The sequence below is a fragment of the Seriola dumerili genome, unplaced genomic scaffold (assembly GCF_002260705.1).
Source record: "Seriola dumerili isolate Sdu_G_001 unplaced genomic scaffold, Sdu_1.0 BDQW01000478.1, whole genome shotgun sequence".
NCBI classification, from domain to species: domain Eukaryota; kingdom Metazoa; phylum Chordata; class Actinopteri; order Carangiformes; family Carangidae; genus Seriola; species Seriola dumerili.
This window is the reverse complement of record NW_019174733.1, coordinates 1-241,182: the sequence shown is the minus strand read 5'-3', so window position 1 is coordinate 241,182 and position 241,182 is coordinate 1. Positions and strand designations below refer to the sequence as shown.

The window sequence follows — 241,182 nt, the reverse complement described above, 5'->3', positions numbered from 1 at the left end:
ATATATATATGTATATATAAATATATATATATATATATATGTATATATCAGTTGAACACCAGTAAGGTGGAAACGAGGAAAAAGTTAAGTATCCCCAATAACTCCATACAAAGTAATATCTAGATAGATGAGGGAGGTAAAAGAAAGGACAGATGAGTGGTTGAAACCATTGGGGACCGGCCTGATAAAATGGTGTTGTACTACATTATCCAGTCAAGGACATGCAGTCGCTTTGCCCCGCATTCACTGCGGTAAAAACCAAGACACCCCACTTGAGTCGTCAAGTAATGTTGCAATGTGACTTTTCCTACAAGCAAAGATTCATAAAACATCCGATGCACTCATTGGGGTTTTGGGATGTAACATCTGCAGGGTCAACAACCATCTGTCCCGCTATAAGAACAGGAAGCATCAAATAAAGTCATTTGTAGTAAACCATGAAATAGCTCTGGAAAAAATGTTGTCTGAAGCAGAGAAATGTTTTCGATTTGGTTATTTATGGCGGCATTAAGAGGCCATTACCAAAGCGTGCAACATCAGCATGTGCTTTCTGGAGCGTTCAAGCCCAGCTCTGATCCTGATAACACTGCGACAAAGAGCAGGCAACATCTTCACTTTCAAACACACACACACACTTCCAGAAGCTCTTCTCTGTGAAGGGCACTCACTGCAGAACACACACACACACACACACACAAAGTGCTGTACCAGTCTCAGTGAATTACACTGAGCAGTCCCTCTGAGCAATCAACAATTACCATTAATGTCAAGCTCCAATTCATTCATCACTTACCACACTTAATATCAAACAATTAAACACCTCGTTCAAGCAAAGACACACACAGCGCAACAGCTCAGTGAAACACCTCAACACCTAAACAACAGTTTAAAACATTTTGTAGCTGATATTTTAATGCCATGAACAAAACTTTATGATTAGTTGTGGGAGTTTTTGTAGGGAGTTACACTCTTGAATCTATCGTCCATAAGATGCATGAAAATAACTTTTAACATTTATGACAATTTATAATAATAGTGCTATCTATCTATCTATCTATCTATCTATCTATCTATCTATCTATCTATCTATCTATCTATCTATCAACATGAAATACAACACACGACTCTAAATTAATATATTAAGTCCAAAAGCATAACGCAACTCCTTTAGAATTAGAAACTGTGGAAGACATGATTAGAAAAAAAGATTTTTTAAAACAGGGGAAACTGCCGCAATAAGAAGTCAATTTGACAAGAGAAAATTGCGGTCATCTCACTATCTGCTCATCGGCAGTTTTTTTCCCAGGGAATCCACTTTGTGTGAGGCAGCACTTAATCCGTGGCACTTAATATAGGTGGTGATAAAACAGTATTACGGGCTAACTGACTGATAACTGATAAGCAGTCGTCTTAATCGGGATTTATTAGTTCTGAGAAGAAAGTTGCGTTCAAATCAGGACGGAGATCAACTTTCTCTCGGCTCTTCCTGCAGCAGATCCCAGCGGAGCTTTACAATGATCCTGAACCCAGAGGAAACAGCAGCAGCAGCAGCAGCAAGCAAACTCAGGTACTCACAGATGCAGAGATGCTCGGAAACTCCGACAAAAATCCTCCAGCGATTGACAGCGAAGAGAGAGAGGGAGAGAAAGAGAGGGAGATACCGTCAGCTAATTGTGCTGTGAATGCCGCAGTTATCTCAAGGGTTTTCCCTCACTTATTCCCTTTACACAACTTCCAAAAGATTTGCTTTATGAAATCACTTGTCTGAGATTTGAGCCAATCGCCGCACAGCGTGTGGAATATTTAAACGGACAGCCAATAACGGAGCTGGGAACCGGTGGGTGGGCGTGTCCCCAGGTGTTGATTATGATATGGCAGCGGGGCGCAGCTGAGAAGAGGATGCGGAGCTTCCTCGGTTCGGTTGAGATGCCCTGACTCCTGTTCACGTGCGATTAGGCTGCCATCCTCTTTTTTTCTTTTTTATAAAGTGTTATGAACGTGTGTTTTGGACTGGATTAAATTTGTAATTTTATTTATTAATAGTAAATAATTAATTTAATTTTCCCGCTCTTTTATTTACTTATAGGCTAAATGATACCCAGAAGTCTTTTTCTTTTTGTAAAGTAAGCAAAGTTTCTGACAAGAATAAGAAATAAAAGGGGACTTGAATGAAAACCATCAGAGCAGGAATGCCAGAGGTGTCAGAATATGTATCTTTAAATGTAGAGGTAGATTATTTCTGTGGGCATCACACAGTAACTCCCAGGTAAACCACATTGCAGTTTTCAAGGGTAAAATCTTGATGCATAGGCAGCTGTGTAGTCTAAATCTGTATTTAGAGGGCCAGTGACCTGAATGGCACCTGATATGGAAGAGTTTAGCAACCTGTGTGGTTTACATGTTCACAGTCAAGTTGTCACTCCATATCTATGCGCTGGCATCAGTATGACTCTGTACGCTGCAGTTTGTAAACAAAGCGTTAAACATAACCAGCCTATGTTTTCAATAACAGTTCATAGACACAAATTTTCAGTTTTATATATGAATATGCTTTTTACATAGACAAAAAGGGAAAGAAAGTAATTCAAGTAATTAAATACACACTTACAAATGGAACAAGAGTTCTTAAAATGTTCTTTTATGTTAGCTGTGGAGAATCAGAACAGCATCACATTTTCAAGTATCAATAGCAACAATCCTCAAAGGTATTGAATAATTATTTCTCAGATTGATGAGCAAAACCTTAGTGTTCTGTCTCGTTACAGTGACAATCGTGTGTGTGTGTGTGTGTGAGAGAGAGAGAGAGTTTGCAGGTTTACTGCTGCCAGATGTATAATTCTTATGTCATGCTCCACTGAGTCCAGCCTCCCAGAGACCCCCCAATGAAATTAGTTGTGTGTGTGTCTGTGTGTACGTGCGTGCGTGTGTGTGTGTGCGTGTGTGTGTGTGGGGTTGCGCACAGCCTGGTGAAATGAGATGTTCACATCCCAAGGACGTCTCCCACCATAATTTAAACTCACTGGTGCTGGAAGACTTCAAACTGAAAGTGCTGAAGTCATAAACCAGTGCACTTCTGTCTTTACTGTTATTGTCTGTGATCTACTGGTGTAAATCCACAGGCAGGTGGCTGTGACTCAAACAATGCAAATACCAGGACACAAACGTCGAGCTTTGCCATGGTGTGATTACTACATATTGGCTGCAAGCTGTAAAATTAAGTTAAAGACCCCAAGTCAGTAGTGCTGTTGCTTGTTTTGATTGCTCTTGAGTTGCAGTTTATCTGCTCCATTTAATTTACAGGCTGCAGAGTTCTCTGACATGGTCACAAAATGTGAAGGGTTAGAGAAAGAGAACATCCTCCAGGCTGGATGAACTGCAGCACATGATACCTTCAGCTATTTACTCCCTGATCTACAGTCTGTCACAGCGGAAACCAGCGTGTTTTTATTTACGAGGGGACAAAGAGACATCTATCAGCACTCTGAAGCCAGTGACAGTGTATAGTGTGACTTTGAAGCGGAGAATGAATTGTATTCCTTCTCCTGGGGCACACTGGGGCATATCCCAGACAAGATGTTGTGGTTTGGGACTGTCTCCATCAGCTACACACACTCATCTGGTGCTTCTTACCACCTTACCTCACCCTCGCTCGTCTCCAAGGTCGTGCCCCCTCCCGCTCCCTCCCGCTCCGTACTCAGACGCAATGATCTTAAAATAGAGCTTCTTTAAGTGAAGATGAAGAATGTAGAAAGCTCAAGGGAAGAATGGGGAGGGGAGGGGCTTTTACTACGGCATGAAGAAATGTCCCCTTTCCTCTTTAAGAGCTGTTGAAAGATGTATAGTGCTACAGCATCATGATGAATCCCTCCGTGGTGGATAGGAGAACACTTCTCATATCATTAAGCATTAGTAATGGTCTCGATGCTGCGTCCCCCTCTGGCAGGGTTGCCTGGTGTTCACTCCTCTGGCTAACAGGCCTGCTGGCTAACTACAGAATCCTGCTGCTGCTGCTGCTCAGCTGATAAAGAGTCAGCTTTCTGGAGCAATGTGTAGTGAAGCAGCCAGATCCAGAATGTATCCTCATCAATTTAATCTTATACATAGTTTTTCAGTTTTAGTTATTTTAAGAATATATACTAATTTACTCTCGTAGCACAAAGCTTAAGTTTTTCACTACAATGTTATGATGAGCATCTTAAGCAAGCACAATAACAAAGTTTGTATACATCTGAACCTTTGTAGATTCACTATAGATGTATTGTAAGACTATTCTAGCAGTATAGAGTTGCTCTATATGCAAGAGACAAAAATGGCCATAATTAATACAGCAGAGGCTGAGATATCATGACTTGTAGTCCCAAGCTTCAAAAACCTTAGATCCTGTACTTCCCATAATCAAACACTGGATGCCTGTATTTTGCTAGATGCTCTCTGCCTAGTGAACACCCTTATCTGTCAAAGTCCCAGTTTGTTACACAGGCTTTCTGATAAAAAAAAAATAAAAGAAATGTTTTGTTTCCAAGCCCAACCCAAGATGTGAGTAATTTTTGTAGACTTGACAAAGTGACTGACCGTGACTATTATTTCATCTTTATTGTAGCAGGAGGGAAATTTGTTTTTAAAGCTGTCACATATTTGGGTCTCACGTGAAAATTCATGAAATCCATACAGTGGCCATACACTCATATACACATAAATACATGTACTGTAATACTGTACTGTAAATGTCATTTCAAGGAGACAGGATTGCACACACCTACACATACACAAACACACACATATATACCTAGTGAGGCTCTTTCATTTTCGAGTCCTGTATCTGTGTTAAATGTTACATATGAAATCGGAGGAGCGCCTCATAGTGAGCACTTTTAAGAACTTGTGATCCTTCCTCTAGTTATTGAGTTGGTCAGATTGAAAAATATACCGCAGGAAAATATATTGTGTGAGCTGTTTGCTCTGGGAAGATAAAGTGAATCCCATTGTCCGTTGTTTTGTACTGTCTACTTGGACAGACTTCATTTGTAATTTTGGAGTTTTGTTGAAGAGGGGAATGTCTGAAAATCTGGTTGTGTGAGTTATGTTTCAACTGATAATGCTTGTTGGACTTTTGTCTTTCATCTGAAAATGTATGCTCTGCAGTCTGGGCCTGCTAATGATAATTATAATTTACAACTAAACTGCATCTCTTTACATTTTCCCCCAGAAAAAACATATGGTTTATTGCAGTTGAACAGTTTAGCTCTTATGGTTTACCCTCCAACTGTTTTTTTTTAAATTCTAGTTTCATCTCGTGCTCAGAATGAAAACATTTGATTTTCTGTGTGGATGAGCTCCAGCTCTGATCTCGCGACCTGTGCGCTGAAACTGCCCTACTGTACTTTAGCCTCTAGGGAGTGAGTGCATGTGTGACAGCATACGTCGGTATGACTGCACTTCACACACACACACACACACACACACACACACACACACACACCACACACACACACACACACACACACACACACACACACACACGCTGGGATATAGGTTTAGCCAACAGGGTCCTTCATAGATCAGCCTCCCCTGACAGCTCTCTTAAATGTCCTTGGCAGCCCCCCAACCCCCAGCCCTAGTTCCCTCTCTGTTCCTGCTTTTCCACTCTGGCCGAGCCTCTGATGGATGCTGCCATATTTCTCTGCCTCTCTCCTCGGGAATGCTCCCATAACCACTGTGCCCTGTAATGCATGACACAATCTGTATATATCCCATTAAGTGTCACTTTGTGAATGAACCTGTTTCTCCACACTGAGTTCGCCTGGCAGAATGACATGCAGAGGATAGAGGCTGGAAGCTGACCAGCTCCTTTAAAGTCGAGATAAATGCCCCTCCAGTTTGGCCTTCTAGCTCCTCTTACAGCCAGTGTTTCAAATGTGAGAACTGTTTGGTAACACTGAGTTTATATTTGAGTATAGACACTGATAATTATTTGTATGATCTGCTTCTGTAGCTGCAGTTTTACCAAGTGTCAGTTTTCCCTTTTCCAAAGCAACAACTCATCTCCTGAACTTGTTTTCTCTTCACCCTCCACAGTTCCCTAACTAATATTTGTTTTGTTTTTTTTACATCATGAAGGTTTGTACACACTCTGCTTTGCTATCAATCACATTTTTAATTTAATGTATGAATATGTGATTTATGTTGCTCAGGCAGAAGATATAAATCTATTTTGCAGGGAGAAGGTGTGGGGGGGGGGGCGCTGATGGTCCCTTATTGATTGGCTGGCTTAATAGTGTTTGTTCTTTATAGCTGATCTCAGGAAATAAAGCAAATAAATAGTTGAGAATGAGTTCAGTCACTGCGATACTCACAAGGATGTGAGCGAGATGGAGTGTGGAGGAAGGAACAGGAATAGAAAGCGACAAAAAAAGAATCAAAAAGCAGGAAAAACAAAAAAAAACAGCTGATGGGCAGAGTCATCATAAATCATTATGGGTAAATACTGATTATCAGTCATATACATATTATTAAATTTAAAGATAATTTCAGTCTCTCTACACAGAAGGAACTAAAGGAACCTTTCACATCACTTTTACATGGCGCTGGGTCACAGCTGACGGCTGACATAGTTCTGGTGAGCTACGATACACTTTGCTTCCAGTTATCGCTGTACTTTGTGCGTTCAAAATGCTAACCTTTATCGACATCCCACCACAGTGTCATACGTGACAGAACATGGTGTTTCTTTGTGAGCCCAGAGGGCACGTTGTTAGATGTCAGTCTTGAGTCATATCGTCTCTGTTAATGCGGAGTGTCAGGCCATTATTTGCTCTAAGACTGGTTTACAATTCTCATAGGATTTGTCAAATTGATTTGAAAACCAAACTGCGGTTATTTCCCGGCACCAGGCTCCTTGGAGGACTGATGAATGAAATTTGTCTTGACATGTCAAGCTAGGGGAAAGGAAAGAAATTTCTTTAGGTGAAGTACTTGACCATATTATATAAATACATTAAAGTCATTGCTGTGCTTGACTTTAAACCCAATTTCACATCTAATCTTAGGAACAAATAACAATTTTTGCATTTTTTCTTGCATAAGCATCCTGCCAAACCTTGATCCTAACCCACTGAAGAGACACTAAAAAGACCTCAGATCGGTGACTTCAGCTTCTTCCAACTCACTGAGAGGAGGAGAGGAGAGCATAAATCCAGCCCATTAGCCCTCGGGTCTCCTCATGACAGTTCCCGCCCTACGGCTGATGTAAACCAAACTTCCTGTTCGGAGATGAAGAAGCCTGTCAAGCAGCTGCAGCCACCTCGGCCCCTGCCACCCTCCCTCTCTGATGCTCTGGCATTAATAGCAAATCGATTCTAAATGAGGGACAAGGGAAACAAGTGAGAAACAAACGGATGCGTCCATCTCCGGCGGAGGGGTGTGCAGAGTAAGATGCTGGAGGACAGGCTGGTTTGAGGGAGCTACAGGAGGTATATTAAAAACATCAGAACGTTTTAGACATCCCTACCTTCTCTCTCGAGCTATATGTCTTTTGATGAGGATAAATAGCAGGAGCTGGGTTGGATAACGCAGGACAGATAGCACAGTAAAAGTGGTTACACAGTCCTAAAACACAGAGAGCTGCAAGTTTCATGTTGTGCTTGTTGCTCTCCAAAATCGACTGCATTTGGGTTGTAAGCCTGACCAGAACTTCACCGAACACAGGAAGCACCACTTTACTGCACTTTTCGAACAAACCTGCTCTCTTTTCTGTGCCACTCTTCAGTCCGTGGCGCTGCTTTTCTTCCTCCTCCACATCTTTGTTTAATTATTGTGCCGTTGTCTTCCCTGTCAACAAGCTTCTGCAAATGACCTGATGATAGGAGTAATGAGCACTGTTTCATCTCATCATGCCTAATAGTATATTGATCTCAGCCTGGAAGAAATGAGTACATCACCTCCTAAGTTGGCCAGTGTCACAGCGCATGGCGCAGACTCATTACATTACATACTCATTTCACAAATTTGGCTCTGAATGCTACACAACATCTCTTTCAACGTCTTGAAGTTGTAATGTGGAAGATTTGCCAGAAAGCTTTCGAGGCATGAATTTACTCCATGTGATCCACAAACATTTTTACTTGAGGGAACTTGTTAAATAAAGTTTCAACACCATGGACCATATGTTTCCTAATGTGTAGCTCTAAAAAAAAAAAAAAAAAAAAAAAAGCTGTAAAATTTGCCATCACACTGAAGACCAGTCAACCACTGTTTCTCAGTCCTCTGCTGCTTCCATCGCTGCCAGCCTCAGTCAAACACCATCCCTCCTCCTGCGTTTCTGTCGCTGTCTCCTCAGTGGGGTAATCAGCCATTCTCCTGCGAGGTAATTCCTGCTCAGGAGTGCATGTGGCCGACACTGCGGAAATTCATTTTTTGGTTTAATTTCAGGCCTATTGATCGTGGGGCGCTTTACGGCTGCATGACATCCATAATCACAACAATAGTATGACAGCGCAGATAAATAATGTGGCAAAGGCATGGAGGGAAGGAGGGATGTGGGGATAAAAGGGGAGCAGAATTGAAAACAAGGAAGAGCCAAGTTCCATCTCTTACTGTATTCTGTATTAATTACTGAACCCCTCCCCATTGCACCCTCCCAACCCCAACCCCTTCACCTGATTGATCTCCCCTCAGAGGCCATAAATTAGTTTTCTTCCCAAACTTATCTGAAATCCGTTTGTTTAAGCATCCATTAAAGGATAGGAGCCAGTGCTCTACAGTAATTACCACAGCTACTGTAATATCTATAATTATTATGATTAGTGGAGCAGAATTAAGTTACTGCTATAGAAAACACAAGCAGCCAAAGCCACAGCATGATTATGAGGTTTTGCATATACTAACGCTGTAGTTGAGTGCGAGCCGGAGTGATGTTGATGAAATGAATACAAGTTGATTCAGGCAACAGTAGGTGCATACTGAAAAGCAAGAGCTATCAAGCCAGACTAAATTAAATTGTAAACTTAGGAGCATGAAATGAATTTGTCCTGGTGCAGCATGTTGACCAATATACAACATGCCACTGGCTATTTAATTTAAAATTAGATACTTTCACATTATTTTACACCTTTTATAAGATATTTGCAGAAATGAGCATACATTACCGGCACGCTGTTGAGTCATTTTCTCTTCAGTAAGCATAAATGTCTATTTCAGAGACAGCAAACGCCAGTGTGGTCACTGTGTGTGTGGGCAGAAACTTTATGAGAGTCCAGAGAGCTGGTTTAGGCCGGCAGCAGAGGCCACAGCAGGTCTCTGCCTCAGCTAGGTGTGTACACATCCCTCTGTTTACATGTAACTTCACCACAACTTTGCTCAATTTTACCTGCCCCCAGGGTCAGGAACAGCTTTAAAAGCTACATTATATACATCATATAATGAGATGTGATAAATTGAAGTCCAAAATGTGACCTTTCGTAGTGTACATGCAGTTAAATGATAACAGTGTCTAGTAAACAGTGGTGCCGGTGATGCAGCAGTGCATAAAGCATGCCTCTGCTTGTTGTTGGGAGTGTGAGGGGGTAGACAGCTCCCGCTCATAAAATGTCTCAAGTCAGAAAGGCGATAAGGATGCAGGGTTAATGTGGCTTGGCACACAGTTTTATTTGTGCGGAGGCGGTGAAGTCCAGCTCTTCTCTCCCTCCTGGACAAGCGTATAGAGCGGAGTGGATACTGTTGCAGGATGGGAAGTGGTGGGGCGATGGTGGATGCTTGGCTGAGGCAGAACAAGTAGGCGAGAGAAAGATGAACTGAGCTGTTTTATTTCTGCCGTAAGAGAAGTATGCAGCACAGAATCTTTTACAAGAGAAATAGCCGTTAGAAACAAACAAAATGAGTCACTGAAGTTTTAGTTTTTTGTTTTTATCTGATGTACTGCAAAACAGCAGAATACAGTTAATTGATTGGTACACCAGTGTAAATATAGTATATATATATATATATATTAAATTCTTACTAAAGGGACACTTAGTTTTTTAGAGAGTTTAACAGTTATCCTGTTTTACAAACATACAAACAGGTGGTGTGTAGTGTGAAAGGCATATATAATGACAGGCAGCGTCTGAAATGTAGGATGGAATTTGATCCATACTAGGGACTTAAAGTAAAGTTGAGTTTTGGCTTCCACTGCACTGATTTTGACCATTTAAAAAAAAAAAAATCGGTCAATTGCAAGTTCCCAAATTTTATCGATCCAACTCTAAATCACTGGAGTACCACTTCAATATTGTGATATTGATTTCAGATAACTTGATTTCAGCAACCTGGGTAAAACTATACATATTATTATCCTACTGCACTTGACATGAGAATAGTTAAATTGATAATTGATGTTTTTCAGTCATATTCCATGTAGTCACTGTAGAAATCTCATCACTTTTTCTTTATCCTGAGCTGCAGGGATTCTCTGCTGCTATACATGCATACATAATGAGACAAGGCTTGGTAACAAAACTGTTTCTTGTTGGTGTTAGGGATGAGCGCCACTGCGAGTGAATTGTACCACAAGGTTTCACACTACTGATCAACTATAGCTATTTGTATGTGAGGCAACACCAGAGCCTGCTGTCTTTTTAGGGAGGGCCAGTGACCCTATCATGGACACGGCCTGTTAAGAGAAGCAGCCTTTTCTTATCTGCATGCCCTTGGAGTACGCGCCCATTGATATGCCACCTTGACTCTATCTTCATGCCAAGATGCTTCCAATTATGCGAGCCGCTGGAGTGAGGCAGAGCGTGGGTTTCTGTACGAATAAAAAAACTGGTCCATGGGTAATGTGATCCTGCTGCTTTCCCCCCACAGGGATGGTTTCCACACATGGAGGGGGGATTTAAAAGAACAGCCATTCTCTGCTCAACACTTCCCAGTTCACCACTTTTCCTACAGTCTCATGACCCCATAAAGCAGACTGATCTGTTTATTAAATGGTTCATCACCGGGGCCTGAGCTCTGCGACATCCTGCATCTATTATATGCAGCACTTCAATACATCACATGTGGGCATTTTTGCTGTGACATCAGTTCCTGTGTTATCAATCTTTCTTTAGATGCCTCTTTTTTAGGCAGTGTGATGTCGGCAGACAGCTGGGCTGAGGTGACTGCACAGTCAGGGCAGCCCTGTGACTGACAGCAGGCTGTCACTCCACTGAAATGACAAGCTCAGTGTTGGACAGCCACTGGGAAAACAGGAGATGGACGGAAAGGGGGTATGGAGACTGACTGTTTTTAGCCTGGGGAAGCTTCTTCACCTACCAGGATGTTTGTGTCAATGTTATTCTCTTCTTTTATGTCTATTTTCTTGTCAGGCCTTTCTTTCTCTACTTGCTCTATTATCTCAGTTTGCAAGCAAAAAAAAGTATCTGCACATTGATTTTAATCTCAGATCTTTTAGTACTTCCTGTCACTTATTTCAAATTCAAGTTTTCATTCATATTCCCTTCATTTGATTTCCCTGAGCTCCAGAAGAGGGCAGCACTTCTTTACCAAATGTTATTGTAAATTCTGCCATGTACAGTATTCTGACATCTAAAGCTCCGCTGTTCAATTTATAGAGGAGAAACATGCAGACAGATGTCATCGTCTTGAGTCTTCCCACACAAAGAAGTCCAGAAGATGCTGCTCATTCCCAGCATGCTTCTCATCCCTTTAATCTCATCTTCCCCACTTCACTATTTTGAAAAGGAAGCCATTCAGACTAAACGTAGCTTGTCGTATACACTGTGATTTTGAAAGTGCACAATACAATTTACAGCAGACTTCAGTCACTTCCAATTCTACTGCCTGTCGCCCTTCTACTCGCAGTCTTTCTGCCTCTCACTCTCTCTCCCCTTCTCTCTCAACTCGCCTCACTTTTTCATTTCACCCCTCTCCCTCTTTGCCTCTGCTCCACCCTGTAATCACGCCGGTTCATGGCTCTCATTTGGAGTGGTATATATAGCAGTAATTGTCAGGGTGCAGTACAGAGACTGGGCAGAGCATGTGTACTCTCTCACAGGGCTGTTTTGCAGTAAATCTCGTAGTGGAGAGGATTGGGGTGGGGTGGGGAGTGGGGTTATGTACGTGCACAAGCACATGCACACACATAAAGACACATTCACTTAAACACAATGCTCAAACATTATAGTAATCACGGAGAAAAGTAGATAAAATTTTACAAGCACCCAAGAAAAGGCATTGTACTAATTTGCAAGCCTTCTGTAAGCCGCCATATCTCACTGCCTAGTCATTTACTCTTTTAATAGACCCCTACATGGAAATTGAATGTGTCTCATAATGCGTTTTTCTCCTTATCTGTAAATATTAAGAATCCCTGGTGATGAGTTAGGGCCCATATGTCAGGTGGTCTGCTTATGATCCATTAGCTAATGGAAACACACACACTCACATACTGTACATACGCAAACGAGTGAAAACAGGTAGATCAATTATAAGTGGAAGAAAACACTAATGAGCATTGTCATCACCCTCTTGGATTATACAGCATCAGCTCATCACCTGGAACGTGATGAAAAGCAAGTCACCATGAAGGCAGCGCAAAACCAGTCAGTTCAAACTGTTCCTATTATCAAACCTGGCCACGTGTCCTTCAGCTGAGACATTCCTGCTCAGTAATCTGAAGTCTGATCACAGAATTCCCTCGCCATCTCTGTCTGCCTTTATAAAGCATGGAACACTGCATCCAAAAGAGATGACGGCAAAACCTGTTATGTAGTCCAGTTGTTTGTATGTGTGTGTGACAGGGTGGTGGTGGTGGTGTGTGTGTGGTGTGTGTGTGTGGTGTGTGTGGTGTGGTGGGGGGGGGGGGGGTTCCTTTTAGCTTGTATGGACAGGTTAGTCATTCAGAGAGCGCACACAGTCTCCATTGTGGAGCTGTCTGTGGTCCCCATCGGGTCAGGGTGGGGTGGCAATGGGGCCTCCCGAATAAAAACACGTGCTGCAAACAGGAAGTGGGTCTGTAAGGATAAAACGAGACTGTTTATGAATGCAGTTTGCTCAGATTTCCTCAACTTTTTCCCCTCAAGTTGCTTTCTTTCTCTTATTCTGATTCATCTTGATAGAGCGATTCAGTTTGCTTGGGTTTCACTTTGGAAGTAGGTCCACACATGTCCACGCTGCTAAAGAATGAGCCTTCCTTGAGATGTAATCAAGCTTTGACTAACCAAATCGTATTCTCTTGAAGCAAGTTCTAGACACTAGTATCTAGTGTCTGCCAGCATGATGAGATAATTTTGGGTCTTTCCAAGGTAGTGATATGTTTCCAGAGAACAATTGAAACTGCACAAGGAATAAGAGGATTTATCTCTAACTTGAATTTTCACCGGCTAAAAGGTTAAACACACTACAAAAAGAAAAGACCTAATATAAGATAAGATAAGATAAAATAATCTGTGAAGTCCATGTGTGTTTATAGTAGTACAGTATGCTGAAAGTGCATGAAAGGATGCTGAATGTGTTGAGAACACACCGTGAACCCAGGTGCTCTGCTTTCAAGTATTCCTTTCCTGTTTGCCCCGCAGCTGTTTCATCCCAGCCAGTGACCACTTCACAGCTCTGCTGTTTTCTTTCTGGGTGGACTTGTCAGCAGTGATCAAATCAGACTTTTTGTTAAGTGTAAATTTCCTTTCCAGACATAGCTGATTACTCCACCCAATTCTAGCAGATTTGATATACTTGAATTTAGTCATTAGTTCCTGGACACTTTTGTGTATTTTCGTTTCTGGAATAGCGAGGCCGTTTCTTGGTTCCCATGAGGGGCAGTGTTTGTGAAGGATTAAGTCACAGAAAACTAACAGCTTGAGAGGGTTATCTTTGGGCAGCCTAGTCATTTTAGTGGAACCTTGTAAAATAAAGCCCCAGTATTCCACCGGGCTGTAAGTGTCTAAAAACCAAGAACCCAGAGTGCTCCAGTAAAGTGCTCAAGTTTGGTCGGATCAGATCTTCCTACAAAATAAGGAAAATGCTATGCATCATGCAGCATCTCCTGTGTTCTTGATGTAGAGAAAACACTTTCTCAACAACCAATATTCTGCAGTGTCATGCATTAACAGCAAGAAGGAGGCAGGAAGCAGAGGACAGCTTAGTATGTGATGAAGTTTTATTGATTCACAGTAATGATGAATGAATGCATTGTGATTTGTTCTTTAACTGAAATTTGCCTCTGACTCAGCCAGTGTCTTTCCACAGTTAATCATAACTTTCTTCAACAAAAAAGCCAACAAAGCTTATCACCTTCATACCTTTAAATATTTTACGAACAAAATAAACATGGGTACAGGTTACTTTCTATAAGATCATTTGGTGTCATCATGTACGCATCACAGCTAAAAGAACCTAAATCACATCACATTAAAAATTATTTTTACTCTTGAGATGAGGTGAAAGTCCCTGAGAGCACAGTGAATATAATTGTTGATAAGCACCACGTAGTGCACACTCTCAGTGTGTTTAAGACAAAATAAAAGTGTAACTGGCCATGGAAAACAACATCCCAGTGCTATGTTATAGCAAGGGTACAAATACAGTAATATGATGAGAGTGGTGACTATGAACCAAAGTAAGCTATGTAATGTCATATAATTTTAAATAACACACAGAATAGACCATGGTAATATGTCAATAGGAACTGTACATAAGCACAAAACAAAAAAAAGTATATCAGCAAACACTCATTTTAGACTTTCAGCTCTTTCTGCTAACATTTATATCAACAGTTTTTTATAGTTTGGCCTGGTGTGTATGATTATAAAAGGTTATTTTAATAAGCTACACCTTTAAATCATGTTGGTGAGTCAAAATCATAAAGGCCAGTGCGGAGGAAGACAATCTGTTAAAGAAATTAATAAGTCTACATGAGCCTTTATGAGTGACGTGTCCTTTCCACCACGTGTCCTGGAAACTGTCTATTAGACACCATTTTAACAGGTTCAACCGCTGAGACAATAAGCCAAACACATTAAACACATTAATGGGGTAAAACATGATTAACACAAGTCCAATGTTTTAAAGAAAATTTGGTTGCATCATGGTTTGGTGTGGTGCTAAAAAAGTTACTTAAACAGCAAAGAAAAAAGTGGAGAAAGATACAGTTTAGCAGGCTGAGCTTTAGGAAAAATAAGGCCACTGTTTACTCTGTTGAAGCGTGAATCGAGGAGTTTATTTTTTCTCCCAGACAAACATGTTGTTCTCGTTGGGGAGCTGAAAATGCCAGCTTGTGGTCGCTGTATGGCTGCCTACAAAAAGGCAGCTCTGGTAGTAAAATAAAAAACTGTATGTCTGTATAAGTCTTTCTCCAAACTTCATCCCTTTCTATCCTTCTGTCTTACTTTCTCACTCTTTCTTTCAGTCACCAGCTCCCTCACTAAATCTCTCAGAATCTTTCTTGTAGCTTGTGTTAAGTTGGAAATCCAGATTTCCAAGTAACAATTCCATAGTTTCTTTATAAAGCACATGCTATAGCCCTAACCTTGACCGTAACCTTATGTCTAACCCAAACAGACATAATTAAAAGGCGTTTTATATGCTCTCAAAACCCAGCCTGCCTGCCTACCACAATACAGTGGTTTTGTCAGCATGGTCTTCCCTCCCATTACAGAGGCTGGAAGAGAAAAGCTGTAACGTTCCACTTGTTTTAATAACTAAAGTAAAATAAGTCAGTAATTAATCATCCGCATCATGGGTATGTTCTAATACTATGTCCTGTAACTACTATATGAAAACGTTTTTCCCCCTGGTTAATTATGTCTGAAAAACAAAAAAGAAATATTCAGTATTGTTAATTAAATGCAAGCTAACAAACTCTTCACTGAGCATGCTATGTAAGTGTGAATTCCATGAATAAATAAAGGTACAATATAAATAGTACACTTAATATGAAAACTAAACACAAACCTTATATTTCACTTTCTGAAATGTAAAACACAATAAAGTATTTTTTTTAGATAAACACCCTAAAAATCTATCTGGTGGCTAATTAAAAATAAAAGTGTGGGGGCAAAACTAGAATACTGATGTTTAAAAGATAAAGTGCTTTGTTCCATAAAAATCATTTGACCTCTTCTTACCTATTCTAGATGAGAAGCAAAACTTTTAGAGCACGACTACACTTTTATAAAACAATGATTTTGTTCAAACCAAAGCAATAGTAAAATACCTAATTATCTGTAAAAAGAGACCCAAAATGCATTGTACAACACTGTTCACCTGAAATGTAGTGAGGTTAGTATAACAAGATACAGTATTGGTAAAGAGCACCAATATTGAAGTAATGTAAAAGCGCAACAGCTACAAATGATCCAGTTAGTCAAGAATTTGAAAAATAATGCCAACTTTTTGCTACAAGTGATCTAAATGATCTTTTTGCAAAAGAAATTACCAAGTCACAATATTATTATTTTTTCTCAGATTTTCATTTCTTTTAGCATGGGAAGATTTCCCGACACATTTCTCCATTGTCTTTGTTACACATTAGTTATAGCGACATTAACGTCTTTCATGCCTATATGTTTTGAATAACTAACTTCAGTTACTAGTAGTCCACATTCACAAAAATCAGTATAGTCTGAAACAATATCCAATATCATATGTGACTAGAGTAAAAAACATGTTGAGCAATCTGTTCCACTCTTGTTGTCAACGGCTGTTTGAGTTGAGAATGGAGTCTCTGCACTGGTCGCTTCTCTGATATGATGCTTTTATGAATATTTTATCCACATCTGCTGAGGAGATGAACAGGCACCATTTTGTGTGTTCTCTGTTATTGTGGGTGCTAAGGTCCCAAGGGCCTAGGGCCATCAACCTCAGCCCACCCTGAGTATTCTCTGGGCCCCACTGGAAGGCCTTCGTACTGAGTCCTGGGATGGGCTACACAAAGTTGTTGGTGATTTGCCGCTGGTGCTCAAACAGGTCTTCAATCTCTGCACTATATGCATCTCCTATAAGGGCAAAAAGAGCATAAATATCAATAACAAATGACAGGGAAGAAATGAAGATGAGGAGGGAAAGAGGAGAAGGGTTTTCTGTCCTCACCTGCATGACATCCATACATGTACGCTCTGTGGCCGTCATATTTGCACCGACATCTCATGACATTGTTCATAAAGTCAGACTCAGCCATGTCCATAGAGGGGTTGACTTCCACCTGCAAAACGACACAATCATAGTGTTGACAATAAGCTGATGCAGTATCACAACAGGAAATGTTTCTGACCGTAGAACTTGCAGTTATACGTTTTATCACTGCAACAAACATAATTTATTACTTTGGTTTTTTTTTCACTTTCATGTAATACTGTATCTTCAGCTGGCCAGGCTCATGGACAAACAATGAATAAGTCTCCTCTCTCTACACACTGAGAAAGCCATTTAAAATAAACAGCAGTTGGATGTAAAATTGAGGGCCTGTTATTAAACAGCACTCATGGCTGGTATTGTTTTTACAGTCAACCCCTTTCTCATCTATAAAAAGCTGGATGACTTTTCCATACAGTATTGCTATTTGTAAAGATAAATACACCATACAGTACTCGCTTGTGAACTTAGCATTGGAATGATGTTCAATTGGTAGTCTACTACTGAGCATACATGTGGCGGCAAAACACTTTTACCATGTGTTATGTAAGTACGGAATATACTGGTAGATGTTTAAGGAAAGCCCATTGTAAAATATTTTATAACCTGTATGAAAACATCTAACAAAGACGCACACAAAACATGATCGCTGGCTGTGTAAGAAATTATGCAACTTTACAGCTGCGATTCATGGAATGTGGTTGTACCGCAGTGTCGAGTGTAGCCCCCGGCTCTGGCAGAGAAGAAATCTGCTCTGCTCCTCACTCCAACATAGGTATGCAATAAGGACTGTAAGGACTGAATTAGCCTGTAATTGAAGTCTGTTGCAACAGAGTAGTTATGCATAAGCATGTTTATATGTCTGAAATCAGCCTTATTTTGAGTGCTGCCATACACTGTTCTAATAGTCTGTCATTTGAAGAGCAGCTCTATAACTGCTGATACTACCATTCTCTTAATCTGGTCTGGTGATAATACTGAGAAGCCATTTACTCTAATAGCTGCTCTGTAAACTGCTACACCCACTTTAAGTACAGGTTACAAACAGCTACAGGGAGAAGGAACGTACACTACACTAAAAAAGGAAGAAAAACTTTAAAAAACTTAGTGAGTGCACAAAAACTGTCTCTTCATTTTTCAGAGTAAATTACAGTGTTGGACCAGAGTGTATGAGGCCTTTGCAGGGGGCTGGTTTAGAGGCAGAATGTGTTGCTCAGTGAGAAAGTGGCAATAAAAATAAAAACAGGGCAGGAGAAATTCCTTGGTGGCAAATTAGCCGTTCTTAATGGAAGGGGGACTAGGTGCTGCTTGACTAAAGTGAGGCAATAGTTAATTTGGGTAATTGGTGTGTTTCATTAGCACTGGGTGGTTCAAGGGTAGGCCTGCTGAATCTATGTGTAAAGCCCAGGATCAGAAATGTCAGGCATCATCTGCACTTTACTCGATAAATGAAAGACTCCCTGCTTGGCTTACTTTGCGCTTTCTCTTTTTCTGTCTTCTCATTCTCTGTAAAATTTGGTTATGACCCTTTTGTGCTGCTTTTGTCTCCTCAAATGACCATGACCTTCTCACCTTCAGCAGTTCTTCCAGTTCCTTTCTCTCATTTATCTCAACTCCATTTCTGTCTTCATCCATCATTCATTCTCTCTGTCTGCCTCCACATTGTCCTGTAGCAGTGTACCACTTTATAATTACACCCTGCTCAACATGCTTAAATTACATCCAATTGGCACATGCATTTATATATATTATATATTTGTGTCACATCTATTATGAGTAAATTAAATATCCATCTTCAATGGAGAGTAGAGAAGTGTAATTACAAAGACTGAGTGTGACCTCTCATACAAAATGGGTAACAGCAGTAATTATCAGACAGTGAGTTGCACTGTAACTGGTTGTCAACAGCTGGGATGTAATTGGCAGCATACTAAGATCTGAGGACTGCTGCATACCATGGTGGGATCAGTAGTCTGAACTGGAAATGGAGGATAATAGGAGATGGAGTCCTTGATGTGTTTTAGTTTAGTAACCACAATGACTCGACTGACTGACCCCGGTCAAAGTAATGACAGACAGAGGAATGGCTGAGGTGATGACTGTGATGAGGGAGGTTGGAGGGTTTTACCGAAATAGACAGAAACCCCGACCAGTCAAGTGAGAACCTGAGAACCTTTTTCTTATTGACTAAAACTTTGGCCGTAAAGGAATGGTTAAACATTTCACGAAATATGTTATCTGATTTAAATGAGTTAAATGATAAGATTGATGCCATTCTCATACCTGTACGTTAAATATAAAGCTATAGTTAATTAGCTTAGCTCAGCAGAAACACTGGAAACAGGGGGAAGCCTGCCCCTGTCCACAAGTATCAAAATCTACCTAACAGATCCTCTTAAGCTCATTAATTGGCATACTATATTTTGTTTTTTTTAACCTGTACAAAAACATAAGTGTAAAGATGTCACATTGAGATTTTTTTAGGGGGTTATGTGTCTGGCTATGTTTTTTGGCTAGCTACATTCTTGTTACTCTGAGGTTGTTATACACTTAGTGGAGACTCCAGAAGACAAGTATTCAGGAGGTTACTGCACCCAGCTAAGAAGCTGTTATTTTGTAACCCACTTACCAAGAAAGCAAAATAAGAAATAAAATTTCCCAAAATGTCATATTAAACACAAAGTTAACAGTACTTGATTTTTGACATGAAATTACTTCTGACCTGAAAGATGTAGTCTCCTGGCCGGACATCTGTCACATCAACCCACTGACAGTCGATATCGTGGCGATAGGTATCCCAGCAGCCCACAGAAATGCCCTGGTCACCCATGTTATAGCAAGAGAACCGCTTCTGGACTCCTAACACATTTACACACACACACACCAACAACATCATCAATCACAACATCAAAATTAATTTAATGCTTGGCACTCTCTCTTATTTTTAAGAGCTTCCTTGAATTGTGTTAGACTACATGTGAATGCTGCTTTTTCATATGAGCCATTTCATCAATAATATAACAAGTAAATGGAGAGTGAACAAACAACAGCAGCGATCTAATACATTAACCACAAAGTAAAAATCTAAATAGCCGTAGCTGAAATACTGATATTAATTTCCTGTCCCTAATGGGAAAGAGTATTTGACTGGGACTCATGAATAGTTGTGAACATTACCATCAGGGCAATACGTGTCCTCCAGACAGAAACTGGCCTTGTGTCCCTCTGCAACCCTCGTGCCATTCAGAGTCAGCAGGTCGTAATGTGTGAACACCTCGATGCTGTGGTAGTGCCTAGGACGACAGAGGGTAAAGTCCAGGTGAGCGTGTGTATGTGTGTGTGTGTCTGTACATGTATGAGTGTGTGCATTTACACTAACTGAACACTGGCTCCCTATGGCTTGTAGCCTAATGACCTCACTGCTTGAACATGAGCATGGGTGTCACCGTAACACCTCTCACAGAAGCTTGTTTTAGCACCAGCTTGGTTGTGCTGTGTACTCATTCTGGGTGAATGGGGGGCTTTGAAACACACATCCATAGCTCTGATGTGTTGTTGTAACAAACTGAGGTGTACCTGACTGGCCGTGGGCTACCCTGTACTTTGTATTACACCCGACCTGTGGTAACTGGATTGGTTCAACCGTCATTTCCACAGACACGTGCTGCAGGGCGGCTAATGAATCTGGAGAGATGACAACACTGTTTAAGGCCACCCATAACTTACTGAGACAAATCTCACACAGCCAATACTGTGGGCTTCAAATGACTCCTTCTTCTCTCATGATGACAGGCCTGAAAGTGCTCTCGTTATCTGACAAGAAACCAACATACTGATGGGAGGAAGCTGAGAGGCAGAGTGGAATGTGTTAAGAGAACACCTCAGGACAATATGTCATCTATTTACAACTAACGGACAAATTGCTGCTGAGGCCCAGTGACAGACAAACGCTCTTAAGTCTAATGTTCATGTTGCACGCTACCTGCAGACCACTTGTCAAACCATATGAGCCGTTGGCACAGAGATCACACTTCAGTATGTTTTCTTTCCTGGTAGTAATTGAATGCAATTAAATTAAATATAAATCAAATTACTCAACATGGAAGGAGCTATGTCATTAATGCACGTACAAGCAATTTTGAACCAAGAACAGGTGTTTGTCTGAATATTTACAGCTTCCAAAAACCACAGCTCACCTGCATTCAGGACACTCTAAACCACAGTTTTCCCAAAAACACTTAGAATGACCACAAAGGCAACTTCACCATCCCACATATAGCAAGTATTTAAACAGTTTTTTTAATTGCAGCAGCCTACACACCCAAGCAACCAAACTCCTCTGTAAACTCTTCAGGGATGCTATACCTGTGACACTGGTGCCACGTCCAGCTCTCTCTTGTAGCTTTGGGTCTGAAATCGGACCGACCCAGGTTCATGATGCGGGAGGAGAAGCGCAGTAGGCGTCGGTGGCCATAAGGCCAGTTCATCCTGGCAGCAGATGAGGACAGACAGTTCTCCTCATTGGCACAGGTTAGCAGGTGGAGGGGTCGGTCTTCTAGGTAGGCTGTCTCCTGGACCAACTGGGCATCCAGAACGAGGTCAGGTGCCGCTGAGGCAGGTCAGATGTGAGAGGTTATGTTAGGATTCAAACAGAACCAGAGGACAAGATGGGGAACTACAGGAAGATGGCTCAACTTACTGTCCGAACAGCTGACCCCAGCAGCCTTAGTTCCACCTCCGCGAGGACAATGGACATGGTTGTTGCGACGACATTGTTGAATTGAAAGCTCTGTGCCCACACAGTGGGTTCCACTGAGAATCACATCGGCTGCATTTGGGTCACCGGTCCAGTACCAGGTCTCCTGTAAAAGGAGAGGGTTGGGGTTGTCAGGTTTTCTGTCAGTGATCAGTACCATAGCTCATTGTCCACCACAGTGAATACAGGGGTTGTGACAATGGATTGGCCTCCATGTGCTGCTTTGTTTAAACATCTATTTGTTTGTTCTTTCGTCAATAACTCAGACACTGCTGATGGGATTTTGTCAAATCTTGAAAGATTGATGCCTCTGACCACTGTAGTCTGACATTTTCAAAATTACACTAATTGGTTTAGAGGTGTGAGTGCTGCATTGTTTTCTTATTCAGGACATTATGCCCATTCTTTAGACACTAATGATAAGACATTGATAATAAATTGTTGGCGTAAGTTGCGGCATTTTCAAAATTACCCAGGCTAAAGGGTGGCACTACAATGAAATGCTTGCTGCAACATTGTCAGTTATGGATGTTGTGTTGGTTAGGGGGTTGTTACCTGATGAGCACTGGCAGCGAAGCCCAGACCGAGCTGTCTGCAGACCACCATGGCCTCGTTGATGCCCCAGTTCTCACTACAGACAGAGCCCCAGCGCTTACGACCTCCAACCTCCATCAATACCTCCACACGGCCTTCTGATGGGACTCTACCACCAGCAAGCCGCACCTAAAATCCATTAGATTAAAGGGATTAAATGAACGCTGTGGTATCAGTGAAACCTGATAAGTGTATGTCTTGTGATGGTGTAATTTTCGTACCGTGTTCTCCATGCCAGTCTTAGGGACGTTACAGCGTACTGAGGCATCCTGACTGTGTTTGAATGTCCATGGTTGGACTTCCTGGAAGTAGCAGTCGAGGATGGAGCGCTCTGACCCCATACACTGGACACTGTTCATATGGATTGGTCCTGTACCTGAAGGAGGAGGAAAAGATGTGGTAGATTTAAAGACTATGTTAACAAAAATAAAGCAAGGAAACCAGAGGAGCATGCTCAGAACTAAACATTTTCGGTGTGTTGTTTGGGGCCACCCACTGTAGATTTACAGGCATTAGCAGACGTTATCACGCAAAGACGCACACACACATACAAGTGAGGCTCTGTATTCCCTTCATGTGAATGAGCTTTCTCTACTTTAATCCAACAATGAAAAGTTCCTATCTGTCATGACAAAATGCTCCTGCAAGCAAAGCAGCAGCAGCACCAACATCTACTTTGGGCATCTGTCACACCTCATTACCGCCATTCTGTTGCTTCTGGTGCAACAACAACAACACTGCGTGCAGTCCACCACCCTGGGTGAACAAATAAAGCCAAATCTGTGTCAACAAAATAAAAGACTTTCACTAGTTTTCGTTTGTTGTGTAAAACCAGATAATCCTAAACAACATAGAAGATGGTGGAAAAAAAGCTTAAGATTTTCTGAAAACAAACGGCTGCCGCCATAATTGTGAAAACACAGAACAAACCATGGCTTCAGTGTTTGCTTAAAACAAAAGTCACAAACTGCAAACTTGGAAATAGGGTAGTATTGAAATAAACACAACCAAAACCACAAAAACTAGGGGAAGGAGAGAAAAACCAACAAAGAAGAGTGAAAAGGAAGATGACTGAAATGATAGGAACCAGACTGCTGCCTAACCCAATGTGTCCCTGTGTTGGTTTTGGTAGATTGTAGGCCTGCTACCATACTGGTCACCATGCGTGGGTTCATATGTATGAAAAAGACACATCTAAACCACTTCCGCCTCTATCTAAATGGTCAGGCCACAAACTAGATCCAAACTTCCACTGTTTAAGTTATCAAGACAAACATGGGGCCTCGAGAGGTTCTCAAAATGAACAGTGACATGCTGTATTTAAACCTTAGTTTGGGAAATCCACAAAAACCCAAAATAAATTCCAAAAACTGGCCACATACACTGTACATAAACACAGTCATTCAGGGTGTTTTAGTCCCTAATGTAGTATAGTGCACTATATGTACAGTATATGTACTTCACTGGAAGAATTACACAGTAAAATAACAATGTTGGTCAAGAAAGGAAATAGAAACATTGTCCCTGTAATTTAACACACTGATGGTGATAAATGTAATGATGACGGGAGTTAGATCATTGGCAGATGGAGTTTGAACATAGCTTTTCTTCATTTTGAATTTCCTAAATAATCGAGGCTTAAACTTCAGCATAAAATGTCTAAGGATGACAGCAGCTACGAGAGCAATAATGGGGCATAATATAAATGCGGTATCTTAAATTTAGTATTTACAAGACATAGGTTGAGCTTGATTACCATATAATTAGAATTGGCAGATGCCACAGATCATTTGGACAGATTAGAAAAATTCGCTTTAGGGGATGGAAACAGGCTAAGATCAGTCACATTCTTGTTGAGAATAGCACAAATAGTTGGTTAGTGGTTACAAGGGAAACCCTGTTCTTTTCCTCTCTGAAATTACACTCCATTTTAGGCACATTAATGTAGTGTGAGTAGTGTTTTTCTTTTCATGGAACGTCTCTTTCAATGCCTCTAACAAAAACATTCATTCAATAGCTCAGTTCTGTTTCTCAGCCAAGTGCTAAATAATGTAAGTTTGTAAATAGATATGCCTGCCTGTCAGTTTTAGTAGTATAGTAGAAGCCAACCAGCATCAAAATGATGTTTCCTTTGTCAACAGGATTTCAAAGCTTGTTAATAAGTTATAAGCTGACATAGTTAAGTGTATATGTGTGACAACTCTGATGAGTGAGACTACAAGCCAGAGTATCTGACCTGCAGACTGTCTACCGCCCTTTCCAGCCAAACAGCCAGTTGACTACAACCTTTATCACATTTGCTCATCATAAATAATTCAGCGCTCTCCTGTGGGGTCTTATTGCTACAAGATTGGTATAAGAAATCATGAGGAGTTATTTCTCATGTACTGTCAGAAAGCAAGTGTACCTGAGGAGTGTATTACCATCTAACCCAAAATGTTGATGTGTTTTGAGAGATAATAATTTAAAGAGAAATTAACTGCGTACACAAATTAAACATTTGCACAAAACTAAATTTTAAACAATTCAATCTTTCAGAACGTCTTTTTCAGTGAGAGTTTGTCTGATCAGAGTGTGTAATTTTGGCCTTTTCCATCAACATATAGGCCTGTGTTTATGTGGCCTTCGAGCACATGGAAAATTATATGTCCCAGTAAAATGTCAAAGAAACTGCATGTTAAAGAAAGGAAACTGTGAGAGGACTTTGAAGTCCAATCATCCTGCAGTGGCAGCATATATGTAAGTGTAAGACAGAAAAAAAAGGGAGAGTCCTGTACTGTGTGTGTGCATGCACATGTGTGTGTGGGTGTCTGAGAGAAAAGAGAGTATGTACGTACAGTATATGTATGTGAGGTGTGTTAGGGCCCTATTTTAATCGTGCAAGTCCAACAACAAACACAAAGCAGTAGGTCTTGGGCGCACAGACTGTGTGGTCATTTCCAAGGGCACCTGCTATTTTAGTACATGTATGTGCAGCAGCTCAAAGTGCCAACAGGCTGGGTGAAGGTGGACATTGATCAGAGCGTGTGCTGATTTACACATATGTCCCCCACATTCATTGGTACAATAATGATAAAAGCTAATAATAAAACAGTTTGGTGGAGCTGTGTATTTGATTGCATCATTCCGAAGCTACCTCAGTCATAATTCTATTGTATTTCATGCTCTAAAATGTGACAAAGCAGCATTTGCTTCATTTCAAGAATAGAACATGAACAGCTGAATTCCTTTTTTAAAACTCTGGCACCCCCCCAAGGACATGTACTCGCCCCACTACCCTTCTCTCTCTCCACCAACAACTGCATCTCAGTTGGTCAGGTAACAGGCAGAGAAAAATCACAGCAGACCCTTCACATCCTAGTACATGCTACACAACACTGTATGCCAATACAACCAGGCACACAAACCTCTTCTCTCCACAGACCACCACTCTGATGAACAGTTAAATCAGTGATTTAATATGAACTGTGCAGTAAGCCTGTAACACTGAAATATCTACTGTAACTACAAATTGTAAATTATATATTTTACCGTTATATACACTTACTGTGCCTTAACAGGTACATATCATCAAGTCTAAGCAAGCTGTGTACACTGCATACATGTATGTAATGTAAATAAGCACCTATTTCATGTATATAAAACTAACCTCTTACATTACCCATTCAAGATTTATTCCAGCACTCTTTGCACCCTTATACTATTATATTGTTGTTTTTTTCAGTTTGACTTGTATAATATAAAGCAGCTGTGGACAGCAGATACTGTAAGAATCACTCATATTCATTTATAGATTTAATGCCAATTTAAACACATCTACTGAATGTTTAATTAAAATAGTTTATATACATTACACAGGAGTCAGACGTGAGTAATATAAGATGAAGTGGAGGGTAAACCTGCCATTTGTCAAACCAAACTGCAGCTGCAGAGCCACATCTTAATGTTTTAATTCTGAGGCAGATTTTATTACATACATACATACACACACACACACACGACCATGCATGATGTACACATGCTGGCACTTGCATGCTTGCAACACAAATGTAGCTTTGTGGTTAGATTCGGCAAAACCTATTCTAGGTACAAAATTGAAAGCTTTTTGGCTTCTCCTGACAATTATACACCTTTGAACCTCAACCATGACCCAACGACTAAAGTAGCTAATTGAAACCAGACGCCGGGTGCAATATAAGTCCCCTTAGAAAGCCAACTAAACTAGATTTTAGTTCTGTGACATTCAGCAAATAGAAAGGTAGAATAAATGACGTTATCTACAGAAAACCCATTTATTTATTTATTTAAGAAGATAAAAGGTAAAAAGGGACAAATCCAACAAACACAAAAATATCCTATGTATGATCAACTACACAGCTAAACTAGCAGACTGTCCTCCCTCATCTCATCTTGATCAGCATGATTGGAGACTACATTCTAGCCTGAGGAATGGGGAAACTGTTCTCACATCTCATAGGGGTGGGGACACCACTGGCACAGCTGGATACTGACTGAACCTGTGTGTCACCAAGACTGAAAATTTGAAATCAAAGGAAAAAAGACCACAGCACTCAGTGAGTGAATGAAAAGCTTGCTTGAAGTTAGCAAGATTATGTCTGTGGCTTTAGTTACCAAATACTGAACCACCACAAAACCCAACATGGCTTATAGTATTTCACTTTGTGTGTGAATGCGTATGTGTGCACATGTGCGTTGTCTTGTGCAGCTGGTAGCCCTGGCACAGGAGTCACGTAATCATAGTTGGAGATACTGCAATCAAGACATTGCAGCTTCACAAGGTAACATACACAGACAGACAGACAAACACACGTGTCCATACATTATCTGATCAGTCAGGGCAGACGGGTGATAAGCAAAAGACAGGCAAAGTCTCCCTGTCTTCTCTGGAATAACGTGATACAAGATAAACTCATTCAAATATCTAAATTGCAGACTTAAAAGAGCTAGATTAAATGTGGAGTTTTGCAGAGTTTACAGCCTAAGTTGTGTCTCTGTCTCTCACCTTGACCCATGAAGGCTCCATGCAGGGCATCCTTGGCCGTACCAAAGCCCAGTTCTCTGCACACCACACTGGCTGCAGTTCGTTCCCACATATGGTCCACAATGGTCCCCCATTTACCATCTCGGAGCACCTCCACACGGCCCTCACCTAATCTGGGGCCTGCCTTCAGACGCACAGGCTGTACAGGGAAAAGGGAAAGGGAATATAACTTAGCTTATTCTTACGGGCAGTTTCTAAACACACTGTTTTGTGCTGCGCTTGTGTAGACCTAACTTTAATAATCTTACCACAACTGGATAAGGAGCCTGGGGTCTTCCTGAGGACATGCGAGCAAACTGGGGTCCTGGTACACACTTGACCACTGCATGTCTCCCATTCTTACAAGGGGTGGGGTTACGGGAGATTGACAGCTGAGCAAGACACTCTGACAGGGTGTTCTCAGTTCCCAGACAGTGAACTTTTTCTACCCAGAATCCCTTCTTCTTTGCCATGACGCTCAATCTGAAAAGAAGAGAAGAGAGCTTTAAATCTTTTATAATTCTCAATAGCATTAAATATTTATGACTTAATTAGAAACAATCAAAGTTACGGCTGAAAAAAAAAATCCTTACTTAGTGTTTACAAACAATCAAAACTGAGCTAATCTGCTTAATCAGGACTGTGTGGGTTTGGTTTGATCAGATTTTACTGTGCTGGCAACACAAAACAAACAACCCCACAATTTTAATCACATTTTGATTTACATGTTGCTAAACTCTGAGAGTTTTGTGTTTGTGTCAGATCGCATCAGTCACAGTAAGGAGCTAAATGAAAAAAAGTATTTTCAAGGCATTTAAAAGAAATTAAACTTGTTATGTCTGCCAGTATCTCAGTTATAAAATGGTCAAATATGGCTAAGAAACATTTTATTACCTTGTTGAAGGATCTGCAACCTTGGTATCCCATATTTTCCTATAAGAGAACAAAAGAACAGAGATGGATGTTAGTTCGGTCAGGTCTGTGTGTACTTGCTAAGGTACCAACACACACACACAAGTGTAGCATCTGCTTTGTTTTAAATGTAACCTGGCCACACCAGAGGGATTTCTGCCACAGTGAGTAGTACTTGGTGACGACTTAAAATAGTTACAGCTCAGCCACTGACTTTATCAGAAGAATGACTCACACAGCTCCGAATATGACTTCTGTATGTAAAACCAGAAATGAGCTGTGCATGTGGTTTCATGGTGTTTGTAAATTTAGGTACAGCAATGGTGATGGCTGGTATTGTTTGTCGAAGAGTTAACTGTTCTTGATTTCTTTCAGAATTTCTCTCTTTCTCTCTCTCTCTTTCTTATTTTATAGGTTGATTAACAGACAGTATATTTCCATCTGAAATGTGAACTGCTTGCTATTTACTGTGTTTACTGTGTTTGTGTTTAGATTAAGTGGCCAGTGTATCATATGTTCCTGAGCTATAAGGCAACAGTGCTTCCCGTACCCACCAACACAAGGGTAAGTGTTCAACAGGAATGTGCTGGGTAATTTTATCCAAATTACCCACCTTTACATTACATAAACTAACAAAGTCCCTTTGAATATAAGACTTTTGTGTTGCTTGTTGCAATATAACAGACATTTGTATACAACTGCAGGATGTAAGGACTATAAAAGGATAAAAAAAAAACCCCACAAGATATCTTGAACTATGTCGTTAACCTCCAAAGCCACTCACAGTCCAAAAAAATCATAACATTCAACATCAGTGATGTACAACATTTCTGGGAAAACAGGGTTTGACCAAGCACGATATACAAACAAAAACTCTGGCACATGCTGCACTGCATGTCTGAGAAATGCAAGATCCAAAGAGACATTTATGCACCAAGTAGTTGGGCTGACTTGAGAGCGATGGAGAGGAAAGCCTTCTGTTCTCTTGGCAGACACACATAGCAGATGTGCCAGACCATGCCAGGACATCCTCAAACCACTGCAAAGTGCATGCACCATCACCGACATTCACATCAATTACATCGAAACACTCGAGATGCACACGCTACAGCATACGTACACGTGCACACACACACACACACACAGATCTTTTCAAGTGTAATTTCTACAGAGTTTTACATCCGGCATGGCATCGCAGGTGTGGGATGCTCAAATGGTTTTCTGGCTTTTTTTGGCTACAGTGAAGAAAGCACAGGCAGGTCAATATTTGTATTTCTGACATGAACTCTAAACATTCCCGTAAAGCTAAGGCAGGGAACATTGAAAACAAACTGATCCTTAGTCTTGGAATCAAGAGAGGCATTGTCACTGACATGATGTTATGTCGATGGTTGCGTGAAGTCACGGGCTGCTAACTGTACACTTTCCAAAATCACGTAACAACTTTTTTCCTGATGCTCGCCAGAAGAGACCTCTCATCAAAAATATTAGTACTTGGAAAAGTAAGGGAAAATACTTTAACGATGAGTTGTTGAAAATGAGTATATGTTCGTTTCAGCAATCATATTACAAATAGAGGTGTTTTGCAAATTGCAGATGCTATTTTGGAATAACACTTTTCAAATGGACTTCAGGTCATTTCTCAGGCCCATTTGAAACACAAATAAAGCTCTGAGGGGCTCAATGACGTGCTTAAATTATAAACATCTGTAAATGAAATTTCAACAGCTTAACCAGCCTTGCCTGCTATCTTTCAAAGCTATATCAAACATTTAAGTTGATGAGGCAGAAAAATCCCATGATTTTAAAACACTTGCATGGTTCTAAATAAAGCGATGTCACGAGACTGGCTGTAATTGTGACTGACACATTGTATAGAATTTAACACTTATTGTTTAGAGTGTCTTGAATTACACTCGTAAAATATCTTAAATGTGTCTACCATGTGGCTCTACAGTAACATGTCACACACACACATGTACACACGCATGCACACATGCACACACACACATTTTCCCATAAGGCAAAGATGTCTGTGACTTGTTTGTGACCTCACCACAGACCAATCAGCTAACCATTTTCCCTCTACAGAAACCCACAGGACTACTACACAGGCTATAAATGATACTCTCAGGTCTTTCATTTGACTGAATTACAGCACTGTTTGTTAATATTGAACTTCATTCAAAAGGGATAAATACCACTTTTTAAATATATAAATAAATTAATTAAAACAAGGTCTTTCTCTTAGGTATTAAGGGTATAACTAATACCATGTGAGTATAGACAGCCTCACTAATAGTTTGTTTTCCACCTCCATAGCATTCATCAGCCTTGCTTAACCAAACACTGTATGCAGCACTTGTTGTGGAGCCAAGTGAACAGAAGCTAATGATAGGGAGTCCCACCCGCCTGTTAAAAGACAAGCATTACACCACTGTTTGGGTTTTATCACACTCACACTACTCACTTGTGTTATTTCTCCGTCTTCTTGTTTTGATGTTAAAAACAAAATCAATGGGTTTTTTTTTTTTGATTGACGCTTTTATTATTTATTTATTTTTAATAAAATGGATTTAAAATACAATTTGCATTACCAACATAAACTCTTTCAGAATTTTTTTTTATCACTTTGAGGGAGCTCATAATCACGTCAGCATTTTTTTTGTATTTTTTCCATTTGTACCACCTGAAGCATATTTTTGAACTCCTCTTGCCACAGAGAGACCTTGTTTACTGTAAACATCAGTGACTAGTATCTTTTCTCAGCAGAAAACACGATAACTTTTAGATGCTTGGGAACATATTATCAGTGTAAAATCCTTAGTTTTAGTATAATCTTTTAGTTTAATCTGATCCTAGCGATATATGAAAATTGGAAAAAAAAAAGTTTTCTACAGCAGGGGTAAATAAATATAATATAAATAAATATGTAACTAAAAATAATAATATATAATAATATTTGTTTTTGCAGTATACATGAAGAAGTTATGTAAACAGTGGATCTAATAAAATTTAAAAGAAGGTGCAGATAAAATATATTATTTCTCATATAGAGCATATTGAAGCCTTTTAAAATATTTTCTTTTTCTTTGTGTTTCTTTGTATCTATGAAAACAATCTTGTATGTCAAATAGTTGCTAAATATTTGCATGTAGAAAAGACTGATAAAACTCACTGTGCTTCAACTCAGCTTTTAAAGCTGGCTTCAACAGTCTGTCCCAACCCACAAAAAAGCCACTGGCATGCATACAGCAATTGTAATATGGGAAAATAAATTAGAGAGAAGGTCATTTAGGAAGATCACGAAGACATCAGACAGGAAGACCAGACTTAGTCACACAAAGTGTCACCCAAAAGACTGGAAATGATACCCTCATCATATGAAATTTTCAGCTGAAACATAATTAAACATAAAATGCCATTTAAGTCCCAAAATCACTATAGTGACAGAGGAAGACAGATAGCTGCTGACACAGCGGGCTGTGCTGCAAACCGCAGCTGTAATTGGACATATTTCACACAAGCAAGCGAAAATCTGGCTCGTCTGACTGCTGCTCGTGTTCTTTCTCTCCGACTCCTCTTTCTCTTCTTACTCACTTCATCCTCATGCGCTAACTCTGTCTTACTCTCTCTGTCACACACACAGCTATAATTGGGGGTGTTTTTTCACTCTCAGCAGAAACCCCGGAGAGCCTTGGTCCTGACCAACCTGTAATTACAGCATCTTCAGAGTCTCGTCCAAGAGACACAGGGAGCCGAGAGACATGGCATGGTCGGGGATTTCTAAGAATGGACTGAGAGACTTGGAGCGATGTGGAGAAATGGGGGGAGTGTCACCAGCTAAATTTGGTCAAACCATGCAATACAATCCTAAGCTGTTTTGGCAACTGGTAAAGTGGAAGATGTTACATGGCAACTGAACATTTTATTGTCTCAAATGCAACTATTTCTCTGTGACTTTGCTCACATTTTGTAATTATAACTATAGTGGCAATTTCAGAGTGCGATCCTTACAATTACCCATAAGTCCAGGCTGAAACAGAATTAACTGTTTTCCAAATAGTCTTCTGGTTAATGTTGGTTGTATATAAACATCTCATTTACAACAACACAGATTAGGTTCCATCTTGATTTTAGAAACCAAATGCTGTAAAATAACTAGTATATAACTGGCAGCTATAGGACACTGAGGCATGTGTACACCTTGAATCAGTCTTAAGTCAAAAACACGTAGTGAGAGAGAACAAATAAGCATCTGTGGACATAGAAAAGAGGTACAGATTTGGATACAAACACATCATCGTGGTTCAGACCAGTATAACGCCTGAGGCTTCAGCAAAACACCAGGTCATAAGAAGGACAGGCAAACCAAGATGTATCAAGTCACAACCGCCTCCATGCCAAAGCCTTATATTTTACACACACAATAAAAATTGACATAATGGCTTACGTTTGCCCAAACTTTTCACTGTACATTTACAAGCAGATTTGTTGAATGTATAGTATTATCCACTCTGTTGTGGCTTAGGTCAGACTAAAAAAGCAGGAGTGCTATTGTTTAAGTGTCTTTTCCTTGACCTTAGAGGGAGATGTAAAAGCAACATCTTGAAACAGCCAGTGAACAGCTTCCCTGCAGGCTTCACTCCAAGCCCTTCAAGCTACAGCAGTCCTGTCCTTTGTCATATCTCTCTTCTTGGTGAGCAGCCAAATCTCTTGTTGCAGCCATTCAAATCTACCCATGTAATTCCTCACTCAGCTGTTACTTGTACTTCTCATCTCCCCTTCTTTGCATTAAATGTCGAATCTGTACTGCGATAGAAAATCGAAGAGAGGCATGAAAGCATCACTCCTGCAATGCGGGGAAGCCTTGCTTTAATAAATAATGCTGTACAGACCATGTACAGAGTCAGGCCAGGCTGTTCAACGACAGCTCATTCTGAGGACCTTTTATTACCAAAGATATGATGCCTGATGATGCCCTCCTACAACAATAGAATCCAGTTATAGCTTCGCTGTGTTCCCAATAATACTGAGTTCAGCAGAGATAGCTTAATTCAAGGGCAATGCAGAAATACCTTTGGTGTGGGTGTGTGTGCTCCAATAGGAGCAGTTTGTACAGTCAATAAAAAGTTAGAAAAGTCTATAAAACAAATAAGCTACCCCCTCAACAGTTACAGCAGCAGTAGCTTGAGGAATCTAGCACCTAGAGTACAGAGCAGATGTTGCGGTCTGTCGCCAGTTGAGTCAGAATAACCCTCGCCAAGATAGGAAAGAAATAGCTAAACTGTGAATCACCTAGAGCCAGAAGCTCTCCAGGAGCAAGATCCAACTAGGTCCCCCTTCCACTGACGACAGAAAATGGTCAGACACTATTCATTCTTATAATAGCAATAGAGTAATTCTCTGCTAATGTGTGGTCCTCCTGTGGTTTAAGAGCAGAACCTTCCCAAAAACCACTGCCAATGTTTTTTTAGCAGGAGGAGAAGAAATGTAGATGTGTGTCAAAGGGGCAAAAGGAGACATCTAAAAGCAAGTCTTTAAGCACATGTGTCATTCGGACAGTTTACACAAGAGTATGTGCATGTACATGGTGGAGCAGGGTCTTGAACCTCAACATGTTTAAAGGGGAAAAGTTTGACATTTGGTGAAGTGTAGAGTTTGTCCCTTTTCCTGGGTGCCGTTCTGGGCTATTTCTTGGCCGAACTGACATCTTTACTTAAATTTGTGTTTTATACGAATTAAGAAAATCACATATGACATGTTTCTACAGAGTTTTACAAGTTTAGATATATTTTATTTCCTTTGGAGGGACCCAGGCTTGCTCTTTCCGATCTATTTCCTGTCTTTATGCTAAGCTAAGCTAACCAGTTTGCTCCAGCTACATATTTACCATATATGATCTCTTGACAAGAAAGAAAACTTATTTCCCAAACTGCTGTCAAGGTATTCTTTTAAGTTGCAACATCAGTATCAAAAACTGTGACAAAAGTACAGAAACTGTGTGTGTGATTGTGTGATGTGTGTGTGTGTGTATGTGTGCGTGTGCGTGTGTGTGCGTGTGTGTGTGCGATTTATAGTTCTCTCATTGTTACTTTGTGTTAAGAAAATGAAACATTTTAACATTTCTATGTTCCCTAAAGAAAATATTGAAAGAATTACTGTGTTGGTACTGGCACCAAAATTAAGTACTGTATAGTCAACACACGCACACACACACACACACACACACAGTGGCAGCATGTCACACACACTGTTGGATTACATGTGAAGAGATGCATGGCTAACTCAAGCCTGCAGAGGCTGCCCTGCCAATAAGACCAGAGGCTTCACAAAAGATCCTCATCCCACTCTCCAATAGTGAACTCAGTTGCACACATGGTATCGATGGGACAGTTAAAAGTACAATCAGCAGTGATATTACACCTCGGCATGGGAATCTAAAAGTTAAAGTGGGGCTGTTTGTCTGAGACCTGCAAGCTGAAGATAGCATCAGAGAGACACAGGGAGCGAGAGTGAGAGAGAGGCAATGAGGTGAGAAGAGGTGATTTGCCTAGAGAGAGGTGTAGAGAAAGGGCAGAAGAGAGGGGACAGGGATCCCTTTATCATCATCCTGAGGCTTAGGATGGGAGGGGGAGTAAAGAGGGACAGTAGCTGGGGGAGGAAGATAAGGCCAACGAAAGGCCTTTATTCAAAGTTGCTTTAAACGGGGTGCCACTGTTGTGTTTTTTCTTCTTCAGGATTTGTTCTTGTTCATTCAACAATGGTACGAGCGGCATAGCATGTTGCCCTTCTGAACTACAGTCAGCAGCCACATGTTTTGCAATCTAATAACTTTAGTTCATAAAGGTAAATTGTGTTGTTCCTAGAGGAGGAGAGGGCAGCAAGAGACATTCATACTCACTTGTATGTTTTAACATTGTGTTGAGTCGCCTCTGGAAAGCCAAGCATCCCGCACACAACCCGGCTGCTGTTGAGACTCCAACCCATGTCACAAACCTGCCTCCATCTCCCAGCATGTTTCACTTCCACCACACCTTCTGTGATCAGGTTTTTCTTCTTGGTAGCCATGAGTATGGGACGAAGACGGACTTCCTCAATTCGCACTTTACTATGACCCTAGGGGAAAATACACATCACATCTACTGTCACATGTCTTTCTAAAAATAACACAGAGATGTATCAGAAGTTAACTGCTGTACCTGGTTGAGGTGGTGTCTTTGGAACCTGGGGATCTCATATGGATGTCCGTTTCCATAATATCCGTATCCTGGATGCCTGCGGGTGTCCACAAGACCCTGCCACTGAGGTGCGGGGCTGCCATTGGGCCTGGCAGGGGTGGTGGCACCTCTGCTGGCTGTCTGATCCAGCCTGCGCTCAGTGGTGCACACCACCCCCAAGTCCTCAGAGTGTTTACAGTCATTCACTCCCCAACCGTTGTGTTTGCAGTCCTTCAGGGACTTCTCTGTGCCGTCACAACGTACATTATCCATCCATATTGGGCCTTGTGAATGGATAAACAATTCATTACTTCATTCATTGTGATTTTCATTGTTTGTTCAATAGTCAGACCGGGCAATGCATCTACACAAGGGCCTGAATCAGTTCCTAAACACCTAACACTTGACTTTTACTGGCAGGCTGATTTAGGGTTGCACCTTAGCGGTGTGTTTAGCAGTAGATACACAGTATTTTACAGGGCAGGGTGCTGTAGATCCTGCTCCTTGAATCCATTCAACCTTCTCTGTAATTTGGATTTAAAAGCAGCAGTAAAGAATGTCCATAAACCACAGCAAGTGTTGCACAACTCTGGCAAGTGAATGCTGTTATTATTCTAAAACAAATGCCCTTTTTCGGCCCATATATTTGCTCTGCCAGCCTGCCAGGCGACCTTAACAAGATGTAGACTACAATCCCACAACAAGTTATCTTTGTCACTTTATGATGCTAGTTATGTCTTAATTGGTGGTCTTTTCATGAAGCCATGCATACACTTAATGAGTTGTGGGACAAGCACACTGTAGCATGGAAGTTTTGGAGGCGATAGGTTGGGATAAATTGGTCCTGTATGGATGCCTGCTATTGAGCCTAAGACATCTCATCTATTAAGTGTGCCAGAAGGCATTGTGCTAGCATGCATAGTAGCAGGGTTCTGAAACTAGTGAACTAGTAAAGCTAAATGGACTGCAGCCCTTATTAATATTATTAATTACACCTGTTGGTTTCCTGCTAACACGACAAAATGTCATGGCCTTGGCTTTGGCCAACTAAAATAAGGTGACATTTGACCTTTCTTCAGTAAGATTTCTGATTACTAAAAGTGGCATAAATGTAATTCGGTAGAGGAAGTGTTCTCACCCTCTCCTTCTCCATACTTTGCGCTGTGTGCCCAAGTTATGCCGCCCTGGAAACCCAGCTCTCGACACACCACGTTGGCCAGTTTGATGTTCACTTCATCATCGCAGACGGTCCCCCAGGTGTTGTTGTGCAGCACCTCCACGCGCCCTTCGTGCGGCTCTCGCGCATAGTTGCCAGCCAAACGCACCTTGGCTGCTGGCGCGCGAGCCGACCTGCGCTGAGAGGATGTGGTCCGCCGAGGTTCAGCACGAGCGGGGCAGCAGAGGGACAGCAGGAGGAGGAAGCTGAAGCAGAGGGCGCGGGTCATCGTGACTGAGAGGAGGGGGCCTGCAGGTAAAGGTTGAAATAGTCCATGATTTAGTTTGTTCTACTCTTGTATTAAATATATATATATATTAAATTGACCAGTAGAGTCATTTAACTGGCTTGTAAATCAAGGAGCTACATGCTAATTTCCCTTCATCAATTCCAGATACCCCCTGTGACTAAAACTACCATGGATAAAGACTGAATGAGTATTTCCTCAAACAGCCCAGTCAGAAGGGACCCTGAGCGGCATGGTTATTGAATGGACCAACGCTGACATCCTCTGGACAAAAAATGTCAGGTAGTCTGCTCAGTGGCTGAATACATCCACCAACATGCTCTTTACTCATCAAGAAAGGAAGCTTTGAGTGTAGACAGTCAGAGAGATACTTGACTTGTTTTGTAGTCCGACATTTGATTTTAGTAACTGCTGCAGCGTAAATGTTTCAGTGATACGATGGGAGCCAAAACGAATACTTTTCTCTCATGTCAAATGTAGGCATATAATTAGAGACACACCAGCGCACGTTTGTATTGCAATTCCGTGAATAAACATCCCCCAAGGCTAACTACCCAGACAGAAACAGGCAGGTTTTTACTGGAGGTTAACAAGTGTCATAGCTAAACAAGAAGACAGCGCTGGAGACAGACACTGATACACTATATCACTGCAGGCCACAGGACAACACTCAGCAGAAAATATACAACATCTATTTTTCTGTTGTGCTGATAAAATTATAAAGGAACAAATCAACAACAAGCAAGTCTTTAGTAAATCAGAGTGAAAAAAATTTAGCTTCTATTGCATACAGCCATATACTTAATTGCTACTTAATTCAAAATTTAAAACAAACATTTCCTCTTTCTGTTTGAACTTTGGCAGTATTACAGCTGACTTAAAATTAATCTAATCAAAGTAAAGAATCAAGAGAGGACAAGAGCAACCTAAGCCTGTATCTAAACACCTGTTACACTTTCAGACAGATGCATATGTATATGTAAATCTAAAGAAAATTAAATTCCAATTATTCTTTACCAAGAAAAAATGTAAAAGGAGAAGGTAAGGTGAAAGTTCACTCACCTGGCAGGCAGCAAATGTTTGCAGTGGTGGACGTCACTGCCTAGGGGAGAGTGCCTGAGTGAAGGAGTGTGTCTACTAAATGCTCTCCTTAGTCAATCCTCCCTTCTTCCCTCCTTCTCCCTATATCCCTCCCTGCCTCCCTCCCTCCCTTCCTCCCCCCTCCTGTGCTCTCTTTCCCTCTAGGTTCCTTTTCGCTCATACATAAGTATTAATTCACGTGCCAAAACGTAAGGCTGGTTTATTAGATAATGCTCTAACAATGTTCCTATAAAATCAAAAATATCAAAGTAGTAGGTTGCCACCACTGATGGGAGATTTGTCATTTTAATTTATTCTGTTTCTTTCTTTGCTGACATTTGTATAATATTGGATGAATACTTTTATGTATTGCTGAATTAGGTCTGAGATGAAACATGGGACAGTCGTTCCTCACAGATAAATGAGTCTGACAGTGAATTTTTGACAAATTAGTCTCCAGCAACAGCAAGACTCATCATTTTCCGGATGGGGTGTTTAGCAGTTTAGCAGAAATGGACTTCATACATAATGGAACCCATTTTCATTATCAAATCAAGTGTTTTACTCTGATTGGGCCTCTCTACACCTCTCGTCTCTGATAGGCGGATGATGCTTTACACAACTGTGCGTTCAGTGTTACACAACCCTAGGTTAAACGTGTGTAAATGTTACCAACAGGAAGGACTCTGGTTCCAGAATAGTTTCAAACACCACGTTCCAAGTGTCTTAAAGAAGCTCCCTATACCACAGGGTAGATATTTCCTTGTTGAGATTGCCGCAAACCACCAATTCTAAATTAGGCTCAGCCTCACCGTAGCCATGGTGAACGTGACCGATGAGAATATACCATACCGCCCCTGCCCATGAGTGTGTTACTACAGTCTAACCTATCATCATGGCATAGAGAACATAAAGGTTTAACTAATCAGTGTAGATTCAGATAAAAATGCAGGAAAAAGTCCTGTTTATGGATTTCAAGCTGGGGTCACTTGAGTGCTCAGTCCTGATCCAGTTTCCTCCAGATGTCTGCGAAAACCTTTCTACATGTTTAAAACTTGTTTATTTATTTTTTGAGTCATTTCAGGAGGATTCAGGACAAATTTAGCTACCAGGAAATTTTTGGCCTCAGGGTGTTGTGTTGATAAACTGTATTTCAGTTTTCAAGTAAACCTCAGTGGGCACCTTTTTAAGGCAGCAAAGTTTATTCATAGACATGAAAAATTACAATCATGACAGGGGAGTTAGGACCTGAAACATCCACAGGCATAAAACGGCCAACGCCAACCACGGCCATAAAAAGCACTTCGTATGCAGATTTCCAGAAGGGTCAAAAAGAATCATATGTTACATACAGTATGAGTGTATTTGTGTGCACACATATAAATTTTGAAGCTGTAATTGAGATGTTTGTGTGTGCCAGTGATGGTGCAACTGGGTGGCAGGATGGTGGTCCCTCCCTGACTGGTAAACCCGAACAGGAAGAGCAGACCCCCTATTAGCTGGGCCAAATCAGAGGGATCTTCAAGGCCGACAGGGAGAGGTAAGAAAAAAAAAAGCAAAAAGGGGCGTGTTAAGGTTAAAAATATAAATATCATTGCTGTGTGACATCGTTCCATTATAAAGTGTGTTGCATATCAGATTAATTAAACTAAACTAGACAGGTGTCCCTAACTGTGTGTCAATACTTAACAGCTCAGTGGGGGTGTATGCTAGAGAGAGTGAGTTACAGGACTCTTGGAGGGCTCACAGGGCTGAGAGTATCTGAGCGAAGCAGCTCTCTGTGGCAGAGCTCTCTCCCTTACTCTCTCTCTCTCTCTCTCCCTCTCTCTCTCCCTCTCCACCTCTCTAATTACGCCAACCGAGTCGGCTCTGCCCTTACCCACAATCTGTGGAGGCATGAAATAAATACACGCTCTCCAACAATAAACAAGTGCCTTTTCAAACGACAGCACCTCCTCATGCTCACCCCCACTGCTGTCTCTACAGGCTTTTATACTGCTTTTACTTTCATACTGGCTACAGTAGCATGTAGGCACAAACTGTATAGAGGACATTCTATAAAGTTTGCAGGACTTTGATAAAGGTTGATCTCATTAGATTGAGCATCAAAGGCCATCTTTGCCTTAACCTGAAGGGTGGCTACAATTTGAATATAAGGTAAAAATTATATAAAATAGGGTTAAAATGTAGTGTTGGCAATATATACCCTAACAAACCCATTTGAATCTGATATATCATGACATGAAAATGAGCAGATTCATAAAGCCTATTAACTTTAAAGGACATGCATGCAATTTTAAACTGTACTACACCAGTTTAGTATTGCACTTAAACAGTCAGGGGAACGAAAAAAGAATGGTCAATATCATAGCAGCAGAGGCGAAGATATCCAGATTTTCCCTTTTTTTTTTTGTTCAGTATCAGGGTTATTTTTTAAACTTTATAGACTTTATCCAATTGTTTTCACAGACTGATTCTTACTCACTTTGAGTAATCTAAACTGCATGTGTAAAATCAGTGAAGTGTCCCTTTTATTTTTTCAGCATCAAGCGATCTCCCACTTGCATGGACTTTACATGCACTCGCAGATGGCATCAGGTCCCAGTTTCTCTCTATTCAAAATGTCATCTGTGGCATAATGGTTGCTTTTCCCACACATCTTCAGTAATGTTAAGTCATGTCTCCATCTCCCACTGGTCTGGGTGGTTACAGATTCCCTAATTCAACTTTCATGCTGGCCACACAAGTGTCTGCTTCCAGTGATGACAGGGTTACCCTACCCCCCCACCACCACCACCAAACCAAACAGACACAGACACACACACACAGAGACACACACACACACACAGAGACACACACACAGAGAGACAGACACACACACACACACACACACACACACACCAGGGGTAAAGCCTGGCCTGCTTTGATTTACTTCTTAAGGGTTTTGAGCATGAGGAATGATATAGAGCAATGTCTTGGTTTCTGAAGATCAAAAAAAGATAAATGTACAGTGGGGTCCAAAAGTCATTGCATATGCTGGTTAAGTTGGTGACATATTTCAGTGAAAATTTTTCAAGTGCAACACTGCCGCCTTGTGGAGGTCAGGAAAACTATACCTATGTTTATGACATATTAGTAGAATAACTTCATACATTAGACATTTAACATTCAATTTGTGCCATTATGCATGGAGAGACTCAGAAATGGGATGGGTGGTTCGTTTATTAAATATAAAATACTCTTTTTTTGCAGTGCGACAATACAAAATATTTGGGGGATTAACAGGATTGCAGTGCTCCGGTTATCAGTGTGTACATCAAGATAAAAAAATGCATTTTTCTGAAATAGTTTGAAAGTGGGTAAAAGACTAAGATGACATTAGACCTAGGGATATCCTTTGTCCAAATTGAAATACATGTAAAATGCAATTAAAGTCCCATGGTAATATCCAATACTTTTCAAGTCTGAAAAATTAAATACATTGTGCAACCATAGTTAACAGCACCAATCAAATAAGAAACAAGTTAAATCTGCAAGTGCAGTCTGAAGGTTTGGTGTCCAATTCCTTTTTTACAAGTTGTAGCCACAAGACAGAAAGTATTACAAGAAAAGCAGAAGTGCAGCATGTGACAGTATTTGTACCAAATGTTTTTTTTAAATAACATTTGCCTCTAAAGCCAGAAATAAGCAGAGGAGTGGCTTTTTATTTCACCTGCCATAATGTAAAAGTGCAGCTGTAAAAAGCTCAAGCCTCAAAGTATGTGGTAAAAAAGAAAGAAAAAAACGTAGGTATAAATAAGATAATAAATACTCTTGCTATGCTGTGCATAGTTTACTAGTTAATGTAGTGTGGACTTAATCCGGGTGTTGTAGCACTAATTGTTGTCTAGTGGATGATAGAGATTCATGCCAAAAGGTTTTAATGCACTGTCTAGTGTTGAAACTCAGAAAAGAATTAGTTTGTTTTCAGTGCAGAGCCATCAGATGAGGCATTCTTTGGTTCACTGAAATACTGGAATGGAGGCTGTAAGGTCAAAAACACTGTTTGTCAAGGTTCAAAAGGTCTGCTAGTCATGTGCACACACACAGTCATGGCTATGTGTGTGACACAATCCATTGAGCATGAATTTTTTGTAAGGCACTGTCTTATCGTATACTAGTTTATCAGTGATGTCGTCATGTCTGTCATAGATATAAACAACCTACAAAAACCGACTACTTCTGCCAGAGCTGGTGGGCATGTGTGTCTGACAAAGAACTGAATATCAAGTTGGAACTTTTGGATAGATGTAAAGCATTGTGATGTTTACTGTTGTCTACTTCAATGCTGAGATAAATGAATGAATGAAAGCTGTGTTTTGCATGGGGTACAGAGATAAGTGCCTCAACTATCTTTCTTATAGTCCGCTAAACAGGGAGAAGTGAAGAACGTCACACCTGACACTTCATGCAATCTAATACAAGAAAACCAAAAACCTTGGCCTCAAAATTGCGATAGTGTTAAAACAACTCATCTCAGACAGTCTCACCAAAAACATTATCTTCATAACGCTAGCACTTATTCTACTGGATTGCATGATATTGTCAGGTGCTTCTATTGCTTCTTATACAACCTACAAGTATTGTTATGAACGACAATGAGTCTCAACTCATGCAGTGAGTGTGTTAAATCTTTCACCTATACCTTATACCTAATTTAATGCACCTAATTCATGCATTAATACATACAATCCTGCAATCCCTCAATTTCAGTTTGATCATCTTAACTAAGGCTACATAGAACATTATAAAAGGCACCTCTCTGGGTCTCTGTAGGTTACTGGCTAAAACAAAAACCTCATCTGCATAGGGGAGGTACTGAAATGACAGGTACGTCTCTTAGTATGTCTTTGGTCTAGTGGACAATGTGCTGATATTTGAACAGAAGCAAGAAGTAGGAAATGAAGCCCCACTATGAACCACAGACTGACGTGAGCAGTTGTGAACTACGGATAAACTTTAACTGTTAAAAATCAAGTTCACAAACTGCCAATTAAAGTAATGATAAAGTTACTGTACTTAAAAAATGGGGAGGAACACTGCTTTGCGATGGAATTTCTAAAGAAGGAAGGTCCCCAGAATAATCACTGAAGAACCTTGGCCTGAAAAATCCATACTGATACCTTTCATCACTTCTTTACATGACAGTGTCATTACTCCTTCCCCCCAGTAGTGAACCCAGGCAGTTTCACTTCCTCCTTCTGTTGTAGGCCTGTGAAGTTAGGTTGTATCTCTTAAAGCAGGAATAGGTTACCTGTGTACCATGAAGGGCTACAAATATGAGGGTTTTCATCCAAAACTGAGACTACATCTGGTGATTTTGTTGCTCCCTTCTGGTTAATGTTTTACTATTGAGCAATTTCATCCAGGAAAGTCTTTGGTTGAAATAAAAACCTTCATGCTTCCAGTCCTCTGTGGTACATGTGTCACTATTCCACCCTTAGAGCCTGAGTGCTGGTCCATTCTGCCACAGTTAATATTCTTAACCCAGAGAACCTGGTCCTGTAAGTACCGGCTCCTTTGGCTCAGTCTGTGTATCCCACTTTCCTGCATATTACTGAGGCAGAGGGTAAACTGAGTTCAAGGCTGCCAGGGCTTCCTGTCCTTGCCTTTCTGATCAGGAATGTGTTTGTAGCGACATTTGTCCCCAAAATGGCAGCCTGTGGTTCTCCAGAAGTAACACTCATCTCCGTTCACTGGGCCACGTCGTCGAGGTCTGGGAAGAGAGGAAGGTGACATAAGTAGAGAAAGATATAGGGAAAGCACATTAAGTATAAGAGCAATCATAACGTTAGCCTCACTGTATAATTTCAGTGGCTCAGAGTTCCTACACTGAGGCTGAAGTGCTTCTTACCCAGCAGCTGCCCCTGCCTGCTGTGTGACAGGGAGACAGGTCTTAAGTGGAATGGGAAGGACCCTTTGAGTGCGACGGTCAGGATAACGCACCACTAAACGTGTGTTCTCAATACAATAACCCTGTAAGAGGAAACATACATGCTGTAAGTCTGTAAACATGTTCTTTAAAAACAGGCACAAGATTAAGAGGGGAATCAAATACATACATTTAGTTTCTCCATGGCACGTGCTGCCATGTTTGCATTCTTGAAGTTCACAAAGGCACAGAATCTCTCATGCAGCACACGGATACTCTCTATCTCACCATACCTACAATGGAAAGCAACAACTTAACAGAAAAGTCAATAACCACCTTGGTTAAATATTAGATTTCCATGTTTCTGTTCAAAGAACTAATAACACCAGTGTTTGCCAAAATGTCTTTTAACTTATTAAAATACTGGTCCGCTTTTAATTATTATCATTAACATGAAATATTTTGCTAGACTAGGGTCATACATTTTAAAAAGGTCCCGCAGGTGTTTCTCAGTTAGCTCAGTCGTCACATTTCCTACCCACAGAGATGGGCAAGGGCTTCTGAGGGAAAGAGAAAGAGACAGAATGTGACTAAAAGCAATAAAATAACATAAATTGTCAATACTTCTCAAAAGCACACTTAAAGTGTGGCAACCTATAAAGACAGAAGCAAAAACTGAGATGAACAAAATACATTTCAACCACAACAGAGGCTTCTAACCCTTCTGACCCCTAGCTTCGGTTTGTACCCACCCTGGTTGCACAACTGATGGATCTTGGTTCCCAGCTGGAAAACAAGAAGAATTACATGAATAGTATATACAGAAAATGGCTGTAAGATTTCAGCATATAGCCTATACTATACATTACTCCCCTTTAGTATTACAAAGAGAAACTGCAGACCCTTTTTATAAAATATGTACATGTAGTCTTACCCCTGGCGGCATCAGAACAAGCTGCCAGAACTGCCTGCACAGTTGAAAATTTCTCCAGAAGATGGACACTTTGCATTTCTTCAAACCCAAGCTCCTGAAGAAAGAACAGAGTAAAATTAATAACCAGTCATAAAAATACAATCAAAGGAACTAAAATTTAAATCAAGATGACTAGTTTACTAACTTAATGTTGCTTCTGAAAAGGAAAGTTTTGGGTGTTTACATTAGTAGCTCCAAATCTTGCAGGCTTTGCCACTTTGTAGGTGTATTTACCATTAACTGCAGCACTTTACAGTTAAAGAGGTCAGTGACAGCCTCCTCACAGTCTTTGTCCAGTTTCAGCACCTGCTCCATAGCCTTCTCTGCCTCACTGTACCGCTACAACACAAACAAATGAGTTAGCACAGGCTAATCTAACCACAACAGCTTAAATATGAATCTATTCAGCAGATATTTTTTTTGATTACATGTTATATCCCAAGACCACAGTAGCCTGTACCCACCTTCATGCCCATGAGAGCACTTCCCTTTCGGAAGTGTCCTTTTGGCCAGTCTGGGGCCAGCTGAATGGAGCGTTCAGCGTCTGCCAGGGCCTGAGGGTACTGTTCCAAGCAGTAATAGCAATAGGACCGATTCCCAAAGAACCTTCAGGACGTAAATTAAAATTGCAAAAAGATTATGCTACATGTATCTAACATGTATGTACTTCCTATTTATTAAACAACTAATGACCACAGGTGACGTACCTGTTATCCTTTGGATCAATTTTGATGGCTTCTGTAAACATAGTGACTGCTTGTGCATACTGCCCCTCTTGCACCAGTTTTATCCCTTTTTCTGTGAGAAAGGTAAAAAATGTTTGTAAATAATTCTCTGGCGAACGGTCGCCTGAGGGCTCAACTGAATGCAGTGCTGCACTCTGACATGGTTGTACAAAGGAACGTGTAATCAATAATTTCCTCCAATGCTCAAAAAGGCTGTTTATTTAACTTTCTATTCAGAAATCATTCTTTACCTGTCAGTGATGCACTTTTCTTCATTATGGTGTCAGTTCCATTTGTCTGTAAGAAAAATATGATTTTGTTCCGTTCATATTTACAGCTCTGAAAATGTACTTGATCATTAAGTTCTGATCATTCTCAATAGCATAGACTATGCATACATACATTTACTGCTGATAAAAGAATACATATGGACATGTATGATTTTTTTTTAACGGCGGAAACAATATTTAAATTTCTAGCAGCTGGATGAGTATTTTAGGTTTATGCATCTACTTAGTTTTGTTATTGACAGATGCAAATATAGACTTATTTTAACGACTAAAGCAATTCATTAACCTACCTACCTACCTAAAGACACCAGTGACAAAGGTCTGAGTGTCATTCTACAGCTCAGATATAATAGGTCAACACACACACACACCTTATGTGAGTTATGAGGACACAGGTTTATATAATGCTTTCCCTAGCCCTTTTCCCTAACTGCACCATCAGAAATAAATGCCAAACCCCAACCCTTACCCTAACAGTGCTTTGAAGTTGTGAGGACCAACCAAAATGTCTTCACAATGATGGTATCAAACCAAAGTTTGTCCACACAACCATAGAAAGACATGTTTACACACACACACAGAAAGAGAGGGAGAAAGAGAGAGAGACTCCAACAACTATTATAAAGGCTTTCATGGGCCAAAGTCCACTTTTCCACAGATGAGACTTTGGAATTGCCAGAGAAACACACTGCTGCCACAATAAAAACAGGGGACACTTGTGATGGGAGCTCTAGCTATTGCTATACCTACTCATCTTACATTAACCATTAGCTTTCATTCACCTCTCTCCTGGCCTCATTCTCCTTGTTTTCTTTGGACTTGCGACTTGATCCTTTGGGTTTGATATGGCTAGCAGCATTAGCAAAGAAGGCACTGCTCACATCCCACTCAGGCTCCTGTGGAACACAGAAAGTCAGACATTGGTGTTCAGTCATGTATCTTCCAGGCCTACAAAAATACAGGCTTTCATTTAAAACAAATAGTACTCCAACTGATTAATTTACTTAAACTAAAGTTGATATATAACAGTGATATTTTCTACTACAGTATTTGGTTGGAGTTAAAACCTTTTACTTTTGAGCACCAATGGCCAATGACTAGAAATGACAGCAACAGAGGAGTCATACATGCATAGTATTGCAGTACCTCTTCAGTGGTTCTGGCTTGGCTCTTCTGATGTCCTTTGATTCCTGAAGTAGCCACTACTGGAGTAGCGGCGCTTTTCTGTGAGGCAGATGATTTTGCCTCCTTGTTCTCCTCTTTTTGCACTCTTTGTTTCTCCTCTTCAGCACCAACCTCTGCTTCTGACTCGCTTTCATCCAGTTCAGACTCTGCACCTCCATCCTCGTCTTCATCGTCCTAATGTGTCAGAGCATTAAATTATCCAGCTATTCACACCAAAGGCAAATGCATTTCGGTAATGTGACCGTTACCTGCTCAACACTCTCATTTTGCTTAACCTGCTCCTGCTTCTTGCGTTTTCGACGGCGCTGAAACAGATGCAGTACTTAACACATCACCAGCCATACGTAGAACAATCGACTTTACTTATTAAAAGGTGCAACAAATAAGGATCTTTAAGGGGTGTAAGGATTTGTGTGCTCACCTTCCTCTTGGCTTTGCGTCGCTCGGCCTTCCGTCTGACCTTCTCCTCCTCACTCAAATCCTCCTCTCCATTTAATGCATCCTAAACAAACACACAGTTCAACATTGCATGTTGTACCTTCCCTCTTTCAGTCCTGACATTGCCACTGTCACACTGACACTATTTGTTTACCTGTAACAAAGTGGCATCATCACTTGGGTCAAGGGTTGCAGCACCACAGTCCATCTGCTCCTCCTGCTGCTGGACAGCGGGACCTATTGGGAAATACACAGCACATCAGCTCTTAAGAACCTGATTACACTGTCTTCTGCTGTCCTCATTTTTCTCAGTATTATCAAAGAAAATCTCTTAATATGACTCTTGTTCCTATAATGATGTAGTGTATAGGGAAAAGTCTGCTCAGCAAGTCTTTACTTATATTCTATTACATGGTAATGTGTAACAAGGTAAGACCACCATCTATTCTTCAGCTGTGCAACACAGCTTAAACACATACATTTCAATACATTTCTCTACACAGTGAAAGTGCATAATGCTTGATGCCTGTGAAATATGAGATGAGATGGGCAGCATTATCATTTGATCTGATGACACGCTTCTCTTTGCGTCTACATCCAATGCAAATCTTCAACATGCCATCAGGCTGAATAAAAGGTCAAGTATCCATGATACTGAGGATATCCCTGACGAAAAGATACAAAAAGTTTTGTTCATAATTTGACTTGATAATAACATAATGGTGCTTTGCAATAATGTTGCCCTGTACAAGATATAAGTAACTATACTTAAATATTTGCACATCTACAAGTATGCCGCAATGCTAGTGTCCTAACTTGACAACCGAAAAAAAAAAAAAAAACCCTTGTTCGTGTGGGTGGTAAATAAACATGTTCTCTTCTTCCTAATTTACTTTGAAGTCAAACCAGTATGACCTTTGATAAGAAAAAGCTAAGTGGAGACAGGGAGGATTCTGTAATGCTGTCTTATAATAAGACTGGATCTCTCAACGTGAGATAAATATGCACACAGTACAGAAAAGTGCTCAGTGAGATTGATTCAGGTTGTGTCTTTCTTTCTTTTTGGTCTTGAGAGAGAGAGAGAGAGAGAGATGTTTACTCTAACTTTTCCACTGCCACAGGCCTAACATGCAACACACAGCTGCCTTGGGCACTGCTGCTTGAAAACGCCATATCTTTTCGTAGAAACTTGACTGAAAAACAACACACTGCCCTGGATGTCAGATCCTGTGTGTTTGTGTGTGGTGTGTGTGTGTGTGTGTGTGTGTGTGTGTGCGTTGGGGCGGCATTGATCAGGTCAAACCAGAACCCTGTAGCCGATTTAGGCCCAATGGCAGCAGACTAATGGCAACACAAAAGGAAACATATCACTGGACCATGCAGGAATCTATGTGGTGTCATATTTCCATTTGTTCAGCAAAGATTTCCTCAGTAGTGACATATTCAAACTTGGTCTGTGACTCATGTTGTGACTCGTGAGGCACTGATGACAGTGGCTGCGACTCTCCAACTGCGCAATGCGTTTTTTTTTACGTATTGCATACTATATCACTTGTGGGCAAAGGAAGACATCCTCATTATCTCTCGATATCTATATTTCCCAGGGTACTCGGATCTGGTCAACATTTTAGACAGTGCTAACAACAAAAGTCACTACCTAACTTTGCCCAAATCAGCTATGTACATTCCACTACATTTTTTCGCATCTATCACTCTGAGTCTACTTGGCTTTGGTTTACCATTTTACCATCAAAGAGAGTTAGTGTCTCTGTACATACATAGAAAGTGGAAGGAATTTCAGCTGTCTGTATCCAGCTCACTACTCAGATGTCAAGAAACACCCACACCTAAAGCACAGCTCCATCCCATTAGTTCAACCAGGCTTTTGCTAAATCTCTTCAAATAAATCCTAACAAATAAATGGTCCAAGATCTGTGGACAAAAGCAACAAAAGAGTCTCTGTTTCTCCCCTTCGAGGAGACTGCCTAAATTAGTGTTGAGCTGAAAGGTGAGCTCTTTCCACAGGAATGCAAAATAATAGTGTATCATCATAGACTGGAGCTTTAACCAGAAAATCTGCTTCACAGCTCTTTTTTTAGTCCTTTAACAAGGCATTACCAAGTGAGAGACAAAGAGAGCAAGAGAGAAAACATAAGCTTATCATTAAATCAATCATCACAACCTGATGTGTCAGTGGTTTTAGTGATTTTCTGTGATTTTCTAAAAGTGACTAACAACACAAGTGTTTACACAGCAATTAAAATGGTAACAAGCTCAGTAAATCATCAGTCATTCTTTATCAAAGGCCATGGCTGCAAGGCACAACTGTTGTGGATAGAGTTGAGTGTTTACAAAGTTAGCATAGCAAGGACAACTTGTGAAATGACAGGTCTTCATCTCAAAGAAGAAGAAAACAAGAAATCTATTCAGTCTTATCTCTGATGTAAGTTAGTCTGACCCCATTATTGACTAATAATAACCCGAAAACGTCATATTTAAAGAAGCAACAGATTCAAAAATACATTTTATAGATTAGGTATCATATCATCTTTAACAAGGTGCTGAAAGAGGCTTTCTAGGATGCTCTGCTGCCTCTGATGTGGTTTTGACGTTAAGTCAGTAAACTATAGCCTGGTGTAAGTATTATTAGGAAACTAAACACACATGGAGAGTCAAGAAGAGGAACAATGTCTGGGCAATGACAATGGGCATTAAAAAATACACAATTTGATGCTCATATAACTCTAGATATACCACGTACTGTGTTCTGGGCTAAGGGGCTTTTGCCACCTATTTGAGGCATTGTTACCATACCAACATGTACCAGAGAAAGTACTTACAATCCCCTTTAGTTTTGGTCTTTTATGCACATCTCCTGCTAAACAAGTCATAATTACACTTGTTAGTTGTGTTATTACTCGCCTTATGAATGCGTGCGTTTTAATAAATACGAGATTACAACAACTTTATAGCACCAACTGCGCAAACTTGGAAGTGGTGCAAGCCAGGGTGTAACTGGCAAGAGGGGAACTTTCATTGTTTTACCAAGGACTGAAATTGAACTCAACGACAAAGACATCTGCGAACTAGTATCACAAATTTACAGTTTAATAGACCAAGTGTTAAATATTATCTACACTTTTATTATCTCACGCGGTTTGCTAACACTTAAGTGATCGATTTAAGTTGAGAATGAGTTTATAAAGTTTTGAAAAGTGGGACGTTTCTTACCGCTCCCGAGTCCCAAGAGCCTGCATATATCTCTGGTGAATTTCATGAGCGCAACCATCCAGCATTATCGTCTCAAGTATCCCACAAAAACGATTTTAAACAAATGTTTGGGTCAGTCTGGACACGTTTGTTACAATCGGGACAATCGCTATCGAATCTGCGGGAATCTTTGGTGGTTTAGTCCACTTCCTGAGCGTCAAACATTGACGCCGGGTCCACCCTGAGCAGCGTCTTAAAGGCACAGGACACCATCATCGATTATTGAACGGTTTCACAGGGACTGGTACCAACAAAGGATGACGTGTATTATACAGTATATAAATGTATAGTGCTCTGATCAATAATTAAGAATTATAATATTGAGTGTGATGATGATTTATTTAATTCCACTTACATATATTCTATTATTATAATAAGATATTTTGTATTACTTACTGTCACAAGTGACAAAAATGCAAGTATATAGACCTATAAATTTGTGTGTAGGGGTTGAAGAAAAAATGATTAACTCAAGATTCATTTACTAGGTGTCTTCTAGAGCTTTCAGACAGATCTCATGTTATGGGCTCTGGAATAAATCTAGTAAATTAACCTTGAGTTAAGAATGTTTTAACTCATTTTTAGGGTGCTTTTGGTTTGCAGGGTCTTTATTGTCATTCTAGATCAACAGGTGTATAGATATATAGATAAATGCCCAGGGTGGTAACCATTTTGCTATTATTCAATATTGACCAATATATTGGTCCTTGGACTAACGCTATCATCAGAAAAAAATTATACTAATGGTTTCCTGTAAGAGTATTTAATTTTGAAGAAAGTATAAGAGCCATTAGGCCACATTCCTTGAAATATTCATCTAACATTAATTTCATTCTAACACTGATAAGTGTTGTTTCATGCCTCCCATGCCCCCCTCCACATAACCCTATGTGGGTCATGGTACTTACTGGTATACTTGAATAGAACAAAGCCCTGGTTAATGTTATTACTAACTCCTGTGTTTCCTACCATGACAAGTCATAATGTCTTCTATGAAAAAATCTATTAGATTTCTACCCTGATATACTAAAATGACACATCAATCCTAGTGGAATGAACGCAGCATAAAATACACCAGTAAAAATTCTGCATAGTTTAATGAAAATGACACATATTTGCTTGAATTCATTTGAATTTATTCATACAAAGTTGTAAAAAGTTCCATTGTCATTTCCATGATTACACCTCAGTTTTAATTCATTTCATAAAGTCAAATATCAGTAATTCTAAAATTGCATTTGACTTCAACATTAATGTTGTGTTGGTTCCGTTTCCATGATTTTCTGTTGGCTCAATTATAGATGATTTCACGAGTGTCATCACACCAGGATTGTGTGGCAATATTGCACTAATGTTTAATATCAGGAGTGATATCCAGCATCCAATACACTGAGCTTGAAATCCTGTTTTATTGAACCTCTCTCTTTCATCCCATGTCAGGTGTATCATTAAATCAAACATTAATCCCCTTTTACACTTACAAACACAATGCACGACATAATATGGTGGAGAGACGACTCATCAAATAGGTAGATGAAGTGAGTGTAGAAATGTATTGCTCAAACTAGTCACATTCATACGAATCAAACAAAAGAGAGGCTGAACCTTGTTGAGCTGACCACACACTGATGCTGTCTGATGTTTCAGTGGCGTTTCAGGTCAGCCATGACAGTGAACGCTGCGTTCCAGCCAGGTGAACCCATCACACCACCACCTAGAGAAACATTGAACATACAAAATGTTCAAGAATTAGTCAATCTTGTTCTGTGTACTTATTCTATGTAAGGAAATCAGAAACAGCTTACTCAGCCATCACCAAGTTAATTTGTTTCTTTATTGTCAGCAGTGAGGATAGTATTTCATCCAAAGGATCAAAGGTTCATAAACTGTTCAAACACTACACAACATAACATTAATGATTGCACGTATACTACACTACGCACAACAGACAGCCACATTTGCAAATAAGTACTAATCTGAGGGTTGAACATTAAGAGCAAACCTGGATGACAGCCACTGCCGCACAGATATAGCCCTTTAACTGGCGAACGGTAGTCTGACAGGAAGGGCAAAGGTCGTGCTAGGTAGAGCTGGTCCAGCGACATTGATCCGTGAAAGATATTCTGTAAAGAGGAGACCAAATTGTTAACTTTTCTTTTTGTTTCTTGATATAATAGAAAGAGAACCTGCCACTTCCCATGTATTCTGTGAGTTAATGTCATTTTACACAGTTGATGTGAACTTTGATTCTGACTCATGGGTTATGATAAAGCTGTCTGTAACCATTAACTGCTTATACAACACATCTGTACCTGAGTGGATAGTGAACGATAGAACGCTGCAGAGGACGCAAATTACTTCCTCATCCAGTGAAAAGTTGATTGTGTTAAGCAAATAAGCTGTGTATCACCATTCAAATTGCTGCTCAGTTTTACAATGTGTACAGTGTATTGTGTGTACCCCTCCAGTGAGCCCAAAGATCCTCTCCAGGTCAGGCGGAGCCAGGATGTCCCTTCCCACAACCGACTTCTTAAACCCAGGGGCATATTGCTCCACCCATTCAAATGCTAAAGAGACACAAAGACTCATGCTTTATCACAGAAATCATTGATCAGCATACATTTAAAAAAGTGTCGTTCCCTTAAAAAAAAAATTCCCAGAAAAAAATGCTTCCTAAATTTAACCATTAAACATTTAAAAAGGACAGATTTGTAAGTAAATTTCTGTCTTTAACTTATTTTGCCGTCATATAATTAAAAAAACATGTTTCAGTTTAAGATCAGCTTTAAGCGCAGCACACTAGAACTTTTGTGCCTGAGTAATAAATATAGTAGCAATGTGCATTTTTGTAATACTTTGTGCTATAAGAAGTCCTAGATGATTTTGTATGTCTAACCAGTGTCTGCGAAGGCCTCTCTGTCCTGGTCAGTCCACGCCCTGCCTTCTATGTGGTAGGGGGTGAATTGGGTGAATAGTGACACAACGTGGCAGCCAGGGGGAGCCAGAGTAGGATCCAACACAGAGGGGATGGTCATCTCCAGCATGGGTCTACAGGAGCAGAGAAGCATGATGAATCAAGATGGTGGCAAGTGGAAGGGTGAGTGAGTTATGGATAAACATTTGGGAGAAGAGTTTTTTTTTTAAAGATACATTTTGAAAGTCAAGAAAAAAACTGTTGAATATTCAAGATTGCGATGTCGTGCATCACGTGGTCAGCAGTCTGCCAGCAAACAAACTTTATTAAATGATATACAGATACTTGGAAGACCTTATGTTTTGGGGACAAAACATTCATTCAAGGCTAAGTGTTAGTTACAAGATAAGGATATGTAAACACCTTAGCCAAGTCTGTTGCAGAGATATGTTGACATAAATGTGTGGAGAAAATATCTACTGCAAGGCACATAATGTTATAGTTTTTAAATAGTTACATTATAAAGAAGGACTTAAGTTGCGGTGCGATAGGCACTAGGTTTTACAGCTGCAAGGTTAATCTCTAATCTATACTAATAAACACCTAACACTTTGCCCTGTATTCTCTATAGTAAGAAATGCAGAACTAGCTCTTATGTATGATATAGGACTTGAAACTTGTTTGTCCAGAACTCGTTACCTCTTGTTGTATCTCTTGCATGTATGGTATGTGTTCAGTCATATATCAAGAAGAGCAAATTAAATGTGTTTAAGTGCCCGCTTATGTAGGAGTGTGAAGATATATGTACCTTACTGAGGGACGTCCATTCATGGCCTCTTTGTATGCGGTCTCCAGTACCTCTACATTTTCGCAGTTGAGATGAATGGAGCACTGATGGTGGGGTCCAGGTTTATCATCTGGTGTGGGAGATGCTAGGAAGTTTGGTAGCTTGTCCACTGCCACTGTAAAAGCAACAGAGAAAATGACGTGGAGTCAGTGTTTGCTCTAAGACTATCTATCACTACATACACTTCTATTCTGGTATAGCAAAGTGTGTGCTTAAGTTGAAGTTAATATTTGAATTCCAGTTTGAGCTCAATTCATTCACCTTAAAGCTAAGACTTATAATAATTTCTACAAAACAGAATAGACTATCATTAAGTTTAAGAGGCAATGCACTGCAAAGGATCAGTTGAGAGTAAGGACTTCCTGTGTAATAAAGCCCTGCAGCTCAGGCTCTACTGTAATTAACAAGCCAGAGCTACAGATGGCACCACACAGGAACCTGAAGAACTCTAAACATCTGTGTGTTGTGTGTGCTTTACACAGTTTTATAGTACCCCAAACTGTGAAACTTGTGTTTTAAGTACCATAATATACAACAGTCAATAGTGGAGGATTAAGGGCTGATCCCTCCTGATGCACTACATGTGTTTGTGCCTTATTGGCAAGTCTCCATTGCCTTACACCTTCACAGCTTTCAAAGTGTAAGTAGTGATTCAGCACATATACACACCAAATGACTAAAAGATGCCGTGTTTCACCTAAACGTGAAACATTTGGCTGGAGAAACAGCACTTGTGCAGAAATAAGACTATGAGCCCCACATCCAGTAAACTTAAGAGGAAGTTTCTTTTAAATTGTGCTTATTTTGATTTTACTGTGACATTAAACATTATCACGCTCCAAGGCTGGAGTGGTAACATACTATTTTGAATAAAAGACAGCTAATTAAACCTTTTTTTCAGGATTTCTGATTAGCGCAACAGAACAGGTTTACCATTGATCTTGGTGACAGGTGATGTGTAGTCTATCTGGTCTACGGCTTTGATGAACTCTGGAGAGAGCGCAGCCTACAATGAAAACAGAAAGGCCAGAATAAACCATACTGTCTGGTGCCATGATTACCTGAGGTGTTTATATTTCTCTGTTACCTGTGGCGTGAGGTTTTTGAAGGTGACATATGGGGTAGCATTTGATAAAACAACTTTACTGTGGATCTCTGTGCCATCCTTTAGCACCACTCCATTGGCAGCACCATTTGAACCAACCAGGACCTGTAGTACATCCTGCCAAGGACACAAGGATATGTATAAACAGAGTTTCGAATATAATTTCCATTAATCCAAAATAGACAGCAACAAGTCAATATAATTAATCAAGACACGCTACCTTCTCAGTGAAAATGTCTACACCGTAGGACTGAGCAGCGCTAGCAATAGCCTGAGACACGCCTCCCATACCTCCCTCCACATACCCCCACGCTCCTTTCTCCTTCTCCAACTCTCCCATCACATGGTGCAAGAGCACATACCTTCAAGGCAAGACCATAAAATCAGTATTTGTTAGACATCATTGTTTAATTCTCTGCAATTGTATCTGTAGTTATGAGTATTTTTTGTGCCGCAGGATGCCCTGAAACTTGTCTCACCCACTACCAGGATTACTTGGGCTGGTCATGGCTCCTATCACAGCATCAGTAGCCAGTGTTGCTCTCAGTGGCTCCGACTCAAACCACCGATTGAGAATCTAGGTCACCAACAAGAGTTAGTCATGATGCAGCAAATAGAAAATGGCATTTAACACCAAACTTTGTGTAAGCTGTAACAACCTTCATTATTGGCGCAGTTATAATCTCATAGAAGTCTGGAATGTTTCTGCCCAGTTTCAGACCTTTAAATTCAAAAACATAGCATATCTCATTGTGACTCAGCTACTACAGAAGGCATAATGAGTATATGTAAATAATTTGTTATTTAGTAATCAGAAATATATAAGCTTATTTCTCAACCATGAATCCACCTACGCACCACATTTGACAATAGGCATCAGTGTTTTGGCTGCACCCAGCCTCTTCCTGAGTGATCCAGCAGTGACGCCTGGAATGTCAACAGGAGGAGCATCCAAGAGAGGGTGGATAGCTCCTGCTAGCTTCTCAAGGTGTGCAACAAAATCTGGAAATGCCTGGGTACAAGTGAAAGAATGCATGAAGAGGAGGGTGAGAGTAGAGGTGGGTATTGTTTGAGAAAAATGGCAGAATAACTTTATACTGGTGGAGAAATAATGGTCAAGAGACAGTGAAGAGCTTTTTCAGTTCACACTACTGTGACAAGAGTTTAAACACATATGCACTGGAGTGTAAAATGCACTCATGCATATTACAGCCAACCATTTACTGTGGCTATCATATAATGTTTATCTCACCTTCGCATCCTTCTGTGAGAACTTGCCGATCTCCCTCTGGTTCATAGCCAGATCTGAGCCCAGGGTGAGAGACCTGGGTGGAGCACCTTTCACCCCCTCCTCCAACATTGGGGTGAAAGCATGGGGGTCTCTCATATACACCTTCAGCCCATGTTTCTGAATACAAATACACAGAGAAAAAAGCAATAAAATAGTGAACAGTTGCAAACAAGGCCTATTAGTTTAAGCCTTCCTAAAATCAACTAAATTAATACATTTGTACCAGTTTTTTTTTTTTTTGCATACCATCCCTATTTACCTTGAGCTCCAGGTCTGCGTATATGTGAGGTCGTAACAAACTGAGCAAATAGGAGCACCTGGAGAAGCGGAAACCTGCATACAAGAGTGTTATAAAACTTATATGAAGTGAACAACAGTGTATGAAGCTATGGACGTGGAAAATTTTAAATGACAAAACAGTGTATTATCCACACAGATTTGCTTGCCATGTATATACAAAATCAAACCTATTCCACCATTAATGGGTCAGTTCACCCAAATAACAGAAAACCATGTTTCTTCACTTAGCTCTAGAGGTATCAGGACATGCAGATAGCTTTGGAAGTTTTGTGTGCATTTCAGTCCTGTGACAGAACACACTGTCAACAGTTTTTCAAATTGGCTTTTTGTTAGTTTGGACGTGTTTCCTGTATCTATATCAAAATAATACTAAGAAAAGTGTGTTATTTGTTTGGTTGTTTTTTTTCCCATTGTTGAATTTGGGTGAACTGACCCTTTATGACCTAGGTTGACACCACCCTACCAGGGAAGATCTCCTCCGAGACAGCTGCTCCTCCCAGCACATGTCTGCGCTCCAACACTGCTGTTTTCAGTCCTCCCTTCTGAAGATAGGCAGCCTACACGCACGCACGCGCGCACACACACACACACACCTTTAACCTGCTGCTGATCCACAGAATGTGTTATGGCATACTGTAAGTGTTGGGAAACAACTGCATGAACTCACTGCCACCAGTCCATTGTGTCCTGCAATGAAATATAAAATATGTTACACAGTTTTCTTTAAAATGTTAATTCCCCATACAAACGACCAAAAGTTCTGCAATCAAGCTTTTTCCTGACATTTGTTCAAATGTAAGTTTCAATAATATTTTTTATAGTCAATTTGAATGAGTCCAAAGTTGAACCATTCAGATCGAACTGGGAACTTGCAGACAGAGACAAATCACTTTTCTAAGACGGATTAAGGAGGTTTAAGAAGTAAGAGGGCAACTCTTAGTAATTGCGTCTGCAAACTTTGCTGAACCGTTGCATTAATATTGCAAAATGTGGCGTGGCATACGTCGCAGCTGCTGTGTTTTCTGCACTTTCTCTCCCAACAATCCACACATCTCACCTCCTCCGATGACCAGCGCGTCATACTGGGATTTTAAAGCGGCGTGACTGGATCTGGATCTTGTCACTGTCCCCACAACAGTCACAGCCCTCCGTCCTCGATCAGTCCACACCGCTGCAGCCATGGCAAGAGTTTGAGGCAGGATCACACATCGATCCCTCCCCCTTTCCCACTACAGCCGCGTGAAGTAGATCCGGGTTTCCTGTTAGATCTAGCAAAGCAGTCCACTCATTAAACTGACCTGAGATAGGGGCGGGGAACTGATCTGAAGATGTGGACGCACTGTGCGTGGATCTATCTATCTATCTAATCTATCTATCTATCTATCTATCTATCTATCTATCTATCTATCTATCTATCTATCTATCTATCTATCACAGTTATAATCATCAGAAAAAAAGAATGTGAAAATTTAATGAATGATCAGATCTTACTGTTAACCTGTAACCTATGTGTTAACAGTGGAAGTTTGAAGCAACTTTTCTTCGTTTGGCCCTACACTGCTTGTCATCACGCACTGGTCCATTGGGTGGCAGAGTTGTTCCATTTTTCTACAAACAGCTCCAACAACAACTTCAAATTGGCATCACTAACGTGTAAGGCTGATCAAAACTCATTGTTTCCATTCACATTATATTTGCATGTTGTGTTGTAGTGTGAAATATTTTGATGGTACTGGCAATAGCTTTAAGAGATTAGCAACCACGACATGAAATGACTGTATTCATTTATAGACTCTCTGGAGTTCCTTTTCCAGACTCTTTACAGATATATAAAAATGTAGGCTAAATATACATTAAAAAAACTGTCTGTGTATGAAAACAACATTTGGTCCATGACGCACATGTGGCTGGTTTGTAAAGGTGCTTTCATACATGAAAAATATGTGAAAAAAATGGAATAATCAAAAAGTGCAGTTGAAGACATCCTCTCTGAGCTGGTTAATGGTTGAGACATGTCTCACAGTAAGGGCCCACCTTGAGAGTTTTAAGATGAGCTCTTAACATAGAATGGTTTCTTAGTGCTGCTGTTGAAGATGTCATATTGGCCTAGTGGTTCACTTATACCATGCATTAATAAGATAAGAGGCCATAGATCATGATGTGGACCTAAGCAGCAGTCCAGGGAATAGACAGGGGAGATAGTCTGCTGGGATCTAAGGAAGGAAGGGTGTTAACTGACACAAAAACAACCAAACACAGCAGAACATAAGCAAGTTATCTTCTCATCTTGTCTATATAATGTAGATTTTTGACTATGTTTTGCTTAGACAGTGTAAAATAATTCCTAAGGCCTGTATAGATTGTGCACTCTCTTGGTAGAGGGAATGAAATGAGGTGTTATAGTGATCTAGAGTTTCCCGCTAGACCTAACATGCCTCTCCCTTGGTGTATTAGAGTAGCATTAGTTTCAGGGAAGAGAAATGATCCTGATATGCTGTCTGCTTGATTTTCCTTTAAGGAACGTCTGCAGACAACAGCCAATCAACCATAACTAGATCAGAAGCAGGAGATTTTGTTCTTGTAAGCAGAAATTAACACTTCATTCCCCTTTGTCGGCAGAAATTCAACACTGCAGCCCTTGAAGGCTCTCCCAGGCAATAAAGGAGAAAATTGAATTATGTTATAACAGCGCCGCACCAAAACACAATTACCTCATTTTCTGGAAAAAAATGCGATCCTTTGCCTCCAGGCAGAGAGGTTGACTAGTGGACATGTTGGGCCTCTCAGCATTTACAATTATTAAATCATAAGCTACTGTCTCACAGCAGAACAGAGAAGGTGTTACAGTGCAGGATGAACATTTGAACATCCTCATATACAATGACGACACGTTTAGTCTTTATCCGTGATAAGTACATTGTTAACAAGTCTCATTTGGAGAATGAAGAAAAACAAAATTAACTTCAAGATGGAAGGGCACACACAAGGTCACATGACACAAAAATACAACTGGTTTCTAATTTCTTCATTTTATATATTATACTGTATATTATATTATAATATAAAGGCTTGCTGGGGCCCTTATGTGATCCAAACAAGATTGAAACATTTTTGCTCAATTTTTCAAAGTTAATGCAATTTATAAAACTTCAGCATAGCCAGATTATTGCCCTGTTCCTAGACATGTTTTTGCAATATATTTGTAAACTGTGTGTGTGTGTGTGTGTGTGTGTGTGTGTGTGTGTGTGTGTGTGTGTGTGTATGTGTGTATGTGTGTGTGTGTGTGTGTGTGTGTGTGTGTGTGTGTGTGTGTGTGTGTGTGTGTGTGTGTGAATTAACCAACTGATCAAGAGACTGCCCCCTGTTAGGTTGGAGGAGGAGGACAAATACACATCAGACAGTCTTCAAAGGACATTGAATAGAAAAGACGCTTGTTTGTGGGGAGATACACTTCACTTTGGCTTCGATTCTTTTATCTAGACAAAAAATGTAAGTTTCATATATGCAATCAAGCACAAAACAAGAAAGCAACACTAACAAGGCATCATGAAAAGAAATCTAAAATGAGAACAAATTAAAGTGAAACCATTACCATATGCTCCCTCTCACAATTAAAAATGTCTTTCAGACTGACCTTCACTGACCTATAAGTATGTCTTTTGATATCTTTCACAGATGCGCTAACCATGCAGCAATATCCCATGTCAAGTGGCACATGACAAGGTTTGAAGTCTTCACCAAAATACAATCATGAGTGGCATATGTATCACCCAATAGCGTGGGCAGTACTTGGCTACAATAACCAATGAGAGTCGAGCTCCTCGTCGCGGCCTGCGGTTTGCCTCGGTGTGTGCGTGTCCTCCTCGGCCTGCCCTGCTGGACGCTGGCTGGGAAGGATAGAGGCGGGGAGGGAACGGTGTAGGAGTGAAGAAGCTGTGATACAGATACCACCTCAAGGGAATGTAAAAGTTTAGGACCGAAATCAACCACAAGACGCCGAGTCTTCGTGCCTAAAGACTCAACATATTACCCGTTTTCTCATGGAAGCAGATGGATTTGTGAGGAGGCGTCGGATGACAGCGGAGACAACAGGCGGTGATCCCGGGGTTGCTGGTGCCTCAGCCGGTGCAGAAGTTCGATGGCTAGGGGGCAGATTCTGGGGAGTTTCGGAAAGTATCGTGGGAAGCCTGACACCCCGGATCGGAGGCGAGACAGAGCTACAGACTGTTGATTTTATCCGTAGTGCACAAGATGCAGAAACAGAGGACTCTGAACCAGACTATGAGGGCTTGCCACAGGGAGCTTCCACTAGCACCCACATGTTGGCTGGAGCGGTGGCCGGGATCATGGAGCACTGCCTCATGTTCCCCATCGACTGTGTCAAGGTAGCATAGCTCAGAGGCTAACCAGCTGACCAACAACTTTTTTTTATGAACGTACAGTGCTTTCACACCCCGCTCTCTGTTGTGCTATGTGGATATCATTGGTGTAGCCAACGTGTTGTGTGATTTGGTAGCATAGCTTATTAGCTAAACACGCTGCAGAGCTGACGGCTGTGAGGACAAGGTCAGTCGGCTCAGTTAGCGTCTCACATCCCTACTAGCTAACTTGTTAGCATGCTATTATAAGTTATGCACGACTAACGTTAGCTAAGTGGCTAGTTATGACAACCGTTAGGTAAAGCCCATTTGGACACGTTGCATAAAACTGCTAAACATCAAAACAATGGTGCAGTCAAACCCTCAACTGATGTTATATAACTAACTTCCGTGCAGGAAAATTGAAAGGGACAATTTAAGTAACGGGAGAAGCTAATAAGGGGAACTGCAACAACAGTTAAAAAGTTCAGGGATACCAAAGCTCTGCTGCCTGTCTACTAAAACATGGACTGGTTGAATGTTGTTGTTTCTGGTAACCTACACCCTGTCTACCACTATTAGTACTAGACATAGCAATTAATCACACTGCAGTTTTGAGCCAATTTGGCACTTTCAGTCCAGAGTGCAGCATCTATTTGCCACTTTCCCAGCACAAAGTGTGGTAGTTTTACTGAGCAGCAGTCCCACTGCCTCACACACCATAACCAATTGTTTGCAAAGGTCTTTTGATCACATGAGTCATGCAACTTCACTGGACCAGTTCTTATCATGTGGTCTTTGTTATGTATGAATTAGTTCTATTCTGTTTTTACTGTCAACACAGTAAGGAGGCATAACCTGTTGACCCAAGAGGTCAGCTAGCTGTAGCCATGCACTAGTGATCTTTGTGTGACAGTCAGAGGACCAGAGAGACAGAGCAAATGACAATGAGGTTAGTAAAGTCAGCTGTCCATGTCAGGCTGAAAAACTATTCATAAGCCAATGCTTCATCCATGTCTCTTCCACCTGTAGTCCGCCTCTGTTGCAGCCATGAAGCAGGATAAGACCAGCGTTTACAGGCCCTTCTTGTGTCCTGCTACACTGCTAATAGAGCTCAGCATCTTGCCAAGCAAGCCACATTAGATTTGGGGCATTATGACTCAGCAAAATGAAGTCGACTAACCATAAACGGTCAGTCAGTTTTCAGAAAAATAAACATTGGAGGACTTTGAGAAATATTTTAGATGCTTCATACACATTTCTTTCTTTTTGCGTACGGTAAATGGCTTTTCCTCTTAAAGGTCTCCACCTATACCAAAATAAAGGCTTTTCCTCCTGTACGATAAGCTTCTCACTTAAGAGATTGTTGTGTAATTATAGTTTAGAATAGACTGTCATTCCCCCGTAATGTACCCTAAATCCCAGTAATTAGTTGTGGATTTAAAAAAGTGTGTTGCATTTGTAGGTCTGTCAGAGTGTACACTGCACTGCACATATGAATGGAATTTCCAGTATTGACAGAGACCAAAAAGTCCTCTGTGTTTTCACCAAAGAAGTGGTGAAAATAGTGTTTACACTGAGCACAAAGGTCATTGCTCTCTAGATATCCAAACACATACTAAAGATAAACACAGCAGACCTATGGCTGGGAAGGCCTCCATGCATGTGTATGTATCGGACAGACATGAATGAATGAGAAGTAGAGTACTGACATTACAGCCTCTCCTCACTCTCATGGAAAGACAGTGAATGAATGTGCTATGAGTCTGTGTGGCAGATATGGAGTAACTAGCAGCTGGCTAGCTCTCTTCATGCCCTGCATTCCACAGCCGCAGTATAGAGTGATATGAGGACGTGTGTGCTTTTCCTGTGCACTACATGCATACACACAGTGGGGTGTAAGTTTGTCCATTCAGCTGGAAGTTTGTTATTCAGAGATTATGTCACTGCTGGTTTCCTAGAGACAGACACACGTACCCAGACCATCCCAACACAACCCTCTTTAAATACCAAAAAGCAGGTGACTGAAACACTGATCCCTTGCACTTGTCCTGTAGATAATGTTTATATAATGTATTGTTTATCTTAGTGTGCGTGTGTGTGTTAGGAAGAAGAGAGAAAGGTATGTTTCAGGGTCAGTGGGAAAAGAGGCTTACAGGAAGTCAGCTTATGTCCCCTTGTGACCTTGGAGCTTGCAACTCCAAACTTCCTTCCATTCAGTTATGCATATACACCGACACTCACACGCACGCACGCGCACAATGTCGAACACCTCATTTCCCTTATTTGACTCCTTATTCACACTGCAGTCTATTCAGGATTGTTGTGCTGTTCTTTGCTGTAATAGGCAGACATAATGTAAGGCTTAAATTATACATTACATTCTATTTTTATATGAAATTCAGGTCAAACTCACTGAACATATTATGAAACTTAATACCTAGCTCTGGTGGGTGGGAAGGCAGCACACTGCTGACTTTGAACTTTGTTGAATTCTACCTTTTCCTCTTCTCCAGACACGAATGCAGAGCCTCCAGCCCGACCCCGCAGCACGCTACAGAAACGTAATGGATGCTCTTCGCCGAATTGTAGCCACAGAGGGAGTCTGGCGGCCAATGAGAGGGCTCAATGCGACAGCAGTTGGGGCGGGACCTGCCCATGCCCTCTATTTTGCCAGCTATGAGAAACTAAAAAAGACTCTAAGTGATGTCATTCACCCAGGGGCTAACAGTCATTTGGCTAATGGTATCACAAAACATACATATACACACATAAACATGTATGGCTGATATGTAGGACTTGATCAACTCCAAGCCTAATACCAAGCACCCTCAGTGTGATCTCTGGGAAGCTGCTGACTCGGCCTAATCCGTATACAGAGCAGACGTGGCCTGACCAGTCACGAAAACCCCTGGCAGGCCATCAAATCCTAGATAGAGCCTTTTCATAGCTATAGTTGTACACTGTAAAGAAGTGCCAGATCTGTTGCTAGCTTTTAGGAAAGTTAAACAATTTGTTCAGTAAAGTTACCAAAATAGAAAGATAAAATTTGGTTACCTTACTTTCAATGTCAACTTTTTCCTTATTCCCTGTTCTCCCTACTCTCTCTCTTCCTTCTTTTCCAGTTTAGTGGGAGGCTGGGTAAGTCCTCTTTCTCCCATCTCATCTGCTCTCTCCTCTGTTGGTCCTGTCTTTTAAAGCTTATTGGTTTGGTTTCAAACCATCAAACAGAGCAATGAACGGCCTTGTCCACTAGGTGTCTCTCTTTGCTCAGGTTTGGCCTCCTGAATTTAGTCAGGAGTGATCACTAGCTTGTACCTGTACAAATTGCTGGATATGCACTAGTTCTGCTCTGATAATATATTGTTTTGAGCATGACATCTGCAGCTTTTAGGAATAAGGCAGTGAAGGCTATGACATGATGACAGGGGGTTCTTGCTGTTGCATTTCCATTCTGTGCCACTTCACTGCAGTTTCTTTTGTTTTCATTCATGATTATATCAATGTGTAGTAATTTCTGAGGTGTGTTTATTTCAGGAGCAGCTGGGTGTGTGGCCACACTGCTTCATGATGCAGCCATGAACCCAGCTGAAGGTAAGAGAATTGTACTGTACAACACCATTTGACTTTTACCACAGAATAGGTATTAAGACATTTTCTCTCTCTCTCTCTCTCTCTCTCTCTCTCTCTCTCTCTCTCTCTCAAAAAAAAAACAAACAAACAAAGAAAATGAGCTTCCCATACAGATATTTCAGTGCAGAAACTTGCAGGTGCTACGCCTGGGCCAACCACCTTCACATGTTGGCCTTAACCCTGCAGTCTCACATTGATTTTCACAGCTGCCTCTAATCCACCTGCCCAAACATGTCAGTAGAAGGACACTGGTCGTAGGCTACATGTGCAGCTGTTGGATGGGCTGCAGCTGTCTTTGCAAACGCTATTAAAATGACACACTACATCTTCCTATGTGTTTATTGAAACTATATGTACTTTGTGCAGGTAATGGCTCACTAATTTCTTTTTTCCTTTTCCATCTTTTCCACCTTTGTGCTGGCCAACTCTGATCACATTTGGTCTTCTCCTCCATCAATACATTATCCACGTGTCCCTAGTTGTGAAGCAGCGCATGCAGATGTATAATTCACCATACCGTGGCGTGTTGGACTGTGTACGCGCTATATGGCAGAAAGAGGGCCCTGCTGCGTTCTACCGCAGCTACACCACCCAGCTCACCATGAACGTGCCCTTCCAGGCGCTCCACTTCATGACCTATGAGTACCTTCAGGAGCTGCTCAACCCCCACAGACAGTACAATCCTTCATCCCACATGTTGTCTGGAGCTTTGGCTGGAGCCATCGCAGCTGCAGCCACCACACCTCTAGACGTCTGCAAGACCCTGCTCAACACCCAGGAGTCTCTAGCCCTCAGCTCCCTGCCTTCTGGCCAAGGCCCCGGCCAAGGCCAAGGAGCCCACAGACACATCTCAGGCCTGGCCCATGCCTTCCGGACAGTTTACAGGCTGGGCGGCCTCCAGGGCTTCTTCAAGGGAGTCCAGGCAAGGGTCATCTACCAGATGCCCTCCACAGCCATCAGCTGGTCAGTGTATGAGTTCTTCAAATATGGACTCACCAAGCACCAGCATGACAAAAGGAGAGCGCAGCACATGGAGGCTGAGATGTAGATATCTCTTCAGTTTAATCCCCTCTAATACTGCTCTGCTCTCCATGTGAGGAGAAGATGAAGTTAATACGCACATAGAATCTGACTAAAATCCACCTCAGTTGTCCCATCCCTTTCAGACATAGCGGATAAGAAAGACATCTTCAAAGACAGCTGGATTAGTTATATTTCTGCTACACTTTTTCAAGACTAGGTATGGTTTGAGTTACGTTATTTCTCTCTTCTATGAGAAAGAATTTATACAGCACGATAGAACTAGTTAATCTGGAGATGTTTTAAAACCATTCTAGTGGCCACTACATTTGTCCAAGCTTAGGATAAATGTGAAGAATACATAATTTTTCACTTGGAAAGGTAGTCAGCAGAGGGCAGTAGTGTTTCTTTGTTAATTCTCATAATTTTGCTGTCCTAGGACCAGATTTTTATTTTCACCCATTCAAACTTTGAGCTTGCAAATAAAGATTATAACTCCAAAGCCCTCTCTAGATTTATGAACAGACCTTTAAATATATATATAAATATAGCGCTCTCATAACAGACAATTCTCACAGTAATCCTAGACAAGACAAGTTTGTTTTGATGTCTAGTTTGGCCTACACACAGGCATTCAGTTCTTTAGCAAAAATATCTTATTGCTTTGATACAAGTCAAAAGTATTTCAGCCATTTAGAATCAAAAGAAAAGTGACTTTTTGTCAGTCATCTTAACACAATCATTTCCTGATATGGCCCTGTACCCAGATACCCTTTGTGGAAATTCAGTGGAATCCTGCCAACATGGTAACTCAAATTGTCAAGAGCAAAAAGTAAGACCAGCTTTTAAAGCCTGATTAAGTGAACTGTGTTAAAAAGCCATTGATCAGATTTGGGGTTCCATTTTTGATTTGCTATTGGCAGTTAAAGGAATTACTGTAATTAATCAAATATTTTTTCAAAGGTCAGTGTTTAAGATTGTTCCCTGTGATGTAACAAACAAAAATACTGTTTTCAGTCGCTCTAAAGTATCTGAAGTGTGTGTTTAATTTATTTTCAATTACATTGACTCCTTGAATTGTATTTTATTTCCAGCAAATGTATAACTTGAAACTTTACCTTTGTTTTCCCCATTTCCCCATGTGTTTAATCAACCCTTGGAACATACAAATACTCACCATTAATGCCTTGTGTACCTGTTTGGCAGAGCAGACCAGGGCAGCATTAGTATGGCCATTTCTGTGCATTAACTTTAGCTATGAGCCTGTCTTCAGCCTGTGAACTACTGAGTTTCAATATCTGTGCTCGACAGCAAAGGTTATGTACAATGCACTGTGCCCAAAAGAATTTAACTCGAAAGAAGTTCAGTATCCCATAAAATATGTATCTGCACCCCCATGGAGCATACATAAATGAAAGCTGTCATTCTTATCGATTGATGTCTGATTGTTTCTGACACTGAATTGCACTCGTTGAATAAAGACTGAGCAGCGGGGCACTACTCACTGCTCATAAATGATGGGAGCCCTCCTTTGATTTCTTAAAAACGTAGCTGTTTTAAATGTAGGATGACTTAATAGAATATTCTTGCATATTGTCATTTTAATCTGGGTGTGTATAAAAGATTTTAAGTCTTTGTTTTCTTGGTGAATAGAAACCAAAGAAAGGGATTGATGAAAAGGCGGTTGTGCCCTAAGCCACATGTGTATCGCCAGAAACACATGGTGAGTTTGTGTGTGTGTTTTCAGGTATTTATTTTTAGTTTGAGGCAGGTACAGTTGTTTAGTCTTGAGCACAGGTGCAGATTTCAACTTTGACCTTCAAGACTGAAAACACAATTTGAACTTGTGGACACATAGCCTGTGTAAAAACAGCAAGCAGAGAGAAGCTTTGGAATTCAACAAACGCATGATATACTAAACTTTAATAACCATGGAAAGCTAAATCAGTCATTGGTTTGGAACTGACAGGTAGATGGAGTGTTTGAATTATAGCAGATAACAAGCGAGCACAAATGAAGGATGTTGTTGATCATGTCACTTGGTAAGCTACTACCCTCCATCATTGGTCACTGTACTGAGCCCACAGCACCATATTTTAATAGTGGCAGAAAGAAAAACTCAGTGTAATTCTTTCATTAGACCCGTGACTGTTGGTCATATTTTGCCTACTGGTGTGTGTCAATCAGTTTGAAAATGTTATCTTTAGAATATAATGAAGTGTGAATATAATGAAATCCTGAACTGCCAGTTTTGCAGCAAACATCTGAGACTTATCTTATTATCTTGTGACAAAACAAGTGTGTCAAATGGTTTGTTCACCATTTAGATCTGCATATAGATTGAAATTACTATGTCTGTACATTGTATTCACCAAATGTGGCATGGCAACTGCATCAGACAGAGTTTGTGAAGCATTTAATGTCTTCCTAAGGGTTGGAGTACTGTCAGTCTTTTAACGTCATGTCATTTGACATCCTCACATCTTTGCTCTTTCTGGGACAAACATGAAGCAGACCCTACGCAAACACAAAAATCCTTTGGTTAGAATCTGTGAACACATCATACATATCGTGGTGAAGAGTGACAGCTCCCCCACCCCAGCCTCGACATATACACACCTAGGATCAGACACACACACACTGACATCCATGTGAGACACCTGTTCAAACAGGGAGTGTTAATTGACTGTCTCTGTTGCTCTCTCTCTTTCGCTCTCTCCCACTATCTTTGCATGCATGTATACAGTATACATGGCCTCTCATAGTTAATGCAATTAGAATAGTGCATTTGTGTCTGCGTGTATGTGTGTTTATATTGGTGTGGGCTCCTCTCTCACTTTGTCCACTGTGTCACGATGTATCTACAAATGAAGCTAATGAGAGACTTACTGACAGGCATTACATGAGTAGGAAAGTTAAGAGTTGTAATGGCACATATGTAGAACTACTGTAATTAAAATACAGAGGGACAGCCCAAATCTGTGTGGCAGACTGTGACTGAGCCTGTCTCCTCCAAAGACTCAGCAGTCTGAGAAGAGTAAACTATTTAGTCTGGTCATTTGCTCACTGTTCATGAATGTGTGTGTGCACGCACATCAGTGAAGAAAAATAATGTACAGTGAGCATGCATGTATTATGCAACATTGCAGTATGTGTGACAACATTATCTCAGCTCAAAGGTCCATTCATCAGCCTTGGAGGTGTTAAGTATTTGAGGAGGAGCTAGCTCAGTTGTCATAATTGTATTTAAGTGTGGAGCTCTGATACTAAAGCAATTCAATTTGGTCAAAGTGATGTCAAGTGGGCTAGACGCTACTGGACAATGTGTTCAAAATGTTTCATGTATAAGTTCGCTAAGAGTAAATAGGCAACCCTGCAGCTGCTCCAGTAGGTTTATTGTCAAAAATCCTGTTCAAACATAAAATAAGTGGTGTTGAGACACAAATTCAGCAGTTTGGTGTGTGTGTGTGTGTGTGTGTGTGTGTGTGTGTGTGTGTGTGTGTGTGTGCGCGCGCGCACACATGCAAGTCTGTGTGCCTAGTGTTTCCCATCCTCTTGGCAGATGATAGAGATGTTGACTTAGGTTGTGTGGATGCCAACACAGTTTCTACTTGGCAGTTGTTACAGGTGCTGCTGTTAGTTCTGTGACATGTCATAGCAGGAAACACACAGATGTAATTAATAACATTAATAATGGCTGCTTTCCATGTAAGCGTGCCATTTCCAGAGCACTGACATTGTGCGGGTTGGCTGGGATAAGTCACTGGAACTGACTCATCTAAAATGTTATTAGTAACACTTGTGCTTTTCCTGCTATTACAAGTCAAAGTACAAGTCCTGTATTTTGTTTTAAAGAAGATATATCATTTTCATTTTAGTGTCTACTTGAATAGATTTACATTATTCAATATTAAAAAAAGACATTATTTTTCTTATATTGTACATCATTGTACTCTATTCAATCTCTGTTTGAAAGGCTTTGTTAGAGCTCAGGGCTCTTTAAGGCCCCCCTCCCCCCTCTAAAGCTGACCATTCAGAGCACACTTTGCTCTGATTGCCGCCAACTACATGCTCCGCCCACTCTTGCTATATCGCGTAGCTGTAAAGAAACGATCATGGCTGTTACAATGGCGTCGGTTCTGAGTTATCGGTTTGATCCAGAGTCCGATCTTGAACAAGAAGATGATAGACCTAATCCACCTTTGCAAATTGAATGGAGCAGGAAAAGAAGCATTCCCACTGTCAGACAGTTGGAAGGAGGCAAATGGTAGAAATTAGGAGAGAAGTGCTGCTAATAACGTTGCACAGTCTGCAATGGACTTCACGTGACAATACCCATAACTTGGAATAGTTTTATGAAAAACCTTTTTAATTTTTTGTATCTGTGGATACTTGTGGACCAAAGGAATATAAATAATCGAGGATTGAACAGAGGAAAGCTTCAAAGGTAGGGAGACGCCTGCTTTGCCATCTTGCTTGCATTCTTGCTGGTTTATGATGCTGGTGAGTCAGAATTAATTATGCGTTTGTGATCATAGTTACTGAAAAATTAATTGTATGGTTAAATTGTGGATAATGTATACTAACTAAGGAGGTTTGGCATGTCAATATTGATAAACGTTTAAACATGTATATCTTTGTGCTTGTTGCTATGCTGCTTTGCACTAAGGCTATCAGGTCGGATCGGCGCCGGTGACTAAGTTAAACATCATAAATCCTCAAATAATAATGCAGACTTACAGGTAGTGAACCTGAGTCTCCCGTTGGGCTATAGAAAATGGGACTGTCCCTTCCTTCAGAAATAACTGTGAAATTCCAGTGTTGAACTGTGCATGGTTTTTCAAGCAGTCCTCCTTGAAGTGCTGGACATAGCTACAGTAAAATATTTGGATCAGTGGAGGATATAGTGAATGAACTGAGCCACAGAGGTCTTTGCAGTGTCTTTTTGCCATGGCTGCAAAACTAAAAAAAACCCTGGCCTTCATTTTAAATAGTGCTGTACCCTGCTGTGCTGTGTGCCAAACTTGCAAGGAGTGTCCAGCTTGCATGTGGGGGGCACTAAGGGACATACTGACATAAATAAGGCAAGGAAGTAAGGCCTGGACCCCCAATGAGGCTTTTCTGTCCAGTTTAGTACCCTGACCCTACATGGGGTTGCAGTTTGGAGTCTGTGCTGCAGTTAGTCTACCTTGGTTACTTGTATTTTTCTCACCATTCTGATAGCAGTATACTGTGCTAATAATGTGTCAGAGGGTGTAGTAACAGTTTGTTCCAACATGGCCTTTGTACAGACAGAGGGTTTGTAAGTTATCGACACAGGTTTGGTCACCTGAAGGAATTGTTGCTTTTATATATGCTCAATTGACCATAGGAGGTGTAAATAGAGGATGGAGTATACACCAATATGCTTATTTTGAGTTCTCCTGGGATACATTCTTTTTCTCTATTATCCACACCATTTATTTTTGTATTTCTTTTCATGTCACTATATGAATGTACATTTGTAATGTATATGTGATTACCTTAATGAATAGATGTAGGTCTCCTCCCTAATCTAACTATAAACGGAGGAATATCTGTCTGTCTGTCCTTTCATTGTCTCGACAACCGCTCATCTGATCACTTCAAACTTTGCATATGTCATCACAACAATTCCACCCTTTAAACACAACAATTTACTCTTACAATTGACAATTTAAAAAGATACGCAGACATGAAAGAGAGGATAGAGTTCTCGTGTCAGAGTGGCACACTTTATATTGTCAGTCATCATTACTCTAAGGTGTTTACCCAGTGGGTGTGTGTATACTCTGCGTGTGTGTCAGTGTGTAGATCAGTGGCTGCTGCACCCTAACCAAGCCTGAACACTTTCTCTTCTCAACTGAATAATAGCAGTATTGCAACTCCATCTCATCTGACTTTATTTGGACAATAACACACACACACACACACACACACACACAGCATACATTTTTTGTGGTGGAAAAGACCCTTACAAGTTGATGAAGAGCTGGCAGAAACACACATGCATACACTCCCTTGTGTATTGGTGTAAGCCCATATTTTGGAAACTCAAGCCTCCGGTCAAAGCCCCTTACAGCAAGCACCTGTGGAAGGGTGTATTTCACACACACACACACACACACACACACACACACACACACACACACACACATGGCCACAAACACACACTCTAAAGGTACTTAGGAATGTGAATGCCTGAAGGACTCGGGTCCTCTACAACAACTCTCCCTCAGTCACTTGCCTTCTCTCCCTCTCTACATATTTATGGCTCTTTTGTTGCTTCTCTTGTCAGATCTCTCTCCATATATTAAGCCAAATCATGACTGGACCACTCAGCATGAATTACAGAGTGATACAGGATTATGCCATAATGTCCACTTTATTCCATCCTTGCCAGCAGCTAATGGATGAGGTGTGATTACAGGCTCTTGGTCTAACTCACTGGGATACACACAGACACATACGGGTTGTGATCTCACGCTCCTTGGGGGTGCTGCTGGATAAAGGAGCTGTTGTTGTAATCCCTTTGGCTGCTGCAGTCTCTCCCACTCTGGGCAGATAGAGGAGGTTTGAGAGGAGGAGAGCAGAGATGCCAAGACAAGAGGAGAGATGAGGGAGTAAAGCTTTAGTGAGAGTAGACCAAACAAGCTTTTTGGTGCGTAAATTTAGCAAATAAAAGAGCGTGTGATACACATTTATGGTTGGAGTAATGTGTTTAGACTTTGTTTTTTTACTGGCATTCTGTAAAACATTATCCTGGACAACAGTCTGCATGTAAGATAAGCAACAACTGAGATGTTATCTCTTATTTTCATCATGTTTCTTTTCCATTATTGACCACAAGCAAAGTGCTGATTGGATTTATGCAATCTGATATCAACTGTATGTCTGAGAAAAGTGGGCTTTTCTTTTGTTGAAGTGATGCTGAAATATTATCCTCCAGACAACCCCCTCACTCAGGGCTGGATTGACCTGCTAGGGGGTCTTGTTGTAGAAATGGGCTTTGGGCCCCTGACAGGCAGGAGTCCCCTGTGAAATTTTGAATTTAAGAATATGCACCATATATGCATAATATCAACTGGAAATTTTAAAATAGTGAAACTGAATTTTGTTACAAAAAAGAGCTCAAGATAAAGGTTAATGCAGGAGCTGCCCTGGGGCATTTACAGTTTCAGATTATATTGCTCTTTAGTTGTGAATATATTACTGAGTAAACTGGCAAAATCATATTACTATTAACTGCCCCACAGTTATTGATTTGAGACTTTTTGGGCCCCTGAGAGTCTAGATTGGGTTGCTTCAGCTATTCATGAATTTATTACTACATTTGTGATTTTTTGTGAATCGGTTACATCATTAAAATTTGGAAATGCTTTAGGTAGTAAAGACTTTTGTTACAGTATAGTTCACTGTGTATGGAAAGCCAACCATTTGTAAACGTAGGTGACAGTGCTACTTTGGTTTATTCATGTATCTGCACATGGACAGCAAAGTGGGAAACATCGGATTATGCAAATCTAACCAAGACTGTAGTAATTTATTGTAACGTTACCAGCATAATGTGCCATAATTGTGTTGTTTTTGTGAAATGTGATTTAAAATCGTCCCTGTTTACAGCAGTGTTAGACATTGTTTTGAAATTGAAGTGTCAGGTCAGATATGTTGAGCATATTTAATTATCTCTTCCACTCGTTTAGTTGGCTAGACCTAGCAGACACTGGGTGTGAATATTTATCAATTAGTCTCTGTCAGAATTTGTTTGTGTGGTGAAACCCATAGGGATGTGTAAATCTCCATTTATGAAGTTTACATTTATGGACTGAATTTATGAAGATCTGCTGCAGCCAGTTCCTGGGGCAGTTGTTGCTTAATCCAGCCTTGCCCTCAGTGCTTACTATATTTGCTTCATTAGGTCTGGCCATACTGTTCACAGGTTTAGTGACAAGTGAAAAATAGTCCCTGGCTAGACTTTATGATTTGTTTATTTATTGTTAACTCTGGCATGCATCCAAAGAAGGCACTGAGAAGGCAGTGTCAGACTGAATTATGAAGCATAGTAAAATGTGAATTCCAGATCAGGGCCAATCAAGCAAAATAGCGGAAATATTATCATCCTTCTGCGCCAGTTGTGGCTTGAATGTCTCCCATGGTTCTGTGCTGTGGAGAATTAGGATGCGGGGGAGATACAGCTCCTGTCATCACTTAAGAGAACAAGTTGGGGAGGAAAATTCTTCCCACCACCACCACCAAGGATACAAGACGATCACTAACACACACACAAATACATACTCATACTCACTCACACAGCAATTCCTCTGTGGGAGAAAGCTGCAACAGAGGAGCTGGGAGGAGCAGGAACAGCTGTTGACTGTGAGCATTTCTATGTGATGTTAAGCCTGCAGAGGACAACATGGAGATGCTGTGTGTGGCTATGGCGTGTGTGTGAGTTTGAAACAGGATCCTTCTCTCCTCTCAGGCAATAAAAAAATATCATGCAAGACTTGCATTGAATAGAAAGCTCCTCAATAAATCTAAGTGTTTACAGTAAAATGTCATTGCTAATGGGCCAGAGTAGGGAGAAGGTGAGAGACAGGGAATAATGCGCCTATGGCAGAGCTCTGATATTTTCATATGAACAGACACAGCCAAAGTGCGATGATGAAAAACAAAAACGTGGGAGCATAAAAGGAGTAAGGGAGGCTTTGTGCAAAATTAGTAAGGTGTGTATGTGTAAAGAGAGAATATTTCAACTTTGTTGCCTTAGGAAAGATCCCCAATTGAAAAGTTAGTCTGCCACAATACTTTCATGATCAAAGCAAGAAGCAATACAGATTTCCACAAACACACACACACACACACACACACACACACACACACACACACACACACACACACACACACACACACACACACACACACACACTTATCATCCCTTGGGCCTTTGGGAGTAAAGCCTTGGCAGGATCTGATGAACTACAGCATTGTTACCCCCCCCCCCCAAGTCTCAAATGTTGTGACAAATTCCTTTGAAAGGTAAGCGAGGTCATAAAATCTTCTTATGAACACTTCAGAAAGCCACAACCTAAGACACACTTGCAGTTCACACACACTGCCTGAGACCAAAACTAAAGTTGTCTGTCAGTGGTGTGGACAAGATTCCTTGCGTGTGTGTGTGTGTGTGTGTGTGTGTGAGTGAGTGAGTGAGAGTGTGTGTGTGTCGAAGCGCAGGTGCAGTCAGGGACATGGAGGAAGAAACAGGCCTCCTGCCCTTTGAACTTGATCTTGAAAAGAAAGCCGTCTTCCCCTTCCTGTCAAATAAGCTTAACTGCTATGCCTTGGAGCTCTTCTCAGCACAAACTGGTCCGCTGAAAACCATTCATTTATTCAAGCATTCATACGTTACTGATCCAAAACTCTTCGTTACACGCTTGCCTGAAATAACTTCAGTGACAGGTATTATCAGCAGTGATTTATACTGGAGCCTTTTATTTTTTTGTTAATGTTGATGCTTCATTTTTAAAATCTGTTTTTATTTGAATCCATTTCAGTCTTGATCTGCAGAGTTCTTGTGACATTCCAGGTGAAGATTGTACATTTATCATCAACACATTCAAAAATGTGTTTCTCTGGCAGGCAGCTTCAGGGAGGATCTGCCCATTTCACATTGTATCCATCAATGTGTATCAGGTGGATTTGAGGATGGTGTGTATGTGTATGTGTGTGTGTGTGTTTGCATGTGTGTGTCTCCAGACCTCCAGAGATAAAGCACTGGTTCAAGGTTAGGACATGTTTTTTTTTTTTTTGCTGAAATGTTGCTGTAGCCCTGTGAATTACTTTTCTCTTGCTGTTCAGTTAATGATGTAGTCTAAAAAAACCCCAAAAAACTAACAAAATTATGCCTAGAAGAAAGAGGAATATGTTGCACAAAGGGCATAAGTAAGATGTGAATCAGAAGATGATCAGAGATGCGTGAGAGAGAAAACAAAACAGTAAGGGTTAATCTAAACTGCAGGTGGACGGCAGAAAGAGCAGTTTTAATTGGGATTGTGATGATTATTTAAAAGATAACACCTGGCCTCACAAAACGTATTTTTTCTGTTTCCTGTATTGGGGACGTGCGTCGCCTGCAGTGGAGATTTAGACCAGGAAGAGGAGGAGGAGAAGGAGGAGGGAAGTTTGAGAGGCCGTAAGTGGGGCCTGAGTAGTTCCTTTATCAGCCCACTGATAGGAGAATGCTCAATGCTCTCCTTGTCTCTGCTTATCGCCACTAATTAAAACATTTGGATTCCTCCGGCTGGCTCTGGAGGAGTGTGTGTCTGTCTTAGCATGTGTGTGGGAGACATGAGAGCGGAGAGGAGTCAGAGGAAGGAAATGTAGCAGCTTGAAAGACTTCCTGTCCATCTATGGACAGAGGACCTCAACAAGTACTCACCCTCAACAACTAACAGACAAGCTGTTTGTGCAGATGCATATACAGAGGCAACACTCTTCATTCAACCTTTCATGTTTCCAGTTTTATTTCTCATATTTTTCATACATTAAATGTAGTATTCTTTGCTTGAGCTACAGGAATAGTTTTCAAAATAGTGCCAAAATATAAAAAACTCACTCCCTTGTAAGCTTTTCCCTTTTTCTCAAATACACTCCAACTCTCAGCCCTGAACATCCTGTATCTGCTCCTAATGGACACACACACACACACACACACACACACACACACACACACACACACACACACACACACACACACACACACACACACACACTAGACCTGTGCTGCTTCCTTAAAAATGAGCCTGGTCTTTATAAGTCCTGGGTGGGCTCATCTTTCTGTCCTTTCTAATCCTCGTCACGACCCCTGCCCCTGCTCCTGACAAACACAGACCTGGGATCAATGCATTTCTTTACATGCGCAGTACTATGACCACTAGGCCCCGCTGACTGCTGGGTGCTCTCTACTCCGCTCAGCTTAAAATTATTGACTTTGGTAGCAGAGCGTTTGTATGAAATCAACAGCAGCGCGATCACACAACAGTGAACTTACCAACACGTCAAACAGAACAATGTGAGCTGATTATATGGAACGGGTCAAATTGTGCGCAAAGGTGTGATGTCTAATTCCTTTTGAAACCAGGGGGGCTTTTGAGAGCTGATGTGGTTGCCATGTGATGGATGTGTCTCCCCCAGGGGGAGTTGATGTCTTATAGCTTTACTGTAAATGTTTACATTCCTACATGCACTGATGCTATCTGCTAATAGTTTCTGGAACAAGCCCGAAGAGTCCTCTGGGTGGGATTATTTGCCGTGTGTGTGTGTGTGTGTGTGTGTGTGTGTGTGTGTGTGTGTGTGTGTGTGTGTGTGTGTGAGAGAGACCAGGTCAAAGGGAAGCAGATCTGTCTTTAAACAGAGGTATTAACCATGACCTCTCTCCTTCCTGATTCCTGCCCTGTCTGCTGAGGGCCAACGCATTAACGGCAGCAAAACACACACCACTTTTCTCCCAAAGCAAAAACACTTAGCGGTTGTGATAGTTGTTTCTTATACTACAATCAACAATTGGCAGGATCTGCATCATTTTGAGAGGGAAGCCTCTCCCAGTTTCGCTTTCGTGCAAACTGTAAATCCGCTCATGTTACCCAGAGGTCTCAGTGCCAGGAGCCGTTAAGTGAATATGATATTGTTTAAATCAACAAGGCTCTTGAGAAAATGATTCCTGCTACAATAGGCGCATCGGAAATGCATGTGTAATTGCTGCTCAGGAGCCCTGTGAGAATTCTCTGTCAATAGATCTGTATCTGAAAAGTGCAGCCAAACATGGATTAGGTGAGGACCGTCATTCCTGTGTTGCTCACTGTAGATCAGCCCCACCCTCAGCGCATTCCTCCCAGTTGAGGAATCTGCAGCAACATAAAGTTCAAAAGGAAATTACCTGTTACCACTGGCATTAATGAGTCCCATTGAGATCTGCCATTTAAAGCTTTGTTCAGCCATGGAAGCCGGTGCTGATGATTGTTCAAAGAGGCAGATGAGCATGTTCTTCTGTCTGGCTCCTTTCATTCTCTCACTCCCTCTGCTTTATGAGCCTATTCATGGGGAGGCGTATAAATAAAGCACAACTCAAAATGTTAACATACTTGAGCATTACACATTTATACATACAGTAAAGCTTGATGGCTCAGCAGCCTACTGGCTGGAGCACATTCCCCACCAGAAAGGCAGCTAAAGAACTGACATGGCTGTAAGTGATACAGTGATAAAGTCACAGACAGAGTTTCATATTTTGGTATGTTGCCCTTTGTGTCAGCAATGAGTTTAAGTGCTGTGATCGTCTTATGGATGAATGGAGCAAAGCAACCAAGCTAGTTCCTCAGTTGCGAGACTAAGGCTGTGTCTGAAATCCCTCCCTGGTTCACTCACTCACCGCTTCCTTTATAGTGGTCACTCACAAAAAAATCTGGGTTATTACAGCTTGGGTTTTAATTTCATAGTTTTTGGTCATGATTCCTGTCTGTAATAGCAAAAATGCACTCACAGTTGCTGAGAAGACAAGGCCTCGTAGGTTAACCAAACATATTTGATGAAAAGCAGAAAACAGAACCTGTTTGTTTTGAATATTCTTGTTCAACTGTGACCTAACATACTTTACTGTAGTGTAGTGTTGTGTAGTGTTGTGTAGTGTAGTGAATGAACACAGCTTCTCCAAGCTGTTGATGTGACGGATGGAATAACATGCATTCCTAGTGTTGAGCTAAATCCACTAGTACAGTGACATTTGATCGGAACACATTGTCATGTTCTAATATTTGAGCATTTTCATATATATATATACAGTATATATGTTATATCATATCTCATGTTTGTTATTGTCAGTTGCAGCAGCTTATGTTTTCTCATATCTCATGTTAATGTCAACCTAACACCAGCGGTACTAAGAGTAGAAGTAGAAACCGGAGGGCTCCAGCAGAGGGAACGTACACATGAGCTGAAGAAAAATTTGCGTTCTTTATCTTTCATAGAAATATCCTCCTTCTCAGGTATGAGTCCCCTCATGATAATGGTTCATTTTTGTGTGTTAAATTGAATGTGTGTAGATGCTGAGGGAGATGTTTTGCAGTATGTTCGTGTATTACGGAGTAATGAAGTAAATTAGCCTGTCTGAGGACGATTAAGCCATCTTAAGCTAACCCCTTGCAATGCCAACCACACCAATTGTCTACGGAGCTGTTGCATGCTGTAGCCATGAAAACAGCCATGCGGTTGGTGTCGTAGCCTGAAACCTGTTTGCATTGTTAGAGTTGTGCTTTTGAAATATGATTTGAAGATTGCGAGCGTACGAGAAATAAGCTGCTCCACTATATTTTACAAATACCTGTGCTTGTCATTTTACATTATTACTGATGTTTGTTCTGTGTCAGCACTGTTGGTGTTTGTGGGGTAACTGTCCATAGTGACGCATGTAGTCACATTTGTGTTTGGATTGCTTAATTCAGTCATTACACACACAAGGAAACAAGAAGAAAGTTTGTGTCGGTCCTCCTTCGTAGAAATATCCCCCTTTTCAGTCCTTGTCCTTACTTCCGTGATTGTGTGACTGCTTGTGTTTCTGGCCCCATTAGCCAAAAATAAAACCCAATTTGTCATCGTTTACTTAAATACAAGGGGAAGTCCTGCTGTCAGGTGTCAGCCAAGTGTCCCAAAGAACAACCTCACTTCTGGATGAGGTCCATGGCAATCTACATCATCTTGGGTTGTATTATGCTCACTTTTCCTTTTCAGTGTCTTTCTTTGTTCTCTATGGAAATTTACATCAATGTGACATCACAGACTGGGTGCAGGGAAAGAAAAATTCTTATCTAGTCACGGTAGACGGCAATGACAAGAGCAACCATTCACCAGCACAATGTGAATAATGAGAGCTCATAGAAAGTGGCATACTTAGGAGCCACAATGCAATGGCCTTTTATGTTGCAGAGTCTCAGTCGTCTAAGTTTTGAATAGAATAAAATATACCCTGAGTAAATGAAAAATAATTAGACTTAATTGTGCCCTGCTAACTTACAGTCAGACAATCAAGAGGAGATGTGTAAGTTCTTCCGCCCAGAAACCTGTTGTGCACAATGCCAACCACTTAGGAAAGCTTGAAGTGGTGTTTTGATGTGAGAGATAAATGAGGTCTGGGTTGGTGCCAGAGTATGGCACAGGGGGATCCTGTCGGCCAAAGGAGCTTGTTATGGGAAATGGGAAGTTGAAGTACCTATTTTAGATGACATTTCTTTGATGTCACGGCCTCTTTAATGTTGTTATATTGCAATGATAATATTTGCTAGGCTCATACGGACATACCTACCTTGCTTTAGACAAATACTGGCAAACATTTTGCACATGTTGACACTGCAGCGTGAAAGTGAAATCACTGAACATGCTACACAAATATAGTGTAGGTATTTCTTTTAGATTCCTAACCACATACAGGTCTTCTTTTTATCTGTTGATCTGTAGTGCATCAGTCAGGGCAGGCTCCATTTATGCCACACAATTCTGGCAGTGAGTGCCAACTGGCTGGTGAGTACAATCAGTTAAGAACCCTGCCAAAGCACTAGTCACCTCGTTTAAGAATTATGTTTTTATTTTCCTATCAAGTGTGGCTATTCTGTTTTTTACTTTGGGATGAGGGCGCAGTCTTTTCAGTAAGGTATGATTAATGCGTGCTGTCTTGTGCAGGCCAGCTGGATGGTGCAACATCTCCACGGTCTATTTGCCGTCTATGACTCATGCAGCACACACTAGAGAGTAGGCCTACACAGAACTCTTTACACACACGGGGGGGAAAAAAAACACACCTTTTAAAATACAAAACCGTAAACATTCACCTTCTAAATATCATTTGGGCGAGTCAGTAAATCTTTTAAGTAGTTAATCAGTTCGCTGTTGTCTGCATTTCTTTGCATGATGTGTGATGCATGACCACATGTCCCTTTCCACACAAACACACACACACACACACACACACACACACCTTTTAAAGAGTATACAGTAAATGATATTTTCATGCTTTCTGAGCCCGACCCGGCTGTTTCTTAATCTGTCACTTTAGCATTGTGTGTAAAAGAGAACAAGTACACAAAGAGACAGACTCTCCGAAAGCTTATAAAGCTCCATAAAACTTCATGTAGAGAACGTGTTCTTTACTTGAGGTGTCGTGTTGAGTTTCGTGATCAATAAAGATGTCCCATAAATAAAATAAATACCTACTAAAAATGTCAGAGTCTCGGTCATACTTCTCGCACATGGAGAAAAGCTACTTTCTCTTGTTGGGTTTGTATAAATTGAGGATTCCTTTCTGCTCTGCCGGGTTGCTTAAAATGGACTGTCACTGGCAGTCACTAAGAAGGGGGAAAAAGCAACTATAGATCATTGTATGGGCTCTTGAGGCGCCTAGTCAGGAGCTGTCTCTGAGAATTAAGAGACCTGAATTAGTATATTTACACTAATATATTCTGTAAATAATTTGTAGATGATTAACAACATACAGCTACATGCTCACAGACCCACTGGAGTTCATTCAAGTATACTGTATCTATAAATTCACCAATTTAATTTAACTACGCTAATGAATACAGAGCACACATTTTTGTTTGTTTAGTACATTTAACTGTAGGATATAATTTAGATTACACACTGCCACTTTTAAACTTTTTTTTCTCAGTATTGTGATATTTGAGGACTGTACAACAATCACTGTGGGAGGGGAATTAAATCTTAAATTTCTATTTATAATTGAAACTGTATTTTTCCATTACTCCTACAAGGGAATGCTAAAATATAAATCTGAGGTGATTTTTAAAAAAAAAAACCCTCCCAGCTATGTCAGAGTAACCTTCCCCTTTTTTTTCTGACACCTCCGTCCCCCAATATATATATTATGTAATTACATAGATCAAATATTACATAAAATAGAAGGTACGATAATGAGAACATGACCCAGCAGACCAGAGTTGTAACTTTTTAAATTATTATTATTTTCTAGTAAATCATTAGAAAATAATGACCACATTCAAATCTTGCCTTAAATTTGAAAGATTTCTTCACACAGAAATAATCCAATCAGCGGGCAGTCTGAAAAGAGCTTCACAATATGCCCACACTAATGTTCACAGCAGAAAATGTTAGGATATATCATATATATGATATATAAATATTTTAGTTTTACCTTATAACAACTTCCAAAGGCCTATATCTAAATTTAACTAGTCATGGTGAGAAACCATAGCATTTTATGAACCATGAATATCCAAGTTCTGATTTTATTTTCTTAAAAGGGGAACAAAAATGGCAAACTGACTTTCTATGAGACAAGCAATAACCACAATTGAAAATCAGTTAAATTATTTGAAAAAGAAAACTTTGAAGTCTCAACCAGTCTGAAAGCAAAGGCTACAGAAATGTGTCTTTGCACCAAAACGTCCCATGTGGTGCAGCATCACCGACTGAACAGACGCTGCAGACACCTTGTGACACTTGTTGAAGCCACTGACTGTCCACAGTTCAGAGAGAGCTTCAGAGCATCCCTCCACACGACATGCTGTTCATGCTCCACGGCTGGCAGCAGTAGTGCAGGTAAGGGTGGTACTGGTAGGCCTGGTACAGTGGCACAGTCACCGGAATGTGTACTCCACTCGCATGAGGGTACTGCTTTTGATTTTCCCTCACCAGCACTTGGACTGCTACTTTCTTTGGTGAGCTGCACGCCGCCATCTGCCGCCGTTTAGTTTTATACCTCCGGTTCTGGAACCAGATTTTTACCTGAGTCTCTGTGAGTTTCAGAGCTCCCGCCAGATCGGCCCGCTCAGGGCCTGAAAGATATCGCTGCGCGTTGAAGCGGCGCTCCAGCTCGTAGACCTGTGCGTGAGAGAAGGCCGCCCTGGAGCGCTTCTTGGTACCGGGCCTGGACTGCTGCTCATCGGATGAACAGCTGACCGTTCCACCGCTGTCATGACATCCCTCATCCTCTGTCTCCGCCGTCTGTTTCTGCCGTTTATCCAGCTCCACACACTGTCGTTGCTGGTCTGCAGCGCCTATAGGAAAGACAATAACAGTGTGTGACGACAGTAAGTGTGTGTTGTCTCAGGCAAGGTCAGCTGCTGGCTGAGAGGTCACTTCAGCATGATGCTGATGTGAGGTTTTCCTCTTTTATCCCTTTCACACTGTCAGAGATTCAGAGGACATTATGAAATAAATGATAAGGCACAACTCAAACAACCTTTTGTCATTATGGTGTTGCTTTCCAGACACTGACGACTTTGTTCAAATAACAAAAAGCAAAATCTGACGCAGCAAAAAAAGACAAAAAAAAAAGTGACATATATGGTATAACTAGCCTCGGTCTTCTTTCTCTGATCCAAATATGCCCAAATCAGATCTCTGGATTTATACAACGAACTTTAATGTTTTTTTGTTTTGTTTTTGTAGGAAGAAAATTAATCATTTTTATCACTGCAAATACTGCTGAAATATCTCATGTCGTCTGTTGTGAATTAAAACCATATTTTATCTCAAAAGGATAAGACAAAAATGCCACTTTGGTGAGAAGAATGCATCCAGTTTCCAAAGCAAATTTTTAATTGTGTTTTTGTGTTTAATTAAATGATGTTACTTTATCGATCTTATTTCAAGATTCCATTTTGTACAAATATAGCCGACTCTAAATTCACAAAACCGTCGCCTTATTGTCATGGGTGTAAAGCCACCGAATCTTTACAGTTCCATACTGCCGAGTTGAATAAAAGTCCTCACCTTGTCTGAGCTCAGTTTCCTCTCCTGTGGCCTCCTCGCTGTAGGTGTCAGATCGGAGGTTTCCTAAAGACAGCCTGAGACCGGGAGGAAGCCTCTCCGGCTGGATGCGGTTCTCCTCCGCGTCTTGGAGAGACAGATCAGGGACTCTGGTGCCATCGTGCTCGGTGCAGATGTTGCGCTTTGGTGCGCAGAGCGCCTCTGTACTCTTGCTACCGGACTTCCCCCGGGCATCACCTCCGGTGAGGATGTCTTTAATGGAGAAGGGCGAAAAACTTAATGTCATGATGAAAATAAAAGCACGGAAAGTTCCTCACCCCCGCATGCGATTTATCTGGAGGCATCAAGAGATGAGCTGCTCGAAAGCAAACCGTCCTTACTGATTCGATCTTTTCACCGCTCTCTTTAATTGTTCTCCGTTAATTGTAGTGAACAAACTTCGGTCTGCTATTGAACAGCCTATATCAAGAGCTGTCAAGTCCATTACAGCAGCAGCAGCTCCAGTCAACATGTGATAGGCTCTTTTTTCTTTCCTGGTCCCTCCTTCGCACCGCCCAGCTTCATCCTGGTGTCTAACTCAGGACAAGGTACAGTGATTTTTCACCATAATGGGATTTTTATTATCTTACGTTACGGACATAATGAATTATTATTATTTTAAAGGGAGTTAGTCGCTCTTTGTAGCTGCATTTGGAGATTTTTTATGTTCTCTGGAGAGAAGTAGAGAAATTAGACCCAGTTGAGCAAACATTATTCAATATTGCCGTCAGTATTAGACAGGAATTGGACAGCGAGACGAGTATTCTTGCAAAATGGAGCCGTTTCAGCCTCTGTGTGTTTACCAGGTATTTATTGTTTGTAAATTGTGGTAAGAAAATCAGATGCGTAAAGTTCGCACAGCGTGCGTAAAACGCAGATTAGTGAGACCGTGTTTTTTTTAAAAATCCCCTCACAATGCTGCAACCAACAATTACATTTGTGGTTTAATTAATCTACTGTACTTTGACAGGCCCATCCTAATCTAAAATGTCTAAATTTGCTCCAGTCCCTTACTGAATCTTAACAGAGGTTAACTTCTTATTCTTCATATTCATGGATTTTACCAATTCTTCCTCTTTATGCAGAAAATTATGGAAGTTTTCAGCCAAAGATTGTGGACGCCATGGTGCCATTAAACATTATGATTGTTAACAAAACCCATAACAGAAATTTCGCTGAGTGACTAAGACTAAGGGAGAATGTTATTATGAAAAGCGACAACCACTCCTGTTGCTCAGACAGGTGAGGAGCGCCGCCGTGTGGTCACCATGCATGGTTTCCAAAGTTAAGAGGTGGGTAATAAGTAAAGATGGCAACTGTGGAAATTGCCCCCCTTCCCCCTCCCACCCCTTCCCACTACTCTCTCGCCCTATCTCTCTCTCTCTCACACACACACACACACCAGCACGCGCATTACACAATCAGCAGGCCTATCCCTCAACGAGGAGATGTGATGACAGACGCGGTGATCTGCCTCCTCCGTGTTGTTTTGTTTTCTTCTTTTGACTAAACACAGAAATGTCTCTGCTCGCCACAGAGCGCTGCACAGCTCCAGGGGTTTCAAAGCTATAGCTGGATGCGAGTGCGTGGAAGTAGTGGCACACTCAACATGTGTTCAGACCACGACATGTCATCGCCATAATTACAAATGTAACATTTTTATTCAGCAAAACCGTGGGGGAATTTAGTCTATTAATCATTAACATGCTTGCTATATAACAAATGGTGTTACTGTTGATTTCTGAATGAAGCAGCCTTTCATTTACCCACTCGCTCACAGTTACAGACAACATGCCTGATTTATAATCCCACTCCTAATACGCACATATTTTCAAACTCTCCCTCTTTTGCCTGCTAAGTAGTTTCCCACACACAGACTCTGGATCAGACACTAAAACTGCAGCGCATTCGCGAAAATCTATACAGTCAGCAATTACTGAAAATGGATTCTATGGCAAAGGTGATGCCAGAAAAAGAAATACCTTTCTGCTACACACAAAAGAAAAACCTTTAAATCTTTATGCATCAGCTGCTTCCACACTCAAGTCAAGTCAGTTTTATCTATAAAGCGCAAAACCACAAGTTACTCTATGGTTAACTCTGTCCTTAAACAACTGCTAATTCATTTTGCCACAATTCCAATTAAAATGTTCTGTGTCTAAATGTAACGCTTTGATGCTTTTTACATTAAATTATGATAATGGTATGGTAATATAGCTACACGGTCAAATCAGAGATAAATTGGCTGCAGCTCTGAAAAAAAAAACAAAAAACTTTTCCATAACCATCCGATGCCATGTTGTGCGGCCGGGGCGTTACTTGAAGGGCCACCTAATGGGAGAGCATTTACTCCAGCTTCTCCGCGCACTTTTCTCCTTCTCTATATTTGGGCCCCGGTTTTTTTTTTTTTTTTTTTTTTTTTTGTGAGCTCCTTGAGTGGTTGCCATTGGAGACTTTGTTTTGGGAAACTCCGCGCCCTGCGCTGCGATGAGCCGAGCTGCTATCTTTGGAAGCACGAGATAGCGATCGCAGCGCCTGTCAGAGCAGCCGTGGCCGGGCCGCGTCCTCAGGCATCGCCGTCCTGTCGCCAGCTCTATTTACACTTGTGACTGTGCAGCACTTAGAGCTGACACCAGGTATGTCCTACCGGCAGTGCAGTAGCCAGGGGAAGTGGCCAGTGGAGCTATCAGAGGAACCAAACACTCGCTTTACGTTGCCATTCATCTCCATTAATAGTGTCTGCGTATTCGACCATGTCTGGGAGGTGAAGGTGTTTAAGTCCATCTCCATTCAGCGGTGTGTGTGTGTGTGTGTGTGTGTGTGTGTGTGTACGCGCCCAAGAGTGAGTGACTAAAAATGTGGATAATTATAAAATTATGATACAATTATTATAAAGTTACTTATTTACTGAAATTACCAGATTTTTATCATCATTATTCATCATTATTAGCCAATTATTATTATTTGGAGCATAGTAGCATTTACTGTCATATTTTATTTTAAAATATATATTTCAGGATCATCCATCAACCAAGAGAACATTTTCCATCGATATTTATCATCCAGAGCTCTGTGAGTTTATTCGCTCTGTGGGTCCCGAGGATGCTGGCTGTCTGGTTAATGTCCATCTGTGAATCCTGACCGGACATTAGCTCGCCTCTAAATTCTCTCTGTTTCTGGTTCTTGTCTCAGACCAAAGTCTCCTACAAGCTCTCTCACAAGGAAAAAAAAAACTTTCTAGGCTTGAGAAAGAGATTTGAGAAGATGACAAACTACATGCTTGAGGAATAAACCTAACTCAACATTCATTTATTTCAGTTTCCACATTCATATGAATGTTGGGATAATAGGACGAGTTTCCAGACAAGGTCAGAAACGTTGCACTGGGCATAGAAAAGTATGTTTTTGCATTCATTTGTACTTTATTTGTTTAGGTTCTGTAGGTCCTTGTGTTTTGGTGAGCTTACACACACACACACACACACGCGCGCACGCACACACAAAGCACAGTACAATGCAGTCACTTGTATCATTTAATTTCATCATTATTGATCATTTTCTAAAAAGCTGTTTTTGAGTAAAAAAAAAAGCTACTGGTCAAACACAAAAAAATCATAATACTTAATAAGATTGCATTATCTGGTCATTGTGGTCCATTTTGTTATTCGCAGTGCATTCTTCGGAGATCTAATTGGATGAGGCCAATAATAAATTCATTGTGGGCTATACTGTATGCATGAAAACGTGTGTGTTTATGAAAATGTCCATACCATTTCCCTTTTCTTTATTTTTGAACCACAACAGGCCACATTACGCACAGTCTTTGCTCATCGACAACATTCAGATTTAAAAAGTTTCCTACACTGTTGCGCAGAGAAAAATGCGCACACTGTAGTTAATATGTAGGCTACAGTATGTCTCTCAGTCAGCGGGTTAGGGTTTCCTCATAGGCCTGCCTTGAGTTCCAGCCAACTGGTCTGTATTTTCTGTTATGTGTTACAGTTATAAATTGTGCTATCCTCGCACCGTTTGATCTGATTTTCATGTTTGAGTCTATTCCGATTAGTCTCTCTCAGTTGTGACCTTATATGATGGCTACGCTACCATGCCCGGATGCCCTGCAGAGTTCCTTGGCAGGGTGTGACCACTGATCCTTGGGGAGCCTGGCTTTGCGTCTGTGCGCCAAGGTTTCCTAAATTCATGTTCATGAAAGCATTAGCGGTGGTGTTGCTGGGCGGCAAAGCAGGTAAACTAGAGTAAGCACAGGAGTAAGTGTTAGAATACACCGAGCTGTTGTAGCTGTAGGCTGGATACCCGTTGTAGCTGTACGGGTTTGGAGCTCCGACTGTGTAAGAGGTGTTATAGTTCTGGGATCCAGTCAGACAAGGCCTCCCGTCCCGGACCAGCACTGGCACAGCCACCCTCCTGGGCGGCGGTGGTGGGTGGTGGTGGTGGTGATGGTGATGACCCGCCATCTCCAGAGTCTTGTCCTGCCGCTGCCTCTTACATTTGTACCTCCTGTTCTGGAACCAGATCTTGACCTGGGTGGAGGTGAGTTTGAGGGAGCTGGCCAGGTGCTCTCTCTCCGGGGCGGAGAGGTAACGCTGCTGCTTGAAGCGCCGCTCCAGCTCGAACACCTGAGCCTGGGAGAAGAGGACGCGGGGTTTCCTCCTGGTCCTCTGCTGCTTGGTGGCGGGTTTCTCCGAATCTAGATCCTCACACTCACCGCGCAGCACACCGCAGCTGTCTGCAAAGAGAGGAGGAAATTCACTGAGCACCAAAGTTTAAAGAAGAAAATATTTATTCCTGATTTTATTACAGATTAATTAATTAATTTAAAAATCTTAATTTCCATAAAATGTTGAAGCAAAACAGTTTTAAAATAAATTTGTTGCGAATTTTAAAAAATATTCCCTTTTAATTTGCAGTATCCCTTTTAATTTGCAATATATATATATATATACATACATACATTGGAAGTTGTCTTATTTTTATTTAGCCTATAGGAAATACATCAAAAGGTGGTTTCAAAGAGAACTTAACTGAAAGAGTTCATTAGGATGGATTTTTGACCCAAGTATTTGACAATTCATCCGTGTACTTAAAACAACCATGAATGTTCACATGTAGGAAATTAGAGATGAGGTTAAACATTTTTTATTATTTTTTTTAACATTTCTTCATTTTCTGCGGCGATGACATGCACATTCATATGGATAAATCTAAGAAGCTGTGAAGCTGTCATTAAAAGTCTGGTGCTTTACATTTCTGCCCAGTGATTTATACGGATTGTTAAAATTATATAAATTAGTAGAAATGTAAACACGTTAACGTCTGTAGGCTAACTTTATGTATAGCAATTAAATGCAGCCAATTAACAGCCTAGAACAACTTTGTGGGCGTCCATTGTCCAAGGCGTGGCTCAGCTAGCAGTTTTTGTTCTAAATCATAGTATCAAATAATGAAATAAGCAAGTAACACCTCGATATTTAGTTTAAATGTTAAATTTATTTTATATTAGCCTATTAACAAAAACCCCTCTTGTGAACCTGTTTCCTCTGTGTTTATCCGCTTTATACTTATCTATATCTGAATCAACAAATAATATCTGGTCAGTTCGCGGTGATTATTTCTCCATAAACATCTGTTAAAGTCAGTTAAGAAGATTAACCCTAATTGTTTTGCAAGACAGGCAAGTATTTTTGAATTTTAATTTTGGCATCTCTGCCAGTGCAGTATTATTATGCTTCATCATCATCCTCACTGCTTATTGCATGTGTAGAATCAGCCTCTGTACTTACTGCTGTCTTGCTCCTCCTGCTCGGTCTCCAGACCGAGCTCTGCGGAGTGACTCTGCGCCGGGTTGCCGAACATCTCCAACGGCAGCCCGGACCCCGACAGCCGGTCCGGTACGGTGATCGTGTTGAGGTACGACATCCTTTCCTCGCTCTCCGAGAGGCCGGAGCTGATGGGACTCGGACTGTCCCTGCCGGCCAACATGCAGGAGGGCGGCGAGTGAGAGCGGAGGGGTTTGTTTGGGAAAGCTCCACCAGAGAGACCGAAGCAGGAGATAAACTGGAGCGGGTGCTGCTGAGAGTGTTGCTGCAACTCTAACTTCAGTATGTCCTTCACAGAAAAAGGCGTGGTGGAAGACGTTATGACCGGACTGGGAAGCATTATTACCACCAACAGAGAGGTGACAGATAAACAGTCAGGAGGCTAGATCCAAAATCGGACTAGTTTGTCTCCGGAGCGTGCGTAAAAGAAGTGAATACCCCGTGCGTAAGCGTGAAGAATGGTCGCGCGCTGCTTGTTTTTCATGCAGACCGAGGAAGAGGACTGGCTTTCCTTCAGCTGTGACATCCCTCTCTTCTGGTTGTGTGACTCTGGCTGGAGGGCTGAGAGAGAGAGAGAGAGAGAGAGAGAGAGAGGTCGATCCTGTTAGAAAGCCAAGATGCTGTCCTCTCCCTTTCAGTGACGTTCTGATGCGGGGGAGGGAGTCTCTCTCTCTCTCTCTCTCTCTCTTTCTCTCTCTCGCTCTCTCTCTCTCTCTTGCTCTCTCTCTCCGCCTGGAAGACAAATAGCCCTAATTTATGAAATACTGTTATCACCATCGACTCCCCTCAGATTTTTAAAGGTGTTAAAGGTAAGGAAGTTTTTATTGCATACTTTTTGTTTTCCTAACAGAAAACAGTCACAGCACAGAAGCCTTTAAAATTGTATAATAAAAAAATGTACTCAGCAAAACCCTTAATTCGGTGCAGCACCTATAGGTAATTGTTGCTTATTATCCGGTTACTCGAATACCATTTATTCTCTTCTTGTCTCTACTGAATGGTCCCAGGAAATCACAACTCTTCCCATCATCACTAAGGTGGTTTTAAGATTACGCATATCTTCGTTTCCTGTCTCGGCAATCCAAGGATAAGATAATATGCAGCGACTGTGGGAAATGAGATAAAATTGGCAGCCTAAAGAGGCATGAAGAATATAAATTTAGAGCTTTGTCGTTTATTTATGGTTCCCTAATTTGAGAAAGTCTTAGGATTTTTTTTTAACAAAATATGGCTTTCCCCTGACATTGGGTCAGTGGTTCCAAAATAAGAACTGCGTAAAATATTAAAAGAAGTTTGCTTAATTGAAATTATCCGTTTCTTGTGCAGCAGTTAATACTGGAAAAACTGGAATGAAAAATCGTTTTAATTCGTTAATAATAACAATAATAATAATAATAATGATAGTGGTAATGATAATAATAATAATAATGTCACCTGCTTTAAAAAGTTATTTTAATTGATCAAAAAATGTTTTCTATGTTTGGCGTGACTCCAATAACAGGAGTCGCAGATTCATTTCTGCAGGTTCCCAGTCTTCCCAACATGTTTTGTCTTCTTTAATAAATAATAAACAAAAAATTTGGTCCCATAATATGTGAAATAACTAATTTAATTTCACCTGTGTGGCAAAGGGCAGGCTCGCTGAAACGGGACACCTCACTCCTGGTCTCCTATCTGTGGCCAAGTGCAGGCGCCAGGGTCTGAAGGCCCATTGCTTCTAAACCGTGTGGAAAGAAAAGGAGGGCATGCCGACATAATCTCATCCGCTCACCATCAACAAGGCGCTGTTTAGATTAGGGCGCCCCCCCAACCCCCCTTCTGCTTCTTCTTCTTATTCTAGAGATCCCTGTCTTTAAAATGGTCCATTTAAGTGAAGTGGGAAAGCATTGAGAGGAGTCTGCGAAGTAGGCATTTTTTCAACACAAAGGCTTTAGCAAAATCCTAAATGTGTTCCCGTGATAAGCAAATCCAGATTGCGCCCTGAGACACTACTAGAACAGCCTATAATATGTCTTCCTCAAGATTTACTTATAAGGAAAAAACGGCTGGTAATTTTACACGAGTTATGTGGAATTTATTCGGACTTAAGTGGAGTGTATTGGTTCGTGAAAATACTCCAACAGGCCTGTAAATCTCATCAATTTGTTTCCCAAATATTTACCCAGCTATGTTTATTGTGCAGTGATTCAACAAGACAACAGAACAAACACAGTAATCGATGCACATTACATAATGACTTTGGTGGAAAATTAGAAGGCTGCTGTTTCTAAATGCGGTGCTGACTCACACTAGTTTGGTTTTAGAGTTTTTTTTATGTCAGTCTGAAAAGTTCACTCCTTATATTCATGTCGATTCAAAGCGTCACGGGTCAGAGCCGCGGCTTTTTCAGCTCTAATGGCTCAATTAACTTGTCAACCCTGGACGCGCACTCGCGCGCCCACGGCGTCGCGAGGCCTCCGCTGACCATCAGCAATTGGTCTTCGCGTGCTACCGGCAGGCCCGAGACTGGCCAAGCCGAGAAGCGTGTTTACGGAGCGGAAGAGTCTGTTTCCTGCCTGTAACAAAACCCAGACTCTCAGTTAGTGTCAAGGAGCTGCTCGGTGCTGAGTGCGACTCTGCAATACATCATCTTCATTTCAGAATCATCGCGATAAGCCGAGTAAGGTCAGGCCCTCAACACGGGTCAGCACGAAGAGGCCGCGCAGCTCTGGACACGTGTATTGGACACACAACAAAGAGAATTTTGAAAAAAAAAAAAAAAAAGGTAAATAAAAATATTTCTACCTCTGCTGAAGTCAAATTTCAATCATTCCTCTAGGTACACTTTCTTTAAAGTTGGTGTCTTGCCAGGCAGCCCTGAACATGTTTCTTCTTGTTCCTTTCCTTCTCTCCATATCTCTGGCTGGCTAACCTGTTGAAGCAGTGTCTTCTCTGCAGGGTGGCAGGTGTATAGTCATATCAGTGGTTGCAGGCCTAGAAATCCAGTCCTCCTGGGAGATGTAGGCTAGCTACCACAGGGTTGAACGTTTTCTAAAGACAGCAGATCCCTGAGCACAGAATGGGAGTTTGATGACTTGGTAATGACTGCAATTATCTTTCCCCTGTGGTCTGTGCTTCTGTAAAGCTGAGGGGCGGTTGGTATCTGATGGTTTTACCGCACAAGTAAACTCTGCGTAAGGAAAGCATCAACACCTCCTGTGTCTGTGCAGCACAGGCCTTGTGCATGTGTGTCTGTCTGTGTGAGTGTATGTGTGTTATTATGACATGACACAGCTTTGTAGAGTAGCACTTAACATCTTTCTGCAAAAGAGCTGACTGTTTACTGGTGTTACCATAACAGCCTGGATGTGTGATGAGGAACTGAAGTATGATTACCTAATTGTCTTACACTGCTCCTGATAAGCTAATAACAACAATAGATTGTTACTCTAGGAAAATAGATTAGCTCAAGTGTGTCTGCACGATCTGTTTTCCTTGTATGTGATTCCAAGAGAGGGTCATTTAAAGGGGTGTGAAAGCTCTTCCCCTGCATCTTGCATTGGGAAAGCGTGTTGCAATATGGAAGTGATGAGGCCATAAAGACTAGAGGACCTTTTAAAATACAGAAGAAAGCACAATTGCATGCAGAGTGTGCTTGCCTCATGTAGCTCATAGTGTGCTTTCCTTTTTCCTTTTTATTTCATGGTCATCAGTAAGAATGGCAGAGGACCAAACTGTTGTGTGTCAGTAATGGCTCAGTTCTTCTAGGTCCCGGAAGGTGAGTCTTATCAGCAGCCCATGTGATGGTGTCAGTAGCCAGGACCTAGACTGTGCTATTGTGCCCCTGCCTGGGCCCAAGTGACGGATGACAGCGCTTTCTCACTGGAGGAAATGAGGAGGCCAGAGGCGAGCCCGGGGCCAGAGTTTTTACCAAAACCCTGTTCTCACCCACTTACCTTCGGCTCCGAAGGTGCCAAATATTCCACAATAGCGGGCCGAAGGTTGATGGCTAACTTGCATGTTGCAACAGTCCCCCAGGGCTCATTGTGTTAACCAGGGTAGAAAAAAGATGCCCTAATTAGGTAGTTTTTCGTTTGAAAGATTGTGAGAGGATGATGTGTTTGAAAACCAAAGCCCCGCTCTGTGTATCAAGGGTCTAACTCGGAGACCATGAAAGGAGGAAGTGAGGTCAGGCCAGTCTGGGTCCCCTGCCCTTTGCCCTCCCTTGGGTCTCATAAATTAGCCTGCTGTAATTCTCTCCCAGACGGCCTTGCCCCAGCAGGTGTGTGTTTGTATATACGAGCGCTAACAGGGGGATGTAAGGGCTGTAATGTCCGTGATCTACGGTGTTGGGAATTTAGTTTGGGAGGAAACATGCAAGCTAAATATGCTTATCCTCTCTGCTGCCACACAAGGCATGTAGATAAAGACGCTGCAAGGAGGCGGGCTTTCGCTGAACAGCATGCGTGGGCCTTGAATGTTCCCTCTTGCTGCTTCATATGTTCTGTCCTACTTGGCCAGAGCTGGTGAAAAAATATTAAAAATATCAGAAGGTTGAATGAAGTTCAGCTTGCTACTGCAGGGACTTTCTCTAACTTGCCAAGGCAGTAATGACTCTCTTGGGAAAGACAATGTTGCTGTAAAATAAAAGTATGCATGCATCCTGGCTTCGAGAGGTAAACATCCTTGAGGGAAAATGCTACTGTCTCTCCAGCAACCACGGTGGTATCTTAATCAATGTGACAGTTTGTTTTGGCAAAACTCTGTCTCCTCATGAATAAAGTTTAATTTTTTGTAAACAACTACTGTATAAAATACCAAGCAGTGCAGTTTCAGTGTCCAGCATTACTGTTGTGTTCATAACAATGGCCGTTGGTATTGCTGTATTGACATTGGATGTCAGTGTAAACGGAGAGACTGTCCTTCAACTGGACGACTTCGGTCCAAGCCGCAGTGTTGGCAGGCATCCGCTCTCATAGAGATATTGAGTCCCTGCTCTGTAGCCGACCCTGGACTCTGACCTCTCTTTGAATGGAAGAATGAAATCAGATGATCTCCCCCTGTGTGAATTAATAAAATGTCACACCGTTAGAGATCATGAAAGACACTGTGGGGTTTCTTGTCACCTAACATTTTTGTGGCAGTTTATGCAGACAAAAAAAACAAAACAAAACAGCCAGGGTAAAAATTCAGACATGAGTCTTCCACTTCCTGTCTTTGTTTCTTAGCATGCATATTTGTATAAAGCTGAGGTCTGGAGAGCCTGAGTTGGCCAAAAGACAACATCAATCAATTAGAATAGCACAGTGTAGACCTTGTGTTTGAGGTTCCACCCAGCCTTATGGGGTAAAGGCCATATCTGTGAAAGGCAGTGAGTGACAAGCAGACCTTTATAAGTTATTATCATCCTTCTCAAAAATGGTGATCAAAATCAAATCTTTGATCAAATATGTGAACAGTACCCATTTACAGATACATAGATTGTACAGTTTCTGAAAAAATAAGTTGTAGGTATGACAAAGCAGTCATTTTCATTTCTGTTTTACTCCTTTATTTCAGTTTTAAGTACTTTGTACCCTAAATAAAAGTGTTATATAGATAAAAATGTATTATTATTATTTAAAGGAATTATTGAGGAGATTGTTGCTCTCATGTCTGTACAAAAAATCTAAGGTGACCTGTACAGCCAGTAGCTGGTTAGCTCAGAACAAACATTCAAAACGGGGAAACAGATCCACCCAGCAGCTCCTCAGAAGCTCAGTAATTAACGCAGAAATGTGTTCTTTTAACACTTCTGTTTTTGGATGGATTAAACAAACAAAATATGAATGTCAATTAGCGAGCCTGCTTTAGAGGTAGATGGATTTTGTTACCTTTGGACAGAGCTAGGCTAGCTGTTTCCAGTTTTGGTGCTATGCTCAGCTAACCGGCCGTTGCCTGAACATAGCTCCATGTTGTACAGATATGAGAGCATTATCGATTGTCTCATCCAACTCACGGCAAGAAAACAAAGACTTCTTTTCCACGGTCTTGTGCTATTCCCTCAGTAACACTATGTAGTGGCATTGTCAAGATTTCTCTCTGATCTGAAGAAAACCATCTCACATGGTGGATCGTCGTTGTCTCAGTGAGTCCAAACAAACATAGTGTTATGATTGGTTTTAGCTGTGTAAACAATGACATTGCAACTTTGATAATTACGTCTTTGCACTTCTAAAATACAAATATTTAAGGGTGTATTACTGATGGGATCTCTGAGAATTTGCATTTTCAAAAGTAATTATTAGTATTATTTCGAAAATGGCATTTGCATTCAATCTGAATACACTCAGTCAAGCAACTTCTGTCACTTAGATGATTATCTTTATTCATGCAGGCACCAATGTTTTAAGTTCAGGTCTACAGAGTGCAGTATATTCTTGGTCACATGTACACATTTGAGTGCAAAAAACCAAAACTGATTTCACGTGATGATACCAAATGGAGCACATAAAGGTATGTACGCATATACAAGCTTGCACAGACATACACACAAATACACTGCTCAGAATGTAGTCAGCGCTGATGTCTGTTATTGCTTGCACGCTCCATCAGTCATTGGACTACACAAGGAGCAACAGGGAGGTCCTGTGCTCTTTGTTGTTGCTGTGTCTAGTCCCTTGTTAGAGAATTGATGACACTGTCTTTGGAAAACAAACAAGGCGGGAAGCTAAAAAGGTGGTCACTCACCAGAACTCTCTGACCCAGAGACGCAGAGGCCATTGCAACATGTGAGCAATGCTGCAACGGCCCCCTTGGAATGTGCTGCAGTGTGTGTGTGCACACGCTCCTGTTTGTGTTTCAGTGATACCACAGCTGGAATGTGACTGTCTTGTGCCTGAATGTGTGCCTTTGTGTGCTTCAGTGTCAGCGTCCTACAGCAGCAGCGATAACCTGCATGCAAAATGAAAACACTATGATAAAAGAAACCTTGTTGGCCCAACTCTTCTTTTTTTTGTCATATTTGCATTACACTAGATGCCAAAATAAATGTTCCACATATCAACGTCAAGGAAATGCAGAGAAGGTGCCTGTGAGTGTTTGGCTGACTAATGCATTCATCTAGATGTGACACACTCCCCCTCTGGGCACTGTCTTGCCAGAGGCTACTCCTGTCACTCTCTGCTCTGACTCACACTTCACATCACAGTCCAGACCGTGGCCCTGGGGCCTCACCACTACGTACACACCAAACCCTGCTCTGGGCCCCCAAGCGTTGTTCTGGGAGCTCAAATCCCATAATTGCAGGGCTGACAGTGATAGCTAACATGCTAGACACCCTCACCTGGTCGGAAAGAATGAAAACATCTACTGTCAAAGTGAAGCGAGGAGATGAGTGGGGGTGGTAACAGGTACGGGGAAAGTAAGTAACATCTGGTTGGAGAAAATAGTAACTTAGTGTTCTGTGATAACCAGTGTTTGGATTAATTGTACCACTTTTGCAAAGTATTCTTTTTAAGGGCTTTATAAGGCGTAACTGATCCTTTGATAATGGGTGATAAAGCATTCATTCATGGTTTATAAATCAGACATAAGCCAATATTCTATTAACTGCAGAATTATGAGCCTAATGGATTTTTTACAATCTAAATTGTTGTCCTTATTAATAGTATATCAGTGAACTATAAAGCATTCATGTATTCCACAATCGCTGAGTTTAAAACACTTTTTTGGCCATCTAGGGGCAACGGGACAGGATGTAAATACACCACTGGTATATAATCACCTTATAACAGTATAAACAGTTCCCTATTTACACATCCACCAGACATTGAGCAACGTTAGCATTCATTTGAAGGTATATTTTCTGTTCAGCTGATGACTATAAATCCAATAGTTACTCTCCTTTCTGTTTGCCAATTTCCACCAACTACTGAGAAAAAAAATCTGCCTCTTTAGCTACTACATGTTCCACTATGTTCACTGGCAAGTTGCTTATTTTGTGTGTCTGCCGTTCGCTTCTGGGCAGGTAGTGTGTAGTGGGTTTATCACAATTTCTTTCCACTGAAATCTGATGCTGGCGGCAGCTGAAAACAAATGCTGATGATAGTGATAGTGATAGCTTTAACTACATAAACTGCCATGAAATGACAAATGTGACAGAAACATCAAGAACAATCAGACTTATTACTGATCTATAAAACATTCAGTATCCCCTAGACACGGTTTAAGACCCATAAAAATACTCCCTCTCCTTCATTGAAAAATTCTCTCTTTCAATATGTAAATTTTGTTCATTTCAAAAAATATAACTGCTGGACACAATATGTAACCTTCACTAAAAAGCCCATTCTCGGTTAATGTGCTTAGGAAGCTTCAAGTTTCTACACCACACTTGTGTACATTGCATGATGGACCACGACTGGCTTCGAAACTGGCTGTGATGTCACAAGATGGTGCTCGTACATACACATGTTAAACCGAGATTTAAGGTGAGAACAGGGAAACTTTCCCTCTTTCAGCAGATAAATGTAAAAACAGCCCCTAGTGTCAAACTCTGCTCATACATCATTCTGCACAGTGAAAGTCAAACATCCAGATGACATGACAATGAGCAAACCACATTTATTTTTGAGTTGACAGCATCTTTAAGCAAGGATTTATAAACCATTAATAAAGACATTAGATACAATTTATAAGCCCTTTATAAGGTATACCTTATTTTAGGCTGGTGCTGGCTAATTGCATGCCACAATTATTACGTTTACACAACTGCACAAACTCAACAAATGCAACAACTTAGTGACAGTGTAATTAAGAGCAAGTAAGGACTTATCAGTGTTATTAGGAAAATGTAGCCAACTTAAAAGTATCAAAAGTATTCGAGACAGAATGACAGAATGCCCCTTACAGATTATTATATTATAGTTGTGGATTATTATTGCTGAATCATTAACACCTAAGAAGCATTTTATTGTTGAAGCTAGCGAAAGTGCAGCTAATTTTAATTACTTTATATTCTGTTAATGCATCAATGAATACTTAATCATCCGATCATATGTTTTGTGTGTAAAATCTATCTGCAAATTAACTAGTAACTGTAGCGATGTAACTACAGCTGCCAGATAAATGTTGTGCAGTAAAAGGTACATTTAGTTTAATGAAGTACAGTACTGGGTAAATGTGCTTAGTTACATCCCACCACTGAAAGAAAGCCATTAGTTACACATAATAAACCAAATATAAGATCTATTTTATTACTTCGTTAGAGGGTGGGACTGCATTAATGTATTCCACCATCACTGAGTTTAATCACACAAACTAGGTTGAGCCATGCAACAGCCCCTTCTTTACCAGACAGAAACATTAAGAGCCAGCACTGGGCTGCCTCCAGTGTAGCTGAAAAGTTTTCCAACACAGTCACGCTCCTGGTAGATGTAGAGCAGGCTGGAGTGGCCTTCATTTATCAACCACTCCTGCTCCTGCAGACAGCTGTGGGGAGAGTACAGAGGAGCCGGCATGTTTACACCATAGCTCAGCAGAGGCCCTCAGGACAGAACAGATGAAGATCCTTGCATATAGTCATTTACACAACCTTACATGCACTCACTCAAATAGTGTGGAGCGCAAGCATAGTAACTGTCTCTTCAGTTAGAGTTCGAATTGACATATGTGATGGGATGTGAAGCCTCACTCTCTGTATCGGAGCTTCTACTGTTAAAGATAGATTAAATATAAAGATATGTGCGATAATTATCTCGTCTCTAAGCAGTTTGACTTAGATATGTATTATTTTCTTATAAATGGAAGACATAGCACTGCAGAACAAACTCATACCATCAATAGTTCTGCTCAGTGCCCTACTGGGAAGCTATTCATGCAATCTTTAACAAGGTTGGGGCACCATCTTGTGGTGAAAGCCTTTATTGCAATAAAACCCTGAACCACCCACTTTCAGTGCTAGACATTTGTTGTGACATTTGTCAGTCAGCCTACACAGGCATTCATTGGTCAAAACCTCCTGTGCGTGTGTTTTCTTTAACTTTGACCCGACTGGGATCAGTGCAGGGATTGGCTTGACAGATACATTTAGATTTCTATTGGTAAATCCGCTCACACCCACTTTACATTTCCCCAAATCCAAGTTGAAGGTGAAATTCCTCTTTCATCCCAGTAGCTGTCTCGGTTGCCGCTTGTCGCTTATCGTACACAGTGTCTAGTGAAATACATAAAAACTATGTCGGTGTTTTGTGAGGTACCTCAAGCAGCCCCTGTAGCTGTCTTCAAGCTAACGCAGGATTTCACTAACGACCAATTCCCCAACAAGGTGAACCTCGGAGTGGGAGGTAAGTTGTACACATTCAGTCTGAACGACACTCATGTCACCTGCAATGTTGTTAGCCATGGTAACGCTCTCCTGGAGCAACCAGCTGGTCTCTGTTCAAGCTAATGATAGCCTAGCTAAAGAAGCTAGCTGGAAAGTTAGCTGCAAGCGGTGTTACACTGAATTCTGAGACCCGTAACATTCAGTGACCTGTTTAGAAATTTCTCTAGTGTTTATTTGCCCATTTTTCTGTGAAAATGGCTACATGTCTTATTTTGATAGCAGTCCCTAAAGTATGATGCCTTCATAGTATTCAGATAGTGACACAAACTCTGATATCTGTTAACACAAATTTTTGCCCCATAATATTCAGATATTTTTAATAACTGTTGACACAAATGCACACATGATATTGAGATACGGTGATAAAGTCTTGACAGAGTAAGTCTGTGGCCAGTCTGGTGGTCTGTCAGTGCAATATTTGTTCACAGATTTCGATGTAACACCTGTAAAGTACAGGAGTTATCGTAGGTAGATGTCAGTTAAGTCTTTTCTGGTTTGACGTTTACTGTCTTGGCAGTTTTTGCGTTACTTAGCCACTGACATGGAGATTGTGAAAATAACTACCTTGAGAACTGGCTCACTCTATTTCATCATGCCCCATTGAGAGTAAATACAACTGATCCACCCCCAGTCATTCCACATAAACTACTGATTGCAGCTTAATGTTTCATTATTATGTAACCCTGTAGCAGAGTGTTCTCTGTTCCTGTCCTCACTGGTTTGCTCTCTTTCGCCCTCTTGCCTCAACTCTGCACAATAACCTCTTATGCTGTGGACTAGGGAGTCGATTGGATTACTGCTCCCTCATGGTGCAAGAACAAGCTAGTGGCAGGAGTTTAAATATGTATGGCTTAGGCCTGCTTCTCTCCTAGAGCAAGCAAGTGGCACATTTCAGTCCTCAGTACAACTGCTTTCTGTGTTAATCTTATTAAAAGTAGTAATCCTTGCTGCTTACATTGCAAAGGAACTGTGTGAGAAATATTGCTTAACTCGGTTGTGGCAGTATTTCAGCAGGACGAGGCTACCTGAGTCCCATGATAAGTACGCTAGCATGAGGCCTGATAATCCCCTTCTCTCTGCAAGACACAGAGGACTGCAGATGGTCATCAGCTACTGGGCAGCTGGGAAATGTAGGCCACATAATGTCTAGTGCCACATCTAGTAAAACTAAGTAGGCCCTTAATCGATAAGTTGGTCAATAGAAAATTAATCAGCAGCTATTCTGATTATCCACTAATCAAGTCTGTAATTTTTCAAACCAAAAATTTACTAGTGCCAGCTTCTCATTGTGAGAATTTTCTTTACATGTTTATATTTTATATATATTTTTTTTACATTTTATAGCCCAAATGATTAATTGATGAACCTAGAAAACATTTGGCAGAATAATAAGTAATATAGATAATTTGTAGTTGCAGCCCTTGTCATATCAGCGTAAAACAGATAATTCATTTTTACGGTGGATGAAAAAAAAAGGCACTGTGGATTATATTTAGCCATTTGTAAGCCATTTGTCGGCTGTAAAGCAAGTTGATGGTCTCTGTTCAGAAGGTATAAAGGGTATTGTATACTCAAGTCCTTATCAGGTGGTGACATGGAGTACACCCAGCTAAAGCATACAAAAGGTGAAAGTGCATGTTTGTTACAATATCTTTGAAGTGATCACTCTGGGGTCAATCTTACACAGGTCCAAAAGCATCAAGCTTCTTACAATGGAAAAAAGCAATGAAGAGTTCTATTGGTTATACTGCTTGAAATATACAGTATATGTATCTTTAATGAGTCAAGAGGCTAATTAAGGCTAAGTGAAAAATGAAAAATTAATTTTGGTTTCCTTAAATTGTTCCTTGCAGCCTACCGGACAGATGAAGGTCAGCCATGGGTTTTGCCAGTGGTGAAAAAGGTGGAAAAGATCATTGTGCATGATGACAGGCTAAACCATGAGTACCTGCCCATCCTGGGCCTGCCCGATTTCAGATCTGCAGCCTCCAAGATTGCTCTTGGAGACGATAGTCCTGCCGTCCAAGAGAACAGGGTTCGTGTGCTGAAAGACCATATGATGTTTCAGTTTCTAATCTATTTACATTTAAACTGACTTTCTGTCTGTTTCTGTCACTGCCAGGTGGGAGCTGTCCAGTGTCTGGGAGGTACAGGTGCTTTGAAGATGGGGGCAGAGTTTCTCAGGCGTTTCTACAATGGAAACAACAACACTAAAACACCTGTCTATGTGTCCGCGCCTACCTGGGGTACACTCATGCAAACACACAAACAACCAGTGATGTAGCACAGACTGGAAAATAAACATGTTTCCTAGAAAGTAGCTCCTTATTCACAGTCTTTGGTCTTTACATTACAGAGAGTTCCATTGGCTCACTGTAGACTTTAGACTCAGGATGTCAGTAGAGTGTTTTATTAATAAATGTCCTGTTACAACTTATCAGTCATCTAATTTGTTATCAGTTAAAATGTGAGAAGCATTAATTAATCAGTATCTAGAGGAAATATAAACAATGAAATGAGAACTCTCTGTTTCAGAAAATCACAATGCTGTATTCGCCAATGCTGGCTTTGAGGATGTCCGTCCATACAAGTACTGGGATGCTGAGAAGAGGGGCCTTGATTTGGCTGGTTTCCTTGGCGACTTAGAGGTAAGCGGTGTGTGACACAGACTCTGATACTACGTAATTTCAGTCATTTTCAGTAGGAGTTTACAGAACCTCTCCGTCTTCTCTCTGTTTCCTGCAGAGTTGTCCAGAGCACTCCGTCTTTGTCCTGCATGCCTGTGCCCATAATCCAACTGGCACAGACCCCACACAGGAGCAATGGCAGCAAATCGCTGAAGTTATGATGGTATCATACACATGCATGTACACAAATACAAACCAACACGTCTGCTCTCTTGCCTCAGCTATCACCACTAACACAAGTGTCAATATAAACAGACCATGGTTTTGAATGCTCAGTATTATCACAGTATGATAATTGTTTGACCTTTTTGTTTGTTCTCTTCCAGAGGAGGAAGTTGTTTGTCTTCTTCGACTCAGCTTATCAGGGATTCGCCTCAGGCAGTCTGGAGAAAGATGCCTGGGCGGTCCGCTACTTTGTCTCCATGGGCTTTGAAATGTTCTGCGCTCAGTCATTCTCCAAGAACTTTGGTCTCTACAGTGAGTGACCCGTGGGTGCATTGAGTCATACATAATGTGTTTGCAAGAGAGTGATAAAGAGTGACACTCCTTGTATTGTCTTCAATCTCAATTGAAGTCACAAAGTGCTTTATATGGCCTCATTTTAATAGCAGAATAAAGGGTAAGCCCCTAACTTAGGTTGTTGTACAAATCATTTTTTAAGTGGTTGAACTTGACATACAAGATATGTTAGGCCACTTACGACAGCCAAACTCACATGCACTTACTGAAGAGAAGAAATATATAATCTTAATCCACACTTGTCTTATTTTCAAATATACACAAACATAGCACACAGCTAAAACTACAGCTAAAAATATATATTCAGAGAAGAGTCTCTCACATTTAGCAAGTTGTAGATTCTCCAGAGGCCCGAGTTGTTTAGTTATTGTGTAGAGAGTAGTTTTACACATGCCAGCCTTTGCCATCTATATGGTTGCAGTAGTAATTTAGATAGGTACATCAGATGTAGATATATCAGTTTCACCACCTACAGAAAGTAAAGTAAAGAAAGTAATAGCTACAATATTGTTTTATATGTGACCTGTTTGTCCAATTAGATGAGCGCGTGGGCAACCTGACCATTGTGGCTCATGATGCAGACAACCTGAAGCGAGTTCTGTCACAAATGGAGAAGATTGTCAGGACCACCTGGTCCAACCCACCGTCTCAGGGAGCTCGCATTGTTGCTATCACTCTTAACTCACCTGAGCTCTTTATGGAATGGTCAGTACAAAATAACCCTATAAAAAGAACATTGAAGATACTGCACGAGGAGTAACTGTCATAAATATAATGCATTTATGCATGCAATTTTTTGATGTACAGTTACTCTTATCTATTTCTTTGAATCCAGGAAGGACAATGTGAAGACCATGGCTGACAGAGTGTTGTTGATGAGGGCTCAGCTGAAAGCTAAGCTCCAAGCTCTGGGGACACCAGGGACGTGGGACCACATCACAGAGCAGATTGGCATGTTCAGCTTCACAGGCCTCAACCGTAAGTACAAAGACCACATACAGAAAGCGAACGTTTTCTCTCACACACATACACATCTCAGAGTAACCACCACATACACGTCCCCATAGAAACTAGTATATTTGACACTGCATGTTGCTCCACTTACACAAAAAATGCTGAACCCAGCTGTGTGTCTTTGGCAAAAAAGAAGAATAAATTATCAATAAATAATTAAATCTGGTTCTGGTGTATTTCCTGCAGCAAAACAAGTAGAATATATGGTTCAGGAGAAACACATCTACTTGATGGCCAGTGGTCGCATCAACATGTGTGGTTTGACCACCAAGAACATCGACTATGTGGCTGAGTCCATCCACGAGGCTGTCACCAAGGTCCAGTAGAAGACTACACTAACCATAGTTCTCAGCACTTCCTCTTGCCCGGCCCTGAGCCGCCTTGATCCCAGGGACAGTGAGTGTAAACTCTCATTCGCACAAGTATACAGAAAGCTCATTGGCCCTGTTTCCCCCTCCTTTTCAGTGTTTATGCTAAGCTAGGCTAAACACATCCTGGACCTATTTCTCTACTGAACACACAGAGATGGTTTAGATATTCATTTTCTCATCTAACTCCAAGTAAGACTGTGTTTTTCAAAATATGGTAATTATTCCTTTAGGTAATTGTGTTCTTAATTTGTCCTACACTTTGCTATGTGTTGGTCACCTACTTATACTATTTTTTTTTCCACATGTTGTGTACTATTAGTGTATGTGTCATTACCAGGACTTTAGAGAAGGTTAGTACATCTGTGACTGTGCTACAATTACCTCAGTGGTGCTGACTCCTACCTGCTAAAAATGTTTAATGTCACACTGTTATGATTCAACCATTCCAAGTGTTAATAACACATTTCCAATCCAGTAATTAGCATGTATAATTAACTGTTGTTAAGAACAGCTATTAGCTATTAACATGACCAAATTCACTCAGTGTAGCTTCAATCAGAGAAAGAACTTATAATAAATGTCATAAGTATTTACCACCTCTATCATGAATGAAGTAGCTGCTTACATTTATTGCTGGATGAGCAAGAGATGAGTGTTCTCAGGAAGATACTTTTAACTTGAAGTATGTAATTTATTAATGATACTGTCTTTTGCCCAAAGGGGTTATACTAATTACCTCACTTTTAGTCTGTATTTATGGAGGTTTTTCCAGTTTGTATTCCGCGAGCACAAATGGCACTTAGCTGTCCTAACAGGCGTCCTGACTCCAGAGTAATGTCAGTTTTTTTTTGCTGCCAGCTGAATGTTTTGATGTTTCTGGTTTAGTCAGGCACCTGTCAGTGAAAGTTTGTGCAGCGATTGTCTGCACTATTATGTAAGGCCATCATTTCAGTGGCACAACCACACTAATGATCAACCAGTTTGCTATTGTATCTCTATGCACAGTACACCAATAAAGTAGTCATACTGTTTAGCAAATTAATTTAAGATGAACATGTGAAACAGACTGTGAAACAACATGAATTAACTACTCTAATAAAGAACTATAAATAGTATGTTTGTATTGTTGTCATATATTTTGGAGTTGAATGGGTTTAACGATAAGATTGTAAAAGCTTCGGTGCAAATCATTTGAAGTGAGTGACCAGAAAAAATAATCCAGTGTAAAAGCTTTGTAGTTGAAGTTGGATGAATACAAACAGCAGAAACAAAAAGTAGACAATAATAGTTCAGTAAATTTATTAATAATTAAATTTTCCCTTGTGTTGAGCATATGGTCTGTCTCTTGGTATCTTTGGGTAGCTTATATAATCATCTGAATTTTACATTACAAAATGTAACTTTGCCTGTTTATCCTGAACAAACAGTACATGAGTCCTTACAAATATAAATATAAATTAGTGTAAACCAACTGCAAAATTCTCTGAAAGCGTTTGGCTGTGAGAATTTCTGATTCACACAAATCCTCTCACTCTGAGTCAGTTGTCAGATCAAAAGACTTCCCGTTGTGTGTTCTGTGTATATAGAGGGGTCAATGCGAATAGCTTAGCAGTGCAGTATCCTTTGTACTTCTATAGCCTTACCAGGCAGCATGAATTATATCACTGAGAGTCCCCAAACACCACCTGCGTGTGTGTTTGAAGGGAGGTGGTGGCTTGACGTCAGTGTGCGTCATATTGCTTCCCTCTTTCATATCTCTTTCTCCCGCTGTTGTGTTGAGCAGAGTACCTGCCAAGATTTCACAATGCAGATCAGGACAGTCCAACCTGTGCGTGCGGTGGCTGCAGCTGCAGATTTGATTTTTGAAGGATCCAACAAATAATTTCCTTATTGCAATTATATTTAATTTCTATAAGAATGGCTTTAACATTTCCCTCAGTGAGCAGCTTTCTCTGGCCTCTTCAGTATGTACAGTTACCTCTGAACTCACTCCCCCCAAAACCCCCACCCTGTGTGTGTGTGTGTGTGTGTGTGTGTGTGTGTGTGTGTGTATGTGTGTGTGTGTGTGTATGTGTGTGTGTGTCCGTCCGTCCGTCCACATGTTAAAACATTTATAAAAAAAAGCTTTTGACTGCTGCAGTTCAGCCTCCAGGCTCCTCTCTTTGTGAAGTTCATTTAAGTTCATGTAAGATTTCAGTAAGTCACACACTGCACCTCTTTGGGGAGAAGCTAATGCAGATTGGTATCATCCTATTCATGCATCCTTTTACATAAGCATGCATATGGAAAAAACTGAGATTTCTACAGGGGATAATTTTAAGGTAAAAGCAGCTTAAACAAACATGCAAGTAGCAACTACCCTTCCTCAAGAATACTGACAATATCCATTTGGACCCCAAGTCCCAGAGATCCAAAAACCCCAAAACCCCTAGCTTATTTTTAAATGGTGTATGCAGCTTTAGCGACTGACGCTGTGAGAGATGAACTGTACATAGAAAAGTGGCTTAATATGGTAGATAACAGATAGGTCAATGTTATTCTTTATCAGTGTAATGACGCGCCTGCATGTTCAAATACAGGCTAATGAAAAAACATGGTAACATCAAGAGAAAGGGAGGATAAGTGAAGGTGTGTGTTTGATAGAAACACTGAAACTGTCCATACAGCTACATATGCAGAGAGAAGGGCATGCTTCAATGGGAAGAGATAGAAACCAGTGTATGTAGGAAACATGCATTTAAGTTAAGACGAATTTATTGAATGTATGTGTGTATGTGGTTGTGTGGTGATGAAGTCAAGCCATTTACAGTATATAAGATGACTTATATTGCTATTTTTAAATAACTTTTTTGTAATTCTGACACTTTTGTATAAAAATCAGGTAAGAAATTGTGTTTTTCCTATCTCAGGTTTTTTTAAATTGTGCATACCTCTCTGAACTTGTTGAAAGGTCAGTGTATACAATAAGTAGTTATTCAGGCTGGGAATTCATCTATGGCTTTTTTTTTTAAAGTAATTGTTTTCTTTTAACCTGGTGTAAAAATTGTGCTCTTGTCGCGTGGGAGCCGATGGCTAGTATGTCGAGTTGGCAGTCAGTGGCACCATTATGGCAACATTAGGACAGCTCCCTGTGCAAACAACATTTTCAATATGTGGGAACTGCCTCATAATAACATATAAATGAGAAATACTTTTGTATTCATTGTTTGATCAAGTAAAACGAAGCTCAAAGCTGGCTCAGATATTATCAAAGGACCGTTTTGGGTTTAAATGACAAACTATGCTGACTACTGTTTCAATATCACAATATGGCTTGAATGGGATGATTAAATGTTCACAATGTGGATTGAGCTACTATAAAAAGGTAGCATGGACAGACTTTGCCCCATGAACTACAAAACATGTGATTAAAACCTGCTGGGATCCACAGAGTCCAGTGTAAGGCTGGATAAATCCAATACTAGGTTGTTTAGATTTGTCCAATCAAGTTTTGTTTTTCAGACCTGTCCCTCTTATAGTCAGCAATGATTTTAATGGTGTGAATTCAGGCAGAGGTGGGACCTGAGTATTATCGGTGGCTACAGCAGATAGGATGGCTCAGTCTCCTGTGAGAGTTGTGTCAGAGCATGGAGGGAGTCTATGAGGGAGTGGTTGTTTTCTTAAGGATACCTAGTGGACGATAAAGAGGAAGAAGGTGTGTGCTTTATCCCTCTTCCTCAGTGTCACTGTGCTAGCTGGTCACTGGTGGTTGCTCTGGGCCTTCCTCCAAACTCTTGTCTCCGTCCCGAGACTTTTTCCTCCTCTTGTTACCTAGAGACAGAGAATGTGATGAAATTCAGTCGATTACTGGTTAGAGTACCTGAACAGAGGCAACTTACTTCAGACTATCTCACATTTGCTATGAACTGAAATAAGGCCAGCTGTACCGAGCAGCGCAGCGACTGGCTCAAAAGAATACATAAAAAAATAAATGAATCATTTTGTATCTGAGCCAACAAGGACACTTGCATCTGGAGAATCTGCTCTTGCAGGAAGGAGTAGGTTGCAGCCAGGGACACGACACATCACCTGTTGCTAAGATACGCCTGTCACTGTTGCTATGCCTGACAGAAAAGTTTGGGCACATCCGACGGTATGTGTGGGCTTGTTGTCGCATCAGCGTTCGTGACAAGAGGCTCACTCACTCAATTTACGCAATAGCTTCTTCCCGATGTTCTCCTCGGAGCTGGACAGAGACAGAGAGCTGATGAAGGGAGAGGTGGATGGCTGAGACTCTGTAGGCACATCTGAAAGATAGAAGAGAGAAGGGGCACACTTGAAATGACAGGTGGAGTAGATGGAGCGAAATAAATATGCAAATATGTAGTTATACAGCCTGCAAGAAAGATTTTACTGCAGCTGACTGTGGCTTTTATCGACTTGAAACTGAGACTGTAAATTTTGATCAACCACCGGAGCCACAAATTAATGGAAGACTGTTTTTTTCCTTCATTCTCTAAGATTGTCTTGAGTCATTTGCTTGAAAGACATCATCATTAGGCAAACTAAATAAGAATCAAGTATTGATTAGTCTGTATTCTCCAGTCAGGATACATGGAGCAGCTCTCACCATTCTCCCCATAGCTTTCTGGCCGGTCCTCACGGATGTAGGGAATCTCATCCATGCGGAGGAATACAGTATCATTTGGACTCCTCTGCCCATCAGATTTACTGCCTGTGAAGAGAGAATTAGACCAATCAGCTAGCAAGTAGCCACATCACAGCAGCTGGTTTGTAGTTCTGCCAATAGAGGGAGGTAGAGAACATGCCATTTATCAGTCAGTTGTTTTCTTTGGGGTCCAGTAAGAGGTTGAATATAGTCAATAGTTGTGACCAGTTGAGGGTTAAAAGTTCAAGGTTTGAAGTCCAAATAAATATGAGCTACAACCAGTTCAGGGGACTGAATTGGTGAAATCTGTTGTGTCGTGATTGGACATAAAACCTGGAGCTGTATTAACTGGATGCTTCTCTTTTATTGACAACCAACAGAACCATCTGTCTAGTGATTTTTTTTGTTGTCACTAACGTAAACACAGTCAAACTGGGTGGCGTGTTACACTCAGTATAAGACAGATGGTATGTGGGAAATCCTTTAAGCCAGTACAGATTGGTTGGTGCGTTTGGACCAGTTTTGTGAGTGAGTCACTGTGATTGGTTGATTTACAGGATTCATCCTTTACTGATATCGTAAATATAATGAAAAATTATCAAAACTGGTATTTATCTCGGCTAATGCTATTTTTGACTTCTGTTTCAATTATTTTCTATGTTATTCCATTATGATTTACCTGAGGGACATTATCATGTGTGAAGCCTATTCAACCTCATTCTACTTTGTTTTTCTCCTTTTTTATCTTAATTCTGTTATTAACAGGGTTGGTTATGGATGTCTTTGCAGCTTTTTAAATTATTTCTTTTCACTGGACTTGCCAGTCATCAGATCATAAATTTTCAGGTTGCCCCTGACAACTCAGAGTATCAGACAGTTACATCAATAATTGAAATGTATTGGTCCTGTCAGACAGGTTATTGGCCCTTTGCCCACAGAGCACTTCAATCAGTGCGTTTGATCCTTCGAACCTCCTCTTTTTTCCTCTCGACCAGAAAATTGAGAAAACAGTTCAAATAACCTCTCACAGTTAAGGTGGAAATGGTGAATGTTTGGCACATTTGCTTGAAAAACCACTTTATTAACTGACAAAATTTACAGTTTAATTTTCAGTGGACTAACTGATTAACTGACTAATAATAAAAACACAGTTTGTAAAGTCTACATATTATTACACTACTTACGAACGATACGGTTTCTTTCATTGAGCTGGAAGGTGTTACGAAGGCCACCGTGGGGATGGAGATGTGCAAGGCGTGCCAGCCCCAGCCGTGTGTGTGTGAGGGGGAGGGCGATGCTGTGTGAGCGAGCCTCTGGGACCGGAGGCCTCCCTTTAGCATCAGGATCCACTGGGTCTGGTGTCTGAGGCGAGCTGTCCATCCTGGTTGCTGTTAGGGCGTTCTGGTAGTGGTTCCTGGTGATCTGTGGGGACATAGATAGCCAGTGTTATCATCTGCTTTAGATGTGTGCACACACGGATGTCTTTATATCGACTGTATGTAATCCCAGTGCCTGTGGACAGGAAGAAACATGGACAGTATTGGAGAGAGGGGAGGAGAGGTGAAGTGAGAGGCCCCATCCATCATTTAAGACTAAAATATTCATGGTTGAAATGGAGCACAATTATCCCCAATGATTAAAGGAAAGAGGGTGCATGGAGGGGAGAGCGAGAGACAGGATGTCTGTGTTCAGTCAGAATCAGAGATTAAGACATATCAAAGGCTGCAGCAGAGGAAGATATTGCAATATGGGGGAATTTTGAAAATTAAATTGTGGGAGTGGAAAAGAGCAGTTGTTTGTGCTCCCAATGAAAGAAACAGTATCGTTCAGTGTGCAGGAAATTATTCATTAAATTGGAGGTTGTAATTAGATATATAATAATAGGATGATTAGATGTGTTTCCGTATGTTTCTGTGTTGTGTGTCTAGGCATTTATGTTGACGACCTTGATAATCTGCAGGTCTGTGAGCTGTCGAACAGAGTAGTCTGGTAGGTAGATCCCTCCTCCTGCACTGAGCTGACCCACACTGCCTCCGCTCAGTAATGAATCTGATTGGTTCAGACCGCTGCCTCGGGAACTGTACCTGTGACCTGAACACAGCAGAAGAAGAAAACATACTTTTAGTTCTGTATTTCATGCATGCGTCATCACTATTGGGTGATTAATTCTAACTTTCATTTTCTGTGTTCAGCACATAGACATTTTTTGTCTTTCAGTGCACTAATGTAATCTCATATATACTTGCTGGACTTTGACTATAGTTACATGCTCTACAGCTCTCTCTGTCTTTCTCCTCTACTTTGAAAATCTGGCTAATTTTCAATAATTAATGAACAGCCATGGATTGTATTTCTGAGTTCAATACAAGTCCATAAATATTTAACAAGTATAGAAAGTATTTTTTAGTTCATAAAACTAAAATTACCACCTTGCGGTTGTACGCCTCTGCCAACCAGTCAAGTCGCGGTTTACACCCATGTCTGTGCAAACTCTCATGGCTTCCAACAGTCTGATAATCTCAGTATGTGGCACTGTATGTAGTGAAGACTTTTCAACCCGCCAGCACAGAAGATTTATATATTTTATGTTATTTTCAAGATGGCCACCCAAGATTAATGTCACCAATTCAGCTTCCAACCAAATGTGAAATATGGTCACAATCTCACCTTCTGTTCCTGAGTCACAGTGTTTAATAATGGCCTGAAAAGTGTTTTTACAGAACATTATGATGTCTCAGTGAAGGTGACCTTTGACCTGATATAAAATGTCTTCACTTCATTTTATCCTGTTCGACATTTGTATGAAATGTTGTCATAATTAGTTTGTGAACTCTTGAATTATAGCCAAAAACATGATCTAATCTAATCTAATCAGTACATTTTGGAGTTGAATGTTTGTCCCAAATTTGAAGAAATTCCCTCAAGGCATTCCTGACATATAGCGTTCGCAAGAATGGGATGGCCATACATATGCGCATCTGGACGGACTAATAACTTTAAAAAGCAACCCCTCTGGCAACGGCTATCGCCAGCACAGAGCCATAATGAGCACGAACATTTTTCCAGAACCATTTAAACCACTAAGAAATACGTTTCTCCAAGGGTTTATAAAGTGTCACTAAAATAAAGTTGCTACTAATGCCCCTTCCATTTAGCCAAAAATGTATTTTAACACAAACTGTTTTTCGACAAACCCACTGCTTACATTGTTAACTATGTGAAATACAATCTCATTCTGTATGGTACCAACTCACTTACTCACTTACATTAAATTAAAGCTATTAGAGAAAGGGGGGGAATTCTATATATAGACTATACATCTATACTGTACTATAGACCCAATGAGCAAAAGATTGATGACCTTAGACATAGGTCCTTTCCATTTATATATCCTGCATGCTTTAGAGATGTGCACTGCCTCTAGCTGAGTAGCACAAAATGCTGTCAAGTCCATTGAAAAGCAATGAGTCAGAGAGAGAGCATTTTTTTAAGTAATAAAAAGAAAAACTGGCTCTCTCTTTTGAGCTGTGATACCTCTGCAGCTGCTTAAGAGAAAAATTCTGTATCCTCTGATGTCCTGAAAAGGATTTTCAAATATTTAATGGACTCTTCCAAATTGCTTTAAGCTCACCCTGAACATCACACATGCAAAACATGCACGAGAGAGAGAGAGAGAGAGAGAGAGAGAGAGAGAGAGAGAGAGAGAGAGAAGAAGACGAGAGAGAGAGAGAGAGAGAGAGAGAGAGAGACTGACTTTCTGCTTGCCCTGCAATCTTAGCTGGATTTCAGATAATCCTGTGCAGGTCATGTCCTTCCACTGGGAAATTCTCTGAAATCACTTCTTTTAATTACTTACTTCACACGGCTGCTGCTGCTGGTGCTGCTCTTGCAGGCCGACACCACACAAACACTGAGTGGGATTTAGACAGTAAAAACATTTCCACCACCTGCACTGCATGAGAGTATTATAGCTGAACTCGCCCTGTTGTCAACATCATCACCATCACGTTCACCCCTAGAAGTATTGATCTACATTGCTTCGTGTGCGCACTTACTTACCAATTGGCAGAGGTGGGATGAGTGCTGGCATGCCATAATAGGAAAATGCTCCATTTTCAAAGCGGAGAGCCTCCTTTCCTATCTCTACCTCCACCCGTCCCTGCAACGTCAACACAACCATTTACATGCATGAGTTCTCAGCTCTGCGCTCATGGTGTGAGCGCTGAATTGATTATTCATCTAATGGAGCTTCCCACACAGGAAATATGCAGAAAACAATAATTATAACAATGCCAAGCACATAGGCCTAAGTGATTTTCACTTGGTTTAATAATTCACCTTTCACAGCGTTTTTGTCACTTTAGGATTTACCTGCAGGACGAGGACAAAGTAGTCGACAGGTTTGTTTCTCTGGAAGAGGTAGTGTTGAGAGCCGTGTTTGTTCTTGGGGTTGAACTTGAGTTCCTGCACAACGCTGGGATGCTTAATGAGACGCAGCAAGATCTTCTCTGACAGGTGACATGGCCTAAAAGGCTCTACCTCTGCAGGATAGATGCATATAGACACACACACACACACACACACATACACACACCAAAACAAGAGTCAAAGAAAGAACACTGGATTCCCTGTCACATATCCTTATCCTCATTTTATCCCACAATCCAGTGTTCACCCACAAATACTCTGCGTGCAATGCATGCACACGTGCATAAACACACATGCAATGCTACCTGTAGCCAAGAAGCGGTGAGTTGCAAGTAACAGCTGCGGCGAGATCTTCACCTTCAGCTCATTTTCTGCCAGTTTGAAGATAGAAAAATCCTGCTGTTTCCTCTCATGGTTGGATACTCTCCTTTTGGTTCGATTATCAGCTGTGAAGAAGATGCAAGGTATACACTGCAGATTTAGATGTGATATATGCTCTGATAAAAGCTGACTGAGGGGAAAGGTGTGTTGCTCTTTTTACTGATTTGGTTTGCCTTACCAGATAATCCATTTAATTACAGTATTCTTGTTTGCACTACAAGGAAGTAGCAACTACTTTGAGGTGCCAGAGACCTTATTAGCTGATGCAGCTTTATATGCTACGTGCTAACAGACAATACAGATTGGCCTCTAGATATGATTTCTCTTAGTAGGTTTATCTACATCTACAGAAAGCTTGAGATGATCCAGTGCTGTGTAAACATACTACTGATAGATAAATTGACTTATCCTCTAAAGATGTGAGGAGTATTAATATACTTTATACCATTCAATTCATCCTAGCTGTAGCTGGAACAGCTGGCACTTTAAATGCCTCAAGTGCAAAGTCTGGGGAGATTAGTTCCCTTGTGCTATATACTATATATATATATATATATATATATATATATATATATATATATACACACACACACATAATTATGCGCATGCAAACACACAAAAACCCCAGTTTATGAACACCCACACAAGTGCACCCATGACAGAGACTGCTTCACACACTCATGCATGTAATTAAAACTGTAGCACTCTTCAGCATATTATCTTCCTTTCTTCTGGGAGGAGGAGTTTTCGTGGAAGCATATAATCAAAATTATTTTTCCCCTAACTGTGGCATGAAAATAGTAAAATTAGTAAAAAAATAAATGAATAAAAAAGTACAGACCAGATTAGATATGAAATGAAGGGAGCTTGGCATTTGAATTCCTCTCTGTGGAGAGCCTTTCCAGCCAATTAAAGATGAGCGGATTATGGTGATTATCTGTGAGACTGGGCCATTTATTCACATTATTTAATTATGCATCAGCAAGGAGCTGGGAACAGCAGGGGAGGGGAGGTGGGATCAATAGTCTAATGAGAAAACAGGAGAGTGGATGGTATAGAAGGGAAATTGAAATGTACTATTCATCCTGCAGTTCTACTAGTAACATCCCTAATAATTAGTGTATAAATATATGTTGCTGAATGGAGCATTTTCCAAAGATGTTGTGAACAAACTCTGTCAGCTGCTGTGACAAAATCTATTCAGTATGGGAGCTGGAAACACAATAGAACTGATTCATAGCTAATGCAACATGTCATAATCAGCGTGTTTTATATCTCCTACGTACTGTACAGGTCTGTCTCATCCACAATCTCAGACTTGATGATCTCCTCTATGACGTCCTCCAGGGTGACGATGCCCATGACTTCGTAGAAGGGGTCTCCCTCCCCCTCACTGTTCACCCTCTGCACCACAGCCAGGTGGGATTTGCCTGCATTCATCAGAAAAAAAAACACAAGTGTGAGTTGCAATGTTTTCAAAATGAGAGCTGGTGCTAAAAACTGCTCTTGCAATGGGTCGAGAGGCAACGTCACTGGATAAAAATAACACGAGTCAACAGCCTCCAACTGGATCTGTGCAGTCAAGATGAAAATCAGCATTAATATACCAACTGGAGCTGAGAGACTGTAAACACAGACGAGATCTGTATTAGAGCTGGGATGTGAAATTATTTCAATGTTGGGACTGCCCTCCCGTGTGTGTGTGTGTGTGTGTGTGTGTGTGTGTGTGTGTGTGTGTGTGTGTGTGTGTGTGTGTGTGTGTGTGTGTGTGTGTGTGTGTGTGTGAGAGAGAGAAAGAGTGTGAGAGAGAAAGAGTGTGAGAGAGAGAGTCAGATGAGAAGTAAGTGGGCATTGGGGGATTAGTCTGGAGACACTTTGACAGTTTGGAAGACTTGGCCCTTACGTAAACACTGAGATTACAAAATCAGTCTGGGGATGCCTGCATCTGCTGACCAAACTGCCCATGCTGCTGCCACCTCTGTACACACACACACACACACACACACACATCACACACATCACATACACGCAATACACAAATAACAGTACACATACACACTCTTGCACATCCATGAGCAGACCCGGCACTCCCACTCAGTTAGTATTTGGCTGAACATGACAAGCCTGCCAGATACAATGACACACAGCCCGCCAACAGCATCTCTGGAACGAGTCGATAAAGCAAATGTGACAAGAAATCATTGTTGCCAGCAAACTCAAACATCACCAGGAGAGGAGAGCAGAAAAAATGGCTGTGACCGTTGCACTAGCGCAAACTGGTTGTCACATATAGATTTCTTTCTAATAATAATAATAAACTACTATGCATTAATATGTATTTCTTTGTTATCATGACCGTCACTGTCATGGTTTTTCTTAGGTCAACACACATGTCAGTTTGATGACCAAAAAAGTTATCTAACCAAATTTATGATGTCACTAGAACACAGATTTCAACAGATACACAGTCTCCAACCTTATTTCTAACAAAAATCAGTGGCTCATATGAGATGGGCCGATTTAGGGGATCACTGCCAAGGGATAAAATGGATCAAATGCTTTAATCCACTGCAACAAGGAAAAAAAAAATCCTGATTGACTGACAGGCAGCCACCTCCAAACATGAAGCTTTCTGGCTGTGTGAGATTGGCTGAGGTGGTGAGGTTGTACTCAGCACTCAGGTCAGCTTGTCTGAAGAGCTCAGGTGAGTCAGAGGTGGATTTGCCCTCAGCCGCTGATGTGCCCTGGCACTGCATTACATCATTCATATGTTACATAATACTCTTGCAGAAGGGCACACACACACACACACACACACACACACACATGCACACTTACCAGACTCACACACACAGACGCCCGAGGCAAAAACTGGGTCTGCCATGGATGTCCCTTTTGCAAATGTTTCTGCTCCGCCGGTTTCCCAGGCTCCTCCAGTCTATGTTTAAACTCCATGTGTGGTTTTAGATCATGCAGAAAATGTTTGCGTATGATTGTGCATTATGTGTATAGTTGCTGTCTGTGCTTTCTGCATACATTACAGCCATGCAGCACCGTAGGATGAATTCATGCATTGTTTATATCTCTGCAGCAATTTTTTACACATGTTAACACAACAGTTTATGAACACATTTGGTCTATAAAACCATAATGGCTGACCTCTATGATTTGTTTTGTGTTAACTAAAGAGTTTAGATTGGTTTTGTGTATTGTTTAGTGTATTAAAATTGTTTATTTAGCAGGTAGTAGTAAGTAAGTAGTAAGAAGTAATTCACTACTTTGACTTTAAATACTGTATTTAAGAACAGTTTTGAGGTCTTTGCACTGCACTTTATACTTCTACTCCACTGCATTCCAGGGAGAAATATTGCACTTCTTACTACCACAACATTTATTTAATCCCCCATAGTTACTAGTTACTTTTCAGATCAAGATTATACATCAGCTTATAAAATGTGAAGCATATTGTTATCAGTTATCCAACAGTGTACGAGGCAGTTAGCTCCACCTTGACCAGCTACAAAATTAAAGCAACAATTACATGTTAATGCATTGATAAAAATTGATCCATTCTGCACATTTTGTTGTTATTGGGGTATTACTCTGTTACTTTTACTTAAAGAAAACTACAGAGTGTCTCATCCCAATAAATTAAAACATTTACACCAAATTTTGGTGACATATGTAAATACATATGGTAAAGAGCGTAGCTTGCCATACATATTTTTCCGCTGCACAGTATGTTTGCAGTCCTTCTTTACATTTCACACATTACTGGTGACATTTCCACCCACCCCCAACCCCCCACACCCCCCCCACCCCTGCCCATCACCCTCCTCAGTAAGACATCCTCACAGCTTCCAGCTAGGATCCCTGAACAGCAGGAGTCTTTAATCCATGAGAGCAAAGTAGGAAAGAGGGGAAGCGAAAGGTTAGAGCTGAATTTTTCATGGTGGCTCTGCAGGCTTGGGTGGCAGCGACCTACGGAGCGGAAGAAGCTTCAAAGTCACCGCAGGCCGACAATTAGGTGCACACAAGCAATCTAAAGGTGACACCTGACTTCGCCTTTCCACCTAATTTATATATTATTGTAACGCACGCAAACAATATGGAGGCGCACACAAACACAGGCTCAGCTTGAGGCCATGGATCACAAAGCTATCATTCATAATGCCGAACAATATAAAGTGGTGGACCTCCTGACCTGTAAGTGGCCATCTCAGTCACAGTCACTACTGTGTCACCTTTTCACAATCTGATTGGAGAACTGCTGCCTCCCACTGACATCTATTGAGCTTTCTTTATCAATGAAACAGATTTACATCTTAATCCCCAAAACAAAAAGCAATGTCAATGAAATCCTTGCGTAACACTCGATCCACAAGCCTCTCATATGTGTCCATTTTAACCACGTGATGCTGTCAGGGGAGCAGTTTGAGCTGTTCGCCACAGAGCATTGATTCAGAGTCATATTCAATGTTATCATCAAGACTGAATGGGCTCCCTGGAGAGAGGCGACACACTTTTGCTCGGTAGTGAACAGATGCTATCGCTGCCTGTGTATGAGAGACAGAGTGCTGTAATACTGTGAATGCACTTATCAGCAAAGATGTTTATCAGTCTAAAGATGTATGAGTCAGAGAGAGAGAGAGAGACAGAGAGAGAGAGAGAGAGAGAGAGAGGGGGAGAAAGCGGTGACATTCATTGCCTCTGCCTCCATTCCAGTGAAGGCAAACTCCTGCTGAATTCCCTGCTGAAACAGCTGAACATTACATTTAAGTGTTGAGCTGATAACTGATACACATGTGGAAAGGGGAAACAAGCAAGGGTGGTGGAGGGGCAGATCAAGTTCACAGAGTTGTTGTCATGGGAAAATTACTTTTACTACGTAAATCCTTAAGATAACCCCATTCTGGTCCTTATAGGCTCTAACCTCTGGCTGAACCATGCTCACTGTGTGACACTGTATCAGATTTCACATATGGCTCTCACTGCTTTCAAAGGGCTTTATTGGCAGGCCCACTGTGAGGCAGTGGACTAATGTAAACCCCTCTCTGAAATCTTGGGTTTGAAGTGCACAGTCACTTCAAAGGACATTTAATTCTCTAGTTGTAATGTTGCTTTTATTCTGCTCTTTTAACCTTTTATTTTTTGTAACCTACGCTTTGAAAGGTGCTATAAATGAAAATTTACTTACTTGCCTTGAGACTATTGCAAAACATATGGCGCCTCACACACTCAACACAAAGTGGCTTGTAAGTTCTTAACATGTGAAAACAAAAGGACTTACCTCTCTTAAATTCCTCCAGCATCACATCCAGCTTGGTGTCATTGAACACGCAGTGCATGGGGTGCTTGTAAAACTGAGTTATTGTTTTCAGGGGAGTGCAATCGTCAGGGTCCACGAAGGCGAGGTCTTTGACAAACAGGATGTCCACGATGTTGGACCTCTCGTTCTCGTAGACCGGGATGCGGGTGAAACCGCTCTGCATCACGTCGGACATGGTGCAGAAGTCCAGCACGGCGTCCGACGATAGCATGTAGCAGTCTGACAGCGGGGTCAGCACGTCCTCTACGGTCTTGGTCCTCAGCTCCAAGGCTCCCTGGATGATGTTAAGCTCCTCTTTGACCAGGTCGTGGTAAGGGTCTGTGACGCGCAGCATGGCCACCAACTTCTCCCTGGTGTAAAAGTTGCTGATCTCTTGGTGCAGCATGATGTCCAGAATCTTGGAGACTGGGTAGGCGATGGGGAAAAACACCAGCATCAGCAGTCGGGTCGCGCAGAGGGTCTTGGAGGCGATGGCGAGACTGTGCCTGGACGCCACTGAGTGAGGTAAAATCTCGCCGATAAAGAATATCCCCAAGGTACAGAAGGCAGTTGAGAGAGCAGTCATTCCTAAAATCTGGCACATCCACACCACAAAGCATGTATTAGTTAGCACGTTGCCCAGCACCACAGTGCAGAGGATGTAGTTTCCATGTTTACGCACTGACTCTATTTTCCGTGCGTATTTCTGCTCCTTCTCTGTGCCACTGTTCTGCAGGACCCGCAGCTCCACGGGGTCCAGAGCCAGCATGCTGATGTTCAGACCGCTGCAGAGAGCAGACAGCCCCAACAAGAGCACCGACACGCCCGCCTGGAGCCAAACATCTGCCTCTGGAGGTCTCTCCACCACCGCCAGCCAGAAATCTTTGGTGCTGAAATGCTCCCATTTCACTCCATCGAACGCGCACATGGAGTAGTATTTGATCACCTCGCCTCTGCGCAGGTCTTTAGCGAGCAGCTCCACCAAAACGGAGTTGTGACTTGAGGTGGACCTGAAAGAGCCCAGAAGCTCGATATCAGAGCTCCGGGCATTCTCCTCTTGACAAGGGTTCCCAGTGGACCGGAGCCGCCTCTCCGCGTCCGCGCTGTCCCCACCTGGTTCCTCTATAAACGCGATCCACGGAGCGGCAGGAGCGGCGTCAGGTCTGCCGGAGATATTCAGGCTGTTGGGATGCTCCGTAGCTGGAGACGCGGAGTAGTAAACCCTCAGCATGAAGCGGGTCCCCTCGGTCGCCCTCAGCACCCCATCCTGCACGGACAGCTCTCCGCTCTGGGTGTCCTCTGGCCGGACGCCGAGCAGCGCTGCCGCTGGGGCCGGCAGAGAGGAGAGGGTGACGGTGAGAAAGAGGAGAGAGAGCCGGTGCGGATGCAGGATGCAGCAGAGAGCATCCGCAGCATCCGCAGCCATCATGCTGAATGAACTACTGAAGGACATGGGAGAACTGGGTCACGTGGTCTTCGGATGGGATGGATGGAGCAGCTGGGTGGCCATATCCACGAAGAAGAGATGGGTATGTGACAGAGAGAGAGAGAGAGAGAGAGAGAGAGAGAGAGAGAGAGAGAGAGAGAGAGAGAGCGTGAGAGAGAGAATTCAGGAGTCATTAAATATACATGACGAACCGTGACGTAGGCCTGTCTTATTTGCTTTCTGCCACTTCCTAAAAATAGCCTATGGAAGACAGGAAATGCCCATCATGAATGATTCATGTGATGCACCCGGGATCAAACGACACTTACAACTGCAGGCTGAAAATTATATCACACAGATATCAAAGGAAATGTTAAACTAAAAAATACAGATAAACGCATTGTTTAAAGCCTCATCACAAACATCATTTAGGTCATATACCGCTGAGTTTTAAGGGCGATTTCGTCAAATTTCGTTTTGTGTGAGCATCAATGTTAGTTTGGGAGTCGCAAATATTACACAAGATGCTCTCCTCCCCTTGTTTTGATGTTTCCACTAGATGGCAGTATTATCACCTACTTCAGTGCAGCCTGCTCTGAAAAGTACTGTTTGTGTAGCCTGGTAGACTGCAGACTGCAGTAATACACGGGGTAATGTGTGTAGCATTTATTTCTCTGTCATAAAAACATGCTGTTTTTTTTGTTTTTTTTCGAATTCGACCCTGAGCAAATAAAATAATTGTTGCAAATTGCCAACACATTTTAGAAGAATTCATTTTGATCCAGCAGCTTTAAAATTCATTGTCACATAAAACTTTTATAGCCGGAATATATTATACAATACCGACCTATTAATGGGACTACATGAGATGAAGTATAAATGTGAAGCATAAAAAGATTAAATATGAATTCAATGAAACGAGGTCTAAAAAATTCCGATTAATTATATATTATTCCTATTTCCATTAGGAAAACGGGAATAGGCTATTAGCCTATTATTATTATTAGTTATTATGATTAGCCTCATCATTTGTATTATTATTATTACTATTATTTCCAGTTCACTGATCAGCTGCTCTTAAATATACAGTGAAGCCCTAATACATCTGAGCTCGATGACCACAGTTTGTCAGATTTACGAGGTGGGGAACTGAAGGTGAGTCCTGACACGTCTTAAACGCTTAACTCTCTCTCTGCTTTCCATCAGCAACACATTCACCATAGCATTTGGAGAAAAAGGCTTTGCTCGCAAATTTAAAACAATCTGGGATCAGTATATCACCAGTGAAGTAAGGATTTATTTAATTTCACAAGAACAGAACTCAATCATATCGGATTTCCCCCGATGTTGACATCTCAGATACGTTCCCTTCGCACGAAGTCCCATTATGTTCTAATAAATTTGTTCAATCAAAAATGTTTGAAAATGTAACTTTACAAAAAATGATCGGAGAATAGATTCTTTTAAAAAAAATGTCTGCGCTTTTCCTCGTATTTTAACATTTCAGTCGATTTATAAAAAAAGATATCAGGCTATATGTGGATAGTTATAATAATATAATAATATAACTGAAACACACAGGAAATGGACCAAAAGAAGTTACAGAAAAACAATAGTTCATTTCATTGTGTTTGGCTAAACCTATTTCCCTTCAAGAAGTTTTTAAAACTCTCATGGGATGAATGGTGTATTATAAATCAGGGGTGTACTGGGTCGGGTCGGTGAGCACAGCCCCCGAACAGCTCTCATATTCACCCGAATGACAGGGAGGGCCGGTAAAAAAAAAGTTAATGGATTTTTCGACGGTGGCCGATGCAGAGGCTCACTGGGCTTTGCACACACTCTCTGTGGTCGGTACACCACTGTTATAATCTCACCTTCTCTCACTGCTACTTGATCAATATTTGTGAGTTTACGGATGTCCTCATCACATTTCCACAATGATTGTCTGTTATTATTTCAGTGTCCAGATTATATAATACAATAGGTTATATTTACAAAAATGTGTGTGGGTATCCCTGAAGTAAAAGTAAAAAAAAAAAAAAAAAATCCAGATTCAATCAGCAATTATAACGATAATATTTTGCTAAACAAAAAGTTTTGAACTTCACTTACAGCCGAAGCAGCTGAGCCAACAAGTTCCCCACAGACTGAGTCATTTTCCCGTGTATGAGTGCTGGACGTTCACCTTCACATGATTAACTTGTAAATGTGAGGAGCAAAATTATTCGTATTCGAACAACTCATTTATTTTAAGAGCCTCGTTAGTAACCGATGATGTTTTCCCATTGAAAATGTTCCACATGAATAAAAGGATTTTCGTTAGATCAAAGCATTTCATTAGAAATAGACTGTTGGAATAAATGACTGTCTGAACCTACTGCACAAAGTTCTAAGTTTAAAATTATAGAAATGCTCTAACACACCACAATCATCAATGATTCATTTTGAAGTGTTATATAATTATATTGCTGTTTCGTTAGGGTGAAGTTTCTATTTAATGTTCCAGCAAAACATCCCCAAAATTCTAACTATGACATGCTACACAGTTTAACATTTAAGAGCTAATTCGAAAGCTCTGAGCCTTTGTAAATATATAACAGTTAAATACGTTTCTACTGCAAACAACAACTTTGATTATATTGAAACCACATGGTAACCAGGCTATATGACGTCTTGCTGCGCCAAAATGTCAACATGAGTCAGTGGACCTTTGGGTTTTCTGCTGATCTGCTGTATGAACCTCTGCTGACAAGAGGACGGATAAAAAAGGAAAAAGATAATGTTGGATTACATAATACATACATACATTACAGAAATCTCAGATACTGTACATGTCGGTTTCATTTTTGTATCACAACAGTGCTACGGAAGTGTATCTGACACTCAGGTGTGACCCCAAGCTGCACATCTCATACACTTCTCATGTTGAGCTGGAGAATTACAGAATCATTTTTCCAGAGGCGTCATTAGAAAGCACAGCCTGCTAGACACTTTCAACGCCTTTAATGGGAACCCTTCGTGTGTAGAAGCTGAAATGTTAACACCTTGGATAATTTGGCGGTTTTATGTAGTCGTGACTAGGTGTCGTGGGCCGGGATGAAGAGATTAAACCAGGCTACAGTCGTTACATTTTCCTCACATGTAGTTTGCTGCTCGTCTGTGATACAGCAGTGACCTTAAACGACCACTCCTCGCTTCCCTGAGCGCCCGAGGAGACTTTTGGACTCTGGATGAATCACAATGGGCCGGTGCCCTATAACATCTGGACTTAAAAGTCGTGTAATGAGTTTATAGGTGAGTTCCATGTGTAAGACCTTAAATCTCACATTGGTTTTGGATGTTTTTTAAAGGGGGCCAAAACGTTCATGTTGCCATCTCCAAATGTCATTTGGTCTTAAAAAATGTGCAATAAATCAGGTGTTTGTCAAAACAACTTAAGCGTCTACAGTACCCAGAGACATATGAAATATCCTGTTGACAAGATTGCATCTTTTCTTGTTTTGGAGCAGGCCTTCTTTTGTTCTCTTGAATTGTGTAGCCTGGAGATTCTCGTAGACCTAACAGCAGAATGTTCTGTTGGAACATTTAATTTACAATGTGCAGTCAACGATGTAGTGTGTATGGGCCACGGTGAGCTTTTGTCAGTCGTCACCTCTTAGTATGATGTGCGTTTGGGTTCATGTCATCGAAATGAACATGTAGTGGCCAAACCTGAGCTCCATCCCTGGTTAGGCCTTTGCGCAGACTTTAATTGAGCCATAAACACGTTCTAGAGTTGTTGTTTTTTTCATATGAGAGTATTAAACATTTTACTCTCAATCATGTCTTTCATCAAATGAATAATAATCTGTCCACTAATTACAGATTCTTATCTTTATAAGAGGAGCAGTCGGTGCGTCAGCCAACATGGCGTTCTCATTTTTCAATCCAGAAAGCCTTTTCCTCATCATCGTAATAACTTAATAACATGTAAATATGCGCAACCACCTGCTGATACTGAGCATTCTTCGGTTTCACTTTATTGCTCGATTCAACTTAACTTTTATACAAAATTATGAAATTATATTTCGATTGTTGTGCTATTTCATGCATGATTTAAAGAAACAGTTTGATAATTATTTCATCAGAAAACACTAGTACATCTTCAATATTTAGAACACAATCCCTCCTCACCTCTTCGGATTAAATTGTTAACCATATGAGCTGAGGAAGCTACTTTTGAGCAGTTTGTACTCATACCTCAGAGAACCTTAGAGGGGCGGTGCTGCCTCCTCTCCTCCTCCCAGCTTCTGGCTCTCACAACCGGGAAGGCTGGCTCGGGGCGTGCGCTCTTGTGAGCAGCTCCCAAAAAAATACTCAGAGGGGCGGGGGGCAGAGGGGGTGAGACAACTAGACAGGAAGACAGATCCAGATCGATGAGACCGAGGTACAGAACCACCATCGAACTTTGCAGCAGCAAAGTTTGTTCAGTTGTTTTTATTTTGCTTGTCACCTTTAGACCTCATTACGCGCACTGATCCTCCTGCTCTCCAAACCAAGAAGATGCCCAAGTCCACACCGTGCGTGTTCCCATGGTCCTCGGTGTGGCTGGCATCTTTGGCTACTTTGGTGGTGCAGTCGGTGCTCTCTTCCTCCTACTCTTCTTCCTCCTCCTCTACATATCAGGGATCTGCAGCCGGTGGGAAGCGACCGGGCTTCATGGAGAGGACGCTGGTTCTCCTGGATGTCAACACCCGCAGTCCGATCAGAGTCCTCAACGACAACTTCCTTTCTCTGCAGCTGGACCCCTCGATCATCAAAGACGGTTGGCTGGACTTTCTGAGGTACCAAAGAGCTTTGCCGTTCACCAGTAACACCGATCTGTATCGCTGTCCACCTCTTAAATGTTTGGCAGTTGCTTAATTCATTACGCACGCAGCCACGTTGTCTAAATTGTCATGGAATGAGCCAGCACGTTTCCTCCTCACTCAGGGCACTGAGTGGTCCACTGATCCACTTACTCAATGATTTTCATGGAGACCGGACCAGTCCAGGCCTTTAGGATAGGAATGTAATAAGACAGCGTTGCAAGTGAACAGTTGGTAAAAGACTATCCGTTTTGTGCTCATTGCTCTTGCAACTTTATACAGATAGTAGGCCTATACAGTGTGCCTATTAACACTGGACATGTGTGTCCCATACCCGTCTATACTCTACAATGAAGAATGTCAGTTTCACAAGTAAATCTAATTTTGAGGTTTGATTTTTTCTTCTTCTTGGAACCACAAAAATATCCAATTACTATTGAGTCCAATGCCAACCATATTGTTTCAATATTTTTTTTAATGCAGGGTGAATTTCTGACTGACTTCCATGCGTTTTTGTGACTTTTCAATTCGGTGCATTTCTCAGATTAGTAAAAAAAAAAAAGTTGACTGCACAGTAGATACTATAACTTGCACATGTTTTCATGTTTTTGATGGATTATGAAACATGGCATTTTAAAATTCAAAACTTGGCAAAATAACGTATCAAGAATTCCATGTTTATACTAAACCACTACACTGTCAAGAATAATATAGCTCGTCAGGTGCTAGAATGGATTTAATATAGTATCAGGAACATTTATTAGTTCAGCTTCTAAATCGCACTATAGTTGTTAGAGATTGGCAAATATGATCTACTACAGATGATCTATATATTATTACATCCTTATCTTTAGTACATTTCAGAAGCTGGAAACTATTGCAAAACTGTTTTATCATTGTACTATAAATATGGGAAACATTTTTAATTTTCAATTCCATCACACCCCATCCCATTCACGATTACTGTCTTGGACATAAGTTCTTTGTTAGCCTATTTATCGTTCAGTCTTTTCATAAATACTTACATACATACATACATATAACTTCACCAAGTACACTCTTTTGCTCGAGCCGAAAAACAATTATGCTGCCGCTCTGTTTGTAACACACAAAGGCCAATATGCCATACACATAAAGTAAATACCAACAACAACACATGACGATTATATACCATACACATAATGCAAATAGTCTATTGCAACGCTAGTGTGCTCAAAATGTCAACAGCATTCAAGTAGCCTATACATGGTTCAAGATGGAGGCATGCATAAATAAGGCACCAAACAGGTCTACATAATAATTCAAATAACCTGGGTCCATGTTCTTCACAGCAGGATCATCACAGCAGAGCTATTTTCCATATAGTCCAATATCAGCTCCTCAAACTAAATAATACCAGTGCATATCTCTCTTATACACCATACACCTCTTCCTCATGTGCATAAAACACACACACGTGAAATGTGCACAAGTACATTATATCATCAGCAGATTCAACAACTTAAACAACGACAAGAGGGCAGATAAAGCTCAGCTTACCTTTCAGAAATTAATTTAAACTTGACGTTAATTTTAACATTTTTTATCCCTCTGTTTTAGGAGTGCTTGCTCCTTCAAGTCTCCTGTTTTTATATTTATGTTTTGACAAGCTGTAGCGTTTCCTTATCCACAGTCATGGCTCATGAGAGCTGGGGAAGCTGCAGGTGCAAGCGTGACTGACACATTCATCAGCAATTCATTTATTTTTTGAATATTTGGCCCCTGGTTGGCCCACATTTGGCTGGCCTTGCCACAGTGCCGCCTTAGCTTGCATTGGCCTATATGGACTCGCCGGTACAGTGGTTACACTGAAGGCTGTAATAAACTAAACAACAGACGGTCTGTCTGCGGTCGACAGGCTTGCCGGCTGAAACTTTTTCCATCTTCCGATATTTTATTGATTGGTGTTTATACCACGTAGGCTATCATGGACATGTCGATGATTTATTACAAAATAAAAGTCTTTCAAGTACTCCTATTCCTTTTCAAAACAGTAAAGCTTCATATGAACTACGCTAGATATGAACTTTTTTAAAATGTCACCTACAGCTAAATTACTATTTTTCATGTTGCATTCATGGTGTTTCAGTTTATAGCCTAAAATAGCCTATTAATTTTTTAATATCATTATTATTATTATCAGTGGCACTATAAAGTTTTAGTTTTTTAACAGTCTTTCAGTACAGGTCACTTAAAACTGAAAAATCATGTATACTGTATAGAAAACAGCTCTTTTCGGGATTAAGAAATTGTGTAATTTACAGCAACGACTTACAGGTGCCCAAACCTTTCTCGATGACTTACTCTGTTTGTGCAAAAAGCCGTATTGGAACGAACTGTGTTACCACACTCTCTTATTAGGACAATGCTGCACTGCAGGAAGTAATAATGTATCTATCAGAATGGTGAGAAAAAGATAAGTAACAAAGGAAGACAAACTGGTTGGTCAGGTACAGCAAGATAATGACCTAAAACATTAGAAGAAAAGACCTAAACGGTGGCTTCACATGATGAAAGAGCAGCACAGTCTCAAGACTTAAACCCCACGGAGGGTCAGGGCACTAAACTGGACAGAAGGTGAAAGCAAAGCAAACATTTGTGGGGAATTCTGCAACAGTGTTGGGACGAACTTTCCAAACAAAGTTTCATTTCCATTGTAGAAAGAACTACACGAGTGTATTCGGCTCAAAGAGTTTGAGTCAAAGATTTTGAATTGAATTTAGGATCTAAGATTCCATGATTCCTTTTATTAATCTTTATTATTTACTTGTTCTGTGATTTAATTCCAGAAACACTTTACACGTACGTGCGTATATTTCAGTAACAACTGAAAAATCGAGGTGTTCTCAAACTTGTGTTCTGTAGTGTATAGTATATGTTGCATTAAAGCAACAAATTCGGACCGTTTTCAGTCGTCTATGGCAGATGAAAATAAAAGTATAAGCTACAGATTTCTGAGAAAATCCCATAATTTTATATCTTTATAAATAGGAGCCTAAACTCTAAATTTAAATTAGTGGAGAGTAAACCCGTCCGTCCTGTAAACATCACATATAGCCTATGCGTTGTTGTAATGCTCCGTTCCCAGCTGTGGCTGCTTCTTAAAACCTTTTTCACCTGGTGACACATGTTGGAGTCGCAGTCTGTTTCTCGGGCCTGCAGATGTCAAGGAGAAAAACTGGATAGATGTTTTATGATTAGGCCTGTGGTGCTTCAACAGCCACACCAAAGTTAAATTACATTTTTGTATCTATTTATCTGTTTAAGCAATCGTTTTTTAAATGTTTCAAATAACAGGTCCTAAATAAAGGAAACAGAACGGAATAACGGTTAAATAATTAGTTTTCACGGTTTCTGCTCCTCCCAAATTCGTCCGTGATTATAAACTGAAGCTACAAAGGCAGGTAACACTCTAATAAGGCACAGTTATGAGTTTGTCGTTAGTATTTGCAGAGTCACTGAATGTTTTCTTTCTCCTCTGTGTCCTCAGCTCCAAGCGGCTCGTGACCATGGCGCGCGGCCTGTCGCCTGCCTTTCTGCGTTTTGGCGGAAAGCGGACCGACTTCCTGCAGTTTAACAACCAGAAAAACCTCGCTAAGTTCAGAGGGCCGGGGCCAGACTACTACCTGAAGAACTACGAGGACGGTGAATAGACAAGACGTTTCTCTTCCTTTTTCCTGGCGCAGTGTGTGTTTGTGACGGACTTTTACATGGCCGTAGACTGGTCCTCGTCTGTCCGTGTGTGTCCCCTTTGTGTCTGTGTCAGACGCATAAAGTACATTTTGGAGCAGGATTTATCTTTCCTGTAAAGCTTACGTTGTTAACTTCTTTTGGCCATCGTCAATTTCCTTGTAAGACACAATAAGTTGCCAGTACTATATTAGTGACACCTTGCTGAAACGAATGCATCACCCTCGCAGTAAATCCCACCTTCATTGAGTTTATAGTGTTTGGCTTTTGATCAAAACTGTTTTAGAGAGAGGTGCTTCTAGCATTTAGTCTGACCTCACTAAATGGGGTTAACATAAAATGAGCAACAACTCTCAGTACAACACAATAGACTGTAATTTAGCTGCACCACAAAGCCTCCAAAATGACCACGAAACACCTCTTTAAAACAGTTTAAACAAAAACTCAACAATATAACCTCCATGAAGTTAGGACTTATTGTAGCCCTCTTGTATTAGATTGCATTAATTTTAGCTAGGTGTACCTAATAAAATGCCAATTGAGTGTTGACACTAAGGATGTTGTTTTTGTAACATGGAGTATAGAATGGTATAACACAAATTTGTGTTACTTTTCAACTGCATACTAAAAAATGATCTGTCACAATTACCATTGACATAGTCTGTATTTGAAAAGTAACATTGTGTTAAAAATGACTTTTGTAGGTTTAACAAGTTGTCAAATTTAAAACGGACTGAGCATACCGATGTTATTATTGTAATATTATCATAAGTGTTTAATTAATTTCTGCTTTCTATGCTGGCTTGCAGATATAGTGCGCAGTGACATTGCATTGGACAAACAGAAGGGTTGCAAACTGGCCAACCATCCTGACATAATGCTGGAGCTGCAGAGGGAGAAGGCTGCCACCACACAGCTCGTCCTGCTGAAAGAGCAACTGTCCAACATCTACAGCAACATTACAATAACAGGTAGGAGATCACACACACAAAAATATTTTTTTTTGGCACATGCTCACACCCTAAGAAACATGTTGTCCATGTTCACATAGCATAGTTTGGACTTTGTGTGTCATGCACATGCATATGTGTGCATGCACGCGTGCACTCACAGAAGGTTCAAAGCATGCCAATGTAAACCATCAGCTTTCAGAATGACAAATGTAATTTGTAAAGGAGGAATGTGGGGATGGATAGAGGGGTGCAGCAGCAGAGGCTAGTAAACAGAGCACTGACATTTTCACTGGTAACAGTTAACTCAACCTGACCGCAGAAGGAACTCTGGAGTCCTGAGTTTGGGTGGGCTACATTTCTTATCTGTTGCTGTGATTGACTGTGATGGAAATGAGGAACTGCAGGAGAAGAGTGTAAATGAGAATTGTGTCTGTTATTGACAGAAATGATCAGTTAACAGCTTTTATATGGATTTTATTTAAAAGTTATAAGTTAGTTGGTTGGATAAAGTAGTAGAGAAAATGACATGAAGCTCAATGACAAAACTAACAAAGCTACAAAAAGTGTATTTAGCATTAAATGAGCTTTAACTTTTGCTGACCAATGCAAAATAGAGCAACAGCAGTGGAAAAATACACTTAATGCTGTTCTAAGACTTTACTATTCAGTTGTCTTCTCATACTGAAACACATACATCATGTCCTCTTTAGGATCTTGAAAAGACAGTGTGTGGGAAGTGCTTTTTGGGTGGGCAAGGTTTTTGTTCCAAATCAGAGAACCACCCGGAAAGTGAGTCTTGAAAGCCAAACTCCTGGAAAAATAATTGTGAACTTGGGATTTGACCAGCAACCTAATCAAACCTTTTTTGCAACGTGGTACTAAAAGTTAAACTTACAAAGTCTTTAGATTGTTAAAAGTCTGGAGATGGTATTGTCCAGAACCCCATGTTCACTGTATAGCCAGAGGAATAGGAAGTATTTGGCCATGTGCTTTGAAAAGGCATTGATAAATTACATAAAACAAAGAAGCCAAATTTACCTTGAGTGAACCAAGTTCAATGTGTCACTAAATCATTTGGTCATTGTACACAGAAGCAGTGGCCTTGCATGAGAGGGTCTGCAATGTGCTTTGCATATTTTCAGATGGTCTCCCTTCGATGGAACAAAGTGACTCTCTGTGTGTTGCCGTATGAATGAAGGAGGTGAACATGTATCGGCTGTGTATTTTCAAATAGTCTCAAGTGCAACAGTCAGAACATGGACTTGTTGCATTTATCAAAGTAGGAAAATACATACATACAAGAAGAATTTTGACTTGCCGGTGTGAGGCGTCAGTTCACAAGTTCAGGTCAGGAGTCCTGTAGTGTAGCACCCTGTCATTAATTCTGTAGTGTTGCCAATATGCTACAAGGCACTAAGGCGCTTGCAGTCTAAAATTTTGTCCCCACGGGAACTTCAGGATGTTCCATGTAGGCCCAGCATGTTGAAATGTCTTATATATATATATATATATATATATTTGATTAAACATACTGATAGTGATTTTTTTGGGTTGTGTTCAGATGGTGTTTACATAAACGGATTTTTTGAGAAACAGTACAAGCATTAGTAATGTGGATATGATGGCTATTCAGGTTCAGTGTTTAATTCATTCAGCAGAAACAGATAAGTACAGAAAATTATAACATGTCACTATAACACTGCTTTTAAGACCTACAGAAGACAGTATTGAAATGATATGTACAATAATACATTAACTGAAGTCGAGGGCTTCCATCTAATAGTTTGCAAAACATTAGTTGATGAGAAGAGTCTTAGTCGACCAAGTTTTGATTGGTCAGTTGGTTGTAAGGAAAAAAATCAAACTCCTCAAGAAGTTGTGACACTCAGCCACACAGTTAGTCAGACATCTTTTACATGACTGGTCCCTGTGGTTATAAGATAATGGGCAGGAAATCAAAAGTGTAGGATGATTTTGTGAGGGTAAAGGATGACCACAGGAAAGTGACATGCAAACTCTGCAGGAAAACATTTTCCTATCATTCGTCAACCTCAAACATGGCTTATCATTTCAAACATGGAAGTAGCATGAAGTTAGCCACTTAGCATGGCCACTTGTTGATGTTAGATAGCGGAGATAAATATTTCTCTCTAAATTGTCTTGGTGTTACAAGTTCAGTGTGACAAATACAGCAACAAAATGTCGTCTCCTTGCTGGTTGTTCGGACACATTCAGAATCATTACTGCTTTTGCCAGTGTCTTTATCAGATGGCTTGCTTCGTGCACATGCTTGTAAAATTGCTATTTTAAAGGCTCATTATTACAGTTTTGTATTTCTCTGTAATGTAGCACAGTGTTAACAATGTCTTTTATGGCTTTCTTTCTCTGCCTTTGACTTTTCTGATGCCCCCCAAAAATATACAGTGGGATCCACAATTCTGAGACCCATTAATTAAATTAATATCAGAAACATGCTATGAATAGTCGATTAATGGCTTGAACTGACGACTACTAATCTAACTGGAAAATCTTCACATTCAGAAAAGATTCAGATTTTGCTTATTCCAATTCCCTGTTTTGATTCCAAAATGTAAAAAAAAAAAAAAGAGGTCAAATGTTTGATAGCAAAATTATCTTTTTATCTTGTTCTTTTAACTGTTAACTGGATATCCACAAAGTAAATAGTATTTAATATATTTCAAATACTATTCACTACTTTCTAGTATTTAGTTTATTCTATAGTTGTGCAGACTGTATTACTAAATTGGCTTATTAAATGGCTAAAATCTAAATGTAAGTATTAAAACTGAATGTATTAATAAAATGTATTTAATAGTGTTTACTATTTACTAGTGTTTACTAAATGCATATAATAAAAACATATGCAGATGTGCATTAAAAAAAGAATAATAGATAAAGATTAATCTAGAGCAGATGCACACAGAGAGGGTGTGAGTTGCCAGGCATCTACATGTTTGTGTGTATGTGTGTGAGCTAGTGATTAATGGAGAAAGGCAGAGACCTGGAGAGCGTGTGCGATATATAATGAACTCTCTTTTGAGTGAGGGAATATTGAACACAGGCTGCTTGTCCAGACTGAAATGTGTAGTGATACAATTTTTAAATGGAAAGAAGATGGAAGGGTGGACCTCCCTCCCTTCTCTCTCTCGTGGTACATCTTTCACACTGTTGTGATGTTGGCCGTGCATGCTAGCTCGTATCTACACAAATGGACGCGCTATTGCGTTAATGCAGGTCCTGACAGATAGCTACGTACGTCCTTGCAGATATGCCTTTGTTTGCCATAATAAAGGGTTATTGCATGTAGGGACCCATAAGCAGAACCGAAATTCAGTTTTTTTTACAGGGACCTGATAATGGGATTTTGGATTCAGTTCTAATTTGGAACAGAGTTCAGGTTTCCAATCTATGTCTTACACATGTGGTACAGTGCTAATGTCTCTTAAAATTAAGACCACATTTCCCATAAACCCGCTGCTTCCTGTCACAAAGAGGATGTTACCACTTGCTCACTTTGCTCTGCTGCAGCATTGGCCACAGAGGCTGCCAGTCTTCGGTGATGGTGAAGTATAGATAAACATTATAATGATTTACTGATAATAAAATATGAATAGCTCCTTTAAGCTTATTCTACTGTTGTACTAACTATAATTAATGATTAAATGCGAAAAACGTATGGTGATAATGAATCACCACTGAATGTTATTTTCCCACATAGTAGACATATTGCATCATTTATCTGATTGATTAGGACCCTATGGAGGATTTTCTCTTTAAATGTGAACTTCTGCTGTAATGGTTCCTATTATGCTGTAGAAGTGTAGTTGAGAGACAGAGAGTGGCGCCGTACTGCTTTTGAGCAGGTGCCATAGTTGTTATCAGACTGGTTGGTGGGGAGGGGGGGGGGGGGGGGGGGGGGGGGGGGGGGGGGCAAGCAGAAGGTCTTTATTTACCCAAAGCTGATTTACTGTGAAGTGTTCTCACAGAAACTCTCATTCTTCCAGGCACAGACACAAGCTGCAGGTCTGCCCCTGGGGAATGTTGTTCAAAAGTCTGAAGAATATTTTTCAAAGACTGTGAAGGTGGAGCTGCTGTTTTCTTTTCATGGCACAAAAAGTAGTCTGTAGTGAAGTTTAACTTGCATCAAGTGTTTTAGTGGGGAAATAACTCTGAAATAAGTTCTGAAAGAGTGACTATGTTTGCATTATGGTCTCATTATTACACTCAGTTGAACTCCAAGTATGTTGTGTAAACTAGAATCTGTGTAAAGGCCTCTCATCTCTGTGGTGGAGAGGCACTGGGATACAGAGGCACTAGGCATTTGTTTAAATATGGTCTGGTAACAATCAGCCAAGATTCACTCTGCATGTGTGTGTGTGTGTGTTTGTGTGTGTGTGTGTGTGTGTGTGTGTGTGTGTGTGTGTGTGTGTGTGTGTGTGTGTCTGAAGGCAGGTGGTGTTTGAAGGACCTTTAACAGTCTTGCTCCATCCTTTTCCACTCACCACTGTCTGACCTTTGACCCAGGCTTGTTAGAGCTATCAATAATGGGGCCAGTCCGAGCTAACACACACACACGTGCACATATGCACACACACATTCAGCAAGGAAATTAGGCTGTGAAAATACCCTGAGCTCAGACAAGGTCATGGTCAGCATTGTCTCATGTCTCCCTGCAGGAATATATCCCTCCATCAAGGATCACTTCTTCAATTCTCTCTACCCCTGCTTCCATCAGTTCCCTCTTCTCCACAACTTAACACCTCTCCCTCATTTTCTCTTTCATGTTTACTGTTAGTTTAGCTGTGTATATTGTGACTGCATGAGAAAGTCCTATGTTTATTTGATACTTCAGAGAATGAGGGAGTCGATCCGTTCAACTTGTGACCTCAAAGGCCTCGTCCGTGTGTTTGAGGCTCAAAGAATAAACACAACTCAATTTAGGAATTCCTATACTGTGTTATTCTTGTCATCTAAGGCCAGCCGATCAATATTTGTGAACACTGACAAGAAGAAAATCTTTCCAAAACAGAGAAACTGGAGAAGCAAGAGTCAAACATAGGATGTTATCAGTTATAAGGTCTGCAGCTGCTCATGAGACAGTGAATTGGAAACTTGTTTTGCTATTTCTTTTGGACATATCAAGGATTTCTCTTTAAATGTTTTCTTTGATTTTCCAAAGATGACTCCTGTTATGCCTACATAAGTACACCATTTCTAATAGTTGGAATTCCTTTACAGAACTATAGTAAAGAAAAAAAGAACTCCTAATCATGTACGTATTAGTGCAACGTCATAATTAAGGAAAAAATAAGTAATACTTTAAATTATGTTTAAAAATATATTAAAAAGAACAAGATTATAAGTGATAAGTTCCCTCTAGCTGCAAGGCTTTATTGGGCCAGGTGTTCTATGTTTTTGGACACAGGCAGCTACTGGACATCGATGAAGAGAGGGGCAGGCAAGGTTGGGAAGAGGAGCTATCTGGATGAGATGGAGGGGCTAAGTAGGGCATCTCCTCAGGAGGGAGCTCGATAACCTAGATGGGAGATAAGCAGGATTTGAAAATGGGACAGGTTCAGGTGGTTCATGGAGAGAAGATGTACATTTTGTAATTTCAGAAATGTAAATAAATTAGTGTAAAAGTTTTGATCAGAGGCATCGGATTAAAGAGCATAATTTTAATGTTAGATGAGTCAAAGTTGGCTTCATGAGCAGGTAGATGGTATGCAGCCTAACATCATGATTTAGACTTTCCTCTTTCTCTCTTTCTTAGTCTGATCTCACAGGTGTAGTATCAAGTGACACGAATGTTTACAGTGTCTAATCAGTTGTTAAATTTATGTAAACATTGCTGAGAGTACATCAGACACTAATACTTGAGCCCCTCTCTTTGAACTGACATAGGGGTGAAGCCATCACAGCCAGGAGCCTCTCACTGAGAGCTGCAGGCCCCCATTGAAAGGAAACATGAGAAGAGTGACAATATAGAAAAGACATAGGAATTGGGAAGCAATACTAATGTAACCCTGCTCTCACAACATGTGCAAGTGCAACAGAGAAAGGGCATTACTTTCAGCTGAGGTAGTAGCTACTAGGGCTAGCTACTTTGAAGCTTCAGTGAGAATTACCACTGAATATTAGAAGCTTTGACCAGGGTACTTTGTTAGCATGCAGGTTGCACTACCATCAGCTAATCAGTTACTCGGTTTAAGAAAAGATGGCTAAGCTGTGATTTACAGTTACAGGTGATTTGCTAAACTCGTACATTTGTGATATGCCTATTTCCTTTGGCATATCTGGCACTTGTCTTTTCAGGGGTCAAGTTATTCCAGATGTGTGACTTCTTCTTCAACATCTTGCTAGTGTAGTTGTAACTTGTAGGCCTGTCACATGGTCACATGTCACTGTCCCAGAGTCAGTGCTGGTAGTCTTAGATGAAAGCTGTGATGCACAAAACTATCAGTAAGATTAAATGTCCTTGGCTCAGAATAACTAATAAGGGGGTTTGTGGTTAATGCAAATATAATTTTAAAAAAAATGCAGTATTCAAATACTGATTTGGACTTTGATCACCATGGTAACGGTAGAAGATTCAACGCATTCGGGTCAGATATAGTGGCTACGAACTCCTGAGCACAAGCCAGATTGCTATTTTTCCACCAGATTTTGTGTCCGAAGTTTAAAGGACCAGTGCGTAGGATTTAGTGGAAGCTAGCGGTCGGGTTGCAGATTGCAACCAACTGAATACCTGTACCTTCACCCCTCCCTTTCCAAGTATGTAGGAGAGCTTGGCTTGTCCGTTCTGGGCTGCTGTAGAAACATGGCGGTGCAATGTGTCAGGCTCTAAAAGAGGAATCACTCAAGAGCACCTTCTAACAAAACCACTACTAACTATTATGAAAACATGTTTAGGAATATCGAATATGATATTCTGCACAAACCTTGGTCCTTTAACTTAAATTGAACATTTATCCCAAATGTGCTGACGTCCATAATGCGCATTCTGGCATTGACGGGAGGTGGTAGATCCTTATTTGCTGAATCTGCAGCTCACGGTGTTCAGTGAATGGGCGTGTAGCACATCTGACCGTCATGCAAGACACTGGGGTTTGCATCTCATCGCAGACCTGCAATTAACCTTCACCTTTTTATTAAGCGTTAACAAAATATTTTCTAATCATAACCAACTGTTTTAGGTTTCTAAATCTAAATCTAAAGCTATCCTGACCATAACTTAAACATAGATGTTTTTTGGCCTGTCCACAATATTTCCCTAAATTCGCCATACATTTCAAAATTTTACTATTGCTTTGTCTCAATTATCACATCAGAATTTCAATGTGCACAACTTAATCAATAATGGAGAATAATAATGGAGAATACTGCAGTGTAATTTATGTCCCTGACAAAAAGCATTGTGAGTCACTAAACAGGACATACAGAAAGGCAGAAGGTTAAAAATGTGGAAAGACAAACATAAGGAGCAGGCACAGAAAGGGGAATTTACTAAACATCTGTGAATGGCTTTAAAATGTTTTCATCAAAACAAACTGGCACAGCTGTCTACAGTCAGAGGGCCTCTAGTTATAACTCTCTGTTTTTACTCATTTGAAAATCAAAACATATTTTCTTGCAACAGTGGGAAACATGCTCCATCCTTCCTATTAGTTCTGCTATATGACTCCTCCCAGCCTTTTATCCACTCTTTCCTTAATCTCATGTTTAAATCTCTTTTGTAAGGAAGAAGTAGAATTGTTTCTGCACCGTCTGTCTGCCTTATCTTTTTGTTTAAAATTCCCTCAGTGAATGTGCACGTTCACACTCACACACAAGGCGTAAATTGTGATGGATTCAGTTTTTGGTGTTGCAGCTGCTTCAGTACCCGGTCCATCTTCAGCTCACTGCTGAATGCAGATTTATGAGTTTCTCCTGCCAAGTTCCACACTGTAACACTGCAGTACAGCCAGTTGCCGTGACGGCAGGAGAATGAATATAATCTGCTTTGATTTGTTGATATCCATAATGATATTATTGGATATGAGCAGTCATTGTGGATCTTGGAAAGACCACCGGTAAAACAAAGAACATTAAAGGTTGTGTGTATGTTTTTAAATATTACAGCTTGCCCGACTGTTTGCTTTACTGTACTATTAAAGGAAAAGGACCTGGAACTTTGCTGTGCTGTACTGCCAAGAATGAGAGAGTCGAAAATCATATTTCTGCTGTAAGCAGTGCTTTTATACAAATACATTATGTTGTGACGATGTTTTGGAACATTATACATGGATCATAAACACTGCTTCCAAACATATATTCAAACCTATTCAACAGAGAGATTTCTGTCTCCAAATTGTCCACACAGTTGGGTGAAGTGATATTAATGTTAATGTATATTGATGAATTTTAAATGTTTGTTTTGAGGAGAGAGGTTTTATATTAATTTCTAACCTCACAAATTAGCAGTCAAATCTTTTTTTTTTGCTCAAGGTCTTTTTAGTTGTATTTAAACTCATACAAAATTCAAATCACAGATACAGTTGGATAAGCACATACATTCATTTCCCATTCACTTGAATGGGAAAGTGGTCTCAGACCTTTGGACACACAAGGTCTTTAATCCATAGCTTAAAGGTTGGAGGGAATTTGTCGTTCCATTTAAGCTCTATAAGTTGTCTAGATAAAATGGATGCCAAAGCTATCATATTTTTTGCCTTGCGACTAAACCATATATCTTGTGGCGCTACATCAAATACTGCAGTAGTAGCAGAAGGTTCTATAGATACCTCCAAAACATCTGAAAAGGTTTTGAATGTTCATTGCCAGAAACTATTTAGTTTTGGACAAAACCAAAACATATGTGAAAAGGTGGCTGGTTTTTGCCTGCATCGGTCACACATAGGGTCGACAATCGGCATGAAATTAGTTAGTTTTACTTTAGACCTGTGAGGAAAATGTGAATGTGAAACCTTGAACTGGATAATTGTATATCGTCCCCACATCTTCCTCCCACTGATTCCTTAACAAAAGAAAGGGTTTAAAATTGTGTCAGTTTAATAAGGAAAATGGAATCTGTAAGGCAGAAATTTTACCTGATATGATGAAGATGAAGTTTCTTAGATGAGGAAGAGTTAGTCAGAGATGGGAGACAACAGTTCTCAGTTGAGGCACTTTACTACAGGGCTGGGTCAGTGGTTTCACGATCATGCATTGGCAGAGATTGACAAAGAACAAAGAAATCTCAAATCTTTTCTTCCTTTGCTTTGATTTATATTGGGCACATGCACTTACAGGGTTAAACAAAACAGAAAACATGGTTCAGTAGTTCAAGACAAAATTCTGATTATTAGAATCTAAAAACAGCTGGGTGTTTGTGATGGGAAATAAGTGGAGGGTGCTGATATACAACTACAGAGATGCAAAAATATATGAAAAAAAAATGAGAGTGGAAGATATTAAAATTGTGCATTAACTAATCAAAGGATATGAAAGCAATCAATAAAAAGATCTCTTATTGTGGTGACCCCTCTTCTAACCCACACATCAGAAGCTCCATCTATAATTGATTCTGTAAATAGGTGATTTTTCACTATAGGAGCTTAGATTGAGAGGTCGTTGAGTGAAAAGAATTGTCTGAACTGTGTCCAGATGTTAAAAGAATGCTTCACAATCTGATTTGAAGTGTACCTGGATACAGGTTCAGATGGGGGAAATTTTGAGCAGAGCGGGGCATATAAGGAAGAGCATAGGTTCTCCAGTTGTAACCATTTGGGGGCAGTGCCATGGGATGGAAACTCCAACCAATATAACATAATCCTTATGTTAACAGCACAGTAATAAAATTAGGGAGAGATAGTCGGCTGTGTTGATGGTGCAGACTGTAACATGCCTCTATGTATTTGAAGGGTTTTCTTGTTCCAAATAAATCCAGATATCAATTTGTCTCTAGAAGTTAAATCCTTTTTTTTCATTTTAGCACTTTTTAATTCTCTTTACGCCTATATTTTAGTTATAGATGAAGCAAAACTATTTCAACTGAACTCCTTTGTATGGATTAAGTCAATGTTTTTTTAATTTGTTAAATAAAACAAAGCTACTGCTTTTTGTGATTGCAAGATTCTTGTAGAGTATAGAGTATAAAATATTTATCAAATTCTCCTGTTTCAACTTCTAAATAATTGACAAAAGAGAGAAAGGGAGCATGAGGGGCACAGTAAGAGGAGGAGATATAGTAATGGCTGATGGTTGGATATCATCAGAGATTGCTGATACAAACAGCATCTTATAAAGCTGATCTAAGACTATAAAGGAATCCATGAAACTAGGCTAGGCTTCCTATACCTAATTGGCTTTGGATTCTGCCCAGTTTGGTTTTAGGGTTTCATGGCTAATTATTTGTGGCATAAGATTACACAATACCAATAATCAACACACTGATGATTATGTATTAGATCCAGACGAGGAGTGCTTTGAAAGATGCTGTTGGCATGAACCAGGGACAGCAAATTGAAATCTTGGCAATGTGGTGGTTGCATGGAACACCGAAGCCAATGGCTGTCTGCGTCTGGCCACCAGAGCCAAACCTGCCTGGCAGCTACCGAACAAACCAGTGCTTTAGTAAAAAAACAGAAAAAGAAAAAGAGAGATCCTTATATCAATAATGGAGTTAATAAATTTGAACATTAAATCATGAAGAACTTCATCATTTCCACAGCTGAGGAAATTTTGTGAGCTAAATAAACCTACTGACTTAAATTGCAAGTAGCTGTCTGTGTAAAACGAGACATGCTCATTTGTTTTGTGGTTTATTCAAAGCTATCTCTGCAACTAAATTTTAAGCTACATATGTGGTTTTCAAGGATTTAGTTCACTGCATTTACCCTCTTGGCCACCATGTGTATGTGTTTTGCACTGTTGTGTTTAAAGTCATGTTCATTTTAAGTGTATCTCTATTAAAATAACAATAGATTATAATAGATTATTCATGCTCATGTACACAGTGACAAAGAAAAGGGAATCCCTGCGGCACACCACTGAAGATTTTTACAATGTAACACATAATAGTATCTTCAGACAAAGGAGCTCTGTTAGAACGTGAATACATTATAAAATTACACGACTTTATATTTTATGTATTTGGCTGGATTTATTACATGTTCTTTTTCAGTCTTACTTGTCAGTTTACAATTATACACAGTGATGTCAGCTCAGTGTGACAAACTCTTGATTGCCATATTGCCTGCTTTTTTCCTTTTACTCTTTCCACATGGCCTTCACAGACCCAGAAGTGTCTGTTTTTTTTTTTTTTTCTTGATCGAAAGAATACCTAGACTGTTTAAATCATGGATGGACATAACATGCAATTCCATGTGCTTGCAATATGCCCTGAGACAAGTGCCAGCAACCTGCAAATGAATGTCATTTTAATAGCCTGATGCATGGGAAATGTTTGAAAGCAGTCCTTCCTTTCCTATGATTGTTTGGCATGACATCCAACCTCCACATTTTTCCTCAGAACTGTAGAAAACATACGTTTAGTATCAAATTTCAAATCATGGCACTGTGTTCTTTACTTTTCTGAGCCAGTTTGTACCAATGGGATGGACGTGTAGCAGGAATTCTAGTACCTCTTGAGTGTGAGTGTGTTTGTGTGTGTGTGTGTGTGTGTGTGTGTGTGTGTGTGTGTGTCTCAGCTCCGTATGGATCCAGATGAAGTTGTTATCCTGAGGGGAAACATGCCTCCTTCATTACCAGTGAGACACATTTTATTTCCTTAATTTGACTCTCAGGCTGTCATTCGTTGTTTATGAGATTGCCCTGTGTGTGTGTGTGTGTGTGTGTGTGTGTGTGTGTGTGTGTGTGTTCATGTGTGCATATGTTCATGTGTGTATGTGTCTGTGTGTGCCTCTCCATATGTATTCGTTGGTATTAAAGTTTGTACTGGAAGTAGGGGGTAGTAAGCGGTTAGGAAGCTGTAACCACTGTTTAGAGATGTGATTTGACCTGGTGTTTAAAAATGTTGCACTTCTTTCAATCACTTACACTTGAATTTAACACACTCATTAGTGTCACACAAATGTTTGCGGCTTTTCTGTATGCATGTGTGGGTGTGTGTGTTCAAGGGAAGCATAACCCTTTCCTCATAGTGAGAGAATACACTCTAATCGAGAGTTGATCAGTCATCATCAGTATGGATATCTTCGTATATAACTTGTCACCTCTTTTTTTTTTCTCTGACTAAATGTAACTTATGTAAATGCACTCTTTTTCTTGCAACCTTGTGTCCAAGAGATGACCTTTCTGTAATATTAATTTGCAACAGTAAATTTGTTTTACAAGAAATGATACACAGGTTGGATATTTAATTCAAGTATTTTCAAAATCACAAGATGTATTTTAATTCAACTAGCTATTAACACGGTACATCCTTCCTCTTTTCTTCTCCATAATCTGGTCTTCATCTAGTTTGTATCCACCATGGTAACTGCGCTTAAGTTTTCTATCGTAGTTTGAATTATTCCTTTTGATAAAATTGATTGTTTCTCCTCTTTTAAATCATTTCCCTGAATGTGTGAGTTTGCCTACTGAGGAAATGCCCGCCAGTGTTTGTACTCCAGCACCAGGGACATTAATCTCGCAGTGTCAAAGCCCCCCACATATATTATTGTAAACTCCAGAAACTGTTGCTTGCATAAGAGTTTGGCATGTTTCTCTTCTGGCCACTTGTGAATCCTCTTTAATTCTGCTGTTTTTTTCACTCGGAGCATATGGCTGGTTGGATTGTGTTGGACCTTGTCAGAGGCCATCTATCACACCATGGTGTCCTGCTGTGTTGGAGATTCACAGCGCAGCTCTCAGCCCTCAGAATGAGAAAACAAGAGCAGGAGGGAACAAAGTTAGATTAAGAGCGAGGAGAGAGAGGGAAGGGAAAGGGGGATGGAAGGAGTGAAAAGTGAAATAACAGCAACAGACAGATGGAAAAAAAGAGAAGGAAGAAAAAGAGCAAAGAAAGAAGAAAATTTAAAGATGAATAAAACATTTTTCCATGTATGAGACCAACAAAGAGTGTTTTCAGTTCTTCCCTAAACCAATGTTTTTACCATCCCAGCAAGTTTAGAGATGCTCCCAGCTAAAGGCTCTGCCGACACCTGTGGTGTAAAACTGTGCCTTCAAGGTTGAGCAAACATGTGCTTAGGGTTCAGTAGCTTCACACTTGTTAGACTCCCCAACAGCCTCAGAGCACAAATAACATCGTCAGAGCTCTCTAAAGAAAACATCTTTAATAAAAAAGGGTGTTTCCAAAAACCTTTCATAAGCCACTAAGAAACTGGCGTCAATTTCTGGTTACCTCTGACACTTACAGATGGAAAACAGAGCCATGCATGTTTCACATTATTTCCCAAGCTTCAAAAAGTACATATTTCTAAATATAACTGACTATACTATATAATATACCATATAGAATAATTCTTAATTTCATTTAGATTAAATCTACAATTAGATTTTGTGTCTAAAACTATTAAATAACTTTCACATTGTTCTATAAAAAAATCAACAAGGAAAAAAACACAGTAATTGAGAAAACATGTCCGTCCTTGTTGAAGTGTTGAGAAAGAGACTAAAGCTCTACCTGCTCCAGAGGCATCGCTGCTGGCTGTGCCTGTCCTCTGACCCTCACATGAAAAGAAAACATGTATGTGCCTCAGAGGGATATGTGAAGAAGCTACCTCCTAATTATTCCGTGTGTTAGATGGTGTCTGCGGTGCTCTGAAAACATCCGTCTGTTGCTTGTTAAAAAAAATGAAAGTAAAAAATGGTAAAATGATATTGATGAGCATGAGACTCAAGAGATGTTTTTCTTCCCCTCTGTGTCACTCCAGGGTCTTAAAAACCCCGGAAATAATCACTGATATTTATAGAGATTAATTTCAGACAGAATAGTAGTGAGGTGAGGATGGATGACAGATGGAAAAATGTGGTCTCAATGCGCCGGTAACTTGGATGTTCTTCCCCAAAGCCGCATTCAAGTTCAAATGAAGGACAAGAACATTTTTCCTCCACTCTAACCAAAATTTGTGCCTCACTGATAATGCAATCTTGAATTGTTGTGTTCACGCAACATCTCCTGACATGCCTGCAGGGCTTCTTTGTTGGCACTGGTTTATCTATTAAATAAGATGGTTCAGTGTCAAACTGACACATTTATTCTCTCAAATTCCTATCATGCAAAATGAATATGTAACATCATGCTCAGCTGTAGAGGAAGCACATTGTTAACAGTTGAACAGCTGCATAGGGGAAGATTCGATAAGTTTAATTACCTGTCAGCTTTATCAGCAGGTATTTGGCACGTATTGTCTTTCTTACTCACCACCAACATCAAACCACTTATGCATCTGTGTAAAAATCTCAGCAAGGGCCTTATTTCCTGTTTTCTTCTTGAAACTTCAACCCTACAGGTGCCCAGCTATCTTCCAAAACAATGATTCAGTGCAGACGTTGTCAAACAAACAGCTAAATAACAAACAACCCGGTAACCAAACAACATAATCCAGAGTTCCAGGAAACAGCTGAAAGCTGAAGTCTCAAAAGGAAACTGACTTCACAGCACAATTGCCTGACATTGAAATATTTGCATATCTGTTTGTTGTGAAAGATGCTGATTACTCAACAGCTTTGGGTAGTAATGGATTATTGCGTGGCTTTTTGTTTAAACTTTTAAAATTTTATAAACTGAAATGAGAAGCATGATAGGCTCTGTGTTTTTAGGTCAGATAGAGTTTTGAATAAGTCATTAAATCTGAACCCACATCTCTGTCAGAGCCTGAATATTTTTTTGTTTGTGAATCTAAAAAAATATGCAAGAAACTTGGGCAGACACATATGGAAGCCAGTTTAGGCTCGGCTGTTGGGATGGTAACCTACTTTTACTGAGACCAACAACAGATAGCGGTTTGGCTACGTCTTAAGATCAGACACCTCCGACAAGTTTATAGTCTCATTAGAGCAGTAATGGAAGCTTAATGTTATATGTGTGACCAAATTGTTTTCTTTCTCATTTGCCAAAGTCTCTCTTTGTTTCTGTTTTTGTTAATTGGCATAAGTATCCCATAATTGGTGCCTTGGGTTTTTATTTGGAGATTTTATTAGATGCCAGCTGATGTATGGTTACAAGATGACAGAGAAAATATGTAAACTATTTTATGGCCTTTCATCACTTTAAGCAGTGCCGCTCATTTAAAACATATTTGATTTATGTCTCAACTCTAATATAGAGCTGTTTATGTGTTGTAAAGAAATTAAAAAATAAAACAAAAAAAGGAATAAAGAAAGCAAAATGATGGAAGAGGGAAAGAAAGAACTGGACGAGAGTTATGATTGGATCATGGCTGGTTGCCCTCCAAGCCCTTTTACTCTGAAGCTGTTTGATTCTGAAGGAACTCTGGTCTGCAGGACACAGCGCTATGTTATTGAAGGAATTTTATGAGTCCATAAGTGTGTAATGAAATTTGCCTTGGTCAGAGGAGTGAAGCACGGAAAGGTAAAATGGAATTGAATTTTCTGTGGTATTTTCCTCAGACCAGCATTCCCTTAGGGAGCACACAGGACTGCTTGCAGTGGCCCAGGCAAGAAGAGGCCAAGTGAAACCTTTCCCTGAGGTTTTGAACCTCTGCTGTGAATGGCAGGAGCCGACACCTCTAACCAGGAGCAGATGTTTGGCTGGCTTGGCTTGGCCTGGTTCTTCGCCTGGCAGAGTAGGAAACCTGGGGGCTGATGTAGCCAGCATGCCCCACTCGCAACCCTAATAGCCTGGCTCTTCATCGCTTGTTCTCTCCTTACTGAACTCCACTGCCTTCAGAATCCTTCACTGTAGGTCCAGAAAAGTCTGTGGAACAGTGCCAAGCCAAGGAGAGTGCCTACACATTCACACCAACATTAGAATCTGAGCACTAACTAAAGTGATCCTGCAGGTGATTCTGTTTTGATGTGATAACTGTTATCCGCATTTGTTTTTGTTTGTTTTTTTACCAGTTTACCGAAGTTTGCTTCTTCTTTGTCTTAAGCCTGCGTAGCTTTCAGGTGTAAGTCAACCAGGAGTTTCAAAATAAGAGCGATGTTTTCCACCATGGACACATTAGCAAAAGTTATCAATCGCTGTTCATTATTAGTAAGTTACACCTTTGAAAGTAAGAGTGAATCAAAATGCAAAACAAGGAAAATCATTGGCACAATAGTATAAACATCGGATTGATTTTTGACTCAGATTTGTCAAGGGTGATCTTAGTTGCAAGTTAATGCTTTCTAATCCAAGGTCTTCATATACATTTATTTAAAACATTATAACAAAATGCACGAAGAATATCATTAGAGAGTTTGAATAATCCATTGGAGTTAGATGATTCAGATGTTTGGTTTCCTGTGATCTCTGTTTAACAGTAACAGTAAGAGTATACATTAAAGATATTACAGGACACCTTTCATCTTATAAAACCTCCTCTGAGGTTCTTCTCCTCCCAACATGAAACAATTTTGAAATGCTCCAGATGTAACCTAAACATCTTATTCTCACCAGATGTGAACCGGTTGCTCTGTGCTGACTTAAATCCCTTTAAAATGCACCTTATTGCATATAAGCTGACTCTTACATATTCCTGGTGTCATCTGCAATGTTTCTGTTGACTCATTTTACAGACTTGCTAAATATCAATGTTACACTTCTAGTCTGTGGAATTTGCTTTTGTTTAGTTAATTGTGCTCCATTTTCAGCATCAGCTCATTTTTTTTACAAATTAAAACACATTTTAACAGAGGCTGTGCAAATATTCAGATATATCCAAGTGACATTTGTATCATGTTGCCACAAACATCCTGCGGAGATAATTCAGTATGAAAATGTAAACACCATCAGAGTAGATTGGTTCACACTATTGTAGAATATAAACAAGTCCAGAACCAACATAAACATTAATCATGGTTTTTGCCCTATATAAATTTATAGTGACATTTCTTTATTCCCTCTAATGGCTCTGTCACTGTTCAATTATAATTATTGTTGTTGGTCATTATGACAGAGACTAAACCCAACGTGAACTGACATAAAATCACTACATCTGTATTAAGGGTTAGAAATTTTAAGGACACATTTTTTTTGCTTTCCTTGATTTATTTGGACTGATTTTTCGTGGTTATATTATTTTCTAAATTGTGCAAATGAATGGAACAAATAAATACTAAAAGTGTTTATTCAGACGCATTCTTCTGCAGTAACACTTTGACAGAAAAGTATATTTTTTGATGTTTCCTGCAGTGGGTGTAAATGAATTGGTATTTATTTGTAAAACAGAAAAAAAAATATGTGTGATTGATTTAGCATTCAACTTATTCATGATTTCGTGTACAATATGGTTTGAAAGTTGAAAGCACCAGTGCAAGTAAGTGTGAAAGCACTAAAGCAGGCTGTCATTTTCCAAACCTCAAAAATGTAAATGAACTAGTTGAACAAAACATAATAATAAAACAAATGAAAGTTTCACCTCTGTGCAAACCTCTGCCAACACTTCCTAGTGTAGCTGGAAAACACAAATGAAGAAAAAAAATGTTTTCAAGTGTGGAAATGTGCTCAGATCTTTATGATGGAGCATTAGCTGCTCAACAGTCAGGCTCAGGAAAACTCAGCAGGACAACAAGACTGATGAAAAGATGGTTTGAGACTTTGGGAGATATTTATTAAGGTGAATGGTTGGAAAAAGTCTCCTCTTTCTCCACAAACATCTGGCAGGAATATACATCAGAGTGCTGGGACAAGTCCCAGTCTTGTTATAACAGGTTGCTGCAGAAACTCAAATGGGACTTAAAAGTTTAGAGTTATGGGAAGAGAGACTGTCCGATTGGCAGAGGCAGGTGCCCCCTGTAGTGTTTGTCCTATACTCGCCAGTATTTTGAGGAGGAAATGTGATGATTTGTGTCTTTCTTTTTACATGAGCTGCATTGCTGTTGCGCCACATCATTATTTTTACCACAGTGATAAGTAGAATGGCACTCAGCAGTGCGTATACCTCTGCCAAGGCCAAACAATACCACACGTCTTTCTGCTCCAAATTGTACAAAGTCATAGATCTCAACACCATAAATATGTCTGATTTTTTTAATATGAAAATCCATACGTTATTTCCTGATAAATAGAAGAAATGTCAAAAAAGCTCTATCTTGCAATGTTCAGGAAAGTGATAATCCTGGGTCTGCGCCTTTAACCGGACCTGCGCCAAAACTGAAGGGGTTCTTCCCTGGCCCATGCCCCATCGCTCCACCAAGTTTGGTGCAAACCGGTTCAGAACTCTTTGCGTAATCCTGCTGATGGATTTAAAGTTTAAATCTTTGAAAATTGTTCTTTGATTACCCTAAACTGCGAAATTAGTGGCTATACATTAAGAAATGTAAGCTATACATGGACTGTATAATGTGCATTTCATACATATTTACAAATAATCTAAATGTGCAAATCTGGCTATTTTACATGTTAAAGGACTGAAAGTATTTCCTTGGCTTAAACTCATTGGCAAACATTTTGTCACATTTGTACAGGTATTATCTGAGACTAATAATGAAATTATTACATATATTTTTAAAATGTTATCCCATCAGTCATTCAATTATATTTAATTAGGTTAATTATATGTCATTATATTTAAATTACAAAATAACTCATGGCTTACATAGTCATTGTGATCAATTCACTACATAGTAGCATTCTTAAAAACATTTCGTAACTTTTCCCGGCATCTGATATTACGAATGTATAATTACCTATAAAACTGTTGTAATGCAAGGTGGTAATTCTGTAACTGTTTAATCTGGCTCTACTCGTTCAGCTGAAGACAGACCCTCCTGTTTAACTGAAGGATAAGTAATGTGTTTGGATATAGTTTGAGAGTGGAAGATGATTGCTGTGATTATGGTGATTATTCTAGCAGTGAAACGGAGTCTGGGATACCCTATGTTTGCTTTGCTGCCCTGCTTGGGATCTGGTCTCCATAACCCTCATCCATCACATGGTCTGGGATCAAAGATACTCCTCTTGAGCTGGGAATGTTGCAAATGTCTTAAATACCCCAAAACAAATGTTTTGTTTGCCCTTGTTTTTCCAGTCTTTTGTTTTTTGAACATAATGAATTTCCAGGTGGTAAAAGAGGCATTTGCTGAGAACTTAAAAATGTTCTTCCTGTGGATGAGTAATCAGTGAACTGCACTGTGTTTGCAGCCTAAGCAGGTGTTTTGTGGGAAGGGCTGCAGACATTGTTTTATGTCCAAACTCTTTGATGGTTCAGGGGCAGTAAAGCCCTGGGCTAGTCTCCCTCTTGTTTCACTCTGTCTGCCCAGAGGAGTCTTGTTTCTCTGCAATTACAGAGCAATCTGCGCTCAATTATAGCATCAGCAGAGGTGTGTGACAAGATGGCTAACCAGATAAGAGGTGGAAGCTTTACAACCAACCTCTTTAGAGGTGACAGTGTTACTAATCTCTGGTAGTAAAAATGTCAGGTATGGCTCTGACGCCTCTATCTTTATCTTATCGTTAATGTTGTCCAAAGAGATACTGCATAGAAGTGAAATCTGCTGGACTTTTTGTAGCCTACAGTATGTTTAATGTTTAAGCCTTCTCTTTAAATCAGGTTTAGCCTTTAATGTCCTACAGAGATTAAATGGCATGTTTTATATGCTGCAGCATATAGGTCTGCTTTATAGACAACTGCATATCATGTGCTCTTGTTTAAACACAGTTATTTTTTTTGGTTTCTTGACCTGTCAGTGCATAGACTTGTCATAGTGTCATCAAGCTGTCATCATTCAGTAATTGGCAGACAGTGACTCTAACAGTCAGACAGCAGTGGGTGACATGACACAATGTGTTGTGACAAGACTTCAAAGCACATTAGCGCTGTGGCTAACATCTCCTTCCTTTCTACAAGCATGGACATATGTCAGACATGTTGGACACATGTTGGACCTTGGCTTGCTGAAAAATCTACCAAACAAATATCCACCAGGGAAAAGTGCACTGCTAATGTAATATTGCACATAAGATAGCTAATTAGCTATCAGTTAGCTGTATCAGTTTATGTTCTTTTAGTTGTTTTGTGTTTTTTGTCAATTGGATATAATGGAACAAGTTGAAAACAGCATTGAGATCACCTTGTGATACTTCAGTTGTCATGGCTAAGGTATTAGCCAAGAGTTGCATATTTACACATCCAGCAGATATGGAGCATCATTAGCATTCATTTTTAATTGTTATTTCTGGCCATATGATGTGTGTAAGTCCAAGATTTGATTTGGCTTCTCTCTGCTGTTTGGTGCTGAGCAGGTAGTACAGTAGGCAGTTTGACTGATAACAGCTGCCTGCCACAGCTGGAAATGACACTGATGAGAGCAGTGAGAGTGAACCAAAGGAGTTAGGTTGCAGACTGATAAACCAAAACAATTGGCTGAAAGATGCCATAAAGCTCTGTAGAGCTGAGAGGAACTGCATCTTCATGAGAAGGTCATTTGATCCATTGTTAACGTAAAACATTGATTAGTGCAGCTTTAAGATTGGTCAGTTTGAATGGTAAATGTTGTAGTCCTTATTCTTCAGCGTGACTGCTAACAGAATACTGTCTGTCCTTGGCTTGTAAACCACAGTTACACAAGTTTGTTTACATTTTGTCTCTGCACTCCTGCCAGCTCAGCTGTCAAAAAGACACTCTGGGCCGCCCACTCACAGGCTTGAATACTAAAGGAGCATTTCTGATGAATCTCAAAAGACTTTATTTTTTTGCTTCCCGTCATTAATAACATGATATTAACAGTAATTTTCAAAATCACTTTGACATCAGTTTTGACAGCAAAATGAGTTGACTTGTGATTTCTCTTTGGCTTTAAGGGTTTAAAAAGCTACCCATGGCCACCTTAAATATCTCGTAATTAAGAGATTTGTTTGTAGACAGAGATGGACCGTCATTTAGATTGAAGAGTTACTAAACAGCCTGTCAGTTAATGATAACAGGATGATTCATAAACTACTTTAGCTCATGGTAACGGATGTTAAATCCCTTCTCTATTGGTTGTGTTTGGTTGTGTTTGGTTGTGTTTGGTTGTGTTTGGTTGTGTTTGGTTGTGGTTTGTAGGTAGCTCTACAATGTAAACAAAGAGAAGAGACCTGGAAATGTTTCTCTCCTGGGAAACAAATAGTTTCACACACCTTGTTACTTTACAGGCCAAACACAATGAGGTCATTAGTATCTAAAAAGCGTACTTTTCCCATTAGGGAGTGATAGACAGTGGCCATTGCCAAACACATGTGAAAACCACTCACACCCCATACACATTTCCCTCACACCCTGTTCCCCCAACAAGTGGTTTGAGTTACATGACCCAAAGCCAATGAAAGGCGGCTGATGTTATTTTGTCCACTTCTCTGTCTTTGATTTGTTGTCTACTGCAGCCTGTTGCCTAGGCTGGAGCACACACACACACAGAGCGGCAGAGAGTGGATGTACATTACATCGAGAACAGTGTATGTTAACATACCACTCATCTTACTCACCAGCTCTGCTGACTTGCTCTGCATCTCCTTACACTGGGTACACAGAGGAGGGCCACACACAGGTCTAGTCACAGCAAATTCACAGATTGAGGTAATCTCTCTCTCACACTCTTGTTTCCACACTCACACACACACACACACACACACACACACACACACTCACACACACACACACACACACACACACTCACACACACACGTGCACACAAACACATCGGTCCCCCTCTACCAACAGAATTGAAAACAGGTGCCCTCCACATATCTTGCATTCTTCCAAAATACAAAAGTGGTTTGACCTGAATGGTTTTTGCTGGAGTGGAGCCACCCTGTATGAAAGAAGAGTCCATGTGGAGATGTGTGTGTGTGTGTGTGTGTGTGTGTGTGTGTGTGTGTGTGTGTGTGTGTGTGTGTGTGTGTGTGTGTGTGTGTAAACATGGAGGCGTTGGGTTCTGTGCAACACACTGGTGGAGCAGCACAGACTCACACTATATTGGAACCACATTTCTCCCTCTGCGCAACCCTAACATGCAGTGTCAAGTTAACATCAGGATAAGTCGCAGATACACCATACGAACATAGCAAACTACCGCATTTAATAGCTTACGATACATCGACTGTAACAGTATCCTGGTCTGGCTTTGACCGATTTGGATGAATGATCAAACTGCATCGATAGCTGTTCTTAAACTTTTGACTATCTTTTTTAAAAAATTGCGAATCGGAAACATCGGTCTTGAGATGACCTTGCTCCAGTCACAGTGTCTTTTTCTGCAGCCACAGAAGATCTGGTTAGTGGAGGAACTGGTCCAATGAGAAACAGAAGGCAGAGAGTTGCTAGACGAACCACTGGAGCTGGTGGAGAAAAAAGATTGAAGCCATGATGGAGGAGCTGATGATAAATGCAGCACACTTGGGTTTTCCTGGATATTTTAGCAGTTTACTTCAAAATCTTTCATGACTGGTCATGCTGTTTGTCTGCGACTACATGTGTGCACGTGGTGTGTGTTGAGTATAAATGTTCAATTACTTCGCAGTCCATCTGGTAAAACCTTAAATACTGTCATCAACCATTGTCCCCAGCATGTTAAGAACAATTTGATGGATGCACAGTCTGGGAGTAGCCGTCTCCACCATGCTTTCCCCACTGAGTTCATAATGCCTATTTAATGCGAGTGTATGTGTGTGTTTCACTGCACAGTTCAAGTTGATGTAAGTTGTTACAGCTGACAGAGAAAATTACAAGCATCTCTGCCCTTACATGCGCATACATGATGTAATTTCATGCACATGTATTTTTGAGTATGAAATTATTATCAATAATTCAAAGTCTTTGTCTCATAGGTCTGTATTCTGACCTATGTTTTGAGATTATGTTCATGAGCAGTGTGGACATTTGAGATGCCTTTTTAACCGCTCTGGAGTGCAACGTGTGCATCTTTAGATATGGAAAAACACATTGTATCCATAAACAGGAAAAAGGCTCAGAATTAATTTCTCTAAACAGCCTTCTCCCCTGTCTGCACATGTCTCTTGAGGATTTGGTTTTGATTTGGCTTTTAAAGCAAGCCAGAACTCAGCTCAAGTCTCTTTGTGTGTGTATGTGTGTGTGCTTGTATGTTCCAGACTGACTTTGATGGAACTAAACATCCAAATTGACATTTGCTGTGGCAGTAAGCTGTGTCTTGCAGTAAGTCATTATATTTCTGTACTGAATGAAACCAGAGAGGTTAAACAAAGTTTTTTCCGTGCTCCCTATTTTCTCTCCCAAGGCACAAATGATGGGGAATGAAGGAATGTATCCGCATTTCTAAAGTCCAAGACAGGAGTTGTTTTCACTAATCATCTTCATTCAAATTTTGGGGGAGGAAGTATAAGAAGATGTTGTTCCCTCTAAATAGCTGATGGGTGCCAATTATTAATGTAACTTCCAGCCAAACCTGGTCAAGAGCAAGTTTGTCTGTCACCTGACAAAATGAAGCTTTTAAATATTAAAAAAAAAACATTGAAAAATAAAAAAAAAACTTTTTTTTTTAAATCCATTGATAAAATAGAAAAATAGAAATAGAAAATCTTGAATGCAAGACCCTTATGTATTACTTTGAGGATTTACAATTCATTTGGCTTGTGCTTTTATCCAAATCAGTGTACAAATAAGGTCCAATCCATGCCACAGCACATCAAAGAGACACCACCAAGAACTCACTTCATGGTGAGGTAAAAAAAAATAGTCCCTGACAAAAACAAAAGTGTTGCTTGAAATTTTAAAGTTGAATTTCTAATTTTGGAATTTTTTTATGTCCCCAAAGCAGGTCTGTCTTAACTAACATAACTAACAGCGCTAGGTATTTCCTTATTCAGGGAGGATATACGATGTAAGTAACGTGATCCTTTCAGCTTAAAAGTAAAACAAATCATGATGTAAAGCTGCACTCGGAGATAACTCTCATGTCTTCTTCAGCTGATGGTGCAACAACAGAGAAAAGTGGGATTTCATTGGAAAGTTCAGATGGGTGTCTGGTTCATGTGGGTGGTATATAAACCAGCAAACACTGTTTGTGTGAGTGCATACAGGCCGAGTGTACGTAGATGTCTACCTCAGAGTTAGAGGGAATATGCAGAACTGCAGAAATGAGGCATAGCGCTGACTGATGCTGCCGGCCTCTCTGCTTCACTGAGCTGGCTTTTCTATCAGATAGACAGCTTGACAATATCCAGACCCCACTCTTTCCGTTACATACAAACACACAAAGGCACGCTAACACACGCATACACATAGGCACATACACACACAAGCGGGCACACACAGCTTTCTGGGTTTGTTCTGCTTGTTTCTGGCTGGACTGTTTCTAAGATAAAAGAGAAGTTTATAGCTGAGTGAGACCACTGAAGTCTGACCTCTCAGACAGGCCTTCATTGTGTTATGTGTAACTGAGATTTCTGAGACCCACTTTAAACCATATTACAACATAAGAAACTACCATTCTTACAAAAAAAGCAAATTGAATAATGATGTTGACTTTAAGAGATTATTCAGTGTCACTGGGATGTGCACCATTTGTTATTGGTTTGATACATTCAACAGAAGTAAAGGCAATTTCACGTTTGCTTGATTTATTGTCTATGTCTGTGTTTGTGAAACAGTAGATCATTTGTATTGTTTCCATTTGGGAGAGTGACTGTCCAATAACAATAAGTGCTGCTATTTCACCCTAACCTCAGCATTTATCTCCATATTTCACTGAATCCTACTGCATTTCTCCTTTTCAGTGTTACGCAGATGTGATAGTAAGCCTTAACAGCTCACATACACAAAGTGCTTGTGCATACACACACAGATTCACAATCTGTTGGTAATGTCATTACTTTGGTCTGACTGAGATCACAGATTTGTAGCTTCAGGGCTTGCTAGTGTCCGTGTAGGAGCTCTTTCATGTTTGGTCGTACTGATCTGCAGATTTCCTGACACCAGGAGGGTGGATCTACCCAGCATCCTTTTCTCTTTGGAGGAAAGCATAAGATGCCCTGCTCTTGTCAGGCAATAAATGAGAGCTTTGCCATGCTGGTCAGGGATGCTATACTTAGAGCTTGGGCCAGTAGCTATTGTTAGTGTGAGCAACTGAACATAGCATCTGCCCCCCAGGAGGCTAACTGAAAATTAACCACAATTAAAGGGATAGACTGTTCCCAAGGAGTGTTACTATTGTTCATCCTGTTTACCCAGAATAAGACAAACTCATGGCTAACCGTAGCAAAAGTATGTACCAACCTCCTGTTTGGTAAATACAGTGTTAAAATGATCCAATATTACAGCTGCAACTAACCATTATTTTCACTATTGATTTAACCGCCAATTATCTTTGCATTAATTAGGTTAAACATGTGGTCAGTGAAGAGTTCAAAGTGTCGTCTTCATGACTGATATTCAATGTACTGTTATATTATGACAAAGACAAAACAACTGGTGCTGCCATTTAAGAATCTGCAACCTGAGAGTGCATCTTCATCTTTCAGGAATTCTTGCTTTAAAAATGACTGAAATGCTTAATCAGTATTCCAAATAGTTGCCCATTAGTCTTGTTGATAGACTAAAAGATTAATCAACCAATCATTTCAGCTCCACCTGTTACATATAATAACTGATAGCCATTCATGTAATTAATATTAACAGATAAATGAAATTATTTAACTCCTGATCCACATCCTGCTCATGCGCTGGAAGAATATAATAATATGAATGAATATATATCAAAGTACTTGGCAAGCAAAAAAAAAAAAGCAAGGTAACGAGTGCAAAATATGGAACTTTCAGTACTGCAGATTTTATTTCTCTACCTTTGCCTTCACCATTCAACATACCTTTAAATTGCATAGATGCAAGAAAGCCATGTATAAGTTTGTCTGCCACAGGTTAAATAGAATCAGTAGTAAAATTCTCCAGGAACCAAACTGACACATAAACACGTAGACATTTATTTGATCATACATGCTGCTCTCAGACCTGCCAGCAGAGAAACAGTATTTTTAGTAGCTTGATGTACCTCATGATGCCTTTATGATGTGTGTGCAGGTCTTGGAGCAAGGCTGGTCGCCTTCTGCTCAGATGTCAGGTGAGGAAAGGCCTGGAATCACTCATCCTGACAGCCACATCTGGCGCTACTTTCTCTCTGCTGTTGCCCTTAACTCTGCTCCTGCAAACAGACACCACTCTGATTTAACCACAGAGGGAAGGAGTTATGATAATAGCAGTTATGATAATAATGTTATTGGTGGTTATTAATGAGATGGAGAACAGAAAGTTTACTCAGGAGTAATACACTCCCAAAGAGTGATGTGTGCAATAAAACCATTGTTAGCATTTTTTTTTTTTTTTTTTTGTTTTCAGGCTTTGTCCTGCCCTTGCTGGAAACCGAATTAATGCCAGGTGCAACAAGCAATCTTTCTGTTCTCTCTATTTGCTCTGTGGATTATACATAACCGCTGCCCTATTGGAAGTAAAGGCTTACAGTGAATGCTGAATAAAAAAACCATATTTGAGCTCAAGCGTGACATAATAAGCATTGTTCAGTGTTCAAATGTGTTCTGACTCTGATTTAAGGCCAGACATTTGTATCTCTCACGTCCATTTATTAAATATTCGAATTTTAAAAAGGCGTGCACCCTTTTAACAGCTTGACATGCATCCAGAAGAATAACCTCACATGCACTCTGGTCTGCTCTGCTTTTGTCACCAATCCACATTGAACGGAGCTATCAGTTGGCAAGCTCAGCTGGTGCCAAACTCACAGTTGAGGGCAAACTCTAGCAGGAACCAGACCGGCAAAACAGTCTTCATCTGTTTCCTGTTGAGCCTAGGAAATAAGGGTCGGAGTTCAGGGTAATATTTATGATAATGGAATGACTCCAAACAGATTAAATTTCAAAACAAAAGCCCAAGGTATCCAGCAGGAGCCTGCAGTCACACATTAAAATATAAACAAACAATTTTGGCACTCTTACCATATGCCAACATCTGTGGTAGGCGCTCGTCCTTTACTGCGCAGTGAGAATAATGTGTTTTGATGGAGACAGCAGACATAAACGTGAGTGAGCAGTCAGCTGCAGAACAGAACAATCCTGTGTTAGCTGCTTTGAGGAGCACATCACCACAGGAGTCCATGATGGGAAAATCAGTCCGTCTGGATTCTCACTGAATGTTGCTGAAGACGAGACTCAGCTGTCATGTGTACAAATGGACGCGCGTCACGTGCACTAAAAGTTCAGTACCTGGAACATGACAAATGATTGCAGAATAAATCCCAGCAGTAGCTCACAGTTTATCCAAAAAACAGTACACACAGAATTTCCATACACGTTACTGTTGAGAAATGCAGTTTTCTTTTGCTAATTGTATATGTTACAATTTACTGAGGTTGAAGAATTTAGAAGAAGCCACCCTGTTTTTAAGAGTCACATGGGAAAGAGCTTGTTTGTTTAAATGGACAAACCCAATGTTTTTCCAATGGCTTTTTTTCATTTGGTGATCTTTAAAACTTTTTTACTCTTTCTCAGCATTGAGAACTTGCAGAGTTCCTTATGACACAACATACCTGATACTAGTGTTTAGCCAGACTTGTTGCATATGAACTTGATGATCAAACTGATCACGTTACTGTAATGATTTTTTATTTCTTTTTAGTTATACAAACATGGGTTTTACTTTGTACTCAAAAGTGAAAACAGATGTTTATTATATTTTCTTCAATTACATGAAACTACAAGAAATAATAAGAAAACCAAGATAGCTGCAAATACATGTGGGACAGAGAGCACCAGAAATTGAGTTCCAGATATGGCTGTAGAACAATAGAAGTGTATTCCCACAGTACATGGACATGAGAACCAGTAGATCATTGAGTTCCACATGGTCTCCATCATGTTCATATGTTCACATGACTCCAGGTGCATAGAAGAATCAAAGTTACAACTGCTTTGTGGGTTTCTCCCAGCCAGGTCTTTAGACAAACTGTACAACTTTGCCGACTGTGCTGGTCTGCATCTGATCCTGGGGCTTAACGCACTGCACAGAAACCCGGACAACTCCTGGAACACCTCCTCCACACTGAGCCTCCTGAAGTACAGCGCTGGCAAGAAGTACAACATCTCCTGGGAGCTGGGCAACGGTCAGTACAGCAATACCTGTACTAATACACATACTGCCTACTAAATAACATGACAGGCTCCAGTCTGTTGTAAAAAGTAAAGTTATGTGTGTGCTGCTGTCTATTGATGTGCAATGAGGTACCTCTATTTTAAATGATAGGACTTAAAGAGGATTTTTTGGCATAAATATAATTGACTCATATGTGCATAGATATTGACTATCAATATTTAAAAAAGGAAAGTGAAATGGAGGAGAGGAGTTAGTCCAAGAACAAATACCTTTTCACAGATTTTAAAGGTTCTTGCAAAGAAATATTAAGAATGATCAAACTGCAAGCAGAAAGATGGCAATCTTCAACAGTTTTAGACTAAACCTCAATTAAATTGTTACCTTAACCTGGATGTCAACAGTTGTAACCTGATAACAAAAACACATAAACTTGTCAATGCCTAACTTAACCAGCCATAAACTATCTGCAGCAGGTTTGTTCTCAAACTAGAGAGGTGATGGGTCTCTGTTCCTGCACCTCACTGGAAACCTTCACACCCAGAAACATTTAATAGCCTGTCACTTCTAATACATAACTAACAGAATTTAAATGAAGGGCTTTCACATCAATGAAGGATTGGTAAAGTAAAGGACATTTTTTTTAATTACAAGATTCAAGTTTTTTTCTCCACTGAAATTGTGCTATGAGAAAGCAGTCACATATTTTGTTCATGCAACATTTACTCGTTACAGAGACATAATTTAGAGAATGAATGGTGAATGTGTGTCTAGCAGATTAAGGGTTAAAGCGAGGGTTCATTCAGGGATGAAAGGAACTGCTAGTCCTCGTGTCATCCTAACCATCTGTGTTCCTGGGGAGCTGCATTTCACACAGAGCCGCCCTGTGTTCGCCTGCTGCACATCACTTCATATTTTCCTTTCACTTCATCCATAATAAAGCCGACAAAAGAAACTTTCACTTTAGCCTAAGCCTAAAAGTACCATGCAAAATCCATTGATTGGACCATGTGAAAATTTTAGTGAGGGCTTGAACCGTAGCGAAAGTAATCATTTCAAGTAAATCATCCAGACAGTGCAGACAGAGAGCGAATTTGCAGAGGTTGAATGAAAAGGTGATCCATTGAAATTTGCTAATAATATTCTCATTATAGTTTTCAGGAATACAGCACAGACGCAGCTGCATACACACACACAAAACATACACATTTAAAATTTTATTTTACAGCTCAAACAGAAACTGGAACAGATATAAATACAATGCTCTTCAATGGTTAAACAGCAGTGGGTCTGCAAAAGTTTAGTTTTCCTCCTTTTAGGAACCAAGCTCCCTTTCTCTCTTTGTTTTACTCATTCTGTAAGGCCACCCTGTGTGCTTGGACCATTCCCCTGACACCGAGTCCATCTGTCTGTATTACTACGAATTGCCCAATTATCCCTTTTTCTACTGGCTGTTGGATACTCTCTAGGAGAGCAAGATCAGACTACAACAACAATAATATTCTCTGCCACCTCCCCACTGTTGCTTGTATAAACTTTATCTCTCCAGCTCACTCTACTTTGTCTCCTCTTCCCAGAGCCGAATGCCTACCGCAGCATGGTGGGTCGTGCAGTCAACAGTACCCAGTTGGCTCAGGACTACGCCAAGCTGCGGACCCTGCTGCAGTCCGTACGCTACTATCACCGCGCTCACCTCTACGGCCCCAATGCAGGACGACCCCGGAAGAACGCCATCCTGCTGCTGGATGGGTGAGTCAGCAAGTACAACAATGATTGGGCAGGATTCCACTCCTTGTTAGGCTATCCCTAACAAAAGGGAAAGGTAGTGGAAAGTATGCTGCAGTGGTTTGGGACTTTTACTGGGCTTTACTCTGTTTAATGCACCCACACATACACACACATTGTAGTAGTGTTCAGTGTTTATGGATTTCCACTCTGCAGGTTTTAGGGTCTCAGCTCCAGTTATACCATGTCAGCCTAAATAAAGTGTCATCTGATTGATAATGTGACGGCACAATGTCCCACCTGCTGGTTTTACCCAGAAGCTCCACCAGCTTTGGTTTGACTCTGATGGCTTATCCAACAACTCTCTCTCCGCTGCAGCCTGTGCCCTCGTGAGATTGTAATGTCATAGTTTGTAGTCATACCTTTACTGCAATAAGTGAGTCAGTTTTGTATTCTCCTTATTACCTGCACATCATTAATATGTCACTGTCTACCATTGTCTAGGGAAAAGAGATCTCTGTCTGCTCTCTAGATCACTTGTCCCATGTTCTCCTTTCAGAAAAAATCTGAAATCATAAGGGAGAAATTTATATATTTTGGTTTCATGCTGGTGGTTCCTAGTTTTGCATTGATTCAACTGAATACTGTTCTGGTATCTGTCTATGTATCATTTCGATACAGCCAATCAAATCATGCATGGAGCTGCAATATCAGCATCAAATATCAACATGCGTCTTATCCTTCATCTCAGCTTGTTGAAAAGACAAACATACACCAGGGAAAAGTGCACTACTAATGCTAGTTTGGAGGCTGGATCGCTTAGTAGCTGCTCAGCTGCAACACATTAAACAGCATGTATACCTACTCTTCCTCCCATGACATCTAGGATTTAGTGCAAGTTTGTTTACTTTGGCTGCCATTGCCTCCAGATTCAGTGTCTAATACTGTTTCCCTGTCGATATGTGTTTCCCCTAAAGTAAGTATGAAACAAACCATATCCCTAACCCCAACCAGTCATGTTCAGAGATTCTTAACCTGACTCCAACCTTAAGTTATCTCTGCTAAACCTATCCATAACCCAAGCCCTCACACCAACCACAGCAGAAAGTGCTACAGGAAAACTAATTTTAACGAGTGAGAAACTATATTCAAAAGCGGAGTAGACTTCTATATAAGATGGGCACTCCAGCTGCCTATCAGCTGCTATCAATCAAACACAGACACCGACACACCCCTCTAGCCAGCTGAGACACAAAGGAGTATTTTGGGTATTTCCCTAGAAAACCTTTCTTCTTCCTTTTAACAAAACTATTAAGAATACATAAAATACATAATACATAAAAAGCACAAAACAACTGAACAACTTTTCCAACCAACCACCTTTCTGCTGACAACAAGCATGTAAGCAACTGTCACCAACTTAAGCTCTTCTGCCTTGAAGTTTAGTTAAAAGTTTACAGTTGGGCAGCTGTCTGAGACACAAAATGTACACTCAGTACAAATCTCAGATCAGACAGGTTTTCCAACTCCTACTGTTTTCCCGTTTAGAATAAAATCAGTTTAGATTGGACAGAAAAAAGGGAGGATATGGGATAAAATGTTGCAAATGTTTAACTCAGATAGACAATGTCATTTGACGAGTGGTTGACTGCATTAATTTTAGCCACTCTGTAGCAGACATTGAACATAAGTAGATAGATAGATAGATAGATAGATAGATAGATAGATAGATAGATAGATAGATAGATGCTTTATTTATGTCCTAGGGAAAATTCATGTATGTATTCATAAGTATGCAGTGTTTGAGTGTTACCGCTTGTCTTAGTTTGTAGAAACTCCCTTTAAACAAGAAATGTTTTCTCAGTTCTATTGTCCAAATAGATGACACTATCTCTCAAACATTTTCATCACTTCCAAAAAAGTTAAGCCTTTCCGAGCTTTTCTGTCTGTTGAAATGGAAACAAACTAGTGTAAAATGGATGCATCAGTGGCCCTGTACAACAAACACAGACTGAAAATCAAACACAGATAGATGTACACAACTCTGACAACACTGAACAATCCAAATAAAGAGTGACCTTATGGAGAGATGTTTTCTTTTTGCTGAAGAAGAAAATACCTCAATACTGTCACGAACATAAAACTTGAATTTAGAATTGTATTACTTTAACCCTCGTAGTTAGCATTTATGGCCAGTATATAAACATTTAACAAATTGTTTATAAAACTCTAGTTGTTAGCAGATAATGAGCATTTATTAATGCATTTATCAACAACCATTACTCCTCCTGTGGCCACTCATAAATGGAGGCTGCTGTACCTAAACAAATAATGAATGACAACATAGTAAAACACAATAAATGTTGAGTTATTATTGATAAAAAAAAAAAACTGCACACTGATGAACTCTTACAAAATGGCCTTTAATCTGATTATAACTTCGTTTTGATGTGTGTAATGCAATTCATTAAAAATTTATATAGTTTTTGAAAATAATGCTATATGGGGGAGTTACAACTTATTGCTATGAGTAAATAAAGATGGAACATTGTTATGAGCTCCATGATTTTTGAGTAGGCAGGTTAGAGTTGGTTGTGGACAAAAACCATCAACATTAAACATCTACTTTCTGTTCTGGTTGAAAGGGGGCTGTTAATAAAGTACTAGTCTGTCACCACAGATTTAGGAGAGTGTTGTTTTTACGTAAGTAACAATAAGAGTGAAAGAAGTGGAATATATAGCCCTGAATTTAACAGTCATTGTTAAATAAGCAGGGAAAAGAATTCCTTTTAACCAGCCTAGAGTCCATAAAGTTAAACTAATGTGAGCTAAAATTACAGTGCTTTGACACTCATGCATATGCAAGCGCATGTGCAGATAAGTGCACAGGAACAGTTTAATGTCTCAGTGTATCTCAGCCTGAATCTGTCTCCAGCTTCTCTCTGCAACCACACACATTTTGACAGGTAGTTGGAGGACAGAGGAGAAAGAATAATTGGATGTGGATCTCCCTCCTCTATGTACTTGAGCTACTTACATCAGTGAAACCATTAGGAACTGCTGTTTATCTCACTGAGTGCTGACGGTTCAAATTTACTCATAAATAAAAGGTGTATGTTTGTGCGCAGCTGTGTGTGTATGTGTACTGCACAGTTCAGACTGATTGAAGAGCTGTGGACTCTGAGGAAAGGGAGGATGTAGACGATGAGTGGTGAGAGGAGGAGGAGGACTGAGAGGATGAAGAAGAGAGAGTTGGAGTATCCACGGGTCATGGGTGTCACATTTAACAACGGGCTGATTCTTGTGTGTTTGACACTGTTACGAGGGGGTGGCTCTTGTGTTTGACAGCCCAACTACTCTGCTGCTCTCAGGAAATAAGATGAATTAGACGCTGAGCTGCTCAACAGTCCAAATATCAGAGCTCCACAGACTAAACAAGCCAGAGCGGTGAAAGTTGTGTTTCTGTGACATGATGTTTAGAGACACACTTTTGGGCATGACAAGCTGTTACCCCCAAATATGGAGCGGTTTGGGTCAGGTAGATGAGGAAACACACACATACACACGCAGATGCAAAAGCTTGAGAGCAGGAAGGCAGACAGCAGGGGGGACTGTGTATGTGTAGAGTTTTTGTTTGTGTACAGGATGAGTCCATTAAAAGGTACACCGGGTTCACAACAGTTTTTGTGTCCTCAAGATGTTTGGAGTTTGTATTTAACTAACTGGAATCAAACTTTACAGGCTGCAGAAACAGCTCCAGAAAACGCTTAAAGTAGGACTTTAAAATGACACCCCAGAGGAAGAATCCCAGTTATCTGCTGTACAACTGTAGCTCTTTGGTTTGTAGATGAGCAACACATAACATACGAATCACAGCCAGCATTTGTTCCATATACTTATATTGTATGTCTTAAATTTTGGCTTGTCAAGATATTTTCAAAACATTTTCCTTTAAACGTGATTAAAAGGTTACTTTTAACAGACTTAACAAATTATTGTTTTCATTTTCCCAATAACTTGGGGCAAAATGTTGACAACCTGTGTTGCACCCTGACTGCTGTAAAGGTTCTTGCAATATTTCCACATCCCCAGGTCTTGGCAGTTATGTTGGGGGGGTAAAATGTTACCATAGTATTAATGACTACAACTGTGGAAAAGGTTGAAGACTTTGAAGTATTAGTACCACTCAGGTAAAGATACCTCTGTTTTTCTGACTTTCAGGTTCATGAAGAATGCTGGCTCAGTTGTAGATGCGGTTACGTGGCAACAGTAGGTATTTTACCCTTTTTTTTCTATTTTATTATTTTGTCCATAGAAAACTGCAGAAATCTACCTGCAGTCTTCTGAAAAAAACAGACTACTCACTTAACAGCACAGGCCATGTTGTGCTTTTCCACCATTATCGGCACACTGTGTAAATGCAGTAGCCAGTAATAACCACTATTAACGCTGTTCCTTAGAGAGGCTGATGCATAATGTGGAGAAAAGGAGCCCAAGCGTGTATGTGTGTGTTAAATTAGTAACACCTGCCATTTGTCTATTGCACATACTGTAGGAATGCATACAAACATATCAATGATTTGATCTTTTTCCCTGTGTTTTATCTGTTTCTCTTTACACACACATGTAAAATGTATACAAAAAGACATACCCACCGTAAGTACAGACAAACCCTGTGTGACTGAGTGAGCGGTCATTAAGGTGAAGGTCAGGTCTAATTAGGGGAAATTAGAAGAAACGGAAGGAGGAAGGCCTGTCAGTAAGGTTTAGAAAAACACCACCCACACTGTTAAAATCAAACCATATGCTCTGGCTCATTCCCTCTGTCAATTAGCCCATTTTACACTAGAGATCCAGATGCCAGTCTAACCAGGCTGCGTGACAGAAACTCTGACCTCTACAAAAGAAGCCAAACTAATAAAATGGGGACCACTCATTAACACGTCTATGACACATGTTTTACTCCACTGCAGCTGGCTCAAGTTTTTTGAATCAAGCGTAGTAGGTTGTAGATGCAGCTTTCATTCTAAAGTGGTGCAGAGCATCATATGGCTTTGTTAGAGAGCACGTCTGTCTGTGGCTTCGGTTGGAGGTGGTTCTGTTCCGTGGGAGCTCGTGATGATGAAACATATTGGTTATGTAGTGAAACATTTGTGTACCTCCAGACCACGAAACATTGATATGTGGTGCACATTATGTTTTGACGTTTTTTTTTTCCACAACATTGTATTTCACATTTGCAGCATCTTGTCTCAGTTACTGCTTCTCCATTTTTGGATTCACCAACAAAACATGATCAGAATGTTTAGTCATTCTCTCTGTCTGTCTCTTTGTCTCTTCTCTGCCTTTCCATCTTTCCCCATCTTTCTGCAATATTAGGTTTTCCTTCCAAACATACTTGCCTGGATGTCTGCACATCCCGGCAAACATGCACATCTGCACAAGTTTTTTTTATGTGTTTTCTATTCAGGTCACTTTAACCTTTGCCCAGAAAATGTTTAAAGTAAGTTAAAGAGTCGTACCACTAGTGGTGGATATACCAATATACCGATATGCCGACTGTTTTGGTTTTATTTGCTCAGATTTTTTAGATGAAGTACATCTCTGAGATTTCTGCCTCCTTGCCAAAATAATGAAAGTGAACAGATTTAATTTGTGGTGCTCATGGTGCATAAAAAAAAAAATTCTGCCAGGACATCTCTATCCAGAATAAGTGACCTCTTTACTCTGGATAATCCACAGAACAGTCAACAGTTTTCACAGAGACAATTTCTTCTGCAGAAAGTAGTTCCAGTAAAAACATTAGAAAGCATTATCCAGAGTAACATTGTTCCTGTTGAATTTTTTTAATGTAATTTTTCCAACCATGCTAGCAGCACAGCTCTTGGGATCTGTCGGTCAGTCAGTCTGTCCACTTCTTTGGTCCAAGCGAACATATCTCAACATCTATCAGATAGATTTCCATGAAACTTTTTACAAACATTTATGGTTCCCAGATGATGAATCTCAACCACCTTGGTGATCCCCTGACTTTTCCTCTAATACCACGAGGTTGACATTGTGGTTTTAAATTAAATGTCTCAATAACAATTGGATGGATTGTTATACAATCTAATACAGATATTCATGTCTCCCACAGGATGGACTGTAAATGAATTGTGCACTTTGGTGATACCTTAAATTTTTTCTGCTGTAATTTCTAGCACCATCACCGTTTGTCTAATACTTTATGACAAAACTAATGACATTCCCTGCAGAGTCAGCTATACTTATTCGAGTTAATTAGCAAATGTTAGCATGCTGACTACTGATAACACGTCCGCCTTACCTAATGCGTGGCCTCATGGTGTGAGAATTAAGCCAGTCAAAAGTGTGTGATCAGTGAGCAAGAAAAGTGAACGAAACAAATTCATTCTTTCTTCACAGCATTTGCTGTTGAGATGCCCCTGAGCAACACACTTACTGGGAGCCCTAATTGTTCCATCAGTGGGTATTAGCAGTGTGAACATCTGGGTGTACAGCAAGCAAGCCAGCAAGCCAGCAAGACCACCCCCCCAACCCCTCTCTTTAATGATGATCAGTGTTCACACTGTGCCAGTTCACACAAAGAACTAGTTCAAAGTTCAGTTCATACAGATGAAAATTAACTAGTTAACTAGTTCAAGTTCATAGTAATTTTTTTTTTTTTTTTTTTTAATTTTGAACTAAAAATGAACTTGTTCATGTTAATTTGTTGTTGTTTTTTTAAATAAAGGCCGCTATTCTCTTTAAATGTAACCCCCTTCTACCATCCATCACCAGCCCCAAATCATTGTCACTCAGAAACTAAATGAATTATTGTACACCACTGAAGAATCACAGAGATTAGTTACATTCAAAATCCGTATATAAATATAATCCGTATGAGTCTTCACTTGTTTGTTAATTGAACTGCTTCAAATGCTCAAACAAACTGGCTTCAGCAGTACTAGATGCGTCTTTGCTGTCCGTCTGTGCCGCTAGCGCCAGCCATGCTGGGCCGTGTCTAAGGAGACGTCATGCGGCGTGCCGTAAAACTATCGTAAATCGTGAGCGACGACCGATTCGTTCAGTTTGGCGTTCACAAAAAATATGCACGTGTCCATTGAACGAGTTCATGCGCAACGCTGATGATGAGGTTATGAAACGTACACTTTAATGACCCTTGCTTTTGAAAATGGACACCTCTTGTACTATGCACTGTGGCATAAAAGTGAATCAGAAGCTTTTCACTTTGTTCAGCTTCAGTCTTTGCAGCTAAGCGGTCACACTTTAACCGCGCCAGGATAACACAAGATACCCACATCTTTCTTGTTCCTTGTCAGGATGACAGTGGTACTGCATGCCAGAGAGCCTGGGGTGCTGCTTATTTATAGCTGAGTGGAGTAAAAAGATGTTAAAGATTTTCAGACTAGTCTGAAAATCACAGAGGGACTATAAATTTACTGATGGCATTCCTGAGGGAAGCTACATATCCTTCAGCTGTTATTTAATGATTGATGATAACCTGATGATAACCTGCTGGACCACATCAAGGACCACATCCTTGTCTTGCTTTGCTACCCCTCCGCTCACCCCAAATTGCTTGCTACACCAGATGGCCATTCCTTGACACTTAAATGTGCAGTTATGCAGTTAAATTTTTAAAGACTATATTCACGCTTTACTTGAATATTCCCATTTCACTTCTCAACTGCTTTAGTTACTACTAGGGGTTTAAAGGATGAGAAGAGGAATCCATGCAAAGGATGTTTCAATTAGTCACCAAAAAAAAAAAAAACCCAAAAAAACATCCCCTGTGATCATTACTCAACTTAAGTACATTTAAATGTAAATATATTCACGGAAAATTTAAAGTGCTGGACTTAGTTTCAGATGAGTATTTTTTTTTCCATTTTTGGTATTGATCCTCTTTCACCTCTGTTTCTGTTTCCTGGCTGATTTGATCACATGTATTTGTGTAGTCTGTACTATATTTCTGTGTTAATAGAGGTAGTTTTGTTAGAGAGCTGTCTTTGATGTGGTGCTGGCACTCACTGAGAGACATGTAAAACAAGCTGTGGATCTTTGTCTGAAAACATTTGGACACAATGTTATTCATTTTTGCATTTTATTGAATTCTGGTCAGTCTGGCAGCTGAAGTATCATGTCAGTTTGTCGATGAACAAAGGAAAAGTTCTTGGTTCTGTTTTAGGAACTTGAGCAATTTTATGAATACCAAGCTATGATCCCCTCAATCCAGGCCAAAATACTAGAACAATCTTTCTGCATATTTCTTTTTGAGGTTTCTGCTCTAATGAACCACCAAACTTGAGTGTTTAGCAAAGATAGCTAATCTTTCCTTGTTACCTGACCGTAGCGAAAATTCCCAGTGGTACTGATTCGTAGCTCAAGATACAGCTATAATAACTTGTACAGTTTTTTTTATTGTTTCCATATATGAAGTGGAATTTCTTTCCCTGGGATCTGGACTGAAGAATTATTGTGAGCGCTCTGGAAAGATGACAGGATAACCAAATAATTTGTGTAAAGCTATGACTTAATCCCTGCGTTGTTTACAGTTTGAGGCCAGGAGCTTGGGACTTTTCCAACACTGTGACGAAAATTTCAACGAAGTTAAACTCAGATTGCAACACTGCTTCACCCCACGTGAACAAAGTGCAGCTTTATTCTCAGCGGTTTTGTTGACACATCTGTCATTTCCACTCTTTTCCAAAACAGGTTCAATAGAGATTTGACTTTCATTTTTTTTTTTTTTTTAAATCTGTTGGCCTTATTATTCACAATACAATACTGTTGAATAGCATTCTCTGATTTCTTCAATTGTAAATTCCCTGTCGTAGTTTTCTAGGAGTGTTCTCTGGTTCTAGGAAAGAAAAAAAGCTAAATTGTTACAAAACATTTGCAGCTTTAAGCAGGACTGGACTGAGCTGGTCTGGTATGTTACCAATAACATTTGTTGCTTTAGAAGATTCAGAAGAGAAATCTGTTCTGCAATGAGGAACAGATTTTTTTGATCTCTAATTAACAGGTGTTACATCTGTTTCCGTTCCAGTTTTTGTTATGTCATTGCTAACTTAAAAATAGAACCAATGAAGGCAAATGGATTTAAGGATTGAGCAATTACTTTTTCTTATTTCACTAATAATTTTCCACCATAATGATGATGGTTTCATTCTGTACCTCCAGAGCAAAGCGAAAGATCATCCTACAGGGCTGGATATTCACAGGTGGATGTCCATTAAAGTCTTAGTGCTTAATATTAATAACCATGAAGTTAGCCTTTAAATCTTGCTCCTGTCTGCCAAAAAGTAATTGATAAGTATTAAGTGAAGCCAGACCACTGAGAAAAGACTTAAAAAAAAAAAACACATCAGCTTACAATATTTTAGAATATGAGAGGTTTAAAGATGTTTGACTAGCACTCAGACTGATAACATATTCTCTTTTGGAGCCTGTGAAATCTGACAATGAAGATCAGTCGGCTAATGAACCTTAAATCTGATTCAGTCTTAGTTACTGATAGCAAAAACCTAAATTCCTCGAACTCTCAAATTTCCTCCATGCTTGTTGAAGTTTCGATTTGGGACTCTGTTTGCCACTGTAACTAAATCAGGGAATGTACCGTTAACTGTCAACAATTTCAACAGTGTTGGGTGTGATGATGTTGCAACCACGTTAATACTTACCATAAATAATGTGTCAGAAATAACTTCACCTAAGAGAGTAAGCTACACAGAGCCATGCACCATGTTTTTTTTTTGTTCTTTTCTGCTGTGCAAATAAGTAATATAAATGTGTTTTACGGTACCTGAAACATTAACTAGAGTATGTGGTTGTTGCTCTCTTGTTTTCCTCTCTTGGACTCTTGCAGAGGATCTTGGATAGGCTTTTTGTCTGCCCGCAGGGTGATGTTCCTCAAGACATTGGCTCTAACTACCGATAAATTCCTCTCTCATCATGCTCACTTAACATTTTCTCTTATTATCGTCTGTCTTTGTGTCTTTATCGTTCACACACAGGATCACCGCAGATGGAGGTCTGTATTGTTCGGTCTCAGTCTGAAATCTCAGAGCTTCCAATTCCTCTCTTATGCAATCCCACATTTTGACACAGAATTGGATTTTCAGTACACTGAAGTGTAATTGAATATGTCAGTCCCTGTTCATCATAGTTGTTGTGGTGAAAGACCAATGAAATTATACTCTGTTTGGCTTTTAAACCTGCAGTCCATAACGAGCCCTACCAACACTGAATCCAAGCGAGTGTTGCATTTATGAAGTTGTTTCTCTGTCTTGTCAGTGTTTTACTGTGAAATGACATTGACCTACTTGGTAGTGTAAAAAGTTGTTATACTATGTCATAGAATATTATTCACCTAATTGATGAAGGATAATGGCACTGGGATTGTTAACTGCACAGGTTTGACCCAAAGAAAGTTTTTCAATAACATGGAATATTTAGAGTATCTTAATAATGGGGAACATTTTTTTTGGCAAATAGACAGTAAAGCCTTTTTACTTGACAATACTTTGACTTGACTTAAATTTGCCTTTTTTAGTGTTTCACGTTGTCGAACATGAAGATCAATATAGTACATATTTTTTATTATTCATCTTTACTTTAAATGTGAATTAATTTTAAACATAAATTATATAAATTCAAACTGAAGAGATTAGGCAGGGGGGATGGATGGATGGATGGATGGATGGATGGATGGATGGATGGATGGAAAAAAATAAAATGTGTACATATCAGTTTATTGTTTTTATTATGTGCTGTGCTGTAATAAAAATCACATTTTACAGTGTGTACAGAGTGTTTCTCTCACAGCCTTTCCCCTGGATTCTCATTACAGCTATTACATGGACGGCAGAGTGAACAAAGTGGAGGACTTCCTAAAAACCCGTCTGTTGGACACATTGACGGAGCAGATCACTAAAGTCACCAAGGTACATAAGCTTTCCTCCATAAATGATTTCAGTTTATATATACTGTGTGTGCAGAAAATTAATTCAGTTCTAGATCTGTACTGCACAAAATAAGATTAATGTCTGGCGTATATTTCAGAGGTCCTTTTCCCTGTTAAATAATTTTTATTTTTATCAGTTTAGACTTTCAGACGGCCTCAAGGGAGAATATGAAGAAATAACTAATTTTCATCATGCAATATATTTGCATTTCTTTTGAGTTTGCCAAGTTATGGATCATTCAGATCTCAGCTAGTTTTTTTGATTATAAAGCCATATGTGCAAACCACAGGAGTGAACCCTCAGGGTAAAAGGGTTGTGTCCACCATGAGGTAATATTATCAACACTGGCTGCTGCGGCTGACTTGCTGAGTTGTCATAGATGAACAGCGCCAAAGTGCCTCGGGGAAAAAGAAGCAACCATTCCCAAGAACAAAACTTAAAACATTCAATGATATGTAACAGGAGTGGGATTCTTCTGTGCCTTACCAAAGTCAATGAGATCAGGTTTTTGTGTTTCTTTATGTGCATTTTTTATTAATCAGTGTCTACATTTATATTTCTGTTTCGTTGTCAGCTGTAATGACTTTACATCAGCTTGCAGACTCACTAAAATTCAGTCAGTAACAGGAAAACATTATATAGAATAACAAAAAAAAATCATGGATTACTAAAAATGCATCATCCTATTTTAATGGTCCTTAAAATAAATTTGAACGTATTGATTCAAAAGACCCTGAAGCAAATTTCATATGGCGCTTTCACAAAGTTGAATTCAGGATGGATTTTGTTGATACACCTTTGTTTTCATCCCTCATTGTAGGTTGTGAACACACATACTCCTGGTAAGAAGGTGTGGCTTGGCGGACTGGGGCCGGCATGGGCAGGAGGCATTAGTAATCTCTCTGACACATACGCTGCTGGCTTTCTGTAAGTACTGTTATCATACTGTAGCTGTTCTGTAGATAATGAACTGAACCAGCTGCGCAAGAAATAAGTATTTATTCCCAATGTGTTATGTGTTTTATCAGCGCTATATATCACATTCCTAATAGTTTTGTGTGCATGTTCATTTGTGTTTCAGGTGGGTGAACACGCTGGGTATGGCTGCTATGCAGGGGATAGATGTTGTGTTGCGTCACTCATTCTTTGACTACGGATACACACACCTTGTGGACCAGCACTTCAACCCGTTACCTGTAAGTCTCTCAGTTTCAGTTCAGCAAGGATTACAATGGCTGTTGGTTCACATTATCAGGGCCTCAATTCACCTTTCTTCATCATAATAACAAGGATCTGACCCGAGCGGTCCTGTTATGCTCTGGACCTTTTCTGTACCAGACCCAGTGCCTCGATGGCACCTCTCGCTCTTTCCCGTGGGAGCTATTAGCTGAGATGAAAGGCGTTTAGTGGTGATGAGTGGATAGACGCGGGGGCGAAATGCCATGTAACCTTAGCCCTTTGTCAGTAGCTCAGGACAGTGTCACTGCTCCCCTCAACCCCCATCACAACTGTGTGCTTCTCTGTGCGGGACAGTCGGCCGGTGAGAGATCTGTAACCTGAGATGCTGATACACAGGCACGTTAGTAAAATAGCCTGCAACACTGTGTGAAATGGAACTGCCCAGTCCCAAGTTCCTCCATGGTTTGGTCTCAATAATGCTACAGAGAGAAACACAACAAGCTGAGTCCACAACACTGTGAAATACACTGTTCTTTTATGTATTTGCACATGATTAGCCTGAATTTGAACACCACAGATGTGTAGGAGACATTCATCTGAGGTCATAATGTTCCTTTATACTCAAACATATTAATAAATATGGAGACTTCTAAGTCTTTAAGTGTGAGGGAGTGATAAAAAGCTACCACCAGCCAAGTACATAAAACATTTTTATTAAGTTCATAAAAAGAAAAAAAAATTGTTCATATTAAGCCGAGGCAAAGCGGGGGCGAGAGGCTTACATTAAGGACTTGCACAGTAAAATATTGTTGCTATAATAAAGGAGAAAGACGATGTTATCAACGCATTTATCTTATTTATCAAACGTTTGTTATTATTCCAGATTCTTTTATTTTTTCTTTGGTCAGAAAAAGCTGCTAGAATGAGTATTGGCACTCTCAAAATACCACTTCAACCACTAACAAACAAACCACTAACACTGCAAAATCTGACTATAACATTTAACTTAAACTTTCATTAGTTCTGTCTCGCAGACATGCACTTTCTTCTACCTCTCTTCAACTATATGATATTAAATAATCGAGATGACTTCATTTCCTTCCCTCTTCGACTCCATTATTTTTCTGGGAATAATGGTCTCCCGCTTGGATCACAATGCTTTTAACATGGCTGGATGTCTGAAAGCTGCACCAGCCTACCTGCTGAGAGAATGCACTGCAGGGCCAACCTGTCCTCTGCATGGGAAATTTATGACCTGGCCCCTTCCCCTTTAGGATGACTCCCCCATTGGTACAATCCAGTCAAAGACCTGGGCCCACTTCACCCTTTTCCACACTTACCCCTTCCCTTTTTTCTTGCTCGCTCTTCTGTTCCAATCATCTTCTCCTTTTTCTGTTTTGTTTTATTCACACTCCTCACCTGTTGTATGCCTCCAGAGGTATGTTGTAAACTTAATTCTTTGAGGAACAGAGATGTCAGTATATAGTGTATGGCAGGTGAAATTATATTGCTCCTATCTGAAAAAATTGCCATTCAAATGCCCCACCTTAACAACATTTATCTAGCCCTCAGAAAAAAATATTTTTTTCTCAGATACAAAGCAGGGAGATAAGACAGCAGGCTTCTCCCCATGTTGAACACTTCAACGTGCAAACCTTCATGACTCTGCATATTGTGGGTATGCCTTTAGATATTTTTTACCTCTTCCTGGGTGTGCTTTTCCTCATTTTGAAAAGTCTATTTAGTTAAAGCTTGCTGGAGATTGTATGCTTCTAAATTAAAAACACTGAAATGTTGAACTTCTTGGATGCTGAGACATAAACAGGATCTCAACCAGGCAATCAGACTCACATTTGACCTATTTAGCAAAACATTAAAGGTTAATCTTCCTTGTTACCATCCTCTTTTCACTTAACTATGCAGCTGAGGTTTGATTGGTCTCTGGTGTATTGTTTTACTTTTCTGGAGTCCTTGACATGTTACGTGTTTACTTGTGCCTATCTGTCTTTCACTCTGTTTTTTGGGTTCAGATGGTATTTTGATTTGACGTGAAAGTGATGGTTGTTCCGCTAATCGATGTCTGTCTTTCTGTTCATCTGTCTATCTATCCAGATAAGAAAAGCTGGGGGCGAAAAAGACAGGGAGACAGACAGGCAATTAGACAGGAAAACGGGCAGACAGTCAGACCACTGAAGATTTAGGACCTCAGCTGATATTTCCCAAAAAAATGTCAGAAGTGTGTCCCATCAATTCAGGTTTCAGGTCAGGGATTTTAACACAGCCATAGTTTGAAATATGTCAATTTATCATGGTTTCTTTTACTTGGGTTTTAAAATTTTTAAAACACAGAGCAAGAATGCATCACCTCTCCAGCTAGCTTGCACAAGTAAAACTCTAGACTCATAACTGTTCTTTGTTTTATACACTACACAATAATCACAGATCACAGTTCTGGCCATACATTTGTCCTTCCATCCCTGTGCTTGTGGCCAACACTATACAGTTCCATACTGTGCTCTGCTTCTTCGATGCCTTGGCAGCAAATTAAGTTAAAGTCTGCATGGAAAAAAGAAGCCCTTAAATGTTGCCATATGCAGGATTGCATGGGAACTTCCTGAGGAACACATGTTGTTCTGGGTCTCTTGGAGAGGTGTTGAGTCTGTGTAGTCTATAGAGTGAGACACAGTATAGTGTACCACTCAACAATGATAAGAGAAAACAGCAATTCATGATTGAACATAATATTTAGTAAAAATGTCATATTTAAGACCTGTCAATTTCTAAACGGGTCAGCGGTTATTAGATACAATGTGACATGTTACATGGGACAGTCAGTTCCAACAAAATGTTGAGTGTCAGAGTGCTGACATATCTGGATCTCACATTTTTGTGGATTATATCTCTAATTTTCACCCCGTCGCAGACGAGCTGTTTTGCTGGCACATTCTTAATACTCACAGTTTGCAAAACTTAATCTGTTTGCACAATCACCAGGGCATTTCATGACTGAATAAACAAAATGGAAATTTTAGCAATATTTCCTTTCAGGGGAATCCAGAATCCAACATTGCTGTTATAAAAGGTCTCTTTCAATAAAAATCCTCATGAATTTAAATACAGTGGAGTTGGCAATGATTTTAAATTGTTTCACAGCTGCCTTACATATTAGGTCTTTAAAACGTCCTTTCCACACCTGCTCACTTTGGCATTGTGTCTTTTAACAGAATCCTTCCTTGAGCATTATGATGAGAAAATGAACCCATACTGGCATAGAAAGTAATGCCAGTGTCTGTGTGCTTCTGTATGTAATGGTGTTGCCCTTACAGGATTACTGGTTTTCTCTGGTCTTCAAGCGTCTGGTTGGTCCGAGGGTTTTAGCGGTGCGGGTGGCTGGACTACAGAGGAGGCCACAACCAGGACGAGTCATACGAGACAAGCTACGCATCTACGCCCACTGTACCAGCTACTACAAGTAAGTGCTACAACCTAACCACCTTGGATTAGTTTGTAACTTGCACTTAAACAAACCAAGCGTGTACATTATATGCCGTGATTTTTCAAATTCAAGACAGACAGATGACAAGGCACACATGCTCTTGGCCTTTAAGTGATGTGTAGTAATACATTGGGAATGTCTTGGAAGATATAGATGGAAAACAGACAGTGTTAACTTTTTCTGTGTCCTGTGTCCTGCTGCAAACACCTGAGGCACAGTGTCTGGTGGGGAAGAACAAAATCCCCAGCCGGCCCATTCGGCTTCTCATAAATAAGTAGACCGCAGACACCTGCTCATTCACAGCTCAGAGCCTTTAAAACTTAACGGGTATCACTTATCAGGTGTGTGGGTTCTGTCTCCCTGCCGTCAAAGAGCCGCTGAAAGGTGTGCTAGGCCTTTATCCCATCTCGGATTGGCTGGAGGGGGGTATCCGAGGGGGAGGGGGAGGGACAATAAGGTGGTCTGTGCCGGGAGGAGATAAAGAGTGCCATCATGGCCTGTTCAAGGTTATCATTTAACCTAGGCCAGTGGCTGTCAGCACCAGGCTAGACTTACGGCCTTACCCTAGACAGGGCTCGTTTACAGGCGGAGCATCTTTTAGAAAAATAGTGGAGCACTGCAAAGATAGATGGTCGATAAATGGGTAGGAATTGCATAACCAACAAACAAAGCCACATGAGGCCTGATGACATGTATGCAAATATTTGAAATAGTTTTCAACGAGTGTCCTCTTTCAGCCACCTGGTAAGTATGGTGAATTTGGAAGTAAGGAGATGTCCATGGCATGTGGTGCTGCTCAGCTCCACTTAACATACCAATTAGCCCTGGACTCATCTGATCAATGAAGCACTAAAGCAGTCCCTCTTGAATCCAAAGCCACTTCACTTGCCATTATTTCTGCCACTTTGTGGTTTTACTCAGTCATCCCACAAGTGGACGATCTATTGTAGTCTTAGCGGTTTGACTGTACTGTGTTAGACAGCAAAGACTATACATGTGCTCAGGCAGTCAGTGGTTTGAAAAGTCTTTGCAGATTAGATATTTGACTTTCACCGGCCTTTTACCCCTTTTAGTGGTTTGCTTGACATTTTTTTCACTTTCCAGAGATGCTCCAACATCAAACGGCATCAACACATGTTTATGTTCCTGGTTTGGATCTCTAAGAGCCTCATCATTTGAAAGGCCTTAGAGGTCATTATCTCTCACTTCCATCTAACCATCTGATCTATCTCTCGGAGCCATGGTCCACGTTTCTCAGAAATGCGGCTGAATTAGTTTAACACAGAGCCAGACACACAGCGTTCCTGCCGACAGCACTCTACTTTATTGCTCTTGGTAAATGTATTGAATATTAGCAGTCTTGCGGGGTTGATGAAATAAATGGCTCACCCTGTGCCCAAAAGAGCAAAGATAAACATCAAACCAAAAACCAAGATTGCTTTAAAGATATGAGTTTAGAGGTGGTAAGCGAGAGAGGTGTCTACCAGACCGTTTGGCCAATGCACAGCCCTGACCCTGAACACCAGGGCCGACATGTGGTATTCACTACAGCTGTGTTGTCTTTGTCCTCATATCTGGGCCCTTATTAGATTTTATCATGTTTGTCTTATCTGTCTCACTTAGTTATTTACCTTTTGCCCATATCCTTATCAAGTTGTGTCCCCAGTGCTTTGCTCTCAGGAGAGGGACTCAAACACTGTTGTCTGTGTAACTTAAGAAGTGCTGCCCGTTGTGTTCACACCCTTCATCTGACCCTGGACCATACAGCAACAAGTTTTAATATTGAATACTGAATAAGAGAAGCAGATTGTTGTATCAGATAGGCTTTATAAGGATGATAAAGGCTTTGAAAATGAAATGTGTCATTCATACTAAATATAAATGATCGGTTTTAGGACAACTTGCTTCATGCTTTATCTTTATTATTTTTCTGCAAGCCTTTTGATCTAGATCAGATCAAAGAGTAGTGGTTTGATGCTATTACTATATGTAATAAAAATATCAAAGACTTTCTTCTCTTTGTAGTCATCTTTAATTATAGAGAATTTTATTCAACATGGCACTGTAATATATAATGAATCCCTATTAGCAGATGTGGGACGGAGCCTCTTTTTCATATTGTGTCCCGATTTTCATTTCTAAATGTAAAGAATATTAATGTAATCTTTCATTATTTTCTTTATGATAACAGTCACAACTATGTGAGAGGGTCCATAACGATCTACATCATCAACCTGCATCGGTCGCGAAAGAAAATCAAGTTGGCGGGGACGTTACGGAACAAAACTGTCCATCAGTACCTGCTGCAACCGTACGGCACTGACGGACTCAGAGCCAAGTGAGTATCTTTCTCTCCCATACATCTCTCATACACATGCATATACACACACGCTGGCACTGAATAATTGTTTTTTGGTCAATCAACAATGTGGTCTTCTTGTAGAGTATCCGGTTCCACTCATTCATGCTGATCAAACAAGATAAATGCACTGGTTAGAGACCCAGGTTATAACAGCATCACAAGTCTCCCAGTCCTGTCATAGCTCATATAAAATAAACATGAATAAATAAATAACATGCAAAACAATTGAAAGGCGTTGAGATGAGAAATAGGGATAATGAGAATTTCAAAAACAAGTTTTATGGGTCTTAAGTATTTTTTTTCCAACCTTGATAAGGTGTTAAACACTGGCATGAATGAATTTTAAGACAACAATTAGTGTTGGACTTGAGCTGTATGGTTCTCACCAAGTTGTTGCGTGAATACACATATGCTTACATACAATAACTTCTTCCTGTCTTTATCTAGATTTTAGATTTTAGCCTAAGACAACAAGCAAACTCATAAAGAATAATACAACAAATGAAAAGCTAATAAAAAATAATACAGGTGATTAACCATTTTTTATTTTTCCTTTGTCCGTGAAAAACTATTAATGTTAGCTATTAATTCAGACTGTCATAAATATGGTACTGCTTTACTGAAGCTTGTCATCTTGGATATAAAAGGAAACATTCACAGAGCCCAGAGTTCTTCCCTGAGTTCCAGTGTGTTTGCGTCTCTTGTTTGAATCTGGTTTTATTGCCTACAACAGATGTTTTATCAATGGATTCCCAAGTCATTTTATATTCATGCCTCTGAGTTTTACCTCTGAGTTCTGTTCTCAATGCAGTTTGTTACTATGATATATTGCACTTTAACTAGGTAATATAATTCCCATTTCCTTAAAACGTGCCTTAAAATAAAAAGTATACGCTTTCATTCTCTTCCTCTCTCCTTTAAGCCCCTGGCCTGTTATTCTGCCTCAGCCTTAAGCCCCAAATCCTGGAATAACAGCCTATTGACTCAGGACTGCGTGTGTGTGTGTGTGTGTGTCTTTGTGTTATACGATACCTCCATACAGCCTTAATGGAGGCTCAGGCATGATCCTTCAATAACAGCGTAATGATGGAGGATGTTTTAGGTGCTAGAACATTATTGCAAGTCAATTAATAGGAGAGCAAGCTAACGACGGGCCTTTTTCAGGCCTTAAGTGCTTTCTGTTACCACACACAGCGCAGGGAGACTTTTATGAAAAATTTAGCAACACCAGATGTCCATAAATATGTCTGCGTAGTGGGACTTTCTGTTAACGGTGATCAAGTATTCAGGTCCATTCATGTTGACGGAAAGCTTTGAGCACTGCAGTTTGATTCATATCTTCTCCTTGTTGAACATAATTTTATTTGATATTTTATTGAATTTGAGGTTCACGTAAAAATATCCAGACCACTATTGTGGTTAACTTTACAATATAACGATATAATAAAAAAGGTTACTCATAAGAGCAGCACTTTGAAGTTGAAAAGCTCCGGGCTAAAAGCAATCACTACAGTCCAAATACTCAATAAGGGGATCATTTCTATTTAGAACGTTATTTATTATGTCACAATTACTGATAGTTATACTTAAATAATATCTTGTACAGATAAATACAAACAAAGTTGTTTTAAATGAAAAAATTGTGAAAGTCATACTCAAGCTGGCTGTTAAGCAATAAGTTTAATAATATATTCCTGCTTGATTTTTCTTCCAAAATAAATTATAGTCCAAACTTTTACCTTAACTTTAGCTTACCTTAACATACCTTAACTTATGACTGTTATGTGTTCCAGCTACTCTGCAGTAATATTTCATATTGTTTTAAATGTTTTGTGATGGTAAACTTGTTACGAAATATTATTGATGCCATGTCAGGAATTACCAGAATGAAAACAGAAAGAATACTCTTAATACTCTCTACAACTCATTCTGTTCTCTGTGCAAAGAAAGAAGACGAAGGTTTTGCATCTTGTAACCTACTGTACATCAGGTTTAAATTGTAATTTAATTAAGAAACATTACAAATTAAATTATACCCAAATAATATTTTGAACAATTTGTCTTTGAAAAACCTTCTTTCAAATATTGATATTAGTAATAGTTTTCATAATTGTATTACTGCAAAGGATATTAGAATATTTTTTTGCTTTAAAATTGACTGTTTCATTGCAGTTAACTCCAAACTATTATGGAGAAATAGGTTAGCTTTTACTGCATGCAGATTCTACTCAAAAAGTCAAGTTGTATTACTGTGCAGTTGTGAAGTTGCAGTTTTGTAACAGCAGCACCCCCAAGTGTACGACTGACAGAATCATAACGCTTAAAGACTGAATGCATGAGAGGGTCCACATTTTCTTTTTTTGATAAGGTGAAAAAACTCAACATGTTTGTCATTTTCTTTTAAATTTTTCATTCTTTCACTTTTCTTTTTGTTTAGATTATTTTAATGCTCTTTTTTTTTTTACCAGTTTGAATAAAACTGTCCAAAATGCAGCTGCTCAGTTTTTAACTAGAAAGAACAAGAGGTCGCCAATTTTATCCTCTTTGCTCTGGCTCCCAATTAAATTCAGCATTCATTTTAAAATACTTGTGCTGACCTTTAGAGCCTTGCATGGTCAAACACCCCAGGATATTGCTGATATCCTCCTCCTTTGTACGGCCACTCGAGCTCTGAGGTCTGCTGAGCAAAAATTACTGGCTGTCCCTGGAACCTGCTATAAAACCAGAGGTGACCGTGTGTTTCAAGCTGTTGCACCCAGTTTATGGAATGCTCTCCCCCTTGTCACTGTGATCCCTAGACTCCTGTGAATTCTTTACGAAGCAGCTGAAAATGTCTTTTATTCAGGCAGGCTTTTAGTTAGCCTGTCTGAATAGCTGCTCCATTTTATTTCATTGCTTTTTATTGGTCTATTTCCTTGTCTGTGAGTGGAACTTTTGTACTTGTTTTTGTGTCTCTCTCCTAATTTGTTTGTTGTGGCTGTGAATTTAACTTGTCAGCCCTGTACTGTTTGCTGTCATTGCCATATTTAATAATGTTTTTGATAGTGTATTCTTTTTTTTTATGGATGTAAAGCATTTGTGATCTGTGAAAGGGTTACCAGAGTTATGTGATGAGTCTGAAGCAGACTGTGTCTAATGCAGTCTGTGCTTCCTTTCTTCTCTCTGCAGACATGTCCAGCTGAACGGGGAGAGGCTGCTCATGTCGGACAATGAGACATTCCCAGAATTGAAGCCTAAGACATTGAGGGCTGGACGGACAATAGCCATGCCTCCCATGACCATAGGCTTTTATGTAATCAAGAACATTAACGCATACGCCTGTCGAAGATAACACCGACCCCTCACCCCTGAGATATAGGCGTGATGCTCAGACGTCTATCAAACCAACAACCCCCTGCCAACTTGACTCAAAGCTTAAAAAACAGTGTGGCTCCTCTTTTTTTTTTTTTCATCTGTCCATGAAAACAGACGGAGGTCAGAATTAGGAATCAGGATGTTGTTTTGCTCAAGGATACTTCAGTAGCCCATGGCTTGAATACAGCACAATCCTCTGGTTTAACAAAAGCCTCCTCAACAATTATCAGTGGTAATATTTAAACCACTTTCCCATATTAAAATAAACCCAGCTCTTCCATTGTTCTCCTCTCTGGTCCAGCAAAGAAAGACTTGCCCAAGACACATAAAACAGTTTGCACTGAACACTTTTCAGTTCTTTTCACCAGCAGTTCCTCAGATACTACAAGACTTGTTTGAACAGTGGTTGTTTTGCGCCTTTGTATGAAGTTTGTAGTTCATAGTTACAGAAATGCAATATCAAAAAGTCCACATTTCTGATTAAGCTATATTTTTTATTCTCTCTGATTGTCAAACCCAGGGTGTGTTATCTCTGTGTCTCGGAGAGAGTTTTTTTCTTTTCTCTTTTTTTCTATTCTTTCGTAGACAGAGGGAAAAAAAGAGAAAACTCAACAGGCAGCGTTTCTGAGGCGTACACAAGTCAGCTTTAGTTTGACTTGATCCTTTCCACAAAGAGAAAATGCCGAGGTGTGTATGAGGTCAGGCCTGGACTTACCAAGTGGTGTGTGTCTGTGAATGTGTGCATGTGTTTTATTATTGATAAAGCTACTGATGTGTCTGTCCAGCCTGTTTGATGTGCCACTGAAAGTATACGTTTCTTCCTTTGCCATATCAAGTGGCTTGAAGGGAAAATCTGTTTCTTTTAAAGGCTGTTTTTGTGTGTTTTGTGTATCGTTGCTTTTCTGCTGCAGGTTTCAATTTAACTGCAGAGTACCATAGCCAGGATGTGTCGCTGGTACTGCTTTGCAGCGATGTATAGCTGAAGAACAATGTGAACTCATCCATAACATCTGTCCTCTCACAGCCTGCGTACACACAAAATCTGGGTTTTGCTTTAGATTCAAAAACTCTAAGATGCCAGTTTTTCAGGTGTATTTTATCTCACTATCTCTTCAGTGTGATCTCACATTTTATAATCCTCTTATGCTGCTAGTTTAAATATACATGATATTATATTTTACATAATTTTGTACAGATTTACTGTCATATATTATTAGATAATGTATTGTACATAAAAAAGAATAATGAAAATAAGTGATTTAAGCTTGATATGTTTACTTACATACAGTATACACCTAATTTATATGATTAAATACTTTACTTTGTCTTTACATTTCTTTTCTAAATGACTCAGTTATGTTAGTGGTACTAATGCCCCAACTGTAACGCAAAATCAAAAATAACTTTTAAGAGCCAATTCATTAAATAACAGGGTGACCAAGTGACTGTGTTAATAGTCACTCGGAGATTTAATCATGTTGCTTAATATGTGCTCCACACTGACATGAATAAGGACAATGGTAACATTTCTAGATAAGCAGGAGCAGGTTCAGTGCCTGAACATGTTAAATATAAAGAATATTTGTCCTCTGAATGTGTTTATAGTTAATGTAGAGATGTTCATATTTCTTTTGGAGAGTATTATTTTAATATGGAAAGTGTGCATATATATTATTTTTTGTTAAAAAAAAGTTTACATTGATAATAAACACCTACAAACACCTACGAAGTTGTATATTACTCAGTGAAAATCAGTCTGCACTGAAGAAAGGAATGCTTTCCTACTCTGATTTTAGTTTGTCAGTAAAACTACATTAAACGTTGCCCGTCAACTCACTGCTGCATGCAAGAGATGATTTTGAAGTACTGTACTTGTGTATAAACAGCTAAGCCCCATCATGTGAATTAACGTTGAGCAATCCAACCAGACTCCACAGCAGTTCTCAGGATGTGAAAGAGGTCTGCAGAAGCACATGGTCACAAGGAGAAGAAAAAGAAAGAAAGAGATGAGAAGATATGATTTATAGAAAAGCTGAAATACCCTCACAAAGAAAGGACCTATAAATAAAAACGGTCTAATTCTAGCAAAATCCTCATCAAAGGCACCTGAGTATTAAAGGTACCATTATTGGTCCTCTCACTCGCTCACTCTTATGTGCACATACGCAAACTGAAGAAGCAGCTGGAGCAAGTCTTTGTAGTGAGAAAAGTGCTGTCTTGTCACTGCATGAGGAAGCTGCTGATGGGAAACATAAAGCCAGGATGGGCTAAACCTCCAGACCTCGGCTTTGGCCCTAAACCTGGGCCAGACCTGGCTCAGTGTCTGCTGATGTATAGACCACTGGGATCTGCTTGGTAGGATCATGTAGAAAGGAGTTAAAAGACAAGATAAAATGTGATAAAATGCTTGCCATTCAGGTCCCTTCACTTTCTCCCAGACAAGCCTTTCATGCTCAAACGGCACTTCCACAGAAAGCAAGACGGGCTTGAACTGTACTGAAGTTTCCTGACAGTGAGTCATTAACACTGGCGGCCCTTCAAGAGCTGTGATCCAAAGCATGTACCTTTGATTATATTTTTGTTTTAAGTTCCATTCACAGGAAATGGGCTTTTGCTTTTGCATAAGCAGCAGAAATGAACTTCTCATTTCACATGTGGTTGAATTTAAACAGGCAAACATTGTTGACATGTAGGAATCAAACCAGGCTCATTCACACCTGGTCCACTGACTCAGTGGTTTTGTGAGGAGAAAAATATTATTCACTACAAAGGCTATACATACTGTATATGCACATTTAGATTATTATTTATTTGTAAAGCGCATACAAACCTGGAAAAACAGAGTGAGGCAGGGCAGACATGCTAAGGTACAGAAGGATAAGCAACTTGAATTGTTCTGCACTTTCTCAAGAAAAATTGCTGTAAATCAGTTGTCAGCAGGAGTTCAAAGGGCTCTTAGATCAGCTACATGTTTGATACCGACAACAGAAACTTTGCCAAGGCAAAACCGAATTGAAATAATTTCTGATTTGAAAATGTAACTTGCTAAAATCAAAAGTATGTTTATTGATTAAATGAAGTACCTCTGACCTGTAAGTAACAGCTTGACAATAACTGTCCAAGGCGATATCGAGCAACGAGGCCTCAGTGAACTTCCTGACATTCAGACCAGGGTCTTATCAGCCCAATCCATGGAAATAGTTTTGTTTGGCGAACTTTGCATCATATAAACCTGTAGCTTGTGATAACAACTGCTGAGCATCACTTCCTCTGACAAAATCTAATTGTGTCGTGATTGAGGAGGACTGCGCCATGTCTGGCCACTCCTGCGTGACAATGCCTCCTTAGTGGAGGTAACTGTTACCCAGGCCTGCCTTACACTGTTTATACTCAGTGATCCATTTTGAGACATGCAAGGCCCCCTTGCCCTGTTCGCAAACACTGAGGATTTCATGATGTTTACTCTGTATATACAGGAGTCAGCTTAAATAAGACTTCCATGAATGCTGGATCCCCAGAAAACCGATGGATTAGATTAGACTCTGGCCCACGATGTAGAACTCTTGGCATTTTGGACCATTTTGACCCAAGCAAGGTTAATAAAACATAAATATTTATGTAGCTATGGGGTTCTTTGCACCGCTCAGAAGCCAAGCATACAATCTTTGCTGAATATTATGATACAACACAGATTTGTTGCAGCCATCAAAACATTCTCTGAGAAACAGCCTGGTGTTTGGCGAGTGTGTATTTGTATGTATGTAGCATATATGTAGTATAAGTGTGTTACAAGGTGATGAAAAATCTCCAAGATTTATTTAGGAACAAACATGGGAGGCAATATTGAGTTTGAAGTGTATTTTAAATGTCTTATCTCTCTAATATAACAATAATTATGTTTTTTTAAAACCCATAGTTGTGTTAGAAGATTTTGCTTTGCTATGTTTAATTGTTACATTTTACAATTGAACTATTTTAAAAACATCATATCTATAAATTTGTTAACTGGAACTATTTAATGCTGGCCAAGTATTCAGCTCCATATATGTTTTCATTTGATATTTACACATATCCAGGCCACAGGCCTTAATCTCTGTGTCATGGTGATCTTCAGTTTCTCTTGTTCCTCCTCATATATAGTAATAAATGTTTTTTTTTCTCCTCATCGCAAACCAACAAACGCAGAGCACAAACACGTCTAATCTCAATCTCAGCCATGGAGCTAAATTCCACAAATACCAACCTGTCGTCTGCATCACAGCCTCTCAGTCATGTGGCCCACTTCAGGCACCAGCACATGACTTTCCCTTGCCTCACTGATCACCGGGCTCCTGCAGGGCGGGCGATCGAGCCACTGAAGAGAGAGCAGCCACTTACTTCCGAACGCTTACCCAGGAGCAGCCTCTCACGCGGCGCTCCTCCGCAGCCCGGTGGCTCCGTCTGTTTCCAGATCAGCACAGTTACGAGTCCTGCTGATGTCACATGACGCACACTCGTGTGGTGTCGTGCGGAGCCGCAGACTTGAGCGGAAGGAAGCGGAGGACACAAGCCGCCGCGATGAAAACGTCCACGAGCTGAAGGGAACTGCGGCTTTTAGAGGAGACACACACGCGCGCACACACAGACACCAGAGCGAGATGCTGGGATCATCCGGCGCAGGAAACACGGAGTGAGTTGTTGTCACATGATTGTGTGTGTTGTCGTTTTATCCATGAACAAGTCAGCGTGCAAAGAGGAAGGTAAAAGTTTGGTTATGGGGAAGTAACTTCAGGCGTCAGGTAAAACACGGGATGTATTTCACGGATCGGATCAGAGGATTAAAAATATTCACTTACAAACAGCAGATATCAAAGTTTCAGCACTGGGTTTATTTCAAGAGAATTTCGCTACATGCTGCATCTCAGCACAGTAACATGATCAGATGCATGTGATGGTTACAGTAGAGAGATTCATGTCTCTGTTTTCTAACGATTATTGATTATCTTTGCTAAAGGACTTTTACGTGATATAAATGAGAGTGGAATCCAGAAAGCCTCTATTTGGACATGTCAACATTACTAAATAAAATATATAAAAAAAGATAGTATATGAAGTGTGAAGACACAGAGCACAGTCACCCAGTCAATCAACAGATGATATCACAGGCTGATCTTACCAGATCTCCAAAGACGACCAGTGTCACCTAATCACTGCTCTTAAAAAATCATTTAAAAAAAAATCTTTTCTTGAAGGGTATGAGAGTATATCTCTTGATGTTCAATTGCACAGCAGCGTCTGCAGAAAACTCCAGTGGACTCATATCTTCTCTTACTGATAGTGTCCTGAAACCACTCACAGCTGGCATATCTGTCTCTGACTTTGTTTTTCTCTCACCAGAGCTTGTCATTGATAAAATATCAGCCATCGGAGACTGTTTGTTTTAGGTCAAGAGCTCACTGAGTGTGGGTAAAAAGTTTCCCACAGCTTTCAGTTTCTACAGTGACTGATGTATTCATAACACGGCCTGTGTGAAAATCATGTACTCCAGTGAACTCATGACTACATTTTAATATTCTGACAATTTACAGCCTTTTTTTTTTTTAACAAAGTACAATGTGTGGTTAAATAACCAATATAAAAACAACCGTACCTCCATACCTTTGATCTGCATGCCACGGTAAATGATAATGTTAAGATTATCCCTGATTTGTTTCAGATCAAATTGTTAATTCAAATTGCCTCAAAATGTATTCTACAGAACTATGTTTCACAATTTATTTATTATTTCATCACAACTTCCTTAGTGTAAGATCATCAGAAATCAAATACATACATAGAAATGAAGTTTATTTAGGTGTGCTTCAAAAATAGCAAAGGTTTGTCACATTAGTAGTTAACAGTTAAATCATATATCTTACTTTTTTTTTTTTTTGGACTTCTCAGACTTACACTGGAACATTAAAAACGTAACTTGCATCATTTAAATATCGAATGCTCTTTCAACATTTCACCACTAAACCCATTTTATTAGATCCTGCTGCAGATCCTCTCTGCCTCAAACTCTTGATGTTAACAACACTCTTCTTTTTGAACTTGCCCCAGCTGTGACCAGTAACATGTCAGACCTCTGTACTTTACAAACCCCTCTGCCCCCAGACTCTGTGATGTCTTTTTGGCTCAATAAAGATGTCTTTTGGCTCAATAAAGAAAAATACCCTTTTCTTTATAGCATGATGCGTGTGGAGTGCTTGGAATAAATAGGACACCCCAGTAAAGCAGGACAGGAGTGCATCTGTGGTCCAGATGAAGTGCTTGCTGATAGCCAGTGAGAGCGCCGAGGTCCTCTTCCACTGGACTGACCCAGAATTTCAGCAGAATATCCAGGCGCAGTATGGGGCGTCTCAAGAGGAGGGCCAGGGGGTGAGGAGGAAGAACATCACTCTACAGAAACAGTTGCATATATCTGCTTTTTTTTTTTTTTTTACCAGCTTCCATTTAACTCGGATGACACTTAATTTCACATTTTGTTCTCCCCTTTCTTTGTTTCTCAGCTTCCAGCCTTCGAGGACAGCATCAGCACTCTGTTTGCTCCCATCATTATCTCCTGCAGCACCATGGTGGACAGGCTTGGCGACAGCTACACCTCCTTCACCACAGAAAACAACCACATCTACGTTCTACACCAGGTAGCACCTGCCTTTCCAAAATAAAAGCTGTCTTCACCCCTACACAAATCCCCATATTCGCTCTCTTTTTGATGTAAAAATATATTTTCCTGACACATTTCCATAAAAACAAAAAAAAAGCCCTGATGTATGAAGCAGATTTTTGCATTCCTGAATCTCTTCTCGCCAGCAGTAATAGCACTGTGACCTAATTGCAGGCCTCTCTTACAGTGGAGCGTCATGTTTGTCATGTGAGTCTTGTTAAGGAATCAAACCAGGCTTTGTCCTCCTGCAGCGGATGATAGAGTTATCGAATCCAAACACTTGACAAGTTTCAAGTCCATTCAGAATCGACAGCAAATATGAATTCCTTAGGGAACACAAAGAGTAGGATGGAGTTTAATACAACCAGCCTCACTTCATTTTCTATTTTGGGGTAATACAAGCTACTTATGTCCTTTCTGTCTCCTTCCTAGTTTGATGAGTGTCTCTACATTGCTGTGAATGGAGATGGCGAGGAGGGAGAGGATGATCTGAGGAGGAAGATCTATGTGATGAAGAAGATTATTGAGGTCCTGTTTGGAATGGTCACCCTCAGCAGTAACCTCCTCAGGAGAGAGTAAGACGTTTGGTGTGTTTCCCTGTTGGCACCGGGCAGTTTTAACGCGGCGTCTGGTTGATATATGAAATGTGTTGTTTGTCACCAGACTGCGCCCTCAGGACACGGAGCAAAGAGCGAGGCTGTGGAAGCATCTCCAGAGCCTCCTGGAGACCTACAGCCACCTCCGAGAGAACGACCAGAGCTTCTTAGTGGAGGTGCAGTGCAGGTTTTTTTTCCCCAAATGTTTCTTATTTTGTTTAAGTATGGCCAATGTTGCTATAGCTTGCAAAAGTCCCCACAGGAGTCCTGTATGTTATCAAGCGAAGCCAGAGATGTTACAGAGCTGTCAGTGTTATGATAATGACCAAAATAAATATTGATTAGGTGTTGTGCATGTGTGTTTGTGTGCTGTGGTAAAATATAACCTGACTGGAGGTGATTTTCAATTGGATTTCTAGCATCCTATGATTAGTATAAATGATATTATGTACTATACTTAATCGTATCATGTGTCTATTAGAGTCTTTCTGTTTTTGCTCAACAGCATTTCATGGCACAGTTTTTTGGCATTGGGGTACTGTGAATATTACAGGTATATATATATATATAATGTGTGTGTGTGTGTATATATATAATATATATATATATATAATATATATATATATTATATTTTTTTTTTTTTTTTTTTTTTTTTTTTTTTTTTTTTTTGCTCTTTCTTATGAGTCACATCATTTGTTACTGAAACCCTGTCTTTGATGCTTTTCTACATCAGAACAGATGTAGAATATTAACATTTAACCACTAGATGGCAGAAACAGCTAGAAGCCAACATTTTCTTAATGTTAAAAGCACAGTTACAGCTCGACATTAAGTTGTTATCCTTAAAAAATGTGGACATGCTCATATTTTTTTTTTTTTCAGAGTCGACAAGATGTATTAAGATTATTTTTCCCTATAGGGCTATAATTTCAGAAACAGATTGTCAAATCAAAGGAATTTTTAGGTTAGATTAATGAATTATAAAAAAAATCCCATTGCCAGCTGTGCTTCAGTCCTCTTTCTCAATGGAGACAATGGTCATGTCAGAGTCTAAAACATTTGAAAAGCCAGTGTGTACATGTTTAAGGACAGATACTTTTCTTTCAGTCCTCTAATGTGCCCCCCTCTCTCTCTCTCTCAGGCAGTGGAGAGGCTCATCCACCCCACACTGTGTGAGCAGTGCATCGAGTTCCTGGAGCGCCGTTTAGTTCAGCAGCTCAACAGCAGTGTAGAAAGAGCGAGAGAGGAGGTGCTGCATGCCTTCATCCTGGTTCACACCAAACTGCTCGCCTTCTACTCCAGGTGTGTGCAGATGTTTCCATAAACCCTTCACATTAGTCATAACGTCTAAGTCTGCTTTATCTCAATTTATAGAAGACATATGCCATCTCTGTGCTCGTCCACTCATTCTAGCCGCAATGCGAGCACACTCGCCACCTCAGACCTGCTGGCCCTCATCATCATGGCACAGAACATGTATCCTAGCAACACAGACCTGGATGATCCGGGTCCTGAGGTAAGAAATACTAACAACCACTCGCACAGCACCACCAGAAAATGTTGCTCACCTTCTTTCTGATTGTTTATTCTTTCTGGGCATGCTGTGTGTGAAGGATGTTGAGAGTACGTCAGGTTCTGGTCATGAAAGTTTTTACACCCCAGAGCCGTCCCCTACAGACAGAGACTCGAACAGTTCAGGTGGGTTGTGTCTTTCTTCTTATTGAAAAAACAATGTAGAGAAAGAGTCTTTATTGTCTCAGAGGGAGTTTGTTTTTTTTCACAGCAAAATACTGATTTACATTAAAAAAAAAAAAAAAGAAAAGAAATATGCACTTGGCCACATCTACACACATACACTCATGCCCCTGCCTGCATCCAAGAATGTGTATGCACACAAACAAATGAGTCCTGTATCTGAAACCAATCTCATTTGAGTGAAAGTATATTCTTCATCATTACAGTCTTACACTTTCCAAACAACAGTATGTTGTGTATTTTTGTTTATTACCAGATAAGCCAGAGAGAGGAAGTACCCCTGTGTTCGAGTTTATGGACCCAGACATCCAGGTGGGAGGATATTTGAATGCCTATTCCTAACAGTCAACCCTGATTTCTGATATTCTCTGCAAAAGTAAATGGATGGTTTGGTTGGAGTGAGACCTCGCTATTGGATAAAATAATTTTGTCTTCAGATGGCAGAGGACAGCTTGCAGACCCTGGAAGTTCCTCCTCCTGACCCATCAACCCCTCGCAGAGTCTTCTTAGAGATCTCAAGCAAAGATGGGCTCTATCCCATGATGCCTCACTCCATGTACTGTCTGCCACTGTGGCCTGGTATCACGCTGGTGCTGCTAACAAAGGTTGGTGGATACCAACACACATTCCTGTCTGTATTTGCTTCCTCATTTTGCTTACATGTACACATGTGCACACTCATGACGCTTTGCTCCCTTGTTGAACCCCGTCTGTATTTCTCTCTGTCAGATTCCCACCAATAACGTAGCCGCGTCAGTGTATAAGTATTTGGAGGCGTTCGCCAAGCTGGAGAAGCGTTTAAGTGAAGGCCAAGAAGGTTCTGCAGCTACAAGAGGCACGCTGACGATACACGACATCCGCAGCAAACTGGATAAATTCATTAAAGCCCTGGGGCCTAGTGACTTACAGGTTTGTGTTTTTACAGTTGTCTGCTTTTAAATGAGGCTTTTATATCTCCCCAATACATGCCTACCTTTCATTTGAAGTGGAATACCCATGTAAAAATTAAGAATAACCTTACTTAAGAAAATGTTTTTCTCTATTTTAGCCTGTAATAAAAACTGAACTGTCAACGTTCCTATAATCCTCCTTCATCATTGCAGTTATATTCACAAAACATGAAACAGTTTATAGCTGAAAACATCAAATTCAGTGCCTGTTTATGTTGTAACGAAACTACACTTGAACTGTGCTTCTTATCCCTTCACACACACAGTACCTTGCTATAAATGCTATACTACATTATAATATTAAATTATCTTTTGTTGGAAGATTTGTTTTTTCTTACCACCATCGAATCTTGAATGCATCAGCTGATGATCCAGTAAAAGAGAAGCAGCTAATAGAAAAGTTAAATTAGGCAAAATGGTCAGTTCCTTGTGTATTATATACGAATGAAAATATTCTCAGTCGCTGAATGTGGACAAATAAAATAATCCTTTGTTCATTTATTTTCTATCCAGTCTGCACAGTTACAAAATGTCTGGACAGAGTTCAAGAACCGAGCCTTTGCCAGAGGAGGAACCGGGTTCAACAAAGAGTAAGTGTGCTACAGCCCTCTGCTGGCCATAACAGGTCATAGCAAAGCTGTTGTATGATCCTTTGAATGATTATTACATTCATGTTTATGTTTCAGTCTTATCCCATGGTGCAAGAATATGAAGACCCAGCTGTGTGGAATATACCGACAGTGTTTTCTTATTGACTCTGGACCAGGCGACATTCCTCAGCGTCTCTCCCCGGGTTTGCAGGAACGGGCCCAGACCATGGTGCAGTGCGTATCATTCAACTGGACATTTTCCTTTACACAGTTTTTGTTGTTAACATATTAGTTACATTTTCAAATCTGAATCAGTTGAGTATTTTCTGATTCGGTTTTTAGTACACATATACCTGCAAGACGTTCTGCAATTGTAGCCTTCATTGTTCATGTCTTCTTCTTTCTCTCTCTTTTTCTTTGTCACTGTCTTCTTGTCACCCTCTCATTCTCTCCCAGAGAGAAACTGATGGACTGGAAGGATTTCCTGTTGGTGAAAAGCAAGAGGAATATCACCATGGTGTCATATCCTGTCAGCGAAATAATCCTGCTTCCTGTGTGTGTCATGTTGTGTCTCATCTCTGAGCACTGCTTTGCACAAAACTTAATTAGTAATATTTCTTGAAGTGCATGCATATTTTAGGGGTCTTAAAAAAACATGCATATGCCTTTTAAATTTCTTTGAAATGTAACACAGTTATCCTGAGTGTATTGATCTTGACCCAATTAATCTCACTTACCTGGAGGACTTCCCTGGCCTCATCCATTTTATCTGTGTGGACCGATCCACCGGCCAAATGATTGCACCATCGCTCAACATCACAGAACGCACCACGTCTGAGCTGGGGAAGGGACCGGTGGCTCAGTTCATCAAAAGCAAGGTCAAGCATACTTGGACGTGCACCTCATAAAACTAATTAGTGTGGCATTAATTTGCTGATTTAGAGATAAAGAACACACCAGAAACTGTGAACACACCTGCTTCTCTGTCTTTGTGCTAAGCTAAGTTAACTGTCTCTGGCTTAATATTTACCATAAATATTACAGAGAATTCTCAACAAGCAGAATAAGCATATTTCCAATGTCTTTGTTCATCTTTGTCTTAAATGAATTTCTCTTTACCCATCTATACTAAAGGTTTGGAGCCTGGTCAGCACAACGCGTCGCTTTCTCCGAAAGGGTTACTCCACTGTCACATTGCGTGATGGAGACTTCTACTTCTGCTACTTCCTGTGGTTTGAAAATGAAACGGTAAATTACTGGCACATCACATTTTAGAATCCAGTAAAGTAAAGAAATCAATTTAGTATCATGAAATACTGTAGAAGATAAAACAGCATTTTATAATATGTATATCTGCTCAAACAGGGCTACAAGTTAGAGGCTGGGGACATACCCATCCTACCTGATGACTCTGCCCCCATCGGTATGCTTGCGTGGGACTACTACAGGTAAATAACTGTGCGTGACAAAAATAGATGAGATTAATCCAAGATAGAGTGCTGCTGACTATAGAAAGTGATGTGTCCAGCAGGAAGCTGCTGCGGTACTACAGTAAGAATCACCAGGGTGAGGTGGTGAAGTGCTACGAGCTGCTGACAGTTCACCTGGGGGTCATTCCCACTGAGATCATCCTCCAGCACTGCAGACAGCTGGCAAGCAAACTGTGGGAGCCTTCACGCAATCCACTGCTGTAGACACACCCACACACTTGAACAGAGGCACAGTAGCCAAGGTGCATATTACTGCCTTATTACTGCCATGAAGTGCCACTCTCCATATAAACTGTGTCCCATGTTCCATGATATATATTCAGTATATGGTTATGTATCCTATGATATGTTGACCTGAAATGATTTACTGGAAGCACTTAGGTTTATGACTAGCGCAATCAAACTCTGTTATGCCCTAATGCACTATTTTGTTGTCTTGTATATAGAATATTGACAGTATCACTCCTTAATTATTGTAGATTGTAATATATTCTCATTTATGACCTGTTTCCTATTTATAAGTAATACTGTAGATGGTAACACTTTTCTTCACTCTTTAAAATTTGCAGCTGATCTTTTTTTTTTTTTTAATAAATGCAGACACCGTCCATTTTTGTCTTTTCTACTGCTAGCATCATAACTTGTATGAATGAAACATGCAATAGTTTTTACTGTATGTATAAAACAGATTAATACAGATACTTTTTTGGAAACAATAAATATTTGTATTTTCATATTCACTTTTTTTATTGTCATTGTAAACATAATTTAAATAGCACTGTATGAATCATAGAGCATTGTGTTCCTTTTACAAAATTCAGCCAATTGCTGAACATGAAGACAAATTATTCACCCATATGACAGTTACTATACTTGTAACAGTTGGTAATGTAGTAACTTCATTGAATTTAAATGTGATGTGATGTGACTTCGGTTAATCTCTCTAATCACGGGCTTTTCTAACCTTTTGGAGTTTAATTTACTCACTCGTGAGGCATCCCTGAAGCCTGTGAGCGTTTTAAAGGTCAGTCTGCTCTGTGCAGGATACTCCAACAGGGCACAGTTATGCAGGACTCCATAGAGGCTCACAGTGAGAGAGAGAGAGAGAGAGAGGGGTGCACCTAGAGTTCACTGTATTATCAGTGGCTGCACAGCTGGCTCACAGAGCTCCTGTGAGGTCAGTCACAGCTCCTGCAGCGACCAGGTCCCTCAGGAAGAGCTTCTCAGCGCTGACATCATGCACCACCTGGATGATAAATAAAACCTCGGGGTCAAAACATGAGAAGAAAAGGTGAACCACTCTTTAATCACTCTAAACTTACTTGAGCTTTCATCGCGTCCATGCGTATGGTCTCATAGTAGTGAAGCCTGGCCTCTGGGTGCTGCATATCATACCCAAACCCTGCAAGGCTCACTTGGTCACACAGCTGCAGAGCCATCACCACCGCATTGGCACCTAGTGTTGGCACCATCTACTTGAGAAGAGAAAATACTCTTTGATCTATATCTACGACCTGAATAGGCACCAACTGCTCAGCAATATTTATTTGTGCGAGAAGCAAGAGTCCCTAGTTAAAGGCAGTGGGTAATAAAATGAGCATGTAAGCCTCTTGAACTGAATGTTGTATTTGCTCATCTCTCACTCCCTTGATTCCTAGGCTTATAGCAAAGTCAATACTTGTCTCTGTCAGGCATATCTATGCATTATTCAGGACAAGTTAGGTTACCCAGGCATGACATAGTTCTAGGATCCCTGTTTTTTCTTTTTGCATGCAGTGTTATATGACAGCAAACAACAAAGTATGTGCAGAATGTGAGTGTGTATCACAACTTGCCAAAAGGGAATTAAATATAGAATATGCATGTTATGGTAGAACTCACATTTCCCTGTTTCAGAGCATATTTCTTTAAGACTTGTCCTGTCTTGTGAATAATCTCTGGGTGGAGGATCCTGAAGTTCTCTGGTCTCAGAGGAATATCATCCACCACTTTCCTCCAGAACCACATTTTAGACCAGAAGCTCTATTAAAAAAAGAAAAGAAAAAACGACACAGAAGATGTTGAGCGTGTGAGGCTGCGAGTGTGATTCTGTGATAGCAGTGTTGATTTGATACTCGTGGCTTATGTAATACACCATTTCTTTGTGCAATGGTTTGCGTGATGCAGCTCTCACCAGAGGCTGTTTGGTGATGACAGAAGTGAGCCAGTCCAGGTCCAAGCTCTTAAAGACCACCAGAGCAACCATGGTGGTCTTTTTGTACTCGTTTGCAGAGTGAGGTGCTCCCTCTGGGTAAATCAGGCGGATGGTGGTGCGGGAACCAGCGTCTCTCTCAAAGCCAGGCACTGGAGCATTATTCAGCCTGGTAACAGAGATGAAAATGTGTTTATAAATGTATAAATTAGAATGTATTTTTCTGATTCCTTCCGGCTATCCTTCCACTTGTGTTTGTCTCAAACTGTCACATACATACCTGATAATGATGTCATACTGATCTATGTGAGCTCCAAGATGGCTCCCATGAAGAACCCCTCCACTGCCCACCACCATACACCGCCTGCAGCTGCCTTCCCTCCTCAGGGATGGAGGCAGGCCAGGCTCGGGCAGAGAGGCAAGAGCCAGGGCCAGATGCTCTTCACTGCCCTGGAGCCCCAGAGGAGGGGCCAAGTCCCAGGATGCAGGCCTGTCCTGCTGCACAAACACAGGGATGTCCTGGAGGCCTGCAGAACAGGACAGGGGCTTGAGGTGATTCAGACACCAGCGGGGCTGACAGGGGCCTGACAGAAGGGAGGCTGACCGATTTAGTAAGACCTGAAAACAGGGGCAAACATAAGGAGAAGTTTGGTAAAAGTGTAGAAATGATGCAAAGTTATTGCTAGGATGTGCATCCGTACCAGATCTTTGGTATGTTGATAGTCATTGCTGAGTGTTGCCACCCGATCCAAGGAGAAATATGCAGGGATCAGAATGGCTGAGTAGCATCCAATCAGCAGCACCAGACTGAAGGCAAGGTTCTCACTCCTGTATAGCAGAGAGAGAAAAAAAAGACAACAGAGCTTGCAACATGATCCACGGTATAAATACAGTACCCGAAGAGATGTACCTGCTGAGGAAGAACTCCCTGGAGTCGGTCCTTGTGACCAATCGCTGCCTGTGACTCACAGGTGTTGGTGTCGCAGCCTCTGCAGCCTCAGGCAACAGCGAGGAGCTGTTATCTGGGTCCTCTACACTCAAGTGATTCAGCGTCACCATGGCACCTGTACAACCTGAACCACACAGACACACTTCTGAACTCACAGAAGGGATTTTAATCTTAAAATCTAAAAAAATGTTATGAGCTAATATTGCTTCTCCCTGTAATTAAGGCAAACTTTTTAATAACAACATAAAAGTATTTATAGAGCTTTGTTACTACCATGTTACCTATTACACTAATGTAAACAAACACTGTCTTTTCAAATAGTTTCCATGCACTAAAGCATCAAGAGGAACATAATTTTGAGTAAGGTGAACAATGTAACTTACAGCCAGCCTGGCAGGGACATGAGATGATAATCAACTTTCTCTTCGCCTGTGCTCCATGTCTGATAGGAAAGCAGCAAGAGGCATGTCCTGTAGAGCTAAAATGGCTGCTGCTGCTTCCTACCCAGCTGAACGCTACCACTTCCCCCAATAACACTGGTTAACCATTAACGCGCCACTCAGTCACACTCCGGCAGGAATGCCTGTAAATAAGTGTGAGTGTGTGACCAAATGTCCATCTATAGCATAGAAAAAAGCTGCACTAAAGAATGGACTGCAAGAAAGGGGAAGTGTCCAGATGTCAGTGTGAGAAAAAAACATGAAAAAGACACACTGGCAGACACCTACATTTTTGCTGCACGTACAGCTGCATGTACAGTATATCTACTGTATGTATGTGTGTATAGTCTGATGTACCTACAAAATGGTTTACTTTAATGGAAAAATTCCAAAAGCTGAGGCTGGACAGTGAGTGATTGCTGGTGTGCTATCAAACACATTTACAAGGTATCACTTGACGATAGTGAAACCATAATAAATAAGATAATCCCCTAAAACAGTGTGTTTATGAGGGTTGTACTCCTGTAAAAGAGATGTACACACTGTAGCAGAGTGAGTGAAACCATGGAGCTTGTGGAGTGAATGTTCCCTCTGCTTATGACCTGGGCTTGACATGCCTGAAAGTTTGGATGTACTTGTATATGAATGTGTGTGTGTGTGTGTGTGTGTGTGTGTGTGTGTGTGTGTGTGTGTGTATGAATGTGTGTGTGTGTGTGTGTGTGTTTGCGTTTGCGTTTGCGTGTGTGCATGACAGAGCGCAAAAGAGGGAGAGGGAAAGAGAGAGAGAGGGAGAGAGAGTAGAGCTGGCAAGTACTCACAAACATACATGCTTACACACACACACACGCAAAGTGCACACACACCTGTTTGTTAGGGTAACACAATGTCCCGCCACGAACCCGTCATTCCTGTCAGGAAGCCACTGGGCATGTAGCACTTCTGTATAAAGTGACACACAGTCAACTGCCAAGTTATCCGCCACTCCTCTTTTGTTATACTTGTTTGTTATACTTTTGTTATATACTGCTAAGATTTCAACAGTTCAAAATTACTGTATTGACAGTTTTTTTTTTCTATCTTTGTCCACTTTTTGCAAACAGAGATGGAAGAGGTTGTGCAGTGGGCAGCCAGTGTGATGGACCTGAAAGCAGAAGTAGAAAAGAAAGCTCAGGTAGGTGAGAGACATACTGATGTTCCCAGTGTGACATTTGTGATGATTTTCCATTTATATCGGTATTTTAGACATTAGGTGATAATAATCATTAATCACTCAGCACAAGGGGAACTTTATTCATCACAGCAGCAATAATACTCAGATAATACCCACTGTTATTGTTACCACATCACACGTGGAAAAGGCCTCATTCATGAAAACGTGAATAGATAATTTATGTTAAGACATGTGCATGAATGAGTTGTGTCCCAGAAAACGTGTCAGAACTGAAGTTAAGCCCGTGAACATGAAGCGAAAATGTCTGCCGGCTCACTTCAACATTCATTTGCGGATATAATGGAAAACACATACCACCAGGCATGCAAACAAAGGACCGCTGTGTCACTTAACATGAAATTGCTTGCAGTTAGATGATTTTCTTTTCCACCCTAACCATATACGTTATCCCTGAGTGGAGTTATATTTAACTTAGAACATGAGAGGCAGTTTATTGGCAGTTTATTGGGAACATTACTTTTGTTATGACCATGCCTAACTTGCACTATGCTGTGAATTTATTTTGACATTAACACCGTCATTCCTGCCTCTCAACAGCCCTTAGCCTATTTGGCACTGCTCTGCTTCACAAGCCAATAGTACCTCTCCCACCTAGCTTTTCTAATACTGTTTTCTACATTATTTTTGTTTCTGTCACTTTCAGGCAGAGGAGAGAGTGAGGATGATTGCCTCAGACCTACACTGTGAGATTGTGGACCTGAGTGGAGAAGAAAATATCACGGAGCTGTGCAAAAGGAAAAAAAAGATTAAGACAACATACTCACCCGGGTTGTCTACGGAGATCCCTGTGGTGAGCTACAATTTTCAGAAACCTTATCGTGATGTGCACAAGGAGATATAAAAACTGAATCTCTGCCTCTCCTGTCCCTCTTCTGTGTGTATGTTTGCACGTGTGCATGTTTCTGCTCTGACAGGTGGGGCATGTGGATACTGCAGAATTCATGAATGCAGCCACTCAAGGCAAACTGAATGTGATAGACAAATATCTGGCTGATGGTGGGGACCCTAATGTCCATGATGAGGTATGCTCTCCCTTTCAGCACAGATAAATCTACGTCACACCGCAACAAATCATTTCTAAATAGTCTGTAACATTTTCCAGTTGAAGAGGACAGCGCTGCATCGTGCCTCTCTGGAAGGACACGCCACAGTTGTCCAAAGTCTTTTAGAAAAAGGAGCTGACGTCAACTTCAAAGATCGAGTAAGACATACAGGCACATTGCTTGTGTGTAAAGATTATGATGAGATTATCTTCACACACTAAAGCTCAAACTTCTGGTGCCCTGAAGTCAGCATTACTAATAGGATGGGGCCCCTCTTACTGTGTTTCAGCTGGGCTCCAGGGCCATACACTGGGCCTGCAGAGGTGGAAGCCTGGAAGTTGTCAAAGCCCTGAAGAGCCATGGGGATGACCTGAACGTCAGAGATAAGGTGTGCATTTTATTTGTGCCTATATTTGTACCAAGATAAATATAACCAAGTTAAATATAACTTCACTCAGGGACAAATGCTTGTGTGTCTGTGACATACTGTTATACTGATATACAGTTTGCCAGTTGCATGTGGATTTACATACAAGTAACACACTCACAGTGTATGTCAATGTCCACACTGCAGTTGTACAGCACTCCTCTGCATGTGGCCACAAGAACAGGCCACACCGCCATTGTGGAGTATCTGCTGTCCTGTGGTGCCAAAATCAACTGCAGGGACAGGGTAGGAAGCAGCTGAACAGTGTTTCACTTCCATGCTTCATAATTTCTATAATTTATTTATTATCATTAAGACATTTTTTTCCACGCTCAGGAAGGGGACACTGCTCTACACGATGCTGTGCGTCTCAACAGATACAAGATAGCGAAGCTGCTTATATTTGCAGGAGCTGACACAAAAATAAAAAATCATGTGAGTTTTTTTTTTCCTGTTGTGCATGTCTAGTTTAGCTTGAAGATAAATTTAAAGGAATAGTTTGACATTTTTGGTTGCACATTTTATACCTTTTTTCCCCAAGAGTTACCCTTTTTACCCCGAGAGTTAAATTTGTAAGTTAAATATGATGCTTCAGCCACTATAGGTTAGTTTAGCATTAAGACTGAAAACACGCCAGAACAGCTAAAACTCAGTAATTACTATATTATAGCTTGTTTTTTAATCCATACATAAGCCAAAGTATGAAAACAACAATTCACAGCTTCACAAGGGGATGTGGACCAGACCATTTCATGGTGGAGCACAGTCTCTGCCAAGAAACAATCCAACACATAAGCCCATGTAAAATAGCAATTGACCCTTTTAAAGCCAGGAAACTTTGCTGCGTGTCAAAACCCTCTCCCACCTTGTTTCCCATCTTCTCTTCATTGTGAAATAAAGGGACAATGCCCAAAAGATATATACATATATAATTTTTAAACAAGAAAGAAAAGCTGCTGCCTGGTGACTGCAGCCAGATATTTGATGTACGAATACAAGAGAACCGTTGATTCTCTCATTCAACTTTTGACAAGAAAGCGAATAAGCATATTTCCTGACAGTATGAACTGTGTTACAGGAGGGAGTGACAGCAGTGCAGCAGGTAAAAGAATGGCAGTTTGACATCATGGAGACCCTGCAGAGCATGGAGAAGCTGAGGGAAGTGGGACTGGTGCTGCCTGAAAACACCACAACCAAAGAGTGAATAATGCAGAGTTAAAGCTGTACATTTAATCTTACAGTTTATTCTTTATAATGTCACTTGCTTTGACTATCTGTCTCAGGTTGAAAATACATTCTGTAATTCCACTTTAGGGCTGCGTACATTATATTGGAGTATATGCAATAGGACTATATCTTTTGGACATGAAGCCATGTGATGTGCTCAAAATCTGCCTTTCCAGGACATGGCTGTTAACCTCTGAGATAACTCTGATCTCTGACACTAGAAAATGTCATCCAGGATGTGATGGATTCAAAATGATCTGCTTATCTTAAAAAGACACAAGACTGAGGAAACATAGCGGCATTTCTCCAACCTTTAGCTAAGCTTGAGCTTTGGCATTCGCTTCTAAAGAGCATTATGATCTTAAGAGCACTCTCATGGATGTTTCATATCTGATTAGTGATGCCTTTGGAAGTTAATTAATATTAATAGATGGTGTTACACAGAAGCTGCGTTTGAATATACATCAAGAGGTCCTTGTTTTATCGAGGCGAAAGACAAGGCCAGAGCACACAGAAGGACTGTGTTTGAGATGTCAGCTGACGATAGCAGAGATGGCTGGTATGCCCCCCGCTAAAGTCAGGGATTCAAGGGGGGCTCAGTGGACATATTTTCCTTCTATCATCAGTGGCTCAAATGTTCCTGAGGGAGGTTGCTCATTCAGGCTGGGGAAACGAACCTCCTGCTCTCCTGTTTACAATGAGGCTGTTTATGTACGGTTAGTCATTATACATACAGCTATTCATTTTGTGAGCACATTTTGTTCAACAAATGTTGTGCTGCTGTATTTTTCATAATGTGAATGCAAAGTGCTGTTTTGAAAAGCATGCAGTTACAAGTCATCTGTTAAATACCAATGTGTTCATTGTAGACAACTCATCAGATACATTATCAGCCATGTGCAATACTTCCTGTTCCAAGTGAGCCTGTTTAACTATCAGGGACTGCAGTGGAGACACATGCCATGAACAATACAAGGTTATACACACTATATTAAAGTGTATTTTCTCAACCTGACCCTAACAGAGATACTACCGTATATTTTCAATGTAATATAGGTCATGTATCAAAAAGAAAAGCAGATTCTCCTCTTAAATCTGTTGGACTCATGCATGTTTTACAGCTTTGGTTGTGTCGTGTTTTATTCCATGTGAACTACAGGCAGTGTGCTGCTGCGCTGTGATGTTGCAGAGGGCTGGAGTGGTGTAGAATGAGAAGGGGGATGGGAAAACTGCAGGCTTGTGCTTCATACTGTGTAGCAGCCAAAAACCAGAGGAACCTGTTTATTCATGAAACGGTTAAACTTCCTCCTTCAGCTGCAAATGTTGCAGATTTCAGCCTCTGTGTTAGAACATTATAAATAGCTGTACATTTTTCAGTAAATGTACTTCTTTTTATGTCCAAACCCAGTGCTGTGATACCCAAAGAAAAAGATGTTTCTTTTTCAACACAAGGCTTTAATAAACACATCAACTGTTTGTGATACATACTCAGACCTATTCCAGTAGGATGAGAGGATACTGTGTGGTAGTTTCTCTAAGAGCACTCAAAGCAACATTATATTGTTACTGAAAAAAAAGGTAACCATGGCAATGATATTTTCCAGGCAGGTGAAAGTCTGGACAGGCACGCTTTTGAAGCACCATTTGTTTCCAGTTGGAAATGGATGTAGTATTCCACTGTATTCAATTTCACTCGGGCAGGAGTGTGTAGGCAAAGAAGGCTTGAGCAGGTGTTGTCTCCAACATAGTGGAAAGGAAAATACTATTACATGGTTTGAAATACAGCATATTACACACTGTGCACATACAGCAAACATTAAAGTATCATTGTGTGCTTGTAAATAGCGGTACTGACGCATGCACTGGTCTGCTGTTCTGCTACCTTAATTCTTTCAGATTATGCTTTGCAGCACACTACCGTACCAAAAGGAGTATTCACAGCAAGCAACAGTATGGGCTCATAATACTGAGTATTGATTTTTTTTTTCTTCTATTCATACACTGTAACAACAATGAAAATCAGTAAATGCAAATAATCCAAGTTAGAGATTTAAGGAATATTTACAACAGAATCTCATATCAATTCCCTGTTTAATCTTCGGTCCTTTTGTTTTTCTTGTGCACTAAAGCCTCAGGTGGATTTGTCCTTATTGATTTGTCTTTATTGTTCAGCTGTAAGAAATAACACATGTTCCAGGCTTCCTCACCTATAATATCATTTGATTGTCTTTGGTTGAAGTGCTATGTAAGCAACCCTAGACAAGCTACGTCTACATATGCTTTTTAAGGCCTATTAACAGTTCAAGTACGCTGAATCAATCTGTAATCATAGAATACCTGTGATTGGCTAAAATGGTTAATAAATTCTTAACATCACACTGTCTTAAAATAACTCAGTGACACCATTTTCTACCCCACCAATCAAAGAATTAGCTCTTAATTCATTTGAAAGGTCGGTGAAAACACAATCAGAAACAATGAATATCTATACACCTTACAGAAAAACACATACATTCGAATTACATACTCGTAAATATATATCTGATTTATAAATAATTTCATTCAGCTGCCTCAATTAAGATATATGTCCCTAATTTAATGCATTTAATCATGATTATTTATCAACTTTGAGGATGTCCAGTCATCCAGGTATTCAGGTTAGACAGGGAAAACCTTAAAGAGAATTATCCAACTGGGTTAAATCTCCTCTCCAATGATTTCCACTGGGAGGGGGAGGTTTATTGGAGAGAGGAGAGCTGCTGGACTTGTGAGTGATGGGAGCTGAAATTCAGCACCAGCTTAGCAACGTGTCTCTCTGAGTGAAGGCAATCTTCAAGCAGACCAAAAATTCATTAGGCTGACAGACACCTTAGGGCAAATGGTGCAGAAGGGAGAAGGGGAGGAGAGGGTGCTGTGCTTCATCTGATTTTCAGATGGACACCCTTGAACTTTTTAAGGCAAATGTGAATACTGATCTTCTGAGAAGAGAAACACCAGTGTCAGATTGCATTCCTTGAATAATAGTTTGCAGCAGCATTGTTAATTGAGATTTGATTTTAAAGGTGCCCCGTGGAGCGTGTTTGTAAACAAACAAAAGTTACGTTTACATTCACTGTATTTGACCAAAACGCATGGTGTGGATCTTTGAGGCTTGACAAATATGTTGAATGCATTTCCTTATTATTAAAACCCCCTTGCAAAGCCAAATATTTTTTGTACTGCATTGTTGAGATCCATGTATGCTAGCTTACAGTCTTCTTCACTGGCTTTGTGGAGGCATTTCTACACTACTATGTTCCTTACCACCACCAACTGTCCATCAGCAGAACAGCGTGAAAACTTCGGCAAGAATGTGTGTCGTGTTGCCCACATGCTTGAACACGTGCATGCCCATATATTATAAAAACAAAATGGGGACTCAACACACCAACATTACTCCATAGAGCTACCAGTGGTCAAACTCCACAGGGTACTCTGATGTAATGGCTTGCAGCATTTCTTAAGTGATGTTATCTAGTTAGTAGCTAAAGTCTTCTTAATACAGACTTATTTTACACCTCCTCCTAAATCAGGAGACAAAACCTCTTCAAATTACCAGATGTGCAGTAACATAGTAAGAAGAGGTCTCCCATATTCAGTTATTTGATGTATGAAAGCTAACTATTGTAAAACACTAAGACACTGTTTATGAGTACAAGAAGCAGAACAAGAGAAAACAGCAGCATTTGCTGTTTTTGTGACGTGTGAAATTAAAGGTGTGCTTCATGGTGTTGTGCATTTCAAGTCAGTCATATAGAAAGCCATTTGTTTGGTCAAATTGCACGTGCATTCCAAGCTACAGTGAGGACAAAGCAAGGAATATGCAGAAAAAGAAACAAGAGACTGATGCTCAAAAAGGAGAGAAAGACACAGAGAGAAGAGCTGGAGGGGAGTATACAAGTACACATCCCTGAGGCCCTCCTGGATGGTGCTGGATCCCTGACTGTGTCTCCATCAGGGTCCATGACGGTCAAAGTGCCAGACTGCGAGCATTGGAGGCTGAAGCCTGCGCACGTTGCACCACTCCTGGACACTTCTCTCTCTTCTGTAGCTTGTGGTTTTGAAACAAGCCCTCGTTTCGTGGGACACCATGAGCTCCATCTGGGAAAGTCAATAACCCTGGAGGCATAGACACAGGACACGATGACTAGCCACAGAGGGATATATTGACATCCTTATGGGCAAAGTGTTCCAGTGTTGTAACAGACTTACCATATCCCTCAACCCGTCCTTCTTTGAATTCCCCCTCAAACTTCATGCCATCGTATCGACTAAAGACTCCTGTACCTTGAAATTTTCCATGTGAAAATTCTCCTTCGTACCTGAGGTGGTGAAAAGAGAGCAGGGATGTCATTTCTTACTTTTGCTTGAGGACAAAACTTACTTTTCTTTTGTCTCGCTCTTGCTCACGCACCTGGATCCATCTGTAAAGAGCAGTACACCAGAGCCATGGAAGAGTCCATTCTCAAACTGGCCAGTGTAGCATGTCCCATCCTGAAACTTGAGCTGACCAACACCGTGCCTCCGACCTGGAAAGTTGCACATCGTCACAGTGAGTAATGCCTCAAATTTCAATCAGATGATAAAAACTCAAAGCAAATCCTGAGATCTTGATACCATTTGGCGATTTATGTTTTTCATGCCTCATCAAACCACTTGGCCTCTTATAGATTACTCTTTCGTAATAGTGCATAACATACTGTAAGAGACGACCAGCTGAGTATGACATTTAAACTTCCAATGCGGCTCAGGGTTTTATATTCACTTGGCATTGCCATAGCCTCTACATATGTCACATGAGTCAGTACGTGCTTGGATTTAAGTTTTAAGCCCCCCCCCCCCCCCCCTCCTTCAGCTAAGGGTTTACTACTGAATTAGGAGTCCCATCTGCCTCCTGTGCGGTGGGAATTACAGCTCTCTAATCCATCAGATTTTTTAGCAGGGATTTCTACTTTAGACTGACTGTGAACAGTTAAGGAATGTACTTGCATCCCCCTCCTTGTAGCCTTATGATCCACTACTGCAGCTTAAAATCATGTCAGAGGGCACACACCTAAAAGTTTCTGGACAACTGCTACAACTGGTTTACACCCGCAATCGGCACACCGGAAAAAATCTGCCTAGTTGTCTTTGAAGAATGAAGGAAAACACCAGTTAAAAAGGAGTGGATGGTGTTTACATTGACCTAAAAGCAACTAAAAACCTGAGGCCAAAATAAAATAACCCCCCTAGGTGATCTTGTTCCTAGTGTTTCTATTGATTTGGTTTCTCAACTGCAGCTGAGAGAGGACTCTCTAAGATTTCCCAAACAGGTCCAAAGTCTAATCCAGAAGATTTGACAAAGCCAGAGCTGGTAAATCTGGCTCTACTCGTCATGAGTTGCCAATGCTAGCTAATTGGGATTTGACTAAATAGCTTGAGCTTGCATGTCCCTAGCATCACTTTATGTGTGTTTGTGTGTGTGAGAGAGATAGTTAAAGCAGTGCAAGCACACTCATAATTTTTAGCACACGTGTAAATGTTGACAAGATATTTCCTTTTCACGAAAAGATTGAACATTTTAGTATGCACACATGCATGCAGATTCATGAACAGAAAACCTTTGCTGCCATTTGTACTTGCACTGGACCCCACTAGCTTCTCCATAATAAAATAACGTTATTTATGTAAATACAAATGACTCTAGATATGGAAAAATATGATGGCACCATTAACAGTAAACAGACTGATTTAATGAGCATGAAGCCCAAACTGAGGCAGAGAGTGCTATTACCTTAGCTAATGTCTCAAGATGTGTAGAGAAACTAATTATGCCATTTGTCAGTCTCCTCAGTAATAGCTTTATTAAATATGGTCTAAATTGACCTGCTTATGAGCATGAGACCATGTTGGAATTATAGAAATATACTGTATGTGTTGGGCTGAGCCTATGTGCAGGTATGCATGGAAAAGATTATTCCCCTAGGAAAGTAAAAACATGTGCTAGGGATGCTTGCCAAAATAATGTTCACTAGCAACTATTAATATAAATATTTTAATGGAATATAGGTAATGTGTTTAGTTTTTGCAGATGGCTACCTGCATACAAGAATACTTAGACTAACACTTAACATGTTAATCCAAACGTTATGTAACAAACACTGAATGCATTTTCCCAGTCTGTCAGTGTCTCCCCGTTCCTTTTCACTCTGCTGGTAAGACAGCAATGCTTTGGAGCTTTGGAGACATGTCATGAGGACTAAATGTACTGCACAGAAGGTATAAGTGAAAGTGTGTCTCATCTCTGTAGTTAAGTTGGTGTTGCTTGCACACAAACTTGATTTAAAACTGACTGCAAGAATGTCTTGCCTTCTTTCCATTCGCCATGGTACTCCTCCCCACTGGCATAGGTGAAAGATCCTCTGGTCAGAGTCATGGCACCCCTGTTTTCATTACACGGCCACACACACACACACACACACACACACACACACACACACACACACACACGCACACACGCACACACATTAGGCTCACCACCATTCAGCCTCATGTAAGCAATATTTCTTTAGTTACAGTACCAAACATCATGAATAAATTAGGCTGAGGATTAAATAGCTGAAGCAGGTTTTTCTGTCTTCAGATTTTTAATTGTGGTGGAAATTATTTTCAAAGTTGTTGAAAAGCCTTGCTGAAGGTGCATGTTACTGTAGTTGAACAATGAATAAGGGTCAGATCAAAGGACAAAGACAAGACCAGATGCTATAACTGTCAACCCAAGAAGTCTGTTTAATGTCTAGTCTACGTTGGTGATGTTGCTGGTGTAAATCTAGTTTAAAAGCACACTTGGGTGAAACCTCTTCTGTGCAGGGACAGACTGGAAAACGTGACTGTAGAATGGCTGCAGATATAAACAAAAGCTTATTGCATGATGAGCATTTAAAAAAATATTGTTCAGTATAGCTCTTGCTTTAAAACAAATGACAGTGTACAGAATGGCAGTCAGGTGTAGTTTTACCCATGCGGTCGCCATTGATTAAATAATTAATCAACTCACACCAAGTCTCAAACGTTACTGTAAATATCCAACTTAGGCTGTCAATACATGTTTCGATTCAGTACAGCCTTTACATACATGTTGTTGAATAGGCTGTCGCTCACAATGACAAGCCCATGTAAATCGACTGTGCCCTACGGCACCACAACAATGAGGGAAAAGCGACAACACCTATTAACGCTATCGGTTACCTGAACGCTACGTTCGTCTCTGAAGCATGGAAACCACCGTACAAGAACCGAGGGGCGTAAAAATATGAAAACACCGGCTGTGAAACGTATGCCGCATTCAGGTGCTCCTAGTACGCCCCGACATTCGAGATCCGGAGCCTTAAAAGATATTTACGTAAGCTTCAAGTGTGCTAGCTTGGTCACAAATGACAAGAAACTCTCCAACAAAAGCGTTTTTGTTTTATTTTAGAGATTAAGAGGAACGGGAGTTTTAAATCAGCTGCATAAAAATTGCGAAATGCCTTCCTATAACCTACATTAAAATAAAAACATCACCATCTTTAACTTTTTTCACGTGCTCTTTGACCAATAAAGACTCAACTTAGCAACTTTTATTGAAAACCATTCACTCTATGCAAGCCGTGTTTACCTCTGTTGTCGTGTTCGTGGTGACGTTCAAGCGCGCTTCAGCTCTGGATTGCAATAACTCCGACGGCTCCTGAAGGCAGCATTACAACAGCATCATTGCAGCCTGACCGCCGCGCTGTTTCATTGCATGACTGTTGTTGACTCTCATTGAAAACTTTCTCTGATTGGCCTAGTGTGCCACAGCTTACAGACAGTGGCAGACATATTTATAAAAGGCTGTGGGGCATTTTCTGAAGCTTCTTGAAGCACTCAGCACAACAGCTGACAGGGAAGCCCACAGTTTAATTTGTCTATAGTCGAGGAAGCTACATTATGTGTATTGTGTAGGCCATACACTGTATTGTAAAATATAATTAAAGATGTGGTGATTTATAATATGCAATATATACACGATATTATATTTCTTCTTACTATTAATGATTGGTGGTGTGAGGATTCTGCTAAGTGCACATAGGCATGAAAACGTTTTTCCCCTCAAACAAGATTACATTTTAGCTTAGGTCAGACAAAATTTCATAAATAGCATGGCAGTTTTCAGGAATAGTACTTATTTTGTTTGTGCATGGGGCTAAGCAGGATAGATACTACTGTACTGTACTACTGTAGATTGTTCCTCTTCTTGAAAATCCAATTAAGGCACCAATATACTACAGAAAAGATGGTGGAGAGACATTGTAAAAAAAAACCCTCACCCCACACCTTTTGTTGGATTCCACCATGTTCTCCCTACCATTTTAACATTTGCCAGTTGGCACAAAACACAAAGTAGGCCTACAGTTAAGGCTCATGAATGCCATTAGTTATGTTGTTCGTTTGTTCATTAACCAAATCATTGAACAAATTTAAATTTTTACCTAATTGTGGTGTAAGATGAAAAATGAAGTGATCAGTCACCAAACTGATTACAATGCATACTAAGGGGAGAATGAATGTGTGTAGCAAATTTCACTGCAATCCATTCAACAGTGTTTAAGCCATTTTACTCAAAACCACACATGACAACGTCGTGGTGGCGCTGGACGAAAAGTTGGTGGATCACTAAAGTCAGTTGCATACATTCTCTGGGAACCATGACTGTCTGTGCAGAATTTCATGACAATCCATCCAGCAGTTTCCATCACCAGAGCCATGCCGAAAGCACTGGTTAAAAATCCAGGATCTATCTTTAGGTGCAACGATTTCACAATATTTTAGCCAATTAAACAAATTACCACATACTATTTGCCAAATAGTAAACCTACCCCCAGGGTCCCACTTTGGTATAAACCACCCCACGTTTCTATTTAAGAGGGAACGCATTTGATGTCAATGTTTAAATCGGTGGGAAAATATTATTTATTTATTCACTTATTCGTATGTCAGTTACTGGCTGACTGATTTAGTAGGTCTATTTGGTTGGGTTACTCTGAATGAAATCAATGAGCATTTCCCTTTGGAGCGGCTTCCTCCCCGACATAGAGGCGCGCGCGTTCACAGAGCAGAGCGCTTCCTCTTCCCGTGCTAGTGCCCGCCAGACAAGAACGATAGAAAATGGCGAGTCAGTGTAAAAGGCAGCAATGCACAATCGACAGGCGCGGCTTTCGGCAGGAACTTGACTCGTGGCGACACAAACTTATTCACTGTGTAGGTAAGGATAATACCAGTTACACACTGTACAATTTTACAGGTTGAATTTCGTCTCTGTGTGGCCGTTATCGGCGTAAATAACCATCTATTACCGGACTCACTTGGGGCATCTCGACTTTTTTGTCCTCCGCTGTTTCCTTCTCTCGGCAGGCAGCCTGAGCAGTTAGTTAAATGCTGCAGTTTGTGACAGTGCTAGGCTACTTCTTGTGTTTCCGTACAGCTTTTATTGTTCTTAAATCCGAACTGTAGACTTTAGTTATCTACTGGCGTAACGTTAGTTTGTTTAAAGGGCACCGTGCTTGTTTTAAAGGGAGTGTCATTAGGCGTTGCGTCGGCCAAAAGATCCCGTTTGCAGAAATGCGCGTCCCCGTGTGATGATACTGTATTTTGGATGGGGGAGGGCGACATATGCTCGTGGTGGATGTTTTCAGTTAACATTTAGATCACTTGTTTTCTCAGATCACCTCCTGTGGGCGCGCATTACTGCATTGAGGAAGTGGCTGAGACCCTACTGCTGTGGGAGTTTCCGTTTTCGACAAGAGACCAATAAACTTCTCTAACTTCTAACGTTAGTTGGTGTGTGTGGCCTCTCAAAACAAATAATTTAAAAGGCAGTTGTTGACTTAAGGCTTAGAGCTCATTGTGTTGTGTATATCTGTGTTGGGCTGGAGGGTGGGAGTTGAAGCTGAATTATAATTTTGTGATAGCATAGCTAAAGAGGTATAATCTATAGGAGCTAGCAGAACATATATAACCATTGGAAGATATTTTGTATATGCTGGTGGAATGGCTCACTGGTCTGTTGGTCAGTCCAGCACTTTGGTGCAGACTGAAATGTCTTCCTCTAACACCACCATTGGGTCAAAGATTTCAGTTAACCTGTGAAATATCTAAGCATCTACTTGATGGATTTGCGCAATATTTGGTTCTGACATTCATGGTTCCCAGATGATGTATCCTACAGGCCTTGGTGATCTCTTGATTTGTCCCCCTTCCTTCACCACCATGAGGTTGACTTTTTTTAATTAATATATTTTGATTACTATAATCTAGATTGCAGTGAAATTTGGTACATGCATTCATGTTCCCCAGAGGATGAATTTGAGAATAGTTTGATAACCTTACATCTAGTACCAACATCAGGTGATTTAATCCTGTACTTTGGTTTATGACCAAATATCTACAAAACTAACGTTTCCATCAGTCTCAGCTGTATTTTGTGTTTAGTGCTAATTAAAAAATGTTACCATGCATACATGCTATGTAAGATGGCGATAGTAAACGTTATACTTGCTAAGCATTTAGCTCCACTGTGCCCAAGTAGAGCCTCACAGAGCCGATAGCATGGCTGTAGACTCTTAATGTCTTGTAACAAGAGCCCAGGTTAGGAAAATTTAAGTGTATGAAGTATACAAGTAAATTTAGCTACATCTCAAGTTTATCCTCATTGGTCTGTGTTGCAGTATATGTGCTATGTAGGACTAATATCCTATAGCTGAACATACTATTTATTGTAACCTCTTGTGTTCATGGATGGCAAGTAGACATAAGCTGTAGCCTTGGTTTTACATGCTGTTACTCTGCTTCAAGTGAAGCAAAAGAAATTGTTGTTAAACAATTTGATATTGCTGCTTTATCACTGTAGACATTTCTGTTTTTGACTAAACAGATATCCCTAATATCCTTCCATGTGCAATATGTAGTTCTGTGATGCGTTTTATTTTGCTCCACACATATTCATTCATTCATTCATTCATTAAATTGACAAAAGTAGTTTTTTACAGTTTGATTGAAGGGCTTGAAGAGGATGGAGAGGCCATTTTTAGACCCATGCCATGCCAACCTCCGTCTTATGATTTGGTAACATAGCAACAGCCAATGTGGACACTCTGCACCATAGCACACAGATTCATCATGCAAATGAGGAGCAAAGAGTTGCTAAAACATTCATGAGCTACAACATAAACATTAGTTGACCCTAATGTTCACTGTAAAATTACCTCAAAAGTTTTTTTACTGGCTTAATCTTAGTTCATATTTAGGTTATTCTCTCTTTGATCAAGAAACAGATTGTTTCCTTTGTTGACTCATTAAGGAATGCAGCATGCTTCATTAAAGGACTAGTTCCATATTATGCAGGACTGCCTGCTTTTGGCTGGATAGAAAACAACTTGCAAGCCTGAATCATGAGTATTAAAATCTACAGTATACGACCACAGATAAATTTGTCAGTCTAGGTCTTTGTCAAGGGTCCGTGTGATTTCAATGCAAAATAGCTATCAATTTTAATACTCAAACATTGATATATTTAGTGTTTTTCCTTGTGATTTGTGGCAGAATGTAAAATTGGATTTTAAGCAGAATCAAACTCTTAAAACCTAGAATGCTACTTCTGACGCTGCTGATCTCAAAATGTCACATTAAATCAATCTCACTTAAAGTGGCCACCATTTATAGTCTTATTGAATGTTGCATGTACTATGTGGCATGGACTATGTGTCACAAAATTCTTGACATGAGTTAAAAGCTACACTTATGTGAAGATTCAGGAAGCAGTAACAGTGAATCTGACACTAATGCCTATTAAGTTTTCTCGTAATTTAAAAGTTTTGTGGGGGTTGTGGTGTGGTGTATGTTGAAATTTTCAGCTCTTGGCTTATTTAGGGCAAGTAAGATGCAGTCTTCATAATTAGAAAGAACAAGTGCAGCAAAACAATTTACACAGAACAACTAAAGCAGTCAACCCAGTGCTCATGACTGTCAGTCATTGACCAGTTTAGGTCCAGCGTTATGTATGATGGTTTGAATGAACGCAACAGTCTTTGTTGTAACAGTAGGGCTACAACTGCTCAGGTGAATCTTGGCACTTGACACCACCTATTTTACATAGGATTCTCAGTTTGGACTATCAGTTAAAGTAATGACATAGGTTATTGATATGTGTGGACTGACCCAGAACAAACTTATTCCAGTGAATGTGCTACAACACTAGGTGGGCTATGTGCTCATCATTGAAAAGAAAATGGAGAGAATAATAGCTTTCTGACTAGTCACTAGCTCCAGACCCAGGACTATTCAGTTAGTCAGTTCCCCCTTTATGATTGACAAATGTCCCTTGTGTTTGGGCTATAACTGTAAAGCTGCAGAGTACATGACAACAGCATCAGTCTGCTGGCTGCAGAATGGCATATTCTGTCCATGACAACAAGGACATACTTTTGTTTGGCTTTTTGGTGGAGAGGGCTGCACGCCACCACCACCCTGCTGATGCTGAAATGGACATTTTGTCTTTGTGTATTTAATGTGACTAGTAAAACTGCAGGGCAGAGACAAGGGCAATTGTCCCATAGAACAGCAGCAACAATTGTCTGTATGTTTGCCTATACATGTGTTCATGGTCCATCGGCCCCCGGAAAACTGTGTGGCTGAAATGTGTGTTCTGTCTTGATTTGGGAAAATTTGGACTGAAGAGCACCAGCTGACATTTGAAAATGCCTGGAATGTCAGTTATTCATACTTGCGTTTGACATGTGGGTGAGTGGGATTGAGGATCTGCTCAAAGAAATAACATGCAAAGATTGACACCAGGCAGACTTCTTGTTCATAATTTAAACTTTAGCATGGCCCATTTTCTACTCCAGTATGCCCACTGTGATGTCCTTTTGGCCTACAATTTCCTAATTTGAAAAAAGAGCTGGTTGAGGTTTGTTGACCAACAACTTAAATGTTTCATATGAAATGCATGTCTTTGATTGTGTGTTTATCTGTGTGTGTGCTTGAGCGTACATGTTTGTGTGCGCCATTTTTTTTTTTCATATTTGCTTAAAATCATAGTGGTCTCATATTTGTTATTCAAAGTTATATTTTGTGCAGCGTTACACCATTTGACTGTCAGTTTGCATCATATCACATTAAGTATTCATGGAGTGATTCTCCCCACTGTAGATGTTGCTCAAAGCTGCTACGCCATTGCCCGCGGTATAGGCTGGTCCAGATACTGTATATTGCTTGTAATGAACATAATGTGTAGTTGTCAAATGACATTTCAAAGCACAATTTTGCTCAAGCCCATGTAATGTCTCAGCTTGACTGTTGACCTGTAACAAATTCCTTTTTTGTGGTAGCATAGTATGCAACAGTAAATGCTTCTTATATGGTTAAGCAATTAGCCTTGGTCTCTGTGTGATGAGTTCACTTGGGATGAAACTAGGCATGTACTGTGGCTCAACTAATTTGTGCAACTTTGTCATCTCTGCGCTCATCCTCAGCCCTCAGCCCATCTTACATCTTCATAGAGATTGCTCAGGGATATCAGTGACTCTCTTCATACCAAATTACTATCTTGTGAGCATCACAATCTGAACATCGTTATGATTCTAAAACATGTTGCAGTTTTAGAAAATAAAAGAATTTGTCGATGACCAATCCCTCTTCAAAATGCTGTATCCAAAGATGCCAAATTTAGAAAGGTTGATTTTGGATACAGATTGATTGGAGCTCTGGGAAGCTCCTGTTCTGTGAGCTTGTGGTCACTCTTTCTGAGATCGTATGTGTACAGTAGTTACCGTGGGGGATGGGTTGAGTGGGGGTTGATGCAGCACTCTACACCCTCAGCACTAGAGCGGCAGAGGGAAGGGTGGGTCATCCAGTGGAAAAAAAAAAACACTGCAGTCCCATGATGAGGCTAAATGTTAACATTTTATCACAATTTTTGTGATTATGTAAATGGGTAGTTGCAAATTCTATATCAATTTGGGTGATTGGTTGTAGGAACAACAGAAGACACATAGAAGGAACCTATGTTCAAGTCTCTTGTACTTATACAGGTGTTTTGAAATGTATGTGCATTGTCTTCCTGCTGCCCACCACAGATAAAGACAGAAAAGCTGTAATAAATGTAATAAGCTGGAATAATCAATTACTGTGGTTTGTCAGGTGAAAACTTTTGACCAGGTTTATGAATGTTACTTGTACGTGGACAGGTCCAAAATGGGTGGCAGAGAATTGGGTAAGGTTACCTCTGGTTGCCAGCTGTGGAAGTAAAAGATGTTACATGCCTTTTTGTTCAGGCTTTTCATTAACACACATTCATTTACACTCAAATTCGGTCGACTGTGCTGTTAATGGCATATTGAAATTAGAATTTGAGCACTGAAGAGCTTGCCAAGTATGTTCAGGAGTGTTAATCAATTCACTTTTGTTTTGAAATGTGATAATCTTGGGACTCTAGCTGGAGTCTTCGTTATAGTAGCTGCTGACGAGTGTCATGAGTACTGCAGTATAATGCCATATACCAACTGAAAATACAACATTTCTCAGGAATTAATTAAACAGTTGAAACATTTATAACCAAGGGCCACACAACTACCCTGTAGCATCACTAAATTATCTTGAGGAAACCTTTGTGAAAAAATGATGAACAGTAACATTGAGATTATCATTATAAAAAACCTTTTTATTGCATAATATAATATATTATGTATAATATACACTGGGAAGAAAATACTTCTGGAACCATGTAGAAATGTGAGTTAACAGTGATTGTGATATTTAAAGCCTCTTTATCAATGTAGTAAAAAGCTCCTCTCAATTTAAGTATGGCATTGAATTCCCTGAAAGCACAATAGTTGTAGGCAGCATCATGTCAAATAGTGCTTTGAGCATTGACACTTGAAAAGTAGGTCACATGTTTATTACTGTTAAATGAGAAATTACAACAAGCATGTTTTGAATCACTGGTGTCAGTTTCATTTGTCTTTCAGTACTAAATTAAGCATATTCTAATGAACATTTACTATGTCATGTACTTGCACTGCAGAAATTGGCAAGGGGGTTGCTCAGTGATTTTTATGCAAAGGCTGATAAAAGAAAAGTGACCTTTTGGCTATACTACCAACCCATGTAGCACACATGGCCAGCAATAAGCAGTAAAGAGGGTTTTATCAAGCACTATGTTCAGTTCCCAGTGAAGTACACCATAGGTTAACGTTAGGATTTAAGGGGGGTTAAGCTGATCCTAGACCTGTGGGATTTCTCTTTCTAAGTGCTGGTGGGAAGGACAAGGGTGTCACACAATCCAAATATTTCCTCTCTTCCTGGCTCTGATTGGCTGGAGATGTAGGTCAAAAGAAGGCTAAGACAGATTGGGCAGATTTGTTGTTCACCGTGAGCGTACATAAGCTCCATGAAAAGACCTAGACATTTTCATGGTCAAGGTTTGTGGCTGATGCTTAACTTGAATCATTAATTGAGTTTTAGTGCCAAACTGCTCATACCACTTATAGATAAAAAATAATAGATGAGATATATATTATTAAGTACTAAAAATGGTTATACATTGCAGCCCTAATCTACAGTATTATGAGCCAAATGCATTTATCAAGTTGAGAGAAGACCCTTGAAATGTGTTTACTTTCACAATTATCAAGCCTCAAAAGCCATTGAATTATCCTGAATTTAAAAGGTCCAATTAACCTAACCTAAAATTAAATTTACACTGAAATTTTAGTGGGGCAAGTCAATCTGAAAAAGGAGCAATATCTCTCTTGGTTGAAAAGTTGATTGCAGAGACACTCCAATGTAGGGCAAGTTTCTCAGGTGCATATGCATAATCACACAGTTCGCTCTCCTAGTTTACATGTAGCCAAGCCCACAGACAATATAAAGAGTAAGTATGTAAAAATTATTGCTGGAGAGTATTTTCTCATCATTAAAAATACAATCAAGTGCACATTGAGAATGTCTTCATAGGAGTCCCTAGTCATAGGAATGTGCAAAATAAATGATGTATGAATGAAAAGAAAACTGTATTGACTTGTACATATTTATTAATGCTGAACTTAAAACATTTCCATACAATAAATATAAAGTAATCAATAACATTTAAATAATATTATTGTTTCTCATTTATTTAAAATGAGCCAATAAGGAAATTACAGTGGGTGTGAGGTCAGCTTTGGCGATGCCTTTTCCATTATTACATGGTTAAAATGTGAAACTTTAGTTGAATGAATACAAATGTTGCTGCTGTCATCTCCTCTTCATTTTTCATTCCGGCAAAGACTTGTTGTTTTTATTTTTAGTTAAGCATACCTCTGTATGAATTAAGCCATCCCCTCACTCAACTGTAAATTACCTGGAGGCAAGCTGTGATATGCATCTGAAGTAAACAAGAAACAAGCCAGCAAAGGTTGGAAATAGCAAAATGTTCTTGAATCATAATTCCCTCATATGGAGCTCGATGATTGACATAAATGACTAACTAGCTCCCATAGTTAAAAAAAAAATGACTAACAATTCTGGATAAAGGACTAAATCTTCTAATGAGGCTCAATGTCATGTTGTCAATGCAATTAGGCCTGTAGGCGTGATTTCCCCCCCCCAATGTTTGCAATGGATTAAGATTGCCAGCCTCATTAACCTGATATCTTTGTCCTGAGTGTCCTTTCATTAGTCCTCGAATAGTTTTAAATTTTATTAGGTGTTTAGCCCGATGGCACATAATACGGGACTCCTTTTTTCTTTTTCTCATTATCACTTTGTACCTCTATACCCTGTGCTTATTATTGTATCTGGAGGCTATCAGATCACTATATATCAAACCAGATGTGTAGCAGCAGCTGAATGGTGGCCTAATTCCTCTCCAGTATAATTAATTGGTGGAAGTTACTTCAAATAGGAACTAAAGTGACGTGTGATTTTTATTCAGATTTTTGTGCATGTGAACTGTAACTATTATTCTTTTTCTTTTTTTTTTTGCTCATTTATTTTGTAGAGCTCGCATGACAGCTACGCACACTATCAATATTTTATCCATTGCACATGTAGGCAGCTTGCGCTTATAAATTTTAGTTGCTGGTCCCAAAATGAGGCTTGTGTGTAGAGGTTCTTTTCATCAGCCACTACACCACACTATGCTCTGCCAGTTGGAAAGTGTTAATATTGCCTCAAAGTCATGGTTTACAGCATGACACATTTTTAAATGCCCTAAACAGAATTCCTGAAGAGTAGTTTGATGTCATGGCGCTGCTTTGTCAAATGAAAGTGGATGACCTACTTTTCTCCTCCTGCCTCTGAAATATTTCAGAAATAGGATTGGATAGCTTCAGCTGAAGTCCTGTGCACTAACCCAGAAACAGACTCACGTTGCAGCTATAGGCAAGGCTGTGTTTCACCACTTTGCCCCCCACCACCCCACCCCCCTTTATGTTTGGCTGTTGAAAAGTGGGTGGGAATTTGTAGGGAAGCACAGCGAGGGCATTTTAACAGATGACAGCCTTCAGTGAATTCACTGTGAGTTTAGGAAGAGAGTGGATGGTAAGGGTTGATCATTTTCTCACTTGTTATCTGTGAAGACATACTGTAAGTAGGCCTTTACTATAATGTTTAGTTTGATAATCAATTCAACTAATTTGGCTAACTTAACATGTGATATTCATTGTCATTAAGGCCTTCATATTTTTTACATATTTTTAATTTTCAGTGCTACTAATGCATATGTGTTTTACATAGCTTTTTAATAACCGTCTTGTGTTTTTTTGTCAGCATGATTTGATTCATGATTTTGCTTTGACCTTTTATTAGTTCTTAGCACATTTAGAATAGTGCTCTCTCTTTACATCAGTAGACAGATGTTACCTCTGACCTCTTTAGCGCTTGATTTCATGCATCTAGTGGTTTTGGATTGGTTATTTTAACCCTGAGGCAGTAAGCAGACACTGCATATTGTGTTAATGCACTGTTAAATGAAGCCCTATGCAGCATAATTCACTATATCAATATATGTCTTTATCAAACAGCTGGGACTGTAGGATACCACGATCTCTTCAGCAATGCCTTTAAGATTTTTCTAAGCCTGTATATGTGATATAAGATGTTTTGCTATTGCAGCCAGTGTTTTGTAAGTTACTTATCTGCAAACTATAACTTAGTAGACTGTGATCTGGTTTTGGTTGAATTCTGGATCTGTGATATTGTATAGGTACTTTGACACCAACTACCAGCCTTGTTTCTGGCTGTTTCCTTTTAATGTTACAACGTGCAGTCACTCCCAACTCTGTAGGTACTTCAGTTGCTTGGCAACAGGAGGATGGAGTGCATGTATTTACTGTTGAAGTAAAGCTGATAATGTGTGTTTTAACAGAAGAACAGGGTTGCTTACAGGGGTTGTCAAGATGAAGTAGAAAGGAAAAGACAAGCCTGGGTGTATGAATAAGACATTATCACATGAAATGGCAGTGATGTACAGTAGACCAGGTTTTAACTATTTTACAACAAATAACTTGTGTCCCTGGGCAGGTAAGGTTGTCTTGTGTTGTGTTCATTTTGAGTTTCTGTTCGGCTGCTGTTGGTTTCAACACCAAGGCTTAATTAGGACTGAAACCTAACAAAAGCTAGGTCAGTGTGCTATTGTATGATTACCATTGACAACTGCCCATTTGACTGAATTTCATGTCTTTCCTCAGGTTTTGAGAGCATCCTTGAAGGTCTCTTTGGTCCAGAGTTGGTAGAAGACCTTAAATTATTTAAGGGTAAGTATCTCAGACCATTTCCTACATCGTAATAGTGGCCAGGATCATACAAATGTATGAATGACATGAATGAGAATTTTGTAGTTTGAGTGTAATCTGTTATCTGCTCATTTATGACAATGCAGCTGCATTGTACCATCTGGTACCCCTCTACATTCACTCTACAAGACAGCCCCTCTGGCTGCAGAAGAGAAGATGCCTTGTGTTCCTACAAAGTTGGTGTTTTGGATGGTGTGGGGCCAGAGTAAAAGTCTACAGTGTCCTACATACATTTTTACAATGCATGATGTTAGTGAGACAATAGTGGGCATTATTTGGGGTTTGATTGCATTGCAGTAAGAGGACTGTCTAAGTCTAAGTAGACCTTCTACAATAGCAGTTAGGGAGAAAGTCCGCTGAGAATTAAATTGAACTGAATCAGTCTACTCGATCAGTTTCACTAACACAAATCAAAACAGTTTCATTATGACCGACTAATTCATTTCATTCATACATTTGTCATTGAGTCTCAGCACTGAGGTGTGCTCTGAAGAATATTTGTTTGAAACCTGCAGTGTCCTGTATTTGGTTTCAGTCTAACAATTTTTTATGATGCATCCATGCATCCTACATGCTGCTAGACCATTTGGTTGTTGTGCTGCTGCTGATGACAGTACCTTAAAACAAAACACACTATATGCATATCAATCAGGGAATTGGAGGACATCTGTTATTTTTATTACAAAAACTAAAGAACAAAGATGTTTATCATCTGTTTTGTGTCCACAGATTTTGAGCCAACAGGAGTATCTGACTGGTCATTTGATGAAAATTGTCTATTCTGCTGTTTGAGACGAGACAAAGTAAAGGTATAATTTCTTATTTCTCTATGACTTTTTTACATTCTGGTGAATTTTGTTCAGTTGTAGGGGGAGAAGTAAAAGTAGCTTTCTCCATGATTCTAGCCACTGTGGTGACAGAGCATAGGATGAAGATCACAATCCAGACTTGAAGCTATAATTTTAGGAGTGCCCCAGAACTTTTAACAGCAGATGTGGCTTGGATGATGGCTAGATGAATTTTAGGAGTACCTTTAGCGTGCTTATACTCGCAAATCCATGATGGTTTCCTAGAAGAATTAGTTACTGTTACAAAGTGAGGAGAGTGAGATTAATTCAGTCAACTGAAAAAAAAACTTCTTTTGTCTTGTTCAGTATATATGCATCCTGTTCTCTGAAGACCGTTGACTGACCCATTTTGTCATTTGACAGGAACACTTAATTGGCTTAAGCAACGAGGGGCTTGAAGACGCACACAAACCTCTCCTGGTGAAAGATCAGACTGCAATCAGCAGATTAGAGAAACAAGCCGAGGAATTTCTCAATGCAGTTCTCTGCAGAAAAGGTAAGTAAATGTCCCAGTGACAGAGTAGGACAAGTGCATCAGTATGTTGCAATGTTATGACAATAATAGCTGTTGCTTATTATGTTTTTATTTTGTTTATGCTGTTATTTAAACTTTTATTTACATTAATTCAGATTGCTTCAGCTCTTATTGCCAATGGAAAATTACTTGGGCATTGTTTACATACACTTGTAGCTAGCCGTAAAGGATAAAGACCTAACTGTTTTTACCTTTGTATTTTTTCCTTTCAGATGTGCCAAATTTCTCGGACCCACACATTCCAGTAGTGGCTCGAGAGATCCTTCAGAGAATGATCCGACAGTTTGCTGCCGAATATACCTCAAAAACCAGCTCCCCTCAGGACAGTTGCTCAGATTCTCAGCCTCACTCTGACCAAAGCCTGCCGACCCCACCCTTGCTCTCAGGGGCCCCTCCTCCTACCAGCCCTGCTGCCACCCTGGCTGGGCCTGCACACAACCAGAACCCCGTCCTCAGCAAGCTCCTCATGGCTGACCAGGATGCTCCTCTTGACCTCACCATCAAGAAGCCCCCGGCTGAGCCCAGTGAACAAGGTAATGTGAAGTTAAACATATCTGTAACAGAGCAGCGTGTATCTAGTCTGAACCTAGCATTGAATTTATTATTTTTTTTTATTTTTATTTTTTACAGATGGAGTCCTTGACTTATCTATCAAAAAAAATCGCTGTAGCAGCAACCTGCCTGTCCGTAGTCCCTGCCTTTCTCCAGCCACATCCACACTCAAGGGGTAAGATAAGTTTCTTTCTCTTTGTCTTTTTAGTCTCCAGTCCTTAAGCAGTAATGTTTTTAAGGATATGTTACATTGTACTTTAGGATGACCACAAAATGGATTTGGAATAAATTGGATTTTTTAACTGATGTGGTACTGGTTATGTGTAGTGGTATCACTGCAAGGGGCTGAGGCCTGAAATTTGAGTCCTGAAATTGGAGATCACTCAGCCAGTTGGTTACTTGATGAAAATGAACAACAACAAACAGGGTCATGCTAACAGAAATGTTTTTGGCCACAAAGAAAAATAATTAAGTTTTTGACCAACTGCAACAGAGGAAACATCTTCCATGTGCTTCTGCTGCTTGATTCTGCTTTGAAACCTCACTCCAGTGCGTCCTAGAGGATGCCATTTGCATCATGCTGTCGTTCAGAATGAATTACCCTGCAGGCTTTAAGTTAATGCAGCTGCCTGCTCCTCGTTTTTTGTCTGACAGGTCACTCTTATTACCAGCTAGGGACTACACGAGCAGCATCTTGTTAGTTTGTGAGCTATTGTGGCTTAAAAGGATTCTGTTAGTTTGGACTTGTTTTTGTTTTCTGTTCATTATTGTCTGGCAAGGCACCTGCTGGCCTGATGATGATTTACTACAGGACTTGCATCCTTGCTAATATTCTTGCATGTATATGCAAGGTGAGTAATATATAAGGTATTTTGTCAAAAAACCATTGATCTACCAGATCAACAGATTTCAGGGTAAATAAAACCATAAGAAACTGCTCCTTGAGGACTGAATTCCTGCACAAATGCAGCAGAGAGTAGATATAATTTTGTATTTTAACACTCGAGATTTTCAGTGATGTCGTACCAGAAGTAATGTACTAGCAGGGGTGTTAATAAATTAATTTACATGTGCATGCCATGTTCCTCTTCCAAGGAAAGATTTCTTGCATTGCCTGTACATCTATTACTATACTGGTAACACAAGTAGTTCAAATCATACATGCTTCCACTAAATATGATGCCACACGATTTTGTAGAGCATAGTCACTGCACCAAGTATAAGTAAATATACGTTTTGCTTTTTAATGTCATTCGTTCAAATCATAGGGCTGTATTTCTATTATTATTTTAATCATATTCTCTTTAAACAAAGTGCCATTTTAATTCATTTAAACGTTTGAGAATATATCTCTATCTAACTAGATTTTAGGATGTTTTGTAGTTCGTTCCTCTTTTGTTTTCCTTGAGACCAAAGCCTTTATTCTGTTGTACTCGACTGGACTTGACGTCTCTATAATTAAAATATTTGGATTAATTAAGCAACAGGGGCTTCGCATTCTCCTCTTCTGCTGCTTTGAGAGCTGATAGGATCTAAATTTGATGATCGTTCCTAGCAGAATAAAGCTGCTTTTGACTTTCATCTTACTTTCAATATGATAAACAGCATGCACAGTGTCCTCAGTTTAATTAAAAAATGGCTAGTATCTATGAAAACTATCTATATTTGAGGTAGGTGCAGAAATGAAATAATGAAACTCCCACATTAAGCTGTTTAGATTCTAAAAGGACTAGTTGGGCCTTTTTTTTCGTTGGGTAAAGATTTTGATGCAGACATATTAGCTTGACATCAGGCCATTTCAGCCACAAGCAAATGTGTATGCAGTCGCAACTCTGGAGATTAACTCCTAATTTTTTATTTGGGGAAAAAAATCAGTTTTAAATATATATTTTAAATTAATTTAGGTCATTGCACTTCATTTAGTCGGTTACGTTTTGAGTTTGATCACAACCCTCTGCTGGCTTACTCTTTTATTGCTGTGCTTGTTTAGTGGTAACGTCACACTCAAAATGTCAAGAAGTCTATTTGCATTGGCTGTTTTGTATGGCATAGTTTTTATGCCCCGTTTAACAGCTACATGCCAAGCTGCTTTACTGCAATGACAAATGACCCCTCCTTCTGGCTGTGCTTTTTGAGCCACGACAATACTAAGACTTTTATGTACTCCAATAAATGCCTTTTTCTTTGCTTTATTTTTATTGTTTCTTTGCCCTTTCTTTTTGTTTCTTATTTCTTATGTTGATGCAAAATTTGTAAACAATTATTAAAGCAACCAAATAAAAAATTATCAAACTTGAGCCTTTTTTGTTCTTAAAAGTCACACACACAACCACACAGTCAGTCATTCTAAAAGATAGTGATGTTACCAAAGCAAGATCATATAATAAAGGAGTGGCCAACGTCCTCCCCACCCCAACCCATCCTCCTTTAGAAAAGAAAAAAGGCACTGTGCAAGCTCTGCTTACACCCAGTTTCCTTCCATCCAATCAGGCGATCCTTGAGAGCGGACGGACAGGTCGGGCTGTTTATGAGGAGCCTACAGGATGGGAGGAGGAGGGAGAATATCGGCCACTCCACCCGTTATAAATCGTCAGCGTCCCTTGCATACTCGCTGCACATCAAAGAGGAGGCCGATCTGGAGAGCGACCCAGAGTCACCTCTCAGCCATAACCACAGCTCCACACCCAGTGACCTTTTTAAAAATGGATCTGATTCCTGGAATTCCAAAACTCATTTTGGGGCTCTTCTCAAACTTAAAGCCAACACTGAGGCTAGTGAGCACCTTAAAGACATACCCAAATTGTTGGAAGCCGCTGGACTTTTGACAAAGTCACTTGCCTATGAGAAAGGAAACCTCCAGGAGGCCTTCACGGACCACAGCCTCTCTCTTTCTCATTCATCATCGTTTGACCTTAAGATTCCCCAGGTGCGAGTTTTGGCCACAGGAACAGACCCGTCTTGGGATTCCTTGTCCACTGAGTATTCAGGTTCACTTTGTGAGAACGGTCTGGAAAAGAAGCTCTGTTCCATCGTACCCAGGCACATCCAGAAAAAGAGCAGCAGAGGTTTAAATAGCTCAGGTTCGGAGAAGGAATACTGGCCTTGCGTCACTGACCGCCAAGCCTTGGGAGGAAACTATCCTCTGGATTCAGAGTCAGACCTAGGTAACAAGCAGCCAAGGAAGAAACGTGGGCGATATCGACAGTACAACACTGAGCTGCTGGAAGAGGCTATTGTGGTGGTGATGGGTGGGAAAATGAGTGTGTCCAAGGCCCAATCGATCTATGGCATTCCACACAGCACACTGGAATACAAAGTTAAGGAGCGACTGGGGACCTTGAAACATCCCCCCAAAAAGAAACTGAAGCTGATAAGCCAGATAGAGGAGCAGGGTGGTTCACAGTTCGCTGAGAGGAAAGAACTCCAAAACCCCCTGCACATTGTTTCTGAGAAAAGAGAGAGTACATCTGATGAGAATGGGAATGATTTCCATGATGGAAGCCTCTCATCAAATGAGTGATATCCGTAAAGTCCTAATAATGATGTCGTTTTTAACCAGACAAATGTTGTATTTGCAAGACAGTGGTAGGAGCTGACTTGTTTTTCCATAACACCTTAACATTTGTGTAACATTTAAATCAAATTACCCAAATTTATTATTGATTTAATTAATACATTATGTTTGTCTATGGTCATCTATTTTAAACACTCCAAGTGTCTCCCTGCCCTACAAAATGTGTTTGGAAGGTATACTTGCTGTTTGTACTACAGCATATTGTTAGTTAATGTCAGGTTATTTATTTTAGGTTATGCTTAAAATAATCATTTCTGACTCTATAAATGTATTCTTTACACACAGAGCCAAACTGAGGCATGTCTAAGGAAGTGGCGCCCCTCAGTGTTTTCTCTCAGTACTGTTCAGAGCACTTGATCATATGTTAAGTAATGATAAGTAAATTCTACTGAGTATGTAGGCTTGCAAATGTTTATGGATGACAGTGAAAGTCTCTCTCACTGTTTTGCAAATACAACTCTATGACTGAAATGGACACTGGAGATATGAGGAAAAACACTACTATAATTCAAAATATTTATTAATTCCAAAATATTTGTTTATTATGCTAGTTTGTCGGATTAGCATGGTCTGTTGTCCAAAATTTCACTTTCCTTTTTAAGACTATCTTTAAAAGCATGACGCGTTTTTGACACCTTTTTTTGTTTTTTCTGTATGTTTTACTGAACTATATTAATGGTAATAGTTTTTTTTCATTGCCTTCACTGCACTCAGGATAATTTCACATAGGAATGCAATACTTGTCAGTCAAAGAAAATGTCTTTATTAGATAATGAGTTACTGTAAGCACATAAATATACCTCAGCTACAGATATGCTTAATTAAATCATTGCCTCATACAAGTCACCTCTAACAGGGAAAGCGTAGCACACCCAAACAGCTCTTTGAGGTAACATTTCAGGATGTCTTACTGACAAGTATGTGTATCCAACTCTCCAACTCTGCCCTTACAACCTACCTTAGCTAGTTATCAGTAGCAGTTCGATGCTAGTGTAGCCCTTCACAGCATTTCAGGTCTACATGATTTAGGGCTTGTCTTTTTCAGATTTCAACTATTATCTCTGGCATGTCTTTCTCTCAGACACGAGAAAGGCAGGTTTTTGTTCTGTTGATTTATCACAATAATGCAAAAAAAAAAAACAAGTATTACCATACATATATAGAACACACACACACACACACACCTTGCTTGCCCATGGCACATGATAAAGACTTGTCTCTTCAGGTCAATTAAGAACAGTTGCCTGGTTTGTGTTGATAATAACTTGTTGTAGTAACCTAATTCTTCGCAGTCACAAATAGTGCATTAGCTAAACTTTTGGCATCAGATAACTCCTAACTCTAAAATACATACAAGTATTTTTGAAAATGCTTACTTACACTAAATATAATCTAGGTGCATTATTATCATTTTTAGACAGAAGTCTTTATTTTATAAAACACAGAACTTGGTCAATATTATCAATAAGCAATATTAGCAGATAGAGCTTAATATGCTAGCTGACTGTGCTAGCTTGCTAACATTTGCTAGCTAGCAAAGTTAACTTGTTAGCTACTATTACAATCATGCCTCAATCCATATAAACCTGTATCTCAAGTTACTAAGGCAAAAATTCAATGAAAATTTTGTTTCATCTCTGTAGAGGGGAAATGTGATAGTTCATCGCCTTGCTGTCAGGGTTCCAAGATAAATTACTTGAATTAGTGAATATAACGTATAAGCATTGCATTTGAAAGTCCCCTTAGAGATTTAGCTAAATTTCATCAGTTTCTTCAGTCTCAGATTTACTGCAATTTTTTGGAATATCTGTGTGGATGATAGTTGTTCATTTCTGCTATGTTTTATGGATTAGTTTTTTTTTTTTTTTTTCCCAAGTAAAAAAAAAAACATGCAAGGGTGTCGGTGTGTGGGGCTATACCAAAGCTCAGGTTGATGCCGCGTCCTTACATACATGTCATGGTGCTGTTACCATATGTAAAGGTTACGGATGAAAACCTTTTTTTTTTAAAAAAAAAAAAAAAAAAAAAAAAAAAAAAGGCCTTTCACCATTACATGCAATTTTCACTGAATTTTTGCCTGGCGGACTTGGCAGAGGGAACTCTCTGTTTCAACTCTGCCTTGTCCATTATTTTGCTCTATTAGGACACCTCATTGTGCATTATCACTTACACATCAGGATATTTCAAAGTATGGGTTCATGGCCCATTATTCAACTCTTTTTTTTTTTTTTTTTTTTTTTTTTGCAATTTTTCTCAGCCTTTTAGATATACACTGTTAGAATGAGGATGTTTTCATTAGAGAAATAATTCCTTAACAACAAGCAGTTAACTCGGATAGATATTACATAACACTGTTAAAATAGTAAACATTTTTTTGTGAGAGTTGGTTCAAGCATTAAAATATAGTTTAGGGACTTTCACACTTGTTTGTTAATAGCACTGTAACAATAGTATGCCTTTATGTTCAACTTACTGACTAATTTGCTGGCCTCCTATTCTTAGTTTTTGCTACTTCTTGCACTATATGTAGATATGTTTTCTTCCTGGTCCAGACCTCACTGGAGCCCTAAGCAAAATTCTGCTAAGGTGTCCTCCTACCTGACCCGAGAGCCATGTAAACCATTTTTAAATATAAAAAACTATTTATACAATAGCTTGGCTTAATACTTTATGGTTATATACTGAGGAATTAACATACATATTGCCCAGTATGCCCAGCTAATCAAGATTTTAAATTCAATTTTTAATTCATAGTCAAAGTCACTCCATTGCTTCCCATGTTGTATTAGTCCAGAGTTGTAACTAAACCTGGTCACCACGGAGGTTGCTGTTGGATAGCAAAAGTTTTATTTTGTGTACGTGCATATGAACACGTTCATTTGTGACATGCAAGCTGCAGTTTATGAACACCATTTCCTGTTGGCGCTTATCAAATAAATAATTATAGTTATTTATTATAACTTTATTAACATTATTTATTTTCTAGTTATATAAGTAGTTGTATCTCATTATCAGGCGCAAAGTCACAGAACACAGCCCTGGAAGTGGCTGGCAAGCAAGCAAGACACAGAGTAGAGAGAGATGCACATAAACTTAATGTTACTGTTATTTGCTGACATCAAACTAGAAGAAGAGAAGTTCATCTGATTGCTGTTCCCGCAATTCACTGTCATTTTTTTTTCTTTTTGTGACCAGAAGTATAGTTCCATGTGATCCTTTCATCTAAGTTGTTAACACTAATACTCGCTTTAACATGAGGGGTAGGCTGGGCCCCAGCGTAATTTTCAGGGCCCTTTGTAACTTGCTTAGTGAGCTTATAGGACCGCCCAGCTCTGATTCAAGCTCTCTCATGGGACATTTCCACCACTCTTGGGGGCCCTCTGGTGGCCACAGGGGCCCTAGGCAGGCCATTAGATTACTTATATGTCGTGTTGGCTTTATGGTGTGCATTTCCTCTCCCTCCAAGTTAAAACTCTTTATTTTTCGTAACTGATGAATCGTTAATTAAATTATTCTTGCATTGACAATCATCCAGCATTTTTTAAAAGTCACAGTTTATTTTCTCATTAAGTGTTTAATGCATTTTAATTAATATATTATAAACTTGCAAGCGCTTTGGGTTAATTGACAGGTAACGCATATATTTATGCTCCTCATTATCTATTGTAGCAAATGATATGGTCGACTACCTCATCTGAAAAACCCATATCACACTCTACTGTTCTCATAGCTGTTTTATGTAGCAGCTTGTCATGTACACAACACATATTTTATCGTGAAGCAAATAGCTTACAGAAAGAGCTGTTATGAAGTTGATATAAGACTCTGTTCTACCATTTGTAAATATTTCAGTGTATCCTTGTAGTTAATTGCACCGTGATCTGATTAATGTTTTCTATGTCTCAATTCTTTGTTCTTTTCGGGTGATGATGGTGTAAGCTTGTTGTTTTTTTGTTTTTTTTGGACAGTTGTGACAAAAGCAATTTTCGTGGTGTCCTGCTTCCGAGAAACCTTTTTTTTGTGAAAGTGGGGGAAGAGTTTATCTCCCCTTACATACCTATTCACATGTTTGGAGTTGTTTTGTTAATGCAGTATTTATTGATTGATACTTATTAATTAATGGTTTTAGCAACATTTAAGTAACCATGAATGTAAACGGCTTTAATAAAACAAAAACTAACTCGTAGAAGTGTATATATATGTGTGTGTGTATATATATATATATATATATATAATATATTATATATATATATGATACCTAATTATATAATAAGTAAAAGGTATATTTAATTCTTGTACATGATAGATATGAAGGGATAACTTTTAAGATTGTCCCACTTTATTTCAACACAAGTTGGGTATTTTCTGCTTGGCAAAAGGACAAAAGTCTTTAGATAACTGCAAATTGTGTGGTTCTCCAAATGACTATATATAATCTATAAATCTATAAAGCCTATGTACAGATTTTTTTATTTTTGATTTAACATTTCCAATGTTTAAAGGAATGACACTGGGTGTATTTTGCATGATCGGACTAAATCATATGTGTCAGTGTCAGTTAGTTGTATATGGTGAAGTTTATCTTTGAGGATCTTTTATTTAAAGTGTTGGCGTGTTTACTGTCAAGTGAACAATGTATCAAGTAGATTAACTGTGATCCTGAAATATCACTAAACCAATTCAAAATGTGGTTATTGGTTCAGTGAAGATGTATGATAAAATACCGTCATACAGTAGTTGATAATTGCCGTATTATTTATGTCCCTAATGTACAGTATATGAACATTGTGGATGAGTCAACACGTCCATATCTGTGTGGTTGTAAAATATTTTGGAATTGAGTTGGAATTTAGTTTGGTTCTGCTTGTTAGATTTGTTATTTTACTCCTGTGGAAGAAAAAGACATGTACTTTGTGTCAGTCTCTTACTGCAATGCTAAATGAAACCAAGCGAAAACCCTCAGGGATGAAACCCTTACCAGTAGTTATTCAGGTATTCCAGTTTACTCCTTAGACTTTGCAAGCAGGGATGCGAAATTAATGAGCTTAGCAAAAAAGTTGGTCAGGTTCCGGTTGCAGCAAATGTTATTTTTCTAATCTCTAAAATTTATTTTTTAATCTCTAAAAGTTACATTCGAAATATTTTGGCATGCTGTACAAATCATTTTATGTTTTCCAGCCAAAAAACATCAGTACACATTTTCACTGTTTTATTATTTTTATACTTTGTTGCACAATGAATGTCAATATAACCTCAGGTCAGATAAGATGTTGACCACTGGGGTATTAAATTAACATGTTTCTTTACAGTTCAGTGCCCCAAACAGGACACATTAAATAAAAACATACTGCTTAATGTAACATCCTAAAACTGTTGTATACAAACACAATGCTAGTTTATAGTTACCGGACTGCTTTAAACAAATATTAGTCGACAGAGTGTCAGAATTTTTTACTGACTACATCTTCATCTTGCAGTTGCCAGCACCTATTGCTCTGCAAAGCAATTTCTCTTTTTTATCACTCAATATAGCCTTGTGACATGTCACCTCAGGAATCCAGATCTGGTTTCATTTGTCCATTCATTTTCTTCTTAAAAGACCACAGTGTAGCTTGGGAAATACTTGCTTTACAAAGTTATATATAAGAGTTATAAGATAAATATATTTTTGGCATAATGTGACGGTATAAATGCTCCAAAGATATCGGAGAATTTTGTAATAGATCTACCTCACTGACACAACTTCAGCCAAATATATAAAACATGCCCCCCCCCCAAAGAAAGAAAACCTCACAGGTATTAGAATAACTAATTTTGCTTATGTTCAGTCATACCTGATGTTTCTTTTACTGGTTTAATTTGTTTCAAGTTGTTGAGCACTTGTGTCTAAATGTCACCTCTACACTAGTCATTGAATACACGAAAACTTTTCAAAATGATGTACTCTATATTTGCCCCAGTGTATTTGCTCTTTCAAGTGATAAATGTGTTTGAATTGTTTTAATCAAAGTGGGCCACCATTACTATATGTCTTGTGCATGTAAAACATTTTCTTGATGTATACTGTAACAAAAAGCACCACTGTGCAAAGAAGAAAAATGTAATAGTTGTAACAATGTAATTGGTAGAGTTCACTGGATGAAAGGTTCACTTTTAAAATCACTTATTCTTCTAATAAATATGCAATGACAAACATTGTCATACATTTGTGAATTATTTCTCACAAACATTTAGCTCCATCACTTTTTGACAATTTTGCTAGGGACTTGTAGCAATGAATTTTTCTCCATAAATGTAATAGTCACATAGCAGTCAATATTATGAACCAATGTTGCTTATTCTTGATGTGTAGTTACATCTATTTTATTCTTTTTTTCCTTTCAGTGAGACTCCAGACTCGCGTGTTGCAAAGGCAAAAGACCTGCAGTCCACCTCCACGCTGGAACAGTTCATGGCCAAACTCTGCCCCCACCATCAGAGGCAGATAGTAGATGCCATAGGTTTTCTACAGACAGAGGTCAAAGCTCTTGCATCCTCCAATACACAGCAAGCCTCTAACTCTACCTTTGGGATACAGGGAAATGCTTGTTCCACTGCAAAATCCACTGCAGTCACACCTGAGAAGTCATGCCTGGAGTTGAGGTTTCCCACAGAATCCAGTCCCAAGTCAGAAGTCCAGGATATGTCCCATTCTATCCCAGGCAGTTGTGCAATGAAAAAAGTTCCAGAGGATGCGGTGTCGCTGAAAACATCAGTTACTGCTGGCCCTGCTTTGGACCTTCGCAGCCCTGGGTCAGGGAGTAACCATGCTTTGGTCACTCCCAACACTAATCCAGTGGATACAGAGAACACCCGGCACGGTGATCATGCACCTCTTAAGATGAAAATCATGGCCAGCAATGTTGCTGATGGTAAGAAGTTGTCATGTGTGCTCAATGCCTCTCTTTCATCTCACTCTGATACTTCAGAGGACAGACAGGGTAACTCAAATTCATCCAACAAAACAGAGACTCATAGTGCTAGACTCAGCTCCTCTGTGAAAAGACACAATCAAGCTAGTCACACACATCAAGCTAGGCAAAGAGAGACTCTCGGGCATGCCAAAGATACACCAGCAAAACTGTTGTCAGTCCACATGACCATTCCTCCAGACTCTCCACGGACTGCTAGGAAGACCATCAAGGCATCCTCTGATCATCGGACAAGAGACTCTGCTTGTAGGGTACTGGCTGACCCTGATCTCGGCCACTGTGACATTGTTTTTATTGACAAACCAATTACAGAGTGTTTTAAGGAGCAGCAGCGTGGCATACTTCCACGCCGTAATGCCAGAAAAAGCACCAGAGGACACATGTATTCAGATGAAATCTGGGAGTTAAAAACTGTCCGTACATTGGCTGGAAGGGGCAACTGTCCTAATCCAATGCCAGAACTGATCACATTGGTCACACCAAAACAAATACTTTCAAAACCTGAAGGTGTACCCCCTGTGGATATGCCTTTTGCTGGAACATGCAGGGAGACAATGAATCAGCAAATGTCCCCAGAGGAGTCAGATGAGAGTGTGATACCAGGAACAGGAGATGTGGTGGAGGTAGCAGACAGTGAAGTAGATGTTATAGTTGAAACTAGTCAGACTGATCAGTGTCAGAATAAGGGGCTGTCTACTCCTCCATCTCCGATAAGGTCCTCAATAGAGAACAAAGAAACAGATAGGAACACAGATCTAGAACAGGATACAACTGCAGATTCACAGACGATAACAGTAGGTGAAGAAAGTATTGCTCAGGCTCCATCTGAAGCAGAAAAATATGATAAGCCTGAGCCTCAAGAGCACATACCTGAAAGTACCAAGCAAACAGTCCCAGAAACATTAGCGGAACCATTACAAAATATTACAATAGAAAAAGCTGAGACCAAGGTTTCATCAGATAAACAAAACAGTGAGCCTGTTCTCCAGGAGAATAGTGCCCCATCACCTGTGAATCAAGTCGAGGAAGAGATCAAGGAAAATGAAAGGGAGGAAATACAAGATGAGCAACCTCAGGAACTTCAGCCAGAGACACAGTTACGCTATAACAACTTTGAAGTAGCAGAAAAATCCAACACCATAAGTTCATTAGAGCAGCCAATGGTGAAAGAGCTAGAAATTGAAACACTTGAAGCAGTTGACAGTGATATTCCTTTTACGACTGAAGATGATAATAATGAATATGATGTGTCTGCAAAGACACTTGATGCGCTCTTGAAGGAATTACCCCCTTGGCGTAGAAAAAGAGGCACTATAATCTCACTGCCAAAGCGGTTAAGACAAACAGAATCAGTGATTGTGGGTTATGTTAATGGTAGGCCCATATCGGCCTCTGACAGAAGTTTGCGTCGTAGATCAAGTAACAGCACCACATCACCTAACAAAACTCCAGTGAAATCCAGTCAGGATCTACCCAGTAAAGCCTCTCCTGCTTCTCCTGATTCAGCTATTGATTCAATTGTTGAAAACAAACATTTGGAGAAACATCTACCTGAAACACATATACCTGTAAATTTGAGTGAGACTACTTCTGTGATTGAGCAGGTGACAGAACCATCTCCTGACACAGCATCAATCCCAACATCTAAAGTTCCTTCAAGGACCAAACAAATCCAGAAACAAAAGAGAGTTCAGAGAGATCAAGATAGTTTGCCTGTCCTCTCTGATCAGCTTGTTGACAGTCCTCAGAGCACTGATTCCAAACGGCAACTTAGATCAACCAGCCAGAAGCCGGCTGGAACTCCAGTATCACCGCACACTGCAAATGCTGTCTCTTCCACTTCATCTCCAAAACCATCTGCTACCCATGCTCCTCAATCTACACAGCAGCTTCCCTCCCTCCCCCTTCCGTCTCCGCTTCCTGTTACCTCTACTCCTCTAATAAGGTCATCTCCCCCTGCACCCTCTGAACAGTCCCAACAGAACACAGTTCCAGAGACAAGTATGGAATTTAACACAGAAGAATCGCAGCCAGTAGAGACAACCTCTGAAGAATTACAAAAAAATGAAGTAGAAAGTGGATTGGCAGCCAAACAAAGGTCTGCAAAGGTTGTCGTAGACGACAGTAAGAATGAGACACAGCAACTTAGCGGGGAGGTAGAAAATCAATGTCCTGTAAAGACTGAAATGCAGACACTGATTATGCCATTAAGAAGTAAACGGGTTCTCCGAAAGGACGCTGAAGCAGCTGATATTGCTTTGCCACAGAAGCCAAATGTAGCATCTTTAGAAGACAGGTTTGCAAGTGGAGATGATTACAATACATCCTCTATATTGGACAAACCCACAAGAATGCCATTAAGGAGTGAAAGCAGTAAGACCGAAATGTTCCACCAGTCTGTTACTCAGTCGCCACAAGTGGACAACAAGAAATTAGCTTTGAGATCACAAAGATTGGCTTCACCTTCTACCAGTTCTCTTGCTGTAGCTGGAAGACAGACTGACGTAGCTTCCCCTATCAGAATGATGTCAGAAAGAATAACTAAAGCTCAGGTGAAGTCCCCTCCAGTGTCTGTGTTGCCCCACAGCTCAGCCGTCCCTGTCATTACATCAAGACCTGAGCCCCCAAAACAATCTACAAACAAATTCTTTGAGACTCTTACTGGAGAGGAAAACCAACACCTGATTACAAATTTAAACGTTAAGTATGATAGAATGCAAAAAGGTTGGGTACAATTGGACAAAGAGGGTCAGCCGGCAACAAAATACAAAAATAAAGCAGACAGGCAGGCAGCTATTTGGAAAAGTAAACGCAGGGCCCGAAAACCAAAGTTTTCAGAGCACCAGAAATACTCACCAGTCCAAATGCTCTTTATGAAAGGTTTTAATCTCACCAGTATTTGTCGTTGGTTCCTTGAATCAACAGAAACAAAGTCTCTTGTCATTGTTAAGAAGGTGAATACACGTCTTCCGTCAGAAACACAGCTGTGCTTCCACAGCTCATCTAGTGCTTCAGGGACCTCTCAGGGGGTATTTCCAAGCCTACAGGCAGAGCGCTTAAAGAAACATTTGAAAAAGTTTGCCATCGCTTCACCTGTAAAGAGCAACCCCAAGAGTCAGAAATTGATTGCTAAAGCCCTGGAGCAAGAGGCAAATACAGTCAAAGGGAAAGAGAGGAGAGAATTTCACAGTACTACTCAGACTTTGACTAAGTCACACTCCTCTACTGAAGCCCCTGTACAGATAAGTGAATCCCAGAAATCCTCTGGTAAATCAAAGAATCCAGCTAGTGCAAGGATCTTGAGGAAATACTCTAATATCCGAGGGAAGATGCAGGTTCAGCAAACTAATGTTAGACTGAAAAAGGCCTCAAAAACCTTAAAAACCAATAATATGAAAAGAATGGCCACCGCAAAGTCTGTGGCAAAGTCAAATCTGAAACCATCTCTGAAGGCACAGAAGTCAGCCCTACCTGTTAGTAAACAAATGAAAGAATCTACGGCAAAAATGGAAAGAAGGAAAATATTGGTTGACAAAAAAATTGTAAAGCATCCTGTTCAGGAGAGAGCAGTCAAGGCCCAGAGCAGTAGTAGAGCTTCAAGAGACACAACTAAAAAAGAATTGCCAAAGAGATGTTCTCAACGACTAGGGTCTCCGAAAATATCTGAACATAACCCTGGCGACACATCTAAAAGCAAGATTGACAGTAAAAAGCCAAGTGAAGCAGAGAGAGTAGAGGTGGAAAAACCTACAGTGAATAAAATGCATGCTGTGAAAATCCAAACAAAGGAATCAGCACAAAGTACACTCGCTGAAATCAAAGTTACAGAGAATGCAGTTGAAACCCCTCAACAGAGCACCTCACCTGACCAGGTACTAACAAGATCCCAGAGAAAAATGGAGGTGGCAGTCCCTTTGAGTGGGAGCCCCAGTCATGCTTCAAAGAGGGCCCTAAAGTCCATGACAACACAGAAAGCATCTTTGAAATCAGCCAGGAAAGCTGAGGAGCCCACGCTGACACGAAGGTGCACTTTAAAATCCCCTGCAAAGACACGTCAGGCAGCATCGTTGCCACGTGGTGCAAAAAAGCCTGCAAAAAAGAGAGCTCAGGAGCTTCTAGAGACCCCAGCTAAGCGCACCAGGACATCAAAATAAAGTGGACCTGCAGAGAGAGATCATCTTTATTTAGAGGATTTTGTGAATATATTCAGAAGGACCAGAAGTATCTATTTTGTATTCTCACTGAACCCTTCAGAGGATACCTTTTTCAGTAGGCAAATGTGTGAAGAAGGAACAGATTTTGAAATTTCATTTATGCTTTTGTAAAGCTTCAGTGTGAAATTGCAGATGTGCTGGATTATTTGCTGAGCGTTTGCTCTGTGTTCAGGGACTACAGACAAGTTCCTACATGACGTCTAGCAGATGTAGTTGCAGTTTGGCTTTATGTTCCAGCACTCTACGACATGGCTGGAGATAACAATAGTCTATCAAACCTCATTTTAAAAGTTAGGATAACAAAAACTAAGCTATGATGCAGTTATCAAGGTGACGTTAAATTCATTCACCATCCTCCTTTTGTTTCTTTTTTTTTTTGCCATTTTGTATATAATTATTGTTTTAGATGATAGTATACACTGCATTTACAGTTCAGAGAGCTTGATGTGAGAAGGGTGATCAGCTTTTGAATAAAAATTTTACAGTCAGTAGGCAGTTTGTATCTCCAGCCTGTCTTCTAATCACAACATTGTGAATATGTGACTGTTGTGACCAGGTGCCTTATTTATGAAGTGTAAAGTAATAGAATGTGTTGCTTAATGTGAAAACTCCTGTCCTCTAGTTGTAACAGCTTTCAGTCCCTTGAGAGGCAGTCAATATTCCTTTGCTACACGGAGCGTGTGCAAAATGTTTGTGTTCCACAAAGTATGTGCCTCGTGCTTCATCTGTAAATTCTTATGTTGACTGACAGGTTTATTTTATATGCCCATTTTCCCAGAGCGTTAACATACAATGGTTCTTATTATAGTTGTATTAGGTGTTGAAGCAAATACGAGGATTGTTAAAACAGGCATGTGTGCTCTGTATGTGTCAAGATAAAAGTTTGTGTTTTTTATGTTGTTTTTGGTCAGTTTTCATCACCTGTGCAGTCCAATTGTTATCTGCTCATAATAGAGACTTCACTTTGAGTATTTTACCTGCTTCTGCATGTGTTAAGTTTTGTCAATGTGGAGACAAGAACCAGAACTGTTTTCACGCCCCTGATCTTTGAAAATACTAACACAGTTCAAGACTATGCATGCACATTTAGTGCGCATCAAAAAGTTGTACTGAAAACCCATGTGAGACAACTTTGGGAAACTGGCTTTTCTGTCACTTTGGCAACAATATTTCCAAGCAACAAAGGCCTGAAAAGTATGTATATTTGGTTGGTTAATATGAATGAAGCATATGGTCTCTTTAGCATTAATGGCACATTACAGGGTGATAAATTTGTTCCCTTGATTATTCACAAGTTGGATATGAAATTTTTGAGGTAGTCTAGTCACACTTCTGAGTTATGTATCCAAGTATGTTGCAGTTTTATTGTTATGTTATTGTTTTTTATTGTCATTGATTGTCAGGCAGATGTTCTCATAATGTGAAGTTTCTTTACTTTCACAGTAGTAACTTGCATTAGTGTCTCGTCAAAGGAAAAATACCAGTTTTAGCACAGTGTTATTTTTTTTATTATTATGGTCAATTCTCTTTAGAGGGTAAATCATCTGTAAATGCAAAACATGTCTGTCATGTTTTTATTGTTATTTAAGAATGCCATGCAGGCTAATGAATTTAGCAAATCTAAAACAGCCCACCAAATATCAGACTTGAACATGTTTATTCTTTACAGTTGCTATTTAAAGATTTTCATTTTGTATATTAGAAAGAAATAACTGCTTTATTTGTGGTAATCCCAAGAATGATACATCTTTATGTTAAGAACTTTGTATTTTTGCTGGAGTTGATATAAAGATGTTTGAATTTTATATTTGGTCTCTTGGCTTATTTATACCAGTTTATGTTATTTAACCAAACAAAGTTGAACTACTAATTGTCACTGTGAAAACTAAAGGGGTCAGTTTGCTTGAAACAAATGAGATTTAAATGCAGAAGTGTTTATACGTGTTCAGAGGGAAAAGCCCAGTGTCATGGCTGCCTCCTGGTATCCCACTGTCTTTATGGTCTCTCTCAAGAGCTGGGGATAATGTCATATTACACATATGGATCGTCTCTCCTTAAAGGCATTTAAAGGCATTCACAGTATTTCACTTGTTTGTAAACACAAAAAGAGAAGTTAAAATGCTACTAACCGTCTCACCTCCACATACCATGATCCAATAAGCTCCTAATTTGCATTAGCATTCTGACCCCTTAATGTCCTGCCATGCAAATATTTACCTCCATTCATGAGAACTCGGCAGTTGAGGCACCCGTCCTGTTGGATTGCGCCTGCATGGCAAGTCTGCCAGTTTCGTAACATGCCTTGATGTAGCCAATGAAGGCATTTCACATAACGGGGACCTGCCACGACCTGCCATACGGCTCACAGGCGAGAGTCCTGAGCACCACAGGAAGCTCCCACTGTGGGACAGATTGGTAAACAGTTTGCCTCCTTCACCTCAGTCCCTGCAGAAAACAGAGGGGGAATGAACAATGACTTCTCACCAAAACAGAAGTATCATGTTGCCACATTTGTTAGTAGTGAGCTACAAACTTTGCCAATTTGTTTTAGCCTGTTTTGTTAACATTTTATCAAATTGGCACCATTAAATCTGTGCTAAATTAGCCATTGGCAATTCTTGTTTGCAATGTACCCGTCAAATATCACTGCAGAAATTTGATACTGAAGAGAACTTAAAAACACAAAGGTTTTCAGGTAAGTTCTGGGGTTAAAACCGATGCAATATTTCTCAGATTTATGGAGGTTTATTCATGGATGGTGTAGGTTTGAATATGGAAAGTAGGGACATTTTTGAGGACAGAATTGTCCCTAAAGATATTTGAGTGAACTCGGAAGCTACGTCACAAAATTACATATGAAACCTGTTAGAAATTGGAACAATATCATATATTGGCATATATTTATAGCTAATAGAAACATGTATTTAAATATGTCTGTTTATATTACATATAAATGTTACGTAAATATATGTCCATTATAAATCCTGTCAGTATATACTAGTATTATATATCTAAATATAAAAGATAAACGTGTATGTATGAATTTAATCAGAGGTTATTGAAAAAATCATATACAAATATGTCGAACTTTAATAAGAATGTAGTATAAGGCATGAGACGTCATAGAAATGTCAAATTACAGTAAGGCATAAAAACCTCAAAGTATAGTATCGTCATAAAAATGTCATAGTATAGTATGGAAAAAAGTAATAAAAAGGACATAGTATAGTAAGGCATGAAAAGTCCTAAAAAGTCATAGTATAGTAAGCCATAAAAAGTCATAAAAACGACATAGTATAGTATGGCATAAAAGTTAAAGAAAGTCATAGTATAGTAAGGCATAAAAAATCATAAAACAAAATAGTATAGTATGGCATAAAAAGTCATAAAAACATCATAGTATAGTAAGGCATAAAAAGTCATAAAAACGACATAGTATAGTATGGCATAAAAAGTCATGAATACATCATAGTATAGTAAGGCATAAAAAGTCATAGTAAAGTAAGGCATAAAAAGTCATAAAAACGACATAGTATAGTATGGCATAAAAAGTCATGAAAACATCATAGTATAGTATGGCATAAAGAGTCATAGAACGGACATAGTATAGTAAGGCATAAAAAGGCATAGTATAGTAAGGAATAAAAAGTCTTAAAAACGACATAGTATACTATGGCATAAAAAGTCATGAAAACATCATAGTATAGTAAGGCATAAAAAGTCATAGTATAGTAAGGCACAAAAAGTCATTAAAACGACATCGTATAGTATGGCATAAAAAGTCATGAAAACGTCATGGTATAGTATGGCATAAAAAGTCATAGTAAAGTAAAGCATAAAAAGTCATAAAAACTACATAGAATAGTATGGCATGAAAAATCATGAAAAGGTCATAGTATAGTATGGCATAAAA

At 40.1% G+C, this 241,182-nt stretch overlaps 14 protein-coding genes across 18 annotated transcripts; 6 read left to right on the top strand and 8 right to left on the bottom strand.

The window, feature by feature from the left end:
- Nucleotides 1-14,136: 14,136 nt before the first annotated feature.
- On the bottom strand, nucleotides 14,137-38,222 carry LOC111235293 (lysyl oxidase homolog 4-like). Its single transcript, XM_022763706.1, has 15 exons — nucleotides 38,152-38,222; nucleotides 36,765-37,091; nucleotides 35,609-35,910; nucleotides 35,311-35,525; nucleotides 28,389-28,427; nucleotides 27,764-27,977; nucleotides 27,477-27,654; nucleotides 22,675-22,829; nucleotides 22,415-22,582; nucleotides 21,803-21,965; nucleotides 21,469-21,712; nucleotides 20,281-20,396; nucleotides 19,826-19,962; nucleotides 17,062-17,173; nucleotides 14,137-16,967 (listed from the first exon to the last, which is right to left on the bottom strand). Exons 2-15 carry the CDS (start codon nucleotides 37,069-37,071, stop codon nucleotides 16,897-16,899), a joined length of 2,421 nt encoding a protein of 806 aa, XP_022619427.1. The 5' UTR covers nucleotides 37,072-37,091; nucleotides 38,152-38,222; the 3' UTR covers nucleotides 14,137-16,896.
- Nucleotides 38,223-41,385: 3,163 nt separating this feature from the next.
- Nucleotides 41,386-51,090, bottom strand: LOC111235393 (hsp70-Hsp90 organizing protein-like). Of its 2 annotated transcripts, XM_022763847.1 has the most exons (16): nucleotides 50,923-51,090; nucleotides 47,846-47,928; nucleotides 47,675-47,755; nucleotides 47,502-47,558; nucleotides 47,215-47,427; nucleotides 46,851-46,964; nucleotides 46,030-46,075; nucleotides 45,761-45,851; nucleotides 45,518-45,659; nucleotides 45,288-45,392; nucleotides 45,015-45,108; nucleotides 44,833-44,866; nucleotides 44,563-44,640; nucleotides 44,271-44,373; nucleotides 44,063-44,184; nucleotides 41,386-43,924 (listed from the first exon to the last, which is right to left on the bottom strand). In XM_022763847.1, exons 1-16 carry the CDS (start codon nucleotides 50,978-50,980, stop codon nucleotides 43,789-43,791), a joined length of 1,557 nt encoding a protein of 518 aa, XP_022619568.1. In that variant the 5' UTR covers nucleotides 50,981-51,090; the 3' UTR covers nucleotides 41,386-43,788. The 2 variants fall into 2 exon arrangements, with proteins under 2 accessions (XP_022619568.1, XP_022619569.1); XM_022763848.1 differs by lacking the exon at nucleotides 47,502-47,558.
- A 995-nt stretch (nucleotides 51,091-52,085) lies between these two features.
- Nucleotides 52,086-58,632, bottom strand: pyroxd2 (pyridine nucleotide-disulphide oxidoreductase domain 2). Its single transcript, XM_022763699.1, has 16 exons — nucleotides 58,476-58,632; nucleotides 58,086-58,105; nucleotides 57,882-57,975; nucleotides 57,378-57,451; nucleotides 57,080-57,235; nucleotides 56,686-56,839; nucleotides 56,487-56,548; nucleotides 56,307-56,404; nucleotides 56,048-56,189; nucleotides 55,810-55,944; nucleotides 55,656-55,728; nucleotides 54,684-54,837; nucleotides 53,858-54,009; nucleotides 53,422-53,528; nucleotides 52,964-53,084; nucleotides 52,086-52,675 (listed from the first exon to the last, which is right to left on the bottom strand). Exons 1-16 carry the CDS (start codon nucleotides 58,597-58,599, stop codon nucleotides 52,605-52,607), a joined length of 1,737 nt encoding a protein of 578 aa, XP_022619420.1. The 5' UTR covers nucleotides 58,600-58,632; the 3' UTR covers nucleotides 52,086-52,604.
- A 2,625-nt stretch (nucleotides 58,633-61,257) lies between these two features.
- On the top strand, nucleotides 61,258-67,948 carry LOC111235372 (mitoferrin-2-like). Its single transcript, XM_022763813.1, has 4 exons — nucleotides 61,258-61,803; nucleotides 64,293-64,521; nucleotides 65,314-65,370; nucleotides 65,889-67,948. The coding sequence occupies exons 1-4, from the start codon at nucleotides 61,459-61,461 to the stop codon at nucleotides 66,455-66,457; spliced, it is 1,200 nt and encodes a 399-aa protein (XP_022619534.1). The 5' UTR covers nucleotides 61,258-61,458; the 3' UTR covers nucleotides 66,458-67,948.
- A 14,789-nt stretch (nucleotides 67,949-82,737) lies between these two features.
- On the bottom strand, nucleotides 82,738-84,676 carry LOC111235392 (homeobox protein zampogna-like). Its single transcript, XM_022763846.1, has 2 exons — nucleotides 84,247-84,676; nucleotides 82,738-83,528 (listed from the first exon to the last, which is right to left on the bottom strand). Exons 1-2 carry the CDS (start codon nucleotides 84,527-84,529, stop codon nucleotides 83,011-83,013), a joined length of 801 nt encoding a protein of 266 aa, XP_022619567.1. The 5' UTR covers nucleotides 84,530-84,676; the 3' UTR covers nucleotides 82,738-83,010.
- A 3,168-nt stretch (nucleotides 84,677-87,844) lies between these two features.
- On the bottom strand, nucleotides 87,845-90,608 carry nkx2-3 (NK2 homeobox 3). Its single transcript, XM_022763845.1, has 2 exons — nucleotides 90,084-90,608; nucleotides 87,845-89,029 (listed from the first exon to the last, which is right to left on the bottom strand). The coding sequence occupies exons 1-2, from the start codon at nucleotides 90,457-90,459 to the stop codon at nucleotides 88,383-88,385; spliced, it is 1,023 nt and encodes a 340-aa protein (XP_022619566.1). The 5' UTR covers nucleotides 90,460-90,608; the 3' UTR covers nucleotides 87,845-88,382.
- Nucleotides 90,609-100,193: 9,585 nt separating this feature from the next.
- On the top strand, nucleotides 100,194-106,153 carry got1 (glutamic-oxaloacetic transaminase 1). The gene is made up of 9 exons (XM_022763807.1): nucleotides 100,194-100,423; nucleotides 102,318-102,499; nucleotides 102,587-102,710; nucleotides 103,000-103,112; nucleotides 103,210-103,314; nucleotides 103,478-103,628; nucleotides 104,210-104,375; nucleotides 104,506-104,648; nucleotides 104,871-106,153. Exons 1-9 carry the CDS (start codon nucleotides 100,315-100,317, stop codon nucleotides 105,008-105,010), a joined length of 1,233 nt encoding a protein of 410 aa, XP_022619528.1. The 5' UTR covers nucleotides 100,194-100,314; the 3' UTR covers nucleotides 105,011-106,153.
- A 2,280-nt stretch (nucleotides 106,154-108,433) lies between these two features.
- cnnm1 (cyclin and CBS domain divalent metal cation transport mediator 1) lies at nucleotides 108,434-121,273 on the bottom strand. Its single transcript, XM_022763696.1, has 10 exons — nucleotides 119,803-121,273; nucleotides 115,799-115,942; nucleotides 114,437-114,577; nucleotides 114,075-114,244; nucleotides 113,763-113,862; nucleotides 111,649-111,794; nucleotides 110,888-111,125; nucleotides 109,665-109,769; nucleotides 109,240-109,341; nucleotides 108,434-108,865 (listed from the first exon to the last, which is right to left on the bottom strand). The coding sequence occupies exons 1-10, from the start codon at nucleotides 121,271-121,273 to the stop codon at nucleotides 108,786-108,788; spliced, it is 2,697 nt and encodes an 898-aa protein (XP_022619417.1). The 3' UTR covers nucleotides 108,434-108,785.
- A 4,518-nt stretch (nucleotides 121,274-125,791) lies between these two features.
- On the top strand, nucleotides 125,792-182,106 carry hpse2 (heparanase 2 (inactive)). The gene is made up of 12 exons (XM_022763488.1): nucleotides 125,792-126,072; nucleotides 129,626-129,780; nucleotides 130,635-130,796; nucleotides 158,862-159,035; nucleotides 160,600-160,771; nucleotides 164,969-165,016; nucleotides 171,624-171,717; nucleotides 172,559-172,665; nucleotides 172,820-172,934; nucleotides 176,244-176,389; nucleotides 178,605-178,751; nucleotides 181,944-182,106. Exons 1-12 carry the CDS (start codon nucleotides 125,792-125,794, stop codon nucleotides 182,104-182,106), a joined length of 1,764 nt encoding a protein of 587 aa, XP_022619209.1.
- Nucleotides 182,107-186,578: 4,472 nt separating this feature from the next.
- Nucleotides 186,579-194,896, top strand: hps1 (HPS1, biogenesis of lysosomal organelles complex 3 subunit 1). Of its 4 annotated transcripts, none has more exons than XM_022763760.1 (18): nucleotides 186,579-186,798; nucleotides 188,338-188,528; nucleotides 188,660-188,794; nucleotides 189,250-189,392; nucleotides 189,481-189,589; nucleotides 190,555-190,715; nucleotides 190,827-190,929; nucleotides 191,027-191,111; nucleotides 191,425-191,480; nucleotides 191,606-191,773; nucleotides 191,898-192,077; nucleotides 192,632-192,708; nucleotides 192,805-192,942; nucleotides 193,165-193,230; nucleotides 193,442-193,586; nucleotides 193,843-193,956; nucleotides 194,074-194,156; nucleotides 194,240-194,896. In XM_022763760.1, exons 2-18 carry the CDS (start codon nucleotides 188,412-188,414, stop codon nucleotides 194,400-194,402), a joined length of 2,043 nt encoding a protein of 680 aa, XP_022619481.1. In that variant the 5' UTR covers nucleotides 186,579-186,798; nucleotides 188,338-188,411; the 3' UTR covers nucleotides 194,403-194,896. The 4 variants fall into 4 exon arrangements, with proteins under 4 accessions (XP_022619481.1, XP_022619480.1, XP_022619479.1 ...); XM_022763759.1 differs by having other exon boundaries at nucleotides 194,237-194,896; XM_022763758.1 differs by having other exon boundaries at nucleotides 190,788-190,929.
- A 59-nt stretch (nucleotides 194,897-194,955) lies between these two features.
- LOC111235332 (lactosylceramide alpha-2,3-sialyltransferase-like) lies at nucleotides 194,956-197,839 on the bottom strand. The gene is made up of 8 exons (XM_022763755.1): nucleotides 197,722-197,839; nucleotides 197,300-197,462; nucleotides 197,091-197,217; nucleotides 196,670-197,007; nucleotides 196,372-196,558; nucleotides 196,080-196,220; nucleotides 195,521-195,670; nucleotides 194,956-195,444 (listed from the first exon to the last, which is right to left on the bottom strand). The coding sequence occupies exons 2-8, from the start codon at nucleotides 197,446-197,448 to the stop codon at nucleotides 195,358-195,360; spliced, it is 1,179 nt and encodes a 392-aa protein (XP_022619476.1). The 5' UTR covers nucleotides 197,449-197,462; nucleotides 197,722-197,839; the 3' UTR covers nucleotides 194,956-195,357.
- A 929-nt stretch (nucleotides 197,840-198,768) lies between these two features.
- LOC111235239 (ankyrin repeat domain-containing protein 2-like) lies at nucleotides 198,769-201,752 on the top strand. Its single transcript, XM_022763635.1, has 8 exons — nucleotides 198,769-198,949; nucleotides 199,653-199,799; nucleotides 199,924-200,031; nucleotides 200,112-200,210; nucleotides 200,342-200,440; nucleotides 200,627-200,725; nucleotides 200,816-200,914; nucleotides 201,558-201,752. The coding sequence occupies exons 1-8, from the start codon at nucleotides 198,881-198,883 to the stop codon at nucleotides 201,681-201,683; spliced, it is 846 nt and encodes a 281-aa protein (XP_022619356.1). The 5' UTR covers nucleotides 198,769-198,880; the 3' UTR covers nucleotides 201,684-201,752.
- A 1,411-nt stretch (nucleotides 201,753-203,163) lies between these two features.
- On the bottom strand, nucleotides 203,164-209,023 carry LOC111235374 (MORN repeat-containing protein 4-like). The gene is made up of 5 exons (XM_022763815.1): nucleotides 208,973-209,023; nucleotides 208,094-208,167; nucleotides 206,160-206,274; nucleotides 205,958-206,067; nucleotides 203,164-205,864 (listed from the first exon to the last, which is right to left on the bottom strand). The coding sequence occupies exons 2-5, from the start codon at nucleotides 208,158-208,160 to the stop codon at nucleotides 205,716-205,718; spliced, it is 441 nt and encodes a 146-aa protein (XP_022619536.1). The 5' UTR covers nucleotides 208,161-208,167; nucleotides 208,973-209,023; the 3' UTR covers nucleotides 203,164-205,715.
- A 1,887-nt stretch (nucleotides 209,024-210,910) lies between these two features.
- LOC111235176 (mucin-5AC-like) lies at nucleotides 210,911-239,043 on the top strand. The gene is made up of 7 exons (XM_022763513.1): nucleotides 210,911-211,007; nucleotides 220,471-220,536; nucleotides 221,305-221,384; nucleotides 221,787-221,919; nucleotides 222,171-222,491; nucleotides 222,589-222,685; nucleotides 232,469-239,043. The coding sequence occupies exons 1-7, from the start codon at nucleotides 210,911-210,913 to the stop codon at nucleotides 237,207-237,209; spliced, it is 5,535 nt and encodes a 1,844-aa protein (XP_022619234.1). The 3' UTR covers nucleotides 237,210-239,043.
- The last annotated feature ends 2,139 nt before the right edge of the window (nucleotides 239,044-241,182 follow it).

Bases quoted from the DNA above. Each gene is read 5' to 3' on its own strand.
- nkx2-3 (XM_022763845.1), bottom strand. From the start codon at position 90,459: ATGCTTCCCAGTCCGGTCATAACGTCTTCCACCACGCCTTTTTCTGTG. The intron at 89,030-90,083 runs GTAAGTACAGAG...CTCTCTTTGCAG, and splicing joins GCAGGAGGAGCAAGACAGCA to ACAGCTGCGGTGTGCTGCGC.
- got1 (XM_022763807.1), top strand. From the start codon at position 100,315: ATGTCGGTGTTTTGTGAGGTACCTCAAGCAGCCCCTGTAGCTGTCTTC. The intron at 103,629-104,209 runs GTGAGTGACCCG...TTGTCCAATTAG, and splicing joins CAAGAACTTTGGTCTCTACA to ATGAGCGCGTGGGCAACCTG. The intron at 104,649-104,870 runs GTAAGTACAAAG...TATTTCCTGCAG, and splicing joins CAGCTTCACAGGCCTCAACC to CAAAACAAGTAGAATATATG.
- LOC111235393 (XM_022763847.1), bottom strand. From the start codon at position 50,980: ATGGTTGCGCTCATGAAATTCACCAGAGATATATGCAGGCTCTTGGGA. The intron at 46,965-47,214 runs GTACTGCAATAC...TGTGTTCCACAG, and splicing joins AAGCCAGAACCACTGAAGAG to GAGCCTGAGTGGGATGTGAG. The intron at 44,185-44,270 runs GTATGTATTTGA...TTCCTCTTACAG, and splicing joins GTGCCATGGAGAAACTAAAT to GGTTATTGTATTGAGAACAC.
- cnnm1 (XM_022763696.1), bottom strand. From the start codon at position 121,273: ATGTCCTTCAGTAGTTCATTCAGCATGATGGCTGCGGATGCTGCGGAT. The intron at 115,943-119,802 runs GTAAGTCCTTTT...TGATGAATGCAG, and splicing joins GCTGGAGGAATTTAAGAGAG to GCAAATCCCACCTGGCTGTG. The intron at 111,795-113,762 runs GTAAGTAAGTGC...TGCTGTGTTCAG, and splicing joins CATCCCACCTCTGCCAATTG to GTCACAGGTACAGTTCCCGA.
- hps1 (XM_022763756.1), top strand. From the start codon at position 188,412: ATGAAGTGCTTGCTGATAGCCAGTGAGAGCGCCGAGGTCCTCTTCCAC. The intron at 188,795-189,249 runs GTAGCACCTGCC...TCTCCTTCCTAG, and splicing joins ACATCTACGTTCTACACCAG to TTTGATGAGTGTCTCTACAT. The intron at 193,957-194,073 runs GTAAATTACTGG...CTGCTCAAACAG, and splicing joins TGTGGTTTGAAAATGAAACG to GGCTACAAGTTAGAGGCTGG.
- LOC111235239 (XM_022763635.1), top strand. From the start codon at position 198,881: ATGGAAGAGGTTGTGCAGTGGGCAGCCAGTGTGATGGACCTGAAAGCA. The intron at 200,441-200,626 runs GTGTGCATTTTA...TCCACACTGCAG, and splicing joins ACCTGAACGTCAGAGATAAG to TTGTACAGCACTCCTCTGCA. The intron at 200,726-200,815 runs GTAGGAAGCAGC...TTCCACGCTCAG, and splicing joins AAATCAACTGCAGGGACAGG to GAAGGGGACACTGCTCTACA.
- LOC111235332 (XM_022763755.1), bottom strand. From the start codon at position 197,448: ATGGTGACGCTGAATCACTTGAGTGTAGAGGACCCAGATAACAGCTCC. The intron at 195,671-196,079 runs GTGAGTTCTACC...CTTCTCAAGTAG, and splicing joins ATGCTCTGAAACAGGGAAAT to ATGGTGCCAACACTAGGTGC. The intron at 195,445-195,520 runs GTAAGTTTAGAG...TTTATCATCCAG, and splicing joins TGGACGCGATGAAAGCTCAA to GTGGTGCATGATGTCAGCGC.
- pyroxd2 (XM_022763699.1), bottom strand. From the start codon at position 58,599: ATGGCTGCAGCGGTGTGGACTGATCGAGGACGGAGGGCTGTGACTGTT. The intron at 56,405-56,486 runs GTTGTTACAGCT...TTGGTGACCTAG, and splicing joins TAACTGCGCCAATAATGAAG to ATTCTCAATCGGTGGTTTGA. The intron at 53,529-53,857 runs GTTAGACATACA...GTGTCTCTTTAG, and splicing joins AGAGGCCTTCGCAGACACTG to CATTTGAATGGGTGGAGCAA.
- LOC111235293 (XM_022763706.1), bottom strand. From the start codon at position 37,071: ATGACCCGCGCCCTCTGCTTCAGCTTCCTCCTCCTGCTGTCCCTCTGC. The intron at 27,655-27,763 runs GTAAGATTATTA...TTCCCTGTACAG, and splicing joins AGGCTCCTTATCCAGTTGTG to CCTGTGCGTCTGAAGGCAGG. The intron at 21,966-22,414 runs GTAACAACCCCC...CTCCTTTTACAG, and splicing joins TCGCTGCCAGTGCTCATCAG to GAGACCTGGTACTGGACCGG.
- hpse2 (XM_022763488.1), top strand. From the start codon at position 125,792: ATGCCCAAGTCCACACCGTGCGTGTTCCCATGGTCCTCGGTGTGGCTG. The intron at 176,390-178,604 runs GTAAGTGCTACA...TTATGATAACAG, and splicing joins CACTGTACCAGCTACTACAA to TCACAACTATGTGAGAGGGT. The intron at 178,752-181,943 runs GTGAGTATCTTT...TTCTCTCTGCAG, and splicing joins ACTGACGGACTCAGAGCCAA to ACATGTCCAGCTGAACGGGG.
- LOC111235372 (XM_022763813.1), top strand. From the start codon at position 61,459: ATGGAAGCAGATGGATTTGTGAGGAGGCGTCGGATGACAGCGGAGACA. The intron at 64,522-65,313 runs GTATCACAAAAC...TGTTTATTTCAG, and splicing joins TAACAGTCATTTGGCTAATG to GAGCAGCTGGGTGTGTGGCC. The intron at 65,371-65,888 runs GTAAGAGAATTG...ACGTGTCCCTAG, and splicing joins AGCCATGAACCCAGCTGAAG to TTGTGAAGCAGCGCATGCAG.
- LOC111235374 (XM_022763815.1), bottom strand. From the start codon at position 208,160: ATGACTCTGACCAGAGGATCTTTCACCTATGCCAGTGGGGAGGAGTAC. The intron at 206,068-206,159 runs GTGCGTGAGCAA...TCACCACCTCAG, and splicing joins CTCTTTACAGATGGATCCAG to GTACGAAGGAGAATTTTCAC. The intron at 205,865-205,957 runs GTAAGTCTGTTA...CTATGCCTCCAG, and splicing joins AGGACGGGTTGAGGGATATG to GGTTATTGACTTTCCCAGAT.
- LOC111235392 (XM_022763846.1), bottom strand. From the start codon at position 84,529: ATGACATTAAGTTTTTCGCCCTTCTCCATTAAAGACATCCTCACCGGA. The intron at 83,529-84,246 runs GTGAGGACTTTT...TCTTTCCTATAG, and splicing joins GGAAACTGAGCTCAGACAAG to GCGCTGCAGACCAGCAACGA.
- LOC111235176 (XM_022763513.1), top strand. From the start codon at position 210,911: ATGGCGAGTCAGTGTAAAAGGCAGCAATGCACAATCGACAGGCGCGGC. The intron at 222,492-222,588 runs GTAATGTGAAGT...TATTTTTTACAG, and splicing joins GGCTGAGCCCAGTGAACAAG to ATGGAGTCCTTGACTTATCT. The intron at 222,686-232,468 runs GTAAGATAAGTT...TTTTCCTTTCAG, and splicing joins GCCACATCCACACTCAAGGG to TGAGACTCCAGACTCGCGTG.